Source organism: Wyeomyia smithii, chromosome 3 (assembly GCF_029784165.1).
Source record: "Wyeomyia smithii strain HCP4-BCI-WySm-NY-G18 chromosome 3, ASM2978416v1, whole genome shotgun sequence".
Taxonomy (NCBI): Eukaryota; Metazoa; Arthropoda; class Insecta; order Diptera; family Culicidae; genus Wyeomyia; species Wyeomyia smithii.
In genome coordinates, this window is record NC_073696.1 from 210,223,389 (window position 1) to 210,491,001 (window position 267,613).

Genomic DNA, 267,613 nt, shown 5'->3' on the forward strand with positions numbered 1-267,613 from the left:
AGCCTGTGGTAGAATGCAACCGTACTGCAAGACAGTTCGAGTCGTAGTGATGATTGTAGTGATAATTTCAAAGTATACAGAGTGCCACCGTGAAAGTGATACACACATACAATTCAATTAAAATCTTTCGCCTTTGCATTTATTTGTAAGATTTTTTTTTCGATTAATTCCTTAGCACAAGGCAGCAAATGGTCTTTAATGACGTGTTCTAGATAGTACTCTTTATCAATTTTCACACCCCTGTTGATGAACAGCAGAGGTAACTTTCCTCTGTTGGTTCAAATCAAAAGTTCTGTTCAAATTGGCGTCAAAAAAAGAAGCACTGCGCAAGTGCATTGTACAGTTCTACTAAACTGTCAATCGGTCTTTTTACCAAATGTTCTTTTTTTTTCATAATGAATGTATTTTCATGAGAAATCAATCTGATTTTCTTCGAGTACGTCATTTTCGACAGCGGTATAAAATAATTCCAGTAGCTCATGCTTATCTATAACAAAAGGTGCTTGACTAAAACTTTTTAAGCTTTTTTCAGGATTTTCAGCGTAGTAATATTGCTTTTGAATTTTCGTCTGTTGAGCTCATGATTTATTATAGTTTTTGTTTAACTCCACTTCTAACGAACAATACTGATCGATTTTTTTTTAAAGTGTCCAACTCTTAAAAATTCAGTTTAGGATTTTTTCGTTTATTCTTAAACAGTTTTTTCAAGTTTCTGGTCTTTATAGCTTAGGTCCTGATGGTAGCGTTCTATAAACCACAACTTTTGTTTTCTTGTAATTTTTTTAATTTCAGACAGTTGAAATAATGTGTACTTTAATTTTAACTTTCATTCTCTTCACTTCAGCAATTTATCTATTAAAAAAATAATCAAAGCCCGCGGAAAAACCACAGCCATGGGAGGAAAAACCATAGTATTGATTCACATGGGGTCTTCAAACGAATTTCAAAAAAAAATCTACCAAACTTGAAACTTTTTAGTGAAAATGACGCAGAAACAAAATCTAAGTAGGTTCAGGCTATATCCAATTGATAGTAGCTTGTGGCAACAGGCATAAACCTGTGCGGCGCTACAGGGTGAACAAGTGGTAGAAATTTTTCATTAGTTCCCTCCGAGATGCATCTCCTGACAGAGCAAAATGAGCAGAAAAATGGGCTATTCGGGCGTTATTCGCATATCTGATTTTGCTTTTTTTTAGTGGGAATCAATTTAAAATCGTCACAAGTTTTTAAAAAAAAAATATTGATTTTTTTCTATGGACTTCCTCACTGCGACCAGAATTGTTGATCTATTGTGAGACATGCCCGTGTGTTTGTTATATTCCGCACTTCTATTATTAGCAATACCGCTATTGAGCATGCTTGTTTTATCCGTGCTTGTGTGTAGTGTGATTTTACCCTTCCTTTTTGCACGCTATCGGCTCTACTACACCGAGCCTCCTTCCTTTTGCCAAATATCGCCATTATAATTCCCTGGAGTCGTTGTGCGTCCTTCTGGCGAGTTTTATTGATAAGAGTCACTTTTTTTGAAGTAGAATACTTCTCTCAGGAAGTTCGGCTACATAGGGATGTGAAATGAAAATCTAATACCGAAAAAAGTGAAAAATATGTCCAATTTCAAATGCTAATAAATCGGTTAGTATTCGATGAATTTCCTTCGTTCTTGCAGCAATAGATTGGAAAATCTTCTAAGATTCTTCCCAAAATAAGATAATTGTAATTTTATTGTTCACACTATTGTACTATTGAAAATAGTCAAGCCTTGTCAAAACGAAAAATTCGACCTCTGATTGGTCGTCATAACATGCTATTTGGCCTATATAAGAGCCTGTTTCAGCCGGAGCCGCTCATAATAGTTCTAGACAGCGACAACAGCAGTCGTCCTTCCTTAGCAGCAGCACAGGCCCCGTGGTTGGTCACCACGTCTCAGGAGCAGCGCGGTTCTTCTCAGTGTGTGTCCCCAGACAGCCATTATTCTCCCCGTGTTGGGGCAGCATGAAGATTGCCATCAGGAAATCCAATTTTGGAAATCAAAATGCCTGTTTCAAGGCAAATAAACAAGTCATTGAAAGTTAATAATTTTTGTCAATGCAAGCAAGCATTCTGTTTTGCATCCTAGCAATTTAAATCTGTTGCACCCGTCGAATTTACTGAATGTGAAATAGCTTCCACAGTGCATGTTGTCCGTGTATCTTAATTCCTCCAATGTTATGGCAGCTCAAAAGTTGGAATCAGCAACCGATTTTGAACCGCAAAATGCTTTCTTTAAGGCAAATAAAAAATAATTGAAGGTTAATAATTTTCTGGCATCAACACAAGCAGACATTCTGTGCGGGATGCAATCAAATTCTGTTGTAGTTGTCTAATTTTTACTTTATTTAGTAAACCCCCCACTTAGGGGCAGCGCAAAGGCTGCGATCAGCATAACCGACATTGAATAATAAACTGCCCTGTTAGAACGCATTCACAAAAGCAGTTAGTTAGACTATGCAGAGCTAATATGAAGTCGAATGAACCAATCAGCAGTAACAGAATTTCGTCGTCTCCCAGTTTCCAAGTTGCAACATGATGCAACACGCAACAGCGAGCAAACGAAATCGCTTGATGTTACAAACCGCAATAAGATACGGGTTAAAACCGTTGCGTGTGTGAGAGCACCATCGGTGTTTATTCGCGAATGCGAATTGTGGAATAATTCGTCTAAAGAATATTAGAGAATTAGACAACTGAACTGAAAGGCGTGGCCTATTACGTAGCACCCTTCGGCTATAAAAGAGTGTTTCTGGGAAAACTAGCTACATTCATTAGTCGGAAGGTGAACTGGATGGACCGTCCACAACGTTGACAGCAGTAACAGCAGATATCGGCACTCAGCAGTAACATACCATAGCAGCGGGTTGCGCCTGTGGTTGCCTTCAAATTAAACAAATCACTTGCCTTGTGGTTGGTCATCACGTCTCAGGAGCAGCGCGGTTCTTCTCAGCGTGTGTCGCCAGACTGCCATTATTCCCCCCGTGTTGGGGCAGCATGAAGATTCCCATCAGGAAATCCAATTTTGAACATCAAAATGCCTGTTTCAAGGCAAATAAACAAGTCATTGAAAGTTAATATTTTTTGTCAACGCAAGCAATTCCCCCAATGTTATGGCAGCTCAAAAGTTGTAATCAGCAACCGATTTTAAACCGCAAAATGCTTTTGGAGTAGAATACTTCTCTCAGGAAGTTCGGCTACATAGGAATGTGAAATGAAAATCTAAAGCTGAAAAAAGTGAGAATTATGTCCAATTTCAAATGCTAATAAATCGGTTAGTTTTCGATGGATTTCCTTCGTTTTTGCAGCAATCGATTAGAAAATCTTCTAAGATTCCTACCAGATGCATGAAATTGCAATTTTATTCGAGCTATTGTACTATTGAAAATCCTTAAGCCTTGTCAAAACACAAAATTCGACCACTGATTGGTCGTTATACGATTGCTTTCCCAAGCACGGTCGGCAGAGTTATGGACCTAGTAAATTGGGAATGAATCATTTGGCCTATATAAGAACTTCATCAGATAATAAACAGACATTTCATCGGTTATTAAATTGAACAAAAGAAATTTGAAGAACGAAAATGAATATTTGAAGAGTTTATATTTTCTCGTTTTGCGCTATAATCCAAAGTTAATTATCTTCATCTACATGCATACTCTGACTATTATTACGTGTTACGTGCGTCGCTTAGTGTTTGGCTACGGTTATGCAGAACGCAAATAACGGCGCGATGCGATTCGGCAAGACGAAATGGGTTGAAATGTAGAGCTCTACTTCGCCTTAAAAAGAGCTGTATATTTCACCACGGTAAGGCGAATCGCATCGCGCCGTCATTCGCGTTCTGCATAACCGTAGCCTTTGTTCCGTTCCCGTTTAACGATGTCGTATTAAATGTGCATATTACAGTTCGGCAGCACTTCAACTTCTCATTTGCACAAAATTTAAAAATATGCAATGAAATTCATTCAAAATATCAACAAAAAGAAATTACAATACTGCCAATGAACGGTCAACGTTTATTTACTAGAAAAAATGACTGACACGCAAGCAGCCGAGTTATCTTTCTTGTAAAAGTATTCTACTTCAACCTTGCGGTCGTGGCTTTGCATACAACCTTCCTGTGATTTTTTGTTCAGAGGATGTCACGCAAAAGTATTATGAAAATTAGCGTAAACGAAGGGTAAGTGGTGGGAAGTTTGACATCGAATGGCCTGATTCTACTAAGATTCGGACCAACGACCATCCGCTTGACAAAGCGGACTCTGTAACCTTGCGGCTACGCAGCTCATCTTAAGGTGAAACAGGATTGCCTTTTCCTGTAAAATTTTGAGGTTAGAGTTCTTTTACTTCTGTATTTTGATCGTAAAAAATTCGGCTTCCACTACATAAACAGCACTCAAATTGCTACTTCAGGCATGCAACAGTTGTGAAAACAATTGATCAAAGTTTCATGTACGTAGTCCTCATAAATCAAGAAAAAATTAGATTGCAAAATTCGAGTTGATCGCGACCACGTCCCGTTTCACCTTGATGAAATAGTAGACTTTGTTCTTGCAATCTGAAAAATTAAACGTTTGTGTTGTCCCATGTCGAAAATATTCGCATAACAGTCACGTTGATTTTATTGATCGTGGAAGGGTAACTGATTTCTGGAAGTGTTTACTTTTGAACCGTACTATGCAATGGAAGAAGTGCATTCCAAACGCTCAGACCAGAAATAAAAGAAACATTATAGCTATTCAACCATTCCTATGCATGTTGGTGCCCCTAGCAATAAACGGCAAAATAAAAACAGTGCAATGGAGATATTGAGCTTTAGTGGCATTTGCAAAAGTGGAAAATCTCTCCCAATGCTTCTAAAACTCAAATGATAATTTTTCCGCATAAGCCTAGGGCTTCTTTCCTCAAGCCAAACAATAATCACGTTGTCAAGATGAATGGGGTTATTTTAAGTTGGTCCGACAAGGTTAAGTACTTGGGACTAATTTATGATAAAAAACTTATTTTCAAAGAGCACATTGAGAGTATACAAGCCAAGTGTACAAATATACGAGATGTTTATATCCTCTCATTAACAGGAATTCTAAACTTTGTTTAAAGAACAAACTTTTGATTTACAAACAAATTTTTAGACCAGCAATGCTTTATGCTGTACCGATCTGGTCAAGTTGCTGTTCAACAAGGAAGAAAACGCTCCAAAGGACTCAGAATAAAATTCTGAAAATGATTTTGAAGCGTCCTCCTTGGTTTGGTACACTCGAATTACATAGACTTACTGGTGTTGAACCATTAGAAGCTATGTCAAATAAAATTATTAACAATTTTCGACAAAAATCGTTGCAATCCTCAATTGCTACGATAAGCTCTCTTCATAGCCAATAAGTTAGCAATTAAGTTAGTTGTAAGTTTACTTCCCCTTTTCTGACAAGTAGGTTTAAATCCCTACGAATGATAAGTCCTAATTGCGAAAGCAAACAAATCCTAACAATTAAAATTACAAATTTCTAACAGTGTTGAGAAGTCACCATTTGTGATTGGACACACATACTCATAATTTACTAATATTTATCATAAATACTTAAGCTACTAACAAATCCCCCCTAAAAAAAAAAGCTTTAGTGGCATTCTTGTACAAATGTTCTTTTTCAGCGCATGTAAAAATGTCAACATCACAGCTGTCCGATGTTTTTTATATAAATTTTCTTCATAAATCCTGCTTTGTAGTAAAAATTTCAGTTTTTGCCTGCAACATTTTTTTGTATGAGTTTCAAAGTTTTTTTTAAATTATTGGAAAAATTCACTTTTTTACGATGTTGCCATCATCATATCTTAGAATACCGTATTCAATACAACTTTATTGACCGTTTGTCTGTCATGTCTTCCACCTACTGAAAAAACATCTAACTTCATTAAAAAAAACGGTACAAGTTCAGTAATTTCGTTATCTGGAAGATTGAATGACTTTGTTCACTCTTATTACTAGAAATGCAAGGTGCTCAGTAAAAATATATAGTTTATTATCATATATTTTTTAAATGCCATACCAAAATCATCATCTCGATGTTGATTTTCGAAAGAATACATGACCCGTTTTTAAGCATAGCTTAGCCAAGGTACATTGAAAACCAATATTTGTGAAATATTGCGGCACAATAACTTCCACTTCATGAACGCTTGAAGTAGTTGTCCAGGAATTCGTACACATAATCGTACACGACAAGCATGATGGCACCTCCGGGGCCTAAACGCATCACTTTTGGTGTCAAACCCTTATACAGGGCAGCGAATCCTTCTTCCCGGTATACGATGGCAATTGAGCCAAATGTAGACTTGTACTTAACCTGTCCGGGCACTGGTTGAGGACCCTGGTAGCATGATAACATTACAGCATTATACAATATTCTGTAATATATGTAGTTAAATATATCAACCTGTATTCTTGACTTGGCGACGTCGAACGGAATATTGATACACGACCCTAGAGTACCGGAGACGAAACCTATCCCAACCTTACGTAGGAACTCTTGTACTGGATCCTAGAGACAAACATATACAAAGTTACTTCATCTTCGTTTTTGCTATAAGCAACCAGCGCGTAGTGTGTTACGTATAAACTATTAGAAATAATGTAGATGATAATAATGGGTGTGCCAATCAATGAACCGTTTAGTTAGTGGTTAGGTTATGAAAGCAAATATATATGTTACTATTTACTCGATGAAGCGACTGCTTTACAACAACGCATAACAATTTCGAAAACTGATTAGTATGTTCAACCTAATAATGCTATACCTACTTCACAACGATTCTAGAGGCCAATTGAATTTTAGTTAGGATAGGAACGTGATTACTACTTTAACACTATGTAAATCTTAACTTACCAACTTTAATCCAAACATTAATGCATCTCTTAGTGCAAGCAGAAAAATGATACCAACCATTCCCATGAAAATAAGCACTTATAACGAACTCGTGTCATGCCCGGGGGCCGACACGCGCGCGCTTGCTATTCACCTTGTATTCCGGCAGAAATCCTTTCACACTGTGATAAAAGCCAAAGTAGATCATGTTGAAGACACCGTTCCGACCGATCGTAGCAGTAAGCCCGCGGTTAAGCCCATTTAGTCCAAAACCTGACTCGTGGATGATCTGACGCGTAACGGCCCAGGTGCTCGGGATTTGGCCAACCCTAAACAAAATTAAAAATTCATCAAGTGGTAAAAGTAACAGTTTCACATATATTATATAACTGTCATATCAGAATAAATATTTTATGCGAAAAAAAACGCTGAATAAAATATACTCTATAATGATAGTTTCAATAAAGTTTGTTTCAGATTAATCAAGGAAAAAATTTAAGCGAGGTTCTACTACTCACTTGTTTTTGTTGGCTTGTAGTGTTACTTTCACCATTTCAAAAGGATTTACAAGAATTGCCTCAGTCACACCAGCACCAAGACCTGCCAGAGAAAATGTCTACGTAGTAATAGAATGTTATAGTAAAAATTCACGTTTAACTATTTTTTGAAAACTTATACCAGTGGAGTCGGCTTATCTGCACCAAACAAAAAGAACCGTTTATATTGTTCGAATGTGAGAAATTTCACCGCTCGCTTTGGAGTTTCCACCAGTACGGGTGGTAGGATTCCTTTATACAATGAGAAGAATCCTTCATTTCTGGCCATCTTTCGAATGCAGTCAAATACCCCATTATAATAAGCCTGAAACAAAACTAGTTTAATTACTGTTCTTAAAACTTTCACTACAAACAAACCAAACGAAATTCACCTGAGATTTTGTTACTTCAGCACCAGGAGTTGCTTGCAGCTGAAGTCTAGTTTTGACCAAATCCAGCGGGTGCATTATGCAGACTTCTACAAAGCCAGCAGAACCTCCAGCACCCACTTGCATGGCAGCCTGCCTAAAAAACTCCTTCAGGTCACCACCCATTACGGAATTATATCGCTACTCGCAATCTGCAAATTTGTGAAATGTGCTCGAAAGAATGATTTCGTATGTTTTTTTTTGTATGAAAATTAGAGTTAATTAACGGACACAAAGAAGGTCAAGCATGCGCAGTAAGATTTTTTTGCTCTGATGTAGAAAAAAATCATCACTGCATGTCTTTCTTCATGTTTGCTATTTAAATTAAAAACCTTATCATCTAGATGATAAAACAAAGGTTTGATAGGCATTTACACCTGTTATGAATATTTATTACCTCAATATTTTCAAATAAACAGTAGTATAATATCTTCATATTTGTTACTCTAATTATGTGACTCTGTACTTACTGATTTATATTTCAAAAAATCTCAAAAAATATAAACAGATATAGATCAAAAAATATAAACAATTCACCTGAAAAATGCTTGCATTGGATTCACATTTGTTAACTTATGAATGACTGGCAGTTGAGCAGTTGCGAACTGGGATTGTTTACTTTTCACAGCTGCTTTTCGTTTCGTTAGGATATGAATGGCCTGACATAACGGTACTTGGTGTTTGTGCTGCTACAAAACGTTTGCAAGTGTTGGTGCCATGTTTTTGAGTGTTTCCTATCGATGTCAAAGTCAGCTGATAAAGAACGCAAAGTTTCAAGCGCGTTAGGGAGTGCTTGCCTTACACGTAACGAGTAAAAAGCCTTGGTGCTACATTCCGTATCGGAACTCGGCCTTCTGTTTATTATACACAGACTTCGCAGCCAACTGTTGAGTGTATAGGGCAATTGCGGGGCTAGCGCTACGATCCTACTGACACTAACAGTCTCTCCCGAGCCGAGACTCGAACATACGACGACTGGCTTGTTAAGCCAGCATCGTACCTCGAGACCAGCTGGGACGTAACGTAACAAATATTTGAAAGTAAAAACAACTCAACTTGAAATTGAATGTTACGTCGAATCGGGGTACGTAGCAGCGAGGCTATGACAAAGTATACAGTTTCTGTTCGAATGAAAATTTTAGGTTCCCCAATGAAACATAATGTAGCTTAGAAAACACGAACAAAACACAACGTGTGAGCATGAAATTTTGACGTCTTGTTGCTAGCAGAGAGAATGATCTCTTCCTACTCTCGTTTTTAGCTGTCGAAGTATCCATGTGCTTGAGTAGAGAACGAATATTCGAAACTTCTTAAGCCTGTATTACACTCTTTGTCCAATGGTCAAATATTTGACCTTTTGATATAATGGTCAAATTTATTTGACATCATGATTGTTGTTTGCCCGTGTTTGCCACATGTAAAAACTGGAGAATGACAAACAATTATCTTTGACCAAATTTTTATCTGTCAAAAAGTGACAAATATTAGACGCTTGGTCAAAGAGTGTAATCCAGCTCCAGCCTTTAGACGTTCACTCGACGAGATTTACAGAGCACGGTTGTCCACACTTAAACATTTCTCGGCAATTTATTGCTGTGAACAGAACCACTGAGTGCTCGGTTAAAAAATGACAGCAGTCACATTTTTTCGTAAATCTCGGTTCAACCAAACTGAAATTTCGGCTCGATAATATTTTGTGCCGAAATTTCAATTTGATTGAACCGAGATATACGAAAAAATGTGACAGCTGTCATTTTTTAACCGAGCACTCAGTGATGCCGTTCTCGGCAAAAAATTTAATTTTAAGTTCCTCATGTATAGATCATCGCACACGAAAAATAACCTCACTTTGCTGACACTTCCCACGGGTTTGTTTACAAGGTGTTCAATTCACTTTTTATGTGATCGAAGTGAAAATGAATGATACGAGTACGAAAAAGATGCGAAAACTCTCCGCCTATGTGAATTCGTTACTGTAATCTTTTGGTTTATTCTTGGAAACGCAATTTTCAACAAGAAACTTCCGCTTTTTTATTATAGCCGAATTTTTTTTTATGTAAACAAACCCGCGACAACTGTCAAATCTCTTTCTTCTTCTTGTTTTGTGACGTCATCGTGCAATGATCTATTCCAAGATGAACAGAAAAAAAAATAACTACTGCAACTATACTGAAAATGTTTGTTTATTTGTGGCCAGTGATTTTTAATACATATGAACCTAAGATACGCTTGAAATACATTGACATCGTCGTCAGCATGCGAATAAATAAATGTCCGTCTTCCCGCATAAACAAAAACCATAAACGGATTATAGTCCAGATGGTTTTACGATAACCCACATGGTTGTGACTATACCCCGAACTAGTTGTTAGGCACGTTTTATGGTTATTGATTATGCGGGTTACGATATATTTCTTGTTGTGATGTACACCACAAGATGTGGTTCTCAATGTGCACTTAATTCATGGAGTGATTGAGACAAAGGGCATCTAATAAACAAACCCTGTGAAATCGTAATCGTTTGTCTACTGATCGTATTTTTTGTCAAAAAAGAGAGAAACACCAAAGCCTTTTTACACGGTGGATATGTAGCGCCTAAAAACCGCAAGAAAACGGGAACTACAAAGTCTGTTTAAAAAAAACTTCGTTTGCTAAGAGTATTCAATCATTTCTAATAAATACTTTCGAGAAAGAATCAATAGCAGTGTTATTTCCACCTGTGAATGAAGAATGTAAAAAGGTTCGGCAATACCAGAGAACAGTCTTGGCAAACTCATCGTGTGTAACAAAGAGGCTCATATAATTTGCACAGAACACAGAAGCATGTTGAAAAAAAAACGGATGAGTTGATTATTTTTTTCGTGCGCTGGAAGCAAATGCACACTGTGTAAAGAAAGCCAAACACGCAACATCAGAAAGCTTGTACAGTCGCCGTTCGATAACTGCAAGACTTTTAACTGCAACGCTTTTTAACTGCAAGACCGATAACTGCAACAACTTTGCAGTTATCGGACCGCAACCCGTCAAATCTGATGTCAAAGTCATATTTGACATTGAAGTGGCAGATCTCGCGGGGGAATTCTAAATGCATTCGAAAATGAAAAGTGTTGAATCTCTAGAAACATTTCAAAAGGATTAATCAATGAAGCAAAATCACCATGTTATGTAGTTCACTTTTCGTAAATATTATAAGAGAAAAAAATTCATTTCTGCATTGTTTAGCTAGCTTTCACTGCTCAGCGATAGTAGATCACAAACAATACTTTGTGACCTAGCGTTATATAGACCATTTTACGAACTGATCCTGCTGACATTGATGTTGCTTTTACTTGCGTTTTGTCAGCGGTTCCGAGCTTTCTTTCAAAATTTCATTCATGAATTGAGTTCAGGAACGTCTCGTAAAATGGTCTATTGTAGTGATGAACTTTATCTTCGCCTACATATTGGTTACGTAAAGTAGTTACCAAAACGCAATAAATTATGATGCGGAAATATGAATATCAAATTGATTAATCGAATAGCTTGTCTATTTTAGTTTTCTGGTATTTTTTGCCATACCGGGTTTCTGGTATTTTTTCATTAAAAAAATACATATCGACATCATTGAAAACAAAAATGGTAGTGACGGACCCCCCTCTAAATTTTGGCATGTGTCAAGTGTTGCAGTTATCGAACGGCATTCGATAACTGCAATGTAAACATTTTGCAGTTATCGAACGACGACTGTATTGTGAAGAGCAAGCGCATAAAGCTCTCGCAGAGAGACCTTCTCGATTACAACTGATAAAATATAGATAGCGCACATGTATTGCTCATTGATAAGGGCACTATGATGGTTATAGATGAAGGAAAAAAAAAGGGCACTATGATGAAAATTTTAGATGGTTGAAAACTTTTCTGGCTGTTTCCTTAATAACTTGTTCTGTAGCGTCTACGTAAGGCTCTGCGCTATGCTCACTGAGTTTTTTTACTATCACGGTGCAGGTCCATGATAAATTTAGCCCAGATACAGTTAATTTTCTCAACAGCACGCAGCACAGTGGGGAATCGCTGGCCATCAGCCAAAAAAAAAATTGTTTTCGTTAGCTGTTTTATAATATTTTTCCTGTATTGCTATAACATTCAAGAGTCTAAATCCAAAATTTGGGCACAACATCATGAAATCTGAATTTTTCATGACTTTTCAAAGCTTGGCGAACTGACGTTTTTTGTCTTTTTTTGAAAAAAAAAAAAAAATACATTACTTTGAAACGCTCGGTAGCTTCAATGATAGCTTGGATTTTTTTGACGTCAAAGAAAAAGTTGTTGTAAATATTGTGCAAAACAAACCCTCTTCATTAGATATTGTAAAATTTGGTCATAATAGGCCTGACACTAGAAAAAATTTGAAAAAACGTGATTTTTTTGTAGAAAAGTAGCTTAAAAGTTTAGTTGCCGCAGTTTGCCACGGTTGTGACTACATTCAAAATTTAGGTAAACACGTAAGCTTTCAAATGCATACTGTCCGCTGCTGCGCAAAACTGCGCAAATTGCCACTTTAGTGAAAAAAGCGATAGCAGTTTTTTTTTTCATTTTTATTTTGAAGTTGAAATTTCATCCAGGTTCAATTTTAAACATAACCATTATACCCCATTAATGGAAATTTATGATATCGAACTCAATCCGTGAGAGTAAAATAAAAATTTGGCCAAAAATTACAAAATTTATCAATTAAAAGTTATAAAATAAGTGTTAAATAAGAAAATAGTAAACAAATCTTTATGAAACTTTTAATTATGTCAAACTTTATCGCTTTCTGCAAATTTAAAACAATATGAAAAACATTCAGCCCTTTTCAATTTATGATCATGAAATTCGCTAAACTGATTGAAGTGTTGAATACTAGCAGCAAATTCATACCATCAAACTCCGGCTAACAATAGCCCGTTTGAAGATTGCTTTCGCTTCGCACTCGTTGGCATACAAAAGTAAAGCACACATGTTGCTTTACGAGAAAAAAACAAAGAACAGTCGTCGCCCTCCGCATTTTTTCGTATTCATTTAGAACGTTGTGTCATTCCAGTGTCTTGGTTTTCAAATTCATAAATTAGTTGAATTTTATTATGGAGACTTCAACTTCAGCGGCACCACCTAATCCAATGTCTAGTGAGTTGTCAATTCATGGTGTTATACATGTATGTAAATGTCCTCTTCAACCATAGAAACCGGATTAGGAAGATAACATATATATGAAACAATAAAACATCGAAAATTACTAGAAGAAATGAAAATTGCAGCGAAAGACATTTTTCCTGCTGATAAGTATAATGAACTTCAAATTTTCTGGAAACAATTCAACACGAGATTTAAGCGATAACAGCGGAAGATGATAATGCTGATGATGATTTTTTCAATTTGTAATTAGTTTGTATTACTTATGTTGTTTTAGTTTCTTCAAAAAAAAAAAAAAAAAAAAAAAAAAAATATATATATATATATATATATATATATATATATATATATATATATATATATATATATATATATATATATATATATATATATATATTTCGGCAGAATTTGTTTTGTTCAAGGGGTTGTCCGTAAATTACGTATTTTTTCAATGGGAAGGACGCCCGGTGGCACTACTTGTGGTCAAAGATCATATAATTCTATAAAAAAAAGTACCGAAAAAATATTAAAAACTGGATTTCGTGCTTTATTGACGGCCCCAAACAAAAAATTGATGCCAAATTCGTGTTCAGCGTCCCAAAATTATGTAAATACCAAGTTTTTGTCGCATTTATCGACACTTTTTTGCTTGGCCAGCCTTTGTATGGAGTCGCCCCACTGTGCGCAGCTTTGGCTCGCCTACTCATATGTGTAGTTATATTCCACACTCTCTACGCGCAAAGCTACCGCTCAAGAACGTTGTGCTTTTTTATTTGCTCTTCACAATGCCCACTAACAAACTGATGTAAAGCAATTTATGTGTTGAAAAATGCACAGAGATGAGTAAGTAAGACTGCCAGAGAATATTCAGTAATTGATTGAGTAAACTCAACGGACATTCTAAATAAACGATTTAAAAAAAATCACAGGAGGGTTGTGTGCAAAGCCACGACCGCAAGGATGAAGTAGAATACTTTTACAAGAAAGAAACCCGGCTGCTTGCGTGTCAGTCATTTTTTAATTTGTTGTTCAATTCAATATCGGATAAGATACCGATCACATCTTGGCGTTATCACTGACAGTGCGATTAAAGTATTCCTTGTGATAAAATAAACAGTGAAAAGCTGATTTAAAACTCAAAACTAGACGGCTCATGTGTTGTCAAAATGAGTCAACTTTTATTGAATGCATTTACTAGTGCCCGCTATCGCACAGAGACTGCATTCCACTAAAGTGCTTCACTGCATCAGCTGCTATCGATGCTAAACCCGCTGCAACTGCTACGCTATTCGTAGCCATGCCAATGTTTTGGCCGCTACACGCTGGTATTGGTATCCGCTGTCCCTGCATCAACTGGCCCAGCTGCTATCGATGCTGAGATTCGCTGCAACTAGTGCACTATCCATTGCTATGCCACAGCTGTCGCCGCTATCCGCCTGGTATCCACTGCACTGCTACTGCTGCTGCTAAGTAAAGAATGCTGTTGTCGCTGTCTAGAACTATTATGAGCGGCTTCGTTGCTGTTGATGTTGATTTCTTTTGAAGGGACTTTAACCCAAACGGTCATTCGTCCCTGATGAGCGGCTTCGACTGAAACAGGCTCTTATATAAGGATGAAAAACCTATCGATAGTAGTAGGCAATCATCGATAACTATCGATAGCCATTTCAGTCGATAATTCCCATCCTTACTCTTATACAGACAAATAGCAAATTTAAAATGGCAAGGTCTATGATTCTATCGACCGTGCTTGGGAAGCAATCATATTAACGACTAATCAGATCAGTCAAATTTCGCGCTTCAACAAGGATTGACCATTCTCAATAATATAGTTGCTTGTCATGATTTGGACTTGATAATTTTTGAATTTTAATTATGCGAAAAATTAATTTTTATGCTGATAATGAAAGCTTTTCGGATGTTGTGCTCATGACTGAAGGAAAAGATAATTCAGTACGTTCTGAGACACGGAGATGAAGTCAAATATATATATATATATATATATATATATATATATATATATATATATATATATATATATATATATATATATATATATATATATATATATATATATATATATATATATATATATATATATATATATATATATATATATATATATATATATATATATATATATAACTGTTTCAAATTTCTTGAAAGTGTAAATTGATTTAAGAGAAAATATTAACTCTTCAATTAGGTTTTTATTTCATCCTGAAAAGGACAATTTGTTGTTTAATTCAATGTTTGATAAGATGCCGATCACATCTTTGCGTTATCACTGGCAGTGCGAATAAAGTATTCCTTGAGGGAAGATAATCACTCAAAAGCTTTCCAGAATGTTCTTTTCATGGATGCATTTGCTGGTGTGCCTGCAATCGCTCAGAGACAGCATTTCACTAAAATGCCACACTGCATCAGCTGGCCCTGCTTATATTGATGCTGAGACCAACGTCAACCGCTGCGCTATCCCCGTTGCCACAGTAGTGGACGCTTCCGTTGCCATTGGTATCCGCTATCCTGCATCACCTGGTCCTGCTATCGATGCTGAGACGCGCTCAGCAATCCGTTGCCATAACACAGCTGTGGCCTATATCCGTTGCACTGCTACTGCTGCTGTATCCACTGCACTGCACTGCTACTGCTAAGGGAGGACTGCTGTTGTCGCAGTCTAGAATTATAATGAACGGCTTCGGGTGAAACAGGCTTTTATATAGGCCAAATAGCACATTTCAAATGGCAAGGTCTATGATTCTGTCGGCCGTGCTTGGGAAGCAATCATATAACGACCAATCAGAGGTCGAAGTTTTCGTTTTGCCAAGGCTTGACTATTTTCACTTGTAAAATAGTTTGAAAAATAAAATTACAATTATCTGCATTTGGGAAGAATCTTAGAAGATTTTCCAATCTATTACTGAAAGAACGAAGGAAATCCATCGAAAACTAACCGATTTATTAGCATTTGAAATTGGACATATTTTTCACTTTTTTCGGTTTTAGATTTTCATTTTACATCCCTATGTAGCCCAACTTCCTGAGAGAAGTATTCTACTTCAAAAAAATCCATCAAAACATGCCACGTAAAAGTAACTTTTCTGGAAAATCCACGTGGAAAAAGCGCGTAAATTCTGAAATCTGCGTAAAAAAAGTTTAAGTGTGTATGAGAGTGTATACTCTCCTACTCTCACTCAACAACTCACTTCTCCGGAAAACCAACCCAACAAACGATTTGTTGGATAACAGTTTATTAAACTATTGATCTTTGCACTGCACGTTCTTTAATTCATAGAAAAAATAGGCTAAAACATGCCATAACTTTTTAAAGGAAAGTTCTGGACATATGCGGTCTCTGGCGTAAATGTGTGTTGTATGTTTTCCAACATTTTCTCTGAAAGTTTTCTCGTAAAATGCAACTAACAAAAGTTCAATACAAAATACTTAATTTCGAGTAACTTCCATATAATATACTTCACAACTCCAACTGTGTCTCGAATGAACATAGATATTTGGTTGGATCAGAAGTTTCATATTTTTAAATCTTCTACCTACTTAAACTGGATCTCGAGCTCGGCAAAAAAACATCCGAGTTCACTGGGCAACTTGGGATTCAACCGATGTTCCAGCAAAAAATGCCGGTTGCCGACAGTCATCAGATCATTTTGCCGAGACTTCGTCCAAAAAACTAAGCTTGACGAGTCTCGTCTCTATTTATTGCCGAATTTATCGTTAAACACTGATGATGCTCAGGTCAGCAAAAACGTTAATGGTATCTCTGCACAAATTTTACTCGTTGCGTGTTTCGGCAATACAGCTGTCATTCTCATGAACGAGTTGCCGCCATTTTTCTTAGTGCAAATTTATGCGTGTTACGGGTGAGCAAACAGGAAGCAGATACAAGTTTGGCTGAAATTTGTGCAAATTACAAGTGTTTACAATTCGGTAGCCGAAGAAAATGTAGAACAAAAAATGTAGAACTGTGCCATTCAGCTTATATAACCGAAAGGTCGTTAAACTGATTTGCCGAGAGCAAAGTCAACTGTGTACCGCGATTCTCGGCATAAAGTGATATCAGTCAAATATTGGTTTTCCGAGATTCTCGGCAAAAGAGATTCAAAAGAGATGGTTGCCGAGCACTCGGCTGTCCAAATCTCGGCACAAACAATGCCGAGATTCGTCGAAATTTTTTTTAGTGTGTACAACTTTGTCAAGTAAATCATTCTTCTACCTCTCAATACAAAAAAGTTAGTTTTTTTAATCTAGTAAACTTTTCATAACTTTTAAAAAGTAGAAGGGTGGTATTCAAGACACGACCGCATGACGTTGGACTACGGTATTCTTATGTTCCATTAAAACAAATAATAGAGAGAATTGCAACTCTAGTATTTGCTGCAATTTTATCTAACAGTGCATTTCTGGATGCTGAGACGTGAAAACGTTATAAATAATAATATATACTAAAAGAATGGATATCTTTTATTTAATCGCTGTCATTTCATACATATTCGAATCAACCCTTTGTTTGCTGCACTACCAAGACAATCATTTAATTGAGCGAATTGGTAAAATTTTCCTATCTAAGCAAAAAGCAAACTTTACGAAACTATCTGAAATTGGAGCCCAGAACGATTCAACCGAAAATTTTAAATTTGAAAATTGTTTGACATTCAATCGATAAAACTCATGCTAGGTTAGTTCCAGCCCAGCATATAACTTCATGTATTTGAAAAAAAAAATAACGTTTGGTTCAATAACTCAATATAGCAAGAGCTCAATCACACGTTTTTCGGTAGTTGTTATCAAGGTTTGGGCGAGTGACAGGAAAATATCTTAACTTCTTCAGTTGTGATTTAGAGCATTTCTAATTGTTTTGTTATTTTTCACGATAGCGACAAGTTTGTTTCTTTCTCTGTGTGCGAGAAACAAAATCAAAACCGCGCACCGAGAAACAAAAACGAAAATTTAATGAATGCTCATTGAGAAAACTTGCAACTCTTTTTACCAATAATTTATGATACTCAAAAAGAACCCGTTTTGATCTAAATCAAATTTCTAGTAAATAAGTGTTGATCATTCATAGGTAGTAATTTTTCCTCGATGAATAAAGACTGGCTGAAGAAGTTAAAATCGCTGCTGTAAAATCAAATTCACAACTGTGTTCGTTAAGACGTTTTAATATTTTCAATGACAATAATAATCTTCGATAAACTCCCGCTATAGTTATTCACACACATGCTATAACTATCTAAACACGCGTTAAAACTATTCATACACACGCTGTAGCTATAGCTATCCATACACACGCTATTCCTTTCCATACATTCGATACAACTATCTATACACACGCATAAGCTATTCAACCATGTGCTATTACTATCCATACATACGCTATAACTAATCATTACACACGCAGCAGCTATCCACACACAAGCTATAACTATCCGTACACACGCTGAAGATATACACGCAATAGCCATAATATGCTACACATGCTAGTGTCTTACACACGCTATAGCTAGCCATACACACGCAACAGCGCCATCCCTATCATCGCAAATGTCATAGCAATACAGATGCATATACGCTATATGTGCACACTGCACACACACTAAATGGCGGTAGCTTTCCTAGTGGCGGTGCTGGCTCGTGCAGTTTCTGGCTGTTTTCACCCAACTCAGATCGGAGGAGAACCGAACTGAATGAAGAAATGCAGCTTCCCACTACCTCCGCCGCTGCTGCCTGATACCACCGCTCTGGTTCTGCTGCAGCTCAGTTTGGCCGCTGGAATCAGCCACCGCTGCTGATTGTACACGACCGGCCTGGTGGCCTTTCACATGTTAACTGATGACTGCTATGAGACGACACAGGCTATTATATAGCCCAAAGCAAAAATCCATCCGCGAGCAAACAAGAAGCGAGCTTGTGATTGGTTGAATGTGCACGACTTTTAACACAACTTTTAACTAGTTTAGTATCGAAAACATATTTAAATTATTATATGTCAATCTTGCGCAATATTTCCCCTATCAATCAAGCCATTGGTGTTTAGAATCGGTTCAGTGATAATGATAAAAGAAGCATTTTAGAACGGTGTTGAAACACCTGTTGCAGCTCCCGAAAGCGAGCTCGTTATTGGTTGAAAGCTGTGAGACTGTTTACAAAGTCAGATCGGTTGTATCCGTTAGTGTCGACTGTGCTTGTGAAGAGAGGTGGTGATTGGTTGCTCGGTATGATTTAGACAATCGATGTGATTTATCAATTTTTCAATAGTGTATCTCGAACAATAGGTTATTTTTGTTACATAAATTCAACCGTAAAAGAATTTCTGATCGGTTGATGCCAAAACCTCGAAATTCTGAAAAGAAATGACTGATGTATAAGCGCTCAAAACCTGACCACTTTTCCCTAGTTTTCCCCGGTTGAATTACTAGATTTTCAAATTCAGGTGCCTAACTTCGATATAGACGTTAGTCCAACGTCAAAATTTGAGATTATGCGAGTCATTCATACTGCTAATTGCTCTGAAGACACCATTAAGCTAGGATGAATGTGAAAGGCGGTATGGAAATGAGATTCACTTTTTGCCTTTTTAGACCACTGTGCACTGGTGACTGAAGGCAAGCGGAACAATATATACAAATGTTGTCAAATGCTGTAAAAAGGAAGATACACACAAATAAAAGGAAGATCTTGTACAGTAGTATTCTCAAAATGGTGTTCGAGTCTAGTTGATAAGGTTCGTGATTATAAAAAGGGGTAAAAAACGTGGGCAATAATGTGCTAAAGAAATTAATGTAGAAAACCCTTAGCAGTCAGAAAGAAAACAGTGTACCATTGGCATGCCTGGGCGTGATAAGAACTTTTTTCGTCTCAATAGTTCACAATACCTCCCAAGTAACCGTAAGCATTAGGAGGTAGCATTTTATTGGCACTAATTCAGCCTTAGTAAGCCTAATACTAACTTCATATGAACATTACTAATGTTTATCACTATGTTGGTTAACTAGCATTTCTGAGAGCAAAATATGCGCTCATAGTGCTACCGTGAACGCTAAGATGTAGTGCTTGAATGCACTTGGAAAAAGCGTTCAAATGTTTCGTGTCAAAGTGCCACAAACAGGCTTAAAATGAGCGGTTAATCTTAAAATATGGGTATTTTCTGCTCATTTACGTACTTCAGCAGCGGCCGAAACAACAACGAACGAATGCATGAAATAAACCATATTAATTACATATGAAGACTTTTATTTGCTTTTATTTTGGACACCAAATTAATTAATGTTTTTCGTGTTTTTTTCTCCTCAACATGCTTGGTTTCGCTCTTCTGCTCTTTAAATGCTCATTAGGCTATATTTTGTCAAAAAGGCAGATTTCGAACAAGTCATATATGAAGTACTTGTAGAGGCATTCTGTCCCCACAATTTGCCTAAACATTGTAATGTTGAAATTGCTATAGTTCCATAACCAGAGTTGTTTTATTTTCGTAGGTACCAAAAGAGCAGTTCTTCCGGTCTTACAAACTTGGCTTGACTTTTACGCTGTACCTATGGCATTTTCATTAATACAATTTTCGGACAAATTGTAGACATGGAGTATCTCTACAAATGCTTCATATAATGCCTTGTTCAGACTACGCCGGATATCACCTGATATCGCCAGATGATATCGGATATCACCTCGAGCGTTCACATTTGAGTGAGCTGATATGATTTGACATTTGCTTTGGTAATTGAAAAGAGAAGAAAACAAAAACAGGTCAAAGCTAAAACAAGACAACAAGAGCAATGGGATTAGGATAGAGATGTCAGTGAGTTGGCTCGCACCAACACAAACTATGCAATTGTTAACATGTGCGGGATGAAAAAAAAAACAAAAATATTTCCTTCTTTTTTTCTCGCATGCAACGCGAAGTTCGAAATTTGTAGGGTTGCGTCAAAAGTCTTTTGGCCGTGTTGCCAACTGCTTGAATTGAGGTTATTATTGGTTTTCGAACATGATATCCGCGATAGCATGTAGCCGAAGTGATATCCGTTGACAGCTCGATTGTATGGGATATCAGGTAATATGGATGGTGATATGGCCCCGATAGCACGAATCGCCTGATATGCGGTGTAGTGTGAACGGGGTATTAGACTCGTTCGAATTCTGCCTCCTTAACAAAATACAGCTTAATGAGCATTCAAAAAAAGAGCGAAACCAAGCATGCTCCTCAACGCAAATATTGAAGAAGTGGCATCTCGAGAGTGCTCCAAATAGGCAATTATGATGCATACCAAGGGTTGCCACCTGCAGCTCTTTATTGGCTCGCTATTTCGCCTTTTTAACATTATGTAAGACATATACAAGCATCTACGTCAGAATAAGCACTCACTCAGAATCTTGTAATCAAATATAGTATTTTTCATAGGGCAATGGTTTGGCGCTTAGTGGTTACTTGGACTTAATGTATAAATTATATTATTAAAATTATTATTTATATGTTTTCCCGCAATCAAAGCAAAATGGTGTCAGAACAACTTTCAATCATTTGTTGTTGAAATCCTTTTTTTGCACACATTCGTGCTGTCAAAGTCATTATTTGGGTTGTTTAGCTATATAAGTTTTTATATCATCTGAAAGAGCTGCATTTTTTAAACAAAACATGATTTTCAAAAATGTTTATCGTTATCCTTCAATTTTTAAGTCACGAACTAAAACTGCTCAAAATCTGCTCGAAATCGCTATAATGACAGTTCGGCCATCTACGAAATGTCATTGTAGAGATTTAGAGTAATTTGTATTCTTCATATAAAAATCGAAGAAGAATAATGTAAAATTTTATAAAAATTACGTTTTGCTCAGAAAATTACACTCTTCTAGCTGATACATGAAAATCCGTGAATAGCTCAACAACCCAATTACAGCCTGGAGCTAACTTATTTTAACAAACTTTCCTCAAACGCGCAGTTGCATCGGGTGTATCAACATTACTTTTTGTTTTACATGTTTCAAAGCTTTCATCCGGCAATGTAAAAAACGCAATAAAGTGCGTTTATAGCTGTCAAAACATCTGTCATACAGCGAAAAGGGAAGAAAATCTTGAAATTATCGAGGATGAAAGTAGTGTCGTTTTGTAGGAATAAAATATTGTGTGTGATTTGTACGAAGAAAATTGTTTCGCAAAGCGAAATTACGGGTGCATTTGCTAGGTTGTAGCCGCTAGAACCGATTTCGGTTTGGCAAGTGACGAAAAACGTGCAAATTCTCGTGAAATTGGGCTTACAAAGTTGCAACTATCAGGAGGAAAGTTTTCGCTTTTGCAGCACTCTGCACTATTATAAGTAGCGCTAGGTAAAGGCCCCATCGAAGAAGTAAAGGCAGCTGAGAAAAATGGTCTGAAGATATTTCCTTCGTTCTTAGACTGCCGCAGGTTGAACATTTTATGCTTTTTCTATGGTTTAATGAAAATTTTGCACGAAAACCAAAGCATTTATGGGCATTCCGAGAAACGAACTTTGGGTGGTGAAAGGTCGCCTTCTTTGCACTGGTGACTGAAGGCCAGTGTTTTGAGAAAATTGCATTGCGTTGGCAGCAAAAGGTGACCAGCGTAGAAAGCAGCGTGAGAGGAAAATATGAAATGAGCCTTCGGCCATGGGATCGCAAACCTTGGAAATCTTACGGCAAGGAGTGCTGGCCAGTTTGACCGGGGGTTGGTTTTACGACGTCCATCAGAATGTATTCTGCAACGCGGTCCACCTGTACATCTGGCTGTTTTTGCTGTTCCTGCCGTTCATCATTTACATGGTAAGTGGATTTGTCTCGCGTTTTGATCACCGCCCCGTTGCAACTTGGTATGTAGCAGTGCGTCATTCCCACTGTTAGTCACCAGACACGGTAGTCAATCGGCAAGAGAAAAGGTTAAACATGTCGCGCAAAAGAAATGTGCGTGTGATGATGCTGCTGCCGCGCTAGGTTCCGTTACTTTATTGTTAATTTTCACTTTTTTGATTCGGCTCCGGTTCTCGTCCGGTTTTAACTTGGAAATTGCTCGCTGATGCAAAAACTGGTCTTTATTTACTGTTCAGCTCATTATTATTATTTTTTTCTTCATTGTGAATTGAGCAAAGTAAGTGGCGCAATTGCGAGAGTATTTCCGTGTTAGCATGTTGTGATTGTGAGCGGCTGCGTTTCTTGAGTGGAGGTTGTTTGTGAACATTTGTTTCATCAGCTGTGCGGTAATTTATTTGTATATACTTTCGTCTTCGTGTCCAAGACACCTATCTACACGGTGTAGTCAGATATGTGTGACAGCAATTTTTGATCAGTTGATTTATTTGCATAGGTTGACTTAGGGACTTTAAGCGACCTATAAAATTGATTTTCGTCTAATAAATTGCAGTTTCCCGAGTTTGAAACTGGAAATACTGTCGTATCAGTCGCTTTGAAACACTAATGAGATGTTAAAACTGAACTTGAAGTACTACAGGGAACTGGTTTAGTACTATTAGAGCACTATCAACACGTGGGCAGCGTAGCTATTTCTGTTCTGTTTCCCACACAAAAGTCGAACAAACAAGATTTTGTTTTCCACCTGTTAAAATAAACCTGCAAAAGTGAATAGGAAACGGAAATACATCAGGCACAAAACGCTTTGGCTTCAGTGGTTTTATAATAGGTTTATATGATATACTAACTAAACAAGGCGAGAATGCGATTTCTTCTTGCAATGATCGTTCAATGTTTGATTATTGTGCCGGGCGTAATTAATCAGAGGAAGAAGTCATAAAAAACGTTCAAGATTGTTTGTTTTCTTCTTTGGTTTTGTTTTGTTTGTTCTCCTGTTTGATTTTCTTGCAGAATAAAGGCGTTACGCACATGTGGGGTTTAGTACTGAACCAGCTACATGTTTTGCCAAAACGGTGTTAATAAAGCACTACATGAACATGTGTGGCGATATAGCGGTAACATCATTCTTTCTGAAATGAAATATATCCAAATTTCATGTTTGTATTCCATGAAGTGCCATCACCAAAAAAACTGAAATTATACGTGTAAGATAATCAAATGTCTAACTATATCATTTTCACTATTTTCTGCATTGAATCAATTTATTTTAACTTTCGTTAATGAAACAATTTTGATTTTTTGGGTAGTATATAGATTATATTATAAATTGGTACGCTTTGCTTAAAATACTAGTATTTTATCTCTTACAATCAACCGTTTATTCTATAAAGTGTAACGGCATTCGGTTAATTACTAACCAAGCTTCCAGAAAAAAATATTATCTTTTGGAAAAGTTGCAGTTCGTTAAACCTTTCTCGGAAAATTGGCATGCCAAATTCTCATGTCGGCATGACTTATTGCTTTCTCACGCATTCTTCAATAATCAATATTCGCCAAATTCACTATTTTTACTGAGAGAAAAATTGACATGCGGTCATACTTATTGAGCGGCCGCTAGTTTGGGTCTTACAAGTTAAGTATTTCGTATAAAAAATCGACTGGTTTCGCAGATTTCGGAAAATGGGTAATTCCGTTGGGAAATTATGATAAAAAATTAATTAAACAGCTGAGAAACTTATTTGTCGCCCATTAAATGAGCACAAAAAGCTTCCAGATATTGTCAAATCATCAGGAAAATAGTAATAAAAATAGATTATATTCAATTTCACAGTTTTTTAGACTTTTGAGCTAGCGATAGTATTTAGGAGCTGTTTGAGTCAATTGAGTTTTGAACCAATATTGTCTACATACCTCATCACATTCACTTTTTGGTACAAACTCTAACAAAAAAGTCGTCGAGTGACGAAGTTAAATTTTAAAATTGTTTAACCTACCCATTTGTCTATTCTTATCATCTGTATCACTTTAAATTAAATCGATAAAAAAATTCTTCATTTCTGTTCGCAGTACTTTCCCACCGCGGCAATAGTATGGAGTCTCTACTGTGTACTGATCGCAATCATCATCGGCTTCTTCAAATTCCTCAATATGGCCCTCCACCGGATGTACGATAAGGCGAGGACCATGTCTGAAACGGACCTGAAAAAGCCTGTGAAAAGTACACGAGAAACGTCCGGGTAAGTTTCGACCGAAATTATTTCAGTTCAACTATACTGCCGTCCCAAGCATAATTGTCACACTGGGCATAAGGTTTGTGTAGAACATGGGACAATTATGCTTGGAACGGCAGTATATTTTTCTGTTTTTTTTCATACTGTTCATCATCATACGCAGAGAAAACGATACCGGTATCGAGATGCAGATCCTTCGTACCGCTGAGGTAGTGGAAACACCTCCGGTTGATATGTCCTCGCGTACTTCCGTCGAGCGTCACAGCGATGAGATTAGCTGCGCCAACAGTGCTATGTCCATTGACTATCAAGAGCAGGTGGCCAGTACCATTGATCTAAAAGTAGACGTGCACAGAAAAAATAGTTCCGAATCCAGCGACAGCAATGGGGGTGGAATGGCAACCGGCAGTAACCGCGCTACAGGTGGAGCCATTTTTTCTAAATCAAATGCACATAGTTCTTCGGTTCAAACACAATCTGCGGAAATCTGCAGCACGGCAACGCACAAAAGATCCCTCAGTACGCCAAATCAAACGAAATCAAGCGAAATGGGAGAAGATTCTCGGCCCGAAGTGAGCCGTGATAAAGATGCAGTAGATGCTGACGAGGGCGCTGTTGGAGGAGAAACGTCGAAAGATGGTGGGAAAAAGAGTGCTACTTTGCGAAGGCATCAATACAAGTCTAAGCGAAAAGAGCGTTTCATGAACAGTCAGTTGCAGCGACAAATTTCGCTGGATTCGGAAAAAATAGGTATGGGTATTGACGCCGACGGGGAAGCATCAGGAGGAGCTCAGCTTCAAAGGCATCTCAGCTCGGAAGATCAGAACAACAAATCAAACACGTCACTGTTTCATCATCACCATCACCACCACCACCTATTGGCACTGCAGAATCTTGACCCAGATCTCTACATGGATCATAATTATACAAAATCTGCAGTCCAACTGGCGGTTGAGAATATTCCTGGTGAAACAACGAGTAAAATCTACCTGCTGCAACAGTCAACTCCCATGCGTCGTGATTCGAATAGCACAATGTCTGCCCTACAACTGCCGACCATGGCAGGAAATTCCTTTGGAGCGGCCACTGGTAAAAATCGTCGTCATTCCAACGTCAATGCCAGTGCTGCAGCAGGTGTTCGTCCTTTACCAAGATCCTTAACGTCAGTGCGACGGATTAAAAGTGCTGCACTGGAGACGTGTAGCCCGTCTTCGATCTCGAATTTAGCACCCACCCATCCGAATAGCGTTGAAGTAATAGGAGGGCAGACGCTTCGAAACCCACAGCATACGGTCATTCCGCCACCTAGTAAATGTCTCTCTCGAAATCCCCATCTCAATTTGTTTCCGAAAGTTAACGGAGAAAATTCTATTGGCCTTATGGTGCTATCATCGGCGAATGCCAATTCGTCCAATGTGGAACCAGTTTACCCTATAGCTGAACAAGCCGACGAAAGTACACCAGTTAAGAATCTAGCGGACAAGGTAGAAACGTTTCAACTGAGTTCCGATTCCGATAATGGGTGTGAAGATGACGATGACAACGAAGACGAAGAAGATGAGGAGGAGGATGATGATGACGACGAGGAAGAAGACGACGATGAAGAAACTATCGATCGGCTTCAAGGAGCTGCTAGCGAAGAGGAAGGTGTTCACACCATTCACACATATATTCATCGACATCACCATCACCATCATCAGTATTCTGGACCTCGTTCCGGTGCCATTAGCAGGCAAGCCTCGCTGCAACACTCTCAACAGTCGAATCCTCCATCGCAGCAAATATCACAGACATCACAGGTGGGCACAGAAACAGAACAGGGCGACGTCGACGAACAGGACACCGGGTCCGATCTCGATCAACCAGCCATGCAATCGACGGACTCCGATACCGAGAACAATGCGGGATCCAGATCTCCGCTGCTAGAGCCACGCAATCGACCTCCCTTAGTTATCGTTGAAGCGAAAAATCCTTGTATTGCATCCAGTACCGTAGAAGCTGGCATTGCTTCGCTAAAATTTTCGAAATCAAGTGATAAAATCAAGAAACCTGCTACACTTACCATTGAAGACTCACCCGTCAAGCAGCAGGGTTTTGAGGAAAACGGTGGCCCATCCTCGAGTGACTGGGAGCAAGCTAGTGCCAGTTCGAAAGATTTGCTGATCACGAAAGAGCGTTCGAACCAACTAGGTATGAGCGAAGGAATCATGAAGAAATCCAGCTCCGGCGTATCAAACGACGCAACAGGTGGCAATATAGTCAGCGGACAAAGCAAACAGTCCCCTGAGAAATGGTTGGAGTACACTAGCTATGACGCAGCTCTGAACGAAGACCACTCGAACGAGCCAGATTCACAACCGAAAAAAGAAAACAGTAAAAAGGAATTTGACAGAGAAAAATCCGCTACTGGTAAGTGTTTGTTTTGTTCTCTTTGTATTATCATTTATTTCATTCAAATTTCAATGTTTTCAGTTCCATCCGAGGCAGCGGTTACTATCAGTCGAAATCTGGGCGCGATTCCCAAGACCACCAACTCTAGCAGGTTCCCCAGTCGTAGGCTCAGCGCAGAAGAAAACTATCCGAGCACCAGCAGTAAGATCTACAATCGGACGCTTTCGCAGCGACTGTCGGCGGAGCGGATTCCGGAGAATGCAACCGCTGCTCCGTTAATTACGTTCCTGAACTACCATCCGGAGGTACCCATACCTTCGATTTATCTGCCCGGTAACAGTTCTCTTTCGGAGCAGCACACGTCCAGTTTTACCTCCTTCCGGAGGCCTAATGCGTTTGGATCGGATCGAAATTATCGACAGATTCAGTGTCGACTGCGGATGTCCCGAAGCAAACATCCGGTTGTTTCTATGGAGCCGAACACCATGGGATCTGCTGGTCCAAGTGGACCGAATGGCAGTATATTTCGAGATGATGATAATAACAATTACAGCTATTGTCTAGATTCTATGGATAATCCCACAACGTCAAGCAGTCGGAGCGTAGGCGGATCCAGCTCTACGTTTCATGATCAAACAGAGGTGCCTTTGAATTTATTTGTAGATGAACCGGAGCGATGGGTACAGTTGATCGAGCGGTCAACTATCGAGGATGCCATCAAGGAGCGTATTGCGATGAGCCATCGTGGAGGCGCAATCGGAGGTAGTTTGGCTCATACGTCGGGAGACAATAACTGTACTTCGATCAACTCATCCGGGATCGATAAGGCAATGGCACCGACCGAGTATAGCCTGTCCAGTGCACAAAGTGCGATTGATGTCGTACCACGTTCGATGTTTGGCGAGCCACAAATACGGCCAAAGCGCTACTATAAGCTAACGATTAACCTACTGTGCCTAAAGGAAGTCAGCATTTCGATGAATCGTTTGCAGCTGTTGGCACTGTTCGACCGGGATACGAATTATCTCCAAGTGTGTCTTGCAGTCGTGCTTTGTATGCTTGTTTCACTGCTTGGTGCAATGGTGCTGTATCTGAAGTTTTACGAAGATTTGTATGCATTTATCTTTTGTTTTGTTATTGCCGGTAGCCAGTACTCGTTGCTGAAAAGCGTTCAACCGGATGCTGCCTCGCCGATCCACGGCTTCAACAAGACTGTTACCTACTCGAGGCCGATTTATTTTTGCCTGTGCTCCTCTTTGCTGCTGACTGCCCACCACATACTGAGAGATTATCAAACTGGAACGGACACCGTGGGCCCCAGGGCCGCTTTTTTCGGATTCCAAATATCGATCATTGATTTTCTCCAGTACATTCAAAGTATCTTGTCGGTAGTGATACTATTGTTTCCGTTCCTGTTTAGCTTGGGATTGTTTCCGCAAATCAATACATTCGCGATGTATTTCTTGGAGCAGATCGATATGCACATTTTTGGGAGCAATGCATCATGCAGCCTATTGTCATCATTTCTGTCGGTTGTACGATCTATTCTGGCATGCACTCTACTGTTCGGTCCAGCCTACGGTGGACTATCGGAAACAGGAACACAGCACGTGCTGTTTTCTATGTTTTGTGCGTTTCTAATAACCGTTTCCTATCACCTATCGCGGTGCACCAGCGATTTCACTTACATTTGGGCGGTTATAAAATCGAGCCTCATCGTTCATCCAGATTATGACGACAATAGCAAAGAGGACTCGAAAATGTCGACCGATTCTGATGAGAACAAAACGTCCACAGACAGTGGAGAACATCAACGTTCGAGTGACGAAATTCACCACAAAGATGTAGACGAGGAAGCTAATCGGGAATCTGTTAAAGAGCTTGACGATCCCTTGCCAAAGAAGCTACAATCCACGGTTACGGTTCGGCTTAAAAACGATGCTGTAGTTTGTGTCGTGTTATCGCTTGTTATCTTTAGCTTGCACTGCAGTACGGTTTTCACTGTTCTACAGCCAGACATTAACTACGTACTCCATACCGGCGCATGCATTCTCGGTTTCCTGATTCACTACATAATACCACAGCTGAGGAAACATCTGCCATGGCTGTGCATTGCGAAGCCAATACTTAAGCCAAAAGAGTTTGGCCAGTTTGAAGTGCAAAACCTTTCGAAAATTATGTGGTTCGAAACCATGTACGTAGGATTATGCTTCTTCGAGCGCAACATACTCTATCCGTTGATCTTCCTGAGCGCGCTGACGGCTGACTCGGGTGCGATCGCTCAAAAATTTGGACTAACACTGGGGACAACGTTCGTCGTTGTTAGTGGCTTGAAGTGTTAGTATTTTACGTTACTGTTAAATTGTCAGGTGTGTATTAATTTCTCTAATTGCTTTTTATAGGTGTTCGCAATGCGTACTCGGATGTGGGTAGCCAATATATCATACTGATTTTCACCGTACTGTTCTTCCGGATCGACTACAAACTCTCTAGTGAAACCTTTCTGATCGACTACTTTTTCGTGTCGATTTTGTACCGAAAAATTAGTGAATTTTTGTTGAAGGTAAGTTATTTTTTTTTCGGTAAAGTCGTGCGAGACCGTTCGTATGCTAACGTTTTCGTTTTCAGCTGCAATTTGTTGTCACCTATATAGCACCGTGGCAGATCACCTGGGGCTCGGCATTCCATGCTTTCGCACAACCATTTAGCGTACCACACTCCGCAATGCTTTTCCTGCAGACTGCCATCAGTGCACTTTTGTCAACTCCTTTGAATCCGTTTTTGGGTAAGTCTTCTTTTAAATTATTTCGTCGGCATCTCAACTCAAATATTGTTATACACAAAATTTTTGTTTTTTTGTTGATTTCACTCGATCGTAGGAAGTGCCATATTCCTCACCTCATACGTTAGACCAATCAAATTCTGGGAACGCGACTATAATACCCGCCGAATCGACCATTCGAACACCAGGCTGAGTTCGCAGTTGGAACGCGATCTTGGCGCCGACGATAACAATCTTAACAGCATTTTTTACGAACATCTAACGCGGTCACTGCAGCATTCGCTTTGCGGTGACTTGTTGATGGGACGCTGGGGTAATGTTAGTCAGGGGGATTGTTTTGGTAAGTTTCACTGTTCAGCTGAAATTTATGAGGTCTACCTACATGTTTTGTCTTCTACAGTTCTAGCTTCGGATTACCTTAACTGTCTGGTGCACATAATTGAACTCGGTAATGGTCTCTGCACGTTTCAGATGCGAGGTCTAGAGTTCAGAGGAACCTACTGTCAGCAGCGCGAAGTAGAGGCTATTTCGGAGGAAGTTGAAGAAAATATCGGTATGCTTTTTTTCGTATAGCGTAATAAGTCAAAAGTTCTTAAACTTATTTTTCTTCAGGTTGCTGCTGCTGTACGGTGGGACATTTGCCGAGAATGTTGAGTGCGAATGCCATGTTTACTACCCGCTGGCTTGCCTGGCAGGTAATGGCATCTAAATACGTCTTAGAGGGGTACTCAATATCGGACAACTCTGCAACGGCTACGTTACAGGTGTTTGAGTTCAGGAAGGTTCTAATATCGTACTATGTGAAGGTAAAATTTATCTGCTTACAAGGTGAATTATAAGCGAAGTCTTCATTGCCAATTTCAGAGCATAATCTATTACGCAATCCGTTCGCCGAAACTTTCCAACTGGTTGCAGTCACAAGCGATTGAGGAAGCACTGGAGCACACTTTGGATCGACAGTTTGTTGACTTGGATCCAGTGTTCAATCACAACCTGGACGACGACTACGACTTCCGATCGGCCGGAATAACGCGCGCAAGCTTTTGGAACGTGTACGGAGAGTGGATACAGTTTTGCTGCGAAAAGAAACGCCAGCAAATGCAGGCTGCATTAAGCGAGAAAAATACTCCGAGAAAGACCACAACTTCGACTGCGGCGGGCAACACTAATAGCGCTAGTGGACCCACTGTTGCAACTGCTTCTAATTCTACACCGAATGATAGTACAACGAAGGCAGGCGATGTTGCGGCTACGAATACAGCAGCGGCAGCTAAAGAACCAGAGGCAGAACAAAGTTCGAGTAGCGGAAACAAACAACCTACAGAGACGGAATCTGGTTCCAACGGGGCTGCCACTTTTAGTTCGGCTACCAACTGTAGTGCTACTCCAGGTACCTCTAGCCAACCGTTTTTTAATTCGGTATGTAATGCTATGCGTAAATTGACAACTATTAGCTTATTTACCTTGTCTTTTAGGGTCGAGATTCTCTCGTTACCTCACTGTGCATGGCGTTAGCTTTACTAGCCCGCAGGACACTGGCCACGGCAAGCCACAGCTCATCGAGTGGAGTTGAGTTTTTTCTTCACGGATTGCATGCACTCTTCAAGGGCGATTTTCGTATAACATCAACCCGAGACGAGTGGGTATTTGCTGACATGGAACTTCTGCATGGAGTGGTAGCGCCAGCAGTACGAATGTCACTAAAGTTACACCAGGACCACTTTCTCTGCCCGGACGAATACGATGACTACGGAGCGCTTTTCAATGCGATCGACTATCACACCAAAGAGCTGGTCATTTCGCACGAGGCTGATCCGCTATGGCGGAGTGCAGTACTGAGAGGAACGCCCAATCTACTAGCCTTGCGCCACGTAATGGACGATGGATCGGATGAGTATCGAGTTATAAGACTGAGCAAGCGATTCCTTAGCTTTCGCGTGATTAAGCTAAATCGTGAGTGTGTTCGAGGCCTGTGGGCCGGACAGCAACAGGAGCTAATTTATCTCCGAAACCGAAACCCCGAGCGCGGTAGCATACAGAATGCAAAACAAGCACTTAGAAACATTATCAATTCGTCCTGCGATCAACCAATCGGTTATCCAATTTATGTGTCACCGCTGACAACGTCCTATGCGGAAACGAATCCGCAGCTCTGTAAGATTATCGGCGGAGAGATAACCTTAGAGAAGTTGCAGCATTTGATAATTAACTGTTGGAATCGAGTTCGACAACGGTGTCGCGAGGGTTGTAGCAGTGGAAGCGCAATAATAGACAACGAAATGGGAGAACTGCAGGGGGTTTATCCCACACCAAACAATACTCTTTCAGGCACTGCTGGAACGTTGTCCTACGGTAGTCAGAATATGTCTTTGTCGGGAGCAGCTAACCGAGGAAGCCTTGCTAGCATTAATAAGCCTACCAGTTCAACTTTACTGGCTGGTTTCTTGAACCGAGAACGGGACTCTGAGCGGGATACTTTGCGAGATCGAGCCGGTGTAACAAAAAGGTGTAATCTCAGCAGCAATAGCAAAGACCGAATTGATCGAGCTTTAGCTGCTAGTAAAAGGGAATCCTTCAAAGAAACTCTCGCTAGTGGTAGTGGTCTTGGTTCGGTTAACCCCGGAGTTGCAGGCAGTACCAGTTCCGGTCTTAAACAGCAGGGAAGTGTAGAATCAACATCCGGCAACCCAAGGAGCGTCAATTCATCATCGATGAATTTAAACGTACCGAACAGTAATGCCGTCAGCGTCGCCGGAGGTAGCTCTGTTATGTTCACTTTGGCCGCTCCTGTCGAGCAATATGCAATATTCACGATGGATATAGATGCGATGGCGTCGGAAGCTAGCAGCAGTGAGCGAATCGATAAGAATTGCTTATTGAAGGCGAAAGCTCGCGGTAACGAGCCAGAAGAACAAGTGCCATCACAGTGGATCAATGCACCACCGACGATTGGGTTGAACAGAAAGGTCATCATCGTCGATGCTGCTCAGGTGGGTTGTACTCATATTTGAGTGTACATTATTTTAAACTTTGTTATCTATCAATTTTTCCTTTGTGATGCTACTGTATTGATGTAGGACTACGTCTAACTTGAAGGATGCCAATTTAAATTTCACATTTCATACATCGTTTTAAAAACAAATTGGCCCTCAATAACTGAGTCACTTTAGAGCGAAATTTCAAGTATTATGCACATTCTAATCGTGTATTTTATGAGGATTATATGATGTTAGTAGTAAAACATTTATTGGTAATAGGTGTTGAAAATCTGTTACTTAAAACTTTGCGTAATTTCCTTTCCAATTCTTCACTATTAATTGCTTATTCATAAGTACCATGAGTTTGCTTTATTTTATTGCAGACACATAAAGACATATAATAGAAAAGAATAATAAATATTAGAAGGAAACAACTTTCTAACTTTACAGAAAAAATAAAACTATCATTTTCTAGATCTACGACTGCCTTGATTTGGGTCGGCGCATAGACGTCATTTGGCCAAACGAGCAGCTGCGAAGCTGCGGCGGTCGCTCGTCCTGGAAGGACTGGCAGCCACAGGAGGGAATGGTTGGCAACGTTATCCATTACTGGCAACCGAACCATCCAGATCATCACTTTCGTTCGAACGTGAACCGTACTATACTGTTGGTGAAGATTGGCGACCATTGTGTACCGGTAGGGGAGAAAGGTGTCAAGGAATACAACACGGTTGGTTTGCCAGCTACCGATTCGTCAACGAAGTCAGCTACTACCCTCGGAACTTTAAACAAACAGCCATCAACCGAAACGGGAAGCGATTCGGTGGGTGAAACTTGCCCGAACAAACCGCCTGAAACAGATAAAACATTGACACACAATGACTTACAATCTACACCAAAGGTAGGCTTGTGCAGTGACGACGGTCCTGATGACGATCCGAAACCGTCTGATCCAACAATTGTTTAGATGCTCGACTCTGCTAGCATTGCCAAAATGAAAATCGAAAATTGATCGTTTCATGTTTTAAACACTGTCACGTGTCTGTGAAAGTTGGTAATTTATAATCACCATAGCTTTACGTTTCCTGATTTAGACCAATTTCGAAAACAAGTTCATTAATTCACAGTCCTTCGTGGTACACAAAGTCAAACACAATCCCTTACTATCATTATGGGTCGCCTTACTACTTTATTAACATTGATCAAATACCGCGTTAATTCTGAGGTAGATCATTCTGTTAGACATTGTTTTGTTTTTTAAGTTCGACAGGACACAATGTTTTTACGTAATGTTTTTTTGGTCTTATACAACTGCCTAATGTTCGGCGCATTCTAAGGGAACGATCTTTAACGAATCAAAGTCTTATGGTAGGTAGTAAATTAGTGGATCAGCATCCAATAGCCAATGAAGGCCACATTGTATATTTGGAGTAGTGATGCTTAGCACAGTTCGGATCGTTGATAGAGAAAATTGGGGAGTTTTATTTCTGTATAGCTAATATGTATAATTTTGTAGACTGGGGATGGATTTTAAATTAAACAAAGTGTAAAGTTTTATCGCAGAAACAAGCGTGTTTCACTACTAGACTCTGTTTCCAAGAGCGAGCGGCGAAGGGTGCAATTCGAATGAGTGTCGAAGTTCCGGCGTGGAATGGGCGAAGCGATAAAATCTACTGCAAAAGATGAAAATGTGATAACTAAAAATAAGTAACTTTACCTATTCTAGATTTATTATTGAACAAAAAAACTGAACACAACAAAAAGAGATCGTTAAATTATTCACGAAAAAATATGTTGAAGTGAAATGATAACAGAAGTTTAAAGTACCACAAATATATTATTAAGGCGGTTTAACGACAGAAAACAAGCTATTACAAATCACTCTTGTAGTTAGATATATTAATTAATAAATAAAGCGGTTAGGAAAAAAGCAGTTATTTAAAACAAAGCAAAGCATGCTTTGATTCTCGCTCTTATTTAATGGAGAACTAATTAGAAGAAAAAAAATTTGAATCAGAGAAATAGGCTCATGTTAAGCTTTTACTTTCGATACAATAAAATGAAGAGAATCGTTTTACAAACTGTACACACGGTAGTTGTTGATCCGAAATACTCCGTAGGTGGGAGTTCCGTGCCAACGCGATATCTATCGGTCGAAAGCTTTATAATGCGCTTTAAGTTCTAACCTAGAACTGTGCTTCAGGGTAAAATTCGCATTATCTGAACGGAGTAAGCAAAACCGAGTCAGTGCAACGAAGATTTGTTCGCTTTGGTTTTCGAAGATTGCCATGGAATTACCCCTTTCGACAACCAAGTTACGATTCATTGAACTGCACTTCAACCCTTTTGCTGTTCAGTACAGAAGTTGCTGTAGAAACCAAGGGATTAGATCTTGCTGGTAAAGCTCAACCTAGATCTGACCAACGTTAGAACTAAAAGTGCATTTAGCAAATGGTGCGAAATCGAACATCCACGTGACGCTCTCCAGCCCACGTCTGATAAAGAACTTGCGGGTAGACAATGGTACAGAATCACAACGTAAGACGGCAAGCGACGGGTATAGCCAACACTCCAACCGTCCGCGGGTGGAAGACATCGCATTTCAATGTCAAGGTATTCGAGGAGGCAATAAGCAGTAAATGAGAGGGGGGCAGTCGGTTTCGTCCAAGTGCCTACTATTAAGTTGCAGCGCTATTGCGGGCATGCAACGCAACCAAACTTATGCCACACCAGCCTAGGAATGGAAAGTCACCGGTATACTGATAGACTGACGCGATAGCGGACCTTTGCCTTGCGTGCCTTTATGCAAGACGGAGCGGGATAGAGCGCCATGCAGCATTCGGATCTGCTAGATCGGCGAAGGGTGCCGTAAAGTAGAGCAAAAGATCTTGTTTCGGAAGGCTATGTGAGAGCGCCAATTTCTAACCTGTGGGGTAACGCCTACGGGATCGTAATGGCCAAGACTAATGGCGTGTTGGCGCATGCAGAGCAAACACCAGCGATGCTGGAGTTTATCATCAAGGAACTCTTTCCTTGATGAAAAACTCCAAGTCGAAACTGTCGAATCTCACATCCCACGTTCCAGTATGTCACACAACGACCAGGGATGGTAGTCCAACCTGATTGACATTCGATTCGTGTATGAGGAGGACGCAAGTTTCACGGAACTAATCGTGATTGCCAACTCCTTGAAGGTGAGCAAGCACTGGGACTGGATTAAATCCCTAACCGGGCGATCAGGCTGGCTATAAAAACTGCCCCGGGCTGTTTCGGGCAGTTATGCAGAGATGCTTCTTTCCGGACAGGTGGAAGCGGCAGCGACTGGTCTTACTGCCGAAGGCTGGGAAAACGCTTGGGGATCCATTGGCATGCAGGCCTATCTGCCAGCTGGACACTGCGCGCAAGGTGCTTGAGAGAATTATCCTGAACAGACTGGTGAAGTACACGGAGGGTGTAAACGGTCTGGCAAGTAACCAGTTCGGTTTCCGGGAGGGCAGGTCTACGCTGGATGCTATCCTATCTGTCACCAAGACAGCGAAGGTAGCACTCCAGCGCAAGAGAAAGGTCACACGCTGTTGCGGAATCGTCACGCTCGACGTGGAGAATGCGTTCAATAGCGCCAGTTGGGACTCCATAGCGCTTGCGTTCAGGAACATCCATGTACCGGTGTTGCTGTACGAGATTCTGGAGAATTACTTTCAGAACCGAGTACTTGTTTACAACACGGAGGAGGGTCAGAAGTGCGTCCCAATTATCGCAGGATTTCCGCAAGGTTCTATCCTGGGAGTTTTAAAATTCAAGTTCCCCGTGATCGTCTGCTTTGCAGACAACATAACGCTAGAGGTCTACGGTGGGTCGATCGAGGAGGTCGATTTGACAGCTGCTCACTGTATACGCAAGGTCGAAGACTGGATGCACGCCAGAAAACTGGAGTTAGCGCACCATCAGACGGAGGTCACGGTTGTGAATAACTGCAAATCAGAACAACAGGCGGTGGCCAGAGTCGGAGACTGCACCATCACCTCAAAGCTCAAAGCGGGTTATTGTTAACGATAACACATTTGAGAGGCTATTGCCGCACTATTGTCTAAACTTAGGTATGGGGGCCCAGTGTGGTCCAAAGTGCTAGGTACTAACAGTTATCGTGGTAAACTGGAAAGTGCCTACAGGCTCATGTGCCTGAGGGTTGCGAGTGCGTTTCGTACAGTATCATACGACGCAATCTGCGTCCTGTCAGGCATGATGCCTATCAGCATAGCCATTAGGGAGGACGTAGAATGCTTCGACCAACGTGACACAAGGGGCATATGAGGCACCAGAAGATCAATATCGATAATCAGATGGCAGATGGACGAAAGGTAGATGGACGCACCGACTTAATATTATAATATTATTTGTAGTGGAACTAGACTACTGCGTCCATTAATTAGAACTATTGTAGTATATCTCCATTACTATACGTACCATGTAGAAAACCAGACACCCACTATTGATCGAGTAAATGACCGGTTGCCTCGGCACGCTCCCAGTCAGGTAGAATGTGATTAAAAAAGCCAACTACTTTACCAGGATTGGCAGGCCAAATCTCACACGGTTGCAAGCAGCCCTTGCTAAGAAATTTGATTCTGCTCATGTATAATGCACCGCAGCTGCATAGTAGATGTTCCGAGGTTTCGCTTTCCATACTACAGAAGCGACAAGTGTCATCCTGAACTCGACCAATGTTCTTTAAATGATACTTACTCGGGCAGTGTCCAGTTATTAGTCCTGTGTAAGTACAAAGAGCCCACTTGTTGAGCTCTAGGAGCTTTTTAGTAATTTTCCCGTTTGGCGTAATTACTTTTTACGACTGGTGACACCCTCTGACAGCCTCTAGTTGGCTGTCACCCGTTCCTCTTCCCAGTATTGAAGTTCCATTTTTTTAGTGCAATTTGAGATACCGCAAAAGGGTTCCGGACCAACAAATTGCGAGTTTGAGTCCTGTTTGGCCAGTTCGTCTGCTTTTTCATTGCCGTCTCTGCCGCTGTGCCCGGGAACCCAGTACAAATTGCCAGAGTTCATACGACACAGCCTCCGCAGTGAGAGAACGCATTCCCACACTATTTTTGACGTACACTTGTGAGCACAAAGAGCCTTCAGTGCCGCTTGACTATCAGAGAAAATGCAAATATTCGCATGTTTGTAGTTTCTCTTCGGACAAACGTTGACACATTCGATTATAGCGTAAATCTCCGTTTGGAGTACAGTAGGCCAGTTGCCCATTGCCACTGATATCTGTACCCCAGGACCGAAGATTCCCGCTCCAGTTTTCGAACCGATTTTCGAGCCGTCCGTGAAGAATATCGTTGACCCCTGACGGACCATATTAACTCCGCACTCCCAGTCGGAGCGCGATGTTTCACGCACCTTGTAGGGAATGTCGTAGTTGTCCAAAGGTTTCATCCAGTCTCCACACATACTCAACAAAGGCCCTCTTTCAAAGTGTTGCAAAATACTCAGATGACCGACCAGATCACCAGGTAAGACCTCTTTAAGACGTTTGAGCCTCAAGGCGCACCTCTCCGCTTCTAACTGCACAAATTCAAAACGCACCGACTTATTCCGGTGGTATCCGGATGGGTCGGGAGGCACTATGGAAAAGTTAACTTCCACCTGACACAGATCCTGTCAGGTGGTTGCTTCAGGCAATATCTACAAAGGCTCGGGTATGCGGGATCTCTCATGTGCCCTGAGTGCGTGGATGCGGAAGAGACTGCTGAGCATGTCTACCTCGTATGTTCTCGAATTGCGCGTGCGCGGAGCGACATGATGGTAGTGAACGGGCCAGACACTACTTCGGATAACCACCAGTGCCAAGTTCGGACAATTTTGCAATGCCGTTCATCATTGAACACACCACCACGGCACCGTTCCACCCGCAGTCGAACGGGCAGGCGGAACGGTTTGTCGATACCTTCAAAAGAGGTATCAAGAAGATTCGAGAAGGGGAAGGTCCGATCCAGAAAGCATTGGACCTGTTTCTGTTGAAGTACCGAAGTACTTCAAATCCGGCAGTCTCGGGTGGAGTATCACCGTCAGAAGCATTGTTTGGACGTCGAATCCGATCCAACCTCGAAATGTTACGGCCACCAGCAGATCGTCAGCATGCAGAACAAGAAAACCAGCAGAAACCCCGAAGATTCAACAAGAAAGACCCAGTGTATGTGAAGGTTTACAACCGGAACTCGTGGTCATGGGCTCCAAGCTCATTTAGTGCGGACGTTTACCGAGTGCTGAAGGACCATTAAAAGAAACATCGGGTTTGTCATCCAATCCGCTGCCTTAGGAAGTTTGCTAAGCGCGTGGAACTTACCGAGCACATCTGGTTTACCATCATCGTCTACGTTTTCTCCTGTGTCTCCAGCATTGACGATTTCATCTATATCACCACTACTATCATCGGTCTCTGCTAGTCCAGTCAGTTCAGCTTGCCCTATGGAGACGCGCGAGCCACAAACACCAGTCATTCCCAGCAATCAACAACCAAGCATTCTGTAAGAAACCCATCAACAATTGATTTGGTGCTAACAGACCAAAGTCATGTTTGTAGTGATTTGATCACACATGCTGACTTTGATTCTGACCATCTTCCAATAACTTTTTCTTTATCACATGGATCAGTTTTAAACCCTATGAGCTCTGTTTTTAATTCTAACAAGGCTAATTGGGAAAGATTCAAAACTCATATTAAGAATAATTTCAATAATGAGCTTGATTTGCAAAACGAAGTGAATATTGATTCCGCTTTAGAAGCATTGAAATGTGCAATTATTGATGCCAGATTTTTTTTTTTTTTTTAAGGGGGGATTTGTGTTAATAGCTTAAGTATTTATGATAAATATTAGTAAGTAATGAGTATGTATGTCCAATCACAAATGGTGACTTCTCAACACTGTTAGAAATTTGTAATTCTAATTGTTAGGATTTGTTTGCTTTCGCAATTAGGACTTATCATTCGTAGGGATTTAAACCTACTTGTCAGAAAAGGGGAAGTAAACTTACAACTAGCTTAATTGCTAACTTATTGGCTATAAAGAGAGCTTATCGTAGCAATTGAGGATTGCAACGATTTTTGTCGAAAATTGTTAATAATTTTATTTGACATAGCTTCTAATGGTTCAACACCAGTAAGTCTATGTAATTCGAGTGTACCAAACCAAAGAGGACGCTTCAAAATCATTTCCAGAATTTTATTCTGAATCCTTTAGAGCGTTTTCTTCCTTGTTGAACAGCAACTTGACCAGATCGGTACAGCATAAAGCATTGCTGGTCTAAAAATTTGTTTGTAAATCAAAAGTTTGTTCTTTAAACAAAGTTTAGAATTCCTGTTAATGAGAGGATATAAACATCTCGTATATTTGATGCACTTGGATTGTATACTCTCAATGTGCTCTTTGAAAATAAGTTTTTTATCATAAATTAGTCCCAAGTATTTAACCTTGTCGGACCAACTTAAAATAACCCCATTCATCTTGACAACGTGATTATTGTTTGGCTTGAGGAAAGAAGCCCTAGGCTTATGCGGAAAAATTATCATTTGAGTTTTAAAAGCATTGGGAGAGATATTCCACTTTTGCAAGTAGTAAGAAAAAATATCTAAACTTTTCTGCAATCGACTGCATATGACACGAAGACTTTTTCCTTTTACGGAAATGCTTGTGTCATCGCAGAACAATTACTTTGTGCATCCTGGAGGCAAATCAGGAAGATCTGAAGTGAATATGTTGTACAGGACTGTACCCAAGACTGAACCTTGATTATTGATGCCAGAAATTATTCTGTTCCAAAGGCTCAAGTGAAATTCGATTCACCAATAATTGACGAAAATCTTCAACTTCTAATTCGTTTGAAAAATGTTCGCAGATGTCAATATCAACGTTCTCGTGACCCTGTTTTTAAAACTATTTATAAAGATTCACAGAAAGAGATTTAACATAGATTTACTCTTCTGAGAAATCAAAATTTTGAGACTAAAGTTGAAAAATTGAAACCATATTCCAAACCTTTTTGGAAGCTGTCGAAGATTCTTAAGAAACCTTCAAAGCCTATTCCAGTTTTAAAAGATGGTGAACGTTTTCTTGTATCCAATGAACAAAAGGCTCAAAGACTTGCTCAGCAGTTTGAGAGTGTTCATAACTCAAATTTGAATTTTGTGAGTCCAATTGAAAATGAAGTCACACGTCAATTTGATTTGATTTCTTCCCAGAATTTTTTACCTGCAGAAATAATTGAAACTAACTTGAATGAGATTAAATCAATTATTAAAAATTTCAAAAATATGAAAGCACCTGGTGACGATGGAATCTTCAATATACTAATCAAACATCTCCCTGAGAGCACAATGGAATTTTTAGTGAAAATTTTCAATTGCTGCTTCAAAATTGCATATTTTCCCAAATTATGTAAAAATGCAGAAATTACTCCAATTTTGAAACCGGATAAGAACCCAGCTGAAGTTTCAAGTTATCGACCAATCAGTTTGCTTTCTTCAATAAGTAAATTGTTTGAGGGAATTATTCCTAACAGAATGATGTCACACATCAACGAAAATTCAATTTTTGCAAATGAACAGTTTGGATTTCGCCATGGGTATTCCACTACTCATCAATTGCTCAGAGTTACTAATATGATACGAACTAACAAATCTGAAGGTTATTCCACTGAAGCTGCTTGCTCTTTTAGACATAGAAAAAGCATTCGACAGTGTTTGGCATAAAGGTTTGATTGCGAAATTGCAAACTTTTAATTTTCCAATTTTCCTAATCAAAATTTTAAAAAATTATCTTACTGATCGAACTCTGCAGGTTGTCTATCAGAATTCAAAATCTGATAGATTTCCTATCAGAGCAGGTGTACCTCAAGGTTCAGTCTTGGGTCCAGTCCTGTACAACATATTCACTTCAGATCTTCCTGTATTTGCCTCCAGGATGCACAAAGTAATTGTTCTGCGATGACACAAGCATTTCCGTAAAAGGAAAAAGTCTTCGTGTCATATGCAGTCGATTGCAGAAAAGTTTAGATATTTTTTCTTCCTACTTGCAAAAGTGGAAAATCTCTCCCAATGCTTCTAAAACTCAAATGATAATTTTTCCGCATAAGCCTAGGGCTTTTTTCCTCAAGCTAAACAATAATCACGTTGTCAAGATGAATGGGGTTATTTTAAGTTGGTCCGACAAGGTTAAGTACTTGGGACTAATTTATGATAAAAAAACTTATTTTCAAAGAGCACATTGAGAGTATACAAGCCAAGTGCATCAAATATACGAGATGTTTATATCCTCTCATTAACAGGAATTCTAAACTTTGTTTAAAGAACAAACTTTTGATTTACAAACAAATTTTTAGACCAGCAATGCTTTATGCTGTACCGATCTGGTCAAGTTGCTGTTCAACAAGGAAGAAAACGCTCCCAAAGGATTCAGAATAAAATTCTGAAAATGATTTTGAAGCGTCCTCTTTGGTTTGGTACACTCGAATTACATAGACTTACTGGTGTTAAACCATTAGAAGCTATGTCAAATAAAATTATTAACAATTTTCGACAAAAATCGTTGCAATCCTCAATTGCTACGATAAGCTCTATTTATAGCCAATAAGTTAGCAATTAAGCTAGTTGTAAGTTTACTTCCCCTTTTCTGACAAGTAGGTTTAAATCCCTACGAATGATAAGTCCTAATTGCGAAAGCAAACAAATCCTAACAATTAGAATTACAAATTTCTAACAGTGTTGAGAAGTCACCATTTGTGATTGGACACACATACTCATTATTTACTAATATTTATCATAAATACTTAAGCTACTAACAAATCCCCCCTTTAAAAAAAAAAACAACCAAGCATCGCCAGCAATTCCCAAGTACAGCCACTGCGACGTTCTTCGTGCCTCAGAAATTCGTATCCGCGGTAGACGTGTACTATCGCTATTGAGGAGGAGATTGTGGAAGCAGCTGGAGCAGAACTGGGAACACGATCTCAGCTAACCGTTCTACGCGGTTAATAGTAATAAGTTCATTCCACTTAGTGTTAGTTTCACTGTCCCTTGCAGAAACACAACAAATATGATGGTCGCAGTGGCAGTTATTAACCATATGTCTTGGAATCCGTCTATCGTCAATAAACACTGTGAAATAAAGTTTCGACACGTTTGTAACTAAGAAGAGTGGATTGGTGTAATTAGTCATCGAGTGAATAAAACCGACCAAATATATTTAAATATTTCCTATATTTTACACTAAACTAATAACGACGCTTTTAAAATATATGCTCTTATCTACTTTACAAAAAAAAGTCTTTCACTTCGCCATATCGTGATGGTTGAGAAACGTGTGACAACAATTACGCCTCTGGTTTGTCGTTTGCTCTTTACTGTATCGTAGTCGATATTCTTACGCATTTTAACTCAATCAAACTACTATACGATATACCTATACGTTAAGGTTTAAAATAAAGACATTCAGTTTCCCGCTTTAGAATTTCAGTCTCCTATAGCAAGAGGTTTTCCGATGGAAGGATACGCCACCACTTCATCGGTACATGAAAACGAAGGTTAAAATTTTGCGTTGGTTGGTTTTCCCAAAGGAAGGAACATTTTCCAAAACAGTCAACATACGGCACTTGGATTGAATTTAGTTTCTTTTCGACATTCAATTTTGCTTTGCATTTTTAAGTCTTCTATATACACTTGCTAATGGACGGAATGTAGGTTAAAGCTTTCGGAAACGATAATTTGCTTAAAAGAGAAGTCTAGATTCTATTCTCCCTTGATCTTTTGTTTCTAGGACAGTTTTGAGTAACGTTAAAATACTCGCCGTTCGTCGTCTCTTATTATTCTTTTTTACTTATCGTACTCTGTTTATGGGGTAGGGTTCATATCACATTATCGTTTTAACATTAAGTTAAAAACTTGTTTGTTCGCTTTTCGGCAGATTTTAAGTACAAAAACCCACAACTAGCTAGTTTACAGGTTGAACCGCAGGATGTTGTTGTTAAGAGTGTTGACTTAACCATAACTGTATGTGATTAATTTAATCTGGTTTTCTACTATGAGTAAAAGTCGTATGTCTATTCACAATCATGCAGCCACGGGGCCGTAACAAGATCAATATTTTTTTTATCTACAAAGAGAAAAAAACGACAACCGGTGCGTCATCTTTGTATGGACATAAACAGCAACAAAGCATAAAGCTCTTCTCAGGGCTAGAGATGCAACAACAGAACGCATAGGTTATGCTCTAACAATCGCGCGCGAAATTTGTACGTCACTAGATGAGCCGCTCCTCCGGCGGTATCTTCAGCATGTTGTCCATTTCCAGTCTTGGGTTGCAGTACTCCTGGGCACTGGGGCTGTATGTACCGCGGGTGGCACGTTTGTTCCGTGCCATCACCAGGAAAGTACCGATCAGGGCACCCGCCAGCGTTAGAATGCCGATCACCACGGGGACGACGATCAGCGCAATGTCGGCACCGGTTGTTCCTTCGGCTTCCAGTACGGCCTGTGGAGTGGAGAAGACCAAGCGAAAATTGTTATTTTGCAATGGAATATCAAGTAAGGCTACATGATTGCTGCATGCATTATGCATGCATGAAAATTATTGATGAGAACTACTGAATTTGTTTTAATAAGGTAAATGTATTGTAAAGTAACTCTTTTATCAACGATATTCTTTTTTTCTCCTCGGTGTTCTTTATTTCTCGCCCCCTTTGGCTAGCCTTGCCAACCTAGGACAAAAAAAGAGTTCGAAATTTGTATCAGCCTGCATGGAGAACAAGACCGCTGTGCGTGTTCAAGAAAGCATCAAACTATGCGCGATAAGGCGAGCAGAGATAGAGATGGCTAACAATTTGTCATGTCTTGAGGGTATAAATTTATAATAATACTATTTTTAATGAAGTATTACCGTAGAATAAAACAAATAGTGGTGAAAGTGCAATGAAGAAAAAGCAAAAAAAATGTGAGAGAAAAACCCAGGAGTACTATTGAAAAAATAAAATGTTAGGGATTTAATTGAAAAAATAACAAAAGGAAAGGTTTTTTTTTCTTTTTTTTATAACCAGAAAAACCCTAAAAATCATTTCTTGGGTTGTTCTTTGGGTTAGAAAGTTCACAGACATCTTCAAATAAATGAGATTGTTTGACGTGAATTAAGTGATTCAAAACTATTTTCGTAAAAATGTTGGTGGTATGTAACGTAACTTTTTCCGATGAAAATATCGAATTTAAAATAAAATTGGCTGCATTTGCCGAAAATTGAGAATCTAGTGTTAAATACAAAAATATTTCATTTGGCAACGCTTTCAGTTAATATTAATATCTTTTTCTGGATTCCTTGGTTTATTTTCTTCAAAAATCTCCTATCAGTATTTTTCTGACGTCCATGTATAAATTAAAACAAAAAAGAAAATAAGAAGAAGTTTTGCACAAAAATTATTTTGCAACAAAGAGGGCATCCTACAGAGCGGGGTTATTCCAATCGAAACTAAAATTGTGATTTTTAAAATGACAATATATGAAAAGTTTCCTCAACTTTGATAGTACTTCAGAAATAATAATATTGCGTGCGAATATTCTCTTTCTTGATAGAGCTTGTTGATCATATTACATTTCTAAATAAACCTGACTCCTTAGAATTTTTACTATCAACAACTCCCTAATTTAGACCTTGTAATAATGTTTTTTAACGAAAAACAAGAAACAATAGATGAACAAACGAATACAGTAGAGTTAGAGATATAACTAAATAAACGATGCATGCATATTAGTTTCAACAGAGAACATTCTACAAATTTGTTAGTTTCCAGGAATAAATTTGAATTTTACATGATCGTGAAAAGCTTATGTAGGTATGTTACAAAAAGAAAAGAACACTCCCCACAATCTTATCGACATAATAGTACACCGTATCCAAATAGTGTATCTGAGTGACTCTATTGCCAGCCTATAAAAGAAAAAAAAAACACAACACGAGGATAGTGATGTTTTAGTCAGATGATGAAGCGCATAAGGTTAGCCGCAACACTCCAAACGTTGGCCCAAATGAAGCGATGACGAAGCGTAGCTTGTTTCAGTAACGTTAACATACCTGTTCGGAGCAGTTGATGCCGGTAAAACCAGCGGTACAGTTGCAGTAGTACCGGTGGTCTTTGTCGCAGTCTTCGATACAGATTCCACCGTTTTCACATACGTTGGGATTAAGTCGACAGGGATCTATTTGGGCACACTCTTTGCCACACATTCCTTCGTCACACTGACACCTGAAGCGAGAATAAACAATGTATTCTATTCAAACTGTAAGCTAGGTGAATGTCCCACCTGAAGGAACCTCTCGTGTTGATGCATAACCCTCGCCCACCGCAGCTTATTCGTTCTTCGTAGCATTCATCGATATCTAATTCACAGTTGTGACCCTCGAAACCAGTGCCAGAACAGTTGCACCGGTACATGCTGATGAAGTCGATACACTGGCCCCCGTTAAGGCAGGGGGCCGATTCACATTCGTCGATTTCGATTTCGCAGAGGCGTCCCATGTAGCCGGGCGTGCAACGGCATATTGGAACCTGAAGAGAAGTCTACATGTTATTTTCCCTGTAACAAATTGTAGATGTTCAAACTTACGTTCTCCTCACTGGTAATGCAAACTGCATCGTTCCGGCATTCCTCGAGCTGACAGAAAGGGGTATCGCACAACGGTCCCGCATATCCTGGTTTGCATGAACAGGTGAAATTGTTTCCTGTTGTGGAATCTACAGGCGAAGATAAAATAAGCAATATTATTTGTTCTGCTTGATTGTAAGTGATGACTTACTAAATCCGTCGATGCAAATTGAGCCAGCTTTGCACGGTTGGTTCTCGCAGGTTACCAGCCTGAACGTATCACACTGCTGTCCGGCATATTCCTCCGTACATTCGCACTGGTAGCCTGCTACCAGATCGGTACAGGTGCCTCCGTTATGACAGGGGTTCGACATGCATTCGTCGATTTCGTATTCGCACAAATCACCTTCGTAACCTTCGAGGCACCGGCAAGTAAAACTGGCCACTCCGTCTATGCAAGTTGAGTTGTTGGTGCAGTTAGCGGTCAAACATTCGTCGATGTTCTGCGAGCAGTCATCGCTTTCGTAACCTGCAGGGCAATCGCAGGCGTACTTCTCCGAGGGATTACTGCAGACGCCACCGTTTTTACAAGACTGTTGGAAGCAAAGAACGCAACCTTCCTCCGGCTGGCTAGAGTTGAGGTTAAAATGAGCTCCGGTGAACTGGAACGTGTCTGGATAGATCACGTCGTGGGGGAAATACGGCAGCAAATAACCACCGACTCGAGTTTCTCCTAAACATCCTTTGAATGTGGAGCCCTTGTCAATTCCACCGTTTACAACGGAATTATTCTCAATGTGAGATAATACGGGCATTCCACCCAGATAGATGAAATGTTTACCCGAAAAAAGGTGTTTAAACGCTAGATAGTCAATATTTACGGAAATGCTAGGCTGTGGATCGAGGGTCGTTTCCCATCCCTTCCAACCAGCTTCCAATTTTCCATTGGAGGTAACCATTATGAATACCGTATGCCAACCGTAGTTGTCATCGTCTTCGTACTCGAATCGATACTGCTCGGGCAGTTCCATCGACAGCCTCCACGATATGGTTACCAGCTTCCGAATGGTTGAAATTTCAAAGTACATATCACTGTCCTGAACGTACAGCAGCGTGCCGCCAAATTTGGTCCTGTAGGAGATCTCGATTGTGTCCATGTTGCTGTTATCCTTAGGGTTGTGCAGCAGATCGGACGTGCCTGGGTTGAACGAAAACTTCAGTGGTTCGTTATCGTCGTGAAAGGTCATATTGGAGATGCACTCGTAACCGGTGTCCAGGTTCTGGCAGGTGGCATTCTGAGGACACTTTTGCAACTCGCAGAACTGTATCTCCTGGCAGAGTTTACCCTTGTAGCCGCGGGGACAGGTGCAACTGGTGGATAGAACAATTATTTGAGATTCGACCACAAGAATTTTTAATATCGGATTTAAAGTTATATTACTATTGGTTTCTTTCTAAAGAATATTATTTAGTTTTCATTATAACATCTTTTTAGCCACATCTTCGAGATGTTCAATAACTTCGGTACCATGTTTATAAAGAAAATAGCGGCACCTATCAAAACACCTATCAGCTCACTTTTCAACAACAGCTATGACGCATCAGAGTAAAATGAGATGACTTGACTACTACTCTTAAGCGATAATGATTTCAGAAACATTTTGATGTGCTGTCGAAAAAGGTTGAGAGTCCAAAAAAACGTGTATTTATCAATCCCGTACTAAGTAAGAAAGCAGTCTAGGTGTTAAATAACGGTCAAGGACTTGAAAAGGACAACATACTTGCCAAACTTTTGGATGTTTTCAACAAAACACTGGAACTGCATGTTTTAAAATAAACACTGGAGTGAAGGATTTATTAGAGAAGAAGGCTGCAGTTAATGGAATAATCGGGTATTTGTATAAACATGGTTTCGAATATTGCTGAGAAAAGAATAACATTCAGAAGAGACTATGTTGACAAATTAATGTATATCTGTCTATACTTCTAGGTAGGGGAAAAAATGTACTAAGCAATGACAGTTTTCTTTATGACATTCGAGAGCGTCCCTTCTATGACAGTAGTGGTATTGGCAAAATAATAACAGCCGACAGAAAAAAAGTTTTGCGACTATAAAGCCTGTAGTACACTCTTTGATCGAGTGTCAAATATTTGTCTCTTTTTGACAGATAAAAATTTGGTCACTCTCCGATTTTAACATGGGGCAAACACGGGCAAACAACAATCATGATGTCAAATAAATTTGACCATTATGTCGGAAGGTCAAATATTTGACCATTAGACAAAGAGTGTACTACAGGCTTAACGTTACCGTCTAGTTCCACATACACGAATGTTTTTACTTTGCCGTTCACCTTATTCCCATGTCGACGACGGCATGTATGGTTGTATATACCTAACATTCGGTATGCGATACATACATCCTTCAGTACACAGCCCACAATAAGGTGCCGAGTAGTCCTGATTTTACTCCTTACGCTTTTTCTTCCCACAGCCTTTTTTAACAGCTGTCACACGACATTCATCATAAGCAAATAAAAAAAGAGAGGGAAAATGCCGAATCGACACACGGAGTACATTTTTCGTTTTTTTTTGTGATGCTCTGTTGTCAATACGTTCAATGTAATTATCGGACTGCTATCGGACTGACACCATTATTGCCAAAAAGCTTTGTCAGTGCGGTTTTCAAGTAAAACGATCTAATCACATGTTTAGACTTCAAGGTAGCGTACGATTAGGTTGAGCTCAATCCAGTTTTGTTTGATTATACTGCCGGTAACCGCAAGTCAGTCCCATCTGTAAAAAAGTTAAAACGAGAAAACAGCTTCGAAAGATATTTTATTCACGCTCAGTTATCACTTATTTAAGATTAACTATGTTGACAATATTCATGCTAAAATATAGTTTGCATACTAGCCTGCACTAATTACGTTGTAAAAACCATTGATATAATTGATTTTATGATAAAAACTTTGAGTGTGACTGACTTGCCGTTACATTCTACACCGAAGAGAAAAGTAACCGCAAGTCAGTCACATTGCCATGTTGAAACTATAGTGCGTGTTGACGTGTTGTTTTTCGTTGCCGTGGAAAACTGTCAATCCTTCGCTGTTAGGAAGTGTATGTCCATGAGAACCTTTAAAGAAATGTCGACGTTGGAAAATCTCATGATGTACGGAACCGATGAAACCTTATCCGGTGACTCGGATAAAGAAACTGAAGCCGGAACTGCAGTTGGTTAATCCGACAACAAATGGCAAGATGATCCAAATCCATTTGAGGTTCGAGCATCACCTTTGGAGATTGGAGACTGACTTGCGGTTACTTTGCCTAATGTGACAATTCGACTTGGTATTGATTTCCACTTTTGTTGAACAAACCACTTTTTTTTATCGGTACATCTGAAAATATACTCAAAGCTAGGCCAAAATACGATGCTAACTCAAAATTGACAAAATTACAGATGGGACTGACCTGCGATTACCGGCAATATACTAGCGCATAGTTTCCAAAGCTGGTTTCGCTGGCTTGTGTCACTGTTTGTAGGTTTACAATTGCATCTTTAGATAGTATATAATTTACTATTCAGCATCCCGTTGATAACGTTTGCGGTAATAAATGGACAAAAATTGCCGATTTTTCATGGGTTTACCTTTAATCGTAGTGACGAAACTATTCATCCATCATTAATCATAGTAACACATGAGTTAGCAGAAAAAATTTGACAGCTCTATCAGTCAAACTCTAACTGTAATGGCGAAAAAAGTGAAGCTACTCCGTTCATAAGTGTGCGCGTTAAAAGAACGGTACTCCGCCGCGTCACAAACGGACATCGTGCGGCACTTTGTGGACGCCGGGTATGTCCGTTCTAGCATCTACAACATCTTGACACTATTGGACAACGATCGGCCAACGACCCTGAGCGACAAGAAGCTTCAAAGGATGCTGAAGAGGAAGACCGAGGGAAAAGTGGCTACATCGCTGCGTGCGCTTAGCCGGGAGGTTGGTGTATGCGGTAAAACAGTGAAAAAGTAACTGGAGAACATGGACATACATGTTAGGAAGCGGCAGTCCCGTCCACTGGTCTCGGAGCTGCAGGCAATGACTCAGCGACAGCGGTAGAATGAGATGGTCAAGTCGATTTTCCCGGCGAATCGCGACGAGGCAGTGGTGATGGACAGCAAGCCTATCGCACCCTGGATGGCAACGACTGGCTGGGTACTTCGTATTTCACTTCTCCCACGAAGGAAGTGAGCTCCGAGGTGTAATTTATTTCACACACCAAGTTCCCCAAGAAGGTGCTGCTGTGACTGACAATCAGCGAGAAGGGGATGTCAAAGCCGCTCTTCTTTCGCTCCGGGCTGGCCGTAAACGGGGAAATTTATAGTACGAAGTGCCTGCCAGAAGCTGCGTCGTTCATCAAGAAATACCATAAGGGCGAAGACACGGTGTTCTGGCCAGATTTGGCGTTGGCCCACTACTCGAAGTGATCGTTGGAGGAGATGGAGCGGCTGAATATCGATGTGGTACCGAAGTCGGCAAATCCGCCCAACGTCCCCCAGTTGCGTCCAATCGAGAATTTCTGGGCAAACTTGAAGCGCAAGATCTATTCCAACAATTTTGTCGCGAAAACGGAGGAGGAATAAATAAAAAAAGCCTAAAAACATGCCTACACGCATGTTTTCGTTCGCCATGGCAAATGTCCCGGTTAATTGCCGGAAAGCCGCTCGCAAGGACGTAGAATTTTTTCGCAAATAAGATAATATAATTACCATTAATGGGAAATTAATCAAACTTAATTATCTGTCTTATTTTTTTTTCATCACCATCTGAAAAAAGTCCATTTTGTTACCGCAAACGTTAAATGCTACAGGGTTTTAATCGTTGTTCATAGTACACGAAAACTGATACGAACCATTAACCTAATAATTATTTTTTACTTTTCGAACTAAGTCATTCACCAAAATATAGTCCCTACTGAGTAAATGCAAGAAGTGCGAAAACTGAGAGAGCAAAACAAAACAGGCTTTTAGAAATCTAGACTGCGTTGGTGTGACGGAAACGCATTTGACCGGAGATTAGCAGTTGTGGGTTCGAGTCCCACCTGCTGAACTTTATTTTTCGAAGTTTCCAATATCATATTTTTCAGTTCATTCTTATTTTCACCTTCATCTCTACACTTGCTGCCAAATAGAAAAATTTCGAACTAAGTTCCTTTTTTTCTTACGACTACATCATGTGTTTGTGTAAAGTATGAACCGTGTGTAATTTTACGAGAAAGCGGAAAATGAAATGAAAACTGATGGTTTGAATCGGGCTTTAGACAAATCATACCTTATTCAGACGAGACTCGAACCCACAATCTTTGACATGGTGATTTATCCAGTTAAACCAATTTATACCCTGATTTCTCGTTTCATTTTTGGATTCTCGTAAAATTACATACACCTACTTTACAAAAACATAGAATGTAATCGTTAGACAAAAAATCAAATTAGTTCGTAAAGTAATTTTAGAAAAATGGAGATTTTCCGTTAAACGCGTTCGGCAGGGGAATATCGACCGAAAGTCGCGATAACACACAGGCTGTATATATTTTAGTACGTCACTCATACTCTCTGCGTGTGAGGAGACACTCTCTTTCAGTCACAAACATAGCTCTCAAGAGGCCGTGTGTATAGTAAGGCTGTGTGGATGAAAAATCTTGCTCTTGGTAACAGTAGGCAGCAAACACGTGCTGCATATGCATTCAACACATAGTTTTGCTTGATTTGATACAGCTCTTGAGCAAAAAACATCAAAGATAGCCATTTTCACAACCACGAACTTTTATAAACGCAATCCAAAAAAGAGCACTGTGATTCATGGTGCAAATAAAAAACATTAATTTACACATCTCCGATTGAGTGAGCACTGATTTTAACTGCTCAGTTTTCGACGGAGTAAAAATTTAAAATCCAATTGTGGTTTCAAACTAATCCTTCATAGAATTAAGGTGCTCTCGGGTTTTGTAGGATTTCCTTTGCTTTGCCTAAATAAAGCAGTTGACATAGCTTGGCTACTAATAAACATTGATATTATTGCGTTTCGCGTTGACGGTGTTAAGAGATTTTGAAGGTTGATCTCATCTACGCGAACTTTCATATGTAATTATCAAAATGTGCGTGATGATAGAAGCAAGAATATTTCCTTATTTTTGTTCGCCTGCAAAAATTGCGCAAATACCAGCAACGCCGTCAACGCGAATATTAAAAAAACAGATAACATTGCCTCATGGTTAGCACAGTAGCTGGCAGAGCAAGAAATGACACTACACATGCGTGGGCAGAGTAAATCCACCCGATCGGCCCAAATTGCTAATCAGATGTTACTCTGATCGGTTCTTTCTACTTAACCAAGGATTCATGCAGCAAAACAGCGCAGTAGTACATTGAGCACAGAACAGGATTCCCTAACGAACGATTGCGATATTTTCACCAGCTAACTTGATCGCTCTAGCATATTATTTTATCAGGGGAAAATGATAGAAGAGTCGGTGTATTCGAAAGCCTGTGTATAGTTAATTAAGGTGTGTTAGGGCCATCCACATTTTTGACGACATTTTTTTGATGATTTTGACTTTTGGAAGGAGAGGTTCCGCGGATAACTATCTATGTAAGCTCGGGAAAAAATTAACCGTGGACATTTCAACCCCCAAAACTGTCCACGTAGAATATGGCTGGCTTGTTAGGAACGTGACACAATAGTAGAGGGTGTTACTATATTGGGCTAGGTTTAACTGGATAAAACACCTTACCGGAGATATCAGAGAATCGAGTCCAGTCTGGTAAAGGTATGTTTTTTTCAAGGCCTTGCATTCTCGTAAAATTACATACACTGCCTTCTATACAAAAATATAAGTTAGTCATCCATAATGTTTGCATTAAAAAATGACCGAAATTGCCGATTTTTCATAGGTTTACTTTTGCACGCACTGACGAAACTACCCATGCAGCATCAATCATAATAACCCATGAGTCAGCAGAAAAAAATTGGCAGCTCTATCACTCAAACTTTAACCGTGATGACTGCTTCGTTCAGAAGTGTGTACGTTCAAAGAACGGTACCACGCCGCGCGTTGTAGACTCCGGATACGCTCGTTCCGGCAATCAAAACAAAACCCGGTTCCCATTGGCCGACGACCCTGAATAACAAGAAGCTCCTCAGGATGCTGAAAAGGAAGACCGAGAGAAAAGTGGCAATGTAGCGTGCGCTTGACCGGGAGATCGGTGCAACCGGTCAAGCAGTGAAAAAGTACGTGGCAAACATGGACATACATGTCAGGAAGCGGCAGTTCTGTCCGCAATTACTCAGCGGCAGCGACTGAATACGATGGTCAAGTCGATTTTCCCGATGAATCGCGACGTGGCGGTGGTGTTGGACGACGAGACCTATCTCACCATGGATGGCAAAGACTGGCAGAGCACTTCGTATTTTACTTTCCCCCCGAAGGAAGGGAGCTCCGAGACACACCGGAACACAACGGAAGGGGGTGTCAAGGGCACTCTTTTTTGCTCCAGACTGGCCTTGAACGGGGAAATTAGTACGAAGTGCCTGCCGGAAGTAACGTCGTTAAAAAAAAATACCAAAAGGGCGGAGACGCGGTGCTCTGGCCGGATCTACTCGAAGCGATCAGAGGAGAAGATGGAGCGGCTGAATATCGATGTGGTATCCAAATCGACGAACACACCCAACGTCCCCCAGCTGCGTCCCATCGAGAATTTCTGGGCAAACCTGAGGCGTAAGATGTACTCCAACAATTTTGTCACGAAAACCGAGGTCCGCCGTGGCGAATGTTTTAGTTTACTGTCGGAAGGCCACTAACAAGGCGTAGAATTTTTATGCAAGTAAGCTAATATGATAACCTTCCATGGAAAATTTATCATACTCAATTATCCGTTTAAGTTTTCCTTATCACCATCCGAAAAAGTCCATTTTTATTGAAAACGTTATAATATTTTCAAACTGGAGCCATAATTTGAGCAGGCTATTTTAACGCCTTGACGACTTTATCTTTCATCGTCGAAATTTTTCATTCCTATGAAGCTTGTTGGTAACTTTCGCTAAATTCCTGATGGCAGCCCCGTCGCGAAACAAGACATCGCGGTCCTAGTAAGGCAGCAAGCTTTGACAAATATGCTACGAACAGTTCAGAGAATAATGCGAATCGGAACAATCAATATTGACCTAGGCAAACGAAAAATGGACAACGATTGGATATTTGGTATTTGGAGTGTTAGAGCGGCTATAACCAAGCATGGAAAAGTTCACTCACTAGCAATATTTCATGCAAATGTGTTCTTTGATTCATCAGTTATCGTTCAACTATTTCCACTCGCGTACAAGTTTTCCATAGAAACGCTGTTGATTGTTTTTCGCTTCTAAGAGTTCCGACTACCATAGAAGGAGACTGAATGATTCAAACACGATAGTATTTATTGTATCCAAGTTCACTTGCACTCAACATTATCGCGAGAATCTTTGAGAAGTTATCGCCAGTGATACAAAACTATGAATCCAAATGAACGTTAGATTGCGTTCAATTGTTTGCTTACCGGAGGAAGCAGATATCATCAATGCTAACGGAAATTGCAGCATGGTGCATTAGCATGTGATACTTGATATCACCAAGAATTATCGTGGTATATCACGGTGAAAGCACGACGTGGAGTAGCCGAATTCAGCCTACAAGCAGCCAACATTTGAAAGAATCATTGCGATCGCTTGAGTGCAATCATTTACGATTCTTTCGTGAAACACTCGCTAGATGTAGCTCGCTCCGCCTAAAGCAGGCAATACTGAAACAAAATCATCAAAGAAAGCTACCATAGATTTCATTGCTTTAAGTTGTTTCTTGCAAGCTTGAGAATGTGTAACTTTTAATAGCGATGGTTTGCTAGGATTGAAAGCTTATAAATAGCACGTTCAGAAATGATACCTGAATGATTGTTAGGCGATACGAGTTTTTCCATCCTTGGCTATAACACAGTGGCGGTAACAGAACGTTAAAAGATCGTCGTCGTTGATATGAATGCAGAAGTTGGACGGGAGGAATTCTTTCACTCCGTTATTTGGGAAAGTAAGTAGGGGAAGTCTTCACTCTACCACCAAAGACAGTGACTTGAGGATAGATAAATTCGTTGCCAAAGGAATGACCTGCTCCCAGATCGACCACATGTTGAACGACGGCAGCCACTTCCAAAACGTTAGATGCGGTCCTTTCGGGGGTCGAACGTCGATTCAGATCACTATCTTGTGGTAGGAAAGATTCGCACACGATTGTCCAACGTATCTAAATCGAGATCGAAGAGAAAGATTCTTATGAACATCTAGAGGTTATCAGGCTGTCAAAAGTAGTTACTCCACTCGGAAACTTGAAAGACGGATCAATGAACCGGTTGAAGTGGACCTGAACGTGCACTGGAAGCACATCCATGACGCGGTCAATGAAACAGCGCGAGAGCTGATAGGTATAGCAGTGGGAACCACCCGAAGTAGAAGGTTAGATGCTTAGTGTCAAGAAGTAACGGAGAAAAAACCTGGCCTACACTAACACATTAGGAATAGCAAGTCGTGTGACGCGTGAGAGATACCGGGAAAATAGAGCTGGCCGAAAAGAGGCTTCACTGCCATAAGAGTCGTGAATACTACGATCTTGTCGTCGGGGATGCAGAGAACTGATTTACTAGGTACGACACGAGGAACTTCTATAGAGCGATTAACGACATCAGGAACCACACCGTACCAGTACCTGCCATATGTAATGATAGGTGGGGGATCTCAAGCGTAGAATCGTGCGGTCAATAGTCGGTGGCAGAAAGGATGCTGCAGGCCACATGAATCATGAGTTGTACGCAGTATACAAACTAACAAACACGCTGATATTGTCAAGTTGATGAAAGACAGCAGGTTACAGTGTGCTGGCCACGTAGCATGTATGGCAGATAAGCGACCTGTAAAAATAATACTCAACAAAGACCCGGATAGAGGCAGACGACATCGAGACAGATCCCGCACCACGTTTTATAGCGGCGAATTCTGAATTCGGCATCGATTCTCTATGATCTGTCGCCATAAAAGTAAAAGTAAAGTGAGCAAGTTGTAAAGAGTTTTAAAGGCGCATGAATATTGATAGCGAAGTATGAAGCATAGTCGAAGTTGCAATTTGAAACAAGTTGTAAAAAAAATCCTGGATTCATCTTGCCTAGAAGTCAAAGTATTGACCACGTACAAATCTATTTCACTCCGTCAGGTAAATAAAATGAAGAAATATACTGTATATATAGTCATTCTCTCCATCAATCTAGAAGTTCTTTAAAAATTATAGAAAAGCGAGTTTCCACACTTTTCAATTTTGCAGGAAACGTCGACATCGCCAGTCAACCGTAGAGTCATAAAATCAGTAAAAACAAATTGCTACATATGAGGTTTCAAAGTCTTATGATTTCTAGAAGGTTGCGATAAAATCTCGGTCTAAACGAACATTGTTGAGAGGGTATGTCTTGGGTCTAATGCGTTACAATAGGCGCCTAGAATAGCAAATTTGGAGATGAATTTTGCAACGCAACGTTACGTTAAAAGGAAATTATACTTCAATTTTACAACACAGCACTTTGAATATCGACTTACCCTGTTGAGTTGCTGCAGTTCACGCGAAGCAATTAGAGTAAAAAAGTTTAGTATTCGTATTTTAAATATGAAGCTGGATGATGACATTTTGAATGTACAAATGTACCAAAGAAACAACAGATCTAAAATAACTGATTGAAAACTCTCGGCACCCTTATTAGTGTGTGAAGTAACTACAGGGCAGTCACAACAATCCCAAAAACTCTCTCTATTTAAAATCTATTCGAGACAAAAATTTATGACTACTTACTGTCCAGATTAGCAGTTTTTTTATGTGTTTAATACAAGCGATAGTTTGACAAACTACGCAGATTCGAACGTGAGCTTAGAGCAAATTCACCAGGCTTACATAAGTAAGTGTAAACGCAAATGTCGAACTGTAATGTTACCTAGCCTGAAAATGGATACTCCATAGTCGCAGAAGCATTTGTAATCTGTCCTTTAGATTGCTCCCTTTGCAGCGACTAGTAGCACAAATGCACGATGCGCGAGCGATCGATTTTAGATGTGGTATGCACATTACAATGACATTGAAAAAACGATAGATAATTTTGAATTCGGTTTCCTGATTAGTATGATGATGAACTAGAACTTGTAGAGATAGGTATTATAACACATATACTCACACGAAATCATTCCAAGTGTTGCCACAGATGGCGTCATGCTTGCAAGGCTGCGTTCGGCAGAGGTCATCTGTCACTACACCCTCCAGCACCGAGCTGCGATCGATTGTCACTTTCCCAAATGGAGGCGGCAGAGTTAACCCTTCCTCGTTGAGAGGATACAGCTCGACAATCATTTCATGCGAACCATTCGACACCTGGACATCCTGAATGATACCCTTGAAAAATTGTCTCTCCGATTCGTCCTTGTACAAACTGTTTATCGAATCCGCATACGGAGGCGGTCCACCTAGGTAAAGCACTTGAGCGTTCAACTGTCCAGAAGAGGATAGAGTCTTCCGGAAATACTCGGTTCCATTTAGTTTCACTTGTATAAGTGTCGAGTTACGTATCACCTCTATAAGATGAAGGTAGCCATTGTCGAGTTTATTTCCACCCACGGTATAACCTTCGGGGGTGTCGTTAAAGATCATTCGCACGAGCAGCTCTCCTTTGGAAAGGAAGGCAGCCACGTACGAGTCGTCCGCTGGATTTTGGTTGTTGTCCATATCAGGATCGCTTCCAAGGTAGAACACCATTCCGGAACCTTGCCGCGTTCGAATGAACATTGATATGTCCAATACTGACCGTATCGCCCGTCGAGCGGATTCGCTCACAATTACCTTGACAGCCGATCGAGTAGTGTTTTCATGTCCGAAAGTTGCGGCGGTGATGTTGTACTTGCAAGTCTGACCCAAGTGTGGCCGTTGACAGCTGCAGGAGAACGTGTGCCACAGATCGGTACATTGTCCGTTCGAGTTGCAAGGGTTGGGTTCGCATTGTGGAGTGCGAGGACATCCGGTGTCAATATTGTGCAGTGTTGTGAACTCCTGCTCCTGTCCTGGAAGAACCCACTGACCGTTAATGACAACGTCTTCCATGCATCCAACGAAGCTGGAGACGGCTTTTGCGATATGCTTCAAATAAGGTTTAGCCAGAGTTGGTGTCGTTCCTCCCAAATAGGTTATCGGGAACGAGGTGTTACTTCCGTTGGTACCCTCGTAGGAATTGATCGGATAAATGGTTTGCTCTTCGTTGGCGGACAAGACTAAATGAGACGAGTTAATGGCTACGAAAACTTTCTGCCACTTACTGTCATTTAGTCCCGATCCTATGAAGACTCCTTCCCAACGATTCAGCAGCGCTGAGTGCAGATTAAGTCTTCCGTTGTTCAATACTAGAATGTACGAGGTAGCGCCGTTTCCGAAGGCCAGAATACCGTTCGGTAAAGTTGTCTTAAATCTCAGCTGAATGTCATATCCTTCATCTCTCGATGTATTCACTATCAGTAAACTGCTTTTAGCGAGTGACATGGTCGTAACCGTGTCACATGTTTCTCCCTGGAATCCTTGTCGACACGAACAATTGAATTTGTGTTCCGTTTCATCCTCCAGATAGGGTATGCAAGCACCACCGTTCAAACATGGTTCATTCACGCAACCAGTTAGTCTAACAGAACAATTTTTTCCTCCCCACAACCCATCACAGTCACAGTTATAATTGTTGCGTCCATCCATGCAGGTTCCGTGGACGCAAGGCTGATACTTCAAACACTCGTCTATATCCGTTTCACAGTGCATTCCTTCGAAACCTGGTTCGCACTCGCACGTGTAGTTTCCGATTCCATCCACACAGTTGCCGTTCCTACAAGGACTACTCTCACACTCGTTGATATTAATCTCACAATTCTTCCCCATCGTTCCGTTCACACAAACGCACTCATACCCACTGGCGTTTTCGAACTGGAACTGCTGCGAAAAGATCGCTGGCAGATTTTTGTTCTTTATATAGTACAGAGTGACATTGGACCGTTCTAGACACTTTCCGGAGTACTGGCACGGATTCGACTCGCACTCGTCGATATCTTCCTCGCAGTTTTTACCCGTGTAACCCGGATAACACTTGCAGGCGTAATCGTTCACCTTGTCAATACAGCTGGCTGCGTTTTTGCACGGGTTCGGGTCACACTCGTTGATGTTGACCTGACAGTAGGAACCAGAGTAACCGGTCTGGTTGCAATCACACTGGAAACCGCCTAGCAAGTCGATACAGCGGCCTCCATTTAGGCAAGGCTGGGACTGAAAATTTGAAAAAAGAGAAAGGATAAAATACGGTTTTGAGAGGGGTTATTTTTAATGTGATACAGAAGTTGAAACTCACCTCACAATCATCAATGTCAATTTCGCACAGCCGACCCGTCATTCCCGGTATGCAGACACACGAAAAGTTCGCCACCCGGTCAATGCAGGATGATCCCTTCGAGCATGGATTGCTTTCACACTCGTTGATATTCGTGCTGCAGTCTTTTCCACTGTAACCAGGCGGACAAATGCACTCGTAATCGTTCTCCTTGTTCAAACACTGAGCACTGTTTTTACACGGATGGCTAAGGCACTCGTCTACATCGAGATCACAATTCAAGCCCGTGTAACCAGGCGTACAGAAGCATCGAAACGAACCGGGCGTATTCTGGCAGATACCGTTGCCACAGATCTTCTCCTTGATCTTACACTCGTCTACATCACTTTCACAACGTTTTCCCTCGTATCCTGGTGGGCACTGGCAGACGTAATCCTGGCCTTTCGCGAAACAGGACCCATTATGTAGACAGGGCATCGACGCGCAGGCATGGTCACAGTTCATGTTCTCCGGACACTGACACTTTCCGCCGATACAGCGGTACGGTTCCTGGCAGTTGGTCGCCGTGCATACGACCGGCAGCTCACAGTGCGTTCCCTCGTAGCCGGGTGGACAGACGCAAGGTGAGCTACTGTTTGGTGTGCAGCTTCCGCCGTTCTGGCAGTTGCACTCCGTGTCCGAGTAGGGAAGTGCAATGGGCGACTCGCAGCGGGATCCTTTTTAGGTTGAGAAGGGAAAGTAAGCAAAAAAGGAATTAGCTTGTGGTGTTTATTATTCAGTTTGAGTTTTTTTTTCTTCGGTAGGCATGCAGTAAATAATCTGTGCTGTTAGTTATTTTTTTTACGTCGCTGTGGTGTTCTTTTTCTTATAATTCTAATTTTGTTTTGTTTTTTTTTTCCTGAGGTTTTTTTTAGATAGGATTGCTTTCTTCTTAATCATTAATACTATAGAACAATTTAATAGGCTTTCCAAAGATAAACTATTACCTGGCAAATGAAGCTCAATTGTGTCATTTGTTATTTATATATTTCTGCTTTATGTTGTAATGAACTTTTCGAAATTTTGACTGTAACTACCGTCTCTGTTTCAAATATAAAATTTTACTTCTAATACTTCTTAATCTGCATCAATTCATCTAATAAAAGAGGTATTGATTGCTTTCTAGCTTTTAATGGGGTCCTAAAGTTTTTAACGGTTCTCTGATTTTTATATATCAGCTGTGCAAGAGTGAAGAGTGCAAGTGATTTTTAAAAAATGTTTATCATTATCCTTTGATTTTTAAATGAAAGATAAAAATCTGCTCGAAATGCCTTAAATGACAGTTCTCTCATATACCGTGCATGGGCGAAACGTCATCTAAGACCTTTCGAGCAGTTTTTTATTCTTCATTTAAAAATCGAAGGAAAACGATAAACGTTTTTTAAAAATCACGTTTTGCTTAGAAAACGCGGCTTTTTCAAATGATATACAAAAACCGGTATAGCTTTAGGACCCAATTGACTTTTTTAAAGCATTTGACATTTAAGCTATTGTATAAACTATTGCATTAGTTTAATTTTAGTCTTGAAACTATTATTCCTAATGAATTTTATCAAACTCTCGAACTCAGGTCGTGAAAATCAACGAAAACCTATCTAACTTACTCTATATTCTTTCTGGTGTACCCCAAGGATCCATTTTTTTTAAAACAACCTTGCATTTTTAAATGTTTAAATACATTTTAGAAAAGTCGTTAAAAGAAAATACTGCAAAGCGGTTCACGAACCATTTGCAATTTTGAAATGCTCATCGCAAAATTAAAACCAAAAAATCAAAATTTTGAACTGATTATTCAAGTCAAATTATTTAAATGTATTGAAACGTAACAAAAGTTATCCAGGTACAACACTATTCGAATTATAATCATCTACTATTTTTATCCTATTCATCTTCACTCTATTTTTACGATTACGATTTGTGCAAACGATTTGGTAACAAGTGCCGCCTTTAGCCTTTTGACTATAAAGTCTCACAGTGATTTTTTCGAAGTCCGTCTGAAAATTAAGTTGGGCACTAGAGGGTTAAGCTGGAATCTTGCAAAACAAACATTTTTTTCTTCCAACTCCATTAAACTTACTGCAGCAATTTTTCGAGCAATCAAATCTTATATTGTAATCATATGACTATCGAATCAAATACTCATTAGCGTTAAAATAAGAACGGCAGAAAAATCAGATATACACACCCAAGTGTCTCTTCATTGTTAAGCAAAAAACTTTGCTGAAAGCATACCAGCAAACTATATAGTGCTGATTCATAACATTTTTTGCAAAATGTAATTTTTTGCTGTAATTCAGTTCCAAAATTTAATGAATTTCATTCAGTAATTTTATTTTTACTGCAAATCGAAATTTAAAGGATCAATTCACTGGAAACCAGTAATCGATTCAGTGATTCACGAAAATACAGCAAAACTATTTGCTGAACACAAGGGATTGGTATGGTAGCCTTCAAGCGTAACGAACATCTATTTCTGTACCTTTCATCCCTAAACTACTTTCTCTGCCGTCACAACTTGTTATTGTACTAAATATCACTTTTAATATCACATAACATGCAAAAATTTTAAAAAATTGTTCAAAACTATCTGATATGCTATTAATAATTCCAGTCAATATTTGGTCCGTTTGCCCGAATCAACATAAAATAAGGGTGAACTGACCATTTTTCGGGTGCCAGTGTTAGTGATGTTGGTAACGCGTCGAATGTATGGTAGCTGATAGCGATGCCATCCCCGTGGCTGAATACAAAACAGTAAATGAATGTTTTCTGGAAATCAGTGAGCAAATCGATATGTCAAAAATTTTTACGTCAAACTGACATTAGTTAAATCCGCCAAACCGCTGCAAAGCTCATAGGGATCATAACTAAGTTATAGATAGCTGATATGGGATCATAGCTAAATCAATGGGCTATGAAAACATAAAAGTACAAATGATAAATAAACAAAAAGTGATGTCAAGTTCAACAGTAATTTGTTTATGTGGATAGGTAAAAGCTGGTGCCTAAGGAAAACATGGTCCTCTTACACAAACTTGTTAACCAGCAAAATATACTCTGCTTTGCTAAAGGTATAGCAAAATTTCAATGCTTATTACTCAGTAATTGCCTGAATGCCTGAACTCCAGTTTGATGAAGTTACAGTTAAGTGAACGAAATTTTAGCATTTTTACAATTTTACAATTTTAACAGCACCTTCGCAGAATTCAATGAAACTTTGTGGGTGTGTAGGCCTTACTTCCCTGAGCAACTTTGCATATTTTTTTCGGAAATTTATCTGTACTAACGTTTGAAAAGGACTGAAGTTGTTTGCACCGGAGCCAATCATTTAACATTGACACTGGCTCTGGTGTTTCAAGTTTCGCCCTTCGGCCGTTTGTCTAATAACAACCTTGAGTGGCAATTGCAAAACACGAAGTTTCTGTTTCAAATATATCCCTCAGTTAAGAGCATGTTCTGGACATGGCTGCAAGAGATAGAGAAAAGTTGTCAAGTAAAGACTTTTTATGAATTGTCTTAATTTTCATTTGAAAATATTGAAAAATTGAATTCGAGATCCTAGCATTTTTTTCAACGGTAATTCAGTTCTAAAATTTACTGAATTTCGTTCAGTAATTTTATTTTTGCTGTAAACCAGTCTTTCATTGAGAAATTTACTGAAAACCAGTAATCGATTCAGTAATTCGAGAGAATACAGCAAAACTATTTGCTGAATAGAAAACACTGAATGAGTGTTTGCTGGAATCCAGCGAAAGGATTGATATGTCAAAAAATTTTACGTCAAGTTGTCATCAGTAAAACGCACCAAATCGCTGTGCAGCTGGTACGAGATCATCGCTAAGCTCCTGATAGCGGATATAGGACCATAGCTAAGTCACTGTTGGGCTAGATGTACCTAAAAGTTGAAATGATAATCATACATCTCTAGTTCAACAGTAATTTGGCTATGATCCGATGGGCGGATGGAAGCTGGTGCCTGAGGGAAACATGGTTCCCTTGAACTAACTGATTAACCAGCAAATTGATTTATGCTTTGCTGGATGTATAGCAAATCGCCTAGCTGACAACCAGCAAGTTGTATTCTGTTTTACTGAACATGCAGCAAACGATCTGTCACTTTTATGCAATTGAGCATAACTGAATAACACAGTGCAACAATTGTTTTGCCTTGGCTCCTATGTATGATTTTTTGATGAAGTTTGATGCGAAAATAAATTTCCCTGAGTTTGAACATATTTCAACTTAAGGGGCAACTAAGGCGCCATTTTGAGTTTTTGAGAAACCGGTAATTTTTCTGTTTTTATCGACGCCATTTTGTTTTGAGGCCAAATATCAAAATTCTTAGAGTTTGTCCACATATTAGCTACCTTTTACCCATCTTTTAAAAAAAACAGATCTTAAATCGGACAAAAACTGAGCTCAAAACGGTGATTCTACGAAACCGGTTTTGGCATAGTTTTAGTATATTTTTCACAAAGCAAAATAATATCGATTATTTCTGAGAATTGATGGTAATTCGCTAATATCTTAAAGTGATAGTCAAATTATATCTTATTTTGAGTAAAAAAGTCTCAGAAATCGAATGGTAGGTGTCTGATCAACGTAAAATGGACTATGTTAAAACCGCTCTTCTTTCGCTCCAGCCGTGAACGGGGAAATTTATAGTTGTGTGCCTGTCGAAAGCTGCGTCGTTCATCAAGAAATACGAAAAGGTTGAAGATGCGGTGTTTTGGCTGGATCTGGCGTCGGCCTATTACTTGAAGTGATCGTTGTAACCCGGGAGGAATTGGAGCGGCTGAATAGAACTAATGGAACCAAACTTGACATGTGGAGGGTAAGGGTTTTAAAGGGTAAGAAATGTTATTATGGTAGTTCGACACCCCTCCCTGCTCTGGATACGTATGAAGCACATATTTACATAACTCGAAAAGTATCCAGCAAATTGAAAAATTGATTCTATGATGGTTTTACACCCTCTCTTCTCTGGAGAAGAAAGGTGTCACACACAAATGAAACACACATTTCAATCACGTTCTCCGGAAAACAGTTCCAAATGATCGTGAAGATGCACAGAAGCAAAAAATTGACCCCAGATTACATTTTGATTTCATATTACCCACTATGAGTAATTCCGGAACCGAAATAATATCCACAAGTCAGAAATCGACTCCACATGACATATCGTTTTAAAATCCTAGATGACGACTTCCGGTTTCTGTGAACAGCCGAAAGTGACCAAATACCAACCAATGTGGGTAACGGGATGATGAACAGAAGCCAGAAGGCGAGGACCTTCTCATTGCAATAAAACCAATCATTTCAAACGATATGCCGTTTGAGTTTGAACATATCTCATATTCGATTCATCATGCATTTGCAGACTGTTCACAAATCACAAGGTCAATCTGGATGAATGTGGAATTAATTTAGAATGTTTACAAGTATTTAAATATAAAAAAAATGGGCAGAACAAAGTTTGTCGAGTCAGATGGTTTTAAAATAAAAAAATTAGATATTTTTCTGAAAACCATCCCATGATAACTTTTCTATAACCCCTGCTATCACCGTACTTCCAGGAGGACAAACAAAAGTTTTCATTAAGAAAACTTAATTTCTTCAAGAGTTCCAACTTTGGTTTGTTCAGAAAAAATTCAGTGAACTAAATGTCTATCTAAAACTTATTTTGAAAAAGTCTAGGATGACCAAAATTTATTTTTTAAACATTTTCAAATTAAATTTCCATGACGGTAAGTTGGACTCACAAGAACTAAATGCCTGATTTTGTGCGTTATATCCACATATGTTACTTTCCTCATTCCTTTAAGGGGTAATATCTGCCAAATGCTCAAAAAAAGGCTTTTTTCATGATTTTTTCAAAGGACATTTGAGATTTAAAGTATATGAATAATATATTATTGGATTAAGCAACTCTTGGAGAATAGAAAAAAAAAATCATTGCTATTTTTTCCTACAAAATAGCGGCTGTACAGCGATTGCCGTGAATCGCTTTTTTTTAAATTCTTCCGCGACGAGCAGTAGAAGTCGTGCCCAACGCCACCTATGACCAAAACAATTTTTTTTTTCATTATCTACATTAATGTCGCTAGCGAAGTACACATGATTATATTTTTAGAATTTTTCTTCGCAAACTGGCAACGGTTTGAAGAAAAAAATCATTTTCGACAAAAAAAAATCAACTTAATTGTTTATAACTTTTGTTGTTGTTAATCAATCGCTAAAATCGTGTGTACTTCACTAGATAATCTAATGAAGAAGCTACAGTAAAAATTTCAAGTCAATCCGATGTAAACTTTTTAAGTTCTACTGCACGTCGATTTTGAAAACATGGTTTTGAGAAAAACGCGTTTAAAGTTTCAAAATGCTTTAAATCTTAAGAATCGCAATAATAGAGCCGATCTCACGCAAAACTCAAACTTGTCACTCACATTTATGCACTTATGAATATAACTCACAGTTAAAACGTATGGAAAAACTCAAACAAAGAACGTACACAACGAGAATGACTGATCGACTAAACAAAGGAAAATTGTGAGTGAACAGGTGCTGTAGAGACACTATAACGGTCGAAACTTGATGCAGCCACCTTTATACTTCAAATTTGAATCACTATAACGAACATAGGTAACTTCTGTTAGTTTACAAGGCCTCTAAATAAAAAGGAAAAAGAGCATCGCCAAAATAAACGAAAAATGTTATTTTGAAGCATAAAAGTTGTTCGGTAAAAATCGGTTTAAACGAATTTTGAGTATAGATCAGTACAGTACTTGGGCGATGTAGATTTTGATTCTAGGATAGTTTTAGCATGATTTAAACGAATGAAAAAAATGACAAGAAAAATTTTGTTTTGATAGATATTACCCCTTAAAAAACAGTGGATGAAACACATCGAAAGTTAAAGAAAAGTTTACGAAAATGCTGCTCTAAGATAAACAACGTGCCGTGATTAGTTCCATCGCTTCACTGCATCGCTGCAAACTGATAAATACATTGTCACCAGAGTGAAGTCTGTAATTATAATGCCGTTATTGATTGTCCTGTTTCGGCATGAGCATTGTATTTTCTTCGAACATTTTACGCATCAAAGAAGAGTTTAACCCTCTAGTACCCAAGATGGTTTTCAGACGGACGTCGGTAAAATCACTATGAATTTTTATCTAGCCACATGCTAACGTAACACACGTTTTCCTAGAATTGCCAATGTTCCAGTTTGAACTGGATTTATCCAGTTTTTTCAGGTGGTCCAGTCAAACAGTTTAATTCCAAAATTTTCCTGTTTTTTATATATGTTCCAGTTTTCTCCAAATTTTTTATTCACTCAAGCTCTCTTCTCGCACGAAAGACGGCCAAATTAAGAACTGCATGGCATGGTTGAGATAAAAACAAAATGAAAAAAATCTTCAGATTGTTTTCTGTTGTGTAGCAGTTTAAAAAAGAATTAGTTTTCAAGAGATTGCTTGAAATAATTGAAATGTAAACTTTACTAATGTTAAGTAAGAAAATGTTGCAGCAGTACTTTTGTTAAAAGATAAAGTAAATGAAAAAACTTAATTCTCCTAAATTTGAGATAGATTGATTGCGTAATTTTAAATTTTGCTACTGTCAAGGAAATTTTTCTGTCCATAATTTTAACAAAATGTAAGCTCGAAACAAAACAGTTGAAATTAAAATAAGTATTTTTTTAATAATATCTCTTTAGTTGTTGTATTTAAAACTGATGCTGGATCCAGTAATCATCACAGAAAAACTTTCTCACAATTAATTTGTGTGCTATATTTTAAATTTATTTCGAGTCCAGTTTTTTTCAGAATTTTTCCAGTTCAATAAAAAATATTGGCAACTCTGCGTGTTCCGATGAAAGTAGGGATCAAGCGAGAGGGTAATGCGGAGGACTGAACGAAAATGTAGCTTGTAGTCAGAATAACGATGCTTGTGTTTCTACGCAGAAAGAAGGTCGTTTTAATTTATTATGAGGTTCTGAATCCGAACAAAATCATCCCTAGGGAACGGCTTCGACTTCAATTAATGCGACTAAGTTCAGCACTTCGCGCTAAACGGCCACAATACAAGCAAAGGTACGAAAAAGTGATTTTACTGCATGACAACGCTCGGCCTCATACTGCCGAAGTCGTTGAAACTTACATAGAAACGCTAAAATGGTTCTACCGCATCCGCCATATTCCCCAGATATTGCACCGTCCGATTGTTATTTGTTACGTTCGATGGCTCATGGTCTGACGGATCAACAGTTCTGCTTATATGAAGACATCGAGAAATTGGCTTGATACGTGTAGAACCTCAAAAGACGAATACTTTCATCGTTACGGTATTCAAGCTTTGCCAGTTGTGTTGTTATGTTAGCTAGCAAAGAGCAATACTCTGAATGATTTATAGATAACTGTTTTTTTTTCGAAATGAAGTTGCCATTTAGCATTAAAAACAAACATAGAACAAATATGATTGTGCCCAGTATAACTATGACATACAACTTAGCTTATTCATCATATCAGCGGACTTATTCAAGGGTATTCTAGTTCATACTTGTAAAAAAAACTGCACTTTCGCTTTTATGATTTAGTATGACTACCTAAATACAAGAGATTTAGCATTCAACAATCGCGCGACGTACCTAACTAATTGTTAAACGTTTATGTTTTTCTCATGGTGGCCTTGCACTTATAAGCCTCCTCCGCATGAATATCACTTAAACATTGTTGTTGCTAAACCTTATAAGCTTGTGTTTTACGAAATCAAGATATTCATTATTTAGTGTTTAGATAAATAAAAATGCGCACTTGTTGAAATCACGTAGTTTTGTACGATACGAATAGCAAATTTTATAAAAGCCTTATTAGCTAGTTCGATACTCTTATATGTGTACCGATACTGCGATTGTGAAACGGTCTCCCGATTGTGAACTTTTTTGCCAAACAGTTTCTTTAGTTTTTCCTGACTCTCATCAGAAACGTTATTCATTATTTAGCGTTTAGATAATTATTTGTCTAATTTTTGTATATTTTTTATAATTTAGTTTTTCCTGACTCTCATCAGAAACGTTTTTTTCTTTCGCTTCTGGGGCTGGGCCCGGCTATAAATTAACCTTTCACTGCATGATTTGACTAAGAAACTTCAAGAACACCCCAACGGTTTTTTTCGCCAAAAATACAAACTATAATTTGGAATAAATTTTGCAGTATGCTATTTCCAACCTGTAAATCCGCTAGCACAAACGCATGTTATATTTCTACCGTAACCCGGTGCTGGGTTGTTGCTGCCGACGATGGCGGTGCTAGTGGGAACGGCACTAGGGCTGGCCCACACACAGCTGGCACCGTTGTAGCAATAGCTAGAGCAAGCTTTGGATTGGGCCGACTTTTGGGCGATCGCAACGCGCCCGCTTAGCTGCAGCCCAGCTGTGCCGGTGGTGGCCATGGTGGTGTACTGCTCTACGCACTGGCCTATCGAGCCTGCGGAAAACGAATCCAATGTGGTATGGGAGGGTCAAATTTTGAATTTTGCATGTGTTACTAATTCAGTCGTGCAGTTAGGTTTGCCATTTGTGCATTAACTCGTCACGATCTGCAGTGATCGGAAGGGATAATGGCAGCTTTTCGAGTTAATGCACAAACGATTGCCGGGGTTAGTGTTCAAATTAATTTGCCAAAAAGCTTAGGTACTTGTAGGAGAAGGAGGATGGGAATTAAGCTAACTTTTATTCACTGATGCACACTAAATTTACCTGTGGTTCCAGGTTTGCAGACACATCGACCGGATACGCAATCGGAGTCGATGGGACACTGACTGCAGCCTGGCTCAATATCGCACAGCTCTCCCGAGAATCCAGGCTGGCAGCGACATTCGAAACCTACTTGAGTGTCGATGCATGTTCCGCCGTGTTGACAAGGTGCTGATTTACACTCGTTGATGCTTAGCTGACAGTTAGCACCGGTAAATCCGATGGGACATTCACACAAGTACGAACCGTACGTATCGAAACAGGTTCCACCGTTCAGGCAAGGATTCACAGAACACTCGTCAATGTTGTTTTGGCAAAGCGTACCCCCGTAACCGGTTCCCTTACAATCGCAAGTGAAAGCGTCAACACCATCCACGCACTTGCCTCCATTCAAACACAAATTTGGTTTGCAGTCATCCCAATTGATTTCACAGCGCGCACCGATAAAACCTTTCAAACACTCACATTCGTAGTTGTTTTTTCCCGGTGGCACACGACAAATTCCATCATTAAAACACGGAGTTGGATCACACAATGGATGGGAGCTGAGTTCGGTTTCACAATGCGTTCCCGTGAAACCAGGCGCGCAAATACACTTATAATCTCCCTTAGGATCTTCCTGGCAGCTACCACCATGTTGACATGGATCTGATTGGCACGGGTTACCCATATCAATCTCACAATTTTTCCCCTTGAATCGGGACGTACAGTGACATTCGTATCCTTCAGTTCGTGAGATGCAGGTTCCATGCTGCATGCAGGGATCTGTTGCACAATGATCCTTCGGGGGCCCAGTGAGCACATCATGATCCGTACAAGGTCCAGGAGCCAAGGGACATGGACCAAACACGACACCCTCGTAGTTCATCGCGCTCTGGTTGAACACCAGCCCAGGTCCGTGGAGCAAACATCCTGAGTATTGATTGCCCAGGATCAGAACGGCCGCTTCGTCTTTGATGTATTTATTCGTGATAAGCTGATTATTGAAGGTTTGGTTGGCTATCGTTGTCGACTGTTTATCGATAATGCAGTATAGTGTTCCCACCTGGTAGAGAAACTGCAGCGTGTGCCACTTATTGTCCAAAAAGCGACCCGTAACACGTGCTTCTAGTGGCTGGCTGCTGGGTGCCGATAGCACTATCGAAATTGAATCCGGTAGTACTGACACCAGCAAAGCATGACTGGCATAACGCTGAGACAGGATTTCACCGCCTGAAATGAAAAAGATGATATATGGTTTATTGTTTGCAAATAACGCAGGAAATAATAAATAATGTTTCGCTTGCAGTTTGACCTAATTTCAGCAGCTGGTATTGTTTTGAAATCTCATTTTTCGCTCGTAAGGACTCAACAGTGCTTCGGAGCGTTTCATGTCAACCGAGCGGAAAGCAAGCCGGTCATTGCCACACATAGCTACCGCTAGAGGTCAATAAAAGCAAGTAGGCAGTTGGAAACATAAATAATTTTCCCGAGCTACCGACTTGGCACAACCGCTACGCGGTCGGGTAACATCATGCAGAGAAAAGTTCATTCCACAACACCATAACTCTAGCATGGGTACAAACATGAATCGAGTCAGTCGAACAATTAACACACTTCTGGATATGCAATGGGTACTTCAGTGTTTCGCGCATACCTCAACGGCAGTGGTGGCGCCGGAGTGACTCATGCATGCTGCCTGCGAGTGCGGGAACCAACGACTGCTCCCAGTTGCCCCTCGTCTATCCGGACCCTCTCGCAACGTTCGTGAGCTGTAAGACTCAATCTAGGTCTCGCGCTGTGAGATAGACACAAAATAGACGGGTTTTTGTCGCGGCATTAAGAGCTTTCCGTTTCTGTTCCAAATAAGACCCAGTTTGGCGGCAGATTTGAACCACAACTGTAAGCGTGGGGACGTGACGACGGTGTGGCGAGCGTGTCCGATTCTAGGTTACGTTTAGCTCGAGCCGCCTGCTCCAGGCTGAACTGAACAGTGAGTATTGATACGACATAGCGTTAGAAATCGAAAACCATTCAAACCGCAGGGAAATTCATCGAACTCATCATCGAGATGCAGTTTGTGACAGTTTAAGGCAACTCGTTTATGCAGTCGTTGACAAGAGGATTTGAACAATCAGCGCGTGAAAATGAGAAACTTTGACCTAATAATTTATAATTGATTAAACGAGTTGAGTCGAAGGGATGAAGCTAGAGGAGAATAATTTTTTTGGTCGAAAGATATTTTCACACTAAAGAACAAGTCGGGTTTCACTCGATTAAATGAAATTTTGCAGATATTTTGGTTTCCCAAAAGGTTTCATTTTTCAATATATTGTTACGAATTACTTTTTTGATTCGAAGTAATATTTTTAGCATCTCTCCATATCTAGATACGATGTGGAAAGATACGCTTAAACCCTAGTTAATATTAGGATAATTCTTCTTCATGCTAATAAATCAATATAACTCACATTTAAGCATACAGTACACGTTCAAAAAATATTTTCGCGTAATATATTTGAAACGTGATACCTATTTGAAACTTTTTTTTTTGATGTAATTTTTTTCTGTATAAACAATTAAATCAATATTTTAAGCTCAACGTGCATATTCTCAACTGTTTTTCAACTCAACATAACCAATCGAAGTTTAATGCAACATATAACAACTCAAAAATATATTTAAAGAACTATTTATGTAGTGACGGCGAAGTATATCATCATGTGATATGGGCAAGGTTATTTAACTCTATCTCGCATACCGACAACATAGAGAGTCGTTGTTTTCAAAAAAGTCTTGTGAAGGCTTTTATTTGTTGCACAGTTTATTCGAAATTTGACTGCAACGTGGCGCTATTGTGCATGTAGTTTTGAGTATTTTGTGTAACGTCGTGAATTTGACCATTTAAGAAGTTGTCGTATTAAGTAAAGTTCTTCAGAGGGTCAAGTGATTTTATGTGATAAACATTCTGTTTTTAAATTCGACTACAACGCGGCCCTTGTGTGCATGAAGCTTTGAAAATTTTCAACATTACTTATCTGCTGTGGTCTTTTGGGAACTTGTTCAAACGGTCATGTAGAAAACTTTGCTGAAGACCACAGTTTTATAGGAGGATGGAATGGTAGTAAAGGTACATCAGGATTGAAATACGAAGAATTACGTGCACACTAGCACCACATTGTGGTGGAATTTCGGACTTAACTTTCACCATCCAGAAGCCCTTGACCTTTTGAATAACTTCGCTGAAGACCGCAGCTTTCTAGAGAGTAAGAATCATGAGATAAGTTAAGGTCAAAATATGGAAAATTGCGTTCACACTAATGCTACGTAGCGGTAGAATTCTGCACTGAGTTTTTCCATGACACAAGATATCTAGTTATTTCATTTGACGCTAAACATTTTTTTGACAATATGGACATTTTGACTGTAAGAAAATTGTACATGGCTAATTCATTCTTTCTCGGGTATAATTATTAGTGGTTTGGGTTCCGGAAATTTAAATACTGTGGCCATAGGAGTTTCATCTTCATGATGATTGTTTTGAACCACAAATATTCACTTGCAAAACTTTGTAATTGTTGTAGGGACCATCCTGATTTTATGTGGATGGCTGAAAAGTTACCGATTCATCCAAGCATTACCCTCGGTGATGCAACGGAGTCGTTATATTTTTCTAGCATTTATGCAGCTTTAATCTTCCAATAAGCAACAACGGCGATTTCCAAGTACCAAATGCGTTCGGGCATGGCATTAAGTTACTAGATTTTCTTTTTCAAATGGTGCGAATCCTTTCTCGTTTTTCAAAAAACTGAATTCCGGTATTTGTTACGTATCGATGTGTTAACAACGTAATGATCCCTCATTATTAACTGTAGACCTACGTTGGAGTCGTTTTCGACCCAATATTTATTTTTGGAAATCGATATTTCCAAAACCAATTCAAATTTCTTTATATTGTTGCTTAAACATTAAGGCATCAAAAACCTCTTCAGACGTTTTCTGCTAGATGGCAGCAGTAATATTTGATTTTGAGTTTTTTGATTCGACTGGGTCGTTTTCGACTCGTCATATTGGTGATTTTCATGGATATAACATTCCATAGTTCATTGTGATTTTGTTGTTCTCACTCGAAGAATTATTGTTGACATCATTTCGAACAACAAAAAAAAAACAATATCAAATGAAGAAATTCGTTGTTACTCGGAAAAGTCGAATAATGAAGACTTTTCAGCTGCTAGTAACAGCGAAAACGTTCCCGAAGTCGCAATAGAAAATGGAGAGTCTGTTAAGTTTCATGGAAAATCCGATTCGAATAATATATATTTCCCATATTTCATCAAAAATAATTATATTCTAATATTCTTGAATTATGTGGAGAAAAATCGTATTTCAATGATGCAGTATGATTTTAATAGTAATTTCAAATCATAAAGCTCTTGGTAGTAAATACTCTAAATGCATCCGTTTTTTGAGAAATTTCAAAATTACGTTTGGAATTTTCAGTGCTCTATGGAGATGCGCTTTTTTGTGAGTTATTTGTGGTTCTCCAGCAGAAAATCGAAATTTATCAAAAGTACGGTCAGTATAACACAATTCCTTCTTTGACAGCAAGAAAATTGGATGAATAATTTAGAAATTATTTTCGTCCTAAATTAATCTCCGTGAATATGAACATAACCATAACTTCTGAATTTTTCATCCGTTCTCTTTGCTGTCGAAGAATGAGTTATGGTATGTTAGCCGTACTTTGCAATAAAATTCTGTTCTCAGTTGAAGAACCAGGTGCATTTAGAGATTTTACTATCAAGAGCTTTATGATTTGAAATTACTATCAAAATCATGCTGCATTATTGGAATTTGATTTTTCTCTATATAATTGAATTCTATAAGCGCATCGTAATTCGTAATAGGTTTCGTTCGGTCGATAAATATCGTGATCAGTCTAATGATTACGCGATATATACCTTTCAAAGAATCGCGTTTTTGTTTGCTTTCTCAAAGGTATTCAGGATTCGTAATAGAAAACTATTTGGATGTACTTAGATGCTTCGAGTGATGGATGATTTTCATCTGCGTCGTTTGCATAGGATCGCAGTGTTTGATAAGAAAATTACTCAATATTCGTTTTCGTAATGATTAGACTTCGCGCGCAACTACATTCGATGCCATCACTTAACGCGGAAACCAATTAACACAAATTTTCCTTTCCACCGCAGTCGTGAAAATGCAGAGATAAACTGGATCTCGGTCTAACCTTTTAGCCGGATATTACTCGCGTGTTGTTTTTATGAATGTGTCGTAAATTGGAGTAATTTTCGTTTAGTCGAAAAATATCGCGCGTGACATTGTTCGATTCCGGTGACACAACCCTTCCTTTCCGTCGCAGTCATGAAGATGCAGAAGCCTCGGTCTCCGACAACAGCGACTGTTACCCTTCCTTCTTTATAACATCCTCTATACAAAGCAGTAGTTAATGAATTGTTGTACACTGAAGATGGCGAACTAATCCCAAGTAGCCATACACGTGGTTCCTTGTGCAACTTCTCTAGCTCAGATCGATTACCGGGGAGCAACTACGAAATGTGCGGTCGTCAAGCTCAAGCTCAATTGAAATTTGTAAAATTGTGCGTAACTTAACTTTCGAATAAAAATCTGTTTTTCGTTTCTCCATATAGGTCTTCTTGTCAAGAGTTTTGGAATAATGTCAAGTTTCAAGAAAAAATAAATATGAAGTGAAAATTTAACCCTTTTTTGATTTATCGTATGATTCAATTTTTATTCTCTAATTTTCTCAACCTAAAACCATAATAACTTGAAAACGAATGAATTCACGAAGTAAAACCATAATAACTTGAAAACGAATGAATTCACGAAGTAAATCATCATGAGCTTTTTGATGTTTTAATTTGTTGAATAATATAACATCATAAGAACATAATTATTTTGAAAAATAACGAAATTGATTTTTTTTTCTTAAAATTAAAAAAAAAAGTTTTCCATTCTGGACCTTTTACTAAAAGTTTTGTTATAGCTTTAAGTTTCTTTGGAAAAAATTAAGAAGAAATCCAGCTCCTTTTTTTGTGTCATCAAAGTTCATTTGAAAATTTTCGTACTGTAATTTTTTTTTCATCGTGTATACTTTTTCACAAAGTAATATTTGTTCCCTACAATTCTCTCTTAGACAGTTTTCCTGTTGAATACTTTGTAATGATAACCTATGCCAAATTGCAAACGCCCTTTTAGAAAATTAGACTTGAGTCTAAAAAATTACTCCACCAATGAAAAAGAAGGCAGATTGCTAGGCCAAATACTTGTGCAAAGTTTCGTTTTTCGACCATAGGTCATTTGGCATGAAAACGCTCAACAATATTTTTATATATTTTTCGTTGTTTTCATTACATTTTTTTATTCTTCACACTGTCTTTCATATAACTTTGTTGGATTAGTTGGTTTTTGGTCATGATTTTTTTAACAATCTCAGTGGTTCCCAACAGGGGCACAGTGGTCGGAAAGGACTGAAATCAGGGCGAAACTAAACACTCCTAATGATTGCCTCCTAGTTGAACGATGTCTTCTCGAATGTTTATCCTGGAACTGTTGGCCATTTTTCGGTAATTCAAAACTTCACCACTAGGGCGGCGCTGTCGCTAATTTCTCAAGGAAGCAAAATAGCAGGATAATGTCTAAAGGTAGTTTGTAAAGAATAATATTTTGAGAAACTCTTCCTTGGATATGAAGCTAGTACATGATGTATTTTTTGAGAAATTTAGCAATTAATTTTAAAAACCATGATTAACGGCTACCTATAGCATGTCGAAGAAGAAAACCCCAAAAATTTGGAATTTCACGAGTCAGAAATGCACTTGGTAAATTTAACAAGTGATTAAAATTTTTTTTTAAAATCTCAGTGAGAGCGGATTTTCAACTCTTCTGCGTATCGGGACCAAGACGTGAAACAAATTGGGCTTGAAAGACGATATAAGATCGAAAAACGCAGCCTCGTATTGCAAAGCTTGTATCTGAAATTCTTCAAGGGGGCCACGAAGGTCCCGGAAGGAGCTTTGCAGAGAGGGCCGCTGGGCTCTTTGTGTTTAGGAAAAGTAGCCGCGAAGCTAAAACCACAGTATTATATCTATGAAAAATTGAAAAAAAAGTTTTTTGTTATAAATTATTATTTTTAGTTTTACTGTCTTCAAGCTTGAACAAGCATCAATGTTCAACTAACATGGTTTAGTTTTAATTAAAACAATCAGCTCTCTAAAAAATGAGTATTTTGAGAAACTCAATTGAGAATATTATTTTTCAAGAATAATATTTTTTTCTTCCGGTGTATATTTTTTCTGGAACGACAAAAATACTATCTACAACTTTACTGAAAACGTCACAGAAATCTCAAAAACCATTTCGGCTTAAATAAAAACTTAGGTATTTTAAAAATCCTTCTTTTTTTCCTTAATTTCTCCATGATTGGACGGCCATGATTCCCTCTTAAAATTGAATCTCCAAATTAAAAAAACTAAAATCAAAAATAAAATAAAATCCTCTAAATCCTAGCGTCCAGGGGCTCTCTAAATCAAAAAACTTAAAAAAACAAAGATTCTAAAATTTTAGAATTGAATTCATGGAATTCTAAAATTCGTAAGTTTAAAATTCTGGATTTGTCAAATTCTGAAACTGTAAATTATAAACATTCCACTATTCAAAAGTCATATAAAAACCTAAATTAATCCACCTAGCGGTCAGACCCAGCCTTTCTCATTCAAACTTTTATTTGTTTTAATAGATTTACATGAACGCTTCAATTCAATAAATGTATATTCACTCTTTAGGTTCTTAAATATTGAAGTTGTAATCTATACATATAAACAGTCAAGCCGGTCTGTCTGTCTGTCTGATCCATATAGGCTCGAAAACTACCGAACCGATCGAAGTGAAAATTTGTATTGAGGGGTTTTTGGTGCCGATTAAGGTTCCTATGATAGTTTGAGACCCCTCCCTCTTCTGGAAGGGAGGGGTCCCATACAAATGAAACATAAATTTCTGCACAACTCAAGAACAAACCAAGCAAATGAAACCGAAATTGGCATGTGGATGTTTTAAGGGGTATCAAATATGTCAATAATAGTTAGACGCCCCTCCCTTTTCTGGAAGGGAGGGTTCCATACAAATGAAACACACATTTCTGCACATCTCGAGAACCAATCAACTAAATGGAACCAAATTTGGCAGGTAAATGTTTTTAGTGGTGAAAAACATGTCCATAATATTTTGACACCTCTCCTTCTTTTGGAAATGAGGGGTGCCATACAAATGAAACACAAATTTCTGCACATCTTGAGAACTAACCGAGTAAATGGAACCAAATTTCGCATGTGAATGTTTTTAGGAGTAACAAATATGTCCATAATGGTTCGACACCTCTCCTTTTGGAAGGGAGGGGTTCCATACAATTGAAACACAAATTTCTGCACATCTCGAGAGCTAACCAACAAAATGGAACCATATTTGGCAGGTGAATGTTTTTAGTGGAAACAATTTTGTTTCATGATCGACCTCAGGCAAAATTTTGGATTTTAAGATGGCAACTTCCGGTTCATGGAAAACAGCCAAAAATGGCCGATTTCCACCCAATATAACAATATCCGGATCTAGAATTATACACAGGAGTTAAAATCGATCGAAATTGTCTTCAAATGCCATTATGAAATCCAAAATGGCGACTTCCGGTTTCGGAAAAACAGCGGCAAATGACCAAATACCACCCAATATGGGTATTTCCGGAACCGTAATGATGCACTGGAGCCACAAATTGAGTTCAGACAACATTTTGAATTGTAAGATGGCAACTTCCGGTTTCTGGAAAACGGCCTGAAATAGACGATTCCCATTAAAAATTAGTATCTTCGAAACCAGAAAGATGGACAGAAGCTAAAAATTGATCACAGGCACAATCTTGAATTTTAAGATTGTGACTTCCGGTATCTGGCAAACAGCCGGAAATGACTAAACACCATTCAATATGGATGTTTTTGGAACCAGTGTTACGCCCAGATGACAGAAATTGATTTCACAGGCAATTTTAAATATTTTTTTTTAAATGATGACTTTCGGTTTCTGAAAACAGCCCAAAGTGACCAAATACCACCCAATATGAGTATCTCCGGAGCCAGAATGTTGCAAGAAGCTAAAAACTGACCTCAGACACCATTATGAATTGTAGGATGGCAACTTCAGGTTTCTGGAAAACAGCCAAAAACGGCCGATTTCCGTCTAACATGACCGAAATGGGAACGTACAGGGCAGCCAAACTTTGAAACCACGTGTTTAATCATAATTCATCAGTTAACCCTTAACTAGCCCGCTCATCTGATAATAATATTAATCAATTCGGTTGTGTAGTTTCTGAGATAATAAAGTTTCGTGATTTTCACATTTCGGTACATTACAGACGAAGTTACAGTTCGATTAGAGTAAAATTTAATAAGGTGTTATGAGGCAGCTAGACCTTTCATTTGACACCAATTTTGTGGAAATCGGTTCAGCCATCTCTGAAAAAAGTGAGTGAGTCCAAGTAATCTTCGGAATATGTTCCTTTTCATAGCTGGATTTCACATTTTTAAACATAACAGGCAAAGTAATAGTCCGATTGCAAAACAAATCAATAGGGTCTTATGGGGCAACTAGACCTTCCATTTAACACTGATTTTATGAAAATTGGTCCAGAAATCTCTGAGAAACATGAGTGAGATTAAACAGTCTTCAGAACACGTTTCTTTTCATAACTTTTGAACCACAAATTCAATCTTTATAAAATTCAAAAGTTAAGAGTTTTTTAGGTAGCCCGTTCATTTGAAACTAATATTGTTCAAATCGGTGGTGTGGTTTTGTAGATAATGATGTTTCATGATTTTTACATTTTGATACATAACCTCTAAACTATTAATCCGATTACAATGAAATTCAATAGGGTCTTATGGGACGGCAAGACCTTTCATTTGCAATTAATTTTATGAAAATCGGTTCAGCCATCTCTGAGAAAAGTGAGTGAGAATAAAAATCTGCACATACACACACACACACACACACACATACAGAAAATGCTCAACTCGTCGAGCTGAGTCGAGTGATATATGCCATTCGGCCCTTTGGAGCACTTTTATATCTTCGGTTTTGCAAGTGATTGCTATACCTTTCTAGGAGAAAGGCAAAACGGTACCCCAAATTAAACATTGTCACATAAGATTCAGAAATTCCAAAATTAAAGACTCTGGTAATAAAAAGTTTATGTATCTTTAACATTGCTGCCTATTCTCTTGCTCACCTCGTTCAACTGCACACACTGCTGTACAGGTGGGATTTTTGCGACCGACACAGACTAACTTTGGTCTTGATCACGTAGGTTTATGAAAGTTATCAGCCTCCTCCCCCCTGGCACTAGGATTATACTCTATATTCCAATGAACAGCTAAGTTCTTAACTTCTAGAAAGCAAAGCAAAGCCTTGGTACTACATCGGAACTCGAAACTCGCCCTTCTGTTTATTATACGCAGACTTCGCAGCCAGCTGTTAGTGTACAGGACAATTGCGGGGCTAGCGCTACGATCCTACTGACACCAACAGTCTCTCCCGAATCTAGATTCGAACATACGACGACTGGTTTGTTAGGCTAGCGCCGAGACCAGTTAGGAGAATAAAAGCCATTACCAAAACGCGTTCATTACCAAAATGTGCAACTTACGTGTCGTATATAAATTGCTCGCCGGATTCATCACTTTAACGTCATGTTGACGAGGAAACTTATTTAAGTCTCTGAAAAAATCGGTGATGGCTAGGGATGCCAAAATCCACAGGAATGGTTCTATCATTTCTTCCGGTTTGAGCTTTTGGAGTACACCTGTGTTGACCAGTGAACTCCTTAAACTCCAGAAACCAAATGTACTAACTTAAAAGTTTTTTAACTAACCCCTTCTTATAACGGTTTTTACAGTTCAGCTTTTAGAAACCAGTAATCTTAAGATTTACAAACGGAAAATCCATTAAAACTGAGATTCTGTAAATCCATGCAATAGTTTCTAGATTTTCGAGTCATAAATCCTGGAAATTCGAAATCCACTCATGTGAAATCTATAAATTTCTGAACATGGAATGAATAGTCCAAAAATAAAGATCTATGAAAAAAAAACTACCGCAAAAGCGGATAACTTGGATAGCTTGTTAAAGTATTATTAAAACTAGTTGGCCCGTAGTGGCTAGCCACTTTCAAATGAACTATTAAACGTGGGTATTTAATCTAAAATGATAAATTTTTTTTGGAATATCCAGTTGAAGTTCAAGATGTAACTATGATTGCTTGATGTAATTGCTTACTCGATAACGAATCTGCATCTCACTTCTTATACGGATCCACTGCACAGCTGTTTTCTCTAATATCTAAAAACTCTCCATTATTTGATTATTTTCGAAAAAATGTTTTCTAACGATTTAATTTTTTTTAAATTTTATAACTTGAATAATAGTTGATATTCTCGTTTGTTCGATGTTAAAATGTTATATTCAAATCAAACTTACAAAATCATTGAAAATGAATGATTGAAAAAAAAAACAATTTACAAAAACCATTGCCCATGAAAAAATACTGGATTGCTCAAAAAAAAATTCACACCATGCAAAAGTTTGTCTCTGCAATTTGTTATTAACAATAGCAAAGCATGGAATAACAAAGTACTGTCCTCTTTTAATCATTGATGGGTAGTTCAAGCCTTGGTGCTACATTCCGTATCGGAACTCGACCTGTTTATTATACAAAGACTTCGCAGCCAACTGTTAAGTGTACAGGACAATTGCGGGGCTAGCGCTACGATCCTACTGACACTAACAGTCTCTACCGAGCCGAGAATCGAACTTACGACGACTGGCTTGTTAGGCCAGCATCGTACCTCGAGACCAGCTGGGAGAGATGAGTAGTTCAAATCCCTCTCTAATACTCCGATATAACTTCACACATGATAAATGACGCGCATGAAACATCTGTCATCTGCGTTCCATCACAGAAACCTTTTCTTGTGTTGCGTAACAACATAACAATCTTCATCCTATCACCACCACCTTTGTCTTCTTCTACATAAATAAACAAATGTTATTTGATAAACAAGAAAATAAGCTGGCTCACTGTAGCGCAAAATATCTTAAATCAAAACAGTTGATCAGATTTTACATAACTTTTCAAAATAATGACCAATAGCTTAACCCGATCCCAGCGGAGAGGAATCAGTGTTTACCTCAAAAAATGAACTTCAAACTCTTATTACTCATCAACTATATGCACAATTAACACAAACTGTATTGCATATTAAAGATCAATCTGTTCTCTAACCTTACTGTATAATTTCATTGTGAAAATTTTCAAGTATAATTGTTGAACTTTTATCAAAGTTTGAATGTCACACGTCGGGAATGAGTTTATTTTATACTCAAAATTTTTTTGAAACAGCTGAAATTTTCACGTATCAGCAAAATAATTTTCCCATTCTCCGTACATCTTGAACGTCGTAGTATACTTAAAGAATTAATTTTGTGTAGGTTAAATGTCTTTTCTATTTTTAAGAATATCGAAAAAAAACTGTATTGCTCTATCTTAAGTACAACTTCTTGAGAACATTTTTGTAAATTTAGTTAAAGCTTTGAGTAATAGGGAGAAAGTTGGATAGATTTCAAGTGCGGCTTGTCACGCGTTATAAGCTAAACTTGAAACTCAATATGATGTTTTGCACAAAATGGCTTTACCGAGTTACAGCCGGTTTTCTTCGATTTTTTATAAATATTCGTTATTAACGTCTTCGGTCGTAATTGATTTTTTAATAAACAAACAACTTTTTGCTATCGAACTGTACTATTGAAAAATTACAATTTCAATGCATAGAAAAACTGTTATACACTTAAAAAAATCCAAACTGCTTATATTCTCGAGCAGAAAGGTTTATAATCCCCATCATGTTTTTGACTTTTTCATAGTCTATCCTCAATGAATTTCAACAGGTACTGCCATATTCCATCACTTGACAACCTAATTTAGATGGCAATGCCATGACATTACAGAAATTATTGGACATGTAACTATAAAGTAACGTTCATAATTAACTGACAGTGGTTTGGCTAACTTTAGATTTCATTTACATGCTTGATATCTTTGATACTATGTCTTTCTTACATCTCAAAATTGCCTTCCGCCCTTTATTACGTTTTTGGCGGTTTTTGCCGATGCACCTGCATCAGAACCTATAGCCATGTGCTAATTTAACACGTGTGCCGAATATTAGTTGACGCAGTTAGCGTCGATTTCTTTACGACTGGCTTCATACCTGGCGAGAGGAGGTGAGTGGAGGACTAAAAGCAAAGGTAACTTGTAGTCAGAAGAGGAGTGTTTGCGTTGCTACACTTAAAAAAATAACAAACTTTAGTGTACCTCAGGTTCAGAGTTTGCTTTGGAAAAAGACAATTTCAGTAACTTTCGTTTGTCGTGCGCGTGACTGAAAGACAAGCAAACTATATATATTCCGATTCCGATATGTTACTTTTCAATGGATTTTATCCCGGGTTTGCATTTTGAAAACAATTGTACTTGATGCTAGAACGTATGTACAACAACAAAACCCATCAGTTTTGTTTTACCCATGCTATTGGTTTTTTTTCTGGAAAAAGCGATAAGTTTTTCGTTTGAGAGTAATAAAGGAAAATGTGAGTAAGGTTCAATTTTATGTATTTTTAAATGTATTGAGGTACCTAACATTCGGTCAAAGGGCTATCCTTAAGCCAAGTAGAAAAATTTTGGATCATTTCTGGCCTCTCTTCAGGTTAAATTTTAGGAAAGCCTACATGCTGAAAATTCACCTTTCCCTTGCATTGTGCTTTTTTTCACATATGTTCTAATTCAATTTCCTACGAGTACCTAATTGCCAGCGTGCATTAAATTAGACACAATTCAGTCCAATATCGTAGCTAATTTGAATTCCTTCTCCGCACCATTCTTATTGACCTCTCGTGGCTGAACGGCGAGTTTCTTCAACCGAAACCACAGACAAAGCTAATCACCCACCAATTCGTAAAGCTCCGGCGCAATAGCAGGCGAAAATTAGGAAGCCGCAGAGCGAGGTCAAACTGCGTCGCGCCGAGAACCGGGGCAAGTTCCACGACCGAACAAAGAAAAGATGGAAACTGAAGAAAGCACAAACTAAAAAAAAAAAACAAAACCACACTTACCTCGGCAGGTCTTGAAGCTTATCGCCGAATGGCTCCATAGGGTCATTGGCGTCTTTAACCTGAGGTACGACGAACCATTGAAGTAGGCCTCCTTCTCAACCTGTATCGATGCGATCCGGGATGAGCATAGCACTGTGGAGAGGGGGAGAAATCAAAAAGTGTACAAAAATGAGCAGGAATGTGTTAATAAGGTCCGTCACGCTGTTGTTTTTTTTTGTTTCATTTTCCCGACGGGAAATGACTACATAACAAAGCTATAGGTTTGCTTTATACACAAAGTGGTCATAAATTGGAAGTTTGGATAAGCTTTTTTTTGTGCGGCTGGAATGATCAAATCAATTCTGAATCAACGCTGGTGGTTGGTGGAACGTTGCGTTCGGAATGAATGCATGGCTTTTCATCCGAGCATTTGCTCGAAAGTTTTGATTTTTTGTTTTTCTACGACGTTCGCCCTTCCAAGTAGTTAAAAAGATTTTGTTCTTCTGTTGATTGAAATTGGTAATGAGTATTGCTGCTCAGGACTTATGATAGTGGTAAATTTTACATTTTATGCGTTCCCATTGAATTTCTGGAGATTTCTGTAAATAATAATTGTTTATTACTCATCAATATCAGAGCAATATTTGGAAAAAAATAATCGAAGGCTTAACGGTTTTAAGTTTATTAGGCAATTATTTTTCTACATTTTCGATAAAGCTTGTTTTTTTTTTTAAATATAAGTACTAGTAAATGAAATGCTATGCCAGAACTGTTATCTTTGTAACTTTTCAGTAGAGCGTTCGTCGATAATATTAGAACAAAATATACAACGTAATTGGAACAGAATATACAGTTTAAAAAGAATCTACACTTTAAAAGTTGTGTAAAAGGATAGACAACGAATGAAATCGAAGATACAATTTTCGGAGGATTGACCAGAAATTAATGTTTTGTCTTCCAAATAAGACATTTAAGTAACTAAACCATAGAATGCGCATAGGTAATCGCTGAACCGAATCAAATATAAAAGGTATTTTGTTTTTTCAATTACATATAGGAACTCAAAAACACATTTCTATACATAACTTTTGAACTGAATCTTCGTTCAATCAATGGTCAACTACCAAGTAAAACTCTACAACTATAACTACTAAAGCGATCTGTCGGTGGTAATTCGCAATGGTATGCGAAGTATCATCAAATTAGAATTCTAGCACTGGTAGGCTGTCGAAGATCAAATTCAAGGAATGTTCGTAGGCGGTGATTTCCCTAGAAATGGGTTTCCTGGGTTTTTCGCTTCCTATAGTTGCCTTCGAAGATGTTAAGTTTGCTCAACAGCAAACATAATATTGCTTTGTTTGTGGAGTAAAACCATAACTATTATATTTTTCTTTGCATTGAGAATTGGTTTTAAAATCACTTTCCTGAAGCATTTCATGTCCGATGAACTTGCTGAATACCCAACATTACAATACCAAAGGCATCTCAATTATCACTGCTATGATGAAGTAAATTACGCGTTCGTCACTTGGGTTAAGCTTCCGTTCACTGACGGTGCACTACACAGACCAGGCCAACTGAAATCATTGAGAAAATAACATTCATTGTAATGCGGGTGCAAAAGTCCGTAAAATTGTCTTCCATACAGTGCGTCACACTTTTTCTCCATGCTATCATAGGACGCTAATAGAGTGCATGCTTTCCATGCAGCGATTACATATTTTATTCCGTCGCATTGCTGCTGCAGTACCATCCTCACCCCGTCAGCTTCATCCGGTTGGCCGGTGTACGCGAAGCATTTTGGATAATTGTTTCTCACGAGACAATTTTCTTGTCAACCATCGGGGGTTTGTGCGGGGTGCAATGACACAAGCAGTCGGTGCATCGGCTAGTGAATTCGACAAGTAGTAGAATGGACACTACTTTTTAAAACTGACAATAGGAAAAATTTGCAACTGAAACAAAATCTCCTTTTCCTAGTTTTTTTTAATCAATTCATCTCAAAAATAGCAATATATCATACGCCTCTTACGCGGTCTTTCGCTTGCAACCGCAGATGTCGTAACATGACCGCAACTCACACCGAGCGGAGTTTTCACTTTCCATTCAAGATGCGGTTGGTCCGGTCGGTGACGCGTTCGCAATTATTTTGATACAGTTTGTTCCACCTTCCTTCCTTCCTTCCTTGTGGCGGCATTCAAGTCACTCACTCACAGCATTCGATGCGTGTCGTCATGTTGGAAAGGTCCATTGGTTGCAACCAACCGGTCTTTCGCTGCGGGTTGGGCCGATTTGGTGGACGAATTAATTCGTCGCGGATAAACTTCATTGTGTCCGGTGGGAAATTCGCGGGCTGAGAATGCTTATTTTTGAAACGGTATCACGTTTGGGCGCTTTACTTTTGTGTGCTCGGGTGCTGCTTTATGTAATGATATACAGTGTGTGCTTTTGTAATTACTTTTTTTCAATTTTAAACAGGCGTGGTAATAGATATTGGGTACTTGGGAGCTCGTAAACACGAATCATCTGAGGTTACCGTCAAATTGAATTGTGGCAAAATCGCGCTTGTAATGAACAGACAGTCTAATAAAGAATCTCACGTCAACTCAATCTGTTGTTGGCAATAGTTTAGTTGAACTTTGTGAGTTGAGGACTTCAGAAGCCTTTTTGAAATTTTCTTGTAATTTTAAGTTTCGGAAGTCACGCTAACGATACAATGAATTGGGCAAATTTTAAGGTATTGTCTGCGTGTCAAAGAACACACCACGCAGTATACAATGTTTTTTTATGTTCATACGTCATTATTGCCATTGAACACCATTCTCATTGAGGAAATTGTATCTTTTCATAACATCATCTAATTCCTACAGAAGATGTTTATTAGCAAAAATTGAAAGCGCTTTTTTCGATTAGCTAATGTCAACAAATCTGTGGAGTGAGTATTTCTCATACTACATTTAATGATTTGAGTGTCGCAAGCTTGACTGATTCATACTTTTGTGTAACATTTATTGCAACTTTAATCGGCTTGTTCGGTACGCTAGTGTACAACACGTGCGAGTTAAACTATTCGAATGAGATGATTGATTGATGGACTTTCCTAAGACAGTGAATGCAACATCGTGAAGCGGCGGAATGTGTGTTGCATTCCGTCTGATGAATTTACGATCCATCTTCCAACACCCGATTGGAAGCTCCCCAGCACAAGGAGAACGACACACGGATGCATTTTCTCCTTCTATAGATGAGTATTTGCTTGCATTCTAGTTTTACCTTATGAATACTAATAACATAAATTTTGTCATTGTTCTTTTTTTCTTTTAAGGTGAACGCGTCAGCGACTGCGCAATTACTTGGTATAAGCTCGGAAAACCGGTATGCTACTGAATCTATGTTCGACGTTTTAGCTTCCCAGCTGTATGTATGGAGTAGCCAATCGACAGGAATGCTAATGAGAATCACGAATCGTTCCATATAAGAGGCCAGCGAGAACAAGAAACTAAATTTCACACCATGTGCCACAAGAACCGTTAGTACCGAAATTCGCATTTCCGCGCAAACCAGTTTGAATCGACGGAGCGTGTTTAGATAAACATCGACCAACTTTTCAGCGATTCAGCGTCGGATACGCTCCAGCTGGCAGGTAGTCCTTGGTAGTCATTGTTTCGCACTAGCCTCACGAACTTATTCCGATTGCATTGTCCAGAAAGATTTACGATTAGTACGCTACAGTACGATCACCGCACGTAGGTTGGTTGCTGCCGGACAGTAAAGGATTACTTTCCTCTTCATACCTTAGGCCATCATCACGTCAATCATGACAGCGAGGAGCAAACATGGCGTGAATTTCAAGATAGTCTGCAGTGGGTTGCTGCTTTGTGTGCTATATTTGTGGTGAATCTATCGCCAAAGAAGGTACCTTACCGGCAAATGCTAATTAGATTTGAATCATCCCACAAACAACTGAGATCTGCGCTTAGAGGAGACAAGTTGGACAGAAGACAGGCTTCTAGTTTGGAATATGTCCGTTAGGATGGTGCATAGCATTCGCTGGTTTTCTAATTAACTTTTAATATCTAATATGCAATTATGGTTCAACTGACTCTAGCAATCTCTGCTAGCCAAAATTCGAAAATGCGACGACTTAGTTAACTAAGTTCTCGTCTGTTTGTCAATAGATGGCACCAGCAGTAAGTGCTGAATGATTTTGGTATAGCTAGAATGTGATGAACCAAGCTGAGACATATGGTGAATAAACCGGCTCGATTTTATTGTGTAAAAATGTCTGATTTTATTCCAAATAATCGTCGTTTGCGAGAAGCGTTACTTTTCTCATTTCATTCAAAGAAAACGGCGGCTGAAACACATCGCGTGTTGAAAAAAAATAGAGAAATGTTGCTCTAAGTGAAACAACGTGCCGTGATTTGCTTCATCGCTTTGAGGGCGGTAATTTCGATATTAACGATTGTCTGCATGAAGGAAGGCCAAAAACCCTCGGATAGACGGAATTGGAGGAAATGATCGGTGAGGATGCATGTCAAATGCAGAAACAGCTTACTTCTAGAATAGAAGTCATCCACCAAGCCGTTCCCAAGCGATTGCATGCTTTGGAAATAATTCTAAAACAAGGAACTTGGGTTTCTTATGATTTGATCGCGAGGGACGTTGAGCGTCGTTTTCCTTTTCGTGAACAACTGCTCCAGCGGCAGAAAAGAAGGGTTTTCTCATTGTATCGTGACGAGTGATGAAAAATGGATTCTATACAGCAACCCGAAGAAAAGAAAGCATGGAGTCTGCTCGATCATGAACCGTTAAAACCGAACAAAACCATCACTGGGGCACGGTATCAATTTCAATTGATGCGATTAAGCAGAACACTGCGCGAAAACCGGTCGCAGTACGAACAGAGGCACAAAAAGTGATTCTACTGCATGACAACGCTCGGCTTCATATTGCCAAAGTTGCTCGAATGGGAAATTCTACCTCATCCGCCACTTTCCTTAGCTATTTCCCCGTTCGATTATTACTGAGTTGTGAATAGCCTCATGAGACGAACACTTTTATCGTAACGATATTCGAGCTCTGACAGAAAGATGCGACAATGGTTAGCTAGCGATGCGCTATGCTTTATTTATAGGTGAGGACTCTATTAAACCCAACTTATATAAATTTATTTTGTTTCGTGAGGGATCCTTTCGTGCATGTTGAAGCTGACCAGATTCAAAGTTTTGTTAATTTTTTCAGTTTCAGGTAAAGTTAAAAACCCAAGCAACAATTGAAACATGATAAAACAATAAATTGTAATCATTTGTTGCACTAATGAAATTCTGAGGTTTCAAGGAACATCTTTTGTGACTACGATGAAATTGTAAAAATTCAAGCAACAACTAAAGTTGCATCGCTGCTTCAAAAATCTTTACACCAACAACGTAATTTGTGATGTTGAATTTGTTTTTGAAACGTGAAAACGGCATTTGAAAACCTAACCTTTCCTGGATAGACCTAGTGGGCGGAGCATATAAGTTGCCAACGTGATGCTTGTGAGATACACAAAACAAACACACAACAAAACTCCCAAAAGTTGCTGTCACGTTCTCAAGTCATGTAACAGTAACTTTCGGTCGATCGTTCGCCTCATATTTGTTTCTGAGATGAGAATATGTACTGCGTTGTAACTTTTTGCTGAGGTTCATACTGATGTCCATGTCTTCAAGGCAAGGCTAGAAATTGACTTACGGGAATGTTGCTGCGATGGTTCTTTACAGCGCTTCTTGCAAATTTTATTATCTTCGAAATACACGAGAGGGAAATATTACACCTTTGTAACGTTTAAAATGTTAAATAAAGTAATAACATTGCTCAGGTAACTAAACAATGGCCTTTTATTTTATCGCGCCTTTTATACTTGGACTAGAAGTCATCCAAAAACCATTTTTAAAATTCGGCAGAAAAATGTTGGTCTCTAAGACCAAATGGAATGAATTGTTTTGAATTTCAATATCACGCTGAAGTGCTGATGAATTCAAGAAGCAAAATTAAAAACTGAGAATGAGCATGAGCATGATTAGAGAAGCAAAATAAAGACTGAGCCATAAACGTGCAAGAGTTTCTACAGCAAATGACGTAAATAGTAGAAACGTGAAAATGGAATAGAAATTGATAACTGGAGTCCTCATCAAATTTCTGGAAATAATCAAAGATAAATAATCAAATCGCTATACATAAAATCTTTTGTTTACCACAACGCCATGACCATTACCATGTTGTTATCAAATTCCACGCATAAGTTCATACACATTACTGTTTCATTCTTGTAACTTGTGTTGAAACAACGAAAATGTTGCAGTTGACTCCGCCTTTTTTGTCATTGTATAAGAAACTGAAATGTAGCTGCAACTTAGTTTCGCATAAGAATTTGTTGCTGTGATGCGCAAAATTCATAATCGAAACAAATTTTGCTGCTTGGGAAATAGCGGGGTGTACAGTATGCGGCAGAAAAATGCGAAAACGTTAGTATTGGGTTAGTTTGTGTATCTGACTTGTTTTGTTGGATAGTTGTATTTACATTTACTTTTAAGTGCTGCAACAGAACATCGAAATCGGTTTATTGCAAATCAGTGAAAAAGTACACCAAAGAAATGATATCAAGTTTTCTGTTCATCCAATAGTCGTCGAAAAGGATTGCCGTTGGATGTCATTTGACCTCAGTTTATCGCAACAAAAAGTCACTACAAAATGGCCCTAAGCAGCGGAAGTCGGGAAGTGGACAGCCTTGGTTTTCAAGTTCGCAAATCGTGAGCAAATAGGTCCGTGTAGAGATTTGCTTGCACTCGCTACGTTATATTAGAGGAAACTTACCAAGGATGGCAAAATTTCTGAGAAATCCATGCAAGGATCATCTTAAAAGACTTGCATGCATCTTTCAGGGTGAAACGCCATTTGATCACGGAGCGGAAAAAAAAGAAAGAATCATAATATCGTTTAAGTAAGCAACGGCTGACAATTTACGAGCCTGCTTTCTTCTAGCGATGTTTCGCCAAGGCCCATGTTGTAAAAGACTTCACCTTTTTTGCAAGTTATGTCATTTTCCCAGTTTCACAGGACGCAGAGTTGTTATTTCGCATGTAATACTAATGTACAAAACATGGATTCATTCATTTCGTGTTGGTGGATCAGTGGATCTGGACCGATGGAGCTCTCAGCCACGCAACAAAATAACACATTTTATTGTGTTGCGGCTTGCAATGAAGACAATCAAATTCTTCTCGTGTCGGATGGAAGGATGCAGCACTCTCTGCCACGCAACAGTATATCACGATATTGCGTGTTGCATCTGGGAATAATGTTGTAATTTCAATAGGCTTATCGCAAAATTTATGCCAAAAGCCATGTTTGAGGTTGACTTAACGTGCCAAATACTTTAAATGCATGAAGCCCAAAAAATGCTATCTAAGTTTCAGTAGTGTAGCATGACTGGGTTACATCTGCGGCGGAAAATTAGGTTGCTGTAGAATTACTTTGCAACCAATAAGGCGTCGTACACAAATTACGTAACGCATGAAGCAGAGTCATATCTAACGTTACCTATCGTTACATAGGGGGGAGGGGGCAGAAATCTAGATTTTTAGCGTTACGTAATTTCTGTACGACGCCTAAGTGGATATGTTTATATCACTTTCAAACACAGGTTTTGCCCTCAAGATCAAACTGGATAAATTGAAAGATTATGGCTTTTTAACCATTCTTGCGGGGAAATAAACGGCTGAGCAGCGCGTAGCAGTAGTACAACTTGTTGGCATAATATAGACCCCAGTGTGGTCCAGAGCATACTGCCCAGCAACTCCTATCCCTACCTCCTCGTGGTACCGACTGGGATACGAGCAACCAAGGGAAGATCGGTGAACCGGTAGAAACTGCTGCCTGCCTGAGCGTCTGTTCTCCATGTTAGGGGCGGCTCAAACAGTGTTTGATTCGGAGTGGACGGCTAAGTTATGAAATGCGGTGTCTCGCCAGCAACACCCAAGACGGCAGCCCCGTCGCGAGACTAGGCAGCCCTAGTAAGGCAGCATGCCGAAACAATACTACTACGAACAACCCAGAAATAATTACGAATCGGAACAATCGGTATCGACCCAGGCGAACGAAAAGGAACAATGACTGGAAACTCGGTACTTGGAACGTCAGAACTCTACTCGAACCGGCACGTGTGGGCATCCTTGCCAGGGAACTGTGAAAAGTTAAGGTGGAAGTCGCAGTCATCCAGGAAGTGCCGTGGCCGAAGACCGGTGAACATGAGTTCCGGGCGGTATCAACGTATACGCACCGACGAACGACAAACCCGATGCCGTGAAGGAGGAGTTTATGAGCTCCTCGATAAAACATATGGAGAGTGTCTAAAGCATGATATTAAGACCGTCATCGGCGATACAAACGCACAGGTCGTACGGAAGAAGTTCTTTCGTCATATTATTGGTAAGCACAGCCTCCATGTTACCAGTAATAAGAATGGCCTGAGGTTGGTGAACTTCGCCGCAGCCAGAAACATGGCTATCTGTAGCACGTACTTCGCGAGAAGGGAGATCCGGAAACACACATTGCAATACCCTAATGGCGAAGCTTGCTCGCAAGTCGACCACATCCTGGTTGATGTCATCGATGTGCGGTCCTTCCGAGGCCCAAACGTCGACTCAGACCAGCATCTCGTGGTAGGAAGGATTCCCGCTCGGCTGGCCAACGTATACAAATCGAACACTTCGAGGAGGATACGGTTAGACATCCAGAGGTTTTCAGCTGACGGAGTTGTTGCTGAGTACACTCGGAAGGTTGTCGAGCGGATTGGTGAACCGGTTGGAGATCTGAACGAACAGTGGAAGCACATCCATGATACGGTCAGCTACACAGCGCGAGAGATGTTGGGCACGACTACAGAAACTGGACGCTACACGTGGTTCGATGCGAAGTGCCAAGAGGTGACAGATGAGAAAAATCGAGCCCGTGCTCGCACGATGGTGGCAGCAAATCGTGTGACACGCCAGATGAGGGAGAGTTATCGAGAGGCTAGAGCGACCGAAAAGAGACTCCACCAACGCAAGAAACGCGTGCACTGCGAACGATCTCTTGCGGAGGCTTCTCCAGGCACGACACGAGAAGTTTCTATAAGGTGGTAAACGGAATCAGGAACCCGACTGTGCCAACCCCTGCCATGTGCAAAGACAGGGAAGGGAACCTGATAAGTGATGAGACATTGGTGGCCATGTGTTGGAAGCATCGTTTCAAGACTTTATTGAACGGCAAAGAGGATAGAGTAGTCGACAGAAACAGAAGAGAACTAGAGGAGGATGGACAATCTGTGGATCCGCCAAGCTTAGACGAGGTGAGGGAAGCTTGTAAAGAGCTTAAAAACCACAAAGCTGTTGGAAATGACGGCCTCTCAGCCGAACTTTTCAGAACCGGGAGTGAGCAGCTGTTGCGTGCTATCCATCGGCTTATTCTAAAAGTTTGGGCCGAAGACAAACTACCGGCGGACTAGTTGGACGGACTCATTTGCCCAGTCTACAAAAAGGGCCATCGACTCGACTTCAGTTACTATCGAGGTAGAAAACTCCTCAATTCTGCATATAAGATTCTCTCCCGCATCCCGTTGCAGGAAGCCTTTGTTGGAGATTACCAGTGAGGTTTCCAGAAAGGGCGATCCACAACCAAATGTTCACCTTGCGTCAAGTCCTTGACAAGTTCAGAGAAGTAAACTTGCAGACTCACCATCTTTTTATAGACTTCAAGGCGGCATACGGTTCAGTTAAGCGCAACGAGTTATGGCAGATTATGCTTGTATAGGTTTCCAAACTGAAACTGATTAAGCTGATTCGTGCCACGCTTGACGGTTTTGCGTTATGCGTCAGATTAGCGGGCGTAATCTAGAACCCGTTCGTGACGTTGGACGGTCTCCCGAATCTGTTGTTTAATATTGCCTTGGAGGGTGCAGTACGGAGATCTGGCGTGCAACGGAGCAGTACCATTATTTCGAAGTCTCATATGTTCCTTGGCTTTGCAGATGATATTGATATCGTGGGTATTAACCGCAGAGCAGTGAAAGAGGCATTCGTGCCTTTCAAAAGGGAAGCAGCGAGAATTGAACTTATCATCAATTCTGCCAGAACAAAGTACATGGTGGCTGGTAGAGAGCGTGGAAATTTGTCGAGTCTTGATACTGAGATTATGATAGATGGGGGTATTTACGAAGTAGTGGACGAATTTGTGTACCTTGGTACTCTCGTGACGTGTGACAACGATGTTAGCCGCGAAGTGGTGAGACGGTTAGGAGCCGCAAACAGGAAATTTTACGGGTTACGTAGCCAACTGTCAGGACGCTGATCCTCCCGGTGGTACTCTACGGCCACGAGTGTTGGTCGATGGAGGAGGCCGACCGGCGAGCACTTGGAGTCTTCGAGCGTAGGATCCTGCGTTTCATACTTGGCGAAAAATTGGAGAATGGTGTGTGGCGTAGGCGCATGAACCACGAGGTGTACCAAGCATACCAGCATGCGGATATCATCTAGCTGATAAAACACGGCAGGCTACAGTGGGCTGGCCACGTGGCGCGAATGCCAGAGGCGCAACCGGCGAAGATAATATTCAGCAGAGAGCCCGACAGAGGTCGGCGACTCCATGGTAGACTCCGTACTCGTTGGATGTCTGGTGTGGAGAAGGACGCCCAATCGGCAGGTGTTAGGGGCGACTGGAGAAGACTAGCCCAAGACCGAGTGATGTGGAGACGTATTCTGGACTCGGCAGTGCATCGTTAACGACCTGTCGCCATAAAAGTAAAGTAAAAAGTAAGAAGTAACCATTTTTGCGAATTTTAGTGTCCCTAGCAAAGATAACTTTTTCAGTGACTTAAATGAGTTTTTCCCAGAGCAAACGTAGATGCGATGAACCCGGCGAGAAATTGCTCTGTGGCCTCTTGATGCTCTTCTGCATTCACTAGTGGCAACAAGATTCACAGGAATAGTTAAAATGTCATAACCATTCCTGTGAATTTTAGTGCCCCTAGCCATTTCAAAAACGCGTCAAAAGCTCCCACTCATTCCAACGCGAACGTTAACCGTGCGTCTCCTTTCACTGTTGAATCGGTGAAAAGGCTAGGTTAACCATTCGAGCGTTCTAGGGAACGTGTTTGTGGGAGAATTTGGATCTAGAGCTCGATAGTAATATCCTAGAGAATAACTTTTTTTAACACAATTTTGCAACATGGTGGAGCGCACATCTTCCTGTAATCACAAATAAGGAATTCGCGAGTTTTCGATTAAATCCAGCATCTAACTTTTTTATCTTTGCAGATAGAGTTGAACGATTCAATTTGCGCAACTTTGTAGAAGAATGTTTTTTTTTCTTTTTTTTTTAAATAAACGATTCAGAGTTATTTCACTAAATCACAAGAGGAAAACATCAAGAGCGGCCCTTAAGCACAAACTAGAAGAAATGAAAGATTATAGCCTATCAACCATAGCAGCGAATCTTGGTGCTCCTAGCCGCGTCAGAGCTCTTATCTACTCCAACGCGAATGTTAACCATTCGCCTCCTTCCGCTGTTTTAACGATGGAGACGCCAACGATTGCACAGCGTTCGAAGGAACGAGTTTAAGGGGAAAAGTCGACCGATTAAAAAGGAACTATCTGTTTCCTCTGTCTATTTCGTTCTTCTGTTTTTTTTAAACATATATAGCAAAGACCTATAGATCAAATTAAAATCTACAATTTAACCCAAGAAGGTGTAAAGGTATGTTTTGAACTTCACAAGTGTATTTCAGAGCATATTCTGAAGAACACGGCGAGCGGGCGGCGGATATTATTTTTGCGAATGTCACCCTTCGAAATATGCTTATGGAGATACTAGGGGTGAACCACCCCCACCACGCAACATCAGTGCTAGATTCATTTCGTTTATCAACGAGAGAGTCAGTTTTTATCTAAAATACTTAAATATATATTTTAAATATTTTTTAGGTTCTCAATGATCATTTTTGATGTTGTTTAATGCTTAGTTTTCTTTTCGATATTTGTTGAAGTTCCCCATCGCTCTGTTTCCAATTTACCTTTGATGAAGTGTTTTGGCTTCGACTGAATTCGTTTCCTTCTCCATTTTTCCTTACGCCCTTCATGAATTATAAGTTCATACCAGAAGATTTTGCTGTAAGAAATATTTTACATCTTTTGGCCAATTATATTCTAATCATATGACTACCGATCCAATAGTTAGAAACTGTCATATAAGTATCAAAATAATGTAAAATTAAGTAAATATAAAATCAATTTTTCTCAAGCTATTACAAGTAAGACTGAATATCAAGATATAATGAATTTTTAAATGTTACAAGAGAAATTTTATTTTCAAGTTCAACTCGCAGCATCAAATGATCAAGTGAATATTTCAATATTATTTATCTAAATTTCGCTAGGCTCATCAAAACACCTTGAATTTTGCGCCACCCTAACAGTCGTTCAACCCACTAGCCGTACAGTTGTTAATAGATGGATAACAATACGGTCTGCTAAAAATAAGAAATAAAAACTTGCGTTCTTCTGATGTGGAACATAGATCGATCCACTGCACTGCACCGCACTGGCTGCCGGCTAAGCCGTCAAGTTTGCGGCTGAGCTTGTCGATAGTACTAGTAGGTATATAGTTAGTTATAGCAAAGATCTAGGACGCGCTCCAGTACTACTGGCGAAGGTCAATGTTCGTGCTCGGTTCGCCTCACCTTTTACGGTGCGTTGGTTTGCAGGTGTCTACTCGCAAGAGATAGTCCCGTTCGGAGTTCATTGTTTTGAAACACAAGAAAATATACTACTGCTGATGTGATCCCAGACTCAGTCCCAGGCGCAGATGGGCTTAATGTAGCTCACCTGTAACAAAATTATTGCTACATATATTGTTAGGTTAGCAGTCCGCGTATCGAAAGGTAATAAAAAAAACCTACCATGACATCTCGCAATTTTTTATATCTAGTTGTTGAACCTCTTCGTACGTGTGTTTGATGCGATGTGACAAGTAATGGGTAAGCTTGGGAACGCGTGTCTCTGAAGCACGTGCCACTTTACTCCAGTGTAAATCAAACTTGATCAGTGTAAATCGTCAATAAAAGCTCTAGTTTCTACTCAGTTCTGCTCAAGAAGATCTACATAAATTTCGCTACTGGCGGCCAGATTGTGTTGCTAATGAAACCATTACCCCATTAGCTACTTGAGCAAATGAACAATTAGATAAACGAACTTAAATGAAAACAAACCACACAAAAGTGTGGTGTGGCAAACAACCCATCGAACTGGACCCGAGAACGAGTCGGCAGGTTCCCACAGAACTTGACCGGAGAAAAGAAGATCGTTCACAAAAATCAATTATCTGTGTATACTTGTTAGAGCAGATGCCCATCAACTGTTGTGCGGTTCGCATCTGCGCAAAGCTGGGTCCGGTTCTAGACAAGTGGGCGGGTTGTGTGCAGGCTATCTCTCTCCACAGTGGGTGGCGTATTAGCATCTCATCCAATAAGTGTTATCTTGCCCGAACAAGCCGTTCTGCGCCAGCAGCAGCGAGAAAATACATGAATAAATCAACAAATCATTATCGATAGTTCGCGGATGGACGCAGCATACAAAACCATATTTATGTTATGCAATCGCGAAACGGATGAGCAGATTTGATCCGTTGAGTAAATTGCACTGCTTGTGTAGCTTCACCTTACGGTTGGCTGGCCGGCGCCATAATCATGGACGCACATACACACACCCATACCCGAAACGGCGATATTGGCGAAAAGAGCAATTTTCCATCGTCCAGCTGCAGTATCAAAGACCGGGGAATATCATTTGTCCGCACAGATTGACTGGGACTGATCATTTCGCTTCCATCATTTAGGAAAGGACGTTGATAGTGAAAAGTTGAAGAACCTTTCCCCGGTGTGACGAGAGCTGTTCGATGAATGCGAAAAAAAACAAAAATTCGCCATTTGATGCGATTGCGTTTCGTAAGGGTTTCCATTGTTTGCCGAGTGATCACTTTCTACGATTGCGATTGGCATCAATGAGGGATAAATGACTGCGTTCGTTCACCTTTCCTAAAAATTCGATTTAAGACAATACATTGTATTTGAAGGTTTTTGAATTTCCAACCGAATGGCATCATTACATTCTGAGTACAGTGTTGCTAGTATTGACATTTCTTCGTTTGAAAACTAAAACTACGTTTATTTCGAAACACCGTCAATTTTTTTTAAGTTTGATGTCACCAATGTGTTTAGTGGGAAATTTTATATAAGATACACCTATCCACAATATGCAATATACACCGTTGCGGATATATTCAACTTTGAAGGTAACGAGTTTGTTTAATCCAAACGATAGGCCGGCTAACAAACGTGATACGTCTCATTCAAACGCATTCGAATCAAAAGCATCGCTTCAAATCTCAAGTATTGGTTTCTCTGGGGCTTACTGATGGTATGTGAATTAACAACAATTAAAGTACAATTTATGTTTCACCACTTGCAGTCATTTGACACTTACAACAAACAACATTGAACATCAGATAATATGTTTGCTGTAGATTATGAGTCACAACTTGTGGCAAATTTTGTTTAGCCTTTGGAGTTGCATTGACATATGTACCCGGTTGTGGGCTTAACAGTGTCTTAACAAGAATAATAAAGACCGTTTGAGTTATGGCCGAATGCATTTCTCGGATCCCCGGAATGGATTTGATCGAATAGAACATGGCATCGAGGGTTCTTTTCATCTCTGTACGAATCACACATTCAATTTGCTACAAAGCGCTCAGCCGAAAAGAGCTCTAGGGGTTTGAGTTGAGACACTCTCTAACTAGCTCTCGTGGCCAACCGTTTGCGGAGGATCAAAATCTGGATTAACCCTTATGGTTTTGAGATTCAATGATTTGGAATCTGCATGTTTTACTATTTCGGAGCTATAGTATATCACAGGGTGGAAAGTGTATTCCTAGTTTCAAATTCCCGGTTTCAATTCATGTTTTTTTTTGTTTAAAACGCAAGGATGAATTAATTCAGCAACTTTTTTGATGTTGAACTAACGTCTATATCGAAGTTAGGCGATGGAATTTGAAAATCTAGTAATTCAACCAGGGAAAAGTAGTCAGGTTTCAAGCACTTATACATCAGTCATTTCTTTTCAGAATTCGAGGTTTTGGCATCAACCGATCAGAAATTCTTTTACGGTTAAATTTATATAACAAAAACAATCTATTGTTTGAGACACATTATTAAAATATTGGTAAATAACATTGATTGTCTAAATCATATCGAGCAACCAATCACCACCTCTCTTCCCAAGCTAAGTCGACACTAAAGGATACAACCGATCTGACTTTGTAAACGATTTGTTGTTGTTGTTGTTGTTTTACTCGAAGTCGCATTCTGTTTCTGATGCCTTTTTACTCTCCTTGCCATTCCCTATTCTTCTAAGCTCGGCCCTCTTTCCAAATAACTGACGAAACCTTGATATAAAAGGTACCATTCGAACAATTCACCCCATCATTTTCATTCCAATATTGAACCAGTATTATACGCACGCCATCGAATTGAATCTCTCATTCGTTCATTGATCGGTAAAGCGGTCGGTTCATTCTGGAGCAACAACAAGCGGGTGGTGGCAAATATTAGTCGCTTATAAAAGCGTACGCCATCGAATTAAATTTCTAATTTGATCATTGACCGACAAAGCGGACGGCTCTTGCTGGAGCAGCAGAAAGCGGGTGGTGGCAAATATTGCAAAATTATTGTATGGATTGCAGATATTGCAAAGTTATTGTATGGACACTTAATTAAAAATATTAGAACGCCCAAACGAACACGTTTTTGTATCTCGGTACGCAGTTTTGTTTTTGTTTCTCGCACAAAAAGAAAATAAAAACTTGTCGCTATCGTGAGAAAAAAAACAAAACATTTAGAAATACTCTAAATCATAATTAAAGAAGTTAATATATTTTCCTGACACTCGCCAAAATCATGACAACAACTACGCAGAAAGCATGGAATTGATTTCTTGCTTGTTTAAGTTATTGAAACAAACGTAATTTCTTAAAATATATGAATATGTATTTTAAGTTATATGCTGGGCTGAAGCTAACCTAGGATGCGTTTTATTGGTTAATTTTCAAACAATTTCCAATCTTAGAATTTCCGCTCGAATAGTTCTGGTCTCCAATTTCAGATAGTTTGGTTGAGTTTGCTTTTTGCTAAGATAGAAATTTTTTATCCAATTCACTTAATTACATGATTGTCTTGATAGTGCAGCTACGAACAAAGATTTTTTTGACCGGACAGCGCTAATATATTAGATCCATTCTTTAAGTATATATTATTTTTTATAACGCTCTAACGTCTCAGCATTTAAAAATGCATTGTTAGATAAAATTGCAGGAAATACTAGAGTTACAATTCTGTGTTTTATTTATTTTAATGGAATATAAAAATAGCGTAGCCCAACGTCATGCGGTCGTGTCTTGGATACCACCTTCCTACTTTTTTTTAATGATAAAATACGTTTTTAAGATTTTTAATTTAATTTTAATTTTTTATAAACTGCTATTTGTTGATAATGATTATTTAACTTTTTATGGGTAAGCGATGCAATTTGATCCATGGTGTCCATTATAAATGATTCATTACCCCAGATACAACGAGAACGCTTAGAGTCCTTCAGACCCATTAAGACCACAGAAAGTGCTCCATGGAACTTGCAGTCGTGTTCTAAAAATTTTCACTCAACTTCTTTACTTCAATAAAAAATCAAAATGACAGAAAATCCATTTTTAGTTCCTGTATGGGTCACTCACTGCGACCAAAACCACTGATATTTTGTGACACCGCCCTGATGTCTGCTGTATTCCGGACTTCTATAATTTGTAATGATACTATTTTGACTAATTGACATGCTTAAATAACCATCCGTGCTGACGTATATGCTTTTCACCCATCCTTTTCACGCTTACTGTTTCGAATCTCGTTGCCTCGCAGCAATAAAGAAGCAAAGCCTTGGTGCTACATTCCGATTCGGAACTTGACCTTCTGTTTATTAATACACAGACTTCGCAGCCGACTGTTTCGCGTACAGGACAATTGCAAGGCTAGCGCTACGATCCTACTGACACTAACAGTCTCTCCCGAGCCAAGACTCAAACCTACGACGACTGGCTTGTTAGGCCAGCATCGTACCTCGCACAGTGCAACGTTCCATAGACAAAAATCAAAATAGTGGATTTCTTATTGAACCAATTCTATATGCTGGTATTTTTTACACATGTTTGAGACATACTGTAATGATATTATTGATCTCCCAAGTTCACTCATACGATTATGGCACGCATCTTCTGCGAAGTGGTTTCAACTATTCAAGTGACACGTTATTTTTGAAAAAAATTCTTAATTTTCAAATTGGTTTTTTAATATACTCTATATCTTTTCATGTTAAGACCAAAATGGCAACGGTAGAGGCATGTAACTACTACATTTCACATGTTACTATTGAGACATAGCGTAGCGCATTTGGAAGTTAAAGGCTTTTTAGTCATGCTTATTTATGCTTAGAGAAAAACCTAAATTAATCCACCTAGCGGTCAGACCTAGCCTTTATCATTCAAACTTTTATTTGTAAAAATAGATTTACATGAACGCTTCAATCCAATAAATGTATATCACTCTTTAGGTTCTAAAATATTGATGTTGTAATCTATACATATAAAAATGTAGTCCGGTCTGTCTGTCTGTTTGATCCATATAGGCTCGAAACATACCGAACCGATCGACGTGAAAATTTGTATGTAGGGGTTTTTGGTCCCGATAAAGGTTCCTATGATAGTTTGAGACCCCTCCCTCTTCTGGAAAGGAGGGGTCCAATACAAATGAAACATACATTTCTGCACAACTCAAGAACAAACCAAGCAAATGAAACCGAATTTGGCATGTGGATGTTTTAAAGGGTAATAAATATGTCCATAATGGTTCGACGCCCCTCCCTCTTATGGAAGCACATGTTTCTGCACAAATTTTCTGCACATCTCGCGAACTAATCAACTAAATGGAACCATATTTGGCAGGTGAATGTTTTTAGTGGTAACAAATATGTTCCATAATCGACCACAGGCAACATTTTGGATATTGTTTTTGGCATATTTTGCATGTGTAGGATAAGTACAACGATACACCGTGCCCCAGTGCTGAGTCGAGAAAATTTCCAGCTTAAAAAGATCCACGACATCGCTAACCACAGAGCCACGGGGACCACAAGAAAGATACACAGGAGCTGAATTCGACCACAGATACCATTTTGAATTCTAATATGGCAACTTCCGGCTACGGTATACAAGCGGCAAACGACCAAATACCACCCAATATGGGTATTTTCGGAATCGTAATGATGCACTGGAGCCACAAATCGACTTCAGACACCATTATGAATTGTAGGATGGCAACTTGTGGTTTCTGGAAAACAGCCAAAAATGGCCGTTTTCCGTCTAACATGAGTATCTCCGGATCTAGAATGATACACAGCAGCTGAAATCGAAAATGATCAAATTACACCCAATATGGGTGTTTTTTCAATCAGAATGACGCTCAGAGGCCAGAAATTATTTTAAATACCATTATGAAATCCAAGATGGCGACTTCCAGTTTGTGAAAAACAGCCTAAAATAACCAAATACCATCCAATATGAGTATCTCTGGAACCAGAATGATGCAATGAGCTAACAATTGACCTCAGGCACCATTTTGAATCGCTAAATGGCAACTTATATTCCTTACAGTCGAAAATGACCAAATAATACTCAACATGGATATTTCCGTAATCGAGATGATGCATAGAAACCAAACATTGACCCTTGACACCATTTTGAATTTAAAGACGACCACTGTTAGTTTCTGGAAAACAACCAAAATAACTAAATACCTCCCAATATGGGTATTGCCGGTATTAGATTGATGCCAGAAAATTTGCTGAAAATGACCGAATACCACCCAATATGAATATATACAGAATTAGGGCGATGTACAGAAGCCAGAAGTCGAGGATGTTGTCATTTCGATAAAACCAATAAAACCGATAAACCAAACGATTTGTCTTTTGACTTTGAACGTATCCTATGGCCGATTCGTCGTGCATTTGCAGACTTTGAACACATCGCAAGGAATCAATAACTTTGAAACGTTCAAATAGTACAAAACCACATTTAAATTATGTTGAGCCACATAAAAATATCAATCAAAACAGGTATAGTTTTAAATAGTCTTTGAATTTCTTTTCTTTCCATAACTTTTGAGCCACATATCAAATTGTTATGAAGTTTGTTATTTGTAAGTTTGAGAGATGACTCGTTAGTATGACACTAGTTATGTTCAAATAAGTCATGTGAAATAATAGACTTTCATGGTTTTATTAACAATTTAATACATAACGGTGGCTTAAGTTTAATTATAATCAAATGAAATGGGAACGTATAGGGCAGCCAAACTTTGAAACCACGTGTTCAATCATAATTCATCAGTTAACCCTTAACTAGCCCGCTCATCTGATAATAATATTGATCAAATCGGTTGTGTAGTTTTTGAGATAATGAAGTTTCGTGATTTTCACATTTTGGTACTTTACAGACGAAGTTACAGTCCGATTACAGTAAAATTTAATAGGGTCATACGAGGCAGCTAGACTTATTAATTGACACTAATTTTGTGGAAATCGGGTCAGCCATCTCTGAGAAAAGTGAGTGAGTTCAAGTAGTCTTTGGAATATGTTCCTTTTCATAGCTGGATTTCACATTTTTAAACATAACAGGCAAAGTAATAGTCCGATTGCAAAACAAATCAATAGGGTCTTATGGGGCAACTAGACCTTCCATTTGACATTGATTTTATGAAAATCGGTCCAGCCATCTCTGAGAAACATGAGTGAGATTAAGTAGTCTTCAAAACACGTTTCTTGTCATAACTTTTGAACCACAAGTTCAATCTTTATGAAATTCAAAAGTTAAGGTTTTTTGGGTAGCCCGTTCATTTGAAATCAATTTTGTTCAAATCGGTTGTGTAGTTTTTGAGATAATGATGTTTCATGATTTTTACATTTTGAAACATAACCTCTAAACTAAAAATCCGATTACAATGAAATTTAATAGGGTCTTATGGGACAAAGAGACCTTTCATTTGCAATTAATTCCATGAAAATCGGTCCAGCCATCTCTGAGAAAAGTGAGTGAGAATAAAAATCTGCACATACACACACACACATACAGAAAGTGTTCAGCTCGTCGAGCTGAGTCGAGTGATATATGCCATTCGGCCCTTTGGAGCACTTTTATACTTTCGGTTTTGCAAGTGATTGCTATACCTTTCTAGGAGAAAGGCAAAAAGACACTTTCGATTTAAAATCGATTGTCACAAGAAGTACCCCAAAGTACCCTTCTGAATTTCACTTTTTCCTCTTATTTGTAATGTCCTTCAAACTTTGGAAGTGATTGCCATTGCTCAAGTTTGCTCTTTCAACCGAAATTCGCCTTTTCGAATGATAACTCTGGAACCAAGAGTGATCAATTTGTCGTACATCTGTCCCTTATTTGTATATATAACGCGTAATTTATGTGCAAAACACATAAAAGATTCCTGGATTAACAATGTCTAGATGTTTTGCAACAGTAAACCGTAAATAAACACAATTAAAAGAGAATTAAATAGAAATAATCATAAAAACTAAATGTGATGGCGTTTAGGTTACTTTTTCATCGCCTAGAAATTATTTTAATATGCTTTTCAAACCTTTTATCTCGAAATGGATAATATTCTGGAAAATTATCATTTAATGCTTGTGCTAAAAAAAATGGCGTTTGAGACATTTTTGCGATGACGTATTTGACATTCGTCAATTGTGCAAATAGTAGCTCTCATGGGTACTAAACATTTTTGGTGTCACACCAATCGAAAAACCTAAATTAATCCACCTAGCGGTCAGACCCAGCCTTTCTCATTCAAACTTTTATTTTTAAAAGTAGAATATATATTCACTGTTTAGGTTCTTGAATATTGATGTTGTAATCTATACATATAATAGGTTCTAAAATATTGATGTTGTAATTTATACATATAAAAATGCAGTCCGGTCTGTCTGCCTGTCTGTCTGATCCAAATAGGCTCGAAAATTACCGAGTCGATCGACGTGAAAATTTGTTTAGGGATTTTTGGGGCCAATAAAGATTCCTATGATAGTTTGAGACCCCTCCCTCTTCTGGAAGGGAGGGGTCCCATACAAATGAAACATAAATTTCTGCACAACTTAAGAACAAACCAAGCAAATTAAACCGAAATTGGCATGTGGATGTTTTAAGGGGTTACAAATATGTCCATAATAGTTGGACGCCACTCCCTTTTCTGGAAGGGAGGGGTTCCATACAAATGAAACACAAATTTTTGCACATCTCGAGAACTAGCCGAGTAAATGGAACCAAATTTAGCATGTGGATGTTTTAAGAGGTAACAAATATGTTCCATAATCGACCTTAGGCAACATTTTAGATTGTAAGATGGCAACTTCCGGTTTCTGGAAATCAGCCAAAAATGGCCGATTTCCACCCAATTTAACATCCGGATCTAGCATGTTACACAGGAGCTGAAATCGACCACAGATACCATTTTGAATTCTAAGATGGCGACTTCCGGTATTGGGTGTTATTCGATCATTTTCGGCTGTTTCCCAGGAACATGTGATTCTAGTATATATATAGAATTAAGGCGATGTACAGAAGCCAAAAGTCGAGGATGTTATCATTTCGATAGAACCAATCATTTCAAACGATTTGTTATTCGACTTTGATCATATCATATGACCGATTCGTCGTGCATTTTCAGATTTTAAACACATCGCAAGGAATCAATGAATTTGGAACGTTCAGATAGTACTATACCACATTTAAAATATGTTGAGGCCACATATATCGATCAAAGCAGGTGTAGTTTTAAATATTTTAATTTCTTTTCTTTCCATAACTTTTGAGCCACATTAAATTGTAATGAAGCTTGTTATCTGTAAGTTCGAGAGATGACTCGTTCGTATGACACTAGTAATGCTCAAATAAGTCATGTAATCTTTGAGATAATCGACTTTCGTTGTTTTATTAACAATTTAATACATAACGGTTGCTTAAGTTCGATTATAATCAAATGAAAATAGGGCAGCCTAACTTTGAAACCACGTGTTCAATCATTATTCATCAGTTTACCTTAAAATAGCCCGCTTATCTGATAATAATATTGATCAAATCCGTTGTGTAGTTTCTGAGATAATGAAGTTTCGTGATTTTCACATTCCGGCACATTACAGACGAAGTTACAGTTCGATTACAGCAAAATTCAATAGGGTGTCATGAGGCAGCTAGACCTTTCATTTGACACTAATTTTGTGGAAATCGGGTCAGCCATCTCTGAGAAAAGTGAGTGAGTTTAAGTAGTCTTCGGAATTTGTTCCTTTTCATAGCTGGATTTCACATTTTAAAACATAATAGGCAAAGTAATAGTCTGATTGCAAAAAAAAATCAATAGGGTCTTATGGGGCAACTTGACCTTCCATTTGACATTGATTTTATGAAAATCGGTTCAGCCATCTCTGAGAAACATGAGTGAGATTAAGTAGTCACGTTTCTTGTCATAACTTTTGAACTACAAGTTCAATCTTCATGAAATTCAAAAGTTAAGGGTATTTTAGGTAGCCCGTTCACTTGAAACCTATTTTGTTCAAATCGGTTGTGTAGTTTTTGAGATAATGATGTTTCATGATTTTTACATTTTCATACATTTCCTCTGAACCAAAAATCCGATTACAATGAAATTTAATTAGGTCTTATGGGACAATGAGACCTTTCATTTGCAATTAATTTCATGAAAATCGGTCCAGCCATCTCTGAGAAAAGTGAGTGAGAATAAAAATCTGCACATACACACACACACACACACACACACATACACACACACACACACACACACACACACACACACACACACACACATACAGTAAATGCTCAGCTCGTCGAGCTGAGTCGAGTGATATATGCCATTCGGCCCTTCGGAGCACTTTTTTACTTTCGGTTTTGCAAGTGATTGCTATACCTTTCTAGGAGAAAGGCAAAAAATATATAAAATATCCTGTTTTATTTTACTACCTGAAAGTTAGAAGGCGATTGGTTGAATGAGTGGAAAATACCAATTTTTTTGTGATGCAATTTGGTCCCGGACACTCTTTACCCAATCCAACGAATCTGCTTCAAAACAGTCCTGTCGAAGATTTCTGTATGATTTCATGTTCCTTGGTGTGCAAAAACAACTGGAGAGCAACAAAATTTCAGTTGTCACCCGTTAGCTAATAACTGCACTGGTTACCTCGCAAAAACTACTACGATAGATCATTACCATGTCCAATGTAAATGTTTCATCGCATAACGTTGATTTGAGAAATTCTTGCGATAAATCTTCTTCTTCTTTTTCTATATCTATGAAATAGATGATACCCAGCCCGCGTTGCTGCGCCTTTTAGTTTGTAACGACAATTATGTATTTCTGGAATGTGCCATAATTTCAAACATGTATTACCATGCAATAAAAACCTAAATTAATCCAGCTAGCGGTCAGACTTAGTATTTGTAAAAATAGATTTACATGAATGCTTAAATCCAATAAATGTTTATCCACTCTTTGGGTTCTAAAATATTGATGTTGTAATTAAAGCATAAAATATGAAATTTGACGTAATGTTAGTACTTAAGAAATAGCGAAATAAAATCAATGACTCTTAATTTCGAACAATTTAATCACGAGCGATGCCGGGAACGTTCAGATAGTACGATACCACATTTAAATCATGTTGAGGCCATATATATTGATTGAAGCAGGTAAAGTGTTGAATAGTCTTTGGATTTCTTTTCTTTCTAAAACTTTTAAACAGCATATCAAATTGTTATGAACTTTGTTATTTGTAAGTTTGAGGGATGACTCATTTGTATGACACTAGTTATGTTCAAATAAGTCGTGTAATACTTGAGATAATAGACTTTCGTTGTTTTACAAATTAAAACATAACGCTTGCTTAAGTTTGGTTACAATCAAATGAAAAGGTAACGTATGGGGCAGCCAAACTTTGAAACCACGTGTTCAATCATAATTCATCAGTTAACCCTTAACTAGCCCGTTCATCTGATATCAATATTGTTCAAATCGGTTGTGTAGTTTCTAAGATAATGAAGTTTCGTGATTTTCACATTTCGATACATTACAGACGAAGTTACAGTCCAATTACTGCAAAATTCAATAGGGTGTCATGAGGTAGGTAGACCTTTTATTTGATACTAATTCTGTGGAAATCGGGTCAACCATCTCTGAGAAATATGAGTGAGTCCAAGTAAGTTGTCTTGGAATATGTTTCTTTTCATAGCTGGATTTCACATTTTTAAACATAACAGGCGAAGTAATAATCCGTTTGTAAAAAAAAATTATTAGGGTCTTATGGGGCAACAAGACCTTTCATATGACACTAATTTTATAAAAATCGGGCCAGCCATCTCTGAGAAACATGAGTGCGATTAAATAGTCTCTAGAACACGTTTCTTTCCATAACTTTTGAACCACATGTTCAATCTTCATAAAATTCAAAAGTTAAGGGTTTTTACGGTAGCCCGTTCATTTGAAACTAATTTTGATCAAATCAGATGTGTGGTTTCTGAGATATTGATGTTTCGTGATTTTTACACTTTGATACATAACCTCTTTACACACTTTGATACATAACCTCTTTAATTATCAATATAATAACCAATTTTAATAAAATCGGTTGTGTGGTTTCTGAGATATTGATGCTTCGTGATTTTTACATTTTGATACATAACCTCTAAACTAAAAATCCGATTACAATGAAATTCAATAGCAACCTATGGCGCAACTAGACCTTACATTTGCAATTAATTTTATGAAAATCGGTCCAGCCATCTCTGAGTAAAGTGAGTGAGAAAAAAAAGTTGCACATACATACACACACACACACACACACACACACACACACACACACACATACACACATACATACATACATACAGAAAATGCTCAGTTCGTCGAAAGGGGTCGAGTGGTATATGACATTCGGCCATTGGGACCACTTTTATACCTTTGGTTTTTCCAGTGATTGCTATACCTTTCTAGGAGAAAGGCAAAAATACAAGAATGGCTGTTTTGATTTTTGTCCCGCGTTCCCATACATTCAACGCACTGTGCCTCGTGACCATCTGGGAGAGCCTCGCAGCAATACTATCGCCAGTTAGAATTTCTTGGAGACTAAATGTCTTTCTAGGCAGATTTATTACAAGATAAAAAGACCTATTTTTGTCAAGAGGTAGTTAACGTGATTTTGTAAAATTCAACGTGAAGAAAAGGTTGGTAGACATAGACCATCCGCAATCATTCAAACGTTCTCTGCTGAAAATCGGAATATGAAGACAGGCTCATTTATTGATTTATTTATTTATTTGATTTAATTTAACTGACAAAAATCTTATTAAATATTGAGCGGTCAAAATAATAAAAGCGAGGTATTATTTAATCTTCGTTTAAACATAAATGATGGTTCTCCAAACTCGAACAAACTTTCCACAACAGAGAAGGTGCGAATACAGGCAGTCAAAGGTTCATTGCACCCAAACGTAGTACGATGGAAGTTACGTTGCAACAATCCAGTAGAGCGAAGAGTTCGTTGTGAAGCCCGAAAGTTTAATAATGACAGCGATCTTGAGAAGTCGATTTCGTTGTTAATTATCTTGGCGATAAATACAGCATGATGAATCTTTCTTCGTCGTTCTAGTGTCTCTAGGCCGAGTAGATGACAGCGATCGGAATATGGCGGAAGGTTTACGGGATCCCGCCAAGGTAGATCTTTTAATGCAAATCGTAGAAATCTTTTCTGCACACGTTCGAGGCGTAAAACCCACGCTAGCCGATGAGGGCACCAAATTATAGAAGCATTCTCGATCAGTGGCAAGGTTGCATATTCAATTTCGGGGTGTCAATTCCATTCAACTTGCCGCGTGCCAATAGCTCGCTCCACAAGTACAATTTTCAAACTTGATGTACGACAAACTTGCAGTTCTAAAGTAATGCTACAAGTCTGTTGAAGAAAGCAATGCTCTAACTCTTGTGCCTAAAGTGTGAAAGCCCATATTCAGCGGGATGTTCAACCATAATTCACGGTGAATATTATAATATTCACCGCGAATACTGACTGAATATTGCACTGATTATGGGCTCTTACGCTTCAGGCATAAGAGTTAGAGAATTACACTATTCGACAAACTTGTAGTACTACTTAGGGACTACAAGTTTGTCATACATCATATTTGTAAATTGTACCTATGGAGCGAGTAGTCGGCACGCGGCGAAAAGGTACCCCAAAATAGAATATGCAACCTTGATCAGAGGCCGTACCACCGAGCAATTAAGTGTTTTAGGGCAGTGAGGATTCTTGAAATCTCGAGCAATTTTTGTGATGAATCCAAGTTGACGTGCAGCTTTCGAGATAACAGCCGAGCAATGCTGATTAAAGGTAAGCTTAATATCAAATAGGACACCAAGGTCATTGACTTGGTCTACTCTCTTAAGCACATGCCCATCGATTCGGTAGCTGAAAACTATTGGACTGCTATTTCGGTGAAAGGTTATAACTTGACATTTAGAAACACTAAGGGCGAGCCTGTTTCGTCGACACCAATCAACAAACGTATCCAACAGTGCTTGCAATCGTTTGCAGTCATCAACAGTTTGAACTTCTGAGTATAATTTTAAATCATCAGCATACACTAATTTGCAGCCGGCTCCAAGTAGCAAGACGATATCGTTGGAAAATAAATTGAACAACATAGGTCCCAAATTGCTGCTCTGAGGAACACCGGAAACATTGGTGAACTGAGACGAAAAACTGGAATCAATCTGCACACGAAGAGTTCTATCGCACAAATAAGAACTAAGCCATTCCATTAGTTTTCGAGAAGCGCCAAGCCGTTCAAGTTTTCGCAAAAGTATCTTGTGGTCAATACGATCAAATGCTGCTTTCAAATCAGTGTATATAACATCAACTTGCGCCTTTTGCTCCATGTGAGAGATGCAAGTTGACGTGAATTCCAGCAGATTCGTACAAACGGATCGGACAGGCATGAAACCATGCTGATCGGGGGAAATATAGCACTTTGTCCGTTCAAGAATAAAGTTGCTTACATCTATCTTAAATAACTTCGATTCAGCAGAAAGGCTCGTAATGCCACGAGAATTCCTTCGGTTCTTACGGTCTCCATTTTTGAAAACAGGAAACATGTACGAATGCTTCCATATCGCAGGAAATTTAGCTTGCTCAAACGATTTTTAAAAATACGCACAGGGGTTCCACTAGAGCTAAAGCACAGTGAGCAAAAACTGTAGCTGGTATACCATCTGGACCAGGGCAGCACGATCGCTTCAATTTTTTACTTGCGACTAATATCATATCGGGTGCAATTTCGAATGTACATAGATCCGCTAAATTGACAGGAACGTCTACTGAAGCGATATCAGCTTCTGAATCAGAAGCAACGTTACCTATAGGCGAAAGCAGAAACGAAAAATTTTGCAAACATCTCGCATGATTCCACAGTAGATTTGGACTCAGTTTCGTCAAGAAGAACACTCGAGGGGATGGCAGAGTGTTTTCGTTTTGAATTCACGAAGCTCCAAAAGCGTTTAGGATTCCTACGTAGGTCGAGGATCAATATTCTTTCCTATTTTTAAATATTTTGAAATGAAATATGTTGGTAAACAACAAGGGTCACCCCAATACTTCATCCCTGGTTGGAGTCAACTATACAGTCCACTGCATGCATATCCGAAAATAAGCGACATACGAGAGACAGGAAATTTTATCCGAAAGCAAGCGGCACACAGGAACTGAAGACGGTCACAGCAGCAGAATCGAACACCAACCATCATCATCATCATCATCATCATTAGCCTCTACCGAACGCGCTGCTGATAAGTGGTGGTGAGCCCTTATCACTACCGTGAGAGCGAGATTGCTGATCTGCCAATCGAGGAGGATCGGTATCGGGATCAATCGGGAGGTGCAACGATCACTTCGGGAATAAAACATCGCCGCTTGGATTTCAGTTCACCTTGGCCCACTTTCGGCTCAGCAGCAGTCATCACTCCCAATTCGAACTTCAGGAACGAACGAAGGAACGAACTTCAAGAGCGGCTCAGGAAGACCGCCAGAAATTTAGAACTCATTCTTATATTAAATTAGCTGTTAGAAATTATAAAATTATAAAATACACTTCCACTGTTTAATGAATAAAAATAGTGCGTTTAAGTAATTCGCGGAAAAGAACAAGGTGTTAGTTTCCTCATTCATTGTCACCATCCAAAGAGACGGATTGAGTTGCAAGGCATTCGGCGTGGTCCACGGCTGGACACAATTGGTAAAGTTATTTCGAGTGCGAGCGCAATCTCTGGTTAGGCTGCTAACGCGGCAATAACGCAAGCCCAGCATCCCTATCTCGTGTTGGACTGGAGGTAAATCCATCATATTGGTCCTTCGAGCCGGATCGAGGACTGATCCGGATCATCAAGGCTGGGCTTTCGCCATTGCCTTTTGGAGCGACTCCTTCATTTACGGGACGACGCCATTTTGGGCGGTGAAGTTTATTGGAGTATTGGGGAACAAAGGTTGTTCCGCGATCGCATATTTTCTGACGCGTCTTATCCGCCATCGCTTAACTGGACATTGGCGCCAAGGGATTTTTCTCAGGTGAGTTGATCCACTACCATATGTCCAGCCGAAGCTTATCGTTTATGCAATACTAACACACGTTTTCGAACATCATTGCCTTGCACATCGAGTTACTTTACTGCACTGTCGGCACTAGTATTGGATAACGGTTGACGTTGGATAAGTCCACCACTAATTGGAAGGATTGGAAGGAAATAGTCTGAAACCTATCATCAAGAAGAGGAAGCGCAGAACAAGGTTCTCCAAGTTAGTGAACAATTGATGGTATATGTTCGCCGAAGCTAGGCTCGGATACTTCACAATTATAATAAAATATCCTCTTCGACGGTGCGTTGTGCTTTATACTCTTCTACTCTATATGCGAGTCTATGAGGCTACTTACGGAGACAAGTTTTCAATGTACGATACATTTGCTACCCGAACTTACTTTGTGATTTGCTGCGCTGTTAGTTTCTCCAGGTGAGATTCAACAGTATATGGCCAGCCGTGGCCTGGGCTTTAATTGATACTACATGCTTGCTTTCCCACCTCGATTTCCCGTTTCTATCGATCATTTGAGATTATTTTGGAACAAACCCACCGCATCGCCACTTAGTTCGCTATTGGTCACAAATTTACATTCGCTTGGAGTGCAACAATATATTCCGTCAGGTAAAATATAGAATAGTATATGCCTGGCGAGGCTAGGATCGTTCGCAGAATATTACACCACCTATTTTTTCCGCTTATAACAATCGGTTACCATGCCAGCCGCTGCTGGGTCCGCTACAAAAAAGGCACCGTCCCTAAAGGGCTGGATAACGAAATTGAAGGAAATTCAATCATCCTTCAATGATATTTGGGAATTTGTGGAACAATTCCCGGATGGAAGCACTATCACTGAAATCGAAGTCCGTTTGCAAAAATTCGAGGAATTGTGGGAGAAATTTGGGGAGACACTTGTCGAGATTAAATCACACGACGATTTTCCACCCGAGAGTGGAGACGCCTACGACAAAGAGAGAAGAGAGTTCAGTAACCGTTATTATCGTGCAAAACCGTTCCTGTTGGAGCGAATTAAGGAACACCAAGCTCCTCCACTGTTGGAACAATCCACCCATGCAGGTGATACTACAATGCAAGGTTCGCTCGACCACGTTCGTCTCCCGCAAATCAAACTGCAGTCGTTTGACGGGAACATTGATGAATGGCTAAGCTTTCGAGATCTGTTCACGTCTCTTATCCATTGTAAGGCGGATCTGCCGGGGTTGAAAAATTCCACTACCTCAAGGGTTGCCTGCAAGGGGAACCGAAGGGTCTAATTGACTCATTGCAAATTACTAGATCAAACTACTTGATCGCTTGGGATATGCTGCTAAAAAGGTACGACAACAGCAAACAATTGAAAAAGCGACAGGTCCAATCGCTGTTTCAGTTGCCAACAGTTTCTAAGGAATGCCCCAACCAACTTCATGCTTTATTAGAAGGTTTCGAAAGGATAGTACAAACACTTGACCAGGTAGTGCAACCGATTGAATACAAGGACCTACTTCTAACTAATCTTCTCACAACGCGATTAGACCCGATAACTCGCCGAGGATGGGAAGAGATTTCTGCTACACAGAAAACGGATACGGTGAAGGAATTGTTGGAGTTTCTGCACCGTCGGACTCAAGTACTGGAATGTTTGCCTTCGAGAATGGTGGACACTAAGGGAGGTAACCAACTGCCACCCCAAAGGCAGAGACCAGTGGTGGTTAAAACTAGTAACAGCACAGTGCAATCATCCGGTATACGATGCACGGTGTGCTCGGCAAACCATTTACTATTCCAATGCGAGACATTTCAGCGGATGTCGGTGACAGATCGTGATGCCCTCGTTCGCACTCACTCACTTCGTCGCAATTGCTTTAGACTCGGTCATCAAGCAAAAGATTGCCAATCTAAGTACTCTTGTCGCTTGTGCAAGAGTCGTCATCATACAATGGTATGCTTTAAACGGGAAATACAATCGTATGCTTTAAACGCTGCTACCCCAGGTGCAACTACGGGAAAACAACCATCCACGCCATCTAATTCGTCCCAAATAGTCAATATGGTGGCTACCAGCACATCAGTGTCGAATTCTGCAACGTATATCAAAAATCAACGGTTCTTCTGGCTACTGCAGTGCTTCTTCTTGAGGACGATCATGGCAACCAAGTACCAGCACGCGCACTTCTCGATTCAGGCTCTGAGAGTAACTTCATCTCGGAGAAGTTAAGTCAACGGTTGAAGGTAGACCGTAAAAAGGTGGATATTTCTGTTCTGGGTATTGGACAGGCAGCTACAAGGGTTAAACAACGGATTCAGGCAACAATCCGTTCTAGAATATCGAATTTTACACGGGAAATGGGCTTTCTCGTGTTACCTAAGGTTACGGTACATTTGCCAACGGCAACGGTAAATGTGAAGGGATGGAGTATTCCAGAGGGTATCCAACTCGCCGATCCCTCGTTCTGTGTGTCTATGGGAATAGACTTAGTACTAGGCATCGAGGCGTTTTTCGACTTCTTCGTATCTGGTCGAAAAATCTCATTGGGAGAGCAGATGCCGTCATTGAATGAATCCGTATTTGGATGGGTGGTTTCTGGCGGGCTGTCATTGATCGAGCAGGCGCCACGTGTCAGCTGCCACGTGACTACGAAAGGACTGGATGAATTGGTTGCAAAATTTTGGGCTTGTGAGAAAATCGAGCTCAAAAGGTCATATTCAAAGGAAGAAGAACGATGTGAGGAAATATTTAAACAAACAGTACAGCGTGGCACTGACGGACGATATACGGTTGCGTTGCCAATGGTTAAGGATGCTTTAACTCGTCTGGGTGAATCAAAAAATATCGCATTACGACGTCTCCAAGGAATGGAGCGGTGGTTGGCAAGGAATTCTGAGTTAAAGCAGCAATATTTGGCATTCATGAGCGAATATATAGAGTTAGGGCATATGCGGTTGATTGAGGAAACCCAACGAGCAGCAGCAGAGCGATGCTACTTACCACATCATCCCGTGGTGAAGGAGGCCAGTACGACCACTAAGGTCCGCGTCGTTTTCGATGCTTCATGCAAGACCCCCACGAATATTTCGTTAAACGAGGTGCTGTTGGTGGGACCGGTAATTCAGGATGAGTTACGTTCGATTATATTGCGTTGCAGAACGAAGCAAATCATGTTGGTCGCCGACGTTGAGAAAATGTTTCGGAAAGTCTTCATTAGGCCAGATGAAAGACCACTGCAGTGTATTCTTTGGCGGTCGTCGCCCACGGATGAAGTAGCAACGTATGAACTTAATACTGTGACATACGGAACTAAGCCTGCCCCGTTTCTTGCGACACGAACATTAACCCAACTGGCAAGAGATGAAGGAGCACGATTCCCTCCAGCAGCGAGGGCGGTTATGGAAGACACCTATATGGATGACGTTATCACGGGGTCGAACGACCAGGAGGAGGCACATCAATTAAGGCTGCAATTGGATGCAATGATGAACAGTGGAGGATTTCGTCTTCGTAAATGGGCATCGAACTGCGCTGAGGTTTTACGTGAAATTCCGACGGAGAATCTAGTGATAAGCGATGTGAGTGGTACAAATCTAGACCCAGACCCCTATGTGAAGACACTAGGATTGACCTGGATGCCAAGAACGGACGTTTTCAGATTCCAGTTCAATATCCCGCCAATGGAAAGATATGAGGAGCTTTCTAAACGCCAAAGCCTTTCGATCATAGCTACGCTTTTCGATCCATTGGGGCTCATCGGAGCTGTTATTACATCAGCCAAAATATTCATGCAACTATTGTGGACCTTGCAAACAAAGAATGGGAGCAGTTTAGACTGGGACGAACCGCTACCTTTGACGGTGGGTGAGAGTTGGCGGAGGTTTTATTCAAGATTACCTTTGCTCAACGAAATTCGCATCAATCGTTGCGTCATCCTCCCAGGAGCGGTGACAGTAGAACTCCATTGCTTTAGTGATGCTTCAGAAAAGGCGTATGGAGGGTGTGTCTACATCTGAAGTATGGATTCAACAGGGAACGTAGCTGTACAACTGTTAACCTCAAAATCCAAGGTTGCTCCATTAAGGTGTCAAACGATACCAAGATTAGAGCTTTGTGGAGCGGAGCTGGTAGCAAAATTATATGGCAAAATTCAACAGTCGTTGAAGCTCAATTTACCCACCTACTTTTGGACCGACTCTACGTGTGTACTGCGCTGGATTCAAGCAGTTCCTACTACATGGAGTACCTACATCGCTAACAGAGTGTCCAAAATACAAGTTCTAACGGAACCAAATACTTGGAGGCACGTTCCGGGAGTCCAAATCCCAGCAGACCTGATTTCAAGAGGCATCAGCGCAGAGGACATACTGCATAATGACTTCTGGCGGCACGGGCCATCATGGTTGGCTGAGAGTCAAGAGTTTTGGCCTAAGACTCTAATAAATGAAGTTGACGATGAAGCAGAGGAGGAGAAACGTCGGGCAGTAATAGCAGCCACAGTATCTTCGACAGCAGAATTTACAGACTGGTATCTTGGTAAATTTTCTTCCTTTTCAAAGTTACTGAGACATACGGTAATTTGGCTACGCGCCAGAGAAATGTTTCGCTCGAGAGAGAAAAGGTACCCATCAGGATTCCTCACAACGGAAGAGTTACGAGAAGCAGAACGAACACTTATCGAACGAGTGCAAAGAGAGTGTTTTCCGATGGAATGGGAAGCGCTTTCTAAGGGGGAAGCAGTTTCTCAGCGATCATCGTTGCGTTGGCTTAATCCCAAAATTTCTCAGGATGGGCTTATTAGAGTTGGCGGCCGTCTTCAGCACGCTCAGGAACCTTTCGATACAAAACATCCTATAGTGCTACCTGCACGTCATCATCTAACGAAGTTAATATTTTTATATTATCATGGGCAAACGCTCCATGCAGGACCCCAGTTACTTTTGAGCGTAGTAAAACTGCGCTTTTGGCCACTAAGAGGAAGGGATGCAGCGAGACAGACGGTTCACAAGTGCCAAAAGTGTTTTCGAGCAAACCCAACTTCGGTACCGCAATTCATGGGTGATTTACCAGCGGCTCGAGTAAACGTGGCACGTCCATTTTCGAAAACGGGTGTGGATTATTTTGGTCCAATATATTTGCGACCTGCACCCAGGCGACCCATAGCGAAGGCCTACGGTTCTATTTTTGTTTGTTTCTGCACAAAGGCTGTGCACATTGAGCTTGTGTCAGATTTGTCGACAGAAAGATTTTTACAAGCACTTCGCCGTTTTGTGGCACGGAGAGGAAGATCATCGGATTTGTACTCCGACAACGGTACGAATTTTGTCGGAGCTCGCAATAAACTCCAAGAATTACTGCGCTTGTTAAAAAATAAGGAACATCATGGAAGGGTAGCTAAATACTGTGCAGAGGACGGAGTTCAATGGCATTTCAGTCCCCCAAGTGCGCCACATTTCGGTGGGCTTTGGGAGGCGGCAGTTCGCTCGGCGAAGCACCACATCTTGAGAGTGCTGGGGGAGAACCCAGCTACACCGGAGGATATGAGCACGTTGCTCGTACAGGTGGAGGGATGTCTAAACTCTCGACCGATTACTGCCAGTTCCGAGGATCCCAACGATCTAGAACCACTCACCCCAGCACATTTTTTGGTCGGTGCCTCACTACAAGCACTCCCAGATCAGAATTACCTAGACATTCCAACCAACCGTTTAAAACAGTGGCAACTGGTACAAAGAAATGTTCAAAATTTCTGGATAAGGTGGAAAAGAGAATAACTATCGCAACTACAATCTCGCATAAAACGTTGGCGAGTACCTGTTCCAATTGAAGAAGGCAAGCTAGTCATCATTAAAGACGACAATTTACCCCCGCTACGATGGAAAACCGGCAGGATTCAAAAGGTCCATCCTGGCCAAGATGGTGTTGTCCGAGTAGTGACGCTCAAAACCGCAGCAGGCTTTCTTACAAGGCCTGTAGAAAAAATTTGCATTTTACCATCAGCAGAGCTTGACGAGGACGACGAAGGCTCTGGTCGAGCGAACCAATGAACCCTAATTCCCATCCCACCCCAGTCGAGGAGGAGTTTTTTTTTATTCTTTTCAGAAATTTGGTTATTTCTGGGTGGGTGAGGATGTTGGTGAACAACAAGGGTCACCCCAATACTTCATCCCTGGTTGGAGTCAACTATACAGTCCACTACATGCATATCCGAAAATAAGCGACATACGAGAGACAGGCTATTTTATCCGAAAGCAAGCGGCACACGGGAACTGAAGACGGTCACAGCAGCAGAATCGAACACCAACCATCATCATCATCATCATCATCATTAGCCTCTACCGAACGCGCTGCTGATAAGTGGTGGTGAGCCCTTATCACTACCGTGAGAGCGAGATTGCTGATCTGCCAATCGAGGAGGATCGGTATCGGGATCAATCGGGAGGTGCAACGATCACTTCGGGAATAAAACATCGCCGCTTGGATTTCAGTTCACCTTGGCCCACTTTCGGATCAGCAGCAGTCATCACTCCCAATTCGAACTTCAACAAGAGCGGCTCAGGAAGACCGCCAGGAATTTAGAACTCATCCTTATATTAAATTAGCTGTTAGAAATTATAAAATTATAAAATACACTTCCACTGTTTAATGAATAAAAATAGTGCGTTTAAGTAATTCGCGGAATAGAACAAGGTGTTAGTTTCCTCATTCATTGCAACCATCCAAAGAGACGGATTGAGTTGCAAGGCATTCGGCGTGGTCCACGGCTGGACACAATTGGTAAAGTTATTTCGAGTGCGAGCGCAATCTCTGGTTAGGCCGCTAACGCGGCAATAACGCAAGCCCAGCATCCCTATCTCGTGTTGGACTGGAGGTAAATCCATCATAATATATTTATAATTGTATTTATTTGTATGAAAAGATGAGAGGGTTTTTATGCCTGTTTGAGGAGGAATAACTTTATTTATTCTACTCAAACAGGCTTTTCCCTACCCCAACAGAATTTTCGGCCCCGTTATGCTTTTTGCGATTGAGCCTTCTATTATTATTGATATCAAGAATAAAAAAAAAATATGCTAGACCAGCATCTTACCACGAGGCCTACTAGAAGATCTCTGGAATCTTCTAGTGTTAGTGAGATTACAGAAAGATTATAACCCGTTGGGCTGAAACAACTGGTTCAAGCATGTAGTAAATGAAAAATTATGTTCAACATAATAAATTTTCTGATTTGGTGTTAAAATTCCCAGTTTTCTCTGGTCATTATCAAATTTCCGGCTATTTCCAAGTTCTCCCGGTTCGCTGGCCACCCTGATATCAGGGCTTTGTAAAAACAGAAGTTTGTATTTTCTAGATTCTAGAATTTTCGATTTGATTTGACGATATTAAAGTAATGCTATTCTAGGATTTTCGAGTTAAAAGATTTCGTTTTTGAGAATATAGGACTGCTAAATATTGGAATTCTGGGTTTGTTAGAATTTAAGATTCAGAGTTTTCGGATTGCCAGGATATATGATTTCACTATTTTAGATATTTTGGGTTTTAAATCGTATAATTTTACGATATCAGGATATTGGAATTTAAGCATTGTATTGCAATATCGTGAGATTTCAGAATGTCAGGATTGTTGGAGCCTAATAGTTCTACTAAATACTAGGATTTTGGGATCATCAGGCTTTAAAATTTTCGAATTTTGAGAGTTTATGATTTTGGAATTAAAGAATTTTAAGATTTAAAAAAAATAGTATTAGAGAATTAGAAAGTTCAAGGAATACAGAATTTCAGGATTATGAATCTTCAAGAGAATAAATAATTTGTTTATTCAAGAGACTAGTATTTTAAGATTTTTGGATACATGGAATCTAGGATTTGAAAATTTTGAGACTTCATGATTTTAGATTTTTTCAGGTACCGTAAGTCGGGGTGAGATTGTGTCAGTGGAGAAAACATTAAGCCATCCAGCCCGTGACTTGTCAGTCATCTCTTCCGGATCAGAAGACTAATATTTCTTAGTTAAGTATTCGAGGAAACTTCTTCAAGACAGATTTGTCTTGTGATCGCCATGAGATGGCTGACAAACAATGGGTTTGTATGGCCCAATCTTACTCCCACTGACACAATCTCACGCAGGCTTACGGTATTCCGAATCTGATAATTTGGAGATTCAGATTTGAATTGTAGGAAAATGGGATCTTGAGGCATTGGGATTTAATGATAAGAAGATATTAGTATTTTTGATGTTGGGACTTTAGAATTTCAGAATCAGATAATTGAAGAATTTTGAAATTGCAGCATTATAGAATTTTAGGACATAACCCATAACAAGTCAGTCCAGTTCATATTTTTTTTGTGTATATCCAAACAATGGGTTCAAATACATAATAAACTAATATTATTCGATCAAGCTAACCTGCGAGTTAATATGTTTCCATAATAGCAACTGTCGGTCGATTGACTGTAAACGGAACGCAGATGTACTCCCAAAATTTTTCTCCAACACTCGAATAATTTTGTTGGACAACAATCAGTTCAATTGTGCCAACAAGTAAACCAAACTGAATATAAATTTTGTCTCGATGCTTTTTATCTCCTTTACGAGAGGGTGTTTCGCGTTCATACAAAAAAACTGATAACAATTCATTTAGTCGACATGTTTTGTTTGTTCACACATGCAATTGTTTGGCTCTTTATGTTGCCTGGTAGCGCCATCGGCAGTCGCAGTTCCGGTTCGTATTACGTGGGATTTTGTTGTCTGGGCGGAAAATTCTTGTTTCATTACACCCTCATTGAACGTATTGTATCTTATGTATTGAGTAGACATAGAGTTTTCAACATTCAATCAGCACACATCACACCATCACTTCAAAGTACTCTGCTTTCTTGTGTAATACTAAACTCAGCTAAGAGCTTATAGACTCTCTGCAATGTCGTTGCACTGTAGCCTGCAAAAGACATGATAAAAACGACATAAACATACCCAACCTAAGGACCATCGATCGAAGCCGCGGCTTCAAATCATACTCGAGCGTCGTGGTGCTCTTATGCGTAGGTCATTTCATTGGACCGATGAAAATGCAAATTTGGTTGTACCTGACTACACTCTATCCGTTTAGTGTGTTGTGATGAAATATCGGCAAAACTTCGCAAAATTTAACCAACTAGATTTTATGACTACGTCTAGGTGCGAAAAGAAAAGAGCTACGAATTTATGAGTACATTTGGAGCAAAAAACCGAACGAAATAAAACTAGGGATCACCACCAGCGATGGCGAGGTCGTGCTGGGTTCCGAACGGTGAGGCAATCAATGCCGCACGCAGCACTACCTGCTGAAAGCAATAAACTGCAGCCCGCACACAATGTAACAAAAAGAAACCCACCTTGTTTTTGGGGGATTTCCTCCTTTCGCTAGCTTATAAAAACTCCGCCGATTTGCTGGCCCTCGTTCCGAAGGTGGCTTGTAACAATTTACATTTTCAATTGGCGAGGCTCATTGAGCAGCTCCGCTGCTGCTGCTGCAGGGCGAATGTTTGTTGTGTTTCTTACCTGAAGACGTGCCGACGAAACCAGCGATAACAATTAATGGAAAATTTACCTCTGCAGGTATAATCATTCACATATACTCACGGAACGTCTGTTAGTGAGAGAGCGAGGTAGAGAGAGACGACGTCGTGGAAGAATTTGTTTTGACGGCTTCGACTTGAGCTTTGCTTTTGTTTCGGTCGGTCAAGAGAATCCGAAAAAGCGCTCTAAAATTACGACGGATATGGCGTGTCTAATGACCCGTATCGAATCGAAGCAGAGCGATTTTATAAGTGTGTTATAAAATGACCCATGCTGAGAAGAGAACAGTCCCTCACAACGGATGTTGCACCTCAGTGACAATTGGAGTGAGAGGTAATCCACGCATTTTCGCAAATTAACCTATATTTCGGATTTGCACAGGTTGCGATGTTGCCAGAATCATTATGAACGAATTCAAACCAAAATTACTCAGGCACGTCTTCATCATGACATGATTTATTGGAACAATTAAAAAAAAATCATTGAAAAATTTACAATTGAATCAACAACTCAATTCAAGCTGCAAAAAAAAAAACACACACACACACAAAAGTCGGCTGGATAATATTTATCAATTTTCTCGCCAAAAATGAAATAATCCAGAGGTTAGTAATAGCGTTAAACGGATTAAAAAAGATGAAATTCAATTTATTGTCGTTCAAAATTTTACTATATTATGAATTGACTCGAGTGCATGCGCAATTTGTCAATTAAGATCTTGTGGTAACTTTGCACTAAAAAAAGGCAAACCGGAAACTGATACCATCAAAACAACGAGAAAAAAACAGATTGTGGTCTTTCCAAAATTCAGTATAGCGCATCGGACGCGGAACGACCTTCCGTAATTGAACGGATGAATACTAATTGGATATTAGTGAAACACTACACCAAAGGAAGTGTTTCTTCGATCTTGAAAAAAAAAAAAAAACCATTCGGTAGCAATCGAACCCAGAACAATCAACAAGTCGAACGAGTGTAGTTTCACGGAGTGGTAACCTTTGAACACTTGTCCGTCCTTCGGTTTGGATCGAAATTATCGAAGCGCTATGTATGAATGTACATAGGGGAAGCGGGGTAAGACCGCCCCCTTAAGCAAATCTATTTATAGAAAAAAAAGTTGCTGCTGCAGTTTCATTTTTTTTCGCAAAGAGGTTCTTCTATTCAATACCCACATTCAAAAAATTAGAACGGAAATATTTTTGTTTATTTTACAGCTTTTTTTTTAATTTTAAAAATTCATTGAAAATGTGCAGATCTTTTTCATGCGGGGTAAGCCCGCCCACCAGCGGGGTAAGATCGCCCACCATTTTTTGAGGATAACAAATATTTTAGTGCCAAAACGGTTGATATTATCGGTATGGTGTTTTTGACAAAGTTGTAGATGGTATTTTTTTTTCTTTTTCAATAAAATATACACTGTGAAAAATCTGAAAAAAAAATTTTTTTTTTCAAAGTTTTTACTTTTTTTGTTTTTTGATTATCCAAGTTCAAATCAATGTTTAGGTAACATTTTGTGGCCTTCAAAATAAATAGATTTTCAGAGTTGGGGTTTTTCTAGATATTCAATTTATAAAATACCTGTCTTTGAGCTAAAAATAAAACTCATTAAACCTGTCTGTATGATTTTTTTGAAGACCTGTTATATATAGAGTAATAATATTAATTATAAAAATTTTTATTCATATTTTAAATTTTTTTAAATTTATTATTTAACAAAATTACCAACGACTCTATACATCAAACAAACCGCCCAAAAAATCCATTACAAAATTTGAGCTGTTATGATTTGTATTACTCCATGATCTAACAACCGTCAAATTTTAGCTTACCTTTTGTAGATTTTGCAGGCAAAAACATGGTTTTTTGAAATAAATTAAAAAAAAATTTTAATTCTTGTTTTATATCTTTTCTTAAAATTTTTTCACAGTGTATACTTTTTTCGGAAGTAAAAAACTACTATTTTGAACTCTGCCGGAGACGTCATACCGATCAAACAAACCGTCCTGGCTCTAAAATCATTTTTGTTCATTAATACCATTTTAACACAAATAACTTTTTTCAAAACATAGTCGCGTTAACCCATTATGGACCGGATGTTCGGTTTTCCGAACAGTACTTTAAAAATTTTTCACGAATAAATGAGATAAGATAAAAACATCCCGTCTTCTGTATATGATAGGAATGTTAGCTACAAAAAAAATGTACTGGACACCCCTCCCCAACCATCCCGTAGGGTGGCTAGCGTTTCGCGCAGATGTGTTCAAAAACAAAATTTTTCATTATAATTTTTAAAACTGAAAAAAATGATTGAAGCTATTGATATTGATATATTCTAGTTACTAATGGATGACTTTTATTTTATACCATTTATCAATACTCTACGAGCATTACAACGCGCGTACCCTTTGATCGAAAATGACTGTTTGTTTTTCCGAACAGTGGTCCTATAGGTGTTCACTTTGTTTACGTACTGTCAAACGCAGTTGGTTGAGTGGCTGGATTGGTTATAAATGCTTATTTTATAGTGCTTCAATTATTATTGTTTTATGTTGACTGAATCTGTATTGAAGCTATCGTAAGTATCAGTTTTATGTCTTTGGATTACTTTGCTCTAAGTATATCTATAGTGAATTCGATCTTCATGTTTAGAAATCAAGATGAATCGACACCGCGCATTGACGATGCATGAAGTTTGTACTATACTGGAGGAAGAGAGTGATGATGAAGAAACTTTTGCTTTTTAACGGGCATCTGAAGAAAATGTGGTATATATTCCCCCTCTCGTTGATTTTAGGTATTAGACTACACTTTCCAGCTAGATCTCACGATGAAAAGTCAAGTAGATGCAGGCATTGTCAGTGACAATTTGTCACAAACCCACAATATTCATCTGTAAAAAATGTAATGTTCATGTACATCCCAAATGTTTTGAAGCTCTTGAACCACATAAATAATAAATTTCAATGAAATCATATGACTCAGGATTCATTGATTTGTTATCACACATTGGCCCACAGTTCGGAAAAACGAACAGTGAAATACTCGGTTGTGGAAAGTCAGAAAATTTTTTCTTCACCATTTTTTTCTTGATTAGAACAATACAAGCCTGTGTTGTGAAAATCGCGTTAGAGAAAAATCAGGATCTAGGTCCGGTCCATAATGGGTTAAAAAATATTACTAGAAAAGCTTCAACCAAATCGGAAATGATCGATTAACATCGATGTCCTATGTGGCTTGAAATTGCTTTACTGATACTGTAAATATCCCTGTGCAGTGTCGAGGCATTTGGGTCTTGAAGTAAAACAACAAACAGTTGTATACGTGGCGGTTTTACCCCATGTATAGTGGGCGACTTTACCCCCAGTGGAACATTTTCTTATTTCACCAAAAAAGTAGTAACAATTACAAGATTACTCACGGCCTTCGATGTTTTCGAAAGAAGACAGATTCAGGCAAGCGATTAAACGTTTATTCACGAATAAAACAATAGATTTTTAGTCAGAAAAACCTTAAGTCCCGTTGCCGCGAAACAATAGCGCATTGACTGGTTGCCAGCTGAAAGGTTGTTTTTGATTATTTCTGTGACCGTTCGCGCACTATCAAAAAAGAAAGGGGTGCAAAATGTTATGTAATTATACTGTAATAGACATGTCAAAGAAATTTTTCAATTATTATATAACTTGGTAGTAAAACTACGGTGGGCGGTCTTACCCCGCTGGGCGGTCTTACCCTGTTTACCCCTACATTCTTTCGATCGATGCGACAAAGCACAGGAAAAGGAGCGTGACGCGTGTCGCTAGTTGAGCACAGGTATTATGTTCTGTTTTGGCTCGAAATTCTAGTGTAGGACGTTCAACCGCACACTGACAGGAACTACGCCTACACTTGCTTGGAGTGCTGCTAAAAACATTGTCGCATGTTTGGCCTCTTTCAGTGTTACATCCGGTGGAATTGAAGCGCTACGCCCGCCGGGTGTTCGACCGAGTTGAACCTGATCAAAGGGGGGCCCCGTTGGGATGGTGCATAATTTAGAGTTAATTATTCTTTCATTCTCGATCTCGGGTTGGGTTACTCAAAGCTTATCCAGTGTAATTGAAGTCACCGAGTTCATTATCATGATTAGAGCAGATCATTGCACTTAACTATGTCGTGAATTCAAAGATGTGTTGGGTGTATTGTTGTTAGTGGGAAAGTACTAAACCATTGAGGGCTATAGTGCGATTTTCTTTTCACGAATTTTTGGTAGAGATAACTTTCAGTCTTATGATCGATCTAAACATGTATAATATATATATATATATATATATATATATATATATATATATATATATATATATATATATATATATATATATATATATATATATATATATATATATATATATATATATATATATATATATATATATATATATATATATATATATATATATATATATATATATATATATATATATATATATATATATATATATATATATATATATATATATATATATATATATATATATAAAACCGAAATACCTTATGAATCCATGTATTATTTCTGTGTTTAATTTACTTTCCTCTGAACAAACATTTACGATTAAATAGGTTAATCTTCTTGAGAAAATAATTCCAAAGTCGATAAGCCTTTTACACGAACGTAGATTTGAAGAAGTGTTAATTATTTTAATTATTCAAAGAACGTCAGAGTATACCAAATTAACACCTAATTAATTTCATTTCGATATCGATAGACCAATCGATTTGCAAGTCAAATCGTGTTTGGGAGCACTCAATCAAGCAACGTGGCCACTTGCCATAACCTACAGCTGGATCTAAAGCCGGGATTCTGATCGCCTCGAAAACCTCGAACCGGATCGGCCCGATCTCGAACTTGGCACAACGTACAGCGGACGCGTCCGAAATGAGGCCGACCGAGTATCTGACTGAGTTCTGCTGCTGGCAATCCGATATGTTGTTTGTTTTTCTTTCTCGCACTCCATAAGCCTCCCGCTATAGCTAACTGGCTTTTACTTTACTTTCGTATGCAGAAAAAAATCAGACAAAGGGTAAATGCACAGAACTTGAGCCTCAATTGTTCGGTGATTTTCTAACTGTATCTTGTAATCTATAAAAAAGTGCCGACGCACGCAATTATTTCTGGTATGTGAAAGATGATCATCAGAACCCCTCAATGATGCAGAATCTAAAATAAGCCTGCGTACGTCAATATCGCATTCCATGGCTTCTGCGTTATCGGCTCAGACGTGGAAACCTGAGTGCTAAATAGAAAACTGTATCGCGTCATCTTCATCAAGCCGCCTGCTGATACGAAATTGAAATAAACCTGCAGCGTTTGTTGGTATGAGCGATAAATTTCGCGGAAAGCGAATGTAAACAGGGTTGTATGCTAGGGCCCTCGCTTTTGTCAAAAAAATAATTGTTTTATACTACAAAACATAAGCACAAATTTCATCAGGCGTTATTTTGCCATCTGCGAAATCACCGCTGATCTCGTAGAGGCTAACACCCCTGCCGACAAGGTAAATCGTCCGTATTCCGGCTAATCATCTTTCTGTTGCGGGCGGCTGCAAACTGCATCTAGCTGGAGCTGGTGGCTTGTGTGCAGCCGGGTCAGACGAGGTGGTCAGTTAGAAATCCGAGGATTGTAAATGTGTGCACCATCATATCACAGCCATGCTGTCCGGTGTGTAATATGGATTTATCGCGATCGAAGCGATTTCAGCGGCGGGGAACCCGTACGCACACACAGCCTGCACTTCCCGGCCGGTCTTGTTTTACCCTCGTTTCCAACTGCCGGCTATGGAATGCGGCCAGATAGAATTATCTATCTATTTATGATGGCGAAATAAAATATCGCAGCTCAGATTGATGGGCCATGTTCCACGTAATCAAGGTGAGTGATAATGGTGATTACAGACGCTGTGTTGTTCCTTATTGTTCGAGACATAATTCGCCTGGTTGGGAAACAAGCGGAGGCGATTTAGTTGTTGCGGAGAATCATCCGGTCTAGATGCCGTGAGAAAACATTCCGATGAAGCGGTCTTTCGAAGAATGGTTGCTATCAATTTATTAAATTAAATTGTATTCAAATGCTTGCAATTAGGCAAGCTTCCGACCTGCGATTTACATTCCTTTCTTTCAGTAAGGTTTGAAAAATTGGCAAGGGCTGTACATTTTATGTATCCGGATTTACGGTATTAATAGTTGAACAGAGCCTAACTTTAGAAGAGATACAATCTAACATTTACTGTGACTTTGAAACATTGTGCGTATCCAGTTTATTTTATTGTTAAAACAGAGGGTTATAATAAAATCTACATATTCAACAATACCTTCTAAGACTCGATTATATTATGGCATTGGTAGAGCCCTATAAACTCGCTTGCATATATCATTTGCGTTTTGAAGAAGCTTACTTCAGGGTATTCAACCGATTCGTAACGCAGTGCCACTTCTGATTGCCGTGTCGAAACTAAATCGACAGTGTCTTCGTATTGTTTATCGTGTTAGTGAGCGAATTAAAAAAAATTAAATTTTGTTTTTTTTTTGTAGTAGAAGCTTTTCCCGAAAACGTCAAATCTTTATGGTGGAACTAATACACATAGAAATAGAAATTATCATTACAGGTTTCTGGTATGAAGCTATAAGTGGATCAGCTTTTTCAGCGAATCTGTTTTTTTTATTCTCGCTTATTTTCCGTCGGTCTAGTTCCGCCACTGTTGTGGCCAATCACCAACGCCCAGGGAGGCGACTCCACACCCAGGACCCTAACTCACGACCCGTTGATTAACGGACCAGCGCCAACGGCTTTACTTCCTCATGCGATGGAAGGCGTGATCCCAGAGATTTTTCGCCTCAGAAAATCTCCCGGTGTCGGCTAGGATTGAATCTAGACCAGTTGGGTTGGTTGTGAGTGGATCACGCCACCTCACAACCATCGACACCTATGTCGGCGGTGGGATTCGAACCCAGGCGTCGAGCGTGGTTGGCGGAGACGTTAACAACCACACTAGGCCCCCGCTAGCAAATCTGTTTGATATGAACCACACATTCCATGGAAAATAAATAAAATAAATTTTTTTCAGTATGTCCTTTCCGATTTTTTGTAAAACCGAAAATCATTTACCTGCAACTTTGCTGAAGACACCAATTTAATCAAACAAGCCGTTTTTCTGATATAGAAAATTTTATCCATCAGTCACAGTTTTGGATAAACCCTTTTGAAACTGTCTTTGCAGTCGCGAGTCTACAATAGGAGCTGATATCATTAAATGACCTTGTTATCAAGAAGGAACAATTGTACAAAGTTTCAACGGAATTGGTAATGATTGATCAGCATCGATCTGTGAAGTAGCGTGGACTGCCACGCTAAATTGTTGCTTGTTATTTTGAAGGCAACAACGAAAAATTCTCATTTTTGTAACAAATTTGTTACCTAACGCTTTCCCGCTGGTTTTTTCATGATATTAAAATGCTATACTGTTCAATTAAGACAGCACCTCTGAGCGCACCAGTGACCTTTTTTTCAAGACAGGAACAATTTTTTCACCAATATTTACCTATTTAAATTTTTCATTCAAATATTTTTATATAAAGAAAGAAAAACGATGTGGTTTTCGAATAAAACTAAAATATTTTCGATTGAATATTGAAAAAAAAATCTCCATGTCATTATCCAAAGAGGAACATTGCACTTCGAACACCTAAGGTGCGTGATACAATCACGACGATTACATTGGCAACCTCTCTATATCTGTGTCTCTAAATGCTGACCAATATGATGTTTCATCGTAAGAGATAACTATAGCAGGTACACGTTGTAATTTTTAATCTTTTATGGCCCAGTGGTACTCAGAGGCACAGGAAGAGGAAATGGTTCTATAAATTTATGGAACAAGCAAACAACAAAAAATGCAAATTTTATGGATCGTTACACTTAATAAACAATAGATCTACGTTATATTTATTTTGATGATCGAAGCAAGCTGTGATCAAGAACGGACGTGAAAATGTTTCTCGTCGGAATTTTTCATCGTTTTTTCAAGTTTTTATAAGATATATTTTCTATCCGGAAAAGGGATGTGTCTACGTTTATTGAATAAAGGCCGCTGTTGTTTCGGTGTGAATTCCAAGTGTTTGATTTGAATCGCGATGAAGTATTCCGAGGGTTGTCGTGTACGGTTGGGGATAGTGCAATAATGTCGACGTATTTTATTTAGCCTTCCCGTCGCGTAATCGTTATATTTTAAGTGCAAAGGGTGGAGTAAAAGGTAATACGAAATGTGTCGGTTTCGTATTATCGGTGAGAGTGACGTCAATGTTGAAATCCGTGAAAGATTCGTGCAATTTCGTGGCTAATTTGTGAGAGCTGCATTTCTTTTTCAGTGGCGGAGCACGTTTCCCGCTAGCCCTTGCCTTGCCATAAGTGTGTGTGAGTAAGTGCAAGGTTGCTCTTGCGTGCGGCACGTTCTCGCACCAGCATGATGGTTCAGAGAGGACGCGAGAATTAAAGGATAAGTATTAGTGTTGGTGACGTTTTGCCTGTGTTTTTTTTGTTTGATTTGCATGCAAAAGGGAACCAATGTTTTTTTTCTGCTTTTCTCAATTCCTTTTGTGGGGATCCTACATTTCTGTATACTGAACATCGAAAATGTTTTACAGATTTCCAGTATAAAAGTCTGTATAAAAATTTGTAAATTTCGTAGAAAATCGTAGGAATCTATATGGCTTTACAAATCTGTAAACTGTAAACTGTATGGATGAGACATTTATAATTCACAAATAAATTTAAATTACAATTATGTGGCATCTCTGATTGTTATCGCGGTTTTTTAGATGCCGGTTTTGGAATTTTCTCACTCAATCGTTTACAGTAGGTACGGTGCGTACTGGGGCCGATGCTGTTCGGATGACTGCGTCGAAACAGTTCTGGATGTGTTTTAACGCGCGTTAGTTTTCATTGTTGTTTTTTTTTCTCCTTGCGTGAGAAAGGACGCATTTCGCGCCGCGTCCTTTGCAGTGTGGCGTCGGACTAACATCGGCCTGTATTTTGAAGGGCGCGTTTGCAGTTCTGTATGTACATATACTTGTGTGGGAATTTTGTTTTGCACAGATTGGTCTGTGTTTGTGGCATCCTTGCTTGTGACCGCGGCTTCGTGGAAGCCGGTTTTGAATATTTTTAATCTACCGATTGGGCCGAAACAGTTGCACGTCAGTCTTCATTGTTGATATTATTTCCTCAGGTGAACGGAGACGCTGTTACGAACATTTTGAGCAGTTTTATGCCCTTGTTTTATAATTTTTCTAGCTTTTGAGTAAATACTGAAACACATAGACAGTTTTAAATTTAATTAAGTAGAAATCTTGTCTTGTTGATTGTTTTGGCATTTTGTTAAATCGAATTAGTACTCGGTCTTGTTAGATATGCATATTTGCATTTTTAAAAATTTTCTAGCTATGAATGCAAACTTTGCCAGTTTTTCATACTCAGTAGGTATCTTCGCTTTATTATTCAAGAAGTAAGTGGTAATCAACGCGAAATACCGTGTCTCCGCGCGTATGCGTCGGTAAGAGGGAATAGAGCGGTCGCGCATAACTTTCCGGGGTAAATGTGTTTTCGGCCCAGGTGAGCTTTGCTCAAATATAGATTTTCGGTGTGTTGTGACTTCCGAGGTGTACCGAACCATTTATTCGCAGACTGTCCACCCGTAGGTTCTATTCCAGCACGCAGTGATTCTGAGTAGGTTCCGTTCGTTCGATAAATATCGTAAATAATTAATCGCGACAAAACATTGTAATTAATCGCCACCAAATATCGCAATTATTCGCAATTAATATCAGGATTATACGCGACTCGTCTGCCAACGCACACATCTTTTTTTTTTTTCTTTTTCTTTTTTTTTCGTTCGATTCTAACGGCGATGGCCAAGCAAATAGGCCGTTTTTGAAGCTCTCTTGCTGACCGCTTGCAGTATGTGTTGAGGGTCTATATATTTACTTTTTTCTTGTTTTTGGTTAATGCATATCTGGTTGCTTCGTAATATTGTGTAGTCAGCTGAGATAAATCAATGAGAGATACGTTTCGGTAGTTGCATAATGACTTCATAAGCATATTTTCGAATATTTGAGTCTGTCTTGATTAGGTTATAGGTCCGGTATCCTCGCGTGCGCTTTATTTTTGCGGTGTTACATCATCAACCGGAATGAGTTCGGATCGCCTTATGATTTCCGTAGAAGATATAATGAACTCGTACGCGCGATATTTGTTATTATGAACCCGGTATTAGAACTCAGCGCATTCACTCGTATCCTTTGCAAACTGAGTATTTTTCGCGAAAAGATACGTTTTCCAGACCCAAGAGTAATTTTCTAAAAGGGCGTAAGCATTTTTTCATAGATTTCATTCAAATCATGGAGTTCAGAAACCGTTGGTTGTGCGGAAAAACTGTCCGAGAATGAGCGGTTTACAACCGCGAGCTAGAAATTTGTTTGACTGAAATAAATTATAAATAAACGCTACATTTTGAATTAAAAAAAGTTAAATTCTTCCTTTATTCTTTGTCGTAGAACTAGGGTAATCGCTCCATTATTCATCTCAACTGCTTGGTGCACCTATATTCATCTTATTTCTCTCATTTGTCCAATTTACCGTCAAATTTTTACAAATTTTTGAAACTAAATCTATTTGATTCTCGATTTTCTCAAGTGGCTTAAAGTTTTTCGTTGAAAATATGGTAAAATTTGACGATAAATTGATCAAAAAGGCGTGATGATATGAATATAGGTACTGAGATGAATATAGGAGCGGTTACCTACATCTTTCAAAAACAAAATGGAAAAATATGTTCAATTTCAAATGCTAATAAGTCGGTAAGTGTTCGATGGATTTCCTCAGTTCTTACAGCAATCGATTGGAAAATCATCTATCAATTTGTCTAAATGTAGAAAATTGTGGTTTGATTATACGAACAATTATACTATTGAAAATTGTCAAGCCTTGTAAAAAAGCAAAATTCGACCTCTGATTGGTGCGCCTAATGATAGCGACCAGGCAGCGGATAGCAGCAGCGATAGTGACAGCACCAGCTGTGGTAGATGCAGCGACACTTCTTCTATTAAAAAGTTGCCCTTGTGCGGCAGTGGCAAGGCCAGCTGGTGCAGCGGCGCTTTCTCTAGTAAAAACTGCCTTTGTGCGGTAGCGGGCATTATCAGTAGCAGGTACATCAGCAGGCACTTCCTCAAGTGAAAAATGCCCGTATTTTGACAATACATAAACGGTTTAGGATTTGTGGACCGTCGAATTTTCAATGTGAAAACAGCTTTCCACTGTGTTATCGAAAGAATGCCTCATTCCCTCTGTCGGGGTAGCACAGAGATGCGATCAGCTTGAGCTTCACATCCGATGTTGAACTCAACATCAAGTTGTCCTTTCGAGGACAAATTAAATACCTTATTTTTTTCATTCTCGCTTTTTTTCCGTCGGTCTAGTTCCGCCACTGTTGTTGTGCCGATTACCGACGCTCTAAGAGGTGACTCCACCCAAAACCCTAACTTACGACCCGCTGATTAACGGACCGGCGCCAACGGCTTTACTTCATCATGCGATGGAAGGCGTAATCCCAGAGATTTCTCGTCTCAGAAAATCTCCCGGTGTCGGCTAGGGTTGAATCTAGACCAGTTGGATTGGTTGTGAGTGGATAACGCCACCCCACAACCATCGACACCTATGTCGGCGTTGGGATTTGAACCCGACGACGAGCGTGATTGGCGGAGACGTTACCAACCACGCTAGGCCCCCGCCCTAAATACCTTATTGAAGAGTTAATACTACGTCTTACAGGAAGTTCGGTTACATAGGGGTGAAAAATGAAAATCTAAAAATGGAAAAAGTGAAAAATTTGTCCAATTTCACCATGGCTTGAGACTGGTTGGTAAGGTATGGTATGTCCAATTTCAAATACTATTAAATCGGTTATTTTTCAATGAATTTCCTTCATTCTTGCAGCAATCGAATAAAAAATTCTCTATGCATCCGCCCAAATTAAGAAAATTGTAATTTGATTATTCGAATTATACTATTGAAAATTGTCTAGCTTTGTTGAATCGCAGAAATCGACCTTTAATTGGTCACTTAATGCTTGCTTTCCCAAGCACGGTCGACAGAACTATATACCTTGTACATTGGGCATGCACTCTTTGGGATATTCAAGAGCCTGTGTCTGCGCGAATCAATCAATTTACTAGTAGATGGCGATTAGGATGCTTCTTATTAAGTAGCAGCGGATAGCAGTAGTAGTTTTAGCGTGTATCAGCAGCGGTAGTGGCAGCGGCACTTCTTCTAGTAAAAAGCTGTCTTTGGGCGGTAGCAGCATGCTGATGGAATCTCCTTAAAAAGTCTCAGTTTCATTTTTTTTACTTGTCATTTTTGATTTGAGTGAAACCTTACATAGATGTCGCAAAGATACCATTTTGTGCTATTTGTTTTTTCAATCATGACTTGTTTTTGAGATGGTATGTAAAAATGCTACATAGAAAACGTATTGATGATTACAAATATTTTTAGAGCCAAAACGGTTCGTTTGATTGGTATGACGTATTTGGCAAAGTTGTAGATAATAATTTTGTCTTTCTGAGAAAAACATAAACTCTGAAAAAAAACAGAGGGGTTGTGTGCAAAGCCACGACCGCAAGCTGACGTAAAACTACGTAAGGTTGTTTGTAACATTACTTGCATTGCTGTTGCGTTTGAAAATGATCAATAACAATAACTTTCATCCAACACTAATAAAATTACTCTGGAAAAAAAAAGGTGACACTGGAAAGATTCAAAATGGTATCTCACGTCGATTTACGGCCACTTTCAAATTCTAGTTGTTGACTTCCGATTTCTGGAAAATAACCAAAAATGGCCTGACACTGCTGAATATGGATATTTCCGGAACCGGGCGGATGCCTGGAAGCCGCAAATCAAAACTGGCAATTTCCGATAGGCCGTAAATCAACCCTAGTTGCCACTTGATTCACGCAAAAGTTCAAGCTTTAATCAACCAATGTGTCCGCGAAATGATTGCTCTGAAGAATATGTGAAATGCATAACACAACAGTTGTACAATGAACATTGTACATTGTACATTGTACATAGACAGAAATCGAAATTAGAATGTGTATCATACACACAAAAATCTGGATGTTTCGGTGAACTCCGGTTTTGGATGAACGATCAGTTTTGGGGCGCATATTAATGATGGGCCATTTTTAACAGCAATCAGCAATGTTTTTGTTTCCATAGAATTAGGTGACGCTGCTGCGTTACGTTAAACAGAATGCATAAGAATAAAATCAGAGTCATAGTGAAATGCTAAATGTTTTCAACAAATCTAATGTCTTTTTAATTGTTAATGATTCAACGATGTTTTCAAATGACCGGATTCATGAAGGTGCATCGATCAGGTCATATTTTCATTCATTTAGTCAGTACCCTAGTAACAATATTGGTTTTATCAAAGTTTTATAACGCTTAATAAACCCAAACCAGCGCTATAAAACTTTCATAAAACCAGTTTTGTTACATGGGTATCCATCTTATCAGTATTGATCGCTGGCTGCACTCTTCAACGATACCAGCCTGCTAACAACCAGTTGATACTTTATAAGTGTAGTAGTTTGGAGGAACGTAATACATTTAAAATACGCTGGATCATCAATTTGTCTTGTCCAGAACACATTCGTTGTGCAGGTTTCAATTTTAATCATCAGTTGTACTAATTCCGCACAATTTTGATGTGGTTTAGCACCGTTCAACTTTTGCGTGTACACTGGGATCGCATTTTACGCGGTTGGTTGTACCGCATTTATTTGATACCGCGTACAAACCATCTTCCGAATCGAGTAAAAACAATCCGCGTTATTGTAAAAATATCCCGTTCAAAAAAACGCATAAAAACAACCCGCGTAAAAAGCGACCACAGTGTAGTATTGTAACCAGTGTTGTCAGTGTCACTCGTAAGCAACATGCAACTTATGTGAGGTTCTCGTTGCTGCCGCTATCACACACTGGAGAATTCTCCATTCAAGCTATTTCTCGTTCTTTTTTGCTTTCTTTCTTGCTCGCATTCGCTTCCGAGATCAGTAGGGGAGTATGAACTCCCGTCTACTCTCCTCTTGTGTACTAATGTGTACCTACTCCCCTACTCGCGAGAATAACCAGCCGAAGACAATTGTTTCAAGATGCTTTGCGATGGTCGCAGAGGGACAAAAAAATAATAGGGTATCGGACTACTTCGGCTGGTTTTGCAGTGGACTGCGGTAAAAAACTTACCAAAGCAGTCCGATATCCTACACGTTGCGATAATTTGCATATTCTTGGCCCCACAGTCGGCTGTCGGTGCATGAAGCAAAACCGGGTAGATGAAGAAAGCATTTTCGTTTTCGTGCACAGTTTTTCAAGCACTCCTTCTAGTCGAGCAATTTTAATCTTGCACTCCTACTCGCAAGCAGGAACTCGCGTACTCTTTTACAGTCGCTGAGTAGCAATCCAAAAAAGTTTTGGCGTGTCGGTGCGTGCTTGCTGCTACTTAGGGGAATGCATGAAGAATAAAAAGTATCTCGAAAGCGTGTGTGCAAAAGGCTTGAGAAGCGTAGCATACGTATCGTTCTCAAGAAGTAATCAGGAACAAAGTTTTGCTTCTTGCTCGCTTTGCAACGCTCATTGTAACAAACAGCTGTATGTAGTTCTACGTCAATTTTGCGGTCGTGGCTTTGCACACAACCTTTGTGATTTTTTATCAAGGTAACCAAAAGCTAAAAAGAAATTTTTAGTAAAAAGTGCAAGGTTGACAAATAAAAGATAAATTTTTTATTGAAGAATATCGTATTGAAAAAAATTCAATTCCAACACTTTTCGACACAATTGTTTGTATTCTAATGATTTCAAAAGATTTGGATAGACATTCTAAATCGAAAAGCTGTAAAAGTTCAGGATGGAGAAATGTATGACATTTTTTTTACAGTTAAGTTTTTTTACGCGGAGGATGAATACCTCGTAAACAACTGCGTTTATTCGAAAAACCGCGAAAGGCAAAAAGCTTTTTTTGACTTAATCTTTACTCAATATGTACTTGGTTCCCAACACGCGTTGATTAAAAAAATGGCGGAGTACAGACGAACGACGGAGAATGGCGACGGCGCATGAACCACGAACTGCACGCGCTGCCTGGAGAGAATCCCATTACACACCTGGCGAAAGTCAATAGGTTGCGGTGGGCTGGTCACGTCGTAAGGATGCCGGACGACAACCCTGTGAAATCACTTCTCTTCAGCAACCCTACCGGCACCAGAAATAGAGGGGCGCATCGTGCACGATGGCTAGACCAGATCGAAGGAGACTTGCGGATGATGAGACGACTGGGGAACTGGCGAAACACAGCCCAAAACCGAGTAACATGGCGACAAATTCGTGATACAGCACGAACCAACACGGCTCTCGTCTGATTGGTAAGGTAATGTAATTGGAATAAAAATAATCCTGGTAAAACCTAGAAAGGTCCGATGAAATCGACGAATATTTGCCAATTGTATCGGAAACTTATGTGAATAAGCGATTTAAAAATGAGAAACCATAAATAAAAATCATCCGCGTTAATTCCACAAATTACGTAAAAAAGATGTGTAAAAGACGTCTGTGTGTCTTCTTCGATTTTAAATCAAAAAAGTTGCCACTTTTACAAGTCATATCAATCACTTCATAAGGGTTAGTGCCTATTACTATATTGTTGTAAATTTGTTCTATATAGTCAACAAAAACGATAAAAAACGTTATTGTCGACCAGCTTTCTGTGATTATTTTCGAGATCATATTCAGTAAATGTCGCATTTATTACCAACGGAGCTCGGATCATTACAACAAGAATGATTGCGAGAATGCCCTTGTTTTTTGCCAAAATCTGTTATTACTAACTTTAGTAATTAGACTAGAACTTTGAAACTACAGCTGTCATATCTGAAGCAAAAAAAACATTAAATATGGTCTGAAATAGCCTCTCAATGACAATTACATGTTTTTTGCTTCAATAGCACCCCAACACACGATCGATTTTTCGATTACAACTAGTTTTTTTTTAATTAACGCACCGTATAAAGCATGTGAAAAAATATTTATATCAATCGATCGCAAACGCGAAAAAGGAAAACTAGTGTAAATAAACCGTGCAACCACTTTGACTGCCTCGGAATTAGCGGACCAAAACGTTTCTTGTTGCCCAATGTATGTTACATCAGCAAATTAAAAAAACAACGGACGGCCATCCGTGAATGAGGTTCGCTAAACCATGAAATATTGGATTGATGCGAGTATAGTTTCAGTCGCAATCTATCTGATCTAGAGTTACAAAGAACTCAATTTCCGTCTGTTGGTTGCTAATTGTTTTAATAGGCTTCAATGAAAATGAAAAGCGAAAGCACCTTCACCTCTGTAATAATCTAAACCGCATGCGGTCAGTTGTACCTTGGTGCAGAATAACCAATCATTTTGGGATTGTTACATAAAACAGTTTTCGCACGTCCTACATGAAATTCAGCTCAAACGGGTAGTGCATGTTGTTTTGACTTTTTGGTGAACTTTTCTCATGGAAGTTGTCGAGATTTGCTGCGATCAGCAGAAAACGTATGCTGATCCGGAACAAAAAAAATCAAGTCTCACGATGCTCATTTTCCGACTCCAATCGGTTCGTGACTGGCGTTTCGAGTGTAGGTATAAGTTGAATTTTTCCTTCAACTTTACTCCGTGTGCAAAACAGTATTTGCTACAGTTTGTTTGTGGGGCTATTGTTGGTGAAGAAGTGTTCGTTTTCTATTATCTTTACTTTTTGCCATCCATCTAACCATCATCTTGACTCGTCAGCTGCAACATTCACGGTCGATTTCAGACGATTTGCCTCTTAAAGCGTTGCTGTTGTTTTTTTTTGGTGGAAATTCCTAACTAACGAAAGACCAAACTACCAAGGAGAGGAACATGTTCGAATCTTAGCCGTCCATCTTTCGAGTGGTACAGCGTCTAGTGATGCTTTTGAAGAAAATTTGCATACCGTGCTGGGGTGTTGTTGTTTTGTAAGTTTTTTTTCCGACTTGAACGAATGAGAATGTTTACTCTGGCGGTATTTTTTCTCACAGCTTCAAGCACTTCCATCGCATCGTCGTTCGAAAGCGCAGTGCTTCGATGCGATGCGGTGATTGTTCAATGAGGTACGTGAATTTGGTTCCTCAAGGCGAAGCACTCCCAAAACGGTGTTGATTTTACTTTCACGCAGAATATAAACATTTTTCTACCAGTTGGTGGTTTTGAATCGTAAAAATATTCTCACTTTTGAAGAAAATCGAAATCACACTGCAGGTGGGGTATCTTTTGTGATAATTGAACTAAGAAGTGTTCCATCAAATTTGAACAGAGAACAATATTCGTCTGAAGCTGGGTGGCATAAAGGAACCTACAAAACGGTCACATCATGGAAAATATATTCGAGGCATTAGTTAAACCCACAGAGCAAGCGGAAAGTCCAGTGGGCAATCCAGTCATCACCTCGCACTGATCTGTGTTTCGTTCTGTGGTTAGACATTTCACTCAGTCTGTATACTAGGGTAGATGATCCAATAGTTGTGGTAGCACCAATAGTTGCGGCATCGCTTTCAAATTCATCGTTTAAACTAATTAGAACCGAATTGCTGAATGTTAAACCGAATTGCTACATGTTGAAGAAATATTAGATTAAACATAAGTACATATGTTACTACAACAATATATACTGAAAATATCCAAATTACTGAAGAATACTGTATTTTTCAGAAACTTACCCGGAAGGCACCACTCACTACCTATTTTCTTATTTTGTCCACGATTGTTTTAAGATATGTGTGTGGTTTTAGTACGATTATTACTCATATAATTATTTTCCCAGATAACAGTTTATTATGGAAACTGTTGCACAGGTGAAGTTCGTTAATAGATGATCATATTACTTATAAATTACTTCCTCCACTATTGGATCACAAGACACATTATGCTCTTATACTTGCGGTATGTTTCGCAATTCTGATTTACGTTTATCAGAACATATGTATGTGGGACTACTTGTGTATATTAGGGACAAGCAGGTACTAGGGGACATACCTAAATGATGTAACTTATTACTATTCAATTTTTGAACCCCACCTTCCCCTGCCACCGTGTATTTACCGATACTTCATACATGATCGGCCACAAAAGCTATCGCTCTCACCCCTAAAATGCTGTTTTATGCATTTATGACCTCTTAATCGATGCTTACCCACTGCTTTTGGTCTTGTAATTCTTTTAACGAGCCTTTCACAGCTTCAGTCGCTCTTTTAGTAAACACTAACATCAAAAATGTAAACGCAAACATGGTACGAAGCAGAGGTAATAGACTCTAACTTCCAGGGTTGAGAAGTCACCATTTGTGAAAAAAAAAATTCTTCTGAATATTTCAAAATGAGCGCCATTGGTCTTTCTCTTTAGCCAATTTCAGCCCTTTTTCAAATGTTAGTCTAAAGACATTTTATAAAAAGTATGCAAAATTTGTTTTATTTTAATAAAACCTACATACCCTCACTGAATTTTGCCAACATATGACCAAATTGGCGCAAAATCCGTCTCTTAGTTAACTTCGTGCATTTTTGTATTTACTTGCAAACCGACTTGTCAACCTATTAAAAACAATATGATAAATAGTAAAACAATCAAAAACCACTTCAAGCGAGGCAAATACCTTCATTTAACCAAGCAAACACGAATGTTTTATATACCGCAACTACAGGAACACCCATACACAACTATAGGAACTCTACCGCAACTATTGGAATAAAAGCGTGCAACTTATTTTAGTTAATTTAAACCCTCAAAGCGGGTTCAAAGTCAATTTTAAGGTGCAAAATTATCAAATAGAACCCATTTCATCAGAAAATAGTGAAACGGACCAGCTAGATTCGTTTTTCTTAGCCAAAACATGGCTAAACATGCATAACTTGTGCTTAGCTCCTCCACTATTGGGTCATTTACCCTACTGCATCTTTCATAGCGCACATCACAACATGCTATTTTAGGATTTATTTACATTCTCTTCGATCGTACATCAATTGGGAGTTAAAGAAGGAGTGAGTCATGCTTATGATGAGATTTAAATGACGTATATCACTCCTTTTATAGGAGAACCTTCGCGAAATCCAATCTAACTTTGTGGGTTGTCTAATTAAACAGCTTTGCATATTTACTTTTTGTTTTTGTGAATCATCAATTTTGAGTCAGCCGAGAAAAAGCCTTAAAAAAAGTATGAAAAATCACAACTTAAATTATATGAATTCGATTTAAGGTATTTGACTTGAATTAAGGTTGTAGAAAGTTGATTTTTCTCTGAAAAGTACACTGAAAAATAACTTTCATGATTTTCTATAATAAGTTGGATTGAAATGGAATTTTTCATTACTGTACAATTTTATAACTAACCAAAATAATTTAATTTTTGTTCTATTTTTAGATAAATTAAAATTTTGTGACTTCCATTTGAGTAGTGCGCAATCTGTAACTAACAGTACACAGAGATGCTAGAGAGCACCACCTATTTGATTACATTTCTCCTATAAACAAACAGTGATATTGCGCTAACGTACTTGAATATGTTATCCATGGACAGAGTTCACTTTCTATTCCTATCGGAACTGACTTATCGGAAGCTACAATCGAGGGAGAGAGATAAGATCGACCGTTATCTTTATTTGTGAAATATGGAACGCTTACCTTGGCAAAGTGTTCATGCCATATGGGGAGCAATTTAAAGAAAAGTGTTTTTGTGTTTAGTTCAATAGTGTTTGTTTGTTCAATTGAGAATTTTATAGGAACGATTGTTTGAGCCGGTGGTTTTCTATATGCTAATTACCGGTTAGCGCTCTAACGCGGCTTCTTATTTATCTATACTCCAATGACATCATCGGGAGCTTTTCTGGTCGCGGCGAAGCAAATAACATTTTCGTCATGTTCAAGTTTTAGATAAGCGTGTGATTTGAAAGTTACCCAATAACAATAGTCACCAACAATCCTGTATGCTGTATGCTTAATATAATTTAAAAAGCATTAATTACTAACTAAACAACATAGTATAATCCATCGACTTTCTAACGGAATTTTGGATTGTCATTCTATTTTGAGGATGCTTTCACCAACCTAGAAGATTGGTGTCTAAATTGAGATGCATGCTCGGAAGAAAACATTCGCCAGTCACTATTATCACAAGGCCAATTGGGATCGATATCGTACCACGATCGAAGAAAGCTTCAATTGTGATATTGTTTTACAAAACAGTGCTGACATCGACGGAGAATTGGATGATTTGTGCAGTTTAATACTCAATGCCCGAAACTTATTAGTTCCTAAGGCTAGAGTGAAATTTAATACACCAATCATTGACAATGAGCAGTGGTGGGCACCATTCCGCTAATTCGCTAATTCGCTAATTAGGGACGCTAAAATTCAGTTAGCGATTTAGCGATTTCACTAATTTTTGACCTGGTTAGCGAAACTGTTAGCGGCGCTAAAATTTTGGCCTTCGAAACGCTAATCGCTAATTCGGTAAATTTTGTGGAGAAGCGACAATAGAAATATTTAGAAAAACTGTGAATTTCTGATGGTTCTTGTCAGTTTTTTTTACCCTAGAATGGAGTTCCAGTTGCGTACAAGGCACAGGAGCATTTTGAAAAACAAGCACAAGGTCTAGATTGAATTTTTGGCACACCAAGAACTTTGATGAATTGCAATGCGCTTGAAATTATGACAACTTTGGTTCTATTTTTTCGATTCAGATAATAATTGAATTTTCATGAAAACATTCCTAAGAGTATCTATTTTTAATGCAAGCTAAATAACTTTTGTTATTCTTGTTTTTACAAAATCAAATATGAATACCGTTTCGTGAACCTCTTACTGTAAATAGCTTTAAAAAGTAATTGTTTTCGTTTATTTAACCAAAACAGATCAAAGTGGTCCAAATCTTACAAAACATGAGCAATAAATATAGCGATATGACTATTTACATATTAATAAGTTAGCGATTAGCGAAAGTTCCGCTAATGTGGGTTTAGCGTTTAGCGATTATCGAGCTAAATTTTCCGGTTAGCGACTTAGCGATTAGCGTCGCTAAATTTTCGGTTAGCGGTGCCCACCACTGACAATGAGCTTCAACTTCTTATACGTTTGAAGAACATACGGAGACGTCAATATCGAAGAACACGTGATCCTGCTTTGAAAGTTGTTTTTAAAGATTTACAAACGAAAATTAAACATAGATTCACTCTCTTGCGAATTGAAAATTTCATGAGAGAAGTTGAACAACTAAAACCATATTCCAAACCTTTCTGGAAGCTTTCGAAGGTTCTTAAGAAACCTTCAAAGCCCATTCCAGTCCTCAAAGATGGTGACAACACATTTCTTACGAATGAACAAAAAGCTCAAAAACTTGCTCAGCAGTTTGAGAGTGTTCATAATTTCAATTTGAACTAATGAGTCCTATTGAAAATGAAGTATCACAAAAGTATGATCAGATCACCACTCAAGAATTTCTTCCTGAAGAAGTACTAGGAACAAACTTGAACGAAATACGAACTATTATCAAGAACTTTAAAAACAGGAAAGCACCAGGAGATGATGGGATTTTTTATATCCTCCCCAAAAGACTTCCCGAAAGCTCTTTAAATTTCTTGGTGAGAATTTTTAACAGATGCTTTGAACTAGCATATTTTCCTTCAAAATGGAAAAATGTCAAAGTCACTCCAATTTTAAAACCTGAAAGAAATCCAGCTGAAGCATCAAGTTATCGTCCAATAGTTTACTCTATTCTATAAGAAAACTATTTGAAAGAATGATTCTTAATAGAATGATGACACATATCAATGAAAATTCAATTATTTCAAATGAGCAGTTTGGATTTCGCCATGGGCATTCGACTACTCATCAGTTACTTAGAGTATCTAATATGATTCGTACTAATAAATCTGAAGGTTATTCCACTGGAGCTGCTCTTCTAGACATAGAAATAGCATTCGACAGTGTTTGGCATAAAGGATTGATAGCAAAAATGTCCAATTTCCGTTTTCCTCTTTACATCAAAAAAATGATACAAAGTTACTTGACAGACCGCACTCTTCAGGTTAACTATTTAAATAGTAAATCTGATAGATTGCCTGTTAGAGCTGGTGTACCTCAAGGAAGTATCTTGGGCCCAGTCTTATTTAATATTCTTACTTCTGATCTTCCTGATTTACCACCAGAATGTGAGAAAGCTCTGTTGTGTGACGATACAAGCATTTCCGTAAAAAGGAAAAATCCTTCGTGTCATATGCAGTAGGCTACAAAAAAGTCTAGACAGGGGAACTGCTCCATTATTCATCTCATTAAGCCAATATTCACGAAGAATGCACGGATTAAACAACAAATTTTCATGAAATCATTGAACAAATAAACAAAATACGCTTACGTGCTCTTATAGAATCGTTTAGTATTGTATATTTAGTAAACTTAGCTAGATTTATCCTGAATTTTGTAAAACAAACCATTTTGCAGAACGCTTCCATATCCATTTCAAAATTTAAATCACTGCTCAATTATTCATCTCACGAGGCCCCCATATTCATCACACTGCAATGCACTGTTAATCATGAATGAATCACATTATCATGAGTGAACGTAACCGCAGCCCGTCGTAGTAGGTTACCTAGATATCCGCTGTAGTTGTTTACGTGCAAATATGGTAACCTAGGTAACCACTGCCGTGCTGTCCATTTATGTCAATTATGTCGGAATTATTCAACATTTTCAGTATGATTTGTTCGTATTAACAGAAACCGATTTGACAACTTTTTATTTTCTCCAAGGCAGTGAAAACAGATGAAAATACATACAGTTGAAATTTAGGAATTGTAGAAATTCATCTCATATATTTTTGCTAATTCAAGCTGGTTTTTGGAAATTTGAGGTGAACGTTTCAAAGATTAAAGTATTCTTAGTGTAGTGAGTGATTTTGTTTAGTGATTAAAACAAAAAATGGTCCGCTAGTGATGAGAAAAACTTTGGTTGGCTGCTGAACGAGTCCCGTTGAAGCCGTACAAAACAATGCGCGGATTTTGTTTTCTGAGGTAGGTGATTGGAATAAATGAGTTTTCGATTCCATGGATTAGCAGATTGGTTTAAGAAGAAAATATGCGTTTTTTCCTGTTTTCAATTGTGTTTACATGTTGAATGAGATGAATATACGGGCTGAGATGAATAATGGAGCAGTTCCCCTATATTTGCCGAAATGGAAGATTTCTCCTAATGCATCAAAAACACAATTAATTATTTTTCCCATAAACCAAGATCTTCTTTTCTTAAACCCACCAATAATCATGTTGTTAAGATGAACGGTGCAATCTTAAATTGGTCTGACCAAATTAAATATTTAGGGCTAATTTATGATACAAATCTTACCTTCAACGAGCACATTGAGAATATCGAAACAAAGTGCATTAAATATATAAAATGTTTATCCTCTTATCAACAGAAATTCTAGACTTTGTCTCAATAATCTGTTAATTTACAAACAAATATTTAGACCAGCAATGTTATATGCAGTCCCCATCTGGACAAGTTGTTGTACAACCAGAAAGAATATGCTTCAAAGGATTCAGAACAAACTTCTCTAAATGATATTGAAGCGAACTACACAGGCTTACTAATGTGGAAACATTAGAAAATATGTCAAACCAAATTATCAATAAGTTCCGACAAAAAATCGTTGCAATTCTCAATTACAACGATTAGCTCACTTTATAGTCAGTAAAATAGGTGTAAGTTTAGATTAAGGTTTAATATTAAATTCCTTTTTTTCTTGACAAGTAGGTTAACAATTTTCCTACAATTATATTCACGTAACTGCGGAAACAACTACAATCTTTTAATGAAATAAAGCTTGAAAAATATGTAATAGTGTTGATATGTCACCGTTTGTGGCAGAACACAAAATAAAAATTCTCAATAAATATTAGTAAATAATTCATCACAAAACATTAATTAAAAAAAATCGCCTTTCACTTATTGTGTGTCACCTTCATATGCACAGTATCATAGACATACTGTACGACTGCCTAGAACCCAGAACATAGCCGTATGATTTATTGGTTGGCTCCTGTTATGTAAAGCGTCAGCATCTGCTGCTGTCGAAAGATTATTAATAGGTACCGAAGTGATCCTTTAATCAACAGAAGAACAGAGGAAAGTCGAAATACCGCGAGTCACCTGCTACTAAGGCACGTGCTACTGGATCAAGCATCTGTGCTATAAGATGTTATCTCATACCGCAGGCATCTTCGAAATTTTATCAAACAACAGCAGGTGAAACATGAGCCGCATTACAGTAGATGTAGGGTAGATGATCCAATAGTTGTGGTAGCACCAATAGTTGCGGCATCGCTTTTGAAATTCATCGTTTAAACTAATTAGAACCGAATTGCTTATGCTACATGTTGAAGAAATGATAGATTAAACATAAGTACATATGTTACTACAACAATATATACTGAAAATATCCAAATTACTGAAGAATATTGTATTTTTCAGAAACTTACCCGGAAGGCACCACTCACTACCCATTTTCTTATTTTGTCCACGAAGGTTTTAAGTTATGTGTGTGGTTTTAGTACGATTATTACTCATATAATTATTTTCCCAGATAATAGTTTATTATGGAAACTGTTTCACAGGTGAAGTTCGTTAATAGATGCTCATATTATTTATAAATTACTTCCTCCACTATTGGATCACAGGATACACTATGCTCTTATAGTTGCGGTATGTTTCGCAATTCTGATTTACGTTTATCAGAACATATGTAGGTGGGACTACTTGTATATATTAGGGACAAGCAGGTACTAGGGGACATACCTAAATGATGTAACTTATTACTGTTCAATTTTTGAACCTCACCTTTCCCTGCCACCGTGTGTTTACCGATACTTCATACATGATCGGCCACAAAAGCTATCGCTCTCACCCCTAAAATGCTATATTATTTATGTATGACCTCTTAATCGAAGCTTACCCACTGCTTTTGGTCTTGTAATTCTTTTAACGAGCCTTTCACAGCTTCAGTCGCTCTTTTAGTAAACACTAACGTCGAAAATGTAGGCGCAAACATGGTACGAAGCCGAGGTAATAGACTCTAACTTCCAGTGTTGAGAAGTCACCATTTGTGAAAAAGAAAATTCTTCTGAATATTTCAAAATGAGCGCCATTGGTCTTCCTCTTCAGCCAATTTCAGCCCTTTTCAAATGTTAGTCTAAAGACATTTTATAAAAAGTATGCAAAATTTGTTTTATTTTAAAAAAACCTACATACCCTTACTGAATTTTGCCAACATCTGACCAAATTGGCGCAAAATCCGTCTCTTAGTTAACTTCGTGCATTTTTGTATTTACTTGCAAACCGACTTGTCAACCTATTAAAAACAATATGATAAATAGTAAAACAATCAAAAACCACTTCAAGCGAGGCAAATACCTTCATTTAACCACACAAACACGAATGTTTTATATACCGCAACTACAGGAACACCCATTCACAACTATAGGAACTCTACCGCAACTATTGGAACAAAAGCGTGCAACATATTTTAGTTAATTTAAACCCTCAAAGCGGGTTCAAAAACAATTTTAAGGTGCAAAATTATCAAATAGAACCCATTTCAACAGAAAATAGTGAAACGGACCAGCTAGATTCGTTTTTCTTAGCCAAAACATGGCTAAACATGCATAGCTCGTGCTTAGCTCCTCCACTATTGGGTCATTTACCCTATGTGCAAGTTTTTACCCTCACTAAAGAATTCAAACAAATTTGTAAGAAGCTTTTAGAGTTAAAAATCGTGTTCAAAACTATCAAACCATCGTGAGACATTTTATCCCGAGTGGGGTCAAGCAAACTACACCTGGACAAAGCACACGCATCCACACGTTCCTTCGTTGAAATCTTTTGATTCCTCCTCTCGCTTCCTGATTCCTGTTTTTATGTGACGAACGGCAGAGAGAGAGGCACACCATCATCATTATTATCATCATCATCGTACTAAAAAAGCGCTGACGGTTATTGGATGACCTTCTTTTCCGCTGTGTCTCACTTATATCGGAACGGTCGAGTCGGGCCCTACGGTGGAATTTTATGGCCACTCCTTCGATCATCATCCAATTCTACTCGTATACGCATTATGCCGTTTGAGTGTCCGTAGGGCTCCTAGTGAGAACTGCTGAATAGTTTGAACATTCCTGGTTAACTCTCAACCGATTTCCTCTCGAAGTTCTTTTGAAGTTTGCAGCGACTCTCTCACGATCGTGTATTAGCATTTTTATTACCTTTAGGTGTTTCTTTCTTCGGCAGACTACCTTTCTCGGTTGTTTACGGCTTTTTATCTTCCTTTTACCTTCAACATGTTAGGAGTTTCTCGTCACATCGAGTTTCCAAATCACTCCTGTGGTCGGGTACTTTATTTTGACACATACATCCAAACCTCGTTATGTGTAGCCCTGCTTGATCATGCACAATAAATTTTCTTTTTTTTTCACTTTCCGCGAATTTTTCCCATTATCTAGTTAGATACACATTAGACGGTAATTTGCTACAAACCCCTCATCCTCCTCGGTTGTTAACCACCCTTTTTCGGTCCCAAACAGTTTTCATTTGGTTGTAATAGGAATTCGCAGTCAATGAAGATCATTAACACTCACATCATCAGTCTCGATGAATAGCTCAGTATCGAGAGAAAAATTCACACTCACACTTGGAAAACACATGATCGCTGAACGTCGTATACTTATATCTGTATAAGCGCGCTTATTATTGTTTGATGTTTGACGTTCGCATGTTTCTGCAACCCATTCCATTCTCTTCGGCTGCGCTGCTCTATGCTACGCTACGGATCTGATTCATGTCTCTTTTCAGGCCAAACGGAAAATGTTATCCCGCACCGTTCTGTTTCTGTCGGCAAGCGGTAACCGTAGGCTTTCTAGGTGTTGGAAAAAAGGTAGATGCGAATGCGAATACGAGCGAGCGAGCAAACGAACAACGATGACGCGAAATGAGTAAAGTTTTGAAGTTGACAACTACTGCCGATCGAGTGTGTACTCGGACGAACGCTACGAATAATGTGCGATAGCACGGTGGGTTAAAATAGGGGGATTCCTAAAGCAAAATGATTGTCAGGCAATAAAATTCATATATGAGTGAATACGATTAAAAACATAACGAAAATACTTTTTTAACAAAAAGAACTGAAATGGTCAACTGATCGTTCTCACGATAAACATAACCGAAATATTTTTCATGTTCTAGCAGAGCAAGGATTCTAACGTTATTGTATTTGACATGTTTTCATACACTCGATGGTGAACAAATTTCGATAAAATTAATATATGTATCCGTGGATCATAAATCATATATTGACATGGGGACACTCAAATGCGTTTGAAACGCATGGTTAGTACCTTTCCAATAGCATGGATTACTCAAACTGGAAAATTAATAGCTTTCCAATCATTGCTGTGAATTTTCAATCAAAAGTGCGTAAAATCTACAGACTTAAACGATGTTTTCCGTAGGCAAACGCAGAAGCGACGAACCCGGCGAGTAATCATTTTGTGTTCACAGAAATGGTCAAAAAGGTATAATTTTTCGTATATTCACAGTTTGAGCTCTAGAACAAACCTGTGTTGACCAGTGCACAATCGTCCAGAAACCGATTTTAGGGGAAAATTTGAATCTAACTCGAAAGCAATATATTAGCGAAAAAATTTATTCTTCGAAGTTGATATTAATGATGAATCACTAATTTAAAAACTATCAAAAATCAGGGTGACCCAAATTTTCTATTAAATCGAGTGTCTAACTTCTTCATCTTTATAGATGCTCTACAATATTGTAGTTAATTTTGAGAAAACTTGTAGAAAAAAGATTTTCTCTATCGTTGAAAATAACCTATTTAGATTGAAAAAACACCTTTTTTATTTAAGGTCAGATGTGAATCTATACTGTCCCTGAACGACTTTTAGGGCTTTTTGAGACAAAAAATTTGCAATGCTGACATCGTAAGCATCTCATCTCTAGTGAAAGTCATTGATTTTTTTCATAAAATATATGTCTTACTCATTTGTTTGTCGTCTTTTTGGGCAAACATAAAATACACTAAAGTCTTTTTCACGCGGAGAATACGCAGCGCGTAAAAAACCACGAAACTTCCGAAAAAAAAAGTAAAAAGTCTTCAATTCTGAAATCCTCGTAAAAAAGCTTTATTTGCTAAAGGTTTCAAATCATTTCGGCTACATACTTTCGAGAAAGAATCTATAGCAGTGTTATTTCTGCCTGCGAATCAAGCTGAAAATCCAGAAAATAAATATAAAAAAGTTAGGCCAAATCAGTGAATACAGGTCGGACTCGATTATCCGGAACATAAAAAAAATCATTCCTGATAATTCCGGATAATCGACTCGCAGAAAAAATATTCAAATTTGCTATTAACGAACATAAAATAAATATTCCTATTTTTCATTTGACGTTTATGATGCAGTGGCGTAACCAAAAATTATTTCTGAAGCGCAAAGGGGTAAATCTTGTGAAAAAAAAAAATAAAATAAATTGAACATTGATTATTTTCACACAATTTGAACATTTCCCAAACATGCCGGAAGTGACACAAATGGTACCAAATATGCCAGAAGGGATGGCAAAAGAAAGATTTCGGATTAAAAATCAAAAACGAACACAAAAAAAAAATAAAATTCCGGATAATCGAGTCCGACCTGTACATGGGTATTTGGCAAACGAATTGATATTGCAAAAAGATTGAAACATGCCACGTAAAAAACGACTTCTCTGAGAAATCCGCGTAAAAATCGCCGTAATTTCGAAATCTGAATAAATATACTACAAGGTATACAGCCCTAGGGTAGTATGAAATGGTGACATGTATTTTAAGAGATTTTTTATTACACGGGTTCAGAATCCGCAGACTGAATCGTTTGTTCAGTGACTTACGTATTGTTATTCTCAGCCTCCCCTTATTTTTTTTTAGAAATACATTTAACACTCGAGAGAATTTCGTTTACACTTGGCAACATTGTGCCTGTAGTGTTTTTTTTGTGTAACAACATTTATTTCACAAGACACAAGCGTGTCGTTGATGTTGAAGAAGCACCAAGAATTTCTCGTAATGCGTTTAAATCAGAAATAACTCTATTTTATAAAAAAACAAAACCCAGTAATGCTTACGTTATCAAAATGAATGGTTTTGTATGAATTATATTATATGAAAAAAACATTGAAGCCTTTACAAAGGTTCACTAATAGGCAAATATAAAATGATATGTTAAACAATGTTGATAATTTTGCTCTAGCAAAAAATCGTAGCTATCAACAATTACAAAGAAGTTAAAGTTTAAAAAGATTAATTTTTGTTTCATGCTCGATAAGTTTTTTCTATGTGCCAACAATTACATTCGCTGTATTACGAAGACGATATACGTATATTATTTGTAAAGTTAAAAAGAAACATCATCTAGCAATGTTGAAATGTACAAAAAGTTTCTAAAAAAATCTTTGTAAATGGACCAAAAATTCGCAAGCATTCGTTCTTACCCTTTTATAAATTTGTATATCTATGGATTTATTCTTTCGATATTATGCCGGTCACGATTATTTACTGAATTTCGAAGATAAACTGAAATAAAAATAACTTATTACTTAAAACCGTTGCAAAAATATTCAATACTTGCTGAATAATTTACAGTAATCATATTCATGGGTAAACTTTCAATCACCATCAGCAGCAGCATTGCCTCGATAGCATATAAATAGAAATGTACGAATATAAGTGTACCGTTGAAAGGAAAAGAAAAGAAAAAATTACAAAAAATATTGCCGCTGCAATACGAAAAGTACCGCTGCAATGCGAATAGAAGTGTACCGCTGCAATCATAGACGAGAGACCTGCGGTGCTCTGCTGCACAAATATTGTACGGTATTGTTGCATGTTTTCTTTCAAGACATCAGTTTTTATTACGAGCTAACAGCAGGTTTAGAATTTGTTTAAGACCAAGGTTTGTTTCAAACTTTTCGAAACCTTCGAGAAATCAATTTAGTCTAAGTTCATGGAAGCAAATGTTACTTGACCTGTTGGGACTGGGGAAGTTCTGTCATTTTTGCCACCTTCAACTTGTTTACTCTATGAGTGCAGAGGATAGGAATTTCTTCAAGGGTGAATGTGATAGCAACCATTTTGGTAATTCTCCCTAAAATTCGCTTGCGGACAGTTCAATGTGCGTGAAGGAGATAATTCAATTCCGTCAGGGCGAATTGATACAGAGAATATCACGGAATGGTTGGTGTCCATTCACGTCGTCTGTGCTAGGAATGCTCGCATGTGATTGGTTCTTTGTTCGCACAAATGTCTTTAAAATTTTTTATCCATTTTCACCGCGTAGCAATGAAATAATAATGATAACAAGGGTATTACAAAATTGTCCAACATGTTATCTATTCAACAATATATTGGTTATTGTTATCCATCATGTGGTTATGCTGTTATTAACGTTTGAATTCTGATGGTACATTTGCCAGTTTCATTCCCCATTTTACAGAATGCATCTCAGTATAGAAAACAAAGACGTAGTTCGACGTCAAAGTCGTATAGAAATAAAATCGCCAGTTATTTCTAATTTGGTGTCAATCAAGTGGAAGACGACCTGCGGGGCTCCACGGACGAGCTGCAGCCACGGAATGAATTGAATGGAGACGACTTCTAGAGTTGATCAATAAGGTAAGCTCCATTGAACTGTCCATAATTGAAAAATTGTCTAATATGCCATTTTGACCAAAATCGGGAAACAGTTTCTAGTAATAGTAAACACCTCAAACAGCATCCCCCCGGATTTCTTCGTGTTTCAAGAGCTTGAGCCTCACGCTTCCGCAATGGTTTGATCGAGGTGCACGAGACATCTGCCTCGTCGCCATTCTCGTCCTCACTTTTATGGCCATACTGTTTCAAAAAATTCGAAGCCATTTTTTTCACAAACTAAACGCGATATAATTTTAAAAATATTCACATTAGCAAAATTGCACACAGGTTTGTCAACTTTCTTTGCCGGGCTACTGCGTTGAAAATGCGCGACGGATTGAATTTGGCTGCAGATTTTTCTGTTCGAACTCAACGGCAAGGTTCTAGCATATATGAGAGGTAGAAACTTGCCGTTCAATCCGATGTTGTTGATATCAAGTTAATTTTGTCCTAAAAATCAATTTAATTTTGTCCTAAATCCTGGTCTAAGCATGGCCCATAAGAAACATACTTATGTTCAAACATGAACAGCTAAACAACTCAAAGCAAATATGTAAATGCTTAAGGTACACCCGAAATCATCAGTAGCACAACTTCTAAAAAAAAACATTCCATATTTCCAGTAAACTAAATTCACAACACATGGAACATATGGGTACACAACGCATTAGAGCTTCCCACGAATGTACCGGTTAATTAGAGCACCTTAATGCAGAGTAGCATCCACCTGATGACGGAGAAAATTTTATGCACTGCCGCAATCTAGATACGTATTCCAAAATGGAACACACACGGTGATTCCACATGGCAACCACCGTTACGCCGACAGAACATTTGCATCGCCGAGCGCCAGGGTGTGTTGTTCAAGATATTCATACATACATGCCACAACCTAGCGGACTCAGCAGGCTGGTCAGGCCCACCGTGCAGCGCGCGGGATCGTACAACTACCCCACCGAGTTCCTCTGAAAATCTGCTTCCAAGCCACAGCAGCAACGACGACGACAACGACGGCAGTTCAGCAGTTGAATTCCAATTTATGACTCACTTTGTGTGTTTGACGAACGACGAAATGCTATCCATACAAACGGCCACCTTTTGTTAGTTGTTTGTTGGCCACTCCGATCGACATCGTCATCACGACTTACCTAGTACGAGCACTCCAATCGTCGGAGCAAGGAATATATTAAATCGCATTTTGGATGCTTTTCAACCGCTATAAACTCTTCATTTAGGCTTCTGGGGTTGGGTCACAAAAACACTGAACACAGAGAACACACTAATTATATTTGCCGTTTTGGCCTGGTACGGTTACGGCGGACTGGTCGCTGAAGAACCTGCCTGCGTGAACTTTCCAGCTCGCTTTTCTTCTTACAATCTCAAACACTGAGCCAAAACACTCACTCTATAACACATATAGTGAAGAAAAGAAAGAAGAAAAAAACGGCAGACACTAAATACACCTTTCGCCGTTGTTCTCACACGGGAACACAATCACGACCGGCAGAGCGAACGGGATAGCATGATGGTGAAGGCACTTACAAACATAATCCGATTGAACCTGACCGCAGCGCAACAAGAATCCGAACCGCACGCACCGAAAGTTCAAACTCAACTGACGAAGGCTCTGAATAGGTAGTGGTCAAGCCAACGATCAATGGGTAGAGTAGAGCGGTTTGTTGTTTTGGTGGGCACTCGGGCACCTGAGAACGAGCCACGCTACAGAACTAACACCGGTGGGTGGTTCGTTCGTTGTGTTGGTTACAGGTGGAAACTACAGTGAAGGCTCCGCACGACAGACGGTGTCGGTCAGGTGTGGTGTGTAAACAATTCGATTTGATCAATGAAAATTAGGGATTTACTGTCTGAATGTAATTTTACGTCACAGGACATAAGAGGTCTAATTTAATTTAAGCAGACTTTTCTGCGGTAACGCAAGATTTAACTTCTTAATTTAGTAGATCGTTTCCAAGTTGAACCGCTAGTTGAGAGCTCTACTGTAGCTTAAACGCCCCTGTTTTTTATCTAGATAAAAACAGTGAGTTCACAATGTCATATAATAGTGCAGAAAATGATTCAGTAAAATAAGTTTATTAATTTGAATTAGGTACATGCCGTGTGTAAACCTTCTAGGGATCTAGGGAACTTTTATTTATTGAACTGAACAAAAAAATTGCACGGATATTCAAATTTCAGAGATCTACACATTAGGGACATTAGGAATTAACAAATACTCTTGAAGAAATTATTGAAAACTTTAACAAATATGTCTGATTCTGATGAAACTTTGTATATGTTTGGCTCTTCAATAGGTAGTTGGACCACCTTTTTTATAATAATCAATATTATTTAATAGATACACACCTTGGAGATTGTATCTCAAAATCTTTGATTTAGAAAATCATTTTCATGTTCGAAAAAGTATACATTGAAGAACAAATTTTATTTTTAAATAGGAGTGTAAACTTTTAATTAAATTTCCGAAAAATAGCATTCGAAAATAATGACATTTAGAAACTTTTAACATTTCTCAGAATGTTTTGTACATTTTTGAAATTCTTTTTTTTTTTTTGTAAATTACACATTTCAAATACAAAGAATAGTTTCTGATATTTTGATCAGTAATAGTTTTAGTTAACACATAGGGGAACAACTGGCAACACGGACAGGGCGAGCAAGATGGACCGTTGCTCATTTCTATATAAACCATTGAAATTAACATAAATCAGTTATGCCAGTTACATACCAACAGGATCCTGAGAGTTTCGAGATATTATGTAGATTTAAACAATAGTTAGTGATTTGAGAAAGAATCAAAATAAGCTCACCCTCAACAGCAGAGCAATGTGATGTAGTTTTGGCCGTGTCGAATTTAAGCTTCTGCTTCAATAAAACTTCAGAAAATATATTTGAGACACGTGGGTGAAGATAGTTTAGTGAAAATATTATTTTTTTGGAAATCACAGCGATCCAAAAAAATGTTTGCCTCTTGGGCAAGACGGTCAGTTGTTGTGTCAGCAAAATGGGCAGTCTGAGAAAACGACAATAGCACCATTTATTATTCTTTTTTCAGTATTCTTAGCATGCGATATGATACCTAAAGTAATTAACTCTCATTTGAAACAAAAATCATCATTAAAAACATTGTTAAAAGCTGTCAATATACTACATGTAAATGATGTGAATGATTCCATCGGCGCAGCCGACGGTAACCCTTAAACACGTGTGTTTTTGCGCAGCGCGTCGTCTCGTATAGAAAAGAAATTTGCTATAGTCTTTCATAGGTCTGTCTTACCAGCACAGCCGGTCCGTTTTATATGCACGTTGTGAAATAGTGGTTTTTCGAACCTGTTTTTATTTTAGTGAAAACTAATATAAAATCACTCTAAAAAGGAAAAGTTTGGCTGAATCCGATAAGGCAATCGTCACGTAGAAAATACAACGAGGTTACTTTTCACTGTAAAGCAGTGTTGCTGGAGAGTCATAATTTAGGTATTATAATTGTTCATAAATGATGTTGCAAAAGTATGTAAGGTACCTACATGATATTACCGAGTAATGTATTTCACTGTTCTAACTTTAAAAATGTATTGATTAATCGTTTTTTACTATTACGGTTGAAGTCAGGGGGTACCAAGAAACTTAGGAAGAAAAAAATTGATAGTAGAAGTATGCTTTATTGGACATATAATAAAAATCGAGTATTATTCGCCTATATATATTACATTTTGAATTTGTTTTATTTTCATTGACCTGCAAAAGTTGTTAAAAATAATCATTCTGGCATCAACGGTGTGGAACGTTCAAAAAAGTTTCAACGGGGATGACGGCCGTTACGAAAAGAAAAATAAGAAACCAGCTGTCACGTCTTGTTTTAGGATAGAGCATACAACTCCTGTCTTCCATTTCTCCGGTAGTCTTTCTTCTTCCTAAATTTTGGAATTTAGTCAATGAAGTGCTGTTGCTGGTGCTTTTTTGCCATGTTTATAAATACAGTGCTGTATTGTTCTTTGGAAATCAAATTTCGAGTTCGATCAGGATATTGGGAACCGGGACTCTGCTATCGTATGTAGACACTCGAAGGTTAATTACCTCTCGCCTCCTCCTTTTACTTGTCGACCACATCGCGCTTGCTTTTGATCAGGTCTCCCTCAACGTCCATGCATATATCCGGGAGTTTTTTATTGGTTCATCATTTCATAAAATTTGTGCGTATCATTAGCCCGAAACAGTTGCTTTAAGGGGTTTAACGGTAAAAAATTGGTCAAACAAACATGCCTAGAATGCGGTAATTTTTTTTATTAGAAATCAAATCATGTTTCTTTGTCAAGTTCAATTTGTACAGAATAAAGGAAAATTATTGTCTCAAGCTTCCTTTTAAGCGAATCGAATTGTCGGATCTTTCTCTGGACTCCTTCCATCAAGTTTTGTATAGCCTTCTTGGTCACTTTGTTCGGCTTGTTATTCAGCTTGATTCACAGACGACACTCCAAGCTTGCTTGAAACATCTCGGATGGAAAGGTTAGAATTCCGCTTGAAACCGTTGGTTACTCTTTTCGTCGTTTTTGCGGTTTTCGGATTTCGATTTCCCCCCGAATTTGTCTTCCTGGCAATTGACAAACCTTTTCCAATCACTTTTATTACATTGGTGGCGGTTGATTTGGCCACATTTGACAAATTTGCCAACTTGACGGGCGAGTAAGTTGGATTTTTGATGCGCTGTCTCTCTTGCTTCGACGCCATTTTCACAACTGAAAAATAAATACCAGAAACAGCTAATGCATCATTGGCCGTTGTCGTTTGTCTCGCTGTGTGGGCTGTAAGGCCCTTTTAGCGGTCACTTTCCTACCGACCTAGGTTTTCTGTCTCTGATAACAAGCAGCAGTCGCATATTGCTTTCAACTGCGTAAAGAGCGATTCCTTTCCGTCGCCAGTGCACGTTGATGATGCTGAAGAAACGGCCTTTAATCCTCATTTTCAGTCCTCTGTTAGCATACGACTGAGGCTTCATCACGGGTTAGTTACCATGATCTTCGCTTGGTTGCTCGTATCCCGGCAAGTACCACGGGGAGGTAGGGATAGGAGTTGTTGGGAAGGATGCTATAGGCCACAATGAGATCAGGCTCTCCACTTACCCTTCCTCCGTGTTGAATGATACAACAAATCGATGACTTTCTCTTTACAAAATGAGGTCCTTATATAACAAAAATGGCCAGAGGGGCATACAGTTGAAATCTCTTCGGGGATTTATAATTGGTGATACTTGGCAGGAGGAACTAGGTCTGGTATATTAAAGCAGTATATGTGAAAGGGAGAATATAATCATACACACAAGCACTGATAAATGATAGGCATGCCACTTACTCTCAATAAAAAAGTGTTGTGCGGAATACAGCATACACAAACAATATCAAGAATCAACTTTACTGGTGATTATGCCTCTCTGTCCTCTCCGAAATTTTTGAAAAGACAAACTGGAGCCGTCTGCTTACCGATGAGAGTGGTGTCCTCTTTAAAGAACAATTTGTGCTCTGCCTGTATCCATCAACTCAAACGAGTTATCATCAAAATCATCCAGCAGAATCAGCGGCCAAGACGACAGAAATGGTGCTTTGGGTATTTAAAAAGCTCTCCTGTACCGGGTTTCTTTGCATCGACATCTTGGGTATCTCACCTTTTCCTGGGGATGTTGTACTGTCATTTTTTGCGAATGATCCGAGCTCTGTCACGCAGGCTGCAAAGTAGTTTGGATGCTCTGAAAAAATGTTATACCAACCGGAAAATCGTGATCAATACGACTAAAACCCAGGTCATTAGGCTCCCACACTGGAGATATTCCAGGCTTGTGCAGAATACGGTTTGGCAGCTCCCTTATACGGTGATCTAACGAAGTGGCCTGTTTTGGACTCACCTTAGACACTCACCTGATTTTTATATCACATGTCGATAAAACATGCAACTTATTCAGAGTTAATTATTGATTACTGTTCATCGGTTACCGGTATGTATTACTGCTCAGAACACATTACCCCTTCCCGGCGGAGAGAGATCAGATTTTACTCATTAACCCGAAACAGTTGCTTTAAGGGGTGTTACGGTAAAAAATTGGTCAAACAAACTTGTCTGGATTTCGATCATTTTTTTATTGAAAAATCACATCATGTTTCTTTATCAAGCTCAATTCGTACAGAATAAAGGAAAATTATTGACTCAGGCTTCCTTTTTAGCGAATCGAATTGTCGGACCATTCTCCGGACTCCTTCCATCAGATCCAATCAATCCCATCAGATTTTACTCCGAAAAATGACCTTCAAACTTTTATTACTCAACGACTACATGTAAGTACAATCGACATAAACTGGGTTGCGTATTGAGGATCGATCTGTTCTCTAACCGTATTGAATAGTTTCATCGTTCAAAATAAGCTGAATTCCAAATTTAGATGTCAGGTGGTGCCGTACGGCATCACTAGCCAGGAATGAGTTAGTACGATTTACAAAAGTTACGCACTTTTTATTCGTATACATGCCTCTAAACGGCTAATGACTGGACCAAAGGCGCAATATATTTCCCATATGCGAACCATTAGCCTTCCAGCTACCGAACCCCTACATCCTCGTTGGTGTCAACTGGGATGTGAGTAACTGGTAAGAAGATTGGGTAACCAACCTCGGTGGAACTACCGGTCGCATGCTGACAGGGGAAGCAGGCTCCTCTCCTCGAAAGCAAGTTTCCTGAAAAAAAAGTATTGAACGCTTTAACTGAAAATTCGAACCAGAACAATCGGCCAAGGCCCAGGCGACGAAAATGGACTACCGACTGGATACTCGGAATATCGAACTGCTGATCTCTCAATTTCCTAGGAAGTACCCGTGTACTTTCATCTCCCAGCTGGTCTCGAGGTACGATGCTGGCCTAACAAGCCAGTCGTCGTATGTTCGAGTCCCGGCTCGGGAGAGACTGTTAGTGTCAGTAGGATCGTAGCGCTAGCCCCGCAATTGTCCTGTACACTTAACAGTCGGCTGCGAAGTCTGTGTATAGTAAAACAGAAGGTCATGTTCCGATACGGAATGTAGCACCAAGGCTTTGCTTTGCTTTGCTACCCGTATACTTTCCGAAGAATTGAAAAACGGCAACATAGTAGCGCTGCAGAAGGTATGTTGAAAAGGGGCGATGGAGACCTCACCTCGGAAGTACTGATGACGACTAAGACGAATTCTACGCGTAGTTGGAACGTGAATACGAACGATGCTTGAAACATGATGTCAAGATTGTCACCTGGAATAACAACGCTCAGGTCGGTCAGGAGGAGGCATTTAGACTGTTAATTGGATGATTAAGCGCACGCTGGCTGACGAATGACAATGGCCTATGATTAATCGACCTTGCCGCCCCCAAGAACCATCCGTAGCACCTTTTTTCCAGCAAAACTTCCAACATCGGTACTCCTGGAGATCAACTAACCATACAGAAACTCAAATCGACCACGTTTTGATAGATGGTCGGCACTTTTTAGATATTCTCGACGTCAAAACATGTCGAGGCGCTAATATCGACTCGGACCACTACCTAGTGATGGTGAAGATACGACAAAAACTTTCCGTTATGAACAACATACGGTACCATAGCCCGCCAAGGTATAATTCCGCACGGCTGAAGCAACCCGACCTCACCGAAAATTACGCACTTTCTCTCGAAGCTGCACTGCCACCAGTGCGTTGGAAGAAGCCCCTCTAGAGGTCTGCCGAAATATCGTCAAGTCAGCCATCAGCAGTGTAGTGGAGTAGGTTTTAAGGTCGCGAAGTGCCGAGTCGACGTAACGAATAGTTTGACGAGGAATGTCGGCAGATAACGTTTGCGTTAGTAAAAATGGACAAAAATTGCTGATTTTTCAAGGGCTTAACCCATGAGTCAGCAAAAATAAAATGATAGCTCTATCAGTCGAACTCTAACCGTGATGGCGAAACTCTATTCAAAATCGCGTTGAAAACGGACATCGTGCCGCAGTTCGTGGACACCGGATACGCCCGTTTCGGCATCTACAACATATTGGACAACAATCAGAGCATCTAAAGAAAGCCCGCTTTCGGACGGCCGACGACCCTGAGCGACAAGAAGCTACAAATGATGCTGAAGAGGGAGACCGAGGGAAAAGTGGCTACATCGCTGCGTGCGCCTAGCGAGGGGGTCGGTGCAACCGGCTAAATAATGGAAAAGTACGAGCAGTAGTCCCGTCCACTTGTCTCGGAGCTGCAGGCAATGAAGCAGCGGCAGTGCCTGAATAAGATGCTCGAAGCCTGCACGCATGTTTTCGTCCGCCATGACGCATGTTCCGGTTAACTGCCTGAAGGTCGGAGGCAAGATCGTAGACTTTTTTTGCGAGTAAGCTAACATAATAACCTTTTTAAGAAATTTATCAAACTAAATTATCTGTTTTAGTTATTTTTTACTAGCATCCGAAAAAAGTACTTTTTTTAACGCATACGTTATTAAATGCGCGAGCAGTAATGCAGCGAAGAGCCACCCGTCAGAACGTGGAACGACAAACAGAAACGGAGACAGCAAACCTAACTCTACCAGTAAACAATCGCCGTTAGGAGGAAGAGGAGTGCGAAGAACTATAACAGCTGTACCGCTATCATGAAACACGAAAGTTCTATTAACACGGATGGGAGTATCTTGACAGATTATCGTGAGGTGATCAAAAGGTGGAGACAACACTTCGATGAACATCTGAATGGCGCACAGCCAGGAGGCCAGAACAGCGACGCTGGAGACTCTGTCGGTGCAGCACGCAACAGAGATATGTCACCTCTATCGATAGGCGCAGTTAATGATGCTATCCCGCAGCTTTAGAACAACAAGGTAGCTGGAAAGGACGGTATCGGAGCGGAGCTTCTTACCCGGGTAAGTTGACCAGTTGTATGCACCAGCTGTGTGTCAAGATTTGGGAACTGGAGAAAGGGTCACTTTTCCCATTTACAAGAAAAACAACAAGCTAGATTGTGAAAACTGCCGCCTACAGAATGATAACCCGAATAATTTTCCAGCGACTGTCACCACTAACCAACAGATTTGTGGAAAGTTAGCAGGACGACTTCATAGAGGGGGGTCCACAACGGACCAGATCTTTACTTCGCGGCAGATCTTCAAAAATATCACGAAAACAGAGTCCCTAGGTCTTTGCCGATTGATCCGTTCCGTATTTCTGAATTCGTTGTTCGTGATTGAAGAAAGGTTTCGGTATGCTACCTTACCAGGGTCGCGATGCCTACATCCTGCTGATGGGGCTGCCATCTTAGATGTAGCTGGCGGGATACAGCATTCCATAATTCAGCCGCCCGCTCCGGATCAGACGCTGTTGTATGCCGCCCTTAATATGGGGATACAGCCGCGTACGACCTCCTTCTCAGTCAGCGTACGATCATAGTTTCCTCCGGGGGTTGTTAACCCGATCTCCGCTAAGGTTACTCGTACTCCGGTCGGCACCACGTGGAGGTTGGGATAGGAGTTGCTGGACAGAGGTGAATGGCCACATTAGGGTTTCAAGTTACACGTGTCCAGCCGTTTGCCAATGCCAGAGAGCTGGATCAACGAATCGCAGAACAGCAACAGGAAGGAGTGGAAGACATAAATGGGCTGTGGAGCAGTATCCACGGCGCCATCGAAACGACCGCGAGAAAGGTGGAAGGTACGACGCGTGGAAGACAGCCTAATGGCTGGTTCGATGCCGATTGCCAGAGAGCGACAGATTAGAAGAACCATGCCAGGAGCCGCATGCTCACTGCGGCTACGCATCAGAGCAGAGAGAGGTACAGGGGGGGCAAGAGCTGCCGAAAATAGAACCCATCATTCGAAGAAGCGCGAGTACGAGGAGCAGGTGCTCGTCAGCGCAGAGGACAGCTATGCTCAACACAACGTGCGGAGATTCTATAGAACTGTCAACAGAGTCAGAAGCAGGAATTTTCCTGTGCCGGTCATCTGTAACGACAAGGACGTCAACCTGCTTACTGATAAACCGACGTTTGCAGCCAGGTGGAAGGAGCATTTTCAGGCGCTATGAGAAGGTGAGAAGCTGGATGAGCAGAGCATGAACAGGATGACGATTATGAGTGACGAACAAGCTGTGGAGCCACAACAAAGGAATAGGTGAAAAAGGCGATTAGTGAGCTGAAAAACGGCAAGGCCGCTGGGAAGGACGGTATCCCTGCCGAACTTTTAAAAGCAGGAAGCGAGCGGCCGAACGACTGGTTGAAAGGCCTCATATGCCCTTACTATAAGAAGGGTCATCGATTGGATTGTGGCAACCGCTATACTGTGTAATCGCTATACTGTGTTCCGGACCGACCGTTCTGATTTGAATAGCAAAAAGACGCGCGGCGGAGGTGTGTTGATAGCTGTTTCGGTGAGACGGAACTGCCGTATTGATGCTGCACCTATTCATGATACTCTTGAGCAAGTGTGGGTAATTGTGGAAACATCTTGCAGTGACGTCAGCGTGGGTGTTGTGTATTTGCCCCCTGACCGAAAATCGGATTCACAGCTAATTCAGCAACATATCGATTCGATAGAAATGGTTCTGTCACGTTTGAAGCCTCATGCTCAAGCATTAGTTTTCGGCGACTATAATCAGTCTGGTTTGCGATGGTTTATTCCGCCTAATGGACTACCGTTAGTGAACACACTGCGTTCCCACATGCCGACTGGCTGCTGCTCTCTTCTTGATGGTTTTTGTCTACACGGACTGACCCAAATCAACACTGCTTTGATTGATGACGAACGCATGCTAGATCTCATATTTGCAAACGACCAAGCAATGCAAAATTGTTCTGTGTCTGTTCCCCACGAGCCACTGGTTAATCTTGAAGCTGTGCATACTGCGGTCGTTATATCAGTGAGCCTTTCTCAGCCAATGGTTTTCGATCAAGCTTCAGAAAGCAGGTCTTTGAATTTTCGTCGTGCTGACTATTCTGCACTTTGCGCAGCACTATCGGAAGTAAACTGGGATGCTTTATTGGATCGGTCTTCCTGTATCGACGAAGCGGTTGACTCTCTCAACAGTGCAATTGAGGGCGTAATCAACCAGACAGTGCCAGCTTGTGATCCACCTCGAAAACCAGTGTGGTCGAATCTTCACCTCCGTTCGCTCAAGCGCTTGCGGTCTGCTGCGCTTCGGAAATATTGTTCACATCGCTCGTCATACAACAAAAATCGATTGAACATCGCTAGCCGCCAGTATCGCAACTACAACCGATATTTGTACAACCGGTACGTGAAACGCATTCAAAATAATCTTCGCACACACCCAAAACAGTTCTGGTCGTTCGTGAATAATAAACGGAAGGAAGCCGGATTACCCTCTTCCATGTTTCTGGGCGATTCCGTTGCTAACAACGAACGTGAAAAATGCGATCTATTTGCCCAGCAGTTCCAGCAAGTTTTCAACGGTTTTGTTGCCTCTCCCGAACAAGTCAGTATAGCCAGCAATGCAGCTCCCCGAGACGTGTTTTCATTTCGACTGCCGCTTATTAATACAGAGGATGTTGTCATTGCCCTGAGTAAGCTGAAAGCTTCGTATACCGCTGGACCTGATGGTATTCCTTCAGCGGTTCTCAAGCGATGTGCAGAAGTTCTCTGTTCGCCAATCGCTAAGCTATTTAATTTATCTGTGCAGCAATGTAAATTTCCTGACCGTTGGAAATTCTCGTATTTGTTTCCAATTCACAAGAAAGGTGATAAACGCAACATCTCTAATTATCGTGGCATCACATCCTTGTGCGCTTGCTCTAAGTTGTTCGAGATAATTATTAACGACGCTTTATTCGCTAGCTGTAAACATTATATTGACACCGAGCAGCACGGATTTTTTGCTAAACGGTCAGTAACCACAAACTTAATGCAGTTCGTGTCTCGCTGTGTACAAACCATGGATTGTGGTTTTCAAACTGATGCAATTTATCTGGACTTGAAGGCTGCGTTCGATGAAGTGGACCACGGGATACTGCTTGGTAAAATGCTTAGGCTCGGTATAACATCGGATTCCGTACGCTGGTTTGAGTTGTATTTGACTGAGCGTAGAGTTTGTGTGAAAGTAGGATCTGTTGTTTCAGACAGCTTTTCCAATATGTCAGGAGTTCCTCAAGGTAGTAACCTGGGTCCGCTATTCTTCTCTATCTTCATCAACGACGCTGCTCTTCTGCTGCCACCAGGCTGCCGGCTGTTTTATGCTGACGACACGAAACTGTTTAAAAAAAATAAGTGTTTGCGTGATTGTATGGAGCTACAGAACTACCTGGACACGTTTGCGAGTTGGTGTGGAACGAACTGCTTAACGCTGAGCATAGATAAATGCAACACGATCTCTTTTAATAGGAAGCGTACGCAAATCGAATTTACATATTCTATTGAAAATCAACATCTTCTCCGTGTGGAGTGTGTTAAAGACCTCGGAGTAATTTTGGACCGCGAACTGACATTTAAAACCCATTATGACAGCATTATCGCTAAGGCAAACCGACAACTTGGGTTTATATTCAAGATTGCTGATGATTCGTGATCCGTTATGCTTCAAATCATTGTACTGTTCCCTTGTGAGATCAATCCTAGAGACCAGTTCTGTGGTATGGAGTCCTTTCCATGCAAATTGGTCACACAGAATGGAAATGGTGCAGAAAAAATTCATCCGCTATGCTCTCCGCTTTCTCCCCTGGCGGGTTCCACAGAACCTACCACCATACGAAAACCGCTGCCGACTTCTTGGTATTCAACCATTAGAACATCGACGACAAATCGCACAGGCCGTCTTTGCTGCTAAACTATTGACTGGCCACATCGACTGCCCAAGTATTTTGACCCAGCTCAATCTATACGCTCCTGAAAGACCACTGCGTAACAGAAACTTTTTTTATTTGGAACCTCGCAGTCGACTTTATGGTTCCCACGATCCGATTCGCGCCATATCCCGCCGCTTTAATGAGTTTTATGAGTTATTTGACTTCAATGTGCCGATCAACGCTTTTCGTCATCGAGTTATTGATGTTTTACGAACAACCTGACTATATTTTTAATTTAATAATTCATTAAGACTCATCATTGTCAGATGAATATAGATTGTGAAATAAATAAATAAATAAATAAACTATCGAGGCATAACGTTGCTCAACTCCGCATATAAAGTGCTCTCCCGTCTCCTGTTCTTCAGATTGAGACCGTTAACGGAATCCTTTGTTGGCGAATACCAGGCTGGTTTTCGACAGGGGCGTACCACGACGGATCAAATCGTCACCCTGCGACAGATCCTCGATAAGTTCCGGTAGTACAACTTACCGACTCACCATCTGTTTGTGGATTTCAGGGCGGCATACGACTCAGTGAAAAGAAACGAGCTGTGGCAGATCATGCTGGAATACGGTTTCCCTACGAAACTAATTAAGCTGAGTCGTATGACGCTGGAGGGATCGAAATCGTGCGTGCGGATAGCTGGTGAGACATCAGCCGCGTTCGTCACGTTGGATGGACTTAAGCAGGGGAATACACTCTCCAACTTACTGTTAAACATCGCTCTTGAAGGTGCAGTACGAAGAGCAAACGTGGAAAGAAACGGTACGATCATCACGAAATCTCACATGCTTCTTGGTTTTGCGGACGACATCGATATCATCGGTATCAACCGTAAGGTCGTGGAGGAGGCCTTTGTACCTTTTAAGAGGGAAGCAGCGAGATCCGGACTTGTCATTAACTCATGTCCCCGTGGTGTTGGTGCTGAGGTGGAGATAGATGGGGAACGATTTGAAGTGGTTGACGAAGTGGTGAAACGACGAGTTGCAGCAGCAAACAGGGCCTGCTAAGGTCCCGTAGTTTGCAAACTCGCACAAAACTAGCGCTGTATAGGACGCTGATACTCCCGGTGGCTCTTTACGGACATGAAGCATAGACGCTGAAGGAAGCTGATCGACGAGTGCTCGGAGTTTTTGAGCGTAAAGTTCTGCGATCGATACTTGGCGGTAAACTAGAAGATGGAGTATGGCGCAGACGCATGAACCACGAGTTGTACCAGGTATACAAACTTGCTGGTATAGAGAAGGTAATACAGTGGGGCAGGCTTCAGTGGGCTGCACATGTAGGCAGAATGCATGACGAGAGAGCCGCCAAAACTATCTTCAGCAGAGAACCAAGAAGAGGCCGTCGACTCCGTTGTAGGCCTCGCACGCGGTGGAAGTAGATGCACGATCTGCTGGTGTACGAGGAGACTGGAGAACGGCTGCCCAAGACAGAAGAAGCTGGACATCTCTAATTCGTTCGGCCCTAGACTGGTGAACGGTCCGTTAGCCAACAAAGTAAAGTAAGTACAGAGTCCCTACGCATCACCTCTTCATCGACTTCAAAGCCGCATATGACACGATCAATCGTGAAGGGCTATGAAGCATACTCGACAAGAACGACTTCCCCGGAAAGCTTACCAGACTAATAAAGGCTATGGATCCTGCAGGGCACTTCGACAAGGTGATGGTCTTTCCTGCCTGCTGTTCAATATTGCGCTAGAAGGTGTTTTGAGATGAGCGGGAATAGACACGCGGAGCACGAGTTCGACGACGTGTGAAGCAGAGACGATTGGATTGAAGATAAATACGTCTAAACGACATGCTTGCTGGTGGTGCTGGGCGCGACAGGGCACGCCTAGGTAGTGTTGTTGTGATAATCGACGGTAAAGAGTTTTAGGTAGTTGACGAGTTCGTGTATCTTCGCTCAATGGTGACTGACAACAACGATAACAGCCGTGAGATTGAAGTGAAGTGAGTTTTCAGCGGGAGTCGTTCCTACTATGGGCTCCATAAAAAAATACGGTCGAAATGTCTAAGTCCCTGCGCAAAGTGCACCTTGTACAAAACGCTTATTAGACCGGATGTTCTCTACGGACGTGAGACGTGAACCTCTTTGGCGGTTTGCAGAAGAACAAAGTGTGGAGACGGAGTTTGCGCTCTCTGCGGTAAACCCATTCAGAAAGTGGCCAAATTTGGACGGATACGTTGGGCAGGGCACGTTGTGAGAACGACGGACAACTACCCTGCGAAATTGGATCTCACTTCGAATCCGGTTCATACAAGATGAAAAGCAGCGCAAAGAGCAAGGTGGTTAGACCAGGTAGAGCACGATCTAGCATGTACGGGGTGCCCGCGGGATTGGAAGCGGGCAGCCATGGACCGATCTAGTTGGCGAAATTATGTTATGCAGACCATGTCTTAGGACGTATGGCCATTGAAGTAAGTAAGTAAGCCTCTACACACCATGTTTAGAATGTACCACAGTGAACTAAATAACTGGGCGCATGTATCCCGGGTTTCGGATCGAGTGGTTGAATATGAAACGCCGTTTTTTGTTGGCCAAACAGGAACGCATAGTAAGACTCTGATCCGACAACCACTGACTGCTGCCAAATATTTATTTATTTATTTATTTTATTTTATTTTTATTTATTTATCTATGTCATCGATGTGAGGTTCTTCAGGAAACGAAAAATCATCTTTGACCACCACCTCGACGCTTATACCAGGGCAGTAATCTTTCTATTAGTGAAGCATTTATTCACTATTGATTTAAAAACTGCGTTTTATCCGTTTCATCCGCTGGTCATGGCATCAGTTTTTTGGGATGCGAGAGTAATAATTGACCTCCAGAAGGAAATAAGAAGTGAATAATTGAATCAAGAAAATGCGACCGCTATTATGGAAAAAGAAAGTGTTCTTTCGTTAAGAGTTAAACCTTGTCTCATTTAGAATCCGGAACAAATGAGTAAGCTCTATCTCAGGGTTAGGTTGACTTGTTGTACTTTAAAAATATTTTAGAATTCTTCCGTCAGTCGTTGAATAAAATCGTGAACTTTTTTTGTATCATTCTCTGCGCACACATGTTTGGCATCACAACCTTTCCAGTCTTCTTCATGTTTCTTCTGATTATTGTCCAGGGTTCTTCGATCATCGGAATTAGGGGCGATTGTTTGTGTTAATATCCTTTGTGATGAAATCCATCTTGTTGTCACGGTACCACTGAACTAACTCCCAGCTGTAGTGGCAGCTTGCCAAATCTGGCCAAAACCCAAAAGATCCTCCGTGTGCCTTAATAAACGATAGACTTATCTTTTTAGGCACTCTTGCTGGTATTTCGTTGAGTCCATCGTCTTGGTCATAATGAAAACTTTGATTTTCCGTCGACAGCGGCAGATTCCTTGCCAGTTTATTAGTTTCAGTGCAAATTATTCAGTAAAAACCAAATTCAGTAAAAACCTAAACTTGGCGAGGACATCACTCCGTGCTGTAGTGACAAAAATTTTGTTTCGGGAAGCTGTCCAAAATCCATCTTCACGTATGTTTTGTCGTCTACAAGCAAGGATCCTTTGTACTTCATCAGAACCTTCTCGTACAACTTTCGAACACATGTTTTGGACACTAGGTTTTGCTTAAGTGTTCTGTTGGGTTACTTACAGGTACGCAAAGAATGGTAACCTCCGTAGCAGGATCCTCCGGACAGTACTATTTTTAGCGCCATATTTGTTGACGATATCTCGATCCGAGAGTCCTGGATTTACTTTAATTGCCCTCAGCACCTTTCAGATCAGCTGCTGATCGTATGTTAAACTACGACACTTACTTTGATCCTTCCGAATTACGGTCATCCGTTCTCGGGAACGCAATACTCAGTTGATTTGGCGAAGCTATGAGTTTTGGCGATTATTATGGATGAATAAAACGGTAGTGTGCAGAATTTTATCCTTTTCGATGCTGAAAGGTGTACAGTTTCCAAACAAATCGCTGTCAAAACAATTCAATTTCGACCACTAAAGGCGCTCTAAGTTATGATAACTGCTTACATTCACTCTAGAAATTCTATTTTAATTTTCTCTAGATAACAAATAAATAATGATCATTAGTATATCACAAAATAGTTATATATTTCATTTATTTAAACATGTCAATGTGTTGGATTTTTTCACTAGTGAAAAAGTTAAAAGCATCCAAAGTCTTTCCCCACCAACGTAACGTTAGTGGTTGTACAACACCAACGAACCTCTTTCGGACTTCGGATAGTAAAAAGTACTAAATGAAATAATAAGATAGCGTTATTAGATACAATTTTGCATTTAAAAACTTAATGTAGATACATAAAAACTCACTTCAAAATGTCACTTCCGCAAAATAAATTCTTCAGCTCACTAAAGTAGTTGCTATTTGGGTGGTTATTTAGTGTACATAAATCAATAGTAATTTTAATTGCATCGCATAGCGCAGTGCTTCGATAAACGGATGTGTACAATTTCTTCACAATAAATAGACGTAAAATAGACATTTTACCTGTTTTGTTTTTCATTTTCTACTACTCTAGTTCCAAAAGGCCACCAAATTGCAGAGCTGGGATGGGGTTTTTGTCTAATGTCAGAATGCCGACTATCTACGGGGGCAAACACTTTTCCGCCCTAAACGCTAGGTTATTGCTCTACCACTATTGTTTGTCGTTAATTTTTGTGTTTGTTTTTCTGTTACTTTAACAACTGCTACAATGTTTGCTGTCCATTACTGCGGATGCAGTTGGTTTTTCTATTGTTTCTAACTCAGTAGTTGAGTACAAAGGAGAACAGCTTCCTGTTGATGACGGTCGATGAAAAACGCCGAAAGGCTGTTGCGCCCGGTTCGGCAGGACTGGGGGTGTTCTCTTCTTTTGTAGGGAGGAAGTTTTACGTTTTTTTAAATAATTTTTTCGAGTACATCGAATACGTGCGGGAAAAAACGATAGAGTATCCATTGTGGTATAAATAGGAAAACAATAAATATCGTAGAATTTCCAGCAGGTCGTATTTCAAAAGTTTTTATTAATTTGGTAGTCAAATTTACCAGTTTTTTTAGAAGCTAGCACTAATTTTTGGTATTTTTGTTTTGTATTCTAATGTTGCTGCTTGGTTAGTAGTTAAATGAATGTGTTTTTACATTTTTTTAAGGCCTTGCACTACTTTCGGCTTTGGACACTGACTTCCTAATGGAAAACGAAGTAACGGACTAGAATGGTTGGGATTCAGATCAAGAGGAAATAAATGCATCAATAAAAGGACATTGCAGTTTCGCGCTCGTTGACAATTGGAACAATCAGTCGATTTGATGAAATTTAGAGTTTGCTTTTGGATGAATATGTTTCACTAATTGCGCTCTGGCTGTTATGTGAGTTGTATTCCGAACTAACACGCTATTGATAGCCGAACTAAGGGATTAGTCACACTACATCGTTAGGCGATATTGCAAAACCTTGGTGAAGGTGTAACGCTAGCAAATATCAAACCAACTCAGCAGAAAAAATCAGCTTCTTGTGGTGTTGTTTCTACTGTTTTTTTAGTGTTTGAAGGTAGCTTGTTTTTTTTTTGTACGGAAAGGAGAAACAAATAAATTAGTCAATTTTCTATTGGAATAACATTGGATATGATGTTGTGTGTTGGTTAATGTTACCAACATGATACTGGTGAACATACGAGTACTATGCATATAGAAATCATCATGAATGCAAAAAAAATATAAAGTAGTGCAACAATTATTAATAAAAATTTAGTGCCATGATAAAATGGGTGTTATAATAAAATATATAAACGTAGAACAATAAATAAACATAACATATCTTGTAGTACGTATACATTAACGGTTAAAATCTCATTCTTATTTTTCGATTTTTTAAACTACGTTTTAACAAAACTGAGGTGAATGTGTGGAAAATTAAAATCATATTTAACTGGTCATTGGTCAGTTTACGTACAGGAAGCAAAAAGCAAAAATGAGTTCCGTTCTATACATGACCGCTAAAATCTTGATAGCAAATGTTATGTTGCCTGTCAATTTTACTGTGACATATGACAGGCATATTTGAGCATTATTGAATGCCTATTGGTTACGAGGGCATTCATAAGATTATTTAAATAATTGAACTTAGTAACTGATAATATTTCTAAAACATTTTTATCAAACATTTTAAAAGCTTAATTATTTTTAAATGCATTGTTCCTGTTTGTCAAGGTATATGGCACTTTACTAGACTACATCATCATATCTTCTCACAAAAAAAATGAATAAGTAGACGAAGTGTTTCGTTATTTTTTGAAAGAATTCAATAAGTAGACGCAGTTAATCCTCACGATGAATTTTACAATACCCCAATGATTTAATGTTAATAAACAGGTCACTCTTATGATTACTGAACAGAGGAATGTAATAAGGGGTCGCCAGTAAATTATAACAGGCGATACTCGCCTCGAGCGTCAATTTTATATTTCAATTTTTTTAGGAGCGGCATATGACAGTGTCTGATCCGGAGCTGACCTGGAGCTGCAGATCACTGTTACGTGGGTTAAGTGTCTCAGCTCAAACAAGAAATTTGGTCGCTAAAGACCAAAAAAGCAACAGAATAGTACCGATAACAAAACTTTTTTAAGTAATAAAAATGTTTCAATAGAGAAATTATTTTTTTAGAATTAATGCGGAGAGATCAAAGGCTACTGAAAAAGTAGAATTAGCATTCTTTTCCACACTTTCCCCCAGTATAAATGCCACGAATTATTGACCGAAATAATCCTACCCTGTTAGTATATGGACCACCCCGAGACTACAGTATTCAAGTCTACAGTGCACGCAACACAAGTCTACGAATAGCACATCTAAACTAGTTTATAAATGATGAGTTTACAATTATTTTTATAATATATAAAACTACCAAATGATGAACGAATTTTAAAAAAGGTAGACTCAGCTCGAGACGATCCACATGAAGCTTAAAAGTAAAATATGTGACTTGTGCGCACCGCTTATTAATGGTGAAGGATCCTTGACACATGTTTCTATAAATGTAGCAACCTAACGTATTCATCCTGATGGTGTAACTTAACGGTGAACAAAAGAAGTAAACTATACATTCGATATTCGAACTAGTCTGTACGGTGTGTTGTGTATGACTCTATCTGAACCTAGAGTTTGAGGTTTCTAATGGTACAGAGTAATATTTACGTTTTTTGTGTTTTTTTCAAACAGTCCGAATATGTCAGTTCTATCATATATCAACCGTATGATAATAATTATATGCATGAAGTGCAGCGATACGATGCGATGAGATAACAACACATTACAAAAGAAAACACACACACGATCATGAAAGCCCACACGCCGCGGGGCGGTACTGATTTTTAGCGCTATTGTTTAGTGTGGCCGATAGTGTGGATCATTGTCGACGGTTGTTATCTTACCTCGACCCCTGGGAAGATTCAACGCACTGGTGCCACTCGTCGCCAGATGGGGGCTGTGGTCCTGCCGGGTGCGGTTGTTCAAAAACTCGCGAATGTGCTGGACGATCAGATCGATGGCGACTGGAATGAGAACCAACGAACGATTTTTCAGGTTTGATGATCAATGTTAGCTATACTGGCTTTGGGGAATGACATCCTCTATCAATCATTAAACCATTAGAGAACCATTCTAAATATATTATTTAATTCTTTGCGCTTTTGTTCAAAATTGTAGATACAGTTCAGTATTTAATTTTTAAATTCAATTTTAGGATTGATAAGGAGCCGTCCACATTGTGCCGTGTCAAATAAATTATAGATGAACAAAAAAAAAAGGAGCCGTCCACAGAACCAAGCTTCGCGGTTAGTTCCAATTGCAAATAACCAATACTAAAACCACAGACTAACAGACATAACACTGGAGCCTAGCTCCATCGCCACAAAAAGCGATTATTTCAAATTTCCAATCGAATTAAAGTCATCGCCGTTTGGGGCGCTGTCATGCAATCTCATACATATTTTGTGGTTCCCAACTTGACACATGCACGTACGCTAGCGCTAATGTCGGACAGAAAGACGCAGAGCGAACACGGCACGGCAGTAGAAGGTGCTAGTGTTACTAACATAAAGTACTGGTATTATCCTAACGATGATTTTATTGAAAATTCGTTGAAGTGTTATGTCTGTTATTCTGTGCTAAAACGTTAGTTAAAATCTACAAATTCTCAGAAACTATTCAGTGTAGTATCAGTTACTTGCGACTTAAATAAATTTTTCTGAAGGATTTCCAAGCTGGTGTTTGCATATTAGAGTGGCCATTTTTGCAACATTATGCGACTTTAATGAGCGCCGGGCGGAAAAAGTTTTCTTTTTTTCCAAAAATAAGCCATGGAAGTTAGAAGTTGATCCGTGTACATTAAATGGACTCACAAAACGCTTATACAGTAGGTTTCCGTTTTTTAGCACGCTCCGATTTTGGCAACAAAAGGTTCCGTTTTTGGTAACATTTTGAAGTACATAGAAACCAATAATCAAACAACAAAATGAGCTGATTTCGACACCCGTTCTAGGTGGAAAATGTCAACTGAAACTGAAAACCTCTTACGCCTAATAATTTCTAACAAGCTCAACTACCAACACTATTGATATGCCGTAATAGTTCTAATAGTTAGAGCATAATTTTAGTCATTGTCATAGCTCATGCCTTTTATTACTGTATGACACATAAGCGACTCTATTTAGAAGCGCTATTAGAGTACAAGAGATGAGAAACAGCATATTTTACCTAAACTCCAGTATTTTTATGTATTTCTCACAAAAGTTCATAACGCTCACTTATACTAATGCATCGACGTGAATAGCATACCTTTTAGAACTGTCATCTATACTTGGTCCATACAGTACTTCACGCATATATAGCAAAGAGAAAGAAAAAATTGATCGCCACGTATTTATTGGATGTTATTGCCGTTCTAACCACGGCTTGTGGTATTAGAAAACTATCATCAAACGACGCGATGCTAATTTCAATTGAGACGCTGAAGGAAAGGAAAGAGTCTCCCTCTCCGTCAATTGAAATAGTCATCAGTTTCATTTGAAATGATCCGATGAACAACACACGGAAAAGAGAGAAAGAAGTGATTCGATGACAGTAACCGAAAGGAATCAAGTAAAAATGAAACTGTTCGAATCGAAATGACAGCGCGAGATATTTAGTTTAATCGTTTTGTTTCGAAAGTGTAGAGCCCTGACTGTTACTTATCAAATGGGTTAAATGGGTAACCAAAATTTAACGTGTATTTGACTCCAACCGTAAACAACGCATTGTGGTATATAACAGGTCTGGCAATCTAAAACCAAGCGTCGTTTACACTCACTTGTTTCAAATGGAACAGAGAGTTTGACGTCTCACTCGCTGTTGTAAAAGCGCTGCGAGAGAATAAAAATAACTGACTGGCGCTTTTCGATCTCTTACTGATGCAGTAAACCCCACTGTGACGTGAGAGTTACGAAACAAAAGCCAGCCACCAAACAATACTCTCTACTGAGTAAATGATGACGTACGATAATGTGTGCAAGCGATACAAAATAGCTATTTAGCAAGGCCGACTTATACGTCTTGCGGTGGTGTAATCGGAAACGCATCTGACCGGAGATTAGAAGTTGTGGGTTCGAGTCCCACCTGCTGGACTATATTTTTCGTAAATTTCTGAAATAACTATTTCCCCAGTTAGTACAATTTTCAATCGTCAGCTCCATAATTACTGCTTAAAATAGAAATAAAAATAGCTTGACTTGCATTATAGTCATTAAAAATAAGAAAGATAAATAAAAATAACGATACGTTTGAAATTTGTTATTACTGTACATTATATACGACGGATTTTGTTAAAAACCTGTTGAATCATAATAATAAATAAAATTTCCTTTTTTGGCACGGTTCCAGTTTTGGCAACTGAAATTTTATTGGTTCACCTTTAATCGCACTGACGAAACTACTCATGCATCATCAATCATAGTAACCCATGAGTCAGCAAAAAAAATGACAGCTCTATCAGTCAAACTCTAACTGTGAAGGCGAAAAAAGTGAAGCTACTCCGTTCAGAAGTGTGCGCGTTCAAAGAACGGTACCGCGCCGCGTCAAAAACGGACATCGTGCGGAACTTTATGGACGCCGAGTATGCCCGTTCCGGTATCTACAACATCTTGACACTATTGGACAACGATCGGAGCATCGAAAGAAAGCCCGGTTCCGGACGGCCAACCCGATTGACTTGAAATTTCAACTGTTTAACTGTGTATCTTCATTAGATTATCTAATGAAGTACATACGATTTTAGCGATTGATTAACAACAACTAAAGTTATAAACAATCTAAGTCGATTTTTTTTGTCGAAACAGAACTTTTTTTTTTCAAACCGTTGCTATTTTACGAAGAAAAATTCTAAAAATATAATCATGTGTACTTCATTAGCCACACTTATGTAGATAATGAAAAAAAAAATTGTTTTGGTTATAGGTGGAGTTGGACACGACTTCTAAGTTGCCAACGTGATGCTTGCGAGACACATAAAACAAACACACAACAAAACTTCTAAAAGTTGCTGTCATGTTCTCAAGTTATGTAACAGCAACTTTTGTTCGATAGTTTGCCTGATATTTGTCTTTGAGATGAGGTTATTTACTGCGTTGTAACTTTTGGATACTTGGATTGGAAGTCGTTCAAACAGTGTGGGCCTTTGGAACGAAATGAAATAAATTGCTTTGAATTTAATTAACACGCTAAGGTGCTGATGAATTAAAGAAGCAAAATTAAAAACTGAGAATGAGCATGAGCATGATGACAATGATGAGCATGATAAGGGAAGCAAAGTTAAAAACTGAGCCATAAACTAGCAAGTGCTTCTACAGCAAATGACGTAAATAATAAAAACGAGAAAATTGGATAGAAATTGATAACTGGAGTTGAACCCTCATCAAATTTCTGGAAATCAAAGATAAATCGCTATAAAGACAATCTTTTTCCAATCTGACCATTTGCCATTTTACAATCTCATTACAACGCCATGTAGTTGCTATTTCACCCTAGTTGCTGCTACGATACATTCTCGTTGCTGAGATTTGATCATGTAGCATTTACCATGTTCTTATAAAATTCCACGCATAAGTTCATATACATTGCTGTTTCATTCTTGAAACTTGTGAAGAAACAACAAAAATGTTGCAATTGGCTCTGCCTCCTGCACTTTTTTGTCATTGTATAAGAAACTGAGATGTAGCTGCAACTTAGTTTCGCATAAGTATTTGTTGCTGTGATGCACAAAGTTCATAATCGAATCAAATTTTGCTGCTTGGGTACGTAATTTATGTACGACGTCATACATGTAACTTTTTAAATAATCATTAAATGTTATCAACAAAAAGTAAACATTAAGGTGTTAAGTTTACCTATTGTCAATACTCAAAAGAGTATGTACGAAATTGCTGGTTTGCTGCTATCAACACAACCCAACAAACAATTTTGTTGATTTACAGTTCAATAAGCTATTGTTAAGTGGATTTCCGCTGAACCATAGCTTAACAAGTCGTTATCCAACAAAATTGCTTGTTGAGAAACTGTTCCCTATAGAGAGAATGAACAGACAACTTTTACAGTGCTAACCGAAAAGCTTAGCATCACTAATCACTAAAAGCTAGGTTAAGATCAGTTCTGCTTGTCGTAAGGGGCCATCCACATACCACGTGGACAGCTTTGGGGGGGGGGGGGGGGGTTGGCCAATGACCACGGTCCATTTTATTACGGTAAAAAATTATCACCGTGAATCTGGCGAAATGATAAAAATTATGTTTTTTTTGGATTAAATTAAAATTACTAATATTTTGTGTGAATATAGCACTTTCATAGTTTAGCGGAATATTCCTGTTTATGTGAAACTTTTGAACCACTAAATTTTATTATTTTTAAATCGACGTTCTATGAACATCGAACTGCTCGGCATTTTGAACTTTGAAAAGAAGGTTTTTTACCCGGTCGAATAATACGTAACATTTACTCCAAAGTCAGCAAAATGCACCTTTTACGATTCATTTTTTTAAAATAATGACACAAATAAATTGTATCAGATATTACCTACACTTGGTTGCCCTATCCAGAAAAATGAGTAAATAAATTGAGTTCATAAAACTAGACACATGCAATAAGGATACAAGGCACATGTGAGAATAATGCTTTCAATGCAAAGTGCATTGACCAATACAACTGTAACTCCATTATTCTTGGATTAGAATTCTTTTGAAGAAGCATAATCGAAATAGAAAGCGTGAGAAAACCGAGCGTGAATTTGGCGAGTAGTGATAAAAACGAATGATGATAGAATCGAAAAAGCACTGTATTATCCATAGTTTCTATTATTTTTTCCGCTCTATTTTTTTTAAATTACGTTTTGAAAACAATTGCGCGAGAGGGGTGCCCAGCATATGCATAGTTTGTACCCAATATTCCCAGCTATCGTGTACAGAAAACGGAACATGTTTCCCCCATCGCAGTTATTCTTGAAAAACTCTAAAGTACTGTTCAATAAAACGTACACCTGGTGGGTTAACTATCGCATAAAGCTTAGTAGCGAGTGCTAAAGTACGCTAGAGAACGTTAAAGTACACTATAAGAATTAGTCACTACATGGCTAGACACAAAAAGCTATTTAGTATTTATTTTTAGACAAAATTATTATACGTGCCGACAAATGATTAGGTAAGCCATTGTCAGCAAGAGCTGTATCAACATAGCAATATCCGGAAAATTGATGATGCCACAATGGAAATAAAACTCGGTCGCAATATTCCATGTACCAACATCTGATAGGGGAGATAAGAAACAACGCAAAAGAGAAAAAAACAGGACGAGTATTTGAAGTCGATAACACACATGATTCTCTTTCGAACGAATTTACCTTCCAATTAGAGCATTCGGAACATGTTTTTGATGCCAATATATGGGGTGCAGTATCGGCTTAATAAAAAAAAACCATGCGTGTTTTGAATTCGTCCATTTATTGATTTCCCAGGAAGGGTTTTTAGTGTGTATACTTAAGCTCGAGATTTTCAGTTGGTATAATTCGATTTACTGTTGGCTTAAAACAATATGCTTAATTAGAACTGATCATTGACATTTTTGTTTCATTTTTAAAGGGAAAGATCTCTCATTTACTGTGATTCTACGGGGGAGAAAATACTTTCGAGGTAGGGAATGTAGTCTAAAAATGCATCCGAACTGTGGAGTGATCAAAGTGACAGTGATAAACTACAAGGATCTTAATAATACTTGTCGGAGAGTCTATGAGTAGTGCGTGGACAGTTGGCACCGAATATTTTGTAGAAAAACCTATGGAACTAATTCTTGCGCATGCGGCCAATCACTGCTGCCGAACATCGGTTTAGCTTAGTATTGGATACTATTTTGTGTGCTTAATATTTAGCACCTCTATGAGGCTGCCAGACACTATGTACGATGTAAAATAAGTGCGTGAACAAAATTATCAAGCAAAGCACATCCCTAAGCGTGTGTCGCACCATTCGCGAACGTGTGTGCAATGTGAGACTTTTGTGTTCCATTCGCAGTGGTTCCATTTCCAGCATTAATATGCATTATCTCGCTAATGTGGTGCACTATTAGGTCAATCGCAACTGTAAAAATGATATCATAATAAAGCAAAACCGTAGTAGGAAGTAGCAGAGGAAGAGAAACATAGAGAGTTTGTAAAAAATTGATAGTGAATCAGGTTGTGAGAAGCAATAAATAGATTCCTTAGTGATGAACTGGAAAAATACTCAATAAAAAACGTATAAACTTGCACAATAAACTCAAAAATATTAAGAACTTATCATATATCAAATTTAAATGAAACTTTAACATCAGAAAAGAGTTGAACGCGTATCGAATCCATTTTATTAAGTAAACTCATTTCTCTCGACTAAATTTCCACTTACAGAACACGACAAATGTAGCAAAAACAATGCAACGAATGAAATAGTGCAGGAAGAAGGCAGCTGAACATAATACATACCTGTATTATCTGCACCACGTGGAATAATCACGTCGGCAAACTTCTTAGTCTAAAAAGGATTGAAAAGTTTTTAGTAAAACTTATTGCTTGTATGGTTTCGAACAGAAAATAATTAAACTTACCGGCGAACAAAATTCTTCGAAGGCGGGCTTCACGAAAGTCATGTAGGCATTCAAAACTTGATCTAAATCTCGGCCTCTTTCTTTGATATCCCTAGGCACTACAAGTAGAATATACCATATATATAATTAGAAGGTTGATTTCATGTAACTGAATCTTGGTCGATTAGATTTCAATACTAATATGGATTTTTTGTCAACCGACCCGCTTTTGAAAGATTGACTGGCAATTATATAGAAAGGCTGTCACGTGAGACAACCTATTATGATAACTTTAAACATGTGAGAAATCCAATTATAATGATATCAGAAGCACTCAATTAGGATAATTTTATCCAAAGGATAAACGCAAATACTGTAAAAGAGGTAGCATTTTTTTGTAGCTATTAGATCCATCTGTGTAATATTTTCTCTTCCGGTTAAAATACAAAAAATAACTGATTTGAGAGTCCGGAAAGCTAAATACTGTTACTCGAAACTTTTATATGAAGTTGGAAACCATCCTTGACCGGTAATTGGTCTATCAGCGAATTCGAGCCATCTGGCATTTTAGAATGGATAACAATCAGGGTTAAATCTACTATATTAAGTTGATTTTAGTTATATAACTTTCTTCCATCTCAGATATCAATATCGGAAAACACGTTATACAAAAATTGGTAACGCAGTTTCTGGATGCCGAATAGGTTATCAGACTTTAACTTTAAGATTTTTGGAAAAGCATCAATATTCTTCGAACCAAATAAAGCTACCTTATTCTAGACCAAGAACAAACTAATTTTATACCGCCAACTTTAACGACATTCGCCTCATAGATTGTTATAACTATCAGAGTTGTTTAATACTGATAAACACGATTCAATACCAAAAAAAAAAATCGCAGTTGAAATACAGAAAAGAAATATTTACCTCTTCTAGCCAACCTCGTATCAGAGTCCGTGTCCACAAATAACTTCATGTGGAACAAATCTCGAATTTCCGGATAGTAGAATACCAAAATACCCTCGAACAGTACCACGTCGGCCGGATAGATGACAAGCTTTCGGTCCGGACAAACGGAATTTGTCCGATAGTCGTACTCGTTAATTTCCACCTTTTTACCTTGCAGCACATCTTGCAGCGTTTTTAACATCAGTTGCTCGTTGAACGCATCCGGGTGGTCAAAGTTAAACTGTCCCCGCAGGGCACGAGCTTTCTCTGCTGCTGTCAACTCCCGATAGAAACTATCCTGGCTTATAGTTACCACCTTCAGCGAAAAAAAAAACGTGAGGAATAATCAAGAACTAAATTTTTTTTGTTTTGAAACTTGAACAGTTATCTCACTGTTCACTAGTCATAACTGGAAAACAGGATCATATAGCATCAATGCACACAGCTAAATCAAAACTGTGTATACACACCCACAAATTCAAGATAAAATATATCTAATCCATTTCGACCAATGCAAAGCCATTTATTACGTAAACACTACATATTTATTGTTTTCACTTGTCTAAATTTTACACCTACTTGTCGTTGTGTGTGATCCATGTCCTCCTGGCCCAGCTGCTCCATAATTCTCTTGCATACCGTGGACTATAACAAAAATAAAACGATAACCGCATTAACATATCATTATATTTAAGGTATAAACTCTTCAGTTTATAATTACGCCGCAAAAATTCATAAATGTGCCGCAGCAGTAGACCGTTTAAGAAAATTTCTGCTTTTTTTACAAATTCTTTCCTACCTTGCCACTAGCGGTGCCACCACCGACACCGATAAGGAACGGCGTTTTCACTCCATTTTCCGAACCGTTCGATTTCATTTCGTTAGGTACTTGCTCACTCGAACTGCTATCTTCCATGCGGGCACAATTTTTTGCTATTATTTCAGTTAAATTATCGCACAAAAATGCTTTTCACCAGACCTGAAGATTGATAAGCTCACAAATCGTGTTGACAAGAATGGCAATCCAATCGAAGTGACAAGCAGGCAGAGATGCCAGATGTTTTTGAAAAATGTCTGCAACTGCTCGAAAAACCGGAACAATCTGCTTGAAATCTGAAAAAATCTAAAAAATTTCGCTCGCGCTGGTAAAAGTCTGTAAAAATCTGCACACATTTTGAGAAAAACTGCGCAAATATAAGGAGACTCTGACAAAAATCTGCAGAAACTATGGAAAATCTGTGAATATCTGCAAATCAATAAAAATCTGCACATCTGGTATCCCTGCAAGCAGGGCTGCCAGGGTTCGTCTTTAAAAATTATTTATCTGATCTTACATGCACTAATAAAAATCCGCTTTCGATAGTCCAATTAGAGATGCACTAACACACAGTGGAAAAAGGCGGACATTAACTTTTTCACCCTTAGATTTTATTGCCGAGAACTTAACAGCTGATAAATTCAGCGAAATATCAAAATCTGAGCCAAACGAACAAGCAAGGTAACATCACAGACAAACAGACGAACCACTGCATACAAAATTCTAAGAAAATTGTGGTTCCTACTAACTTGTGCGACACCTACTCTGCCGTAATCTCGCTGACTGACGTATGTGCCAGCGAGTTAAATATTCAGTACGGAGCTTTTTCCAAAAACGTTTGTTAAATGAACGTTCGATCGAAGCTCGACAATCTGATCTGTACATAATGCGTTAACATGATCACAGTAAATTGTCAAATGCATGATTTGTAAATAAAGGTTTAAGAACTAAAGTTATGTTACTAACGTCATTTTGTTGTGGAAACAGCGATTTTTTTTTTTTCATTGCACAATGGTCCAGAAACTAAATTCAAGGGGAAATTTGAATCTAGAGCTCGATAGCAATATCCTAGAAAAAAAACTTCTTCTACAAAGTTGTTGTACATGATGAAGCGCTTATTTAAAAATTATCAGAAATTAGGGTGACCATAATTTTCTATAAAATCTGAAGTCTAACTATTTTATCTCTGTAGATAAAAAAAAAGTTTGTTCTACAATGTTTTAGCCCCAATAATATTAAGCAACTTTGTAAAAAAAGTTTTTCTCTATCTTTGGAAATAACCGATTTATATTGAAAAAACACCTTTTTTGCTCTATTTTTTTTATTTCGATTTTCACATCAAAACTGTATATAAACGGCTTTTAGGGTTTTTTAAGACAAACAATTTGCAATGCTGATATTGTCAATATCTCAATTTTACTCAAAGTTATTGGCGTTTTTCATCAAAAAACAAGCCTTTTCATTTGTTTGTCGTTCGTTTTGGGGCAAACGAAAAAAATATCTTTTGATCTCATTTTGAAGGGCACATTTGACTCTATAAATAGAAAAATTTTCAGAAGTATGTTATTTTTTATATTTGAGTAAATTTCATTTGAAAATATTACAAAAGTTATAATAATTTCATACTTGTAACACGGCAGACAGAATAGACACTGTTATTCAGTTGCTTACTAAGCCGCTACAAAGCTGTAATTTATTTATTTGTTTTAGCTAAGGGTAGGGTAAGTATTTTAATTTATTCTTACATTTTCAGTGTTCTTCTAACAATTCTAGGTTCCAGTCTACCGAAGGTTACAACGTCGACAATCTATAGGTGTACAGGTAAGTATTATTTTTTTTCAGGTTAACTTTCTTAGTGTTAGCGGTAAGTAGATTTTTTGATTAAATAAACGGCACCTGCTAATTCTCTCAAAACTTCACCTGCGTAATAGCACTTCAATAGATTTTGTAAATATCAATGAAAAAATACGGAGGGCAAATTGATCCTTAGATTATAAATTTTATGTTAAGCACGTTGTCACTCTACGAACTCTAGACTATATCTTCATCTTCATATATCTCTCTTCATTTCCAACCCTGAACTTCTTCTCTCTTTCTTATCTCTCCACTATCGGAAGTTTCTAAGCTGTCAATCTCTTATCAGAGGTCCGACGTGTTTCACTCCACTATGATGGCACTATGGGCCCAGTAACATCCCCCGGCCCGTGAAACACTGTCGCATTCGCTTCGATACCTGCCGATGTTCCCTTATTGGTTTTAATATCTAGTACTACCAGTTTCACTGCTGGTCTCGAAAACACTCCCCTGGCAGTTTGAACCTTCGCTTGTCGCACTTGACCATCTTTTCCCATGACGGTCTCCAAAACGCGTCCTTTTTCCCAACGGTTCCTTACAGCTTCATCCACTACCATAACTATGTCGCCTACCTCCCATGGTTTTACTCGGTCAAACCACTTGGTGCGTCGCGTTAGCATGGGCAAGTATTCACGCACCTATCTACGCCAGAATCCGTCGACCATATGCTGGGCAAGCTTCCAGCTGTCTCGTAGGGTATAACTTGTACCCGCCGGAAGGGTGACGGGCTGCTTTATTCCCTTGGAACCGTACAGTAAGAAATGGTTGGGTGTTAGGGCTGGTGGTTCTGGTGAGCAACGGTACTATTGTTAGCCATACTAGTCCCAGCTTGCACTTCCAAAGCATTGCGAGAATAATGCAATAAGGGATGATGGCGAACACGACAGCCGTCTATCCCACACTCTCGCTTCGACCGACATACACCTTTCCAATGCGGTACTAAACAGGAGCGACAAAGTCTTTTTTGGTTAACAGCTTTCCACCGACCGTCTAGATCCAACGATTTAAATCCAAAACAAGCTAATATCAAATGTTTACTATCTCCACAGAAGCTACAGGTTTTATCAGGTTTTCTCCCCTGATTTTCATCTACCTGCGTGACAGCCTTTACCGATTCACCCGAATGCACGAAAAGTTTTTCATCATTTGCCGTGAGATCCGTTGCAACATTGAATAAACCCTGCATGAATTCATTAAAGGTCACCAAGTTGACCTCGCCACGGGAAAGTTTGAAACACCCCCACTGCATTTGTAAAGATGTCGGTAATTTTTCAATCAACTCTTGAAGCAGGATTGGGTTTGATAGGTGGTTTGGTTGTTCGGCAATAATGACATGTTCAATGAAATTTTGTACGGCAAGTCCGTACTTAACGATAGCTTTTAAATCGTTTCCCCTCAAAGGCGGAATATCCCGAACGTCTTTCAATAGAGAATTTATCAATAACTCCGGTCTCCCATACAATTTACGGAGAGTCTCTATGACATGTGGTACTGACGCCGGCATCAACAAGCGGCTACGCACCGATTCTCTCGCATGACCTTCCAGGCAACGTTGCAATATAGCCATATTTTCGTCGTTAGAATAACCGCAAGCATTGGTAGAGTTTTTATAATTACTGTAGAACATGGGCCAATCCCGGGGATTTCCGGAAAACTTTGGCAAATCTCGCGACATAACTAAGCGAGCCGCCGCCTGCGCACTCGTTAATCCTACTGCTGGGATTGCGGATTGAATTTCCGATGTTGTTCGGACTGCAGAGACTGTCGGCACCGTCGGCGTAGTATGATTAAGAATGAGCCCAGAACTAGACTGCCCCATGTATAGGGACGTCATTGTCGTTTTTTTTTTTTAAACTCTAATATTTATTTAGGCCCAACCGCGAAGCATAACGGGGCCGAATATCTTTTGGAGTAGGGAAAAGCCAGCTTGAGTAGAGCCTGTATCCCGACTGCTCCTCCTCAAACAGGCATAAAAACCCTCTCATCTTTTCTCTTTAAAAAATACAATTTAAAAATACATGTCATTTAAGCCTACGACTAACATTAACATCAAAGTTTTTCTCTTTATAACTAAATACTAATCCTTACTACTATTCGTTGAGGGTGATGGTTCCTTATCTCTTTGAAATCAAAACTTATATCTAAGATCGGTGGATCATGTCTCTCAAAAAGAAGCGATGATTCATGTTTCTATAAAAAAAAATGAACGAAAGAAAGAAGAAAAAGAAAGAGAGAAATTAGGAGAGAAAGCATAGAGATAATCAAATTCGATACTTGATATCTCTTAAAAAGTCGTAAATGGGTATTACAAGCGCGGGGTTGCGGCTAGCAAGCACATCCCGTACTTGCATTGTAAACGTCACTTTCTGTTTCCGGAGAGAATCTATAAGCTTGGCCCTTGCTCTGTGGTACTTAGGGCATACGAAGACTATGTGGTCAATATCTTCGTACCCTCCACATTCGCACAGATTACTATCGACTAAGTTTATTCGATAGAGGTGTGCGTTTGCAACATAGTGATTGGACATTAGGCGCGAAATAACTCGAATGAAATCACGAGTTAAATCTAACCCTTTGAACCAAGCTTTTGTAGACACTTTGGGCGAGATCGAGTGCATCCATCGCCCAAGGTCGTCTTTATCCCACTTTTCCTGCCAGTTTTCCAGAGCCAGTTGTCGGGGCAGATGAAAATACTCGGTATAGGTGATCGGTCTATCAAATATATCTCCTTCGGCTGCGGCTAGCAAGCACATCCCGTACTTGCATTGTAAACGTCACTTTCTGTTTCCGGAGAGAATCTATAAGCTTGGCCCTTGCTCTGTGGTACTTAGGGCATACGAAGACTATGTGGTCAATATCTTCGTACCCTCCACATTCGCACAGATTACTATCGACTAAGTTTATTCGATAGAGGTGTGCGTTTGCAACATAGTGATTGGACATTAGGCGCGAAATAACTCGAATGAAATCACGAGTTAAATCTAACCCTTTGAACCAAGCTTTTGTAGACACTTTGGGCGAGATCGAGTGCATCCATCGCCCAAGGTCGTCTTTATCCCACTTTTCCTGCCAGTTTTCCAGAGCCAGTTGTCGGGGCAGATGAAAATACTCGGTATAGGTGATCGGTCTATCAAATATATCTCCTTCTATGGCACCCCTTTTTGCTAATAAATCAGCTTCTTCATTGCCTGGGATTGAGCAATGAGAGGGGACCCACACAAAGCAGATAATGAAAGACCGATCAACTAGCACTTCTAATATCCGTCTAATTTCCGGAAGGAAATAGGACGGGTGCTTGACCGGTTTAATCGATCGGAGAGCTTCGATAGAACTGAGGCTGTCCGAGAAGATGAAGTAATTGTCTGGTGTCTTGAGCTCGATAATTCGCAGTGAATTGTGTATGGCAGCTAATTCAGCTACGTATATGGAGCAGGGCTGTGCCAGTTTGCGAGATATGCGATGATCTGTGTTGAAAACGCCATATCCGGATTGTCCATCCATCACAGATCCGTCCGTGAAAAAGGAATTCTGTTTTGGGAGGTGGCCAAATTTTGCCGAAAATATTGATGGCACAACTGTTGGTTTGAGGTGATCGGGAATTCCATGGATTTCTTGTTTCATCGTCAAATCAAATACAACAGAAGAATTGTTGAGCGATGTTGAAATCTCACGGGATGGAGCAACAACCGAAGGGTTTATCTCCATGGTCATGAACCGCTGGTATACTGACATACAGGGTTTCTGAACAACTTCCAAACATTTCTCATAGTTCGCAATAAGCATTGGATTTGCTATTTCCGATCTAATGAGGAAACGAAAAGCCAACTCAAACAGCCTCTCTTTGAGTGGTAGTATTCCAGCTATGACCTCTAGGGACATGGTATGTGTCGACTGCATGCAGCCTAGAGCGATACGCAAACAACGGTATTGTATCCTCTCGAGTTTCAGCATGTGTGAAGCTGCGACACCTCTGAAGCATATGCTGCCGTATTCTATTACGGGCAGAATCGTGGTTTGATAGAGTCGTATCAAATCCTCTGGATGGGCTCCCCATGATGTTCCTGTTACCATTCGAAGGAAATTGATCCTTGGTTGGCATCTTTGCTTCAGGTAATTGACATGTTTTTCCCATGTGCACTTAGAGTCATACCATACTCCGAGATATTTGAAGCTAGGTGACTGAGTGATGGGTCTTCCGGACAGAACTAGCTCAAAACGAGGTGGTGGTCGCTTTTTTGAAAAGACTACCATCTCCGTTTTTTCAAGCGAGAACTCGATTCCAAGACAACTGGCCCAACCGGTCAGATTGTCGAGCGTGTTTTGCAGGCTGTTCTTCATGTCTGCGGCTAGAGACGCCGTGGCTGAAACTACACAGTCGTCAGCTAACTGGCGCATCGTGCAGCCGTCCGTCAAGCATGTGTCGATGTCACTGATGTAGAAGTTGTACAACAGCGGACTCAGACAAGAGCCTTGGGGGAGACCCATGTAGCTTGTTCGTGTTATTGTTGAAGAACCGTGGTTGAAAAGTAAATGCTTTTCAGACAGCAGGTTGACCAAAAAATTTGTCAATATAGGGGAGAATCCTCTTTGATGCAGTTTCTCGGAGAGAATTTCGATTGAAACTGAATCAAATGCGTCTGTGATATCCAGGAAAACCGAGGTCATTTGTTGTTTGCTACCAAGAGCCATTTCCGCTTCTGTGGCTAGCAATGCCAGGCAATCGTTAGGGCCCTTGCCCCTACGAAAGCCGAACTGGGTCTCTGATAGTTGGTTAGTTGACTCTGCCCAGTTGTCAAGTCTACGAAGGATCATTTTTTCAAGCAATTTGCGTATGCATGAGAGCATCGCAATCGGCCTATACGAGCGGTGATCTGCGGCAGGTTTATCTGGCTTTTTGATTGCGATAATCTTAACCTGTCTCCAAGCTTTCGGGATCATATTGTTCCTGATAAGCTTATTAAACAGTTTAAGAAATCGTATCTTGGCCGAGTCCGGCAGGTTTTTCATCAAATTAAATTTGATCCTGTCCGGTCCTGGAGCTTTGTTCTTGCAAGACGCGAGGGCAATTGAAAACTCCAACATGGTAAATTCTGGTTCTTCAAAAGCCGTTGTATCGCTGAATTTTTGCTGTGATGGGACAGCGTCTGGGCATACCTTTTTTGCGAAATCATAGATCCAACGTTCAGAGTATTCATTTGCCTCATTACTGTCGGACCTATTGCGCATTTTTCGAGCCGTATTCCAGAGATAGCTCATAGAAGCATCTCTGGGTAACGTGCTTATGAAACTTTGCCAGTATGATCTTTTTTTCAGTTTGTGCAGTTTAGCCTGTTCTAGTTCCAGCTCTCAAACTGATCAAAAAGTTGAATGGAATGATCATTCCTGAATGCTAGGTATGCTCTTTTCAGAGTTTTTTTCATCTCGGTGCATTCTTTATCCCACCATTGTTTGTTAGGACGAATTTTCAACTTGTTCTCAGGGGCGGGCCTCGTCTGAGATTGCAACGCGCTATCTAAAACTAATGCCGCAAGGAAGTTGTATTCGTCTGATGGAGAAAGCTCGTCGGTTGTTTCGAGCTCCTGGGATATCATGTTCGAGAATTTTTCCCAATCAATATTCCGGGTGAGATCATACTCTACTTCGACTGTGGTAACAGACTGGAGTCTGCTCATAATCGAAATACTTATTGGCAAATGATCACTACCAAGGGGATCTTGAATAATCTCCCATTTACAATCCAAAGCTATTGAGGAGGAACACATAGATAAATCTAAAGTGCTCTCTCGTACTGGAGGCCTTGCTATTCTTGTAGCTAACCCAGGTATGTTCAATAGGGTCATATCGAACTCGTCTAGTAAGCTTTCAATAAGAATAGCCCGGTTATCATCTCCAGGTGCTCCCCACGCTATACCGTGAGAATTGAAATCTCCCAGGATAAGGCGTGGAGTCGGCAGCAGTTCCGTTATTTGTGTTAGCTGCAACCGGTTTATAATAGCTCTAGGTGGAATGTAGACTGATGCGACCGTAAGGCTCTCACCAGCAACTGTTATATGGCAAGCAACAATTTCTATGCCATCAATTGCTGGGAGAGGAATTCGGAAGAATGGGTAGCATTTTTTTATACCAAGGAGCACTCCGCCATAAGAGTTTCCTCGGTCTAAACGGATGATATTGAAGTCTTGAACGGCTAGTGTCGTATCAGTTGATAACCATGTTTCAGATAGCGCGAAAATATCGCATTTGCTATCGTGAAGCAGGAGTTTAAATTTATCTAATTTGGGGATCAAGCTTCTACAGTTCCATTGTATGATCCTTGTTGTCGATTCGTCACTTCGGCTGTCTGATTTAGACATCGAAGGATACGAACGCGAGGAGGGGCCATTTGGTGCTTAGTTGCTTACCCAACATGCAAATTGTTGGAAGCCAAGCCGAAATCATACTTTTAAGAGCATCGGATAAACCAAAAGTGGTGAATATCCATTCAACGATCATTTTGAATGAAATACGCCCATCAGTAGACGGTATTTCAGACTCCGTTGACAGTTTAGGGGTGGTAGCAGATTGTTTCCCTGGAAGTTTAGGAAATTCCTGATCGTAGTTAACTCTGAAACCAGGAGGAGTCGCTTTAGCATTTTGCTTTGGAGCGGAACCTTGTGGAGTATCAGTTGGCGTCTTCTTCTGCTCCTTTCTGGGGAGTTTAGGAGAAGATGCACTTGGCCGTTTTCGCACAGCTCCGGTTGACGGGAGTGGTTGATAATCCTCCTCGTCATCATTCGAATCATCGTTCTCCAAACTGGAGTAACGATTTTCTTCCTGCTGTAGGGCAGTCTTTAGCATCTGTGCGAAAGACTGCTTACTACGTTGTTTTGTCGATTTTTTCAGTGCGTCAAACCGTAGCTTATATTTTTCGCACGTCTCGACTTTGTGTGGGCTACCACCACATAGGGAGCATTTTGCTTCCTGTTCACTACAAGCATGGTTACTCTCCATGATTTCCCCACACTTGCAGCATTTGGTTTTATTGCTGCAGTAGGTTTTCGTATGCCCTAGCTGCAGACAATTTGTACACGACATGACTTTTGGGATAAAAAGTCGTACCGGTAGTCTGAGCTTGTACAGCTCGAAGAAATCTGGGAGCACTTTCCCTTCGAAGGTGACTCGAAACGAATCGTTCGGAGAGTAGCTACCCGTGTTGTCCTTAGAGTACATTCTCCGGCACTCTAAGACTTTAATTTCTGGGAGGTTTGGGTTTTTGAAACGACCCGCTCCTTCCATAACTTCTTTCTCTGTGAGATCGGGTTCCATTATGACGCCCTCGATCTCAGTTGCTCGAGCCGGAATATACACCCGGTACTCGATCGTAAAATTTTGATCTTCAACAACTGCATTTGCATGTTGAAGATCAGAAAATGTGGCCTTCAGTTTATCGGCTTTAACTTTACAAACCTCTACCAAGCTGGTATATCTTTTTCGCAGAAGTTTACAGATCTGAACGACCTTTAGGGGTTTGTTTCTGGGCCGGAAGAAAACTACCCAACGAAGTCCAGGTTGGTCTTCCTTATATTTCTTCACCCGAACTGTTACATCATTAGTGGGTGGCACAGGCGAGACAGTTTTGCGCGCTCTTTTTCGTTTTTTTATAACGTCAAAGAAGCCATCTACATCGTTTTTCGGGATGTCAGAGAAATCCATCTCGGATTCTTCACCCCCTGAACTGGATAAAAGGTCCGGAGGGATAGACAATCCACCCGCCGCCATGGAGCGGCTGTGAACTATCTGTCGTTAAGAGCTATTAGATATATGCAGTTGAATACTTATATTCTTAAATGTAAAGAAAGCGACTATATATAAGAAAAAAAAAAATGACTAAGCGAATCCAAAACCGAAATATGTATGTATATATATATAGGAAAAGAACAGAGAAAAGAATGGTTGACACTTATCTTTTTTTTTTAGATGTGAACCAGCACCGGTTACGCTGTCGCTCCAACAGCAAAGCAGCGAAACCGCTTGCTTTTTCCCCTGTGGGGATCCACCACCAATCGAGTTGACCTTCACTGCTGCGAGACGGAATATCCACACTCGGACCGGCACGACACGTATCAGCACACGCGCAACACCACTACAGCACTCCTCAGCTGCTAGAGGGGGGAAATTACCACAAACGCTGATCGTAGCGCACTCGTTAGCACCTACAGCGTATCACCACCAGCGTTGCCAGGTCATTTTTTAAAAAATCTGGAAAAGGCAAAATAAAAATCTGGAAAAAATCTGGCAGTCATTTCGTGGGGTGAAAGGTTAATTTTTCGAATAAAAGTCTTGGGGTACGCAAAATTTGTGGTGACAAAATTGCAAAATTTCGCGCCAAAATCGAAGTGATGACCTTTTTGCGGAACAGAGAAAATAAAATCTGGATAAAATCTGGATCATCCATGAAAAATCTGGATATTTGGACATCAAAGCTGTCTACCTGGATACATGTTCAAAAATCTGGATAATCCAGCTAAATCTGGATACCTGGCAACGCTGATCACCACCACAACACTGCACTGCGTCGCGAACGCTAAAATAAAGCGGGAATTTATTACGGTAAAAAGCAGAGCAAACAGAAATCTCGACTTATCTGTTCGGCTGCCGAATAAGCAATGATCATTGTCGTTGTCGACGGGTAAAATGATCGGTTTACTGATTCCACCCAGGGAAAACTAGTGCTCGGACAACTAAATGGAAAAAGCGGGACGGGATGCGAATGGCTGTGTGTTGAAATGGCACTGAGTTGTGGCAAAAACGATCGATTGGCTACACTATCAGCCAGCATCGGAACGTTTGATCGCAAATAATCGGCAACCGTTACATTTGGTTGTGTGGGAATATTCGGAATGATCTGTGTCGGGGCGGACTACATGCTGTATGGAGTGGATCCGAAATTATGGCAACTCGTATTAGTGTGGTGTAAACGTCATTCGAGCTCGTAACGCTTGCAACAGCTGACGAATATACCGGCACGGTACTCAGATTTTGTATCTGCGACTGAGTTACTACCTCAGCGATACCACCGTTTGTTATTGATGAGAGTGTAGAAATGACACCGCTCGTGTAGGGGATACTAACATTAGTTTGTACACTAGTCGGAACTAACAGCGGAGTAGAGGTTTTTTGTTCGGATTGACACGCAAGTACCTTATTAATAGCGTTTGAAAATTCTACTTTCGAACCAGCTGATCCCGTGGTCGACCGCTGACAAGACGTAGTGGCTACTTCGCCACTATTTACTTTCGCCCCAGCTTCTCTCTCCAACCACTTCTGCAGCCTTTCCTGATTGGCCCTCGAACTGACACCGCTCCTACTGCAAGCAGCGTCGGTCCCTTCTTCCATCTCCATCAATAGTAGCGAACCTATACATTAGAGAAATGACAAGACACTCACCGTTAAGGCAACTGTCAACATCAAAACGGGCGAGCTGTATAAAATTGCATTGCCGTTATCCGTTTTGATGTTGACAGTTGCCTTAACGGTGAGTGTCTTGTCATTTCTCTAATGTATAGGTTCGCTAATCAATAGAGAGAACTTACGTTTAAGATACTCTTCCTCTTCTTCGATCCGCTTACGTTGCAGATCCCGCTGCGCTTCCAAAAGGTTTAAGCTTAATTGTAGTTTAGCTTGCGACCCTTTACTAACTTGGCTTACAGATGACTCATTAAAGGATAAAACGGACTTAGTGTTGCTCCGTTGATCCTCAGCGCGGGCACTGCAACGACGACACATCCAGCTGCATTCTGGCTCAGCAATCGAATCCGTAACTCCTGCACATTCATAGTGCTCCCAGCGCTCACATTTGTCACAGCACACCATATCATCGGCAGAATCGTTTCGTGTGCAACTCGCACAATTTCGAAGATTTTTCTGCATTTCCCCTCCTAAAGACATCTTCGGTTGTACTTCGATTTTCCTCCTACTCAGAGATGAAAATCTTTGTAGAATGTTGTAACACGGCAGACAGAATAGACACTGTTTTTCAGTTGCTTACTAAGCAGCTACAAAGCTGTAATTTATTTATTTGTTTTAGTTAAGGGTAGGGTAAGTATTTTAATTTATTCTTACATTTTCAGTGTTCTTCTAACAATTCTAGGTTCCAGTCTACCGAAGGTTACAACGTCGACAATCTATAGGTGTACAGGTAAGTATTATTTTTTTTCAGGTTAACTTTCTTAGTGTTAGCGGTAAGTAGATTTTTTGATCAAATAAACGGTACCTGCTAATTCTCTTAAAACTTCACCTGCGTAATAGCACTTCAATAGATTTTGTAAATATCAATGAAAAATTACGGAAAGCAAATTGATCCTTAGATTATAAATTTTATGTTAAGCACGTTGTCACTCTACCAACTCTAGACTATATCTTCATCTTCATATATCTCTCTTCATTTCCAACCCTGAACTTCTTCTCTCTTTCTTATCTCTTCACTATCGGAAGTTTCTAAGCTGTCAATCTCTTATCAGAGGTCCACTATGATGGCACTATGGGCCCAGTAACAATACTTTTTATATTTAAAAGTGCACAGACTTGACTCATCGATATTTTTTCCTTAGGCCAGAAATAATTACCTTTAATTTAAACCAAAAAGATCGAGAATCAACCAACTGGTTCGAAAGTTATGAATTTTTAAATATAAAATATATCGAATAAAACCGTTTTTTATGGTCGACTGTTCAAATATAGAGCTTCTATTGTGCGCAAAATTACAGGTAAGAATTTTTATTTTATGATGAAAATAGAAGGCGTAAATTTAAAACCGGTTTTACGTCAGTTCAGTTTTCAAGTCACCCCACAATGGAAGTACAGAGAAAAACTATTGTTGGTTTTTTTATTGCTGGACTAAAAATAGCAGATATAATACTTCTTTTAAAACAAAAATGTCAAGAAATATGTCTCATTAGTGCTAAACAGTTTCTGAAGCTTGAAAAGCTAAATTTCTCATCGCGGTGAACAAAATGTGCTCGTACACGCTCGCGTTTTGATCGGCAAAATGCCGCGTCCTAACAAACAAGCATACAAGGGTTTCTCCCAGTTGTGTCGAAGAATGAAGCGTAATCGGGTACAGGAAATTTCAGGAAAATTTTCTACTGAAGAACTAGGATTTGCAGCAGCCTCCGGTATCAGGGCTGACGGGTGCCATAGTTCGGCTAAGATCATAGAAAATTTTGTGAATACGCCTACAACACAGAAGAAGCCTTCTAGCAGAAGCTCACTTGCAACAGCTCTGACCCCAGAAGAAGCAATCGGATTCATTTGCCGGAATAGTTTCAGCAAATCGCAATATGTGGACGTTCGAATGACGACAAAACGGCAGGGCATCAATATGTACCCGGCATATAACCTGATCGTGGAAGCAAAACAACTTTGTTATCCGTCAGGTTTGTATAACTATAACACAGTTTAGGATAATACAATTTTTTTATGCCCTTAGGCATTACGATCAAACCATCAAAAGCTAGCGTTCCTCTGCAAAGCTTGATCGACCATACGGTTCAACGTATCCTGGAATATTTGAATTACGATTCTAAAACTAGAACCGGAAAAATGTATCTTATTGTTAAGTGGGGATGTGATGGTAGTTCAAATCACAGCAGGTACGTTTACATATCACAGTTGTCTCTTTCTCAGATAACTGTAGTACAGTAAAATTTCTCAAGAAGATCTGTTTTTCATGGATCAATACTTTTTATTAAATCTTTTAATTTTACTCGGACCTAAGGGTGTCTCTTCCTATTCCTATTATTTACGAAAAAATATCTATTACTTTTTAGTAGTATGCACTTTCTCGTAAAATTTGAGGTAAATCATACTAAAAACAGTGCTAGTTATGCTTGCTTATAATTTTTCTCGACAAACTTCATACAACTTTACACATAATTAATAATTATATCGATGTATTTGATGTTCACTTCTGGTCAAATTTTAAAACATTTTTTGATGCTAGATATCATCATGTTTTCCTGGACGAAGATAAAGATGGCGACCTTCAGGAGTTTTATGACTCGCATATATTTGCGGTATCATTAGTTCCTTTGCGATTATTGATAGAAGTATCAAGTGGGGTCGAAGCAATTATTTGGAACAATGATTATCCCTCGTCGGTTTCACTGTGCCGACCAATAATGTTAATATTTTCAAAAGAGACGCCTGAGCTTACAAATGAAGTTGTTTCCAAAATGAATGAGTAGATTGAAACGCTGCACAGAGGAGTAGCTCGAGAGAAAACCTGGCCAAAATCATTTTCGCTGCTATTTAGCAATATTTTGGGAAATATTTAAGTGAGAAGTGGAAATGGCTGGTTCGAGTATTATATCAAAAAGTAACTCTAAATATCACACACACAACTTAATGTTTACATTTTCATAGCCTATGTGTTTTCATTAATGTTAGTGAGCAGATGAAGTGATACGCTCGAATGATTTGTTTTCGCAAAACGGGTAGCGAAACAAATTGAAGAATTTACCAGAAAAATTATGTAGTAAAATATCTTCATTTAGACCTATCAATTTGATGCTCACAAATTATATGATGCCTCGTGGAACCTACGTAGGTTGGAAAAAGCCTTTAGTACGAAGTGTTATGTACCTGGATTATTGATTCTGTGCATCAAGTTTTATTTGAGTTAACTTAAATTAGTTGAAATTCATTCACTAAACTAATCTCATTTTATCTTTGTTGAGCTGAAACACTGTTCTAGGCGTGAGGCAGGCACCCATCAGGGTACCCATCAGGTTTTTTTTTTAATTTCCGTGTATGCGTGAACACTTAGCGTCAAAATTCGTCAAAAACAACATTTCTCAAACGGGTCGCAAATGCCAATCCGGACGTTACCGAATGAGATATTTGCGAGAATGTGTTCGTGATGTTATGAACTTCCATTCCTCCGATGATTATATGATCGGATTCCGCGAGATTTGATAACTATTTTAATATTGAAAATGCTCGAAAATACGTAAAAATCACTAATTTCTAAAACTTCTTAAGAGTAACTATAATTTTGAAATTTCGGAATTTCTATCAACCGGTTCATTAGCATTGAACATGAAGAACTCATTTGCTGCAAAATATTGATCAATTGTCATTTTTTTTGATGCCTAGCACAACTTGTTACTATAAATGGTTCGATTCCCAAAAAAAATGCTTGAAAATTTGTCAATGTTTACAGCGCTCCCAGCATATGATGATACCGTTTAACGTTCATCGAGTGATGGCATTTTGTGGAGCATTTATTTAAGCTGCAGGAAAAAATATAGCGGCACCAAAAAGCGACAAAATTTTTTTTTCTTATTTTGGCCAGCTTTTTGTTCTAGGTACTCCTCTGTGCGCTGGTCCCAACTGAAATTGGGAATGTTTCTGTGGTTACTAAAATGTACTTCACCATGGTTGATACCAAAGTTGTCAACGATGTAACTAAAACACATTCTAGCAAATGTTACATTTGTATGAGATCTGGCAAGATCCTGAATTTACCGCTATCTGTAGCAGATACAGACGATCCAGAACGATACAAATATGGGCTTTCACCGCTTCATGCTAGCATTCGGTCGATGGATATTTTCATCAAAATTTCATCCCGCTTGACTATGGAGGTGCCGAAGTGGAAAGTGACCAACAAAAACTTTGAACCTGAAGAACACGAAGAAACCATTTGCACCGCTTTGAAGGAGCAGTTGGGCCTCCACATAAATGAACCACGCCCAGGAGGAGGAAATTCGAATTCCGGCAACGTTGCCCGTCGATTTTTTTAACTGAGAAAAGCTGTTGCGGAAATCACGGGTCTAGATAAGGACCTGTTGGAGCGATTCCACGTGATATTAACAATTATTAGTAGTAAAGCAGAGATAGATGTAAATGCATATCGAGCTTATGCAGAGGAGACTCGTATTCTGTTTAATAAATTATACGGCTGGTACGCCATGTCTCCGACAGTACATACACTTCTTCTGCACGGTGCAGCTGTAATCAAACATGCGCTACTCCCAATCGGAATGTTTTCCGAAGAAGCTGGTGAATCCCGGAATAAAAGCATTCGAAAATTTAGAGAGGAACATGCCAGGAGATTCAACAGAGAGGTAAACTTGGAGGACGTCTTTAAAGACTGCTCTTGACGTCGGATCCAAAAATATCTCTCACTAATAGGCGTCCAACCAAATGTTCCGATCTTCCGATACCGGAAAATGCAAAGCATTTGATTTTGTAATTCTGAAACAAAACTAATACAAATATAGGAAAAAAACAATGAATAAAATTTGTTGAGTCAACAATAACTTTTTAACTTTTCTTGTCACCCTATTTCCAAACTGGTCACCCAAGCGACTCAAGAAAAAAAAAGAATATGATTATTTTTGACGAAGATTAATCTCTACAATTTAGAGCACAATTAGAACACTCCGGGTGACTACTTTCGAAATTGAGTGACCAAAAAAAAAAACGGTTTTATTCGATATATTTTATATTGAAAAATTCATAACTTTCGGACCAGTTGGTCGATTCTCGATCTTTTTGGTTTGAATTAAAGGTAATTATTTCTGGCCTAAGAAAAAAATATCGATGAGTCAAGTCTGTGCACTTTTAAATATAAAAAGTATGAAATTATTATAATTTTTGTAATATTTTCAAATGTAATTTACTCAAATATAAAAAAAAACATGCTTCTGAAAATTTTTCTTTTTATAGTGTCAAATGTGCCCTTCAAAATGAGATCAAAAGATATTTTTTTCGTTCGCCCCAAAACGAACGACAAACAAATGAAAAAGGCTTGTTTTTTGATGAAAAACGCCAATAACTTTGAGTAAAATTGAGATATTGACAATATCAGCATTGTGAATTGTTTGTCTTAAAAAACCCTAAAAGTCGTTTATATACAGTTTTGATGTGAAAATCGAAATAAAAAAAATAGAGCAAAAAGGTGTTTTTTCAATATAAATCGGTTATTTCCAAAGATAGAGAAAAACTTTTTTTACAAAGTTGCTTAAAATTATTGGGGCTAAAACATGGTAGAACAAACTTTTTTTCTATCTACAAAGATAAAAAAAGTTAGACTTCAGAATTTATAGAAAATTATGGTCACCCTAATTTCTGATAATTTTTAAATAAGCGCATTATCATGTACAACAACTCTGTAGAAGGAAGTTATTTTCTAGGATATTGCTATCGAGCTCTAGATTCAAATTTCCCCTTAAATTTAGTTTCTGGACCATTGTGCATTGTTTCCACAACCGATTGACGTACATTCATCTTAGTATGCGACTAGTCGCTCGAAAAAATTTTTTCTTCATAATCAGTCAACGGTCGCGATTTTCGGTCCAGAGTTCGAATTCGGATATGGAGTTGATCGCTGTATATGGCAGTACAAGTGAAAGTGAACCAGAAGATGCAGTCACACTACAGGTTCCAGGCAAATCACTTACGAAACGCGCAATGGAACATTTGCGCTATTTGAAAAAAGAAGAGAAGAACACAATGTGATCCCGACAAATTGTAAAGGTAACTCCGCCTGCTCCACACAGATTTCTCAAGCAAGAAGAACGGAATTGAATGAAGCATATATACTGGAACCTTCCCCTGGACAAAAAGAGAGCCTCCATACTTCAGCTGGCCTTCGCCAGAACGTTAAACGCCGACGCGTCGAACCTGATATTTCCGGTTCTGATTTCAAAAAATCATATACAGATCCTTACCATCTAGATGGTAACAAATCAGCGATTCAAGTTGGTTCAAGTTTTTTCTTGAATACGTTGGGTTACCAATGGAACAGCAAGTATGTTTGTCCAATTCTTTGAAAAAAGTTTCAAGTCGGGTTATGTATCTTATTTTCAATTTCAAACAGGTTATACAACTACCGAGAATGGAACATTTTAAGGAGGTTATATTCTCTCAAAGAATCGTTGTGAGACATTTGCGCCAATAGGAGGAGGAAAAAATGGAGCAGTTCACGCTTTTTTATGGAACGAAACCATAAGCGGTAGGAAAGCAGCAGATTTGATAAGCGTATTCACTAAACACCTGACGTTAAATGGTTCATCAAGTCGCGTACTCTACTGGTTAGATAATTGTTCCAGTCAAAACAAGAACTGGAACTTGTTCACATGATTCTGCTGGTTAACTCACCGCTTATCAAAACCAATGAAATCACCTTCAAGTATCTGGAGTCTGGACATACATTTATGTCAGCTGACGCATTCCATGCGGCGGTCGAACCAAGCATGAGAAAGTACCAAGAAGGAGAGCTTTACACATTTTCGGACTTTGTCGAATGTGTCAAGCAGTCTAACAATGGAACTAAGCCAACTGTAACCGTTATGAGCTGCACCGACTTTTTTCAGCCTAGCATTGCCTTGAAACCATCTGTGCTGAACAAATTGAAACCTCGCCCGAAATTAGCTGAGATTAAACAGATTCGATTCACGCGCGGGTGTTTCAATTTCAGCTATAAGACGTGCTTTGGGCAAGATTTCAAGAAAATCAAACTCTTCACACAATTACAGTTTAAATACGTTCAGAATCCGAAGTTCAGCCTTCAATCAACTTTACAGTATGGATAGAGGAATAGAAAAAGTAAGGAAGGAGCATATTTTAAAGAAACTCTGTCCTTTGATGCCGACAGAGAAACGTCGATTTCGGGAAAATCTGCATGTCAACGATCATGTTGATGAATTCTAAAAAAAATGTGATAATATAGATAAACCGATTGAAATCATTGCTTCGTCCTTATGTTTCATTAGTTAATATCACAAAAAAATTTTAAACATTTTTACCATTAATTTTTCGATCCCCCTTCTTCTGTGTAATAGATTGTAACGCTGAGAGCCACCTTCCTCTAATTAATATGAAACGAACACGACTTTCCCGGTGGTCCCCGTGGCTCTGTGGTTAGCGATGTCGGTCGGCTAGCTCTCCCACACGGTTGTGATATCGGGTTCGATTCCCGATCGAGTCGAAGATCTTTTCAAGCTGGAAATTTTCTCGACTCAGCACTGGGGCACGGTGTATCGTTGTACTTATCCTACACATACAAAATGTGCCAAAAACAATATCGATAACGAATTCTCTTAACTAATCTAGTTGATCGAGACCGCTATTAGCCCCCGGGCTAAGCGTGCGATATTGTTGAATACGACTTTCGAAATAAATTATGTCGTTATTTGTAATAAACGCATCACAATCATAGTTGTGTTGGATTTATGTCACTCGGAGTAGTAATGGCGGCTACGTCATTTCGTTTTCGTGAAGTATTGACGCTATTTTTCACACTTTTGATTGAATTTTGGTGCCTATAGGTTCAGTTTGGTGTGTTCTATCGTTTAATCACAAAAAACACAAATTGGCCACTTTGACGCTTACGTCAGTCTGCGAGATTACGGCAGTACTGGACATGTTCCGCAAAAGATAAACTTTCAGCTTTTCTGCTGATTTTGGCAGCACGGTGCTCGAGTACTGTCAACTGAGTTCAAAGGAAAAGGCACATCAGCGCCACCACCGCTGCGGCGGGAATATTCCGCATAACTGGAACTCATTTGAAATGACCGTTATTTTGATCCACGGAAATAAATCTCGTGGTCCGTCTGTTTGTCCGTGGTCCTACGTCAACTATGCGGTCGTGTCTTGGATGCACCCTCCTACTTTTCCCTGTTCCAAAAAGTGAGTTCCCAATAAAACTCAAATGTAAAGTTATTTCATGCATGAACGAACTGTTTTCAAAAAAAAAATGAGATTATGCGAAACTTTGTCCCCGATGTTTAAGTACGATCGGAGATTTCTGATAGCTATTCAAAGTCCAGCTTTTCAATGACATAAAAATGTCTGCAAAAAAGATTTAGACCCACCGATAGTACATTTTTAGTAGTATATTGAGGGGACATTTCAAGCTCTCGAATGACGAGTATAAGATGCGATACTATTTTTTTTAAATGAGTCATTTTACCAGAGCCACCGTGATATATTGCTAATTAGTTAGTTGAGTTTGCTAGAAAATTTTTTCATATTATTTAAGTGATCAATTGTTTTAAAAATTTTATAAACTGTTTCGATGCATTATTCTACTGGTCAGGATGATTGGGATTTACTGTATTTTCAACGTCAACTTCTAGCTATAGTCTACATGAAGGCGCACACGACATATTGGAATAACAGACTGACCAAGGGAAAACCAGTTTATACATGAGGTTATAAATTTAGGCGTGTAACTTTCTTTCGAACTTCATCTGGTTTATCATCTAGAATTTCGTAGTGAATATCTTAGTTATTGTTGCTTTCTCGTTTGAGGTTGAAATATTATATTTTAACTTTGACTTCATATGTGCTTGTCGAGGCAAGCAACAAGATCATCATGTGATTAAAAAAATTTTCTCACAGGTTTACAAATCCAATCAGTGTTGGCATTAAATGTAGATTTTGCATACAGATGACTTGCGAACGTTGGGTCAAGGAACCAGATGGATGAACAGATTTGAGTTCTCCTTTCTGACATGATGTATGGATTTTGTCTCAAATTTGGAAAGAATCACTGGCGTGCATCTAGCTAAGATCTGAAGCCGGTCACGGCAAAAACTCCCTTGCTTCGAGCCCTGAGAAACTATCGCTTTCAGTTAATCCCACTACGGGGTGGCCTTGGGTCGCGTGACACCTGCTTATCCCACATTCACACATACATACACACACATATATACCTTACCAGTAGCGACCGCCACGCTACAAATCAGATCGGCAAGATAGTGGTGACCGCCGCCGCCGCGGCGTGCGTTGGCGAATGCTTTCAGAGAAACTATCGAGTGCCGTTATCGCGAAACAGGCTCTTGTGCGACGCCGCCGTCGCCGGGCAGTCAGGATTCTGAAAGTGCGTAAATTTATCATTTCTGCTGTGAGTGGGGTTTCGGTAGAGGGGTTTTCTTACTAGTACTACTGATTTTCGGAACATTTTTTTTAAATAAAGCCATTTTTGAATAATGAATAAGAAGGTTTAGAGAGAAATACCCGCTCTATGTCAATTTCATTTTTTGTTATATTTGCATAAACCTCTTCGCATTTTACGATCTTTAGTTTCCGATAAATTACTCTTGATTTTAGTGTTGTGCTTTTTTCTAATTTTCTCTGATCTAACATTTGTTGCCAATTTCAGACCTAAGATCTCACCTGCTGAAATTTAATAACTAGCTTTTTTTTTCGCTTCTGGGGGGTTCAGTCCCTATAACCACCCTTCCGCGCATGGTTAAGGTTCGATACATCAAAAAGCCACTTCGAAATGTCAGCAGAGCACATACAGCTCTGCTGCGGGCCGCCGCGAATTCATACAAATGATGGATAAGATTTTAATTGATAACTTTCGGTTCTGGCAGGATTGTACGTTTCGAAATGGACATGTCACTCACTATCGGCGGAGAGCTGAGTAAATGGCATGAGAGCTTGATTATGGGGTAAGCACTGTTGTACGGGAGGGTGGATTTTTGAGCTTTGATCGCCTCGTTGTAGGTAACGTCAACTTAATTTCTCGGCATTCAGGCAACCTTTAATTGCTGCTAAGTGAAACGAGATTATTTTAAGGGATTTACAGGCGGCGTGTTTAAGGCAGCCGACATGCGGTTTGACATTCGATCGGGGCTTAACTTGACAGGTAGTGTAAAATAATGGCAGAGATATCATAATCTACAGATTCATGCGAACCACACAAACATTCATGAAGCGAGCAACATTGTTGTCGATTGCATGTTAATTACTTGATTGTGACGTAAGCCGCAAAATTACTGATGCCGCACATGTTTTTGCCCCGAGCCAGCTTCATGAAACCTCCTTCACCCCAGCTTCCCCACCAGTTTTTCAGGATCCAATAGGTTGGAGTGTACCCTACCAGCAGCATGGCATGGTTCACCTTCGAGTTGTCACAGGATACGGCGTCATCATAAATTCCGGTCCTAGAAGAAAAACCGCATAAGTAATTACGCAATGTACCGGCCCACCGTTGGGTGAAGCGTGGCATTTTAAGCTGTTTAATTCGGTTCTACTCACTTGTACAATTGAAACGATTTCGGTGCTGCATTCAGGCTGACGGCGATTGGACCTATTTTCCACAAGGTGAAGGCCAGTGCATCCTCATTCTTCGGCATGATGGCCCATTCGCTGATGTTGGCAATAGCGAAATTTTGGTTGAAGTTGCACTTCCCTTGCTGGGGGAGAGAGCAGAAGTAAAATATTATTGACATAAATTGCGGAAAGCTTCAATATGGTAAAATAGCACGAAATATGTGGTAAATTTTATTTGTCGAAATTGCCAATCCTGCACCGCAACCCAACCGCGTGGAATCCTGTCAAAATGAACGAAAGAAAAGTTTATTATTTTGCGCTGCAAAAGCCTGTTCGGGTAAAATTAAACCGAATGATGTGCACAATAATTCACTGAATGGATATCACATATTTTTCTCTCGTCAAAATACAGTACGCCTCGGGATTTCGAATGTAAACGGATACCGGTCCGACACTGCAAAACTTCCGGCAACATGGCAGAGCAGGCCGCTCCGGCTTTCAACTACGCGCAATGACCAACCAAATTTGAATGAAAGGGATTTGATTACTGTGCGGTGCTTTCGGCAAAATTGCGAGCATTAGCATTCGCGATAAATTGTTGATATGGCGCAAAATAAATATTCGCATCAGATGGGCAAGTAAGCATTTCGTTGTCATGTTTTATGACGAGCTTGAGGGCCTGGGACAACAGCCAGCAACTGGTAAGCTCATGTTTCGGTGCGCGATGGTGGAATTCGCCGCCGGATGCTTGGGCTTAATTCAGAGGGAACAACATGTAGATTTTTCCCACACGTCAAAATCGGATTCCATGTGCTTGTATTGCCCATAAAAGGTTGACATCTTCATTGATTTCACTTTATATGTAGATTCGAAACATTTGCATTACTCAGTTGATAATGAGTTTACTTGAAATTAGTTGTTCATCTATTTATTTACTTTATGTTGATTAATTGAAATATTGGCGTTTTCTAATCGAAAGCAAAATATCAGCCCTTAAGTCAAAACAAAAGAAAAAATTGGGTTTGTTATAATTGCATTCCATTAAACACTCGTGTTCAGCATATCCATTTTTTAACTTTTCGCTACTTTTGTATTCGTCGGTGACCTTAGACTTTGATTAAACTAGAAGTCTTTTCAATGAATTTGATCTGATATATATATATATATATATATATATATATATATATATATATATATATATATATATATATATATATATATATATATATATATATATATATATATATATATATATATATATATATATATATATATATATATATATATATATATATATATATATATATATATCTCTGTATGCCTGAAGGGCACTGGGTACTGAAATGCCACTGCGACATTCTTGCTGATTGTCTTTTGTGGCGGGCCCCGATTGCTGTGCACAGGTTACGGATTACTCGTACTCATTGATGGAGTAGAACTGTTTTGTTGTAAACCTGTACCCCAATTAGGTGCAACATAGTTGATGAAACTAATGACCTGCTTGGGATTGGAGCTCCATACTTGGTATGGAGTTAAAAGGTAACTTCCTAAGAAGTTGTACCTAGAGGAAGCAAGAGCTTCGCAAGAGCAAAGCAAATGCTCTGAACTCTCTGGTTTAGATTTGCAGAATCGGCAGGTGTCGTTCAACACTACGCCGATTTTCTTTCAATAAAAATAAAAAGCGGGACAGTGTCCGGTGAGGAGTCCCGTGATTATCCGTAGGTCACTACGATTTAGACTAAGTAGCTTTCTGGCGGTTCCAGGGTTCGGATAGATAAACTGTTCAGCTTGTCTACAACCCTGTGCCTGTTGCCATTGGGATACTATTTCTAGCCTTTCCCAAGTTAGTAGTTCGCTTTTGATAGCGGAAATGGACGTACCCAGAAACGGCTCGCGCCAATAAACCGCTGAGCTGATCCCTGTCTTGCTAGGTAGTCAGCGTGTTCATTACCCTCGACTCCGCAGTGTCCGGGCACCCAAAACAGAAAAACTGAATTCTGTCGGGAAAGTTCCCGTAGAGTTTCAATGCATTCCCAAACAAGTTTGGAAGCGCATTTGATGGACTTAAGTGCTAGTAGTGCTGCTTGACTGTCCGAGAATATACCGATTTTCGCATGTCTGTAGTTGCGTTGCAGACATATTTTTGCGCAGATATATATGGCATATACCTCTGCTTGAAAAACGGTGGGCCATTTTCCCAGGGAAAATGTTTCCCTGATACCGGGTCCGTATATACCAGATCCGTTAGGGATCCCATTTTCGAGCCGTCCGTATAAAAACTGACGATGCCAGGTGGAAGATTAGGTCCTCCATTGTTCCACATAGAGCGGTTTGTTTCAATCACTCTATATGGAATATCCATGTTGGTCCTAACGTCCATCCAGTCGGAGACTGTGGTTAATGGCGGAGTTAGTTTGAACTCCCTAAGTATGCGAAGGTGGCCGATTTGGTCCCCTTCAAGTATGGTTTTCCTCCTTTGCAACCTTAGAGCGCCAAGCTCTGCTTCCTTTTTCACATGATGATGTAGAGGTAGTAGGCAAAGCATAGCTTCCATGGCTGCAGTTGGAGTTGTTCGCATAGCGCTGGTAACCGAAAGATATGCAAGTCTTTGAACTTTTTTGAGTTTGGCTTGCGCAGTCTTTTCGTTCACCTTGGGCCACCACACAAGGGCAGCATAGGTGATTCTTGGTCGGGCAATGGTCTTGTAAGACCAGAGTGCAAAGTCTGGTTTCAGTCCTCAGGACTTACCGAACAGAGTTCTGAAGGCCCAGATCGCTGAGATCGCTTTCCTAGCGGCATGATCCAGTTGTGCAGACCAGTTCAGTTTCTTGTCCAGAATAATTCCGAGATATTTGACTTCATTGCTGAAGCCCAGTCTAACTCCATTCAGTATTGGAGGAGTGATGGATATCGTCCTTCGTCTGCCGAATGGAATTAGGACTGTTTTTAAGGGGTTTATGTTTAGACCCTCCTGTAAACACCATGACATGGTGGTATTCATAGGTTTGCATTCGGCTCGACAGAGTTGCGTCATCTTTACCTCTGACGATGAGGACGATGTCATTGGCGTATCCAATGACCTCGTAACCAAGCTGTGAAAGCTTGTTGAGAAGTGCGTCGACAACTAGTGACCATAACAAGGGCGAGAGAACTCCTCCTTGCGGGCATCCCTTGATCACTGACATTGTTACAGACGAATCTCCCAAGGTTGCTGTGATCACTCTGCTAGAGAGCATTGCGTGTATCCAGTTTCTTGAAGTTTGGTCGATTCCCTTATGAGAAAGAGCCGTATCAATTGATGCGAAGGACGTGTTATCGAAGGCCTCTTCAATATCAAGAAAGGCACATAGCGCCGTCTCCTGATAACTCAGGGACTTTTCAATCAACGTCACTAAGCTGTGAAGAGCAGTTCTGTTGACTTGCCGCTTTGATAGGCATGTTGGTTCCTGTTCAGCGGGGAGTCTTTAAGAAACTCATCACGGATATATTTATCCATTATTTTCTCCATCAACTTGAGAAGCGATGAAGTCAGACTTATGGGTCTGAAGGTTTTAGTTCTGATTGAAGTTTTGATCTGATTCTCTGAAATTCTGTTTTTGTTAGGGTTATACTGAATAACTGATTTTAATTTACCGCCGCAAGTGTTCATGTTGTTTTGAGTATTTTGAATTCAGCTCACCTCATCGTTCCAACCACTTAGAAAACTGCTGTCTTTAACAAGGTTGTTAAGGAGATCAAAATTATTTATTTGGTTCACAGTTTGTTTTGATAATCAGCAGCTACGCGGTGCTAGTGTATATATAACTTGAGTTTTTGTTCGCGTTAATCAAACTACTCAGAGAGCTGCAGTCGTCCAGAAGGTCAAGGGCTTCTGATTTACTAATAATTTAGTTGGGATTTCTACCACAACGCAGTGCTAGTGTGCATGAAGTTTTCAGTATTTTCTCTACTTAGTTTATATCACGAATTCAGTCGCTTAGAACGTAATTTTCTACCTCATAACCGGTACCTGCGTACCCATCCAAATAAAATGCTTCTAACTTTTCTGATCGATTTTGGATTCTGGCCCGTCAAAAGATTAAAAAAAATTGTCTAGTTTGACCATGTTCTGGTGAGACAAATTAGTTCAATTGTCAATTGATTTTCATTCATTTTGAGCCCACATAATAAGTTGTCTTCGAAATTGCCATTCTGGAGAAGATTCCATTCAGATTGACTCAAAATGGAAGAAAATCTACTCCTGGATTGATTAACGGACTTTGACATACATATTACTGAAGATTTAAAAAAAACATGCTTGTGGCCAAGTAGGGCCCAACTGGAGCCTGTTCCAGTGATTTCATCAATATTCATATTTCGGCTTCACTTGACACTTCACTTGACAATAGCGATACGGTGGACTCCTTTTTGAATACGGTGTACCCTTACACCGTAAACATCAGTCTGTTCACCGACTTTCGGTCTTGACAAATCAACATTAGTATAGCCGACGAGTGCTTTTGCTTTTCTGTTCCTCTGATAAACGAGACTCAAGGATTTGGTCCCGTTCAGGTAATGACCATTTCACCGCATTCCAATTACGGTTGAAGACAGCTGCTGGAATCGACCAAAATAACCCACAGGGTAGCAGAAATTCGGCCTTAGACAAAGCATGATTTACATCAGGCAGGCAGGTAGTTCTCGGAAAAGTTTATCAGCATTAGTTTCCCCAATTGGCAGTTGAAGATCTTTTTCCACAGGAGTCCTTGTGGAATTGCACTATCAAAAACCTCTACGATGCTGGCTACAGTTCAGCTATGGTTGTAGTCCAAGAAAGCGCTGCAGCTCGCCACAATACTTACTTTACTTTTACTTTTTTGGCTACCGGACCGTTCACCGGTCCAGGGCCGAACGAATTAGAGATGTCCAGCTTCTTCTGTCTTGGGCAACCGTTCTCCAGTCTCCCCGTACACCAGCAGATCGTGCATCTTCTTCCACCGCGCACATCCACCGCGTGCGAGGCCTACCACGGAGTCGACGGCCTCTTCCTGGTTCTCTACTGAAGATAGTTTTGGCGGCTCTCTCATCAGGCATCCTGGCTACATGTCCAGCCCACTGAAGCCTGCCCCGCTGTATTACCTTCACTATATCAGCATGTTTGTATACCTGGTACAACTCGTGATTCATGCGTCTGCGCCACACTCCGTCTTCCAGTTTACCGCCAAGTATCGATCGCAGAATTTTACGCTCAAAAACTCCGAGCACTCGTCGATCAGCTTCCTTCAGCGTCCATGCTTCATGTCCGTAAAGGGCCACCGGGAGTATCAGCGTTCTATACAGCGCTAGTTTTGTGCGAGTTTGCAAACTACGGGATCTTAAATGGTTACGCAGTGCGTAGAAAGCCCTGTTCGCAGCTGCAACTCGTCGTTTCACTTCACGGCTCATATCGTTGTCACATGTCACAAGCGTACCAAGATAAACGAATTCGTCAACCACTTCAAATCGTTCCCCATCTATCTCCACCTCAGCACCAACACCACAGGGACTCCCACGCACTCTGCCAGCTACCATGTACTTCGTTTTGGTAGGGTAATGACAAGTCCCAATCTCGCTGCTTCTCTCTTAAAAGGTACGAAAGCCTCCTCCATGGCCTTACGGTTGAAACCGATGATATCGACGTCGTCCGCAAAACCAAGAAGCATGTGAGATTTCGTGATGATCGTACCGTTTCTTTGGACGTTTGCTCTTCGTACTGCACCCTCAAGAGCGATGTTAAACAGTAGGTTGGAGAGCGCATCCCCCTGCTTCAGTCCATCCAACGTTACGAACGCGGCTGATGTCTCGCCAGCTATCCGCACGCACGATTTTGATCCCTCCAGTGTCATACGACTCAGCTTTATTAGTTTCGTAGGGAAACCGTTTTCCAGCATGATCTTCCACAGCTCGTTTCTTTTCACTGAGTCGTATGCCGCCCTGAAGTCCACAAACAGATGGTGAGTCGATAAGTTGTACTCCCGGAACTTATCGAGGATCTGTCGCAGGGTGAAAGTTTGATCCGTCGCCACAATAGGTCATGGCAAATACGGATGAGAGCTTTTTTCAGTTTGATGATAGAGGCCAATTTTCGTCCCGCAATTAGAAGATCGTCAACGTACAGGATTATAAACAGCTCGTCCTTGTCACGGCATTCGATGTACAGGCAATAGTCTCGCTTCTACCGGACAAATCCCATATTCTCAATTTCAGCGTTGAGTTCTTGATTCCAGCATCGCGGCGAGTGCTAAGCGTGTGGCGGATTATGCAGCAGATACGCCATCCCCGATGCCGAGTTCATGTCATCTGAAGCACAGATGTAGACATTCACCTGGTGATAGTAGAAGCCTTCGTGTACGCCTATTGCGCAAATGATTCTGATTGTTGCCTGCTTGACCACCGGAGTGTACGTTTCAACGCAGCCTAATCCCGTTTTTTTTTTTTCAGAAAACCACACTGTCCGTCCAAGCTCGTCCTCCTTCACTCGGAAAACCCACTTGGTCTGCAACAGCTTGACATTTGAGGGACATGGTACCAGATTCCATACTTGGTTGTGTGACAACGCGTTCAGCTCGTCTTGAATGGCTTTCAGGGTCGCAATCCTCTCGGGTCAGCACATCTTGGAAGGTTTGAGTGACCGCGCCGCGACGACTCGCCATCAGCATTGTATCTTTTTGATGGTGGAGGGAGCGCGTCAGGCTGTTTAGTTTGCTGTTTGGCTGGTTCGTTCTTTCCAGGATCCTCAGCTGGTTCATACTCTTCTGAATCATCAGTTTCTCCGCCCGAGCCATCATTTTTATTTTATGGCTGTTCGGTTTCAGGAACTTCAAGCGTCCTGTTGAATCGCTCAGCAACGCCATTTTGCTGAGGCGTGTAAGCTACGGTAGCGTTAATCAGGATACCTTTCGCCTTGTAAATCTTCTTCTGTGCTGTCAAACAATACTTTAGGTACTGGTTTACAGTAAACTTCGAGATTCGCAAACTGGATTCGCACTCAAAAAACTTCTCGAAGACCTCTGACTTCGAATCTGATCATAGCAAACTGTGTCTTGTCGTCGATGATAGACTCTAAATACTTGGAACCATTCCTGACTGGAGAATCGATTGGACTGTAAACATCGGATTTCACCTTGACCGAGATGCTCCAAGCGACTATGCCGCAACTCGTTTTGATTTACCTGGCCAACAATGGTAAACACCAGTCACCAAATTCCTTTACCGATAGCAGGTTGTCACGGAGACCTGTTTCATCACGCCTTCTTATCTCGCCACCAGAATTTGGCCGTTCTTCGCTCCGGAATCGGCTCATCATTTGATTTCAACGCACCTGCCAGATTTGCTCTCCGGCGAGATAGGGGGTTGGTACGCAGACCGTACATCGCCACCGTAAAACATATGCAAGTAATGAACGAGGGACAAAGAAACTCGGACTGGAACAATCGGCCCAGACCCACGCGACGAAAAAGGAATAACGATTGGAACTGCCGATCTCTCAATTTCCAAGCAGGTACACGAGTGCTCTCCGAAATATTGAAATCTCACAGGTTCGACGTCGTAGCACTGCAAGAGGTATGCTGGAAGGGTTCAATCGTACCATTATGGTACGTACGTTACGGGATGGTTACGCAATCTATCAAAGCTGCGGCAAAGCTTAGAATAGCTTTTATAGTGATGGACTAGATTTGGAATCGGCTGATTGGGTGGTGGCCACTCAGCCCAAAAATGTTCAGGTTGAGAATCAAGGCCCGGCTCTTCAACATCAGCATCATAAATGTCACAGCCCTCACCTCGGAAGTACCGAAGACGACAAGAATGCATTATACGCGCAGCTGGAGCGTGAGTAAGACCACTGCCCAAAACATGATGTCAAGATATTCATCGGGGATTTCAACGCTCAGGTTGGCCGGGAGGAGCAATACAAACCGGTATTTGGAAGGTTCAGTGCGCACCAGCTGACCAACGAAATGGGCCTAAGACTTATAGACTTTGCCGCCTCCAAGAACATGGCCGTGCGTAGTACCTGCACAACCTCCTACACAAGCCTGGAACCTGGAGGTCACCAAATCAGACAGAAACACAGATTGACTAGGTTCTAATTGTTTACCAGCACTTATCAGACCTCATCGACGTCAAAATCTGTAGGATCGCTAACGTCGACTTGGTTCACTACCTGGTGATGGCTAAGATGCGCCCAAAACTCTCCGTTGTTTACAACATTCGGTACCGACGCCCGCTCGGTTAGATCTCGCGCAACTGAAGCAGCCTAACGTCGCCAGAAACTACACGCATTCGCTCAAAGCTGCACTGCCAAAAGACGACCATCTGGAGCAAGCTCCTCTCGAGGACTGTTGGAACACCATCAAAACCGTTATCGGGCTTGTGGGACGTACCCAACGAAACGTGTGATTCGACGACGAATGTATGAGAGTGATGGGTGAGGAGAACGCTACGTGTGCGTCTAAGATGCGCAGTGTCACTCGTCAAAATGTAGAAAGACACAGAGAGAAGATGAGGAGGAAGAGTTTGCGGCGCTGGAACCGCTGTATCATTCTCAAGAAACGCGAAAGTTTCATCAGAAGCTCAACGCATCCCGCAGGGGCTTTTTGCCGCGATCCGAAATATACCGGGATAAAGATGGTAGCATTCTGCTGGGCGATCGTGAGGTGACCGAAAGCAGCACTTCGAAGAACACTCGAATGGCGCCCAGGCAGGAGACCATAGCGCCGGAGAAAGCGATCCCGCCGGTGCGACAAATGTAGAAGACGTGCCAGCCCCAACGATAGGCGAAGTTAAGGATGCCTTCAAGCAGCTAAAAAACAATAAATCGGCTGGCAAAGATGGCCTCGAAGCGGAGCTTATAAAGATGGACCCGGAAAACTGGCCACCCATTTGCAGCGGTTGATTGCAAGAATTTGGGATACAGAACAACTGACGGAGGAGTGGAGAGATGGGGTTATCTGTCCCATCTATAAGAAAGGCGACAAATTTGACTGTGGGAACTATCGTGCGATCACGGTCCTGAATGCCGGCTACAAAGTGCTTTCCCAAATCATTTTCCGATGCCTCTCACCCCTAACCAACAGATGTGTGGGAAGTTATCAGGCCGGCTTCGTGGAAGGACGGTCTACGACGGACCAAATCTTTACTATACGGTAGATTCTCCAGAAATGCCTATTCATCGACTTCAGAGCCGCGTATGACACTATCGATCAATCGAAAAGAGCTAGGGAAGCTCATGGACGAAAACGGTTTTCCGGGGAAGCAGTGCTGTGTGCGGATCTCGGGTGGATTATCGGGTCCATTTGAATCCCGCAGGGGGTTTCGACAGGGCGATGGTCTCTCCTGAGTACTATTCAATATTGCGCTACAGGGTGTAATGAATCGAGCAGACATCAACACGCGGGGTACGATTTTCAACAAATCCACTCAATTCGTTTGCTTTGCTGATGATATGGAAATTGTCGGCAGAACAACTGCGGCGGTGGCAGAACAGTAGACCAGAATAAAACGGGAAGCAGCGAGGATTGGGTTGCGGATAAATACGTCTAAAATAAAGTATATGCTAGCCGGTGGAACCGGAACCGACCGACATCGTTTAGGCAGTAGCATTACGATCGACGGCGATGAGTTCGATGTAGTCGACGAGTTTGTCTATTTTGGGCTCACTGGTAACCGAGGACAATGACACCAGCCGTGAGATCAGGAGGCGTATTATCAGCGGAAGTCGTGCCTACTATGGGCTCCACAAGCAATTGCGGTCGAACAGACTAAGCCCTCGTACGAAGTGTAACCTGTACAAAACGCTCATAAGACCGGTTGTTCTCTACGGGCATGAAACGTGGACAATGCTCGAGGATGGCCTGCGAGTGCTCGGAGTTTTCGAACGACGGGTACCAAGGACGATCTTTGGCGGCGTGCAGGAGAACGGAATATGGAAGCGAAGGATGATCCATGAGCTCGCGCAATTCTACGGCGAACCCAGTATTCAAAAGGTGGCCAAAGCTAGACGGATACGCTGGGCAGGGCACGTTGCAAGAATGCCGGACAACTACCGTGCAAAGATGGTGTTTGCCTCGAATCCGGCAGGAAAAAGACGACCAGGGGCGCAGCGAGCAAGATGGGTAGACCAGGTGGCGTGAGATCTGGCGGAGAGTACACAGTGTCCCAGGGATTGGAGGGCAGCAGCCAATAACCGAGTAAATTGGAGAATCTTTGTTTATCAGGCTATGACATGACGGAATGCCATATAAATAAAAATAAATAATAATATTATGCATAGAATGGAAGGGTATGCATCTACTAATAGATCCACTGCATGGCATCTATCAAGTATGTCACGCAAGCTCCGATCGAATCACCGATTATTATAATTTACCGATGATTCCTTCAGCAAAGTACGGAAAACAGCAATAGTTTCTTCAGATTAAAGAGAATGTTCGATGCAGATTTCGTTAACCTATAACGGACCATGGAAATTTTCTGAAAATCCCTTGAATTTTCTCATAAATTGGGTTACACCGAAACCCTCATTTTCATAAATTGGGTTACACCGAAACCCTCATTTTCACTAAATAATCGCCGCTGGGCTAACAACCTGAAATATAGCATTTCTTATGTAAAATTGGTCAACAAATCAATTAGTGATGGTTTCATTTTGTGCAGAGTACGGGAAATAGTCTATTTTGCCCTTTTCACCCTATTTTTGCGTATTTTTGGAAATATAGACCCTTTCCCGCGCCCTGTACAGCATGGAAATAGCACCAATCGATTTATTGACCAATTTTACTTAAGAAATGGTATATTTCAGGCTGCCAGCCCAGCGGCATCTAATTAGTGGGAATTTGGGTTCATTTTTTCCCAGTGTGCAGTATATTGGCGTGAGTGCTACGAAAGTTGAAATAGGAGATTGTTTCCTTCCATAGAGTTCGCTCTTTAAGTGAGGAAGGATACGGATTCCGGCAAGTACCACATTCCTATTGGGGACTCCATCAACAGCATTTTTTACTGCATATTATTACATATTATACTGAACCGCCTGTCGTTAACTGAGTAGGTACACATAAATGAAATAAAAAAATATTATTTTAAGTCTTCGCTTGCCAGTGACTCCATATATCACCGCCAGCGGCAGCAGTGCCCTGAATTTGTTTCCTTAACGATTCGTTAATTACACATTTCCGAGCGCACTAATTCGATCGCACCCTCTCCGCATCCGGATCTTCATCCTGGCGGGCTGTTTGCCCCAGCGCAACGTTGGCCGCATCGCATCGATGGAGGAGGCTGGCAAATTTACGATCGCATCGTGCGATCAAAACAACACCAATCGGATTTTAATGGCGAACCGATTTCGGATTTTTGGCTTTTTTTGTGAAGCATTGGTCTGCCGACTGGCACTGACTGCGCTAACTGGATGCCCTGTCGAACGCACGAGCTCGGGTTCAGTGCCGTCGTACAGCGGCAGTTGGTGGAAATTTATTACTTGGTAATATTGGCCGCAACTGGTCAAAAGAAACAAAGTTCCAATATCGCACCCCTGGGGGTTTACTAGGTAGATTGTGAATTTGTAGTTACATATGAAAAGAGCATAAAATATGTGTAGTAGCAACTGATTTTTTTTTCTATGAAACGCCAGAGAATCTGGTAGTGTCACAGTACTCACAAGTCACCGTTTTAAATAGTGAATCCTCAAGTCACGATAATTCACGCCGTTTGCAAAAGATAGGTGCAAATTGAGCAGCGCCAGCCTCCGCTCCGCTTAGGTGGGAGTAATTAGCGTCTCGATGGAATTTTGCTGGGACATTCCAAGTATTCGGAATGGTCTGCTGCATAAAACTGCAAAAATATTTAATAAGCGGCCCAGCAGCAACACATCAGGAATTGGAGCACAGCAGCAAGCGTGATAATGGCTTTGTGAAGGTGAAATGCAGCGGCGCCAAAAGTTATTGATGCGTGGGTCCGAATTTTGGTGATAGGTTTACAGTTTCCACAAGGACCAATTAATTTTTTTTATCCAATCTGAAGATCAGAGGTCTTTCAACTTTTATCAAACCAATCGCAGTCGAGAAAGAGTGAGACACTGTGGAAAACTAGTTATACAAATGATTTCTGCAGATGTTTTATTCGTCGAACAATGTTTAGAATTGTTTAAAGAGAGGATATGATATGATATCTCGTATTGTGTAGTTTATACTTGGTCTTGAAACCGCGTTCCTCTTGATATCGTGATTATTGTTTGGTTAAGAGAAGATGTTCAATAGAGTTCCAGAGGCATTGGAAGAAATTTTTCACCTTTGCAAGATGTTTAAGCTTTTCAGCAATCGATTGCATATGATAAGATGCATTTTTTTAGACACGCTTGTGTCCTCAAAGAACACGCTCTCCAGCGTAAAGATCTGAAGAAAAGATGTTGTACAAATTTTCGCGTGCTACAAAGTTATACTTTTCAGTACATCCGACATGAAACTGCAATGTAACAAATAAACGTCAGTTAATCTTGTAAATCGAACTGCGTGTAGCAATTTGTAGCTAAATTGAACACCCTCACACCTGGTAGGCTGCTCAATTAGGCTACTGGAAATGATTCGGAAAGGGCGCTGCCTGATGCATTTGAATTAGTGCTGTGTCCTGCGAACGATCGATCTGCCGGTTGTAAAACTTGTGCAGGAGCACGACCACGATGGCATGGTAGGAAAAATAAGTGAAACCTCAAAACAAGTAAAATAGTTATAATTGCAATCGCGAGCAGATCTCGCGAAGGCCCGCTCTGGAGCTGCGGTCTTCCACGAGTCGACTAGCATTGGCGGCAGGTGGGTGGTCACGCGGCCAGCGCGGAATCTCGTCGGCATCGGACTCTTCGTGCGGGTGTGGCGTGCTGTGTGGCCCCTCGGTCGGCCAATCGCCGTTGTTGGCCTCAGCCAGCCGAGAGCTGTTAGGAGCACAGTTAAGATATAAATCAAAACTGATGTCAATTCGTGTTCTTACAATTATTAATATAATTCAATTTAGAAGACCGATTCCACCGGCTAGCCCGCTAGAGGAAGGCGCGCTGGGCTGGCTTGGAAGAAGGTGTAAGTTAATGGGCAATTTGCATGAATGCGCACAATTAAAGCGGGACATGCGGCGTTCTGCCTTTAATTGACATTCACGTACGGTTTATTTAAGCGATTCATCACGGTTCGAACTTATTGAATTATGGGCAGCGCAGATGCCGCATAGATTAAGGTGTTCACCGTGACGACCGACGACGATGGCATGGGAAGAAGAAAGTGCCGCATCACCGTTGGCACGCGAGTAATTGATTTCCGAATGCAATTTAATGGGGAGAAACAGATTTTGGATTCACTTGATTCAACTTTGCACAATCATGCACAGCAGGAGAAAAAGAAAAGTAGGATTTTTTTATTACGTCAAAATTTTTAGCATAATTTGACAAAGACATATGCAATTTTGGAATCAATAATACACAGATGATTGAAAAGAAATCGGAAGCATAGCTAAGCATAAACAGTTACACAAATTCGTAGTTGATGCCAGCAGTAATACGCTGTTTCGAGAGTAAATAACCAGTGCTGTATCGGATGGGATTTTCTAGACATATGCAGATGCGATGCGGATGTGGATATGTGAGTTCAAATGCGGATGTCAATTTTCATGCGGATGTTTTGCCTTCACGGGTGCGAACATCCGTAACATCTTACTTACTTCAGCAGCCTAGAGCCGTGGTGGCTCATGCCGTATCAAGAATTTTCCTCCATTCTACTCGGTCCTGGGCTACTCGTCGCCAATTTCCTAGTCATCGCGATACTCGCAGATCCGCTTCAACCCGGTCAAGCCATCTAGCACGTTGGGCCCCTCTATTCCTGGTGCCGGTGGGGTCCTTGAAGAGAACCGATTTTACCGCGCTGTCATCCGGCATCCTCACGACATGCCCGGCCCATCGTAGCCTCCCGACCTTCGTCAGGTGTGCAATGGGAATCTCTCCAAGTAGTGTCTGTAGCTCGTGGTTCATACGCCTACGCCACTCTCCGCTTTCGGTTTGTACTCCACCAAATATTGTCCGCAACACTTTCCGTTCAAATACAGCCAGTGCGCGTATGTCTTCTGTGAGCAGTGTCACGGTTTCGAGTCCATAGAGAACTACGGGTCTAATTAGGGTTTTGTACATCGTCAGTTTCGTGCGGCGGCGTATGCTCCTGGATCGAAGCGTCCTGCGAAGGGCAAAGTAGGCTCGATTTCCAGCTTGAATACGTCGTTGGACCTCCTTACTTGTGTTATTGTCGGCGGTAACCAGAGATCCCAAGTATACGAACTCCTCTACCACTTCGAGTTCGTCGCCGTCCATGACCACCGTCCGTGGGAGGCGAATGTTAGTTTCTTTCGAGCCTCTTCCTATCATTTACTTGGTTTTCGACGCATTTATTTCTAGTTCAACTCTTCTAGCTTCCACTTTTAGTCTGGCGTAGATTGCCTCCGCCGTCGCTGAGTTTTTTTGTAATAATGTCCAGGTCGTCTGCGAAGCCTATGAGTTGACTACTTTTGCTGAAAATCGTGCCTCTCGTTTCGATGCCCGCCCGTCGGATTACACCCTCAAGGGCAATGTTGAACAGTGTGCAAGATAATCCATCTCCTTGTCTCAACCCTCTGCGCGCTTCGAAGGGGTTCGAGAGTGTCCCCGACACGCACACGTAACACATCACTCGGTCTAAGGTAGCTTTGATAAGTCGTGTAAGTTTATCCGGAAAACCCTTAGTCGTGCATTATTTGCCATAGCTGGTCTCGATCGACTGTATCATACGCTGCCTTGAAGTCCACGAAAACGTGATGTGTGGGCACGTTGTACTCCCGGCATTTCTGAAGGATCTGCCGGAGAGTGAAAATTTGATTCATGGTAGCGCGTACTTGTGTGAAGCCCGCTTGATACTGCCCTACGAATTCTTTCGCTAAAGGAGATAGACGGCGGAGTAAGATCTGGGAGAGGACTTTGTAGGCAGCGTTGATCAGCGTAATGCCGCGGTAGTTGCTGCATTGTAGCCGATCGCCTTTTTTATAGATGGGGCATACAACTTCTTCCATCCATTCCTCCGGTAGTCTCTCTTCCTCCCAAATCCTAGAGATTACCCAGTGGAGTGCCGTTGCTAGAGCCTCTTTCCCATGTTTATAGAGCTCTGCCGGGAGCCTGTCCTTGCCGGCGGCTCTGTTGTTCTTAAGTGACCCAATTTCCCGTTCGATCTCCAGAAGATCAGGAACTGGGACACTACTGTCGTATGTAGGCACTCCAAGAATAACTTCCCTTCCGCCTCTTTCCGTTGCTCCGCTATTGAGGTGCTCATCGATGAACTGCTGCCACCTATCAACCACCTCGCGCTCGCTTGTGATCAGGTTTCCCTCCACGTCCCTACACATATCTGGACTCGGTGTGTAGCCTTTACGGGATTGGTTCACTTTTTTAAAAAAACTTGCGTGTATCGTTGGCCCGAAACAGTTGCTCCAGCTCTTCACGATCTCTGTCCTCCTGCTGGCGCTTCTTCCTCCGCAGAATCGTGGTCAACTCATTTCGTGCTCGTCGGTATTTGGCCGCGTTCTCTTTTGTGGCGATGCTTAGATAATTTTTCCAAGCTCTTTTCTTCCTCTCCATCGCTTGCTGGCATTCCCCGTCAAACCAGTCATTTTGTCGGCTCGACGATGCCACACCTAGTGCCGCGGATGCGGCCTCTCCAATGGCCGAGCGTAATTTCCCCCATCCATCGTCGAGAGTCGAAGCCCATAGCCCTTCCGTGGAAGGTAGTGGCTCCTCAAGTAAGCGCGCATAGTTCTCTGCAGTCTGCGGGTTGGTCAACTGCCGGATGTTTGGCCGGGGAGGACGGTTCTGACGTGTGTGAAAAACCGTGGATAGTTTTGAGCGCACATGTACTGCTACTAGGTGGTGGTCTGAGTCGATATCCGCACCCCGGAGGGAGCGTATGTTTGTAATGTTTGAGAAAAATCGGCCATCAATGAGAACGTGGTCAATTTGATTTGTTGTACGGTGTTCAGGTGATCTCCAGGTGGCTTTGTGGATATCTTTGCGTGGAAAGAAGGTGCTTCTAATCACTAGGCCTCGGGAAGCTGCGAAGTTGATGCATCGTTGGCCGTTGTCGTTCGTGTCGGTGTGTAGGCTGTGAGGCCCTATCACCGGTCTATACATCGCTTCCCTACCAACCTGGGCGTTCATATCCCCGATGACGATTTTGATGTCCCGTGACGAGCCGCCGTCGTATATTGCCTCCAACTGCGCGTAGAACGATTCCTTCTCGTCGTCAGGTCTACCTTCGTGCGGGCAGTGCACGTTGATGATGCTGTAGTTGAAGAAACGACCTTTAATCCTCAACAGACACATCCTCTCGTTGATCGCCTTCCAATTGATCACGCGATCCTGCATTCTGCCCATTACACAAAAACCCGTTCCCAGCTCGTTGGTTGCTCCACCGCTCTGGTAGAACTGAGCCTTGCCTCCACGGACTTTCCACACTTTCTCACCTTTGCGACAGATCTCCTGCAGAGCCACGATGCCAAATTTGCGGGGTTCCAGCTGCTCGAGCAGCACCCTGTCTTCGCCCACAAAATTTAGCGACTTGCAGTTCCAGGTACCGAGTTTTCACTCGTGGTCCGTTTTTCGTTGCCTAGGTCCATACCGAATGTTCCGAGTTATATTTTCTTGAATGTTCGTAGTGTAATTGTTTAGGTAGGTTGCCTTACTAGGGCTACGCTACCGAGTCTCGTGATGGGGCTGCCATCTTGGGTGTAGCGTTCGAGACAACACGTTTCATTATTCAGCCGCCCGCTCCGGGTCAGACACTGTTATGAGCCGCCCCTAACCTGGGAAACAGACGCTCAAAAAGGCTGAGCTTTCCTGAGTGGAGGTATCCGTAACATCTCCGGTGTATAATTTCGTTTATATCGTCTCACCCCAGTGCAAAAGCTGAAGGGTGTTATAGTCAAGGGTGTTTGGCAAAAAATTGGTCAACTTAAATTTATCGTATTATTTTATATTTGCTTTTACATTTGCTCTTCAGTTGTGAAAATGGCGTTGAAGCAAGAGAAATAACGAATTAAAATTTTGCTCGCGCATCGCGAATGTTCGAACTACTCGCACGCCAAGTTGGCAAAATTGTTAAATGTGGTCAAATCAACCATCACCTACGTCAGCGGTTCTCAACCTCTTTTTTGTCCGCGTACCCCTTGGCAATATTTTCCAAATTAATTGCACCCCCTGGTTCCTAATGTCCTCGCAGAGTGGGAGTAAGTAGTGGTAGTCTAGTTAGTCCAGGTTTCAAATTGGACTATAGTTTGTTTTATTGCTACAGTCATGTTTTGAGAGCAAGTTTGAACAACAACTGAAGTGTTATAAAAAACCTAAATTAATCCACCTAGCGGTCAGACTCAGCCTTCCTCATTCAAACTTATTATTTGTAAAAATAGATTTACATGAATGCTTAAATCCAAAAAGGTATATTCACTCTTTGGGTTCAAAAATATTGATGTTGTAATTAAAGTAAATAATATGAAATTTGACGTAATGTTAGTGCTTCTGAAATAGCGAAATATAAGAAATGACTCTTAATTTCGAACAATTTAATCACGAGCGATACCGGGAACGTTCAAATAGTACGATACCACATTTAAATCATGTTGAGGCCATATATGTTGATCAAAGCAGCTATAGTGTTGAATAGTCTTTGAATTTCTTTTCTTTACAGAACTTTTGAACAGTATATAAAATTTTTATTAAGTTTGTTATTTATAAGTTTGAGAGATGGCTCGTTCGTATGACACTAGTTATGTTCAAATAAGTCGTGTAATACTTGAGATAATAGATATTCGTTGTTTTACAAATTAAAACATAACGGTTGCTTAAGTTTGATTACAATCAAATGAAAAGGGAACGTATGGGGGAGCCAAACTTTGAAACCAAGTGTTCAGTCATAATTCATCAGTTAACCCTTAACTATCCCGTTCATTCGATATCAATATTGTTCAAATCTGTTGTGTAGTTTCTAAGATAATGAAGTTTAGTGATTTTCACATTTCGATACATTACAGACGAAGTTACATTCCGATTACAGCAAAATTCAATAGGGTGTTGTGAGGCAGCTAGACCTTTCATTTTATACTAATTCTGTGGTCATCGGGTCAACCATCTCTGAGAAAAGTGAGTGGGCCCAAGTAGTTACAGAATATGTTTCTTTTCATAATTGTATTTCACATTTCTAAGCATAACAGGAAAAGTAATAATCCGTTCGCAAAAAAAAATCATTAGGGTCTTATGGGGCAACAAGACTTTCCATATGACACTGATTTTATGAAAATCGGTCCAGCCATCTCTGAGAAACATGAGTGAGATTAAACAGTCTCCAAAACACGTTTCTTTCTGTAACTTCTGAATCATATGTTCAATCTCCATAAAATTCAAAAGTTGAAAATTTGTAGGTAGCCCGTTCATTTGAAACCAATTTTGTTCAAATCGGTTGTGTAGTTTCTGGGATATTGATGTTTCGTGATTTTTACATTTTGATACATAACCTCTAAACTAGACATCAGATTACAATAAAATTCAATAGGGTCTTATAGGGCAACTAGACCTTTCATTTGCAATTGATTTCATTGAAATCGATTCAGCCATCTCTGAGAAAATCGAGTGAGATTGGGAGAGCGTTACACACACACATGCAGAAAACGCACAGCTCGTCGAACCTAGTCGAGTGGTATACGACATTCGGCCCTTTTGAGCACTTTTATACCTTTAGTTTTTGCAGTGATTGCTATACCTTTCTAGGAGAAAGGCAAAAAGTGAAATGATAGAAATGACTTTTAATTCCAACTTAAATCCTGAGCAAGGCCGCAACATTGAAATAGTACAATATCAAATTTAAATGATGTTGAGGCCACATATTTTGATCGTAGCTATAGTTTTAAAGTGTCTGCGGATTTAGTTTCTTTCTATAACTTTCAAACCACATATTTAAACATTATGAAATTCATTGTTTAAGGGTTTGAAAGCTCATTTATTTAAATTCAACTATGTTCATAGCTTCTGAGATATAAGAGCGATTTTCACATTCTGATGCAGCGCCAAAACTAAAAGTTTGATTACAATGAAATTCAACCTAAGCGGCAAATAGACCCTTCATTTGGCACCAAGATAGAAAGAATCGGTCAGACCATCTCTGAGAAAAGTGAGTGCGAAAGAAAGGTGCACATACACACGTACACACCCGCACACAAACATATACACCTATACATGCATATATGCAGAAAATACTCGATTCGTCGAACTGAGTTGAGTAGTATATGACATTCGGCCATTTCAATCATTTTTCTACCTTTTAATTAGCCAGTGATCGTTAGGAGAAAGTCATTATGTTTACTCTCATTATGTGATTTCACATTTTTATGAACAACGGACACAGTTACAATCCGATTGCAATGAAAATCAATAGCAACCTATGGGGCAACTAGACCTTTCATATGACACTAATTTTATGAAAATCGGTCCAGCCATCTCTGAGAAAAGTGAGTGAGAAAAAAAAGTTGCACATACATACACACACACACACATACACACATACATACATACATATAGAAAATGCTCAGTTCGTCGAAAGAAGTCGAGTGGTTTATGACATTCGGCCATTGGGACCACTTTTATACCTTCGGTTTTTCCAGTGATTGCTATACCTTTCTAGGAGAAAGGCAAAACCTAAATTAATCCACCTAGCGGTCAGACTCAGCCTTTCTCATTCAAACTTATTATTTGTAAAAATAGATTTACATGAATGCTTAAATCCAAAAAGGTATATTCACTCTCTGGGTTCAAAAATATTGATGTTGTAATTAAAGTATAAAATATGTAATTTGACGTAATGTTAGTGCTTCTGTATTGGCGAAATATAAGAAATGACTCTTAATTTCGAACAATTTAATCACGAGCGACACCGGGAACGTTCAAATAGTACGATACCACATTTAAATCATGTTGAGGCCATATATGTTGATCAAAGCAGCTATAGTGTTGAATAGTCTTTGAATTTCTTTTCTTTACAAAACTTTTGAACAGTATATAAAATTTTTATTAAGTTTGTTATTTATAAGTTTGAGAGATGACTCGTTCGTATGACACTAGTTATGTTCAAATAAGTCGTGTAATACTTGAGATAATAGATTTTCGTTGTTATACAAATTAAAACATAACGGTTGCTTAAGTTTGATTACAATCAAATGAAAAGGGAACGTATGGGGGAGCCAAACTTTGAAACCAAGTGTTCAGTCATAATTCATCAGTTAACCCTTAACTATCCCGTTCATTCGATATCAATATTGTTCAAATCTGTTGTGTAGTTTCTAAGATAATGAAGTTTAGTGATTTTCACATTTCGATACATTACAGACGAAGTTACATTCCGATTACAGCAAAATTCAACAGGGTGTTATGAGGCAGCTAGACCTTTCGTTTGATACTAATTCTGTGGAAATCGTGTCAACCATCTCTGAGAAAAGTGAGTGAGCCCAAGTAGTCATCAGAATATGTTTCTTTTCATAGCTGGATTTCACATTTTTAAACATAACAGGAAAAGTAATGATCCGTTCGCAAAAAAAATCATTAGGGTCTTATGGGGCAACAAGACTTTCCATATGACACTGACCTAATGAAAATCGGTCCGGCCATCTCTGAGAAACATGAGTGAGATTAACCAGTCTCCAGAACACGTTTCTTTCTGTAATTTCTGAACCATATGTTCAATCTTCATAAAATTCAAAAGTTGAGGGTTTTTAGGTAGACCGTTCATTTGAAAACAATTTTGTTCAAATCGGTTGTGTAGTTTCTGAGATATTGATGTTTCGTGATTTTTACATTTTGATACATAACCTCTAAACTAGAAATCAGATTACAACAAAATTCAATAGGGTCTTATAGGGCAACTAGATCTTTCATTTGCAATTGATTTCATTGAAATCGATTCAGCCATCTCTGAGAAAATCGAGTGAGATTGGGAGAGCGTTACACACACACATGCAAAAAATGCTCAGCTCGTCGAACTGAGTCGAGTGGTATACGACATTCGGCCCTTTTGAGCACTTTTATACCCTTAGTTTTTGCAGTGATTGCTATACCTTTCTAGGAGAAGGCAAAAAGTGAAATGATAGAAATGACTTTTAATTCCAACTTAAATCCTGAGCAAGGCCGCAACATTGAAATAGTACATTATCAAATTTAAATGATGTTGAGGCCACATATTTTGATCGTAGCTATAGTTTTAAAGTGTCTGCGGATTTAGTTTCTTTCTATAACTTTCAAACCACATGTTTAACATTATGAAATTCATTGTTTAAGGGTTTGAAAGCCCATTCATTTAAATTCAACTATGTTCATAGCTTCTAAGATATAAGAGCGTTTTTCACATTCTGACGCAGCGCCAAAACTAAAAGTTTGATTACAATGAAATTCAATAGCAACCTAAGCGGCAAATAGACCCTTCATTTGACACCAAGATAGAAAGAATCGGTCAGACCATCTCTGAGAAAAATGAGTGCGAAAGAAAAGTGCACATATACACGTACACACCCACACACAAACATATACACCTATACATGCATATATGCAGAAAATGCTCGATTCGACTGAGTTGAGTAGTATATGACATTCGGCCATTTCAATCATTTTTCTACCTTTTGATTAGCCAGTGATCGTTAGGAGAAAGTCATTATGTTTACTTTCATTATGTGATTTCACATTCTTATGAACAACGGACACAGTTACAATCCGATTGCAATGAAAATCAATAGCAACCTATGGGGCAACTAGACCTTTCATTTGACACTAATTTTGTGAAAATCGGTTCTGCCATCACTGAGAAAAATGAGTGAGTTTAAACAACCTCAGGATATCTTTTCTTTACATAACTTTTGAACCATATGTTCAATCATAACGAAATTTAAAAGTTAAGGGTTCTGGCATATGTTCAATCATAACGAAATTTAAAAGTTAAGGGTTCTGGCAACAAGAGAGAGGCGCTCTTTCTAGGAGAAAGGCAAAAAACATTGCTTTGTCCGCCATTACTGATTTTCTTTCGCGTACCCCCCGAAGCCTCTTGCGTACCCCTAGGGGTACGCGTACCCCAGGTTGAGTACCGCTGACCTACGTAATAAAAGTATTTTGAGGACGGTAGTCGATCGAGGGAAAATCGTGATCCGTGATCGTCAAGCGAAACCTCAAAAAGACCCGAAAGACAGTGGTGAGATGCAGTTTAAGGTTAACCCTCTAGTGCCCAAGTTAATTTTCAGACGGACTAAGTAAAAATCACTATGAATCTTTAAAAACATTTTTTAAGTATTAATTAATGCTTTTTAGAGGTGTAACTGATGACCGTCTAAAGGCGGCACTGGGCACTAGAGGGTTAACTGGCGTTCTGCGGCGAGCAAAGTGACCTAGAAGGCTGTACAAAACTTGACGGAAGGAGTCAATAGAAAGGTCCGGCAATTCGCATTCGCAAAAAAGGAAGCTTGAGTCTATATTCTTCCTTTATTCTGTACGAACTAAACTGGACAAAGAAACATGATTCGAGCGTTTAATAAAGAAGACCGATTTGTATACATTTTTGTTTGACCAATTTTTGAAAGAAAGGCTTTGAAGTGAATCTGGTAGAGACTGGAGGTCGACATTTTATTATGTTATAGATTGAATTGAAAAGAGTTGAAGTTGTTGTTATTCATCGACTCATTCAATTAGATTGTGCTTGTACTCCCGCGCATAGCAAGTTTGTCCCTTTTGCATTTTCACTAAAATTGAGTAAATAAGCGAAAATGGTTCAACCCATCCGTAAGGAGCAATGGTATTAAATTATATAAAATAGATTTTTTTTACAAAAACGAACAATTTTATACTTTTTTATGTCTCCCTGGGAGATTGCGGGTTCAAGTCCCGTCGGGACGCGGTATATTTTTCCAAGTCTGTATCATATTTCCAGTTCGCTTATTTTTCGCTCTCCCTACTGTACATACTGTCTGCTTAATGAATTTTTGATGTCTCTTCAAAAATAATTTAAAAAAAAAACCAGCACAACATCGATCAACTTAAAAATACTATTTAATAAAACAAATAAAAATTTATTGAAGAGAAAATCGTAGCCTTCCAGGTGGTTTCAAGTCACGTAGTAGGTCCATCGTGAAAACCATCGTATGCTCGAATGTCGTTTGCTACGAAAGCTTTGTGGAATAATGTTAACACCTGGGTTTTGTCTTATTACAGAAAATACTCTATTTCGTAACTTTCTCTGAACGATTTTGTTACAATATGTACTGATATATATCTCCATGTATAGAGTTTTTTAGACTCAAATTGTGTTATAGAAGAGTTTTTTTACTACTAATTCGGTTTAAAACTCTGTGCTACATTCCGATTCGGAACTTGCTCTACGATCCTACTGACACTAACAGTCTCTCCCGAGCCGAGATTTATTAGACCAGCATCGCACCTCTAGCAACATCATTTTCCATGTTTTGTAAAAACGTTATATCTCAAAGACCGTAAGAGCTAGAGACAATATTAGACATTCCTTTCGAAATTTTCTGAATTTTCAATCGAATGGCATCATCAAACCTAACACTCAGAGTTGCCAGTATTGATATGTTTGTGTTGAAAACTAAAACTAAAATTGCGTTTATCTCAAAACACCCCTATTTAAAAAAAAAATTGATATCGCCAGCAACTCTTATCCCAACCTCCACGAGGTGCCAACCGTGATACGAGTTACCTTAGCGAAGATCGGGTAACAAACCCCCGGTGGAAACTATGATGCAATCAGCAGCACCGGAAGAAACGACGTTGCTTCTCTAGGCACGATGCGAGAAGCTTCTACAAGAAGATAAATGACATCAGGAATCGGAACGTGTCAGCCCCTGCCATGTGCAACGATAGGGAGGGGAACCTGATTACCGATAGAACGGAGATGGCGTTGAAAGGAACACTTTAGTGTGCTGTTGAATGGTGAAGAAAACAGCGTAGTCAGAAGGAGCAAGATGGTGATTGAGGATGATGGCAAAGCAGTGGACCCACCATCCATGGACGAGCTCGTTAAGAGCTAGGTTAAGAGTTAGGTTGAGAAAGCGGTGAACGAGCTGAAGAACTGCAAGGCAGCTGGTAAGGACGGCACTCCAGCCGAACTCTTCAAAGTCGGGAGTGAAGAGCTGTATCGTGCTTTACACCGGATCATGCTGAGAGTGTGGCCACCGCTTCGACTGTAGTAATTATCGGGGCATAACCCTTCACCATGCCGTTAACAAAATTCTTTCCCGTATTTTGTTCCATAGACTTAGGCACTTGTTGGAGACCTTTGTTGGACCTTCTAGGGGGTCGCTCCTAAAGGGGGTCCTCGCTAAATTTCTAGAATTCAACCTGCAGACACACCATCTGTTCATTAATTTCAGGCCAGCGTGCGATACAGTTAAGAGAAATGAGTAATGGCGAATTATGCTCGAACATGGTTTCCCAACAAAACTAATTAGGCTCATACGTGCCACCTTTGAAGGCTCTACATCATGCGTCAGGAGAGCCGGTGAGATATCGGACTTCTTCGTTTCGAAAAAATATAGTTGTTACCAAGGTTTTGGCGAATGATAGGAAAATATATTAATTTCTTTAGGGCATTTCTAAATGTTTTGTTATTTTTCACGATAGAAACTAGTTTGCTTCTTTCTCTGTGTGCGAGAAACAAAAGCAAAACCGCGCATCGAAAAATAAAAACGAAAATTAAATGTATGCTCATTGAGAAAACTCTACCGATAATTTACTTCTTTTACCGATAATTTATGGTACTTAAAAGAACCTGTTTTGATCTAAATGAAGTTTCTAGCAAATAAGTGTTAATCATTCATCGGCAGTATTTTCTCCTCGATGAGTAAAGATTGGCTGAAGAAGTTTAAATCGCTGCTGTAAAGTCGAATATACAACCGTGTTCTTTTAGGCGTTTCAATATCTTTAATGAATGTTGAGGAATAAACGAAAAAATACTAAATCTCCGATAAACACCCGCTATAGCTACCCACACACGTGCTATAGCACTCCATACATACGAACGAATAAAAAATTTAATTCGATGGCATGCGCTTTTATAAGGGACTAATATTTACCAGCACCTACTTTTTGCTGCTCCAGAAAGAATCGTCCGCTTTGTCGGTAAACGCACGAATGAGAAATTCAACTCGATGGCGTGTGTATGATACCGGTAGAGTTTTGGAATGTAAATAATAGGGTGAAATGATTCGATGCTACCTTATATATCAAGGTTTCATCAGTTATATGGAAAGAGGGAGGCGTTTAGAAGAATAGGGATTGGTAAAAAGTAAAAAAGCATCGGAAATAGTGACCGTGAGTAAACCAACAACAACAACAAATCTTTTTTAGAAGTGGTGATTGGTTGCTCGGTATGATTTACACAATCAATGTGATTTACCAATTTTTCAATAGTGTATCTCAAACAATAGGTTGTTTTTGTTACATAAATTTAACCGTAACAGGATTTCTGATCGGATGATGCCAAAACCTCGATGTTCTGTAAAGAAACGACTGATATATAAGCACTCAAAACCTGACCACTTTTCCTTGGATTTCCCTGGTTGAACAAGATTTTCAAATTCAGGCGCCTAACTTCGATATAGAACTTTTTGAGTTAGTCCAACGTCAAAAAGTGGTAACTTTTAGTGCCGAGTTTGGGAACTTATAATGCTCGTCCCAATTTTATACCGAAATGGACAGGACTGAAAACTGAACTCAAGTATCACTAATCTAGGACAGCTTTCCTGGTAGCTCATACATTCGATAAATTTAACGATGACCAGTGAGTAGTTAAAAAAAATGTCCCAGTTTTGATATTTTTTTAAAATTGTCATTTTTGATTTGGCTGGAACTTTGCATAGACGTTTCTATAGGCAAAAGGTGTCACTTTGTGCTATTGGTTAAATTTTTTGGAACACGACTCAATTTTGAGAAGCTATTGAAAAATGCTCTTTTGGAAAGCATTGATGATTACAAATATTTCTAGAGCCAAAACAGTTTGTTTGATCGGTGGGACGTCTTTGGCAAAGTTGTAGATAGTAATTTTGTCTTTCCGAAAAAATGTACACTTAAAAAAAAATTTTTTTTTAATAAAATTTAAAGAAAAATTTCTAGAAAACTTTTTTTTTAATCTTGTTATATTTTTTTAAAAAAATAATTTTTTTTTCACAGGGTGCATTTTTTATGGAAGGACAAAACTTTTATCTACAACTTTGCCAAAGACACTATGCCAATCAAACAAACCATTTTGACTGTAAAAATATCTTTAATTATCTATGGAGTGGAAATGCAGTTGGGTGAGTTAAGGTCTTTCGGAATAAACTGGACCCCTTTCTCTGCATATCATTCTTGAACGACTTTGATGTTATGACAGCTCGCCAAACCTGGCCAACACATCAGGGGATGGTCGTGGGATTGAATGAACTGCTGAGTTCGTTTTTGAAGACACTCTTTTTGGTACAGTTCCGACGTCATTTACTTATTTGTAGCGAAAAAATTCTTTTTCTACCACAGCAGCAAAGGCCCTGCCTAAACTTAATTTTTCGTGCAAATTTGACGACAAAAGCAAATTTAATTTGGCTGGAGCATCCCCTCTAGCCGTTACCAAGTAAAACTTGTAACTAACGGGCCAGTAGAGCCAGCAATGCTGAGACTCCCCTCTACACCGCCTTAAGGTCGGCTAACGCTTTAGTGTGTTGGTCAATTAAACGCTTGAACTTCGTCTTAAATAACTCTTTTATTTTGTCTTTCTACACTCACACTTTCTTAGTTTCTATCTCCTACCTCGTCATTTCACTTTCTTCGCATTTGGGGCCCTTTCTTCGTTGTCTGTGAGAGGACTGGCAACACGTCCAATAGTTTAAACGGGTATTTTTCTCGCTCCAGTAATAGTAATATTTCTATGTAATTTCTTGGAGTATATTCGTAAAAATTGTTGGAATCTTTCGGATTGATTTGCCGAGTGTGGTGAAAGTGAATTATCCCGGTGAAAAGGGCCTATTGTGATGAAAAATTACTCAGAAGATGCTCGGTACTACATATTCAATTCTGTGAGAAGTGGCGTCCATAATATGCGGAGGAGCGAGACCATCCGCTACGTACTAGTGTCACGTTTGTGTAAATGAGACGGAGGCAGGTGATGCGGCACTGCATTGGTATATTGGTTACCATAACGCAAGTGATAAAACAGCAGCGAGGGATAAGTATTAGTTTGGTTTAGTAATGTAACATCAATTTTCTACAGCTGAAAAAACGAGCAGATAAATGAAACTGCACAAAGCCGTCATTTATTTGTGTAACACACGACTGTTTTATTGGTGTTTTTATAGCAAGCTAACACCGCGCCATGTTTCAAGGGCTATCTCAGCGTATGTGTAAACGGGATGGCATATCACCGTCACTTTTCATACGCATAATATAGCATATGTCAATGGAGCCCACTCTTTGCGGATCTGCAGCGATGTTAGCTTCGATCAGAGCAAAGCAAATGAGATAGAGATGCCAGCTTGCTGTTTTTTACTCTACTTTACTTTACTTTTTACTTCTACTTTTACTCGGGGCTGATAAATTCAGTTCTCGTGTAACTCAATACGGTAAAAATGAACAGTTACAGTGCAAAACTAAATTCAACATTAGGTGTTAATTACCGTATCGCCCAACTAACACAACTTTCTTTTGTTATAAAACAGTAAAAATTCGCTCCGCCGAAATATTATTCCAAGACAATCAGGAGTGTATTCAGATCAATTCACTTCATACAGCTCGCGAGTCGTATCTAGGTTTAGTATGGAACCGCAACTTCTCTTTTTTTCCTTATTTTCCACGGAAGCCGAAAAGTGTTCGCAGTTTTTTGGGTTAGCTTGTTCGAGTAGGGATGAGCAATTCTAATATCCGCGTAACTATCGATGCTTAAAAGTATAGATCTAATAAAAGCGAAGCAATCTAGAAATAAATATAAAATGAACAACAATAAACTGTGCGAAACATTGATACACATTATTCCGGAACCTATTTAAATGGCGATACATGCTTCGTTATAAAGTCATATCAAAGTAGCTATGGTACCACTAAGTAGAATATCGATGTGTTAATAAATGTTTCCCACCCCTAATTTTCACTTTCTTTGTCAAGTCGTTGCCGTGTCAAAATGATCACCAACTTGACCTTGACATTGGTAATATAGTTTTAACTGTTATTGATGTTGCTGTAAAAGTGAGGGTAACTTGCTGAAGCTAATAAATGTTCAATGCAAGAGATTTTAAAAGTTATTCAGCGCTCTGCGACTCGATATTAAAAAAGAAATGCTATTTATGCATTAGTTTAAGTTTTCGTACAAAAATTATAGACCCTTATTTTTTTTTTCTTTTATAGCTTTTGAGCAAATGTTTTATTAAGACATTTTTATTGACGATGATCGATTATCCTGATTAAGACTAGCTGACATTTTGCATCAGATATGCTTATAATTTTTAACTATCGAGGCTTCGAATTCATGGAACTCTGCCATTTTCTTTATTTGATAGATAATTTTTAATTATCGAGCTTAGAAAATTTTTAATTATCGAGGCTTTGAATTCATGGAACTCTGCCATTTTCTTTATTTGATAGATAATTTTTACGCTGATAAGTAAGAATTGTATACAAAGTAAATAAGTTCAAATAGGTTAACCCATCTTCGGGCTTTATACGATACAAATCACGCTCAAAAACAATTAACGTTTGTTCAAAAATAACAAACCAATCAAATAATGGCCAGTTTACTATCAGTGTCGCGAGATAGAATTGTAGTGTCTAGTTTAATTATCGACTATGCCAGTTTGAACATCTTTGAATTCGTGTATTTAATTTATTATTGTCTGTAATTTTGAATATTCTTACTAATTTATTTAACTTCATATTGTTATTTAAGTTAAAATATTTTAATTACGTTATATTGTACTACAGACTAACAGACATAACACTTCGAACAATAAAATCATCGTTCGGATTATACCAGTACTCTACGATAGTAACACTAGCTCTGCTGCCGTGTTCGCGCTGCAGAAGGTGCTACCTCCTTCCTTATTGTGGGTTTCGTGCGGTACTGGCACAGCTCGAGGTTCGTGGTTCCAAGAGAGGCGGGATTGAAAAATTAGCGAGAATTGTCTTTACCGCATCCACGAGGACTATTAGCAAGTTAGATCTTCTTTTTATCATCTATAAAGCATGTTTTCCATTTGAATTCGAATTTGAACACATCAGCTGAAGTCTTTGTGAAATAAAACTTGACCGTAAGTGGCATCGTTTTACATAGAAAGTTCGAAATGGGAAAATTTTGAATTGTGCCGGTGTTGCACGAAATCGACAATATTCCCGCCTGACTTTAAAGACGTGGCCGGCGCCGTTGTGGATATGGAAGGTCGGGTCATTGAATGATGCACAGTGAGAAGGAATTACCACTCCCAGTCGTTCTTTCAGTTGGTTTATTGTGCATCTTGAGTGGCTCGGACTTATCGCGGAGTGGCGACCATTGATGTGTGCAGTCTAAGCTAAGCTAAGCTAAGCTAAGCTAGATGCACCAAGCTTTGCCATTTTTCTATCTTTCCAACAGGATCACACCCATTATAAGGTAATGAGTAGCTAATTTTAGTAATGAGCCAACATAACGCATAGTATGCCTCGAATTCATCAGCTACCACGGTTTTGCACGGTCAGACGGTCAGGCGTCAAGTAGGGTTTTATCAGCAAAACATGTTCCCATCTCGAGAGTAATGGTGTGGTTAGTGGAAGTTGGGAGTATGGTGCATGTATTAATATTCACATGAAATCTTCATGCATTAATATTCACATTTTTGATTTTTCTAGCTTTTGGGCTGTTTATGTTTTGTATACTATGTTCCAATAATGACTAGGTCGGCATTTTGTTAACAAACTTAAGACCATGTATTGGTCAATATGGAAATTTATATTTTCAAATTATTAAGGCTTTGTATGCATGAAACTTTGCCAATTTTTCTATTTAATAGGCAACATTCGCATCGACAACCAAGAGAGAATCGGCGTCGGTAGGAAGGAATAGAGCAGTCGTGCATAGTGCTTCGATGTAAACCGCGTTTCTGGCTCGGGAGAATTTTACTTATATGAACGTTTTCAGAATATAGTGATTTCGAAGGCTATGCCCAGATACTTGTTTAAGTTTCACTGTGACTGTTTAACCGATGATTTCGTCCGGTCGATAAATATCGCGATTAACGAAAACGCGATGTATACCCTCCAAAGAATCGAGTAGGCGGACGTGCATTCGTTTCTTTGAAAGTACTCGGGATTGACAAAAAGCTGATGGCTACGAGTAGCAAAGACTACATCGTGGGCGTTGTACGCAGAGGATCGCGACGTTTTGCAAGAAATATACTCATGGATCGTTTTCGTAATAAGCGTGCAACATTGTTATATTCTGTTTTTCAGGCGTGTTTTTCGCGGGAACGTATCGTTTTTTAGAACAGACAAAGTGTATACGAGAAACGTCGTTGGTCGATCTGTTATGTACAAAGTGTCCGGTTGATCGAACCCCTAGAGACTCCGCGTCGATACCTTCTTGAGGTCGAATTATCTACAGATAGATCAACAACGCGCAATTGATTTCGGTGTAAAGTGGAGTACCTTACGAGGGGATATCATATCATTTGAAGTAGTCCCAATTTGATCAAAGGTCCAGTATTCTCTCGTACGATTTATTGTTGCGGTGTTACATTGTCAAACTGAATAAGTTCGAATCGCATTATGGATATCGTGGCGGATATAATGAACCTGTTCGCGCGATACTTGTTCTAAAGAACCCGACACTCGAAAACAGCGCATCGTTTACCAAAACGAATCCTGCTGTGTACCTTGCCCTTTCTCCAACATCCCAGTGATTTCTCGTGGAAGTGCAGAGGTGTTCTCGGCTTCCAATAAGCGAGTATCACGTCAACATTTTCCTATACAAATTCCTTCTTTGACCTGCATTCGGATGCGGCCGGCGCTGGTATTGCCTAATACAAAGATTAAGGTCACCAGTTTTTACACATTGAGGATGTATGTTGGTCCCAAGCATCATCTGTTGGTTCTCTGTGTAATTACAGCTGATCTGGCAATAACGGAGTAGCAACCGCGGGCGGTCAATCATGCTCATGCTCATTTGGGGCCCCTTCTTCGTTGTCTGCAGTCTCCTTGCTTCGCCACTGCAGTCCTTCCTTGCTTCGCCACTGCTCAAAGACCGTTACCACTCTCCTTCCTGGTATCCAAGTTTGTCGTGATGCTCTAAGGAACTGGCTAACTCCAACAGTGGAGATAATCTTCCGGGTGTAAGGGCTGGGTTCTAGCAGCTTTCATACATGAACAGGGGGCATGATGAGGAGGGGAATTAGAAAATGGTGTTTGGGCGTCGGTTGGAGGCTGTTTCTCTCTAAGAACCTACGCATCTGATTGACCAGTCTCTTTTTTCTCGATGACTTCACTTTACTCTACAAACTTCTCTTTTTCTATTTTTTTCTCAGCTTTGAACTTTTTGAAATTTTACCAAACAATGGTCGCAATGTCGCTTTTACGTAAATTCGTACAACTTTTTACTTCGTTTTTCGTAAAACCTTTCTCCTCGAGATTTTGTAGATTAGTGAAATCCAAACGATGGTTGGCGATTGATTTTTAACGCTCTCCACCGGTTCACCCAATATTTCCGCCCCCATTTCCAGAGGTTTTTCGCCTCCGCCCTCGCGGCCGTTTTACTGAGTGTCTCCTGGTGCACCTTCTATCCCATCATTGAACCTTCTATCCCATCATTTAAATAATTATTCGCGTAAATCGCGGCATTCCTAACCTATCGGCCTTTTCACCTGTTACAAATTTTTGAGCTGGGATTTGACCGAAGTCAGCCTTGACATAGGTCTTTTCAAATTAATTTTTAAATACCGTAAGCCGGGTTGAGATTGTGCCATCCAATCCATAACTTTTCAGCCATCTCTTCGGGGTCAGAAGACTAGTCTTTCTTGGTTGGACTTGTGATCGCCATGGGATAGCTCACCATCTCACCCCGGCTGACGGTACTCTATATCTTCTCAAGCAAAAATTTAAAATGGCAACGATAAAGGCGTGTTGCAACTATATTTCACATGTTTCTAAAGAAGAGGCATACATGTTAAATGTAAAATCTTCTCGGTCATGCGTCTTTATGCTTAGAGAAAAAAAGACAATTTCGATTTGGAATCCCCCTTTCAATTAGAACCCATTTCCCACCTTTTCGAATAGTACCTGTGCAACTAAGAATCAGCAATGTATCGAACATCGGTCCCTTGATTTTATGTATAACAGACGTAATTCATATGTAAAACAGTACGAAATATTCCCAGTTACATGATGTGTTAATGTTTTGTAATGGTAAAAATATATTTAAGCATAATTAATGGGAAATTAAAAAATATAAAAATAAAATCTAACTGTGGTGGCGTTTACGTCACTTTTCCGTGGTCTGAAAATTTTCAATTATGCCCTACAAGCCTGTCATCTTGATCGATGTATACAAAGGATACTGAATTGTTATACATTGAACATGGTAAATTAATACTAAATAACTATCTGCGTGGTTTTTTGAGCAACTTCACTAGCCCAAATCCATCACGGAAAAGCAAATCAAAAAATGTTTGGTCGTCAAGCTCAAACCCAAGCTCGACATTTTCATTGTTGCACAGAAGAATATGTGCAACACGACAAAAAAACAATCAACTCAACAAAATCTTTCAACTGATTTATTTAATCTGCGAGATCTCATAAATAAACTCGAATGTATTTAATGACAGTGTTCGGAGGTGCCAATGACTCGATAAAGTCCGTGCACCGGTGCAAATCTCGCTATCACAGACACTCGCTATCGAACAAACGATCGTTTTCCTATTCAGCACCAGGAGCAGCTGCTCTAACGTCTCTCGTACGGGTAGCTGCTCACAAGCCCCTCGGACAGAGTGAATGTCGCAGTCACATTAATGGGCATATCATTAAAACTATTATTCCACGCAATTAGCCATACTTAGTACTCGGCTGTATTCTACACTTCTGCATGGAGATAGTCCTTAAGAAGGTGCTTAATTGCAACAGTTTTATTTAACAGCTTCACTACCAGCACAAGTCGCTTTCCCCGGGATAGGGGGCACTGCATCACTGTTGCATGATAAGTGATTATGATAAGATCCAATAAACTCCATGTTGCAAGCTGACCGTACGTACGTACCAACCGGAGGTACAACCACATTAGAGATCGTCGTCGCAGGCATAAGTAATCGGATTTTTCGCGTCATGTTTTCACGCTTATCGCTGTTGCCCCCCGTTTCGATGGTACTACCGCTGGGAGAACCGCATGTTTTCGCAGATTATAATGAACCCACTGATAAGAAATCCGATGGAGTTGGTGGCACCGTTTACTGTTCGCGGCATACCGGCTAAATATCGCAAGCTGCGATATAATAAATCGATAAAAGGTGACCAGACGCGATCGATTGCTGTGCGGATGTGTAATGGAATTTTAACGAGGCTTGTGAACCCAAACAAATGAGGAGCTATTGGTTGTTCAATCAATATACTCTAGAAAATATTTCGCAAGTATAGAAAGAAAATTGAATACTTTGTTGCGCGTACTTCATGTGATGACCGTTTTTGTCAGGACATGATTCTAAAAAATCAGCAGAATAAATAGTTTATAGAACGAAATTTAGTGCTCATTCAATGCTCATTAAATGCCATAACGCCGGGTTTGAAAAATCCTCTGTTCTGCTACTTCAAGAAAATAGCTAGCAGAAAAATATACGAAAAAAGCAATATTAGCTAACAAACAGTTTTTACGGTCAAAATAAAATAATTTAATGTTTATGAAATGCTCTGCTGTTCATGTTTATTCTATTGAATTTTTTTTAAATTTTCGAAAATATAATCATACATGCAGAGCTTCAATTCTAATTCTAGCTGTTGACTGATGACAGCACACACATGCAATGCCAATCGGGCTGTTATTTTTCAGCTCCTTATGTCTGTTGGTTCTTCCAAGCTGTCACAAATGACAGCCTATAATCTTCGATATCCTTCGGCACGAATTCGAGCGGGATGTCAGGCGATTATGATTCACGACAGTAAGGCCGATGAAAGAAAGAGAGATGGTGCGTAGCACTTTTTTCTTACGTGGGGAATAATATCAACAAGAATAAGCTGTCGTGTGCAACACAAGACAGTTTCGTTGCCTTGTGTAAGCTGTAGCTGTATGAGAGCTCTCATGAATAGCTTATTCATGAGGCTGTTAGAGTGAAAAGGGAGAAAATTCGTCAGTATTGTGTCGCTGCCCAGTCTTCTTCCTAAGTCTGTGCCTAACATAGACGACATGGATAGATACCAACCATTTGCTGTGACATTCTCTATATCAGTATCAAAAAAAAAAATTGACAGAGTCTCCCCGTCCCAACAAGTCCATGAACTTAGACTAATTTTATGTCGCGAAGGGAAAAGTTTTCGAAAAGTTCGAAACAGCAACTTTTTAATCTGCTGTTAAAATCTTATAAAAACTGATGGTAGATGCAACTGTACCATATTGTATTGGTGGAGCAGAGTGCTGCTTGTCTACGGTTGCAGCGGTACACAATTCCTATTCGTGTGCAAACGAGGGAAAATTTCAATGTTGCTGTTGATGGTGTTTAACAGTTTATCTTATAAATATAGTCATCATAAAAACCATCAATTACCATCAATTACTCAACGAGCGCAAAGTCACGCGCAAACTTCAATAGAACTCCCAGCAACCAGCTGCCACTGGCTGCCTGCTCTGCTATGCATTACCCATTCACCAGCAGCGAGATCAAGCAAAAATTAACATGCCACAGTTCACCCACAGATAGGGCTCATTGCGCTTAGTGTGCTAATTTCACGTCAAAATAAAATGAGAACGGTAACTACACATTTTGACAACCAACAGGCACATAGAGAAAGAGCGAAAACGGAATGTATATTAGCAAATTTCTTTATTCCACTGGCTTAGTGCAAATCTACGTTAGAATATAGAATCGATATTGAGTTTCACGATGCAAGAAAAAGATGCCAGATAGCCCAATGTGGGCTCTAGGAATGAGGAAATTTGCTTTATAAAAGATATCCCCAAGTGAGAATTATTTCAAGAGAGGGAGAACATGTTTCAGCCGAAAGAAATGGATATCGGAAGATAATGTTAAGAAGGACGTCTACGAACTCTTCAAATGAACAGTTCTTTCGAACTAGTTGATACTGATTCTTAACCTGCACCCAATTTCGAATCGATTTTTTTTAGTTTTGCTCAGCAATTTATTACTAAACTCATAAATATTCGGAATTAATCGCATTTCAAAAAATAACACTGGAGGAAAGAGTTTGCGCGGAATACATTGATTATTTTAAAACTTCGTTTGGAAAATTGGTTCAATTGGTGCGTTAACACTGATGCTCGCCTAATTTTTTTTATTGCATCTTATAGCACTTTTTCAGCTTTCTGTTCTCAGATTGAAAAAATTCAAGATGGCGGCCAAAATTCTGATTCCTCCAAATGAAAGCCCTATCATTCCTCTTTACAGAAAAGTGTTACTTGTAGTAAGTTCCAGAGCGAATTTCAGAGATATAGCTCAAATAAAACATCAAGAAATGCTCAAATTTCCACTTCTCTAGAAACTATTTCACCGATAATCATTGCCCCAAGCAACACACAAAGAGAGGCACAGTGAGTGGTGTCGCACATTTTGGCAAATGTACAAATTGTACTCAGTCGTTTTACTCCGGTGCAAGAAAAATCCAAAAGAGCGAATAGTGAGAAGCAAACACAAAAAAAATTATTTGGATTTGTCTGAACTGAGACGAATTCCAGTCCTGCCCACAGGAACAGGAACCGGCAAACGCCGAGTTCGCACACGAATGACTGGCAATAGTGGAACGAAAAAAGCTAAGGAATGGGTTTAACTAGCTGATCAGAAGAGTTAGTTCTTTGAAATAACGAAACCTTTTGATCGCACACAGAAGAACTGGTTATTTTGATAAACTGGCTCTTTTGACCAGCTAGTAGGCGATCAAAAGATTTCGTTCTTTCAAAAAGCTGATTCGTCTGATCAGTGCGCAAGTGGATTGACTGCATCTATATCAGATCTATTTCAGGAGATCAGTGAACCAGTTCTTTCGCTCTTTTCGTTCCACTTTTCTATCCATTCGTGTGCGTACTCGACATTAGCTAGCTCCTGTGCCTGTTGGTAGACTGTGTTTACGCTTGCTCTCGCGGCTAGTGGATGGATTATGCATAGCAGAGCAGACAGCCGGTGGCAGCTGGTTGCTGAAAGTTCTATTGCAGTTTCGCACGCGGCTTTGAACTCAGTAAGAGGGGTGTAAAGCATTCATATGGCGTTCCCTGATTTCCTTAGCACGGTCGACAGAATATCATACTTATTCGAAAAGAAATCAATCAAACAAGTGATTTTACTAGCAGGTGGTACCACGGACGGTCATATATTAAATAATTAAATACTTTGTTCAGTATTCACAAAAAAAATTGTCACGAATTAACCACGAAATGTGGATAAGTTCTGTTTTGCCACCCGTGAGTTTTCTATATTTTACCGCGAATTACCACCATCTCTAAAAACAATGTTTGGTACAATTCATGGCAGCACGAAGTTTTTTGTAAAAATATGTTAAAAATATTCAAACATTTGGATAACAGAAACTTTCTTCCCGGGACGGGAGATGAAATTGGACGGAAAATTGCAATTTCCAAAAAAAAAAAAATATTCGGTCCCGAAGAATAATTTTTAAAATATAATTACAGACTCTTTAAACATTATGTAAACTTGTATGCAATGTTGAGCAGAATTGTATAACCATGTGACTCCTAATGACTTTTGTTCACCCGTTTATTTAGCACTAGCTGACCCGGCAAACTTTGTCCTGCCTATTTTTTCTTTATTTTGATAATTTCAAACATTTTCAATTGATCCTACATACATCCAAAGGTTGATCTTGCGATTTGTTTATAGTCTGCAAATGCATAACAAAACAGTTATTGAATACGTCCAAACTCAAAAAAAAACAAATTATTTGCAATGATTAGTTTTATTGGAATAATAACAACCTCGCCGGTATTCAGTAATTTTCGGCTGTTTTTCAGAAACCGGAAGTCGTCATTTTGGATTTCGAAACGGTATGTGGAGTCAATATCTGGCCTTCTGTGTATCATTCTGGTTCCAAATAACCCAAATTAGGGGGAAATCGGTCATTTTGGGCTGTTTATAAAACCAGAAGTCGCCATCTTAGAATTAAAACTGATGTCTGAGGTCGACTTGTGTCCTCTGTGAATCATTACGATTCCGGAAATACCCATTTTGGGTGGTATTTGGACACTTTCAGCTGTTTTCTAGACACAGGGAGTCGCATGTGGAGTACATTTCTGGCATCTTGGCATATTTCTGATTCCGTAAATGGTATGGTGGTATTGGTCCATTTTCAACAGTTTTTCAATAACCAGAAGTTTCAATCTTGGAATTAAAAATAGCGTCTGTAGTCGATGTTTGGCTGCTGTAAATCATCCCGATCGTCCAAGAATGTTTTCCGCAAAATTGGTTGAAATCTTCCACATGTCAAATTTTATTTCATTTGCTTCATTAGTTTCCGAGTTATGCGAAAATTAGTTTTTGATTTGCATAGGAGCCCTCCCTTCTAGAAAATGGAAGGATGTCGAACCACCACAAAAATATTAATTCCTCTCAATGCCAAATTTAGTTGCATTAACTTGATCAGTTCAGGTGTTGTGCAAACAATTTTCTCTCATATGTATGGGACCCCTTCCTTCCAGTGGAGGGAGAGGTGCTGAACCACCATTCAAAAATTTATTACTCTGAGAACATCCGCATGCCAAATATGATTTTACCTACTTGATTAGTTCTTGAGTTATGCAGGGATTTGTATTTTGCGAAGTTGGTAACGTCTCCGCCAACCACGCTGGTGACCTGGGTTCGAATCCCAACGCTGACATAGGAGACGATGGTTGTGGGGTGGTGTGATCCACTCACAACCAACCTAACTGGTTTAGATTTAACCCTAGCCGACACCGGGAGATTTTCTGAGGTGAAAAATCTCTGGGATCACGCCTTCCATCGCACGAGGAAGTAAAGCCGTTGACACTGGTCCAATAATCAACGGGTCGTAAATTACAGCCCTAGGTAGAGTCGCTTCCCCGGGCGTCGGTGATTGATACAACAACAGTGGCGGACCTAGACCAAAATAAAAAAAAATAAGCGAGAATGAAAAATAATACCACAAATATAATTTCTGCTCCCAAAAGCATCCACATGCCAAATTTTGTTTCATTTGTTTGATTAGTTCTCGAGTAATGCACAAATTTGTGTTTCATTTGTATAGGCGCCTCCATTACAAACGTGGGAGGGGTATCGAACCTCCATTTAAAAGTTTATCGTCTCTAAAAACATCCGCATGGCAAATATGTTTTTCTACTTAGTCATTGAATATTGCAGGAGTTCGTGTTTCATTCACATGAGAGCCCTCCTTTCCAGAAGAGGGAGGGGTGTCAAACTACCATAGAAATATTTCTTGCTCTAAAAAACCTCTATTTGCCTAATTTGGTGCCATTTGTTTGATAAGCTCTCGAGTTATGAAAAAATATGTGTTTCATTTGTATGGGCCCCTCCTTTCCTGAGATGGGAAGAGTGTCAAACTACCATAGAAATAGTTTTTGCTCTCAAAAGATAAGCATGCCAAAGTTGGTTCCATTTTCTTCATTAGTTTTCGAATTATGCAGAAATTTGTGTTTCATTTGTATGCCCCTCCCCCTTCAAGAGTAGAGAGGGATGCCAATCTATCATGTTCATGTATACATAAATAATCTTCCATTGACGCACATAAGAATAAATATGCTTTAAACCTGATCAAAAGAAAACAAACTTACAGTAGGTTACTTTAGTTTTGAACTGTTTCATTTTGAAGTGTGACGTTTGTTTGATTATTTCACAGCTTGTCAAACACCGTGTTTAAACCGACTTTAATCGATGCATTATGCTTAGAAATATTCAAAAATAATCGTTCGAAATTACCGGAAAATGGAATTAAGCGAAATAGATGGGCATATCAAAGGAACGCATGACCAACGCATTCATGTGTAAACATTCATTCATGAATGTTTGGATATGTACATAGTGAAACAATCAGGAAACAATATTGTTGTGTTGATCGATCTTGCAAGTCCGCAACATGCGAAGAAATAAGTGCTTTTTCACCAAGACAATGCTCCTGCTTATGTTGCTCGTGATGAACTCTTTGAGAGACAGAGAAAATCAAAACTGGAAAAATCTGGATTATTTATGCCTATCAGGATCAGATCCATGTCAAGGCGTCTGTTTCCTGAAACATGGTCTTAAGCTCTGCTCATTGTGCCGCACAGGTTACTGCATGGATTTGTTACGCGCTTCTATATTGATATTAAGATATTGATTTTGGTTTGACAAAATTTATAAAACGTACAAAACAAAACAAAACAAAAGTTTTTTGCTTTTTGCATTTCTATACACCACTTGATGCAAGAACTAAGCTTATTCAGATGTTTCGAAAGCCCTGGCAGCCTTAGACGTTTAATCGACTCAGAGGTTTCAAGCAAAATGTATAAGAATGACGTTCGTGCAGGGATGTGATCTGGATACATGTTATCCGGATAATCAAGAATAATCTGGATACTTAGCAACACTGCTGGTTACCTACTCTTCGCATTAGCTAGATTTAGCATTGAGTAACTATTCCCAGTTTCAGATATTTCCACTCGAATGAAAAGATAGATTTAGAAACAAACAACTTGACGTGTAGTACTACAAAAGTGGCATCATAATGTTAGAGAATTGCAACAAAAAGTTCACTACTCCAGATTGCATCTTGATTAATATTAAAATTAATCATTCCTCTTTTTTCAGGCTATTTTTTTAAACAATTTTATACAGCTTTTTTCGAAATTGGTTCAATCGAGTTTGTTGATTTTCGGTTGCAATATTTTTTAAAATCTGTTGATTAAATTTGCTTTGTTGTAAAAATACGTATGATGAAAAAAGTTAGGCTGGAAATACCCTAAAATTTATTCTTAAGACTAAAAATAACTTCCGTAAAATGATGTTCGTGATGCCATTGAAATAAAAATCAAAATCGTCAACACCCGCTGAGTGTTGAGTGTTTCGCGAAACGATTGAATCGGCGTCTCTCAAGAGAATCGCATCAACTGATCAGAGATCTCACATCGTGCAAACAATCATCGCCACCCCACGGAAACGCTATGGGATATGGATTGTGCTAATGCTGTTGCTGTTAGTATCCTTCTCCTACATGCCCTTGGTTGCATCGTATTTATGTGATAGAGAAAATCGCCCGAAGGTAACGAACTAACCCGCAACCATAGAGAAGTTAAATATTTTGACAGCAATTGATAATTTATGGCTTGGAACTGAGGATTCGACGGGGAAATCAATTACGGCTAGGGCGAAACGGATGGCAGCCAGCCGATATGAACGCGGGCAAAGACCAAAAAAAGAAAAAGAAAAATGAGTAACGAGCTTTCTGCATACCATGGGCTACCACCATTGGGGCGTCCATAGTTGATTGGAATTTTGCGAGTCCATTCAAGGTTGCATTCCTTTTGCCCGCTGTTAGCCTTGATCAGACTGTGGCCCCAGAGCTTGGAGTATGCGAAGATATTAATTATAAAGTGAGATGCAAAACCAAAACCGTACCCGCCAGCTATTGTGTAAGGAGGTCACCCGGGTATGACCTCGCGTACCCATTCCGCCTTTCAGACAAACAGCAAACCCTACCGTGAACGAAGATTCAATTATCAGAAATTTATGGACAGAAGCAAGGAGAAATCATTATCAATTTCGAGCGTAATTTGCCTTAATTAATTGGTGTCCGATAAGTCGAAAATGATCGTATGCATTAAAACAGCAGTACGCTTATCTGCACTTTGCATTGAATGGAGAGGATTCTCCTTCTGGGGCACCAGCAAGGCAAAGTTCGGCCTTACCTGGTGCAATATGCTGGGAGTTCGTAACGACCGACGTTGCGTGTGTCGCCTGCGCAGATAACAGTGCGCTTTTGCACGTTTGTCCAAGCCGGCCGGGTTTTGCATAATCTTAACGAATGTTATTGGTGCGTTGACTTTTATAGAAAACATTCATTCCCAATTACTTACCGTGCTGAACTAATGAAAAAGATTATTTAATTCATCGGCGGAGAAAGTTGATTGCATCCCATCGACAAGCCATCAAAGCTGGTACCTGCTGGTGCTTGTGGAACAGTTCAATTCGGCTGAAACCGTGACCACCCAAGTAGGTTTTTGGACTCTGCATGGGAAAAATTTTCGGGCTTGACCACTGGGGAATGCAGGTGCAATTCGAGCTTATTATAATTGGTGCTGAAATATGTGTTTTGGCAGAAAACTAGCTCTGCCAGGCTCGCAATGGAATAACTGAACTAAAATTATTACCATAAATTCATAACTATCAAGGATCATGTATCTAGCGCACATTGCCAACCGGTAGCCGACTGGTAGCACTGATTTAATTACAAATTCCATCTAGAAGATATATTGGCGAGAATGCAGCGTCTCCAGCAAGAGTATAAATTCAAATCGTGAAATTATTGGCCTGCAGGGGAATCGAACAAGTTAACGTTTTCTCGCTGGTGTGAAGATTTCGGACATTACTTATCTTGGGCCGAAGGCTGCTTTAAGGGGTTATATACCTTTTTGGTCGAGAAAAATGAGGGAAGTTTGAATCTATTTTTAAGTGCATAGCACCATTTTCATTGCATCAAAGGGGTATTTTTCTGAAAGTACAGTTTATCAACAACAAAAAATACGTTTGATTTTGAGATATACCAATTATTACTGGAATAATGGCCGTTTCCCCGAAAGCTATTTTTTTGCAGAGGCTTGCGGTGATCCTGATAGAGACTCAGCGGGTCAACCGAAATCAAAAAACTCATATTATTTCATTAGTTTAGAAGTGTGCCGGGTCCTTGAACGATCGCTTTTATGAGTATTTTGTTTTCAGTGCAAACGGGAACGTTTTTCCCAAAAAATGCACGTTTTGAGCGCTAAAAATTGCATTAAAATTTTTTTTGCGGCAAAATGTAACTGCATGTTTCAAAAAGCGATCGTTCAACGACCGGCGAATTTAATAACGAAAATTAAAAAAAAAAAGATAAAGGAAATCGGTTCAGTAGTTTTCCCGCAATCAGGATCACGGCAAAGTCATTTTTCGGAAAACACTTTTCCGAGATAATCGCGTGTTAAGTTTCAAGTTTAGCTTATGCGGCCGTGACGAGGCGCGCTGCAAATCGCTCTTCTTCCTATTGCTCAGATCTTTATGAAAATTTGTGAAAATGTTCTCAAGATGTTGTATTTGAAGATAATACAATAAAAAATTTTTCAGTTTTCTGAAAACTAAAAAGGTATATAACCCCTTAATGCGGAACGCTCAGTTAAAAATATTCAGCATTACCAGCGCAAGTCTAGGTTGGAATTCGCCGGGAGCCGGCCATCTTTCTCATTGAGTGCGCAGTGTCGTTTCCCTTGTATCGGGAACGCAAATAAATATAAAGCCGCAATAGCAACAAGTCGGGTTTCTATTGCTCTTGGGACCAGAACATCATGAGTTCGCTTGCGATTGAAGGCATTCCTAGTGGTGCGATCAATTTTTATCCAGTCCAGTTTACGACTAGTACCCGAGTCTAGGTTACATTTCAACCATAAAGAATTGTGTAACTGCGAATGAATTTACCTTGCTGTTAGAGGTGCCAATATATTAAACAAATTTGTTTCCTTCGAGATTCTACATTACGCACCAGACGAACAGCTAGTGTAGGTTGCAAAATTGAAATCTTAAAAAGTGACCGCCATGAAATGTTGTTAAAGTTTGCAGGCTCATTGCTCTTTTTATTTTTGTATCAATTGGTCGATAAGTAATTTACGATTTGATACTATTGACAAGTGGTCCCCGTGGTTCTGTGGTTAGCGATGTCGGTCGGCTAGCTCTCCCACACGGTTGTGATATCGGGTTCGATTCCCGATCAGGTCGAGGAATTTTTCGAGCTGGAAATTTTCTCGACTCAGCACTGGGGCACATCGTTGTACTTATCCTACAACATGCAAAATGTGCCGAAAACAATATCGATAACGAATTCTCTCAACTAATCTAGTTGATCGAGACCGCTTTAGCCCCCATGCTAGCGTGCGATATTGTTTTTTTTTACTTTTGACAAACTGCCCGATATTTAAAATGAAATCTAGACTGTCAATGAATCAATCAGTCTCATGTAAGCACTCGCTATACAGATATCCCAATTTTATACAAAACCCTGCTTTTCTACTGTTTATTTTTTCGCTATTACATTATTACATAAAGATTTTGCATCTGACAAATGTTTATTTTCACATAAAAGTTGTGATAACTTAATGGTTAAATTTTGACATTTACCAGCAACACTAGAAGCACTACTTATGTACCGATTGATTATTTTGTACTATTATTTAAACTATTTATCTAAGTCTATATTCACGGAATCGTTTAGCAATAATCAAATTAAATGCTCCTTCGAAGGGTTAACAAATAAAAAGCCATGAATGTTTACTTTAGAATTCAAGGTAACAAGGTTTACTGTTAATGTTGACTTTAGAATTCATGGTGATTTATTTGAACAAGTAAGCTTTCTTAGGTTTCAGAAGCTAGGTAACATTTGGTTTTATTTGTGACAATTGTAGTCGGACATCTGGTTTAACATTATGTAGGTATCGATACCTAATCTTTGTTGCTAGCTGTATTGGAAATCCGAATTTGTATGGTGATACCGCCGTGAAAAGTTGAAGAGGTTATATATGAAACACGAACACAAGGTTAACGTAGAATTACGATAGCCTGTCTTATGTCAATGTATAACTTGTAATAGGTTAGGGAATATTATGATTCAATGATTCAAATGATTGGTAACCCCGACGAGGTTGAACTTTATCAGACAAAATTTCAAATTTATTTTTCATCTGATACCAAAATTCCTCTAACGAATTTTCGGATTGGAACTTATCGTTCATGCTCGTATCTGATGTCAAATTCGTCTGACGTCAATGATCCTGGCTTCGTTGATATCGAGAAAAGCTGCTTCACCCATGCCGTTTCTTCTGTGGAACTCATCGAGGATGTACTGTTCAAAACGCTTCAACGAATCATGCGCATTTCGAAATTATTCAACTGGAAGGGCTGCTTGTTCATTTCATGGAAAATCTTGGATGATATCTTTGATGCAATTTCTTTTTTTTACTTTTTGGGTTTTTGGAATGCTACCCAGATTTCGTTTTTTAACAATTCTGCCCAAATTTTATTTTCTCTCTTGAAGGCCGTAATTTTGCTGTATGTGTTTAAGATTGTTAACATCTCGCCTTGTATTGAAAGGCTCAGATCTTTTATTTTATGGAAAATTAGTCAAACAAGCTATCCTGATGAGTCACTGATCATCATTGAATATACTCCCCAATGCATATTTATTGTCGCTCAGAAACGTTCTTACTTCCGATCTCAATTCAAACAAGCGGGATGGAGCAGTAACGTAGAATGCTGACTTTCCATCTCTTCACACAACGCTTCGAATAATCTTGAATTTTCAGGTCAAGCCTCGATGAAGTTAATTATTTCACTTACACTTTCCTGCAAGACTTATTTTAACAATGATGACAGTTTCTTCATAGCGAGTGCATGACGATGAAGAATGCAGAGACTGCTAGCACAATTTTTTGCCTTTTCTCAATTCTTGCCACGACTCCAGAAATATTTCCAACCATAGCTTTCGCACCGTCCGTATATACACTACCCGTCATAAGTTTGGAATCGCTTTACTAAGTATTGCAACACCCTGTTTGAATATTGCAACACCTCCCGAAAAGTTTAGCATCAGCTGGAATAGGCGGATATCTCGTGAACCTAGAAAGCTGCGGTTTTCAGCAAACTTGTTCAGAAGGTCAAAGGCTACTGTGTTGTAGCCAATTCAGTGTGAAATTTTACCCTTATGTGGCGCTAGTGGGCACACAATGTGTCGTATTTTGAACTTACGATTCCAACCTTCTAGAAAGTGGCGGTGTTCAGCAAACTTGTTCAGGAGGCTAAAGGCTTATACATAGTAGACAATTTAATACTAAATTACCCCGCTATGCGGCGCTAGGGTGTATGCGGTTTTTCGTATTGAGACTTCAACTTATCGCGTGATTATTACTACCCACAAAGCTCTTCGGCTACTGGCACGCAGAATCTGTCTTCGGCTAGTGCCACCAGTTCTGGTCAAGCATGTCGAAATACAGTATAACGCCGCATGTGTGTTCCAAACTATTCTATCGATTCTATTTTCATTACAATTCAGTGTCAACACAAATCAAAAACACCCAGTGTTATAATTTAAACATGACTTCGACAACTTCGGCAACCACCAAGGCTAGTGTTTTTGACTTCGTGTATACATACACGGAAAGTAATACGAAATACCCTCGGTGGTGTTCAATTCCTTCAACATCGGATTAGAGACATGTCTACTGCAACTGTTTTCAGCCGAGGTCATCAGTTTAGTCGCGATATCGTCAATTTTCCATATTGTAAAACGGGTTGTGAATGTTGGTGACCAAACTGTCAACATACCAACACAGTCGCATGCTACATGTTGTAACCTCCTCAAATGAAGGCATTCTGCACTATACGGCATTACGGTAGATCGTGGAACATTGGAGCGCCTGCAAGCTTCTCTAGTCGAAATATCACTTTTCATTGCTTGAAGACACTCAGTAACAGCTGCTTCAGTATATTTTTTTACCAATTTCCGGCATTTTTCCCATTTTAGCAGCAATTTTATACAATAACGCGATCATAACAAATTTATGGTAACTATGGTAACTATGATTCGCGACGTTATATCGATGATAGCTCTTGTTCGAAATGAACCCATGTAACACACGTTGGTATAGAATAGTTGACGTTACCTATTTCATGATATCAATATCACCAGAAAAGTGCAAAACATGAAGGCTAGTAGAGCAAGTACCGATACCTGCATAAAAGCAAGCCAACTTGATATAATTAAGTGGCAAAATACATCTCGAGTACTATTACGGCAATGCGCAAATCTGTTGCTATGACAACTGTTAACCAGCGCATGCGCAAATGTGTTGTGTCTGCGCAGTGCAACTAGATCGACAATTGCTTTTATCAGTGGCAGTTTTAATTGATTATAAAATGATGACAAAAAATAATATTAAACCTTTTAAAAAGAGTTGTTTCCTTAGCGTGAATATTGAAATTGTTTTTGCATAGTTTCAACGTTATCTGGATATAAAATCTAACAAAACTAGAAAACGTTGTTAGATATACAATAACAAAAAACTGAAGTGATATTGGTTACACTGCAAGCGTTTTGTTTATCTTTTGATGGCGCGTTATGACACGCTTCGAATATATATAGAAATCGTTCATATAATTTAAATATTAATTTGATCAAGTAATTTTAAGTTGGATGTTGAATGCTACGACTATTGTACTAAGGAAAAGCATTTTACAGGTACGTAGTGTTGTTATTAGATGGTGTAATGTCTTACGAAAAGACCAAGTGATAGTGATTGTCATTCTTGAACTCATGTTATTAAAAACATCTCCAAAACCAGAAAAAACGAGCTTGTTTTCGAAATGCGGTTGTATTACTGATGAAAAACAACTTCAAACACAATATAATAACACATGTTTCCAATTGCGCTTGTAGTACACTTATATGACTATTTTCGTTGTTACTTATTTTCTAACATGTTTTGTGTGTTACTTGGGAAGCATGCCGGAATAAGGAAAACAGTTTTATTTCCACCCTTAATTGGGCCACTATTTTTTTCAATATTTTAAGTGTTTTTCCAGTAAAATTTATTGCTTATCTTTTAAAGACACTATTATTCTACCCGTTCATCGAAAATCTGTTTATTTTCGCTCGGAAAGTGTGATGTCAGTACAGTTTTTGTTAAACCCATTTCCTAAGAAAACGTTAGCGAACCATGGCAAACTAGGTAGCTGTTTTTAAAAGACATTTTTTGCAGCTTTAATGAAGTATATTATAGTAAACGTCTGTTGCGACATTTCTAACGAAGAACATTATTGAAGTTGTCAAAGCATAAATCAAAATAAGTATATTTATAATGTGTCATTTGGTGTAAGGAGTTCAGGTGGTCCACTGAAGTAAGTGGTCTATATTAAGCAGATCTACCCTACATCAACGCAATTTTATTATGGAATATAGTTTTCCGTTGCATAATCATCGATCAGCTTGAAAACTTCAGCCCCCGTTGCTGAAACTGGCAGCGGTTTGCAAAGGAACAAATCTTCTTGGAAAGTTTCATACCATCACAATTGCTAAAGGGTGTAAGGAGTCAAATTGCATCACACTTGAAAAACCGCTTCTGGAGCCTGTCTTCTCGTATTCTAATCAAATGTGAGGTCTTGAACCGTCCCGTGATTGAAAATTTTGAAAGGTTAATCGAACTTAATTCTCAAACCCGTTTTATGACATTGTATTTCAATCACATGTCCCAAAATATTAACCCTTCTTCGAATATTCCAAATCGTGTCGACTTATCAAATACTTCTGATTCTACTGTGTTTTTCGATACATCCATGATAGAAGAAACTCGTGGAATCCCGGATCATTTACGCGTGCAGCAGATCCCTAAAATTTTTTCCAATAAATATCGAAACATCAACTGCGACAATATGTACTACACTGACGGATCACTTCTTGATAGGTCCACTGGCTTCGGTATCTTCAATAACAATTTAACCGTCTCCCATAAGCTCGATAATCCTGCTTCTGTTTACGTCGCAGAATTAGCTGCAATTCAGTACACCCTAGGGATTATCGAAAAAATGCCCACGGACCATTATTTCATCTTTACGGACAGTCTCAGTTCCATTGAGGCTCTCCGATCGATGAAAGATGTTAAGCACTCTCCGTATTTCCTGGGGAAAATACGGGAACATCTGAGTGCTTTATCCGAAAAATCTACTCAGATTACCTTAGCGTGGGTCCCTTCTCACTGCTCGATACCGGGTAATGAGAAAGCGGACTCTTTGGCTAAGGTGGGCGCAACAAACGGTGATATTTATGAAAGACCAATTGCCTTTAATGAATTTTTCGCACTTGTACGTCAGAATACGATCATCAGTTGGCAAAATGCTTGGACCAGAGGGGAATTGGGAAGGTGGTTACATTCCATAATCCCCAAAGTATCGACGAACCCGTGGTTCAAGGGGTTGGATGTAGGTCGGGATTTCATTTGCGTGATGTCCCGGCTTATGTCCAATCACTATAGATTTGACGCGCTCCTCCGTCGTGTTGGGCTCGGGGAAAGTGGTATCTGTGCCTGTGGTGAAGGTTATCACGACATAGAGCATGTGGTTTGGTCATGCCCTGTACACCGTGACGCCAGGTCTAAATTAATAGCTTCCCTGCAGGCCGAGGGTAGACAGCCGGCTGTTCCTGTTCGTGATGTCTTGGCGAGCCGTGACCTATCCTACATGTCCCTTATATACGTTTTCCTGAAATCCATCCACGCCCCAGTCTAGTCCCGTTCCCCCCCGTCTACACCCAACAAAACGACAAGAACACGTTTGAACCTTAAGCACAAAACCAGCAACCAGACCCCGCACAATAGAACCAGGACCCAAGGACTACGAGCCTCTGTCCCAACTCACGACATTGTGGCTCAGCAGAACGAATCCATACATGCCATTCGACGATTATCAGACGACCATTGAACAACAAAACACTGATTGGAAATCCCATGCTAGTTTTAAGTTAGACTTAATTTCAGCTCGTAGTCGGCAGCGAGGATAAAAAATTTGCTTTAGTTTTTAAGTCATCAGATATAATTGGCGCCGTTAAACATTAAATTGTATTTGTGCCGTGTCAAATAAATGTTATGTGAAGAAAAAAAAAAAAAATTGCATCACACAAAAAAAATTGGTAGATTTCACTCATCCGACCAATAGACATTTCCCGCCGGATTTTACCCCATATTTTTAAATTTTTCTTCGAAGTACTTTGCATTCAAAGATTAATAGCGCTAAAATCAAATTTTTTCCATGAGTATAAAATCTACTATTATTTTTTGAAAAGTTGAAAATGCATGAATGTTGAATATTTTTTTCACCTTGCATGAATGTTGAGTTTGGAAATTTATGTTCTTTCAGCAATGCAAAACATTATTCACCCCAACTTTTTGGCAACATTGTCATTTTTGACATGTTCTTGGTACTGGAATTGTTGACAAAACCAAGCATCGTTTTATTTACAATGAAAAAACTTCTGCGCGCAAATTCAAATAACACATTACCTGACAAAATTCTTTAGGAACTGCACCGAAAAAGTCTTTCCGCAACTCGTAAAATACGAGACTAAAACTTAACTCTCAATTCGGAGGTATCCAGCATCCGTTCAGAAAGACTGATTCGTTGCTGCTGCGACTGTATTTTCTCTTTTCAGAAATAGTTACAAACTATTCTTGAATTCTTTCAGCTTAAAACTAGGACGAATTTATTAAAAACCTCGAGACACTAAATCTACTCCATCAGAAGAATTCCCAACTTTGTCGTTTTCCATCAACTATCATTCTATTCATCACCTTCTGAACTGATAATACTAAATCCACCTTCGGCAATCAAATGTGCAAGAAGTTTGGCAAGATTCCTTACCTATGCTTGCTTCAATGCATGTATCTTTTCAACCGATCGACGATCATATTCGCAAAACTTTTGCGAAAACGCACTATAATCTGGATTGTAACCCTTTTCGAACAAACAGTAAATTATGACCGTGACCATCACTCGGTGATTTTTGATAACCAATCCGAGAATCTTATCTAACACTCATCCGTATCATTTTATCGCCCGTACTCATTCGTTGTTCCCGGGCCAGATAATGCAACTGTTACTAAAAAGCTTTTTCGTTGCCCTTTAATGCAGATCCTTCTGTACCAATTCCTCTAAATCAGCGGTTCTCAACCTTATTTTTTCGCGTACCTCTTGGCGATATTTTTCAAATCAATTGTACCCCCTGACTTGGAATATTCTAGCAGAGTGGGAGAGAGTAGTGGTAGATCATGTTGTGATAGTCTAATTCAGGTTTCGAATTGAATTATGGTTTGTTTGATTATGCTCATGTTTAAAGAGCAAGCTTGAACAACAAATGAAGTATTATACGAAACATTGCTTTATCCGCCATTACTGATTTTTCTTTCGCGTACCCCGTAATAGCTTTCACGTACCCCAGGTTGAGAACCGCTGCTCTAAATCATCAAAATTGAGGCGCATGTGTTGTTAAGTTAAACGACCAGACGTCCCGCATTTTGCGAGACAGTCCCGCTGCTTAACAAAATGTCCTACTTAGAAAAACGTCCCGCGAAATGTCCCACATTTATCAAAAGTATCTCGTACGCCTTTGAAATATTCCACGGTTCACAAATATGAACCAACGAATGTTACATTTTTTCACTGGGACATTGTGCCTTTTTGTTAAGTAACATTTTACTCACTACCACTTTACGTCTATAATAGCCAAATTCAACAAACGGCGGTGTAAAACCATTCAGTGAAAAAACGAATTTCTGAAATTATGTTCACCGTTAAATGCTTCTGCCTTAGTTTTCTCCGGTTGCATAAGCATTCACAGTTCTTGCCTGATCCTGGAATTCAAGCCTTTTCAGCCACTATCGAGTAATTATGGATGACCGATACAATATCTAATTAGAGTACATGCAGAGGAAGTATATCAGTAATGGACACGAACAAGTATGGAAAGCTCAAAATAATCACTAACATTCGTTTGCCAGTTATGTAGGCCGCTACGATATGCTAAGCTATTTTGTCGTAGCCGAGAATGAATCGAAAGTTTGATATTATAGAGAAAAACTATGTGAACCACTACTCGAACAGCCAGAGGAAAAAACTTGAAATAAACTATTCGTTAAAACATTTATTTAAGTCTTCGTAATCACCGAAGCTGGCTGATTTATTGCAGAAGAACACTATAACTATATATAACTAGCAGAACACTATATATAACTAGCAGAACACTATAACTATAACTACTAACTCCCGTAATTAAATTGTTAGGTACTGCTGCTGTTGTTGAAGGTTGCCGTTGCAGCGGTTCCGACAGTGGAAATTGCACTCGCCAGAGATGTCCCATTACTTTGTTGGCTGAAATCGCAACATCTACATTTTACTAGCTTGAAAGTTTTACATAATCGTAAAATACTTACAATGTTTTAAAATTTCTTTATCCTTGCGGCTACATTTCCTGCCGCGGGTGGGATGAAGGTTCATCACACAGCTTTTTCAAAGTATTTATTTATTTTACCTAGTTGAGATTATTTACATCGAAAACAGCTGCCAGAAAATCGATGTAAGCATTATTCAATGAGATATACATGAAGGTGCGGAAAAAAAGTTAGTCAGCATAAAACAGGAAATCCTGAGCAACGTCATGAGCATGAGCATGAGAATGATTGACCGCCCGCGGTTGCTACTCCGTTATTGCCAGATCAGCTGTAATTACACAGAGAACTAACAGATGATGCTCGGGACCAACATGCATCCTCAATGTGTAAAAACTGGAGATCTTAATCTTTATGTAAGGCAATACCAGCGCCGGCCGCATCCGAATGCAGGTCAAAGAAGGAGTTTGTATGGGAATATGTTGACGTGATACTCGCTTTATTGGAAGCCGAGAACACCTCTGCACTCCCACGAGAAATCACTGGGATGTTGGAGAAAGGGCAGGGTATACAACAGGGTTCGTTTTGGTGAACGATTCACTGATTTCGAGTGTCGGGTTCTTTAGACCAAATGTCGCGCCGAGTCGAGTTCATTACATCTGCCACGAAATTCATAATGTGTTCCGAACTTTTTCAGTTTGATGAAATAACACCGCAATAATGAGCATACGCAAAGATACTGGACTTAATCGAACATCTCCTTGTAAGGTGATCCTCTTTATACCAAAAACTATTGCTCGTTGTTGATTTATCTATAGAATCTAAAGTGTAGATAATACGACCTCATGGAATGTATCGACGCGGAGTCTTTTGGGGTTTGGTCAACCGGACATTTAGTTTTCTACCTTACAGATCGAGTAGCGACGTCTCTCGTATAGACTTCGTGGGATCTAAAAGAAAAAACGCTACGATACCGCGAAAAACACACCTGAAAAACCTGATGTCACGAATATTTGGTGAAAAAAAGGTGGCCAGAGTTAATTAAATGAAGAAAGCATAAATGAGCGGGACAAAGTTTGCCGGATAGCTAGCCTCTAGCTAGCTATATACGATTTCAACACGACGTACCGATATGGAAGCTATCAATCTCGTGAATTCTATGCGCGCCGTACACACGGGTTACAACGAAACGTTATTTTCGCGTAGATTGATGAATGGATAATCCGACAGTTTTTCGAGTAGACAATAGGTTAGTCTGTCAATAGTTTGTTTCACTGTTAATCATAATCAATATTATCATTCACACTACGGCAACCGGTGTAAGGACAAATAAGAAGTAAAGACGCGATTATCGTTTTCGTAGACGCACGAGAGAATATTACTATTAAATTTGAAACTTGGCAACACTCATGCATCCAAAGCTCGAAAAATATAAAAAAGCATGTGAGCATAAGTAACAGTACTACATTCCTAATAAATTTGCAAAATGCCAATGTTGTCATTATAGGTTTTATGGTTTCGAACCCGTGTCATCTTTCGAAGCTAAAAAATATACTCAAAAGCTAAAGAAATCCAAAATAGAAATAAGAGAACGGAGTAGCAAATCAAATCAATAGAGAAAATGCAATACAGTCATTAACATTACAGTGAATATTTTCAACTTGTGTGCATACCGTATCTTTCAAAAGCTAAAGAAATCATAAAAAGGGTATAAAAAAGCCATCAAACCAGTCTTCAAAGAAAGTTCCGAATCTTACCCAAACCCAACAACAATTATGAAATAATGGATATTCGAAAAAATATTCGAAGTTGAAAATATGGGTCAGCTTAGGCATAAGTCTCTCAATGCACTGCGTCTATCAAAACGCAGAATAGTTGATTCCAAAACGGCCCACTGGGCTACACTGGGGTTATAAATATAGAATATACTTCAGTATATTTGTTAAATCCATATTTTCATACCGGTGGTAGCCCTCGAATAAAAATAAAATTAAAAGCTGTACAAAATGATACCGTAATGAACAAAATTTGCTTATTTATATAGTGAAAAATTATCATGTCAGGAAAAGTTAGGTTACATCAATATCGTCGAAGTACACCAATCTATGAAACACTTGTACAAAACAACTTCCAAATCGCGTATCTGGTATCCCTGCAGTTGAGTGACTGTGGTTTTGAGAGAAATACATATTCATGTACCGGCCACACAATTACTCATTGGCGCATTATAATAAATCAGATGAACACAAAGTCTCTGTCTACCAAGCAACTTGATGTAGTGCAGTTCGAAAACCAACACATATGCAAAATCTGTCAAATGGAATTTAAAAAAAACAGTATGTGGTGTAGTCCCGCTGTAGCCCGCTACATAAACGAATTTGACATAATAAAATCCCTCACTAAATGCAGCTTCTCCATTACAGAAACAAAATGGTTTGATTATGGAACTTGCTATACTCATCTTAACGATTGCAGACCACTATTTTTTTCCACTATCACCATTCACGAATCATTGCATCGCACTATGCCTAGTAAATATACACACGCACACAAATCGAATACGGCTACAGCAAATAATCGGGGCGTAGCGCCTCGCCATTTTCCACAAAAAGCACGTTGCCGAATACTGTGTGGCATCACTAGAATCACTTTATTACACGATCATCGACATCTCTTCCTGTAAACCTTTGCCCTTGAAGAAACTCATTGCAATTCAAGTTAATTTACAAAGGAGTTCACAACATTCATTTTTCACACTACACTGACTTCATTGTACTACGTCGGCAAACAAGATTCCGTTGATTTTATTATATATCACGCCTTTAAAGAAATATTTAATGGAGCACACGCGATTAGTGAACTTTACTCCTAACGCCAGCCGCAAACTTTCCTGTTAACTTTTTCAATATTTCAATATTTATAAAAACTGAACGCGGAAAAACGTGGACGCGAAAAAAAGACGTCTGTTCGCGAAGCATGGTTTGCTTCGATCTCGGAAATCCTGAGCAACGTCATGGTTGAAAAACAACGTAAATCGAACAGCACGGTTCGTGTTTCGAGTGTGAGATCTAGCCTAATTGAGTTTAGTTTATTATTGACTTCATAAACACTATAATGGTATACTTGTAGCGTAAGCATTCTTCTCCCGCTATCTCCCCACCTTTATTTGCCTCATTGAATGAAATTCACCACTAATCTCAGAGAAAAAAGGGTAAAACGCCAAAAAAGTGTGTTCGGCAGGATGGGGTAAAATGTGCATTTTTCGTTTTCTTTTATTTTTTTCAATAGTTACAACCCCCAAAGAAAAAAAAAATAAATGAGGATCGGTTTTAAAAATTAAAGACATCGTTTGAGCGAGTAAAATTTTTTGACGGGAAACCTCTATTGCCTTCTAACTTTCAGGTGGTAAAATAAAACATGTTATTTTGTTTTTTTTTTCATTGTTCCTTTTATTCAATTCCATCCCCGAATCCAAATGCACGAAATTTCCTCGTAACACTGCTCATCGTGTTGAGTATTTTCGTCACTGCGATCCATTTTTTGACATTTTGTAACAGATTCGAGAATTAGTAAAGCGTCCTCCAAAATATAGAAAATTGCGATTTTTTGATGCCAACTTTTAATACTATTGAAAAATGTAAAGCCCTGTTTCGAACGCAGATTTCGACCAACCAACGCTGAAAATAAAACCAAATATCATCCAATATGGGATAAAAGCATGCTTTTGTAAGAAACTCTCAGTGGCGGCGGAGCTTCGTAGGACACAGATGGCAGAGAAAAAAACATTTTATTGCTTTTTTCGATAGCTTTACTCAAGGCCGGATTTAGGTGCTGGGGGTACGGCGCAGATTTTTTGTGATGCTCTCTTTTCTTGAAACATTTAAAGGTGATGAGTGGAAGATGACGAGCACAAAAAAGGCCTTCTCTCTACTTCACGTCTGCCTCAAGACTAAGGGGCCCTTTGAATCGGCAGGCCCGGGGCACTTGTTTTTTATTGAACAGGAAGTCCCTTGCATGTTTCAAACGGCAATAATACCGCACCCGAAATCTTCGCACAGAACTTACACCATTCATCGCAACTCTAATCTTTCTTGTTAGTTTCGCAGGGAAGCCATTTCGTCCATTACTTTTCATAGCTTTACACGGACACTTTTGAAGGATCTACCACAGCGTAAAGATTTGGTCCGTTGTCGATCACCCACCCACAAAACTGGTTTGATAACTTCCCACAAACCTTCTTCAATTCTAGAAAATAAGGAAAAAACGTGCTATTTTGTTTCCAATATTATGCCAAATGTCTTCGAAGATGTTGTTGGTACACTTGGAAAAAAAGATAGAATAGTTGTGATTTTGGAAGAGTTTCATACTTACTTACTCACGTTACTTTGTTAGCTAACGGACCGTTCACCGGTCTAGGGCCGAACGAATTAGCGATGTCCAGCTTCTTCTTCTTCTTCTTCTTGGGCAGCCGTTCTCCAGTCTCCTCGTACACCAGCAGATCGTGCATCTTCATCCATCATGAAATCCACCGCGTACGAGGCCTACCACGGAGTCTTCGGCCTCTTCCTGGTTCTCTACTGAAGATAGTTTTGGCGGCTCTCTCGTCAGGTACCCCCACTGTATTACCTTCACTTGTTTGTACAACTCGTGATTCATGCGTCTGCGCCACACTACATCTTCTAGTTTACCGCCAAGTATCGATCGCAGAACTTTACGCTCAAAAACTCCGAGCACTCGGTGATCAGCTTCCTTCAGCGTCCATGCTTCATGTCCGTGAAGGACTACCGGGAGTATCAGCATCCTATACAGCGCTAGTTTTGTGCGAGTTTGAAACTTCGGGACCTTAGTCCGTAGAAAGCCCTGTTCGCAGCTGCAACTCGTCGTTTCATTTCACGGCTCATATCGTTGTCACATGTCATAAGCGTACCAACATAAACGAATTTGTCAACCACTTCAAATCGTTCCCCATCTATCTCCACCTCAGAACACCATCACCACGGGGATTCCTACGCTTCCACCATCACCACGGGGACTCCTACACTTCCAGACAGCTACCATGTACTTCGTTTTGGCAAAGTTAATGACAAACCCCAATCGCGCTGCTTCCTTCTTAAAAGGTATGAAGGCCTCCTCCACGGCCCTACGGTTGATACCGATGATATCGATGTCGTTCGTAAAACCAAGAAGCATGTGAGATTTCGTTTCTTTCCACGTTTGCTCTTCGTACTGCACCTTCAAGGGCGATGTTGAATAGTTAGTTGGAGAGCGCATTCCCCTGCTTCAGTCCATCCAACGTTACGAACGCGCGACTAATGTCTCGCCAGCTATCCGCTCACATGATCTCGATCCCTCCAGCATCATACGACTCAACTTAATTAGTTTAGACGGGAAGCCGTGTTCCAGCATGATCTGCCACAGCTCGTTTCTTTTCACTGAGTCGTATGCCGTCTAAAAATCCACAAACAGATGGTGAGTCGGTAAGTTTTACTCCCGGAACTTATCGAGGATCTATCGCAGGGTGAAGATTTGATCCGTCGAGGAACGCCCCCGTCGAAAACCAGCCTGATATTCGCCAACAAAGGGTTCCGTTAACGGCTTCAATCTGAAGAAGAGGATACAGGAGAGCAGTTTATGTGCGGAATTGAGCAACGTTATGCCTCTATAGTTGCAATAATCCAGTCGATGACCTTTCTTATAGATATAGGAAGAGTTTCATATTATTGGCTAATACACAACTTTGTAAAAGAAACCATTCTTCTAAATTGGAAAAATGAAGAAAAAATTAGTACAAGTTTAGTTTTCTTGGTTATTCTCATGAACATTGTCTACTAACTACTATCTTAAAAAACCTAAATTAATCCACCTAGCGGTCAGACTCAGCCTTTCTCATTCAAACTTAGTAATTGTAAAAATAGATTTACATGAATGCTTAAATCCAAAAAGATATATTCACTCTTTGGGTTCTAAAATATTGATGTTGTAATTAAAGTATAAAATATGAAATTTGACGTAATGTTAGTGCTTCAGAAATAGCGAAATATAAGAAATGACTCTTAATTTCGAACAATTTAATCACGAGCGATACCGGGAACGTTCAAATAGTACGATACCACATTTAAATCATGTTGAGGCCATATATTTTGATCAAAGCAGCTATAGTGTTGAATAGTCTTTGAATTTCTTTTCTTTACACAACTTTTGAACAGTAAATCAAATTTTTATGAAGTTTGTTATTTGTAAGTTTGAGAGATGACTCGTTTGTATGACACTAGTTATGTTCAAATGAGTCGTGTAATACTTGAGATAATAGACTTTTGTTGTTTTACAAATTAAAACATAACGGTTGCTTAAGTTTGATTACAATCGAAGGAAAAGGGAACGTATGATGATGATGATGATGATGATGGTCCCGCCTTTTACCCCTACAAAGGTTTGAGGTAGACGATTTATCTATTAGATAATTAGTTATTATTTCAATTAAACCAGAAAGCAAAAAAAACGGACTGGTTTTGTCAATACAGATATTAAATCCTCCATAATATTCCAATGCTTTAACGGCAGTATTACTGAATGAAAAAAAATTAAACACAAATTTCTAGGCCGTTCTACGACCAAGATTACCAAGTTCTAATTATTTTACTTCTTCCAATCAATTGTACATTATTCACATCTGAATTAAGCCAACACCCAATCTAGCCCACAGCTAAATTGCTACAGTCCCAACAAGGCCATTCCCGCCGAACTCAGCAAGCAAAGCACAGGTAAACCGTGAACTTAACATGAGACTCATGAGGATGTCCCCACCTAGGGAAGTCTAGAAAATTTCCAACCCGAAAAAGTCCTAGAACAGCTAGGAATTTCAACGTCCAAAGACAATCAAAAGTGTCATAATTTTCCCGAGTAATCCGACGTATGTCCAGAACTACTTAAAAGTTTATTGTGTCACAAAAACGCAATTTTCATAACATACATCAGCATAATACATCTGTATGTATGTAAATAAAAAAAAACCTTTATTTTTCAAAATTTCAAATATTAATTTAAGAAAGGTAGTCAATTATATCTGTGTAATGCGCGCGATTCTCAAACCTTTGTAGACTTCTCATTTTTTTTTTTACTACTACATTAAATACAAAATCCATCATTATCGTATGGGGCAGCCAAACTTTGAAACCACGTGTTCAATCATAATTCATCAGTTAACCCTTAACTATCCCGTGCATTCGATATCAATATTGTTCAAATCTGTTGTGTAGTTTCTAAGATAATGAAGTTTAGTGATTTTCACATTTCGATACATTACAGACGAAGTCACATTCCGATTACAGCAAAATTCAATAGGGTGTCATGACGCAGCTAGACCTTTCATTTGATACTAATTCTGTGGAAATCGGGTCAACCATCTCTGAGGAAAGTGAGTGAGCCCAAGTAGTCATCAGAATATGTTTCTTTTCATAGCTGGATTTCACATTTTTAACATAACAGGAAAAGTAATAATCCGTTCGCAAAAAAAATCATTAGGGTCTTATGGGGCAACAAGACTTTCCATATGACACTGATTTTATGAAAATCGGTCCAGCCATCTCTGAGAAACATGAGTGAGATTAAACAGTCTCCAGAACACGTTTCTTTCTGTAACTTCTGAACCATATGTTCAATCTTCATAAAATTCAAAAGTTGAGGGTTTCTAGGTAGCCCGTTCATTTGAAACCAATTTTGTTTGAATCGGTTGTGTAGTTTCTGAGATATTGTTGTTTCGTGATTTTTACATTTTGATACATAACCTCTAAACTAGAAATCAGATTACAATGAAATCAATAGGGTCTTTCAGGGCAACTAGACCTTTCATTTGCAATTGATTTCATTGAAATCGATTCAGCCATCTCTGAGAAAATCGAGTGTAATCGAGAGCGTTACACACACACTAATGCAGAAAATGCTCAGCTCGTCGAACTGAGTCGAGTGGTATACGATATTCGGCTCTTTTAAGCACTTTTATACTTTAGTTTTTGCAGTGTTTGCTATATTTTTCTAGGAGAAAGGCAAAAAGTGAAATGATAGTAATGACTTTTAATTTCAACTTCAATCCCGAGCAAGGCCGCAAACATTGAAATAGTACAATATTAAATTTAAATGACGTTGAGGCGTTTCTATAACTTTCAAACCACATGTTTAAACATTATGAAATTCATTGTTTAAGGGTTTGAAAGCCCATTTATTTGAATTCAACTATGTTCATAGCTTCTGAGATATAAGAGCTTGAAGTTTGATTACAATGAAATTCAACAGCAACCTAAGCGGCAAATAGACCCTTCATTTGACACCAAGATAGAAAGAATCGGTCAGACCATCTCTGAGAAAAGTGAGCGCGAAAGAAAGGTGCACATACACACGTACACACCCACTCACAAACATATACACCTATACATGCATATATGCAGAAAATACTCGATTCGTCGAACTGAAATGAGTAGTATATGACCTTCGGCCATTTCAATCATTTTTCTACCTTTTAATTAGCCAGTGATCGTTAGGAGAAAGTCAATATGTTTACTTTCATTATGTGATTTCACATTTTTATGAACAACGGACACAGTTACAATCCGATTGCAATGAAATTCAATAGCAACCTATAGGGCAACTAGACCTTTCATTTGACACTAATTTTGTGAAATTCGGTTCAGCCACCTCTGAGAAAAATAAGTGAGTTTAAACAACCTCAGGATAACTTTTCTTTACATAACTTTTGAACCATATGTTCAATCATAACGAAATTCAAAAGTTAAAAGTTCTGGAGACAGCTCAATCATTTGAAACCAGTTTTACTGAAATCGGTTGTGTGGTTTCTGAGATATTGATGTTTCGTGATTTTTACATTTTGATACATAACCTCTAAACTAAAAATCCGATTACAATGAAATTCAATAGCAACCTATGGTACAACTAGACCTTACATTTGCAATTAATTTTATGAAAATCGGTCCAGCCATCTCTGAGAAAAGTGAGTGAGAAAAAAAAGTTGCACATACACACACACACACACACACATACACACATACATACATACATACAGAAAATGCTCAGTTCGTTGAAAGGGGTTGAGTGGTATATGACATTCGGCCATTGGGACCACTTTTATACCTTTGGTTTTTCCAGTGATTGCTATACCTTTCTAGGAGAAAGGCAAAAAGAGAGTTAGAGGAGAATTCTTACTGAAATTTACTATTAATTTGATTAACTCCAACCGAGTGTACACCCGGTTCTTTTTTTACACTGAGGATGCACAACAATAAAACAAACAATATCGCACGCTAGCCTGGGGGGCTAATGCGGTCTCGATCAACTAGATTAGTTGAGAGAATTCGTTATCGATATTGTTTTTGTCACATTTTGTATGTTGTAAGATAAGTACAACGATACACCGTGCCCCAGTGCTGAGTCGAGAAAATTTCCAGCTCGAAAAGATCCTCGACCTGATCGGGAATCGAACCCGACATCACAACCGACCGACATCGCTAACCGCAGAACCATGGGGACTGGGGATGCGTCCCGTGTAAAAAAACGTGCGAAAAATAATGTGTTATCTTGAGAATCCGTGCAAAAAAAACGTGTTATTTCGAGAAACCGTGCAAAAAAACACATGTTAAAAAATTTCGTGTAAAATAAGACCGTGCAAAAAATCGGGTGCACTTTTTTTTGCACGGAGGATGCGTCCCGTGTGAAAACAAGCGTGTTTAGAAAAATCGTTTTATTCCGAGGAACTGTGCAAAAAAGCCGTATAAAAAATCCGTGTAATAAAAGACCGTGTAAAAAGAGAATCCGGTGTATTCCCTAACCTATTGTAAGAAATACATTGACATACGAAAGGCTGCCATGGTTTTACGTTAACCATGCGGTTGTTTTTTATGCACAACCTATCCAATTTTTTCTGATTTGTTGAGAGTTTTACAACGAAATTTTGATTCGAAATGCACATTTGCGATTATTATAAACTTCTCTTCTAAAAAGTGACAACTAAAATTTTTAATTTTTTTGAGGTTCTCTTACTTAAAAATTAGCACACCCAGAGTGAAATGAGAGTTTGTATAAGTAGGCTTTCTCTCTCTCTTTCTCTCTCTCTCTCTCTCTCTCTCTCTGTCTCTGTTTTTATGCATGTTCAGTTCTGTTAAAAATTGTGTCAGAACAAGAAGCATTGAGTAAGCGACAAAAGTTCACCATTAATAATTTTTAAAGAGAAAATGTTTCGGTTTTGACTGTGCATAATATTCTGTAAGCTTTTAGAACAATTCACAAAGACTGCAGTGAAAGACAAACCAAAGTTATGGACAAAAAAACCTCGCTCTTATACTTCAAATTTGGGTTTGGGTTTAGCAATCAAGATGTCTGCTAGAACGAAGTTTTCAAGAAAATGTTAGTTACATTTCTTTGAAAACACCATGCCGATGGGAGATGTGTATTTTAGCCAGATAAAGCATCATTACATTACAGTCGAATCCCTTTATAGCGACATCGCAAGGGACTGTCGTTATAGCGAAATATCGCAATAATAGGAGAAATTTTTGTATATATTAAACAGAAGGTACTGTTGAGAATGTCGTTATAAATTTGGCAATATCGTTATAGAGAGATTCGGCTGTACTATTGTCGCAATAAGGAATGACAAATATGAGTTCTGCTATGCCGTTATAGAGGAAGGTCGTAATAGCGAAATGTCGCAATAAAACGAAGAATTTTAATATAAAACTGAGGGGCCTTTGAAAATGTCGCTATGGCGAGATTTGTCGTTATGAAAAATGTCGTTTTAGAGGGATTCAACTGTACGCTAAAAACACAAACGTTCTTGAACAACCACGCGACCCTGTTTCTACCTAATAAATCTACCTCAGTGTCGCCCAATCGAAGATTTCTCTGGGATTTTGAGTTCATTGGTGTACATAAATAACTAAAAGGCAACAAACTGCAACCAGTTGATTAGTAGAATCAAGAGATGCATTCGTAAAGTCGGCGTAAAGGCCGTACATCGCTCTTGTTTTGACCTTATGAAACCACAAACTTGTAAAATCTTTTAACACGACAATATCGATTTGAGCTCGTTGGTAATTTACAGGTACTCTACAAAGGTTACAGACGCTTCTAATTGTCTGAAATCGTCATCGAACTTTCACCAAACTACTCCCACGAAAACTTCCTGCCGAATTGTTAATTCATTTAGAGTTAATTCCTTATACCGCTTTTTCGCATCCTCAAGGCAATCAATATATTCTCAGTAAAATATTCCTAACGATGTGAATCCGCCCGCACCGTCATCGCACGATCGAACCTGCAGGCGATCGAACCGATACAGGCAGGGGTGTAAAAGGCGATCCTGCAATATATTTTTCCAACACTTGCCACCCGACTGTCCTGGTGGAACGATAAATTTCCGCTTCGGTCCTTTCGACTATGATTTGCATTGGATTCCAGTGGATAAAGAATATCTAGCGTCACTTTTCCTGTCGAAGCGTTTCAAACGAGGTTTCCGACGTGTCCGAATTCCGAACTGCGGCAAAATTACTTTTTCACACCGTTTTACCCAAGTTCCAAGACCTTATGGCCCTAGGGTAGTCATTTATATGGATTTGACAAGTGTTAGTCTCGGATCGATCGGCAAGCACATAAAATTGACACCAGCGGCAGGAGGATACGAAAAAAACTTATTGCCCCTAATAGCGCTCGATCGCGTGCAGGCAGGTCTCTTCAGCTTTGTTGTCGCGCTATCGATTCGCTTAGCGAGGCGAGGAGTTGTTCTCGCAATGATTTAGTTACGATTTCCTGTCGCAAATAACCTTTCCTCCGTGGAGTGATGCGGCGACGGTGGCGGCGTCGGCAGCGGCAACAGCGATGACGATGGGGTGTCC

General features: G+C 39.5%; 6 protein-coding genes across 17 annotated transcripts; 2 read left to right on the forward strand and 4 right to left on the reverse strand.

Annotated features, from left to right (window-relative positions):
- Nucleotides 1–6,026: 6,026 nt before the first annotated feature.
- On the reverse strand, nucleotides 6,027–8,549 carry LOC129727770 (mitochondrial 2-oxodicarboxylate carrier). Of its 3 annotated transcripts, none has more exons than XM_055685913.1 (7): nucleotides 8,392–8,549; nucleotides 7,819–8,006; nucleotides 7,569–7,751; nucleotides 7,409–7,506; nucleotides 7,045–7,219; nucleotides 6,462–6,566; nucleotides 6,027–6,395 (listed from the first exon to the last, which is right to left on the reverse strand). In XM_055685913.1, exons 2-7 carry the CDS (start codon nucleotides 7,978–7,980, stop codon nucleotides 6,195–6,197), a joined length of 924 nt encoding a protein of 307 aa, XP_055541888.1. In that variant the 5' UTR covers nucleotides 7,981–8,006; nucleotides 8,392–8,549; the 3' UTR covers nucleotides 6,027–6,194. The 3 variants fall into 3 exon arrangements, with proteins under 3 accessions (XP_055541888.1, XP_055541891.1, XP_055541889.1); XM_055685916.1 differs by having other exon boundaries at nucleotides 7,819–7,951; nucleotides 8,392–8,532; XM_055685914.1 differs by lacking the exon at nucleotides 8,392–8,549 and having other exon boundaries at nucleotides 7,819–8,337.
- Nucleotides 8,550–22,093: 13,544 nt separating this feature from the next.
- LOC129727938 (protein pecanex) lies at nucleotides 22,094–35,301 on the forward strand. 3 transcript variants are annotated; one of them, XM_055686231.1, is made up of 12 exons: nucleotides 22,094–22,791; nucleotides 24,901–25,070; nucleotides 25,228–27,473; nucleotides 27,537–29,792; nucleotides 29,858–30,018; nucleotides 30,084–30,240; nucleotides 30,335–30,577; nucleotides 30,638–30,790; nucleotides 30,850–31,043; nucleotides 31,102–31,656; nucleotides 31,713–33,227; nucleotides 33,691–35,301. In XM_055686231.1, the coding sequence occupies exons 1-12, from the start codon at nucleotides 22,639–22,641 to the stop codon at nucleotides 34,180–34,182; spliced, it is 8,295 nt and encodes a 2,764-aa protein (XP_055542206.1). In that variant the 5' UTR covers nucleotides 22,094–22,638; the 3' UTR covers nucleotides 34,183–35,301. The 3 variants fall into 3 exon arrangements, with proteins under 3 accessions (XP_055542206.1, XP_055542205.1, XP_055542204.1); XM_055686230.1 differs by having other exon boundaries at nucleotides 22,094–22,338; nucleotides 22,408–22,791; nucleotides 30,335–30,790; XM_055686229.1 differs by having other exon boundaries at nucleotides 30,335–30,790.
- A 3,787-nt stretch (nucleotides 35,302–39,088) lies between these two features.
- On the forward strand, nucleotides 39,089–39,502 carry LOC129729031 (uncharacterized protein K02A2.6-like). Its single transcript, XM_055687508.1, has one exon. The coding sequence runs from the start codon at nucleotides 39,089–39,091 to the stop codon at nucleotides 39,500–39,502; it is 414 nt and encodes a 137-aa protein (XP_055543483.1).
- A 3,955-nt stretch (nucleotides 39,503–43,457) lies between these two features.
- Nucleotides 43,458–155,257, reverse strand: LOC129727827 (protein crumbs). Of its 3 annotated transcripts, XM_055686039.1 has the most exons (12): nucleotides 155,197–155,255; nucleotides 154,803–155,059; nucleotides 84,343–84,474; nucleotides 70,111–71,319; nucleotides 69,581–69,838; nucleotides 60,336–61,030; nucleotides 58,140–60,253; nucleotides 47,057–48,216; nucleotides 46,867–46,994; nucleotides 46,564–46,808; nucleotides 46,334–46,505; nucleotides 43,458–44,746 (listed from the first exon to the last, which is right to left on the reverse strand). In XM_055686039.1, the coding sequence occupies exons 2-12, from the start codon at nucleotides 154,849–154,851 to the stop codon at nucleotides 44,516–44,518; spliced, it is 6,393 nt and encodes a 2,130-aa protein (XP_055542014.1). In that variant the 5' UTR covers nucleotides 154,852–155,059; nucleotides 155,197–155,255; the 3' UTR covers nucleotides 43,458–44,515. The 3 variants fall into 3 exon arrangements, with proteins under 3 accessions (XP_055542014.1, XP_055542013.1, XP_055542015.1); XM_055686038.1 differs by having other exon boundaries at nucleotides 154,803–155,257; XM_055686040.1 differs by lacking the exon at nucleotides 69,581–69,838 and having other exon boundaries at nucleotides 154,803–155,257.
- A 15,497-nt stretch (nucleotides 155,258–170,754) lies between these two features.
- LOC129729503 (uridine-cytidine kinase-like) lies at nucleotides 170,755–182,605 on the reverse strand. 5 transcript variants are annotated; one of them, XM_055688115.1, is made up of 7 exons: nucleotides 182,368–182,605; nucleotides 182,148–182,213; nucleotides 181,548–181,884; nucleotides 180,642–180,739; nucleotides 180,520–180,568; nucleotides 173,918–174,037; nucleotides 170,755–171,360 (listed from the first exon to the last, which is right to left on the reverse strand). In XM_055688115.1, the coding sequence occupies exons 1-7, from the start codon at nucleotides 182,482–182,484 to the stop codon at nucleotides 171,257–171,259; spliced, it is 891 nt and encodes a 296-aa protein (XP_055544090.1). In that variant the 5' UTR covers nucleotides 182,485–182,605; the 3' UTR covers nucleotides 170,755–171,256. The 5 variants fall into 5 exon arrangements, with proteins under 5 accessions (XP_055544090.1, XP_055544091.1, XP_055544092.1 ...); XM_055688116.1 differs by having other exon boundaries at nucleotides 170,755–171,698; XM_055688117.1 differs by having other exon boundaries at nucleotides 170,755–172,042.
- A 20,683-nt stretch (nucleotides 182,606–203,288) lies between these two features.
- LOC129727882 (cathepsin K-like) lies at nucleotides 203,289–260,197 on the reverse strand. 2 transcript variants are annotated; one of them, XM_055686138.1, is made up of 3 exons: nucleotides 260,088–260,197; nucleotides 204,277–204,434; nucleotides 203,289–204,182 (listed from the first exon to the last, which is right to left on the reverse strand). In XM_055686138.1, the coding sequence occupies exons 2-3, from the start codon at nucleotides 204,372–204,374 to the stop codon at nucleotides 203,984–203,986; spliced, it is 297 nt and encodes a 98-aa protein (XP_055542113.1). In that variant the 5' UTR covers nucleotides 204,375–204,434; nucleotides 260,088–260,197; the 3' UTR covers nucleotides 203,289–203,983. The 2 variants fall into 2 exon arrangements, with proteins under 2 accessions (XP_055542113.1, XP_055542112.1); XM_055686137.1 differs by lacking the exon at nucleotides 260,088–260,197 and having other exon boundaries at nucleotides 204,277–205,305.
- Nucleotides 260,198–267,613: the final 7,416 nt, after the last annotated feature.

Bases quoted from the DNA above. Each gene is read 5' to 3' on its own strand.
- LOC129727770 (XM_055685913.1), bottom strand. From the start codon at position 7,980: ATGGGTGGTGACCTGAAGGAGTTTTTTAGGCAGGCTGCCATGCAAGTG. The intron at 7,507-7,568 runs GTATAAGTTTTC...ATTACTACGTAG, and splicing joins CAGATAAGCCGACTCCACTG to ACATTTTCTCTGGCAGGTCT. The intron at 7,220-7,408 runs GTGAGTAGTAGA...AATTTTGTTTAG, and splicing joins CTACAAGCCAACAAAAACAA to GGTTGGCCAAATCCCGAGCA.
- LOC129727938 (XM_055686229.1), top strand. From the start codon at position 22,639: ATGGGATCGCAAACCTTGGAAATCTTACGGCAAGGAGTGCTGGCCAGT. The intron at 30,019-30,083 runs GTAAGTTATTTT...TTTCGTTTTCAG, and splicing joins TTAGTGAATTTTTGTTGAAG to CTGCAATTTGTTGTCACCTA. The intron at 31,044-31,101 runs GTAAAATTTATC...TGCCAATTTCAG, and splicing joins TAATATCGTACTATGTGAAG to AGCATAATCTATTACGCAAT.
- LOC129729031 (XM_055687508.1), top strand. From the start codon at position 39,089: ATGCCGTTCATCATTGAACACACCACCACGGCACCGTTCCACCCGCAG.
- LOC129727827 (XM_055686038.1), bottom strand. From the start codon at position 154,851: ATGCGATTTAATATATTCCTTGCTCCGACGATTGGAGTGCTCGTACTA. The intron at 71,320-84,342 runs GTAAGTGTGGTT...TTTTCATTTCAG, and splicing joins AAGCTTCAAGACCTGCCGAG to GCGGTGAAATCCTGTCTCAG. The intron at 60,254-60,335 runs GTGAGTTTCAAC...TCAAATTTTCAG, and splicing joins TTGACATTGATGATTGTGAG to TCCCAGCCTTGCCTAAATGG.
- LOC129729503 (XM_055688115.1), bottom strand. From the start codon at position 182,484: ATGGAAGATAGCAGTTCGAGTGAGCAAGTACCTAACGAAATGAAATCG. The intron at 180,740-181,547 runs GTAAATATTTCT...TTCTACTTGTAG, and splicing joins TACGAGGTTGGCTAGAAGAG to TGCCTAGGGATATCAAAGAA. The intron at 171,361-173,917 runs GTAAGATAACAA...TCCCTACAAAAG, and splicing joins GAATCTTCCCAGGGGTCGAG to AAGAGAACACCCCCAGTCCT.
- LOC129727882 (XM_055686137.1), bottom strand. From the start codon at position 204,470: ATGTCAATAATATTTTACTTCTGCTCTCTCCCCCAGCAAGGGAAGTGC. The intron at 204,183-204,276 runs GTGAGTAGAACC...TTTTTCTTCTAG, and splicing joins AAATCGTTTCAATTGTACAA to GACCGGAATTTATGATGACG.